A 275,905-nucleotide genomic window follows, 5' to 3' on the forward strand; every position below is an offset into this window, starting at 1 on the left:
CCGATAAAAAATGAATATGTACGTATGAATAAATATATACCTATATTATTAACAAAGTGCCTGTTTTTTCCCCACCCCCTCTTTGCAGCAAAAAAGTGAAGGCGATAGGTGGCAGCAGTGAGCCGCTTTCGAGCTTTTCACCGAATCCAGTTGACTCTCCTCAGTAGTAGTTTTAAAAGGGTTTAAAAACAGTAGTTAAATTAGTAGTTTAAAAACAGGTCTATTATCGTTGATCAAATTTATTTCTTTTACCTTTGGATTCAGCGCCGATGCTCATCAGTTCCATTTTCTTCATGAGAGAACAGCTAAAGGAAGCAGCCTTTTCAATGTTCTACCTCGACTGAACTTCGCCAGCATTTTTGGTAGATCAGAGATTTATTCATTTTTTTTTTTTTTTAACACCTGAAGATAATGTACTCTTTTCACTTGCTTTGCACTATAAATCACCGCTCTGGAAACCTGCTTAAATCACTAATACTGCCTGGCTGTTGGATTGAACACACCCCCGGACAGGTTGTGCACTCTGGCTGCTCTTCTTTTCTCCCTTCCAAATATGTGAAAGATTTTGCAGGAGGTTAAATCCAGAGCTGTGGCTGCTGGCTATAAACAGGGGGCTAAGTGTGCTGCTTTCTGGACCCGGCAAGGCTGCTGGAATCCAAGAGAAAACGTTATGCTGTCAAAGTGAGTTCTGCCAGGCCTTGTTTTCAAGGAAAGTGAAGCCTTATTCACTTCTCCTGCCTTTGACCTTTTTCTGTTGCTTCTGCTTCACCTGCTGAGTCACACCTGGCGGAGCCGACGTCCAGCAAAATACACTCTTCTCGCTTGTCAGATGTGCTGCTGTTGATGTCGCTTTTTGTTTCTCTTTCTTTCCGCCTCCGTGACAAGTCACCGCGTGTCTTTCCAGCCGCCCGGCCTGCTGAGAGCATCAATCACAGAGACGGTGTGAGAGACACAGCTGCTATCACTCCGTCCGGCCTGTGAATGTGACACCTGGCGGCTCCGCCAAGCATTTCAGGGTCCCACGGGCACGCTCCTGTCCCGTCTCATTGTGCTTCAGTGTGCCACTGGGCTGGAAGTGTGTATGCGTGTGTGAGAGAGAGAGAGAAGGAGAGAGAGAGAGAGAGAACGTTGTGGTCCTCCGGTGGCTGCAGCTGAATGACCGCCGTCACGGCTGCTGGAATCCATCTTCCACCACGTGGGACTCGTTTGGTTCCCACCCATCCATCCACCCACCAACCAACCTTTTCTTTCCTCCTCCCTCGTCCACAAACCACAGTGGGGATGTGTGTGTGTGTGTGTGTGTATGTGTGTGTGTGTGTGTGTGTGTGTGTGTGTGTGTGTGCGTGCGCGCGTGTGCGCGTGTGCGTGTGCGTACGTGTATTGGGCAATGATCATTTTTGTGTTCCAGCACTTGAGGGATCATGTGGAGGATGAAGGTGGTTTTCTCGCAGGGGGAAGTCTCAGTGTGTGTGTGTGTGTGTGTGTGTGTGTGTGCCTCCTACAGCCATCCTCTGCATTACATTCTGTGTCACAGTGTGTGTGTTTTCAGTGTGTTGTTGTGAAGGCAGGGAGATCAGATCGCAGCCCCCTCCAGGACTTTGTGCCTCTGCTGCTGCCTGACAGCCTAGAGCCGACGCACTCAACAAACTTTTGACTTTGTCTTTTGTTGCCACTGTGTTCCCTTCAGCAGTCACTCTGCCATCTCTGCGGCTCCCGTGTTGAAGCGGTAATTAATGGTAAGCACGAGCACACACACACACACACACACACACACTGCCTCTCACCCTTTTGTCTTTATTCTCTATTTTCTGTCCCCCCGCTGACACATCTTGATACTTTTTGACAGCTTACAAAAAACTCTGATGTCAAACTGGGGAGGGGAATAATGCACACTCATATAGAGATTGATAGAGAGAGCGATGAGGGAGAGAGAGAGAGAGAATTAATTTAGAAATGTCTCTCTCGGTCTTCTGTTTCTTACCTTTTACCTCCTGTCATTTACAGTTGTGAGAGGTTAATGAAAAAACCAGCGGCTGTGACCACAGGTGTGGTTTTAATCTCCTTCTTCTTCGGTGGATGTGTGCTGTACACATTCACCCACAGGAGCCGGATAAAAAGCAGTCAGGAAATGAAATTGCATTTCAAATCGGTGATACCAATCCAGTGGCCTTATTTCCCTCCTGCTTTAAATAAATGATACCACCCCCTTTATGTAACAGGCACTCTGATGGGCAGTGTGCTGGACCCGCATGGCATTAAGCTCAAAGGAAGCGACAAATGTCGAGGAGCAGAGGATCACAGAGTGAAAAAAAGTGCAGGCTGAGAACTGAGAAAGTAGTTCAACTCGTCCTATTTGGCTGCAGACTCGCAGCTAAACGCTTTTCCAGCCTCCTCCACAGGCGGCTGTGATTTAAAGCTCCCCGTTCATGGCCGTTTTCACAGCTTAATTTTCCATTCTGGACCCAAGCAGTGCAGCATTGCATGATTAATAATCCATTCAGGTCTATAGGTCACCATACTTAGCCATCTGTTTACAGCCTCCTGCAAAAAAAAAAAAAAATTTGTTAGACCTTATTCGTGTTTGGTAGGTCATGAAAAACAAGGCGGCCTCAGAGGGCGGAGCCAACACCTGGTGGTGTTGTCACCTACCTTGAAGAAAGAGAGAGGTGTTAATGACCTTTGTGACGTCACAAATGGTTGGGTTTAAGAACTGAGATTAATAGCTCACCTTGTTTTTTTTTTTATCCCCTTGCAAACATGTGAAAGATCCAAACTGATTCGGGGAGTCAAAGATGCTGCTTGTAATTGTCCAAATATCACGAGTCGGATTTTACGAAAACAACCGAGGGATAAGAAAAAAAAAAAAAAAAAAAAAAGACTAAAAGGGATCTTCAGCTTTCATCCCTTTAGTCTGCAAATTGTAAGTCATATACTGACTCTGGTCCTAAATTGCTTCCCCGCCCACTACAATCCATCCTCATTAGAATGGGTCCTGGCACAGCTCGTTGTTTAAGGAAGAAGAAAAAAAAAAAAAAAAAAAAAGGGAAAGAAGCTCCCTGTCATGCGCCTCAGACGCACGGAAGGCGTGCCTCCGGTTGCGCTTAAATTCAAGTCTGTCCGCCGGCGGAGCGCGCAGTTGGCTGTGGCTTTGCAAGCAGGAGCAGGAGATCGAGCTTCTCGTTAAGTTGGCCACACTCCGCTGATATTTACTAATCGCCGGAGCTTTATGTATTATATTTGATGTTTTTTCAATGTTTTTGCCTTTTGGAGGTGAAGGGAGGTTTTGTGCCACACTGGAAGATGTGCGATGCGCATTGAGGGACGATCCTGCAGCCGCCCAGAGGAGCAGCTTTTTGCTGAATGCGCGTCCTTTCGAGGCTGAAGTGACATATAAACGGCGGATGCGTGTATGAATACGCTGTGATTTTTATTCTCCCCCTTTTCTTCTTTTTACTCTATGCACTGGTGTGCGCAGAGCACATGGCCATAAGCTGCACGCCGCGCAGCGCGCACAGCCAGCCGTCAGCCCCGTGGATGTGGAACCGTCTGTCTCTCCGCATGGCTTAACCCGGACCCACCGCGCCGACCGGACACACTTTGAAGGAGTTTTTCTGCTCTCAACTGTCGACCTCATCCCCGGCGCTCTGTGTCAACGATGACCGAGAACAGCGAGATGGAGAGCGGCGAGTCTCAGCTGCAGCGCTCCCCGGGCACCGTGTCCATCCAGCCGGTCGCATCCAAGGCGAGTAGCCGCCCATCAAACTCGCAGCTGCCGCTATTATTATAACTTGAACTGTAACTTTTGCATTGTTCTCTTTGTAACTCTGCACATCAGCAGCAGCCTCAATGACGAAGCCCATTTCCGTGTTGTCATGTTTTGATGTCATCTCGGATGGCAGCTGCTCACCGCTGCGGTTGTAGCGCCGTTCGTCCACACTGCGTCACTAGGTGTAATCGCGCACGTAAGGTCTGATGTCACTCCGTCCACCCACCCTCCTCCTTCTCCTCATCCTCCTCCTCCTCCTGTACGTCTCTTGTGTGTGTCCAATTCCCAGACACATGCACACACGCAGAATGGAGCCCGATCCTTCTTTTTCATTGAATTAAGCAGACATAACAGAGCAACGGTTGCAGAAGAGTCCTTTTCCAGGTCAGTGGAACTTCTGAAGGCGTGCGTGTATGGCAGGTCACATTTTTTTTTCTTCCTTGCTGTTTAAAAACATACATACGAGGTCTCATGTTGGTCAACATTTTCTTTCTCTAATGTTTTTGTAGTAATAACCTGAGTCTCTATCCCGTATCCACTCCCCACAAATGATCATTTATATTTTCTTGGGGCTCCGCTGTGTGAGCTGAAACACACACTTCTGGAAATCAGCCCCATGTGATGTCACAAATGGGAGTGATGCCTCTCCCGCTTAGTGGCAACACCACTAGCCAGGTGTTGACCGGCCCTCTTTAAAAAAAAAAAAAAAAAAAAAATCTCCTTCTAAACACGTGGAAGGTTCGACAAAGCATCGGTTTTTAGCAGCTAGCTGTTAGCAGAGGGCTAAATATGCAGTTTTTCCAGTAGATATTTTTTTCTTTTCGTTTTTCCTTCATTTAGTGATGCAATTGCTCCCTGCTGGAGTCCAGGATTTAAAAAAAAAAAAAGGCACCCACCAGGAAACGGGAAGAACACGGGATGCTCACCATTAACTTGAACCGCATCTACATTTTACAGCCTGTTGCGCAGCCAAAGAACGACTTTTCGTTTTGAGCGCTCGCTGTTATTCCACTTCATCTCTCTATTTATTCTCTATTACGGAGTGCGTAGGCAACGCGCTTCCTTGACAAGAGGGCTTTTTCAAGAAGCCCCTCCGTTCATTAGGCCACTAAATACTTCATTGAACTTTGTCAGAGCCGTGTGTTGTCGTCCTCACACTCACCTGACACTCCACCTGCTGATTGCCTCTGTGCCTCCGCTGAAGATTTGCATCTGAGCGAAGCCTTGTCTCTGGTGAGGCTTACACACCGCACCACCACACAGACTTAATCTGCACCACAGACCTCTGATTGGTATTCATACGGTTCACCAGCTGCTCTGCCGTCACCGCATCACGGCTCTCCCTCCCCCACCCCCTTTCTCCCCTCTCTCTATTCTTCTCCCTTTCTTTTTTTTATTAAAAGTTGTTTTCAAGCGGCACAGATTAATCATGTGGGCCCATTCAATCTCCGTGGCCTCTGCGCCTCCTCATCTCCCAGCCAATAGGGGGTGACACTGGGTGAATTCCAGGGGCGGCTCTAACCTTCAGCCCCGGCGTTCCCAGTGCGGTTTGATATTCAAAGGAAAGGTTAATTGGAATCCTTTGGCCTTTCTTTGATGGCTCTGGGTTCGATAACCCTCTCCCATTTGGAGGGTCGTCAGGCCGGCAGCTCCTCCCTCTTTTCTCCCACTCCCCTCCTCTCCTCAAACGTTGGAGTCAATTAAGACGTCGGGGGGGACATTAAAGGATAGCATCGCATTACACACAGGTGGACTCACCGTAAAATCCATAAACCAGTCCACCTATAGCTGCCCTTTAATCAAGATGGGTTTTCAAAAGGAATTGATGGTGTTTTTAATTAGATCAGGATGCCAGCAGCAGCAGGAGCAGCAGCAGCAGCAGCAGTAGAGTCACAGTCTGACGATCCATGAAAACTGCTGGAGGGGAAATTTGAACAGATCAGAAAACGGAGGAAGACGGTGCCAGGGGATTTAGGAGTGTTGGAAGCACAGAGCTTTTTTCTTCCTTCTTCTTCTTCTTCTTCTTCTTCTTCTTCTCCTATGCCAGACATATACGCTGGATCACATGAGAAGGCTGAGTGTCAATCAGACAGCAGATTGTGTGAGCTGTCTGATGGCTCGGGGCACTGCGGTATCCATCTTCTTCTTTTTCTGTAAGTGTGTAGAGCAATCTGACTGCTGAGATTGAGATAAGACCCTAAAGTCAGACCTTTTTTCTTTTTTCTTTTTTCTTTTTTTTCTTTACTCATTTGTAAGCTCGACCCGAAAGCCACAGACCTGAGGCTCGCGTCTCAATTCAGCCATGTGTCCTCCTTTACATCTTGAGGATTTTCTCTACTCAACGTGAGCACTTAAACACACGCTCACACACACACACACACACACACACACAAGCGCAGCCGGATGAGTGATAGGAGGTGACTGTTTATCGCCCACAGTGTGAAAATGAGAAGTTGTCTCAGCTCCAGAGCAAACTGACGACTTGTCGCACACGACGCAGCCGGCGTGCCAGCTTTGGCTGTTGTGTTCAGTTGTGTTGTGAGTGGAGGAGACGCTGGAGTCGCGGTGCTCCTCGACCACCTCGAGTAGTTTTGCGTGACGAGTTCAGCTGCTGAATTGTCCTCTTCACAAAAGCCCATTCCAAGCAAAGTGTTTTGGTTGCCAGAGAGTTGACCTTGTACTAAAGGCCCTTGCTTTCTTATTCAGTTATGCGTATCAGCACTTTGTGATGTCACAAAGTTAAATGATACCTTTCTGGATTAGTATTAAAACACCTCCAGCTACGTGTTGGCTACCGCCGTTCCGTTCTTTATTCATCCCTTTCCAAACATGTGGAAGATCCAACTAAGCATTGGCTTTAGCACTGGGCCACAAACAGAGGGCTAAGTTTGAGTTTGTTTTTTTTTCCTTCTTAAAATCTGTTGAGTGTTGGGTGTCTCCACTGGGGTCCTGATAAGAAAAAGAAAATCTGAAAATGGATGTGATATGCGGACTCGGAAGAACCTCCGATGCAAATGCATCTTCTCCAAACAGGAAGGAAGCAGGAAAAGCCACCACTGCATCCATGTAACGCTTCAACCATAATACTGCTCATTATTGGCATTTTGTCAAGACTTTTCTTAACAGAGCTCAACCTGAGCAGCTCATGACCAAATTCATTCCTGGTCCATTGCATCAGTTTTGAAACGTCCAAAGTTCTGGACCAATAAAGCCGCCGGTACAAGCCTCCACCCTCTGAGAACAAAGAGAGGAAGAGCTGAAAGTGGCATCAGGTGTGGCGGCACTGCGAATGCTAAAGTGTTGCAGACGCTCTGCTGTGCACTCGCCGATGATTCCCAATGTCTCCCCTTTCATTTCCTACCTGAGCCTGAAGGCCGAGTTAATCGTCCTACATCCCTTTAAACACCAGCCACATTTTCTCCTTAAAGTTCACCTCACGTCTCATTAACTTTTATTGTGTTTTTTTTTTTCGTCCCCCCCCCCCGGCCACGTTTGAGCGAGTCGGAGGGGGAGGGGCTTCGTTAATTAATGAAACACATCCGCCTCTCTGATGTCCGTTGATGTGACGGCAAAAAGGAAAAGAAAGAGAGGCGTGAGGGCTATAAATAGAGGAACGGTGGAGGCTGCGAAGAGCTAAAAATAAAACCCTTGCCTAAGAAAGCGTGTGTGACCGGCGGCGGCGCTTTGCTCGGCACGGCCATTGTAATCGTCTGGCTGGCTGTGCGTGAAGGGAGAAAAAAAAAAAAAAAAGCCAGTGAAGAGCGGTTGCCAGGTGGTTGAAATCCAGCCTGCAGTTCCACACGGCCTCTCCACCACAAAACAACCAGAAATAGATCCATGATGATGATGATGATGATGATGATGATGATAAGGTGATGTGCGTACACACTTGTGGACGTGTGACAGGGGCCTGAGCGATGGCCGCTGCACCGTGATTATGCATCTCTTATCTCACATCCAAAGCGGGAATGTCCTGAGCGTCCGTGCATAATGTCCTCAGCCCAGAGTGGTGACGTCCGCACATAAAAAGCTTTTCACGGGTCGTTTATCTCTCCGGTTTCATCGTCTCAAACGCTCGCTCCAAAGTGAGGCGCCGATCCTCAGCGCTGGTTTGGCTCGGCTCGTTGACCCAGAATCGGAACTGCGGCAAGTTCCGCGGCCCGGAATGTCCCAGTTTGTTGCTAAGTTTTGTCTTTTTTTTGTTAAAGTGTGTCGCTCTCTGAAGACGTTGGCAAAGTTGCCTGAATACGACATAACACCGGCCTTGCACTGCGTTGCGTCATGTTTGGAATGGAAGGTGTTTTGTGTGTCCCGCTTGTTGTCTGCTGCACCTCTTCACCCAAAGTGATGCAACTGATATTTTTATTTTATTTTCCTTACCGTTGAGAGGTATTTCACTCGAGCATTTTTTTGCGGATTGACCTTCAGAAGCCTTGTAAGACGAGCCTGAGTCTGAGTATCGACTCTGTGTTTGTGAAAGGCTCGCCACATGGGTGCAGCTTTAATAAAGTCTAGAAGTAAGAAGTGTATTGTGGCCGGCGGTGGCGGCGGTTTCCAGTGGCGCCGGGCTCGGTGTTGCTCCCTTGTTGAGATCGCTGGTCGCTATAAAATTATATATAACTCAGCCTGGCCTCATTAAAGCCTGATGGAGGGGAGACAGGGAGGCGTGTTCCAATCAAAAGTGTCATCAATAAATGATGTCCGCTGGAAACCACGCCGCTCTTCTTATGGAGCATCGATTTTTGGATATTTACGACACGACTCCGAGTGGGGAAGGAGGCCAAGGTTGGAACTGTGGCTTTTTCTTTGTCCGCCGGGGCAACAAAAAGCACAAAGAACGCCTGCTGCAACCTGGACCTTCACACAGAATTATGGTGCATTTTGCAAATTGTTTCACTAAACCTGAAATGAGCCAATTTGCCATACGTGGAGTGGAATTAATTCCTTGTCCTGTGTAGATTTTTATTGATAAGCGGGGAGCGAGATTGAGCCTCCTCCCCCCCCCCCCCCCGATTACCCCCCTCTGGCTTTGTCAGGAAATTGCAGCAGATCAATAACACACGCTGGCCCAGGTCATACATCAAATTCATGGGGACAGTCGGCGGCGCAGTGACTCATTTCCAAACGGGATCGAAGACATCTGCGAGATAAGTTTTTCACGGAAGCGGGCGCCCGCTGATGTCGCGCAGCCGACGACGCCCTCTGCCAAAGCTCCGACGGGAAGCCGACAGGCATCATTTTTTCGACTCACGCGCAGTCCAGTGATTAGATTGGCCGTGACGACGACACGTGTCACTGGCCGGAACTGTGACGGCCGCGCTCATCAGCGCTGAGTGAGACACCGTGGCTCTAACACACACACACACACACACACACACACACACACGCACGCACGCACGTAGAAAAAGCATCCTGAATTCTCAGGTGCAGCGTTAGGTAAAAATCACAAAGTGCTCCCTCTCTCCTCCATCGGTGGTTGTTATGAGATAATATGTTGTAATGGATCGTTTGCGGTGCAGCAGATGGGCTTGGCGCACTTGTAATAAAAGGAATAAATGAGAATGAATTCTCTGGGAATTTGGAAGTGTTTTTTGTGAGCAGTTTTAAGTTGCGGCAGGAGCCTCTTCCTCGTCTCCTGCTGTCTGTCGGATTCTATCCAGCTGATCGTCAAACTCACCGGAGGTCCGATGATCGGACGCTTCGCGCCACGTTCTGCCTGCAGTGTGTTAGACACTCTGTGACGTGACTGGGGTTGGGGGGGGGGGATTCGAGCATGAACGTCGATGCGACGATGTGGAAGGAAATGCATAAAGTGAGAAGCAACCACGTCCAAACATTCAAACCCTCAAAGTCTGTGAACTTTTCCTGAGTTTTTCTTCCCTCTTCATTGGACGCAATCCCAAACCCGCCGCCGTCACTCCTTCCTGCTCGACCCCCATCCTAAGAAGTTGCACGTTGACCTGGCCAGACTTCCAGTTTTGTTTTGTTTTAGATGGCCGACAGAGCGCATCACCACTCAGCACGAAAGAACAAAAACCCCTGAAATCAGCGGCTGTCATCGGCTGTCAAGTCACTTTAGGGGCTTTGGGGAAGTAAAAGGAAAAGCAGCCAGCTGAGACAAAGCTGAGAGTTCCTCTGTTTCAGACATCATCTGCTGACGGTCCCATAAAAACTCTCTATCCTAAGGATGCCAGGGTCTTTTTTTTTTTTAAGCCACGTTTTTGTTTACCGTAAATTAGCCCCTGCAGGACTCATATGTGTGAGGAGCCTTCAAAACTCTGCGTGTGGAGAAGATTCATGGCAGGACGCCGTTCCTTCCTTTTCTTTTTGAAATGCTAGTCGCCCGTGTGAACGTTGGTGAGCGCCGCTCGACATTACACCATCTGAAGTATCTCCCAGCGAGTACGAGCCGGAGAGGATGAGTCACTACACAACAACAAGAATCACAGCCTGTTTGTGTCATTAGATGCTTCAAAAAAAAAAAAAAACCTCTCGGCAGTTGTCGAGCGATAATGTTCTCCGTCATGTTCAAGACAATTAAGCCCTCGTTAAAGCAGCTGAAACAAAAGGCTTTCTGAGGGGGGAGGGCTCCACTGTGAAAACCTACAAATACACACACACACACACACACACACACAGGCCAGACAAACTGTTTTCATATCTTATTCCCAGACGCGAGTGAGCTGTAAACATCACGTCCCTGCAAAAGTGATTATGTTTGGCAGTGAGCGGAGCAGGCGCAGACGAGCAGAGCGACAAACTCGCTCGTTGAGAGGATCCGTCTCCTCGTCCGCCACCGCCACCGCCACCGCCACCGTCGACCCTCTTCTCCTTTCTTCTGCATGACACTTTAACAAACGGCCGCCCAACCCCTCTACACCTCTGCCCCTCTGCCCCTCCCCCACCAGGGAAGCAGCTACCCGATCCGAGCGCAGAGCTGCAGGGAAACAGGGGGCAAACGTGCATTTATCTGGCCAATCGATGCTGGTTGGCGTGCCAGAACGCTGAGCACACACACACACACACACACACACACACACACACACACACACACACACCTCCTCACCCTGGTAGTTTGGCTTTGAAAGGTTTTTGAAACAGGAGCAGGGGGCGGGGCAGGTGGAGGCGAGGTGGGGGTGACGGGGGTTGGGCGGTGGGGGGTGGGGAGCAGGTATTTCGGTGGAGAGCCGGGCTAGCGTCGCGCTAGCTGAGGCCTTCTGGCACGTTGTGTTTGTGTCCAGGGGTCAATCGGCTCCAACAGCCGTTGTGTTGGATAAAATGTCCGACAATTCTTATTTTTTCAGCCCATCTGAGTCTGCAACTGATGCTGCTGTGGAAAAATACGGTTCATTAGTCTCCCTGCGGCAGAGAAGCCTTATCTTGTCTCACCAGCGGCCCAGTGCACCACCTCGGGGCTGGACGAGCCCGTGTGGAGTGGAAGCTGCCACTGGGCGAAGGCATCGTGCAAACAGCCTTTAATGACTTGTGTCCTAATGAGGTGTTTCATGACCTGGTTTGTCAGACCAAGGAGGTCTGACCAGGAGGGTGGGTGGGGTGTCCACCTCGGCCCCTCCACCCACCTCCACCTCAACCCCTGGTTCTTACTGCTCCCAAATTGTGCTGCTGCTCTGCTGTTTACTCTCTTTACTGTGACCTAATTTTCCCTTTCTCTCTCTCTCTCTCTCTCTCTCTCTCTCTCTCTCTCTCTCTCTCTCTGCAGCTGGAGCGGCTGAAGCGCTCGCTCTCCTTCAAGACCCTCATGCGCAGCAAAAGCGTGGAGAACTTCTTCCAGCGCTCCTACAGCGACGCCCGCCTGCCGCCCGACTTCATCACCGCCGAGCCGGCCGAGCCCTCGCCGCCCGGCTCGCCTCCGCCCGGCGTGGACCGCCGCTCGCCTTCCCGCTCGCCCTCTCTCTCGCCCAACCCGTCCATCGCCTCCCACTCGCCCTCCACCTCCCTCAGCCTGTCGCCCGCCCGCCCCCAGGTCAACCACTGCTTCCAGGACCACGTCTTTCGCAAGCCCACCAACTGCCAGCACTGCAAGCACATGATCGTGGGTAAGAGGGCGTGGCCTCACAACCGCCACGTTGTTGCTGTTGTTTTTTTCCATTTTTCAAACCTCAACATTGGCCTCCAGGTTTCGGCAGGCGAAGAAGAAACGTTTCCCGTCCTGTCACAGGAGAAAAACATCGCACAGCGCCGCGGCCGATGTTTGACTTGTTGGGATTTATTGGCCTCCCGGCTGGAGGTTAGCTTAGCGTAGCACAAACAGTGCGGAGGACAGAGGAGGCCGTCTTTTAATAGTAAAAACCCACTTATCACTGTCCAGGGCTTCTTCTCGTCCTCCTTTTCTTCTTCTTCTTCTAAGATGACTGATATTTCTCAACCCTGCAACGATTAGCTAATGACCACCAAGCTACATAAACTGATTAGAAGCAGTTAAAAAGCTTTTAAATTATAAACTGGTGATGAACTGATTAAGTGCTTCTAATCCAATTAATTGGGGTAAAAAAGCCTTCATTTACACTCAGGTTCGTCAGATTAGAGCCTGTGGAGGCGGATGAGTCGCCACCAGTATGAACTCCCAGTCACCTAAATCTACTTCCTGTCACCGTGAATGATGAGGTGCTCCTGTGCCCGTGCCTGCTGTGCTTGTGCATGTGCACGGTGCTTTTAAAAAAAAAAATTTTAAGTGATGCATCCATCACCTGGCTCCTGCTGTGCTCTGCTGCAGCAGCGGGGGAACCTCTGAGTCCTTGTTAAGCTGACTAAGTAGAATCTGTTCCTCCCCGTTTTGAAAGGCAGTGTTTATCATTAAGCCGAGCCGTCGCTGTGATTGCTGTTTCTGCTCCAGCAGGCTTGTCGATCAAGGCGGCAAATTGAGTAATTTGTTTGCTTCCCGGCTCAAGAACAGGGACCGAAGCTCTGAATGATTAAAGTTGGTGGAGGGAGAAAAAAAATGACCTAAAGATCAACAGCAGTCTGGGGAAAAGCCAATTCCACGATTCATTCAAAGTGAAACACCTTCCAGCCGGTTGTTTTGGATGATGAAATGCTGATTGCGAAGTTGTTATTGTCGTGCTGATAAACTCCGCCACCGTCTGAGGGTCACTGTGGATGACCGACTCCTCTCCTCCTCTCCTCTCCTCTCCTCTCCTCTCCTCTCCACTCCACTCTTCTCCTCTCCTCTCCTCTCCTCTCCTCTCCCCTCCTCTCCTCTCCTCTCCTCTCCTCTCCACTCCACTCCTCTCCGCTCCTCTCCTGCCCTGTCCTGATGGGCAGCCAGCTGTGCTTCCTCTTTCCGCTCCGGCTGAATCCTCACGTCTCTAATCTCGTTCACCCTCTCCCCCCTGCAGGAAACTCCAAACAGGCGTTACGGTGTAAAACGTGCAAGATCGCGGCTCACCTGTGGTGCACCTCGGAGCTCTCCCGGCAGGCGTGTCACGGCAAGGTACGACACACGCCTGCAGAATGTGACGCGTCCCTCAGAGCGCCTCCTGGAGGAGGAGTGTTGTTGCTTCAGCTGGCAAAGGTCAGCGCAGGGAGAGAACTTTTTCTCCTCAAAGACTTCACAGGTTACACTTTCCAAAGCGCTCCTGATCCCCCTCCGCTCTCCTCCACCGCCACCGCCGCCGCCGCCGTGAAGTGAATGTTAAACGCTGCTTTTGATGCAACTTCTCAAGAAAGAAAAAAAGTTGCATCCTTGCTGAGGGCGCCGCCGATGGGATGGTGCCGGCCTTAAAGGAGCAGTTCACCCTGCAGGCTGACATTTAATCCGTCGGCTGCTCAGCCCCTCTGTGGATTTGGGCTCTGGCGACATTTCCGAGTAATTCTTGTAGCTGCTCGGCAGTTACACATATGGAAAGAATTCAACCCAGCGGAGGCCGACGGCAGCCGCAGACTCAGACAGTGTGTGAGGGAATAATGCAACACGTCCCCATATGTCCAGTGTGGTTTTTCGTGCTGCTGTCTGGAAGATGCACCAGTGCAATTTGTCTGAAAGCAGCGACATTAACAACATGTTCCCAGCTAGAATATCCAGAGGCAGCCAAGTTCATTAGTTTGTCTAGTTAGATTTTTTGGTTTTTTTGGTTTCATTTTGGATGATTAATTATGTGAGGCAGCACCCACCACTAGAATCTAGGCTGAAAAATAAAGAGTTGGTGTGGATGGTTGGTAAGATATGAACCTGAAAGCATTAGTCTACTCTCTCTCTCTCTCTCTCTCTCTCTCTCTCTCTCTCTCTCTCTCTCTCTCTCTCTCTCTCTCTCTCTCTATTTTGACTGGAAGGAGTGAAAATGATCCAGAAGTCTGTATTTTCATCTCAAAAGCGTCACTAATCTCTAATTTCATCCTGACAATTTCAAAAGCCCCATGAAACGGCGAAGGCGCGAGCAGTTTGTGCCGTCGTCGTAATTTGAATAACCTGAGCAGGGAAAAGAAAAAAGAGAAACTAGTGTTACCATGGCAATGTCGTCATAAATCTGGACCTGTTGGCAGTTTTCCATTTGAAGTATAAACTGATACGGGCTGGTTTCTATTCATTGTGTCACTTGTGTGCTGCTGTGCGCAGGTTCAGGGACGCCTACATGTTAATGTTCACAGGGTTACTACTGCACCTCTGTGAACTGTAATTCGTCTTTTACCCCTTCGGTAGAAAAAAAGAGGGGCGTTTCCGAAGTTAAACGCTACCATTTCCAATCGTGTCCTGTCTCATTTTATGCACAACACATTCAACAACCCATAATGACAAACACTTAAGAGCAACCTTGGCCTTCCCGGGGAAATCTCAATGTGAGTCCGACGGGGGCGCCAAACTGTTTTTACGCCGACATTTTTTTGCTCATTTTGAATTAGAATTCCGTGCGAAGGGCAGCGTTGCGACGCTCCAAGCACTTAAAGATAGGGTGGCAGATTTATTTATTTTTCCTTTTTCCGCTCCTTGCAGCCGTATATTTTGTATTTTTACCCTCGAGTGTAGGACGGAGGACATTAGCATGCGGCGGAGGGGCCGAAGCTGCTCGGCTACTTTGGATTTAAAAGCTTTTCGGTGGAGGATGGACGAGTCAGGGACAGAGAGAGAGGCTGAGAGATGTGATGTGAGCACCGATGACCCCTGGCTGGACTTCAAGGCATCACTTAATTCCTTTAATCTGCAACAGTTCCTCTTCCTCCCGGCTTTTTTGCACCCGGGTGGCTCATTTGCAAGTGGAGGTGAAGACAAAGAGGCGTCTGGAACGGTTGGAGCGCTCGGCCGGGTTTAACTCAGTGTGAAATTGCGCTCATTTTGGACACAGCGCGCACACACGCGAGTGCGACCGCGTGTTTGATGAACACAGTTGAGTGATTTTCTTGTGACTAATTTGCCTCGAGGAGCTCCAACCTTTTTGCTTCACCTTGTGCTTCTATTTCCTGGGTGACTGCATCATTTTGTTTCTGCAGGGTTTAGTCAAAAATATTTCAAAGTTTCTCCCTTCAAGGTCTTTTTTTTTAAGTGTAAGCACCCAGAAGTGAGAAAAGTCAATTTATTGCTTCACGCTTCAGAGGGGACAGAGAAATCAGCCTTTTGTGATGTCACAAAGGGTACTGATACCTCACAGATGCCTCCCCCCAGAACTCCGCACTTCTCTTGTCCTTTTCTAAACATGTGCAAGGTCCAAACATTGGCAGGATGCCAAAACCTAGCATTTTGTAGCTGGAAGCTGTAAACAGGTGGCTAAATATGCTGTATTTTGGAGATGTTTTTTCAATGATCAACAGTGTAATGATGCTCCACTGGAGTCCAGGATGAAAAATAGAGATTAAAAACAAATTGGCACAATGTGGGACTTTGATGGCTGCAGGGATCCAGCGGTGGAGACGGAGCTGCTCTGGAAGCTCAGTAAACAAGCTCCCCCCCCCGCCCGCCTTGTAGTGTGTTAGTGTTTACAGCCTGGAGCATCAGTGTCCCTCTGGGCACGACAAAGAGGGGAAATAAAAACAACATGTTGAGAGTAGATTGCGAGAAAATCAGTCAGGTAAACGGTTGCCAAGTGTTGAGTGAGCGCGTGACTAAACTGTCCTGGGAAATATGAGAGAGGAGGAGTGAGGTGGTGGCGGGACATTCTGTCTCTCCGCGTGACATCGAGACAAGTCGACCAATCGGGCGGCTCATCGGTCAGGAATGACGATTTACTGCCATCATTTCACCGCCGAAACTCAACGATCCCACCAATAAAAGAGCTCCATGCCTCTGCAAATGAAGTAAAGGTCCAGATAAATGAAACACAGACACACTGTCTAGTGAAGTCACCCTGGTCGTCCGTGATTATTATTAGGATTGTTATTATTATTCTTATCTGATGTTTTTGGATTCATATCGCTGCTAATTTAGGCTGATTTGAGTTTTGCTGCGATGCAACACACATCTTGACCAGGCAGGAAGTGACTTATCAGAATGCCCCCCTCCACCCACCTGTAGCTGAGTGTATGAACAGGAAGTTAAGGCACAAGTGAAAAGAATTCTCTCTCTCTCTCTCTCTCTCTCTCTCTTTCTTCATCTGCATCAGTCTGGTGCGTTCAAGCGGAACTTCAGCTCTCCGATGCTGGTCAACGACCAGCTGTCCGTCGTCAAGGAAGCTCAGCCGAGCCAAGGTGAGCAGACCTGGCCGCGCGCGCGCGCGTGTGTGTGCGTGTGTGTGTGTGTGTGTACGTGTGTTAAGGTATGAATGCACGTGTGCTTCCTCTCGTCCCCCCCCCGTGCGCTTCATTTCCTCTCCTCCTTTGCTCTGTGACGTCCTTGTCGCCCCGGCTTCTCTTTTGTTTTGCATGTGTTTTTTTGTTTTGTCGCGCCGTAAAAAAAAACAAAAAAAACAGAAGTGTCTCCATCTGCACCTGATGACCGAGCGTCAGCGTCACATTGCAAAGAGGAAGAACAAATTCAGCTTCTCTCGGGAGGCTGAATGGACGAGCTGCAGCGAGCGGGAAAGTACGTGAATAAATATTTCAACATTATCTTAATGTTTTCATATCTGTGCTTGTGGCTTTGACTGCTGACCTTCTGACTCTGCTATGCTGGATACAAGGACTCGCGTCTCTGAACAATTATACACCTGAAATCGATTTTAACTTAAGTTTTCTAAACTTGATTCCAAGTTTTTTTTTTTCTGTTTTGACGCAATTGTTGTCCTGGAACACCTGAATTTGTTCTTCCTTTTTCTCGCTTCCGTCCTTGAATGCTGCTGCAGCCCCTTTAATTAACCTGCAGCCCCGGCTACAAATCATCAGGATGTTGTTCTCGTCCAAACAGAAAATCTTTAAAAGCTCTCCGTAGGCTCGTTCTTCCAGCGGAAATATGAGTCAACGTGCGGCCTTTTAAAGCAAAAACATTTCTGCATGTGAGGACGGACGCAAAGCTTCTTGGGCTTCGGCTCTCCGGCCCTCGGTCCTGGAATCGATGTCGAGTGAGGCCGTAACGAATTGTTTGCCTATAGGTGCAGGAGCGGCGGCTAATTGCTTCAGTGGCGCTAATATCTCATCCAGGCAGCCGCGAGTGCAGCTTTATTGCCTGCGGATACGATCGAGCTGCAGCCTTCAGCTCGTCCCAGTTTAATTTCTCACCTATGGAGCAAGAGGCCTCGACCAGGAGCACTTAATGACTTCTTTCCTCCAACAGACACACACACACACACACACACACACACACACACACACACGGGCGCGTGCATGGCTGCATTAAAAACACAAACTGTAATTCATGCTGAGAACACAGAATGAAAATCCATCCGATAGCAAAGACTTTTTCTTCTTTCTTTCCAAAGATTTTCCACATTTTAACTCCACCACTCGCTTTTCCACTCGTCTGCAGCTCCGCATGCTGCCACTGGTCCCGCCTTTTTAAGCCGTAAGACGGCCCGCCCCCGTAAGGTACGAGCGCGCCAAACGAGCGCCTTGATATCTGCCTAATTTCTGGCCGCCATCGCGACTGAAGTGGGTCAGTGTGATGCGGGACTGGCTGCTGGCCAGGAGGTTTTATTTAGACACTGGTTGCTTCAGACTGGCACAGGCAGCCATGGCCGTCATCCAAAAAAACAGGCACGAGGAGCCTTTAAAGTGGCGTTTATTGAGGGAATGATGTACTGTGTGTGTGTCTGTGTGTGTGTGTGTTTGTGCGTAGTTTCAGAGGCGGCGCGGATGCGTGTTGACCCGGTGTACGCCGCCCTGCGCTACGGGACGTCCTTGGCGCAGATGAGCCGCTCCAGTTTTGGCAGCTTGTCAGAGTCGCCGACGCGCAGCCTGGTATGACATCAACAAGCAGCGGTTACATTCTGGAGGTGAAGGAGGTGGCGGTGGGGGGAGGCGGCCTGACAAGTCTGAGGCCGGCTGCAAACAAACGGCCGGCGCTCCGTCAAGTGGCCTGGAACGCTCGTCTAAACATTTTGCTGCTGCATCGATGCAGCAATGTTTTTTTTTTTTTTTCCCTTTTCCCTCAAGTGCTCAGGTGTGGACTGGATAAACAGCCTGAGAATCTGGCTTTGGAAAAAAATATTAGCTTCATACTCCTGATTTATGAGGTTCAGTGGGGGAAAAACAGCCCCACCTCTCCTCCTCCTTCCTGGTTTGGCTCAGCAGTCGACCACTAGGGGGCCCGTGGAGGCTAATGTCCAGCCACATAGTTTGGAAGCTGCATGAAGCATCGCGGGCGGGAATAAAATCCTGTGTCCCGGCCAGCCAGCTCTCCGGCACTCTCGTCCCTCCAGTCTCGCCCCCCCACTCGGTTGTTTTCTTTGGATCTGCCTGATGAAGCAGGAAACGTGAGAGTCCGGTAGCGCTGTGAATGAACCGAGTGGATGAAATTCTTGTGAGGCCACCTGGTGGTGAGATGGAAGGAGAGCGAGAGGACCAACCGCCTTTATGGAACGTCAGAGGACCTTTCAAGTTCTTTAACACTGTGCTCTGATCAGCCTGGACAAACACTGAGTGAATGCTGCAAAACTGCAAATTTCCTCATTTTAAAGGTCCCATTAAAAAAAAAAAAAAAAAAACACTCAATTTTTTTGAAAGGTAAAACTCTAGATTTCCACAAAACCTCATGTTTAGCCCTGTGTTTACAGCCCTCTGCTAAAATGCCATGTTTTAGCTTCTGAAACTGCTGAAACTTTGTCAGACCTTCCAGACGTTTGGAAGGGGACAAAAACAAAAGGTGGAGCCAACACCTGGCTAAGGGTGTGGTCAGTCTGTGTGACATCACCAAGGGCAGGATTCCAGTCCCACTCGCTCTGAAGAGTGAACTGAGCAACAGCAGAAGTCGAGGTCTGATCCGGTGACGGGCTTGTGGAAAACTCTGCTCAAGTCAAATTTCGCCTTAAAAATGGGACAATTTAATAGTGGAATCTTTGTTCCTGTCGAAGCAATTTGCCATGACTGACGTGAAAACGTTCCCCAAACTTCTGCTGAGGGAAGAAAAAAAAAATCAATTCAAAGCTCTCCTTGTTTCACACCCCTGAAGCATCCAGTCCACAGTGATGAGCCAACTGTTAGCCGCGTTAGCGTTGTTAGCCGCGTTAGCGGAGAGGACGTCTCACTTCATCTGTTCTTGCAGCACTTCAAATCACTTTAAGATTAAAAGTCAATTTAAAGTAGAATTACAGTAGTTTGACCCCCGACCCCTCTGACTGTGCGTGTCCTTGTCCGGTCAGGATGAAGGAGACGAGGAGGCCGAGCTGCGGCAGGGCAGCGTGGACGAGGAGATAACAGCGGAGACGGGAGGTAAACGGCGGCGGCGGCAGCGGCGCTCTGTGTCCGTGTCAGTGTGTCCCGCCTTCACCTGCTGTTTGCTGTGGTGTTTTTATTTTCCCCGTGCACGTCAGCGAGCGACTCCTACAGTGTGTGTGTGTGTGTGTGTGTGTGCGTGCGACTGATTGTAAAAGCATACAGGCCTGTTGCTTAATGGAAAGTTCTGCCAAACCTCCCCTCCACCTCCCCAGACGCTGCCACCGTCGTCAACACGGCCGAGACGGAAAAGGAGAAGGAAGACGAGAGCAGCCTGCAGGCTCCGCCCCCAGCCGAGGAGAGCAGCATCAAGGTACCGCCTTCTTTTTCCTTTTTTCTTCTTAAATCCTTCCAGGTCATGCTGCTCTCTAATCTAGCACACCAGATGGAACATTTCCTGATCCGTCTGATTCATTTCACATTTCCATGAAGGCCACGGAAAGTGTTTTTGAAAGGAGGAAGACTTTTAAGGGGCGTGAAATGTGATTGGGTGGACCTTCCCAACGGACGAGCCAGTCAGCGGCTGGTGAAGGTTTTCTATTGGTGGAATCAGCAGTAGTTGCCAGGAAGCGTCAGCCAGCGGTGACCTGAAGTGTGTTCAACGCTTGAAAAAGCTTCCAGTGTCGTCTCAGTTATGTTTTAATGTGCTGTTCTGATCAAACCTGCCGCAGTCACAATGTCCATATTTACAAACTAGCAGCTGCTTCTTTTTTTTTGTCACGGCTCAACGCTGGACTGCGGCTCCGCCTCTTCCTCTCTTAGAGGTCACTGACGTCACTGAGGTCAGCCAGCCAGACCAGTTGTCTCAGGCAGCCCAAATCAAAGTGTTAGCTGGATGCTAATATGTTGTGTACGTGTCTGATGGTGAAGAAGCACATCTGTTGCTGTTCGGTGAGGAAACCCATTAAACTGAAGACCAGTACGGACGTTACACCGGTGTTCTATCGTGCTCCAGTTGTTTTGTCATTGTGCGACGAAAGAGGTTAACGGGAAGTTAACGCGCTGAAAAGACTGATATCGCCCCCTGGTGTTGGGCAGGACAACGCGTTCCCGTGAATAATTCAGTTTTCTCAGCTGCATGTAAACTGGGACAAGAGAACTCCGATTAGACAAGAAAACTGAATTTTGAGCACAGCTCAATCGAGCTGTCACTGATCAGTTCTGGAAAACTCTGTCAGACCTTGAACGACGTAGATCCGAGCTTTCCAAGACGGATCGGCTCCACTCAGACTGGAAACCTCGGCGATTCGGCTGCTTCGTAACCATTGCTTTTTTTACCCTCCTGATGTTTTGATTTCCATCCCACTTCCCTCTCCGTCTAGGTGCCCAAGCGCATCGAAGTGCACTCCCTTCACACCTATGTAGCGCTCTACAAGTTTCTTCCTCAGGAACAGAACGACCTGGAACTACAGTGAGTACAAAAAAATTCAACCCTGAACAGTCTGTCAATTTGTGCTTGTGTGGAATCGTTTTTCTGCTCCCCGCTGTGAGTGAGAAAAGTCATTTTCTTTTTCCGACTGTGTGTGTGTGTGTGTGTGTGTGTGTTTTTTGTCCCCCTCCACCCACGCACAGCCCCACCCTCATGCATTTATTGTTTGTTTTTTTGTTTTTTTGCGATGTGTGTTGTCCTGCAGGATGTAACCGTCCCCACCATCTGCAGAGGACGGGGCCGTTGCGCCCTTAAGGACGTCTAATTATAAACTCCTCGCCCGTCCCTTTGTGGAGCTTACAGCCGGCCGTGTTCCCGGCAGGGGAGGAGGGAGAGAGAGAGAGAGAGAGAGAGAGAGAGAGAATGGAAAAAAAGGAGAGATGAAAGAGCATCAGGAGAGATGGAAGAGCGACTGTCGTACTGAGAGAGGAGAGCAGGGCGAGAATTTAAAGCAATATATATATATATATTTTTAAAAAAGTGAAAGATGAAAGAGGATGAGGGCAGACAAGGAAGGACGAAAGTGAAACCAAGGATGTATGAAGGGATCCTTCATTATCAACTAATTTTTTTTTTTTTTTTGAAGTTAAATGATCTACAGGAAGAAGGATGCAATGTGCCCCAAATGCAAATCGTTTCACTTCTCCTTCTGGTAAAGAGCCCATAGAAAGGGTTTGCAAATGGGAAGGAAGCTGATTGGTCAGCTCATATTCTGACCTGCTTAAACAAAAAAACAAAAAAATAGAATTGAGATGAGCTTTTAAAGATGGATCTCTGGAGAAATAGAATGGATATATACATTTTGCGGGGGAAATAATATATATTTTTGAAAAACCCCTGAGCAGAAATGCAACAAAAATGCAACAAGGACACCGACGGTGCGGTATCCTTAAATTCCAAGCCCACATTGAGCACGGCGGAGCTCCGACATCCTCCGCGTGGAGCCTCACGTCTCATCAAAGCAGCTGCGCAATCAGGCAGCGTTGGCAGCCGTGTGTGATGTGACAAGATAACAGTAATTCCCGGCTTATTTTGCACGCGGCAGAGTTAACGGTCGGGGCGTATAGAGATGTGAAGAGGCGGAGAGACGAAAGCAAAAAAAAAAAAAAAAAAAGGCCGAATCACACACACTCGCTGATGTTGCCGTTAAAAGTGAGCATGTACCCCATCAATATAAACCGCGCACACCATGTTAAAACATCGTGCTGCATGAAGATTAAAAGATGCATTTTCATGTCAGCCCGGCCTGCATTGGTCTGACTGTGTAACCCTGGGTTGTGTGCAGAGCCTTAAAAGGCTTCGTTGCATCTGGAAGCCGAGTCACAGTTTCACACATGTGTAGCTGAGCAGACATGTGGGTCCCATCAGAGCTGCTGGGTTTATGCAACTGCTTCCAAACTTTCTGTGTGTGTGTGTGTGTGTGTGTGTGTGTGTGTGTGTGTGTGTGTGTGTGTGTGTGTGTGTGTGTGTGTGTGTGTGTGTGTGTGTGTGTGTGTGTATCATATAGGGCAGTGCAGAGAGCAGCAGACACTCAGGGGAGGTGATGTACAGAAGTGCAATTAGGGCAGTCATTTATTTTTCCCCTGTCTATCTGGGACGACGATACAGTGTGTGTGTGTGTGTGTGTGTGTGTGTGTGTGTGTGTGTGTGTGTGTGTGTGTGTGTGTGTGTGTGTGTGTTTCATCCGGAAGCTTCAGCACCACTAACTCGCAGGCCACCTTGGCTGCAGATTCGCGACTCACGACTTGTGACACGTGTCTCGTGACTCCAGTCAGCAGCGGCTCAGTTAGTTTGTATTCAGGCCCTCCGTCCTCGTCCTCGTCCTCGTCCTCACTGGCAGATTTGTGAGCGTGTCTTTGTCGGTAGATGTTGTTGTTTGCGCTCTGCTCTTGGCTTTTTGTTTCTCACTTACTGCCTTCCCTCCCTCCTCCCTGAGTTCCTCCTTCCTGCTGAGGCCTCTGCTGCTTCATAACGGTTCTCTTGTCTCGACTCCCTCCAGTCCAGGCGATCGGGTGCAGGTCACTGACGACTCCAACGAAGAGTGGTGGAAGGTGAGTCACTAAGTAAAAACATTACTTAGCTTGTTTTTTTTTCCTTGGGTGTTCATCCTGCTTATCAAATCGGGCGATGACAAAGACAGTTTTCAGATCTTCAGATTCTGCCTGGCTATGATTCCTTTTCCCCCTGCAAGCCTCTTCAGAACACCTTTAGCCCTCTGTTTACAGCCTCCTGCTAAACCGCTGTTTTGTCAGACCGTCCAATATTTGGAAGAAAAGAATTCCAGAAGACCTGAGAGGGGGAGTGGTCACTAACATGGCGATAGTATGAGTGTGCCCTTTGTGACATCACATTGGGCTGGCTTCCACAAACTGCAGAGTTTTGCACAGTGGAATCAGTGAAGGAGGTAACGGACGGAGTTTCCGACTCCCTCAGAATTCAGAGACACAGACGATTGTTAGAAAGTAATGCGAAATTAAATCCTGCATAATATTGCTCCTTTAATACCGAACACCTGCCCCGTGTTTGCTCGGCGTGCGCGTGCACGCCGCTGAGGACCAAAATAGAAAGTCATTCTTTCTGAAAATGACCTGAACTCATTGGTGCTGCAGCCCTGCAGGGTCCTCACACACTCACTAAATCAGCCGTAGACCAGCCTGTCTGAGCCCACTGCAGTGTGTGTGTGTGTGTGTGTGTGTGTGTGTGTGTGTGCCATTGTGTTTGTGTGTGTGTGCCATTGTGTTTGTGTGTCTGTGCCTTTTATGCGTGTGTGTGTGGTGTGTGTCTGTGTATGTGGGGGCCTTTTTGTGCGCGCGCGTGCGTGTGTGTGTGTGTGTGTGTGTGTGTGTGGGGGCCTTTTTGTGCGCGCGCGTGTGTGTGTGTGTGTGCGTGCGTGTGCAGCCCAGCTGGGGAAAAGCAAGGACGTGCAGCCAGACTTTAAGTGTTGAGTGTGTTCATCCTCATTCTGCAGAGCACCTTCTCACTGTCGCAGCCTTAATTAAAGCGCCTGCAGCAGCAGCAGCAGCAGCAGCAGTCAGTCAGTCAGTCAGTCAGTCAGTCCGGCCGTGCAACTCCTCCGAACCTTCGGCTGATGTGTTGATTCGTGATTTGTGCGCTCGTCGCTAATGCGCAGCGTGTGAGTCACTAATGAACAACAACAACGCTGAGGACTCAGGTGGTGTTTGCTTCACAGACAGGCGGCAATCTGCTGCGTGAATTTGCTTCTTCTCTGCATTTCAAAGTCATTTCATTTGATTTCCTGCCTGTCAGAATGTCATTGGGGTTTTTTTTTTTCCCGCACCGACCTCTGATGACTTCTGTCTTTGCTCATGCGGGAGCGAATGTCTCTTGTTTCGCTGACCTGCCAAGCGAAACAATGATCAGCGAGCGCTCGTTAAGCCGGTCGCCGAGGGGTAATCAGGAAACATCTGGCTCATTAGCCGCCCCGCGCAGCGACTACAACGCAAACAAAACAAATCGGCTGCCGCACAATTAGTCCCGTTAGAGCCGTCCATTCAATACCCGTCCCGTCCCAAGCCCGTCCATTCAATCGCCTCTCCGTCTCCGTCCTCAGGGGAAGAGCGGCGACAGGGTCGGATTCTTCCCGGCCAACTTCGTGCAGAGGGTCCGGCCCGGCGAGAGGGTGTGGCGGGTGGTCCAGGGCACCGCCGGCAACAGGGAGAGAGGTCACATGGCCGTGAAGGAATCGCAGGTACACACTTCTCAAATTCTCTCCTGTGGTGAGCAAGATTGTCTCCTTAAGCGGTGCAGGTTTGGATTCTTCAGTCCGTCTTCTCAATAGCTGTGTTTCCGTGACCCCTAGAATTGCGAAAAACCTAAATATGGCAAAAGAAAACTGGTCATGGAAACAGCAAAACTTGGAAAACCCTCTCTAATATGGCTAAACGGTCTTGACACATTCATGAGGTGGTTTTTCAGACGTATCCATATAGAGGTACGTTGCTAAGGTGTCATGGAATCATTTTTTTTTTTACATGTACATGTCAGCGGACATGATGTACGAGGTCACGTACACCTAGGTTAGTTAAAAATTCTTACTGTTACTTTCTAGAGAGAGTGCTGATCTTCACAGACCTCTCCTCATCACGCTTCCCTAGAAGAAGAATCGTGCTGAGATTTCAGGGTCACAGTTCCACCTCCTCCTCAAAGGGTCTTCAAACTGCTGGAGCGATGTTTAATTTGCATCTCATTTGTCAAACAGAATTTGGCTCTGAGAGATGCAGATAATGATCTTGTCAGCCGAGGATGTGAATGGTCGACTGTGGAAAAATTGGACTTCGATTCGCCAGGTTGCCAGCAAATGTCTCAAAAGACAGAAACACGTCAGGTGCACCTGGTCCTATGGACCAGCGCCCCCTGTCTTTGAGCTGCTCACGCTGGAGCGTACGGCACGACTTCCATCCGTTCCTGGGTTCTGATTGGTCCTGGACCCTCTGACGCAACCCACTCTGGTTGCAGCGTCGTGGCCTGAGCTTCACTCAGCTCCTATTTTCAGCTCCGCAGTCTCGCTGGGAGTTTTTCTGAGCAGATATCGGATGCTTTTCTCCTGCAGGATCCCTGAGGAATAATTTCAGACTTTTATCACTCTGTTTCTCCTCTAGTCTGCAGATAAAGCCGCTCTGCAACTTAAAAAAAAAGAAAAGACTTTGACTACAGTTTGAGTTTGAAAGTTTCATTTTTCTCTGGTTATTCTTGTCACAAGTCTGCGGGATAAAAAATAGGCCAACCCTTTTTTTCTCTTCCTCTTCCTCCTCTTCCTCCTCCACCTCTTCCTCCTTCCCGTCTTCAGATCTGCGTGGGGAAACTGGAAGACGGTGAGCTATTTCTGAAGCTGAGCAGCGGGAAGAAGAGAGGGCTGGTTCCTGCTGACTCCATCGAGGAGATCTGAGGCCGGGAGCGCCAGTCGCTCTCCTCCTCCTCCTCCTCGTCCTCCACCTCCTCCACCCCCCTCCGCCGCCACTACACCCCTCCCCCTTCACCTCGCACCGGCTTCGGGCGCAGGTGTCGCCTCTGCGAGCGGTCGGGACCAAACACACGCTCGATAACTTTATTGAACCCACACGCACACACACATACACATACACACACACACTGAAGCTGCAGCCTCAGAAGAACAGGTGTGTTGACGTTGAGGAACTGTTTTCTGCAAAACAAAACAAAATGGACAAAACAATGTTCAGTTTGGTTCATATTTGTAAAAAAAAAAAAAAAAAAAAAAAAAAAAAAAGGTTTCAAAGTGCTCCCAAGGTGTCATTTCACGTTTCTCTGGTCCTTGGAGAGGATGCTGAGCCCCGTAATGAGACCACAATGCTTCTGTCACTGTGTGGATCCGCCCACTCCTCCTGACTCATCCTGTAGCTCCTTGTCAGGGACACTGGCTCCGCCCCACCGGGGGCCACACCGGTCACGTGGTGACGGCTCCAGTACCTGCCAAGGACGAGAGAAACGCCGCAGAGAGGAAAGAGAATCACTTGAAAGGCCTGGAATCCGTCCAGGAAGCTCTGAGTGGCGTCAGGCCCAGTTACGGCTGCAGAAGTGAGAAGATTTGGATTTGCAGCGACGGAATCAAAGGCTCTTTTTTTTCCCCCGCTGACGGTTCAGGGTCGCTTCTGAAGGTCCCACATTCTTTTTCATTTTCTTCCCCTCGGAGCAGCCAGGAACTGTCCAAAAAACAGGATACTTAACCCTCTGTTTACAGCCTCCTGCAAAAAAGGGCTTTGGTTTTTAGCTTCCAGCTAAAACTGACTCACAGTTGGACGTATTTGGATTAAAATCAAAAGCAAGGTGCTTTCAAGGGGACGGAGCCAACACCTGCCTGGATGTGTATGTGTGTCAGTTCTCTTTGTGACGTCACAAAGGGCCAATTTCCAGGATTGTGCTTTTGGGGCACATGCTCTCAAAAGTGGGGCAAGCAAGAAAAAAAAATCAATAAAAGATGGAGCGAATTTCTGGGGATTCCACTGACACAATATCTTTCGAAGCAAACACACAATACTGCGCAAATCAAAGAGAAGGAAGATGAAAAATTGCCAAGTGTCTGTGTCTGAGTGTCCTGAGCATCACAGTGTCAGAAATCTCAAGTTTAACACTTACAAGTCGCAGCTGCCGTCGGCCTGCTCTCACTGGGAGGTGTTCGGAGGAGAATAAAGGCATTAGCTGATCTTGAAGAGCCGCAGGAAGCCTGGCGGCGCCGCATCTTCAGACGGCTTCCTCACAGCCGTGACGGGTCTGGCCGTGACGAGGAGTCAAAGTTTTCCCGTCGGCAAATGAAATAAATAAATAAACCCGACGGCTTCGCAGCGGAGGACACAGCCAATCAGAGGAGGCCAACCGAGACGAGTGACATCATCAGCAGCGATGACTCATGCAGTGCGTGCAGGTAGCATCGCACTCATGGGTGCACACAAGTCGTCATCGATCAGCAGTCAACCTCCAAACTCCCGCCCCCCCCCCCCCCCCCCCCCCCCACGGTCTCCCTCCCCCCTCCCCACAGGCCCCCAGGCCCACTTTGATGATGTGACCCATCGGACATCGCATAAAAAGAAGATGAAGTCATAAAACTTTTCTTATTTCTTCCACAGACTTTGATGCACTTCCGCGTAAAGCAGCCGATTCCTGAGAGGACACACACACACACACACACACACACACACACACACACACACACACACACACACACACACACGGGAGCATCAGACACAACAATGGACTGGTAATCCTGCAAGAATATGAAAGTCATGTCTTGGCGTAGAGTTTCCTCTGTAGATGTTTAGTCAGAATTTATTTCAGAATTTGTGCAAAAGGCTTCCGGGACGAGAGTCTCATCCTGTAAAAGTGACAACTGCACTTTTGTTTTGTTCCCATCTGACTCAACTTGTTCTCTGTGATGAGTGCGAAAGTAAATCTGCTTCATTTGACTCGACAAACTTCCTGTGTTGGGTGTGTCACATGACCAGTGGCAGGCTTTACAAATTGGCTGGATGCTTTGTTTGGCCTGATCGAGGGTCATTCACTCTTCCTGTAATCTTCCCTAGGATTTTTCCTACATTGGAGTTTGAAATTTTTATTAAAATTTGGAAACATTCCAAATTTAAAATGTAATTTGCAAGATACTTCATTTGCAATCCAATTCATTTTAAATTCATGCTCAGATGAAACAGATCCCCCTTGTTAGTTTCACTTCCTCCTAACCCGACGGCTCTTCTCTGTCTGCTGGGCGTCTCCATGTGAACGGTCGTGACAAGAGTTGGAAATAATCTTAAAGTGTGCGCAGACTGGAACTGGACCAGACCCTGCTGCCTCGTGTCGTCGCCCCTTTTGACAATTTAACCTGTTAAAATGTTTTGTCCAGAGTTCTCGGCCGGCAGTGGCCTTCCTCAATAAAAAGGTCTTTACAAAACAGCAGCATGAGACGTTCACTGGCAACTTGATGATGTGGTGTGATGCTCTTGTTGTTGTTTGCTATTGTGCCTTATAAATGCATTTGCAGCCACTGAAGCGACACAGATAGCAGCTTCAATATCAGACCCCACCAACCACCGTCGCTCAGACCAGCACCAGCTGGGCTCCGTCCAACATTTTTAATACTTATTTATTGCCTCCGACCTGTTTGTGCATGGCTTATGGTTTATTAATTTTTGAGCATCCGAATGTTGTTTTCCAGCAGCTCATAACCTCTCATGACTCAGCGATGCCGACAGCCCACACCGGCTACGTGACAGGAACTAAGACGGCCTGTTGAATCGCTGCACAGGAACACAGCACGTCAAAGGCTGATGATGATGATGATGATGATGATGATGATGATGGTGTAATGTAGCCTTGAAGGGGCGTGTTCCATTTCTGCAGGTGCAGGGCCACCAGTGTCACCAGGGTTAGAATTAGAACATAGGTCTGGTCACTTCAGGGGATGAACCCCTTCTTTTTTTTCATTATTTTTTTAAACTCTTACATAATTATGCCGTTTGCAAAGTCTGAATCATCTCTAATGGTTTCTAAAAACATAGATTATGCTGTTGACAGACGCTTCAAACAGCTTTATTTTGAAAAGAATTTGCCCACATTCCAAGATAAGTGCACTCACACGCATAATAATTCCCTACATCAACTGAATGTGGAACAGTTTTTACTTACTCTAAAATTTGCGCAACCTCGCTTGTGTATCTGCTTCATTTTGTAGTTAATAATTCAGTTCAGTTTCAATGCATTTGTGCAGGTTTATTTATAAACGTATATATCATCCAACAGTCGCTCCAAACCATTTCATCTCATTTTTCTAGGGGGTAGTCGTGCTTGGCCCCGCCCCCTCCTAGATCAGCTTGACAGGCGTGGGCAGACAGTAACGAGGCCCGACAGGCAGCCCCCACCACCACCCCACCCCCCACTGTGACTGGATCAGCAAAACCATTAACATTAAGAGCTTGAAGCACATTAGTCATTAATCCACGGCCACTGAGGATTATACTTGAAGATGCAATAATGTCCGAACCTCAGGGTGCAATAACACCTCCCTAGCAAGTTTATGGTACAGTACGAACTTTAGGTTTTCCCTTTAAGAAGTATTAAATTAAAAAAAAGAACAAAAACTTCAGAACGTTTCCACCACTTTGCTGCTCTTCACATCCGTGCGTTCACAAGAATCAAGGACTTCAGGAGTGGCTTTCCAAACGCTTTGTTGCTGAGTCAAAGAAGTTGAGAAGGTGTTTCATGCTGGCTGGGAGCCAATCAGCTGTCTTTAAGGGAGGCGGTGGCCTTCAGCTCTTGTCTGCTTGGTTTAATCTCTCGAAGCCACCGCCAGCAGAAAACCCTGAAGCCGCTCTCCATGTCTGGCTCCATTCCTCCTCCTCCTCCTCCTCCCTTGCTTCCTTATCGACTTGAGCAGCCACATTCATGCTGTCGTCTTTCCCCTCTTCTGCGTCCCTCTAATCAAGAGCCACGTGCGTGAAGAGCAAACAGAGAGACGCCTGTTTCCTCCCCAGCTCCTGGTCCGACATCATCGCTGCTTTTCTTATTATGCAAGCTGCTGTCAGACGCCAGGTTGCCTTTCAGCGTCACCTCATCTCTGCTCGCCGGCTGCGGCCAGGCCGTCAGCCCTCCAGGGCTGCGGTGCGACGGGAAGGAGACGCGGTGGTCGCGGGTCCCGGCCCAAACGTGTTTGTTCCTGAAAATGTAGGACGCTGCTGACCCTGCACAGGGGCCGCGGGGCTCCGGTTCACCCCTCCTGTATAATAAACGTCCACAATCATTATTCAGGATGTCCTCCCCGAACCTCCCCCGGCGTTTATTAATACACATGGTGACCTTTCCGAGGTGCCTCGGAGCAGAGGGGCACGGCAGACAGCCTCTGCGCCTTCTGTCCCGGCTTGGTTGAACAGGGAGCCATGACTTTAATGCACTCAGAGAGAGAGAGAGAGAGAGAGAGAGAGAGAGAGAGAGGTGGTGGGGGGGTTTAAAAAAACACTCACTCAGACACGTACAAAGAATGAACATCGTCTGCAGCTCTGAACATTGTGTTCTTCCCTCTCGTATCTCGCTCCCCGCACCGTTCTGTTGAATTAGCATCAGAACCAATGTGTTGTGCTCCGAATCACAATAAGTTCCAGGGAGGAGCAGCTTTCTGACCACGGCGGCGACGAGCCTGTCGCTGCAATGTCGTCTCACACGGGAACAGGACGACATCTGGCCTGCTGCAGACGACTCCTTGGGGAATGTTTTTCGCCATCTTCTGTTTTTCCCTGCCTGGTTTTTCTAGAACTCACACCTGTGGAGGCCCAGAAGTCCGATTTTGCAGCTGATAACGACATCACCTCGGACTTAAATACGTTGCGGTGATGAGCTGGGAAGCCAGGCGGACGCCTCCGGGGGTGTTGACGGCCGCTGTTGCCTACTGTGTTTGTCCAATAACGGCTACACAACACTGTGTCCAGACGCAGGAGCTGCTCAACACTGTCAAAACCACTGATTTGGTTAAAGCAGTTGTAGGAAGCTTATTAGATTGCAGGGAAAGCAAAATCTGCTCTGAGCGAAACTACCGTGTGTGTGTGTGTGCGTGCGTGCGTGCGTGCGTGCGTGCGTGTGCTTGTGTTTAATTCACTGTCAGCACATGCATGGAAGAACTGCAGGGCCGAGTGAAGACAAATTCAAACTTATTGTTTTCAGCCCAAAAAATATTTTGTATGAAGTCAAATTAAAGGATCTGCAAATATAAAATATAAATTATATATATATATCAACCTCACTCAGGACTAAAGGTAGGCACAATCATGAGATGCAAACAAAACTTGTTTAAGTTGAACACTAGATGCTCCAGTCCAGCACAGATCCGCAGTGACAAAAAAGTCTCCTCCCTCCAGTACTGAGTTCAAGAAATTTCAACAGAGACCCCTTTTTATCGAGACGCAAACATAAAAACATAAACATAAACACAAAGCAGGCGCTCCCCCAGCTCTCCTTGATCATCCTGTATTCATATGCATGCGTGGCATTTTCACATTTTCTGTTCGGCAGGGAGGAGGCGAGAGATTATGGAGCAGAGAGAGTGTGATGTCAAAAGCACTTCCAGTGAATACAAACGGCAAGAATGAAAACAAGTCACTCTCAGAATAGAAGGTAATCACAGACTGCAACACACACACACACACACACACACACACACACACACACACACACACACACACCCACACCCACAGGGACCTGTTACCAGCTGACGGGGGCATAAACAATTATTTCGTCAGCAGCGACCGCGACACCACCTTCATGCTTCTCGCCTGCGGGAAATATACAATCATGGAATCTAAACGGCACATAAACATGCAGCGAGAAAGGAAGCAAAGCAATTCATAGCACTGTCACGTGCAGCGAGGTTCAGAGGCGGTTTTCTGCATCTGACGCGCTCCTTTTATCCCTGTTTCCTTCCTTGCAAGCAGCATCAAAAGACCAGATTAAAACGTCGCAAAAGCCTGACAAAGGACAGCGCGGAATAATGAAATAACCACACACACACACACACACACACACACACACACACACACACACACACTGAAAAGTTGAAGGCAAATTTGGACATTAGGTAGAATCCAGGCTGACTTCTTTATCTTCTTCCTTCGTTCTTCTACTCCTTCCCTTTTTTGTTCTTCTTCTTCTCGTCTCTCAATTTCTGTAAAAAATGGAAAATAAATAATGCCTGTGTTTATTTTGCAACATTGCCGGCATATAAATCTGGGATTACGCGCTCCCCCTGAAAGAATAATTTGGTTCTGGGTGACATCGGGACACTTGTCTCTGATGTCTGTTGGCTCTTGCGCTTCCAGCTGAGCGCCATAATGAAACAACCACGGGGAGCTATCAAGGGGCAGAAAAAAAAATAATAATAATAGTGATGAAGAAGATTCTGAGAATAGCTGCCCCGGGGTGAAGCAGTCATTTTTTATTTTCATTTTGCACGGGTATTTGTAATAAGATGCTTATAAAATGTACCCAGGGCGCGGCTTAACATTGGATTTCTACATTTAAATCAGAAGCACAGTTATGTAACGTGTGTATTTTACCGTTTTGAGAGTCATTCTGCAGCTGTGTGCTGCACTGCAGCTGTGATTTGGCCCGTAAGCGTCTGATCCCCACAGTTCACTAACACAGCGCCCCCAGCTGGCCTGGTATAGGACTTATCGGTCGCCTGCCCAGCACCCTTTTGCGACGACCTCACTATTCGCTCTTCTTCTGCCTCTTTCCTCCTCCACAAAGTCCTACGAGTGTTTTTAAAGTCACTATTGTTACCTGTAAGTAGAGCAGGTCTGACAGGGTAATTAATTGCAGGTCAATGTTTTTTTTAATATTTAACATAATAGAAAAGGATTAGGGGGGGAAATTTCATCTTTATCTGATTAGACTGGTGTCAACCTGAGAGACCAAAGATGTTGGAAAGCAATTGGAGGAGCCGGCCAATGAAAAGGCTTCACAGTAATTGGGCATGTCGGTTGCAGTGGTCTACGTGGTCACCACCAGGTGGCGATGCATCGCAGATGTAACAATTGCTGCCCATCTCTTACAAACCTCCTCTTCTTTTCCCGCCCTTTTCCTGAACACAGGAAGCTGATTGGTTCCCTCGTTTTCCTCATCAGGCTGAAAACGCTTCAGATGGGAGTTTTACCCAGGAAGGAGAAATCCATCATTTCTCCCAGGGCGTCGGCACGATTCATCGCTCACTCCGTATTTATGGCAGACGAGCCTCCGACTCGTCAGTCATCCTCAGCGCCTGCTGCAGTTTGCAGGGTTCAACTTCTGCTCCTCATCAGCGCTGATCACAGGTGAGCTGGCAAGGAAGCTGTTTCCCCTTGATGCAATCAGGCACAACACAAATTTCCACACACAAGTCAATTCATCTTTAAAATTAGCCTCAATCTTTTCTCTCCTTCCTCAGGTGGGCGGCCGAGGCCTCGCCAGCGCCCACAGAGGTTGTGAGATGGAGCAACGTGCACACATGCATGCACACGCACGGCGAGCCTCTGTCGTCATGCTTCCTGTGGCACGGCTGACCTTTACTTTGGTCAGGGGGTAGAAACAAGCGTCAGCGCCGGCCGTTGCTTTTAAAAGGCACACACACACACACACACACACACACACACACACACACACACACACACAGCACGTCTCACTTTCATGCAGACGCAATTATTTTCTTCCAGCGTGAGGCAAGACATTCAAAGGGAATCCGTCAAGGTGAAAATAATGTGGGCTGCTTTCTGGGAGCGTCAATTTGTTGTGTTAATTAGTTTACCTGGATACCGTGGATCCAAACAGTCGGCGTGTGACATCACAATTTGCATAATAACGCAACATTATAATAGATGGAGAAACATCCAAATATGAAAAAGCAAACAGAATATTCAGAGCTTTGCTTTTTGCTTTAAAACAGGTGGGATCACGGCTTTAAGCCTTTTTTCTGGGGCCACATTCTATTTATACGTGCACTGCTGGACAGCGGGGCTGACCGTGCCGACTTTGAAGGCCAACCTTGCCCCCAGAACAAACAGGACGAGCGATAGAGAGATTCATCATGAGAACTAGAGTCTGCAGGGCGATCCAGAAAATCCCAAATATCGGAAAATGACAACCGAGGATGAAAAACATAGACAAACCCGTGTCAACATCAGGAAACATCAAGTCAATTCCCATTGCTCCATTGTGGTGATGGGAAATACGTTGGATGACAAATCTGGAAATTTGGGAGACTGCGGAGTCATTGTGCCTCTGAACTGAAGACATTCAGATGATGCAACGACCGGGACGCTCACTGAAAGGACACAAAACAACTTCATTAATCAATGTATTTGTTTTCAAAGCAAGACAGAGGTTCTCTCAGTTGTCTTTCTTCAGCCGAGCCCCGGCAGAGAAACCTCACCGAGTTCGGCTCCGCTCTCTTCTCTCTCACTCTGAACTCGTGCAAAAGAATCGTTGGGGATTACACGGCTGCTAATTGAACGGCGGCACACCCGCTGCTTGCCGTGCAAATTCTCTGCCTTTGCATTGATTAAACACTAGGTTGAAAAGAAAAGGAAAATCAACGGACGACCCATCCCAGTCTCGCAAAGCAGACGCGAGCTGCAGACAGGAGTCAGGCGGGGGATGTTGTGTTTATGAAGATTAATCCAATCAGGCAGCCTGGCGCTTCTGATAAAGCATCATGGAAATGACTGGGTGGAGGAGAGCGAGTCACTGCGGGACGAGGTTGTAAAAACCAGGCAGCTGTCAACGTCTAATCACCGCAGGACCGCGCCTCGGATTGATGAAGAAGCCGCAGAAAAACGCCGTCAGGAAACACGTCAGGAAATGAGGACGAGTTTTGCCGCTGTTGTGATAAATGGTCTCCTCCGGCGATCACAACGCATCCCGGGAAAAACTGGGATCAGAGAGAAAACTGCAGCGTATCTGATGGAGATGAAGCTGATAAATCACATCATTGAAGAGAGTCACAGTGTGTGTGTGTGCGTGTGTGTGTGTGTGTGTGTTCACAAGGACTGTATGCAAATTGCGTGGCAGTGGAGGAGGAATCGGAGGTGCACCATTAATCTCCTACAGGCCTGTGGTCACGTGACTCGCTGAAACTCCCTGTTCCTTTTAATTGGGTGGATAGTGAAGAGTACATTTTCACCAAGGGGAGAGGAGAGGAGAGGAGAGGAGAGGAGGGTGAGGAAGAGGGGGGGGGGGGGAACTCTAATTGTCACAGTCTGAGACAGAGAACTACACTCATCTTATTATAGCCTGGACAGAAATTAGTGTCTGGCACAGAAAAGCAGGGGGCAAACTGCAGCGACTGCAAATTACCGGCACCAACAATAGAGGGACGTGTGTGTGTGCTTGTGTGTGTGTGTGTGTGTGTGTGTGTGTGTGTGTGTGTGTGTGTGCTTGTGTGTGTGTGTGTGTGTGTGTGTGTGTGTGTGTGTGTGTGTGTGTGTGAGATGTAAAAATGAAAGAGGAGGGTTGACAAAAAGCAGAAAGCGGCAAAAGAGAGTGGATCTCTCCATGTGTGATGTGATTTAATGAGTGAGAAGGTTGTTTACTTGCAGGGAGACGAGCGGACAAAGAACAAACTTTGTCTCATGCAGATGAAGTGAACGCTCCCCCGCTGAAGAAAGAAAGAATGGAGGACAGAGAGAAACAAAGGAAGGAGATAATAGTCCGTTAAAAGCTTTGACGCAAGCGGGAGCCTGGCGGTTTTTTTTCATCACGACGACTCCTCAAAATCAAAGGCGTCTCTATCAAAAAGCCACTTTGCGGACGAGGCTCCGCCCCCGTGTCTGCACCAGTGCCTCAGGAGCCGCCACCTCCTGCCTGAGCGGCCGACTTCTCTCATCCAAATGGATTCGTCAGGGAAAATATTCTCAGTGTGAGCCTGGATGGAGCGCGATCGTTCTGCGTCTTGTCTTTCTTTTTTTCCCCTCTTTTATGAATTGAAGGAGAGTCCAAGACGAGAAGTCTTTCCATGCGTTTTAGAGGCTGTTAATCTTCACACACATGGCACCTTCATCAGGAATTACGATTAACCTCACACGCAGCGTCGCTCATATTCCAACTCTGTTGTCAACCTCATTCATCTTCACACAGAAAGTGTTTGGGGGTTTTTTTTCCAGGTGGCCGTAAAATTCCAGTGGATTCGGGTACAAATCGGGTGCCTTTAAAGACAAAGCGGTCGGACTTAATGGGGTGAGAAGCTGCTCAAAAACTTGTTTTTCCTTTTTTTTTTTTAATTTATTTTTTTATTATGCAAAAGGAATTGAGATTCACTGCAGGTGTGCGCTGGAAACTGTGGCAGTCAAGGGTGCAATATTCTGATAAGCCCATATTAATGAAACCGTGAGGTCACTTTGATCTCTGAAGTCGCAGTAAAACTCTGCAGCAGTTTCTCTGCTCAATTTTATGTGTCGACGGCGGCCAGATTCATCTTTGTGTGCGTGAAGGTGTCAGAGGTCAGGAGGTTGAGGTCGGCCTTTGGTCGAAGAGAAACTTCAGCTTTTGACCTTTTGACTCCCTCAGTTCAACATTTAGTTGTTGACTTTAGTTGTTTTCCAAAAAGGATTGAAAAACAAACTCAATTTGATGATAATCGAATCCATTCAGGAATGTTTTGCTTTGCTCTTGTTGCTAACCCTGCCAGCAAACATCATCGGGTCCAGCGGCTCTCAGGTTGCAACAGTTCAATGAAATAATCTTTATTTGTTTTGTTTGTTTTTATTTTTGCAGATCTCTTGTGTGATCTCTTGTGAAAGGTCTGGTGGCTCCAAAGGTCATTTTCAGGCTATTACCTCAAATGTCCTCCACTTAAACCTATCAATAGCTGCGCATACTACTAATAATAGCACTTGTGTTGCGTCCAGGATCAAAAACATACGACGGCTGTATGTTGTGGACACGTTGCCGTGGCAGCATCGTCTCCCAGCCGCCCACTAAACTCTCCTCCTCCTAATTAATTTCCTCCTCGTGGCAACGTCTTCAAAGGCGCAGAGACAATACATGGTAAGAAAGAAAAAAAAAAAGCGCATTTCAATTTTTATTTTAATCAACAATACATGACACCGAACTGCAGTTTTATCACAAGGCTGCAGACGGTCTTGCATCAGGGGCATTTTGGAGAGTTTCAGTGCCTCCCCTCCGTCCTCTTCCTCACGCTGGGTTTATTTTTGACTCCCGCTCTCATTTTTTTTTAAGAAAAAAAAAAAAAAAGCTCTCTTGCATGTCACACTTTTTTATCAAAGCGCTGCAGTGCCACACACGCATGCAGGCAGAGGAGCTGAGCATGTTTACACCTGTGCAGAAAGCTCCTTATCATTCCGCTTCTCCGGCTAATCCTGTCAGCAGAGCAGGCGCACCATGCAGCCGTGAAAAGGCTCTTTCCAAACAGCGAGAGGAGAGGGGAGCAGAGGAGAGGAGGGAAGGGGGAGGAGGGGGAGTTGTGAGGTTTTGGGTCATCTATTCTGGAGGAAATGGGCTAAATCAGGGCCTGGCGGCTCCACCGTTAACCTACTTTGATTTATCTTCTTGTTTCGGGATTTTATAAAGATTTTTCTTTTCCCTCTGCGTCTGCCTTTTGTTGTGTTTTTTCCTTCTCCCCTCCTCTTGTATGTTCTGTGAATGAGGCTGTAAGAGAGAAATGTGGGTTACAACTCAAAATAGACAATAGTCTGTTCTGCAGAACTATGTGTTTGTTTGTTTTTTGTTTTCTGCATTGACAGGAGAAAAACTCCAAGCAGAAAAAACAAGTCCAGTGCCCAGTAACTTCAGAGCAGTTAACACCTGAACGCCTCAAAACTCTGTTAATTTGAGTCCTGCTGACACCAGACTGTCTAAATACTCCTGTTAGAGGCCTCCGTGACCCTTGTGATGTCACACAGGGCTGATTTCCACAACTTCCACAACAAAGTGCTGTAACAGCAAAGGATGGAAGGACTTGAACGCGACGCTGACTCGACTCGGGCCCAGGAACCTCACTAGTAATTGGCCTGGGCGGAGCCACGTACGCTCTGGCGCCACCCATCCAAGTTGGAGGAAAGCACTTTATAAATAATATATATAACAAAAGTTCATGTCACACCAACCACCCACATGGTGTCCTGATGGATCAGCTCGAGTTTTGCAGAGGAATTTGTCCCACTTTGCACTTTGTTATGCACTTGATGAATCAAACACACACACACACACACACACACACACACACACACACACACACACACACACACACACAGCACTGTAGGTGAAGTGAATCATTCCTGCTGCCTCGAGAGCCGCTGGAGTGCAGCACTTGTTCTTGCTGCTGTCAATTTTGAAAAACATCGGGGGGGGGGGACGGCAAAAACATGTGTGACGTACATCCCGCAGAGTGGAATGTTGTAAAGAAGTTGTAAAAAAAAAAAAACAAAAACAGAGAAGGGCTTAGAAACTCAAAAGTCAGCGTGAAAACACTGTGGAATTTAAAATGGAAGGAAAAAAAATAAAACAACCGAAATGATTTGTGCGAAAATGAAACGAGTTGAAATAAAATAATGTGTGAAATGATGCAAATCGCATTACTGTGAGATTTCATCTCCGCATAAATACGAGGAGAGACGTGACAGTTTTAGGTTGTGTTTACACAAAACTTGCTTGTACTGTTAAGAAACAACAAACTCAGCCTCCTCACAAGCCCCCCCCCCCCCAACCTGCCCCCCCAGCGTCTCCGTGGGGCTCCAGACTCTCATTAACTCCAAACAGAAATGTGAAAGCTCACATTTGGCCCGTCAGACAGTCGGCCCTCCCTCGTTAGGACGCCTGTTGCAGTCGAAGTCTTCCGGTGCCGCTGCACCGTGACGCTCAGCGGCTCGTCACACCAAAGGTCGGCCCGGCTCACCAGATAATTGGCGTGGCCTTTTCCCCAGAGTTCACTTCCAACTCCGTGACTCAGCGATGCTGCTGTCGGCCGCGCAGGCTGGGCTGCGGTGACGCGGGTCCGGCGGGACTCTGAGGCACGCAAACAATCAGCAACACTGCGGTCGGCCCACCCGAACGTTTCATCTACTCAGGTGTTTTCCACATCTTATGGAACACCTGCAAACACATTTGTCTCTCCTACTCCCTGCCAACAGGACTGGAAACTGGGCTGAAGGACAGAAAGGAGGAAAAGCACGTTTAACGTGTTGCATCGCCATGGAAACGCTGTCGTCTTGCGGTCTCAGCTTTGAGTTAAGACGTCCTGCCACCGCCAGAGCAGCATCGCCAGCTGAGGAGGCCCCCAGCTCGCGCTGAGCAGAGTGTTGAGACGCGTGCACATCAATAGCTGCCTTTCCATTACACCTAGAATTGCGCAAAACCTAAATACCGCAATAAATAACTGCTCGTGGAAACACCTAAACTTGGAAAAACCTCTCAAATATGGCTCAGAGGTTTTGACGCCCTGATGAGGTGGTTTTTCAGACGTATCGATACAGAGGTATATCGCAAAAGGGTTCGTGGAAACACTTTTTTCGCATTTACACTGCGAAAAAAGTAATTGGACGTGACGTACGAGGTCACACAGAGTGAACCGGTCGTGTTTATTTGGCGAAAAACCGTCATGGAAACGCAGCGAGTAAGACTCTCGGCCTTTGAAGGTCAAAACGGGTCTGTGACCTGAACTCGGTGTGCAGCGGGTCACGCTTGTGGACTCGAGGGGTCGTCAAGGGGTCATCAGACGACTGTGGCACCAGGCACAGCCGGCGCCATGTGACCGGGTTAATGTGCAGCACAGCAGCAGCAGCAGCAGCAGCAGCAGCGCTGGCGACGGTCGTCCATCCTGAGCCCCAGGCTCTGCAACCAGCAGCAGGATGACTTTCAGTCGAGCTGAAAGGGAAACTGTGCTGGACCATGTTTAATTGAGCTTGGCTGCAGAAAAGGTTTTCCCTCCAAATTAAAAGCCCCATGAGAATTCCCGACACAAAAACAAAACACTTTTACACCTGAAAAACCCTTGAATTTTGAACCGTCTTAATTTTCTACATGGCTTGTTTTGACGTGTGTCAAAACACCAGAACAACTCATCTGCTGTTGATGATTTTTGTTTCAACTCACTGGAACAGGTAATGAAGGAAGAAGCACAACAGCCTCGGTCACAAATGTGTTGAGTCCAGATGTTGCCTGACCTCTGCCGCTCTCCACACTGTGACGGCAGACTGAGGAAGAAACAACCGGACCTCCTGTGGGGAAGTTTTAGGTTGGCGCTCCTCCCAAAGTTCCAGCAGGGGGCAGCACCGAAGAAGAGGTGAGATAATTTGGACACTGCAGCCAGTAAGTGTGTACTGTTGCCCATACACATTAAAACCCATACATGCACATACCAACAGCATAATTAGCCCTTTGTTTACAGCCAACCTGTTAGACTGACGCTTAGCTGGACCTCCCCTGCTTTGGAACTGAGAGCAATCTCAGTGGAGGGTGGGGCATGACCTCACTATGGGTGTGCGGAAGGGAGTCACTAACCTGGAATAGGTCTCAGCCCCCTTTGTGACATCATAAGTTGATTATGGCAGACTATAGAACCCTTGAGGCTCCTGTTTAAAATGAGTTCAGCTTCACCTAGCTTGATGTTACGGCCCCCTATGGAGGGAAAGTAAAGTATAAACCTGCCTGTGTAAGGCCACCAGCTCAGCGGACCCGGCCTGAAGTGTGGCAGTGGTTGCTCACGCTCGGATGAACAGATTTGACAGATGATACTCGTCTACTTTATGCTCAAAGTCTCATCCGCCCCCGATGTGACACGCTTTCCATGACTCAGCCGTTACTCATGCGCGGCCTCCCTTTGTTCATATTTTATGAGCTCCGACGTGTTCGGCAAATGTCAACCGATATGTGAAGCCAAATCAAACACGAGAGAGAAGAGGGAGAGGAAAGAGGAAGAGTGCAGAACAGCAGTTTTTTCCCTCCCCTCCACCCCCAAGTCAGCCAAGGATTTCAGTGAGACTGAACAGAGCTTCTCCAGCAGCTGCTACTGCAGCCTCAGTGGACGATCACACAGAGAAACTGTAAAGGCCTAGTATTTAAGATTTAGTGGCTTCTAATGATAAAACGAAACACTCATTTCCTTTGTTTTGATTGAAATACAACTTATTTTATTGGGTCCAAAAGTGCCAGTTTACGTCATAAGCAGTCAGGACTTTGTTTTTAAGGATACTTAAAGTAAAGAGAAAAATATCATCACTGTTTCCCGTGACTTTTCTTTCAGTTCACAAGTTTTAATGTAAGTCAGCTACATTAAGAAACCACAACTAAAAAGACCCATATTTAGAGTTCTTAAAATCAAAGTATGAATAACTTAAATGCCTGCAGTAGTCAAGAAAATAATACACAGCTCCCCCTCTCTACACCACAGGCGTCTCCTCTGGGGGGACGGGCTTCTTGATGCCAAACAGGCCGCGCAGGTTGACCTCGGGGTCCACGTAGTGGGGAATCTTGCGCTCGTTGAAGAGCCCGTTGAGGTTGGCCTCCACTTTGGCGCGTCGGGAGACACGCAGGCGGAGGGCGAAGAGGCGGCGCAGGTCCTCCTCCACGGCGGGCAGCTGGTGGCCGTCCAGGCGCTTCTGCCACGACTTCTTGGGCCGCCGGTGCTTCTGAGGGAAGCAAAGAAAAGAAAAGAAAAAGTCAGTCACTGCACAGGCAACCGGTAGCGGTATTGTGATTTACATTTCGAAAAAACTTTTTTGACGCAAGTTGATCCCTTTTTTTTTTTGCTCAACTGCTTTGTCAAGGAGGCTCTGACGACATTTTCTCATCTCATGCAGCTGTTCTGCAATTCCACAGAGGAAGAGACCTCCCTCCACCCCAGCGGCCTCTGGAACTCCAACAACTTTTATTGTAGTGAATTTCAAAGTGCCAGCAAAGTCTCCAAGGAGAACATCAATCACTTTAGAGTGTAAAAAGCCTCCTACGTGCGTAGCCACAGCATCAAATACACCCATGTCCCCCCCCATAGAGACTATTTCAGTCTTCGCTCAGCATCAACGCCAAGGATTTTTTCCGTAAGTCTGAAGAAAAAGGCACAAATCAATAGTCCCCGCCAGTCACGCGGCTTATTCTCACTAACGCACAACTACATAAGACTCAGACTGCAGACTCACCCTCAGAGTCGTGCTGTCGATGTCGTGACGAAGCAGATGTCTGGTCATGCTCTCCTGAAGGAAGGAAGCAAGGAGAAAACAAACACATAGGCCATAATTGTAAAATACAATTTGGAGTCTCTGTCCAGCATCAGAACAGCAATAAGCAGCGGAGACGTGCAGCTCCCAGGAGCTGAACATTAGCTTTGGCGCTTCGTTTTCACTTACGCGCATGGCGAACATGCGCGGGCAGTCCGGGAAGGAGCACTTGTACTTGAGCAGGTCCAGGTGCACCTTGCGGATGTGGTGCTGCAGGTTGAAGGTGGTGGAGAAATAGGCCTGGCAGTCGCTGCGGGGGCACACCAGCACGGGCTTGTGCGAGGCGTGGGTGTGCTTGTGCCTGCGCAGGGCGTCGGCCTTCTTGAACTCCTTCTTGCATGTCTGGCATGTGAACGCGTCTGTTGGAGAGGTGGCGGTGGGAGGGTGCAGGTGCATTAGTATCGTTTGCGTTCCAGGGCACAGCAGAAAGAAGCAAACCCTTCATCTCTTCACCACCGTGGATCTATTGGTCGATCGATGACCCGCCTCGCATGACTTAGCAGAGATTCAATTCAAATCCAATTTGCTTCCACGCATGAAGCAGGCGTGATTCCACTCAGCCAATATCCAATTTCATGCCTTCACCTTCATAATCTGTTGCACGTATGCAGAGGCGAGAAGACGCTGGTTTTGGATCAATTGAATCATCTGCTGTGGATCCTGCCCGCGAGTTGATTTCACCAGGTTTCTATTTTTTTTATTGTACAGCTTACACACCAGCCCTCACCTTGATGTCTTGCCATGTGCTTCCGCAGCTTGCCCCAGGTGTGTTCCACAACCTGGCAATTAGCTTGAGGGCAGCAGTAACCTGTGCGGGCCAAACGAGGGCAGCCAACACAGCAGGAGAGAAGAAAGAAATCAGTCGACGCTTCTTCCTCCAAGATGCACTCGGAGCCATTCAAAGGTCACACACTCCCTCTGTTTGAGACGAAGGGACTTCCCCTTTACAGGACTCTCATAGACCAACCTGTGTGCTTCTTCTCGTGGGCTTTGCGGGCGACGTGAGAGTCGAACGTAGCTCCACATCCTTCCTTCACACACCTTGACGCAGCACAAAAGAAAAGCAAAAAAAGACAGAATAAGCTCCAAGCCGCGAGCGCACAGCCACTGGGTTTTGCACAGACGCACTTGAACTTGGCGGCCACTTGGTGCTCCTTCAAGTGCAGTTTGAACATCCTGCGCTTCTTGAAGGTCGAGGGGCAGTTTGGCTGGCTGCACTGTGGGGAGACAGTGGAGTAGTTAAAACTACTGCTGCTGCTGGCTGGTCATCATCATCATCATCATCCTGAGCGAAGACTTCTGGCGCCATCTGGTGGTTTTTACACTCGCGACAAACCTTGAAGTACTTGGTCTTGTCGCCGTGGCTGTAGCGCGCGTGTCTCTTCAGTTTGTCTGCGGTGAAGAAACTCTGCGTGCAGCCCGAGATCTTGCATCTGCGGAGTAATGAGGTAAATAAGGCCAAAATAGGTAGAGTGCAAGATTACATTTAGGAACAATTGTAAAATCAAGCAAAAAAATATATATATTTTTTTAGATATGTGTGTGTGTGTGTATATATATATATATATATATATATATATATATATATATATATATATATATATATATATATATATATATATATATATATAATAAAATATTTCAGAAATAGGATGCAAAATATAAGTGGGGGGGGGGGGGTCTTCAAGTACGACTGAGAACCTTCACATTAAATTATATATACATATGATTTAATTTTTTTTTAAATTATTATTATTTTTTTTGAAAGGTAAGGCAGCTGTGAATAAGGTGACTTTAGACCTACTTCAAGACTTTCACCCCCTTGTGTTGCAGCATGTGGCGGCTCAAGTGAGACTTCCTGGAGAACCGACGACCACATCCGTCCACGGGACACCGGCAGGGCCGCTGTAGACAGACAGACACCACCGTGAGGTTGTTATCATTCACCAACTATTTCCACCGTAATTGCGGCTCTTACGGCTCCGCTGTGCAGCGTTTCGTGCTCCTTCAGCCTCCACTCCCGGCTGAACGCGGCTGCGCAGCCGCTGTGGCCGCAGGCGAAGAGCTGCAGGCGGGGGCCGCCGACATTATTGCTTCCGCTTACGCCGTTCATCGTCCTACCGCCAACTCGTCAGACAGGTGTATAATATGTACTTATTGGGTGCCGCCGCTCGTGTCTGACGGTCTTATAGACTCGTGACGGCCCTTGATTGGTTAACTGGGTCCGGCTGAGGTCGATTGTCATGCTGCTCGGTTCAGGTGTGCGAGAGCAAAGAGTGGCACCTGTGGACTGTTGAGATAGTAGGAAGGCTAAGTCAACAGGCCACCGGCCATCATCATCATCATCTTCATCATCTTCATCGTGTTGCTATCGGATGAAATCATCCTCTTGTTTGAAATCCTTTCTCCTCTTGAAATCTTTCCCCTCTTTTCTCAAACCAGCCGCAAATAAGCGCTTTTGGGCCTCTGTGGGGGTGTGATGCACCTATTTCACCAGTAGATGGTGCTGTGTCTCAGATTCTCAAGATTGTTAGTTGTGGCGTTATTGTGCTTGGATTTTGTTTTGGTCAGTTTGCATTTAAAAAAAAGGGGGGGGCGCTTGGTGCCAAAGCAAAGTTGGTGCTACGTCGTCCTGGTTTTGGAGTGGTGACAAGACCTCTGCAGAAGAAAAAAGTGGGTCTTCACCCTGAAACTCAGCAGTCTGCGGCCTGCAGCCTCGACTCTCTGGCCTCGTGTGCTCTTTAATTAGCCGGCTGTACTGCTGCTGAATACTGAAAGCCACTGCAGCAGCACGATGTAATCAGACAGCGAGTGGGGAAGAGCCAGTGTCACGCTGACAGTGTTTAGCGTGAACTTCATAGCTGGTTTGATGTCAGCCTTCCTCTTTTTTCCAATAGAAGGACAGCAGGAGCACATCTGTGATCTCAGAAGCTGTTGCTGCTGCTGCTGCTGCTGCTGCTGCTGCTGCTTCCTCATGTTGGTCTCAACGGAGGAGGAGGAGAGGGGGATGAAATATTCAGAGGGGGCTGTCAGTGCACAATGTGCCTCCATTAGAGAGGGGGTGGGGGGTTGGGAATGCAGGGGAGGGGGGGGGGGGCTTCTTGCGCAACTTAACAAGTCACTACGTCAGTATGTCAGGCTGCAGGAGCAACAAAGGCAGGGAGGACCCCAGCGGGGTCTCCAGCATCAGCAGCCTCTTTAGTATTTACGGCGGCCAATCAGGCGCCAGACAGGTTGTTCACTGTCCTTCTAGATTTAAACTAGCAAATCACACCTGGCGTGGCGGTGTGCACTGTGCCACTAATTGTGTTGCTTGTAATATACATGTTGGATATTCTCCAATTCTTTGTTTGTGTTCTGATTCCTGTAGAAGTACAGTGGGAGAGTGAAGTGTTTGGGCTACAATGCCACCGTAACAAAGACTCTCTAAATCTTCAAAAGCTGAGAGGAGTGCTGTCTGAAATTCCGAGAGTTTATAGGAGAAACATGGATCCTTGTTCCATTTTTTTTTCTTTGGTAATCTGAACCAAGTTGGAAATAAAATACCAACACAGTCACGTTTACGTTCAAGACAACTCAGAAATACGGGACAAACCTCGTCCCGTCTCCATTCAAAACGGGACGCACCGTATCAAATGGCAACCATGGCAAATACGGGACAATTGTGTATATTAGGGCCCGGTTGGCAACTCCACCACCACCGCCCCCAGAAATTGCACCGTTATTCATACTCGGAGCATTGAGAGGAAATTATGACGTTAAAGCCTGATCTCCGTTCAGCCTTTGGCTCCTTCATGGGCCGGGCTGTCGCATACTCAGACCCCCTCCTCGCGGAGGAGAGCTGCATGGCAACGGGAGGACAGGGACGGGGGGGGGGGGGGTACCACTGTCCCACGTGTCCTCCTCACCGCATCTCTCTCTCCCTCTCTCTCTGGCTGTGTCTGAATTCAGGTTCTGCACCGTTGAGACCGAGTGTCCTCCGTCTGAAGGAAGCGTTCGTAGACCTCCCAGCCTAGAAGGACGGACCAAATCCCACCTCCCCGGTCACCACTCGGGACGGTCTAGCCTTCGGCGTATTTCCTCGTTTCGTCACCGCTGTTCCCTCCGGCTGGCCAACCCCGGAAGTGACGTTTTTATACTATCAAGCTAACCATTGGTTCGCCATCTAACGATGGCGTTGGATGATCAAATAGATAAAATCCTACGTTAAAAACTGGATACTTTATGTGAAACTTCAATATTTAGATTTATATGTTGTGTCTTAACCAGTACATGCTGCTAATTTCAGCTGACTTCCCAGGATCCCACGATGCTTTGCAGCAGCACGCAAAGCACCATGGGATACCCAAGTGCGCGAAGGATAGTGCGGTGCATCCTTGGAATCGGCTAAGACTAGTGCGTATTTCCGAGGGTGCATTTTGAGCGTCCTAAGCACCCTCGGGAATTGGGACAAGCTTTCGCGCAGTGCTATGACGCAACTTCCTTCCGAAATGCGCACTTCAAGGGCGCAGAACCCGAATTGAGACACAGCCACAGCCTCTCTCTCCTCGCGCTCCTCCACCAGCACCCTGCGTTTCCGCATACCGCAGATTCGCACAGATATACGCACATCGCGCATGCATGCACGCACGCACGCACGCACACACACGCCCTCTCTCTCTCTCTCTCTCTCTCTCTCTCCCTCCCTTTCATTCGCCTGGCCATACGTACCCGCGCAGCCTCGCGGAGCTATGAGTCCGCGGCGCGCGTTCTCCCGCCCCATCGCTCGCGATCAGTCTCCGGGCCTCCGCCGCCGAATGGAACAAATACTGTCATAACCAGCTTTAATAGAATTATTGAGGTTTTTCCCCTTTTTTTTTTCTTTTTTTTTTTCTTCCATCGTCGCCCTGAAATGCCCGTCAAGATCTCGCGGTAGGCAGCGCCGATGAGAGCACGCGCCTCGTCGTCAGATGTTTTAGCACGCGCCCGTCGGAGCCTCGCCACCACCATTTCTGCCGCGCCGCCCCGCCTGCAGCCGCTCTCCCGCCGCCGCCGTCGCCGCTCCCGGTTGCAGTAGGCTCATCCCGGGGAAGAATGTGAGGATCATGCTGGCGGTGTGGTGCTTCACGGTGCTTGCTGCAGTAGGCGAGAGGCTCGCGGTCTCAGGTAAGGAGGAGGTGGAGGAGTAGAGGGTAGATAGAGGGATGGGGAGATGGTTGGGTGGAGAGCGAGAGCAGCTCTCCCCTTTTTTTCCTCCTCCGGTCTTTCTTCTGCAGAGATGTTTTTCTCCTGCAGCCGGTCAGTGCAGCTGGTTTGGAACCTGTGGTCTTATTGTCGTCTCTCTCTCTCTCTCTCTCTCTCACTCTCTCTCTCTCTCCCTCTCTCCCTCTGCCCCTTGCTGGCCTCGCAGCCTCTCCCTCTCCTCTCACTCGCTCGCTGCCGGATGCTGCAGATTTGCTGCATCAACATATTTTCAGCACAGCGCGGCCCCATAATCTCCCCCTGTCCTCTCCGGCACATCCTGTACACACCCCACCGCCGCGTTTGCTTGACCGATGACGGCTGTGATGTTGAGCCTTTGAAGGCTTTGTGTGCAGCAGAGCAGCGTCTGAAGCATTTGATCATGTGTCAGAGCACTATTCTGATCCACGTCTGCCAATTTTCCTGCACCAGTGCAATTAACAGCTAATCATTTATTGTATTAGCAAGAGTGATCCAGTATCCAGGCTCTGGTTTTCTTTAGATGCATGACTTTCCTTTTTTTTTTGCTCAGCTCAGGTTCGTGCATCATCCCTGCGAGCTCAGGTGTGTCTCTGTCTGACAGGTGAGGACATCAGCCCGGTGCAGGATGACGGGGGTGCATGGGACCCGTTTCCCCCAGGCAGGTGGGCGCAGAGCGGCGACTCGGCCAGCGAGGTTGCCTACCCAAAGCGGCTGGTGCAGCAGAGCGAGTCCGGGGAGGAGCTGGCACACGACCGCTTGGACACCAGGGCGAAGAGCGACGGCGGCGGCGGCGGCGGCCCCTCGGTAAGTCTGAGCATCGGCCGTAAGCATTCCAGCAGGAATCTCCCACTCGGCTGAGGAAACATGTTCAAGTTCGACCCAGATGGGAGAAGCAGAGTGTGAGAGGGTTTTTATTTTAGATCGTGCTGAGAGGTTTTCCTCCTGACCTACATCGGCCAGAAGTGGGTCTCCTGCGGAATGTGCAAATCGGAAAGTTGTGGGAAAGTCGACCTGAGCAGCAGATGATCAAATCTCTTTCTCTGCTGCAACAAGTCGAGGGCGATAGCTGCTGCTGCTGCTGCTGCTGCTGCTGCTGCTGCTGCTGCTGCTGCTGCTGCTGCTGCACGGTGATGACAGAGCAGGTCGCATCTCCACGGCAGCTTCCTGCTTTTTTCCTCCTCTGGAAGAGACGAGCAGCCAAGCAGACACCCTGGTTGTTGTACAAGCGTTGATTCCTTCTGCTGGGCGGCACCCCCGCTGCCCGCCGCTGCTCCTCCACCTCCTGAGCGGCTTCGAGGGCTAATTAAGCGTGCGGCCGCGTGCGTTTGTCGTGACGGAGCCGAGCTCGTCTCCTAAAATATTCACCCCGTCACGTCCGATGCCGAGCGTCCATTATTCAGCGGTGTGTCGATGTCTCCATTAATTATGAAACGGGCCTGTGTGAAGGAGCGCGGTCCAAGAAGATGGAGCGCTCCTCCTCATCCTCCCGCCCCCCCCCTGCCCTCCGCCTGCTTCTCCCGTCTCATAACAGTTCATGAAAAAAGGAAGAAGAAAAAAAACTACCACTGCTGTTGAGAGGAAACATTAGGCTCCTTAGCGCGGACACACAGGAGTCACATGTACGCAGGCGGTTAGTTAAGAGGAGAGCACGGCGGCCCCTGGAGGAGAGGCCGCATGAATAAAGAAAAGCCAACGGTGTGATTCACTGTCGCTGGAAAACACGGATGTTGCAGCCTGACATCAGCTCGTGTCTGTTTGCGCAACAGAGAGACGTCTTCTGTTCGAGCACCGGCGAGTGTGGGATCGTCGAGTGCAGCAGCAGTCAGACTTCAGACTGCAGGCTGGGACACAGTCAAGACAGCAAGTTTTCCCCTCGCAGGCTGTGTGACTAACGTGATGTATGGCAGTTGATTTTTGTCTTTCTGTCATTTTTTGGGCAAAATTTTAGAGTTCATTTGTTCTCATTTAATTATGGCTACGCATCAAGAGGCGAGGCCATACATCGTTTAAAACTCCTCCCTCCCTCTCCCTGTCCCATTGGAGCAGAGCCCCGTATGACCATAAAACTCATATGATGGGGCAAATTATTTGTTATTTAGCTGCAGATTTTGAAATCAGAATCAATAAAAGACATCTGTCTGTCTGTCTGTCTGTCTGTCTGTCTGTCTGTCTGTCTGTCGTGAGGCCAACGGGAAGGAAAAATAAAGTGGAACAGACAGAGACGTGACCAGCAGTGACTGGTTGACGGAGATCAGAGACTCTGCCACAGCTGAGCAGAGCTCACGTTCAGTCAGCTGCAGCTCTTCCCCTCGCCGGCTCCGCCCCTCTCCAGCACTGACAGCCGCCCGCCAGGGACGGTGTGACGGAGACACCGACGGAGTTCCCCACCGATCGGCCCGGCCTCGCTCTGGCGCCGCCGTGCACGAGGGCTGGCAGCCGGCGTTGATCAATGGAGGCTTTATCGGCCGTCGTTTATCAGCCGCCAAATGTGCCGCTTTCAGAGTTATTGATTGTGCTTGAATTATTCATGGGGCTCTCTCAAAAATGACTCGGAGGCTTTTCATCCCCGGCAACACGCTGGAGCACAATTGTTTGGTTGCTCTTTAATTAATCGGCTCTCAAACCCATCTCTCTCTCTCTCTCTCTCTCGCTCTCTCTGTCTCTCTTTCTCAGCCTGTCCACTTGGCCCAGAGCTGTTTCCAAGTGAAAGCCTTTGGACGCTCTTTCACCCTGGACCTGGAGCTAAACCAGTACGTACAAAACCGTAGCACCTTTTTCTTCTTCTCTCCTTTCTTTCTTCCCTCGCTTCTTCTGCTTCCTCAGACACACTTGAAGGAAAGCGTTACAGAGGTACAGAAGTCACGCAAGAGTTATTTCTGAGTTCTTCAATGGAGCATAAAGTCAATGAAACGCAAGGAAAATGCCATCTGATGTTTCTCTTCCGTCATTGTGGAGGAGTAGACGTGCATTTATCCAGACTCGTGTACAAAATGTCCTGCTAGAAAGGTCCCGACAGGAGATTAAAAAAAGGTTGCAGTTGAGTACGAGATGTCATCATGTTTATACACACTAACAGTAAAGCAGAGTTTTTTGAATATTTTTGCCCTTCCCAGGGGGGAAAAAAAGATGTTGGCTGTGACCAAAAGGACCAAACCGCAAAAGAAAATATAAAAAAAGGAAAAAATAAAGTACCTCAGTGGAGAGTGAGGCCTCTTCCATCGCTCCTACTTTACTGCAGCTGTGCTCGTTAGCATTTTGCCAACACTCGAGCGAAAAGCACTTAGCGCCTCTAAAATGTTGCAGAGCAAAAAGGGGTGAACGCATGCACACTCACACTCACACACACACACACACACACACACACTGAGAGGAGCACGGCAGCATTTACACAAGGCTCACGCTGATTGTTATTAACGCCTCGTGCTAATGTGTTCACGTGTTCCTGATGGGGGCGGAGCCCGCTCTGACCTTGCCCTGCTCTCCCTGCAGCCACCTGCTGTCCTCGGAATACATGGAAAGGCACTTTAGCCGGGACGGACGACCCTCGCAGTCTGCGGTAAGCCTACGGCAAGGAGGAAGTTCCAGCCAGCAAAAACTTTGTCCTCGGGTGCACAGAAGGCCGAGTGTTAATGAGAAGGAGCGGAGAGGCGGGCGGAGCATTTGGTGCTTCAGCTGCCAGGAGATGAGAGTTTATCGCCGCGCGGACAGCCGGTGGGATTTTTTTCTGAAAGAATAGAAATGTTCTTTGTGTTCTTTCCCGGCAGTAACACTAGCTTGTAACTTCCTGCTGCAACTGTTGAACCTTCCACATGTTTAGGAAGGGGACAAAACCAAAGGCGGCCTGAGAGGGCGGAGCCAACAGCTGGCAGGGGGAGGTTCCAGATGCCCAACACTGGGTTTTAGCATAAAGTTTCTGAACCAGAGGAGGAATAAGAGTTGAAGGGTGAACTCTGCAGAAATATTTATTTCCAGGGATTCCCAGTAAACAGGGATTATTGGGAATTTTGCATAATATCGGAGCTTTTCAAATGATCCCACTTTGGAATAAAAGAGGACATGAGTGGGCGGGCCTTCCGAGTCACGAGCGACGTTGATCAGAGTGTAAAAATATGGAGCCATTAAAAGTTTTCCTGCCTCACACACACACACACACACACACACACATATGTTGTGCAGCATCACTCCTCCTCCTCTTTTGTACTTTCAGCTCTTCTAATTTCGAGCATTTTTTTCAAACAACATTTTTATCCTTGATGTTTCTGCATTTTTGATCTCCAGGCCCGTTCCATCTATTTATGGAATGTGCATTGTGCGCTCTCGGTTACAGAAGTAGGTTGCCATGGAGCAATTAACATGATGCTACCGTGCCTGTATGTGTGTGTGTGTCTCTGCGTGTGTGTGCATGTTTCTATACTGTGGTCAAGGAGGTGGGGGGGGGGGATGAAGGCCAGCAGATGCCTGTGGTGTTGGAAGCAGGAGCTCCAGGATGAATTAGAGGATGGGGGGGTTAGAAGGGGTGGCCGGGGGGGGGGGGGGGGGGCGCTGGATGAAAAGCCTCAACATCCTGCCCGCCGCCCACCCACCCAGCTAGCACTCCACATCCCCGCCCACAACGCTTCCAAACTCTCCCTCGGCCCGAGCGGCCAATCAGAGGGCTGTTTCCATAGCAATGAGCCTGTTCAGCAGTGTCATTAAGTTCTTGGCAGCAAAGAGAATGAAAAGAAGAGTGAGAGGGAGGGAAGAGAGAGAGAGAGGGAGACGAGGAGGAGGAAGATGATGATGTTGAGAGAGCATGAGGAGTAAAGATTGCGTTTTTTCCGGAAAAGGCCAGAAGGAGCTTTGCCTGTGAGAGGTGCGAGGAGAGGGAGACATGCAGGGGCGGGCGGGAGGTCGGGTCCAGATTGTGGCCTGGCGGGACGCAGAGGTCACATGATGCTCTCCGGCGCTGCAGGACACGGAGGGTGTGAAGCAAGCGGCGTCTCGGTCCTTTGGTGCGCTTTACATCAAGACTGTGCGTGGAGTCGCCGTCGTGTCAGTGCATCACAGACAGTCAGGCAGCAAAGAGCCCAGAGAAACGGACTTGAAATAAACTTCCAGGCTGATGTTTAAATAATAATTATGTTATTACTCCGACTTCATTACCACATGGATGTAAATCTCTAGAGACTCTGGCTCTTCCAGCACATACTGGAAGAGAGTCTCACCTCCACATTTGCTGTTTGGATGCCAAAATAAAGGAATTCAAAATAATTACTGACTTGCAGGGGTATAAAAATGAGACTTTTTTTTTAAGTGAACTAGAGGAAATTTCTTGCTTTTGTGGAGTTTCTTCCTCGTCTTTGCACAGAATCACAATCTGTCAGACAAACTATTCAGCATCCTTCTGTGGTTGAGGTCGAGGCGCCCTGCTGAACTGGATTTATTCCAGGTGAGCCGAAACCTTCTCACCTCCCTCGTCGCTTCCCGCTGTTTCTCCTCTGCTGCCGCGACCTTGTGGCATCAGCGGGAGACGGAAGCTGTTGTTTTGTTTCATTTTTATCGAGTGGGTGTGAGGCTCCGTACACAAGCAAGGCTCTTTGAACAGTGAAAAAAAAAGGAAAAATGAATTAATAAAGGATCTGGTGTGGTTTATCCAAGGCAGCCCCCACTCCTCCTGTGCAGTTGTTCCACCTATGTGGCTCCCGACCGTGTGTGCAAGGCCACTGCTGATTTATTCAGGAGATCGTCGCCGAGGGTCCACCTCCCGTTGTCGGTGAAGCGTAGCAGGATGGAGGCGTAGAAGTAGGTCACCGAGTGTGACATAAATGCAGTAGCTTGGAAGGAGGGAGGGCCGTCGAACTCTCCCAGGGTCTCAGAGCTGGCGTTTTTGTTTGTTTGTGTTTTTGGTTTGTGTTTTTTTTTTTTATCCACACAGCTGACCAAAGCGTGCAGCTTGTAGGAGTTAAATCTCTCCCATCCAGCCTCTCAAGGATCCAACAGGATTCCAGAACCCATCCACTTCCTGTTAGGTGCCATAAAGAGCCCCGGAAGAAGGACTACAGGAAGTTACTACAAGCCTAGCTAGTGCTAATTGTTGGCTAATTGTGTTATGAAGTGTTTTATGAAGCAGTGGATGTTGTTGACATTTTCAACACTTTTTTTTTTTTTTTTTTTTAAGTTTAATTTCTTGGCTTTGGTGAGAGTTCAGTTAATGAACTCAGCAGCTAGCAATGGAGCATAGTTAGACAACAGGTAGCTTTGTGCTAAAGCTACCTAGTCAAATCCCATTGGCTTACTTGAATTTAATTCACCCAAACACCTTCTATAACCCGATGGACACGTGAAATAAAGCCCAAACCTTCCAGTCGTGATGCCCAACGCTGCTATAAAACTCCTGCAGGTTGATTTTTCTTGTCGTTGTTGTTTTTACCGTGACTGATGGAGTTTGGCTGTGTCTGCAGGGAGGAGAGCACTGCTACTACCAGGGCAGGTTGAGAGGATCACCAGAGTCCTGGGCGGCCGTGTCCACCTGCCACGGCCTGTGGTGAGCCTCACTTTCTTTTTTTTCAACTTTATTGAAAAGTGCGGGAAGCCTCAGCTTTGGTTTGCTGCGCGGCGTAACTTGATGAGCTCGTCTGCGCCGCACGTCACCGTCTCTCCCTGTTGTGTTTCCTGGTCCTCAGCGGCATGTTCTCCGACGGCCTCTACACATACGGGATCGAGCCTCTCAGCAATGGAAGCCATCCGGTGATTATTACCTCAACCAACATGAGAATTAAATAAGAAAAAAAAAACGTCTTTTAGGAACTGCCGTCATCCGTTTGTTCTGTTTTCAGGAGGACGGCGCGCACTTAATCCGCAGGATGCCTGACGTCAGACTTTCCCCTCGCTGCCCAGGTGCCTGAATCCCAAAACCTGATGGTTGATGATCAGCCTTAGCACCTCTGCCTTTTCTTTCTAGTATGATAAACAAGCTGCCTCTGTGCGATGCTCCTCTCCTGTGTGCAGACTGTGTCGAGGACAGCGAGGAGGAAGTCAGACCAGGAGAGGGTGACACACCGGACCAAACCAGGACACAGCAGCAGCAGCAGCAGCAGGCCGGGAGCCTGAGGAGGTCCAAGAGGTTCGTCCGCAAGCCCTCCGTCCAGACTGAGACCAAATATATAGAGTTGATGGTGGTCAACGACAATGAAATGGTGAGTCTGAGGTCTGATGTTCTTCAGGGTTGGGATGCACTGGTGGGAAGTCCAGACTGTGGATGTGCTCAGGGTTTCCTCATTCAACTCAGACATGGAGCTACGTTCATTAATAATTTATCTTGATTGATTGATCTCGTATATCATAAAAGAGTGGCAGGAGAAGCGTATTGGGAATAACCTATAATTATTTCCATCCTCTTTTAGAAAGTTTCCATCTGGATTATTATGAAATGTATATTTCAAAATGTCCTAACTAACATTTTGAGTCCACTTAAATAATGTTTTTTTTTATATTTAAAACTGTGCTGAAAAAAAGTTAATAATAACAAAATAAAATCTTTCCCCTCGCTGATTTCTAGCAGTCTCACTTCCTGCCGTGCAGCAGTGGCTTAAAGCTCGACGCGAGTCTAAAAATTCAATTTGGAAAAGGAAAAAGGACTTGGTGGTGGAAAGTTTTGAATCATTCATTTTGGTGACGAGCCAAGATCCTTTCAAGTACAAGACGAACCAGTGTGTGTGTGTGTGTGTGTGTGTGAGAGAGTGTGTTTGTGTGACGCCATCTGTGCATCTCTGTGTCTCACCAGTTTGTACAGCTGCGTCGCTCCAGCAGCCAAACCAAGAACTTTGCCAAAGCAGTGGTCAACATGGCCGACGCGGTAAGAGCCTTTTGTTTGCAGGATTACGACTGTCGCATACGCAACCCTACCAGCCATCTGCCAGTGTGTGTGTGTGTGTGTGTGTGTGTGTGTGTGTGTGTGTGTGTGTGTGTGTGTGTGTGTGTGTGTGTGTGTGTGTGTGTGTCTGTGTGTGTGTGTGTGTCTGTGTGTCTGTGTGTGTGCGTGTACGTGCGTGTGTGCATGTGTGATATCCAAATTTGGACCTGATTTGTATCTCCCTTCATTCACCGAGAGCTTTCGCAGCACAGGTGTCACGCTAACGAGCGCCACATTAATGATGGAAGGTTGTTCCCCCCCCCCCCCCCCCCCTCTCCGCTTCCCCTCTTGCCCAGATCTACAAGGAACAGCTGAACACGAGGATCGTGCTGGTTGCCATGGAGACCTGGACCTCTAAAAACATGATGCCGGTCGTGGAAGACCCGTTGCTAATGCTGCAGAACTTTATGAAATACAGGAAGGACAACATCCGGGAGCAGAGCGACGCCGTCCATCTTTTCTCGTGAGTCTGTTATTTTTCGTCTTTTTTTTTATTTATTTTTTTTTAATGTTCCTATGGCTGTCTTATTTTGAAATGCTGGCGCTTCCAGAGGGCGAACGTTCCACAGCAGCCGCAGTGGGACGGCCTACACGGGAGGAGTGTGCTCGCTGGCCCGGGGTGGAGGCATCAACGAGGTGAGGATCATTTCAACAAGGTCACGCGGGTTCTGCCTTTAGATGGAAGGAGAAGAAGAAGCCGGCTCACTGCAAAGCCGACCTGCTTGTGTTTTATTCCCCCCCCCCCCACTCCAGTACGGGAATGTTGGTGCCATGGCCATCACGCTGTGCCAGAGTCTCGGCCAGAACATCGGCATGAGGTGGAATAACGCACGCAGCGCTGCAGGTAAAGCACTGCACGGCAAGGAGGCCGAAGGAGAGATTTTTAGATGAAAGTGTGGGCTGTGAATTTCTCCCTCGACCATCTCGCCCAACCTCCTGCAAAAAGTTCCTTTCAGTTGGCCTTTGGATTTGATTTTTTTTTGCGGGGGAGACCAGAAGGCTGCTGCTGACAGAAAGCCGCCCCTTAAAGGCCACAGAAGAAGATGCACAGGAAGTGATTGCGAGCCTAGCTACTGCTAAAGGAAGTTAGCATGGATGCAGCAGTAGCAGCAGAATCAGTTAGCTAAATGACGCTGATGGTTCGTCCAGTCACCTGCAAAGTTTCACCTCTGCTCTCTGAAACACTTTCTGTGGGCTCTTTTACAAAGAAAGACGCCTTCCACCTGGTATTGCAGGCGATCATAGCGAGACTGGAGAAGGGATTGTCGAGTTCACTAACCTGCTGGTTGGGAATGTTCTGGGCTCTAATTAGATTTCTCCATTAGGTGATTTGTCACCTGCGTCCGTGAAGGGAGGGAGGAGGTCGTTAGGTGCAGCGACTGTCCTGGTGATTAATGTGGTAGAAGCGTCGCGTCCATTGCTCATCGGCAGGACAGGAGCTCACAGCTCATCACGCACTCTTTATTTTTTACCTACTGGTTTTCTGTCCTGTCTTTTAATGGTACATCCAGCAATGGAAACTACAGGATAAATTTCCCCTACAGGGACCAGGAAGTTTATCCAATGCTAAATAAGACCAGCAAAACTTAGAACTTTTACTAGCAGCTTCTTGAAATAACTTAAAATGCAATAATTCAATTTCAAAAAAAAAAAAAAAGTCATCCTGGGAATCAGATTTTTTTTTCTGCTGTTCTAACATTGTTTGTTTTGTTTTCAAGGCTGATCTTTGTTTTTCTCTCGCCTCCTCTTTCTCAGGAGGCTGCAGGTGCCCGGACGCCTGGCTGGGCTGCATCATGGAAGACACTGGGTAAGAAAAATAAATGAAGAAATAAAATGAAGAACAGTAGAGAAAGCTTGACAACCTGCAGGCGGCTGAGCTCCGTCTGCAGCAAGCAACCCTTCCAGGAAAGCCTTGATTAAAACAATAATAATTAAAAAATCACTGCGGCGGCCTGCAGTAGTAAACCACGTCCAAAATCAAATAAAAAATATTTACACTATGAGCAATTAGAGATTGACTCCTCTCACCAGATGGGCCAGTGGCCATTTCAATTATTTCTTTGAGTCATTTCTTACTACAGATGGCAGCGTTTCTGTCAGATTGTCAAATGGCGAGCACGCCGCACTGGATCTGGCTTCCCTTACTGGCAGGAAGTCAGCCTGCAGATCTTTCTTATTATCATCATCATCATTATTATTATGATCATTTTCGCCATATCCAGGTCTCAGTTTTTGTGTGTGTGTGTGTGTGTGTCTGTATGTGTGAATGCAGATACTACTTGCCCAGGAAGTTTTCTCGCTGCAGCGTGGATGAGTATGTGCAGTTCCTGCTGCAGGGTGGCGGCAGCTGCCTCTTCAACAAGCCCAACAAGGTGAGAGACACATGCAGGTGCTGCATCACAGCCTCATCATCTCCAGCACCAGCACCAGTAGGTGTCAGACTGTGAGGAGGATCAACTTTATTGGTTTCTATTTCAAGCTTCTTCTCTCTTTGTGATACATTTCTGTCCATCTGTGTCACATACACACATATGTATGTTTATGCATGTCTCTGTCCTTCTGTTTAGCTGCTGGACCCTCCAGAATGTGGGAACGGCTTCGTGGAGCAAGGAGAGGAGTGCGATTGTGGCTCGCAGGTGGTGAGTACGCCTCTGGACCTCACTCGCATCCATCCAGCTCGTCTGCAGACGGGTGCCACCATCTGTCTCTCTCTGATATAGGGCAGGGCGTGCGTGAGCTTATCATGCTCTTATTGTCTTTCTCTCTCTGTTTTTTACGTCTGTGTGGCTGCAGGAATGCGCCCGCAGTGGAGGCGCCTGCTGCAAAAAGTGCACACTGACCCATGATGCCATGTGCAGCAACGGACTGTGCTGCAGCAGCTGCAAGGTGAGTTTTCTGCAGCGTGAGTTTTGGGGTGAGAGGAGACAAAAATTGCATGCAAAGGTCCCATATTGCACAAAATGGGTCAACTTTGTCCTAGAGATGTGGGGCCACTTGCTTTGTCATCAGGGTCCCTAAAGAAGCGCCCACGCCAAATTTGGGGCTTCTAGCACGTGAGGAACCCCGAAACCCTAACCCTAATTTCAGCCTTAAGCATAACCCTAACCCTAATTTAAGCTTTAAGTGTAACCCAAATGCCATGCAAGTCTATGGGAGTCAAAGCTCAACTTTGTCCTAGAGACGTGGGACCACTTGCTTTTTCATCAGGATCCCTCAAGAAGCGCTCACCCCTAATTTGGGGCTTCTAGCACGTGAGGAACCCCGAAACCCTAACCCTAATTTCAGCCTTAACGCTAACGCTAATGCCATACAAGTCTATGGGGGTCAAAGGTCAACTTTGTCCTAGAGACATGGGGCCACTTGCGTTGTCATCAGGATCGCTCAAGAAGCACCCACACCAAATTTGAGGCTTCTAGCACGTGAGGAACCCGAAACCCTAACCCTAATTTCAGCCTTAAGCGTAACCCTAATGCCATACAAGTCTATGGGGGTCAAAGGTCAACTTTGTCCTAGAGACGTGGGGCCACTTGCTTTGTCATCAGGAGCCCCCAAGAAGCGCCCACACCAAATTTGGAGCTTCTAGTACTTGAGGGACCCCAAAACCCTAACCCTAATTTCAGTTAACCCTAACCCTAACCCTAGTTTCAGCCTTATCGTTAACCCTAATTCAATGCAAGTCTATGGGGTGAAATTTCAACTTTGTCCTAGAGACATGGGGCCACTTGCTTTTTCATCAGGAGCCCCCAAGAAGCACCCACACCAAATTTGAGGCTTCTAGCACGTGAGGAACCCGAAACCCTAACCCTAATTTCAGCCTTAAGCGTAACCCTAATGCCATACAAGTCCATGGGGGTCAAAGGTCAACTTTGTCCTAGAGACGTGGGGCCACTTGCTTTGTCATCAGGAGCCCCCAAGAAGCGCCCACACCAAATTTGGAGCTTCTAGTACTTGAGGGACCCAGAAACCCTAACCCTAATTTCAGTTAACCCTAACCCTAACCCTAGTTTCAGCCTTATCGTTAACCCTAATTCAATGCAAGTCTATGGGGTGAAATTTCAACTTTGTCCTAGAGACATGGGGCCACTTGCTTTTTCATCAGGAGCCCCCAAGAAGCACCCACACCAAATTTGAGGCTTCTAGCATGTGAGGAACCCGAAACCCTAACCCTAATTTCAGCCTTAAGCGTAACCCTAATGCCATACAAGTCCATGGGGGTCAAAGGTCAACTTTGTCCTAGAGACGTGGGGCCACTTGCTTTGTCATCAGGAGCCCCCAAGAAGCGCCCACACCAAATTTGGAGCTTCTAGTACTTGAGGGACCCCAAAACCCTAACCCTAATTTCAGTTAACCCTAACCCTAACCCTAGTTTCAGCCTTATCGTTAACCCTAATTCAATGCAAGTCTATGGGGTGAAATTTCAACTTTGTCCTAGAGACATGGGGCCACTTGCTTTTTCATCAGGAGCCCCCAAGAAGCACCCACACCAAATTTGAGGCTTCTAGCACGTGAGGAACCCGAAACCCTAACCCTAATTTCAGCCTTAAGTGTAACCCTAATGCCATACAAGTCCATGGGGGTCAAAGGTCAACTTTGTCCTAGAGACGTGGGGCCACTTGCTTTGTCATCAGGAGCCCCCAAGAAGCGCCCACACCAAATTTGGAGCTTCTAGTACTTGAGGGACCCCAAAACCCTAACCCTAATTTCAGTTAACCCTAACCCTAGTTTCAGCCTTATCGCTAACCCTAATTCAATGCAAGTCAATGGGGTGAAATTTCAACTTTGTCCTAGAGACATGGGGCCACTTGCTTTTTCATCAGGAGCCCCCAAGAAGCACCCACACCAAATTTGAGGCTTCTAGCACGTGAGGAACCCGAAACCCTAACCCTAATTTCAGCCTTAAGCGTAATCCTAATACCATACAAGTCTATGGGGGTCAAAGGTCAACTTTGTCCTAGAGACATGGGGCCACTTGCTTTTTCATCAGGAGCCCCCAAGAAGCACCCACACCAAATTTGAGGCTTCTAGCACGTGAGGAACCCGAAACCCTAACCCTAATTTCAGCCTTAAGCGTAACCCTAATGCCATACAAGTCCATGGGGGTCAAAGGTCAATTTTGTCCTAGAGACGTGGGGCCACTTGCTTTGTCATCAGGAGCCCCCAAGAAGCGCCCACACCAAATTTGGAGCTTCTAGTACTTGAGGGACCCCAAAACCCTAACCCTAATTTCAGTTAACCCTAACCCTAACCCTAGTTTCAGCCTTATCGTTAACCCTAATTCAATGCAAGTCTATGGGGTGAAATTTCAACTTTGTCCTAGAGACATGGGGCCACTTGCTTTTTCATCAGGAGCCCCCAAGAAGCACCCACACCAAATTTGAGGCTTCTAGTACTTGAGGGACCCCAAAACCCTAACCCTAATTTCAGTTAACCCTAACCCTAACCCTAGTTTCAGCCTTATCGCTAACCCTAATTCAATGCAAGTCTATGGGGTGAAATTTCAACTTTGTCCTAGAGACATGGGGCCACTTGCTTTTTCATCAGGAGCCCCCAAGAAGCACCCACACCAAATTTGAGGCTTCTAGCACGTGAGGAACCCGAAACCCTAACCCTAATTTCAGCCTTAAGCGTAACCCTAATACCATACAAGTCTATGGGGGTCAAAGGTCAACTTTGTCCTAGAGACATGGGGCCACTTGCTTTTTCATCAGGAGCCCCCAAGAAGCACCCACACCAAATTTGAGGCTTCTAGTACTTGAGGGACCCCAAAACCCTAACCCTAATTTCAGTTAACCCTAACCCTAACCCTAGTTTCAGCCTTATCGCTAACCCTAATTCAATGCAAGTCTATGGGGTGAAATTTCAACTTTGTCCTAGAGACATGGGGCCACTTGCTTTTTCATCAGGAGCCCCCAAGAAGCACCCACACCAAATTTGGGGCTTCTAGCACGTGAGGAACCCGAAACCCTAACCCTAATTTCAGCCTTAAGCGTAACCCTAATGCCATACAAGTCTATGGGGGTCAAAGGTCAACTTTGTCCTAGAGACGTGGGGCCACTTGCTTTGTCATCAGGAGCCCCCAAGAAGCGCCCACACCAAATTTGGAGCTTCTAGTACTTGAGGGACCCCAAAACCCTAACCCTAATTTCAGTTAACCCTAACCCTAACCCTAGTTTCAGCCTTATCGCTAACCCTAATTCAATGCAAGTCTATGGGGTGAAATTTCAACTTTGTCCTAGAGACATGGGGCCACTTGCTTTTTCATCAGGAGCCCCCAAGAAGCACCCACACCAAATTTGAGGCTTTTAGCACGTGAGGAACCCGAAACCCTAACCCTAATTTCAGCCTTAAGCGTAACCCTAATGCCATACAAGTCTATGGGGGTCAAAGGTCAACTTTGTCCTAGAGACGTGGGGCCACTTGCTTTGTCATCAGGAGCCCCCAAGAAGCGCCCACACCAAATTTGGAGCTTCTAGTACTTGAGGGACCCCAAAACCCTAACCCTAATTTCAGTTAACCCTAACCCTAACCCTAGTTTCAGCCTTATCGTTAACCCTAATTCAATGCAAGTCTATGGGGTGAAATTTCAACTTTGTCCTAGAGACATGGGGCCACTTGCTTTTTCATCAGGAGCCCCCAAGAAGCACCCACACCAAATTTGAGGCTTCTAGCACGTGAGGAACCCGAAACCCTAACCCTAATTTCAGCCTTAAGCGTAACCCTAATGCCATACAAGTCCATGGGGGTCAAAGGTCAACTTTGTCCTAGAGACGTGGGGCCACTTGCTTTGTCATCAGGAGCCCCCAAGAAGCGCCCACACCAAATTTGGAGCTTCTAGTACTTGAGGGACCCAGAAACCCTAACCCTAATTTCAGTTAACCCTAACCCTAACCCTAGTTTCAGCCTTATCGTTAACCCTAATTCAATGCAAGTCTATGGGGTGAAATTTCAACTTTGTCCTAGAGACATGGGGCCACTTGCTTTTTCATCAGGAGCCCCCAAGAAGCACCCACACCAAATTTGAGGCTTCTAGCATGTGAGGAACCCGAAACCCTAACCCTAATTTCAGCCTTAAGCGTAACCCTAATGCCATACAAGTCCATGGGGGTCAAAGGTCAACTTTGTCCTAGAGACGTGGGGCCACTTGCTTTGTCATCAGGAGCCCCCAAGAAGCGCCCACACCAAATTTGGAGCTTCTAGTACTTGAGGGACCCCAAAACCCTAACCCTAATTTCAGTTAACCCTAACCCTAACCCTAGTTTCAGCCTTATCGTTAACCCTAATTCAATGCAAGTCTATGGGGTGAAATTTCAACTTTGTCCTAGAGACATGGGGCCACTTGCTTTTTCATCAGGAGCCCCCAAGAAGCACCCACACCAAATTTGAGGCTTCTAGCACGTGAGGAACCCGAAACCCTAACCCTAATTTCAGCCTTAAGTGTAACCCTAATGCCATACAAGTCCATGGGGGTCAAAGGTCAACTTTGTCCTAGAGACGTGGGGCCACTTGCTTTGTCATCAGGAGCCCCCAAGAAGCGCCCACACCAAATTTGGAGCTTCTAGTACTTGAGGGACCCCAAAACCCTAACCCTAATTTCAGTTAACCCTAACCCTAGTTTCAGCCTTATCGCTAACCCTAATTCAATGCAAGTCAATGGGGTGAAATTTCAACTTTGTCCTAGAGACATGGGGCCACTTGCTTTTTCATCAGGAGCCCCCAAGAAGCACCCACACCAAATTTGAGGCTTCTAGCACGTGAGGAACCCGAAACCCTAACCCTAATTTCAGCCTTAAGCGTAATCCTAATACCATACAAGTCTATGGGGGTCAAAGGTCAACTTTGTCCTAGAGACATGGGGCCACTTGCTTTTTCATCAGGAGCCCCCAAGAAGCACCCACACCAAATTTGAGGCTTCTAGCACGTGAGGAACCCGAAACCCTAACCCTAATTTCAGCCTTAAGCGTAACCCTAATGCCATACAAGTCCATGGGGGTCAAAGGTCAATTTTGTCCTAGAGACGTGGGGCCACTTGCTTTGTCATCAGGAGCCCCCAAGAAGCGCCCACACCAAATTTGGAGCTTCTAGTACTTGAGGGACCCCAAAACCCTAACCCTAATTTCAGTTAACCCTAACCCTAACCCTAGTTTCAGCCTTATCGTTAACCCTAATTCAATGCAAGTCTATGGGGTGAAATTTCAACTTTGTCCTAGAGACATGGGGCCACTTGCTTTTTCATCAGGAGCCCCCAAGAAGCACCCACACCAAATTTGAGGCTTCTAGTACTTGAGGGACCCCAAAACCCTAACCCTAATTTCAGTTAACCCTAACCCTAACCCTAGTTTCAGCCTTATCGCTAACCCTAATTCAATGCAAGTCTATGGGGTGAAATTTCAACTTTGTCCTAGAGACATGGGGCCACTTGCTTTTTCATCAGGAGCCCCCAAGAAGCACCCACACCAAATTTGAGGCTTCTAGCACGTGAGGAACCCTAACCCTAACCCTAGTTTCAGCCTTATCGCTAACCCTAATTCAATGCAAGTCTATGGGGTGAAATTTCAACTTTGTCCTAGAGACATGGGGCCACTTGCTCTTTCATCAGGAGCCCCCAAGAAGCACCCACACCAAATTTGGGGCTTCTAGCACGTGAGGAACCCGAAACCCTAACCCTAATTTCAGCCTTAAATGTAACGTTAACCCTAATTTCAACCTTAACGCTAAACCCAATGCAAAGTTTTTCTATCAACAGTCAGTGTCAGTTAATGCGCTTCATACCATTTAGTCGAAACATCTGCAAATCGCAGTTGTACTTTGTCAGAATTTTAGAAATAGCGCTTTTATTTTGCTAAAAACTGCCATGGAAACGCAGCTACTGACAACTAGAAATGTGGCAGGGGATTTTTTTTTTAATTAATTGGTTATCTAATTTTTTTCCTTCTTGTTCTCCTTCTTTTCTGCTGCTGCAGTACGAGCAGCGAGGCGTGGTGTGTCGAGATGCCGTCAATGACTGTGACATCCCTGAGACCTGCACCGGAGACTCCAGTCAGGTAGCCGAGGCCCCTGAGGGCCAAACTGGGGGAGGGGCCAATAGAAACGCTCAGACCGGAAAAAACAAAACAAAACATTTCTGTGTTGCTCTCCTCCTGCTGCAGTGTCCTCACAACGTGCACAAGCTGGACGGCTACATCTGCGACAGCAGTCAGGTAGGTGTGCGTCGGGGTTGCGTCCTCCAACCTGCGGGGGGTGCCCATGTAACATCCCCCCCCCACGCTGCTGTCTCCTGCAGGGCCGCTGCTATGGAGGACGGTGCAGGACTCGCGACGGCCAGTGCAGGGGACTGTGGGGTTACGGTGCGTCACACACACACACACACACACACATCTGCAGGGTTTTTTGTTGTTTTTGTAGTCACAGTTTTTCCCTGTGTCTTGGTCGAACCCTCCCAGACTCAGCTGACAGGTTTTGTTATGAGAAGCTCAACGCCGAGGGCACGGAGAAGGGGAACTGCGGTCCGGCTGCTGGAGGCCGAGGCTGGCTGCAGTGCAACAAGCCGTGAGTTCAAAAAGATTGGTATTATTATGACTCAAATCAAATCAAAGTTTATTTGTATAGCACCTTTCAGACATAGAATGCAAAGTAAAATAAAAATAAAGATTAAAAACAGCATTTAACTGAAGTGCTGCAGTTAATTAAAACCCACCCCTCTCCTCCCAAACACATACAGGTCATCACCTGTAGTGATAACTCAAATTAAATACTCAAATCAGTAAAAGGCCAAGCAAGTATTGTGGTGTCATTTGGAAATATTCTCCTTCTGCTTGGTGTCTTCATCCCCTCTGCGTTGTGCAGGGACGTCCTGTGCGGCTTCCTCTTCTGCACCAACGTGACGGCAAAACCAAAGTTTGGAGACCTGCAGGGGGAAGTGACCAGCTTCACTCTCTACCACCAGAACAAGTACCTGGACTGCAGGTGAAGCTTTGCTGCTGTTAAAAATAGCACTGATTGGAGGTTTGGTTTTTTTCTACTCTCTACCTCCCTGATGTGTTTCAGGGGAGGCCACGCCCTCCTGGAGGACGGCTCAGACCTGGGCTATGTGGAGGATGGCACCCCCTGTGGTCCTAATATGATGTGTTTGGAGCGACGCTGCCTCCCAGTGGCGGCCTTCAACCTCAGCAGCTGCTCGGGGTCCAACTTCGGACGCATCTGTTCCGACCACGGGGTAAGAAAGAAGAACGGCTTCTGAGTAGACTCTCATTTTCAAGGCTGTTTCACAACAAAAGCATCTGCGGTGCGGAAATGATGGCGCAACTACCCAGGTAGTTTCACCTATTTTTAGTGAAAAAAACTCTTTTTCCCGACCCAACCGGGTCTCAATTCTCACTGTGTGTAATAAAGGAAAAAAAACTGATAAACCAAAGCGCCTGGTGTGAACGTGCACACTGACTTTAATGCCCAGACGCTTTCGGTCCAAATTGGGGGTTAGAGATTGTACTGAACGTCTGTCTGTCTGTCTGTCCGTTCCTGTGTCCCTCCCTCCCTCCCCCAGACGTGCAGCAACGAGGTGAAGTGCATCTGCGACCGGGACTTCACGGGGAAGGACTGCAGCGTCTTCGATCCCATCCCCAAGCCCACCGTCTCGACGGGCCCGGAGAAGAAAGGTCCATACCGCACACACCTCCCCTCCCCCCTCCCTCTCCCCACTGTCCCCCTCTCTGCTCTCTCCCTCCTGTCCCCCCTCACCTCACCCCCAGCCTCACCCCCAGCCTCACCCCTGCTGCTCCATCGTGTCTCTGTGGCTGTGAGCAGAGCCCCGACCCTGCTGGACGGTCGCCCTCCTCACCCTGGTTTTGTTTTGCAGCCCTTTGAGCTGCTGCTGCCGCTGCTGCTGCCACTGCCGCTGCTCTCTAGCGCCCCCCTCAGCCCTCAAAAAAACCCTGCACCCTGAGCAGGCGGGTGTGCATCAGAGAGAGAGAAAGAGAGAGAGAGAGTAATTCCGCACTCTCTCTGTCCTGGTTGTTGGTGTTGTCGTCGTCTCGCCACCTCCACCCTCCCACCCGCTGCTCTCCTCCTCCTCCTCCTCCTTCCCTCCATCTTCCTCTTCCTCTTCCTCTCTGCCTGCAGGTGCTTTTCGGTCTTCCTGCCTCTCTTTCTCTCTCCGTGATGTTGATGTACCGTGATGATGCCGTCCCATGACGTGTTTTATTTTCTGTGCGTGTGTGTGCGTGCGTGTTGTATTTTCTTTTCTTCCCTTTCCTCCTCCCTCCTTCCCCTCCCCCCTCCTTCCTCTGTGCAGGTCCCAGTGGCACCAATATCATAATAGGGTCCATCGCAGGTGCTATTCTCCTGGCAGCTATAGTCCTAGGGGGAACAGGATGGGGATTTAAGTAAGAGCTGTGGCATGCCTCTGTGTACCTGTCTGCTTCTGCCCCCGAAGGAAACCCCGCCCCCTCCGACCGACACGCTCACCTGTCTATCAAACAGAAGGAGGCTTTTTTTTTGTTTGTTTGTTTTGGAAGAGAAATTAAGGAGGGTTTGGGAAGACGAGTCCCAGCGAGACCCTGATGATAACCTGCCAGGAATCTCAGCAGCGCTTCTCTTAAACTTTAAAAAACAAACAAACTTTGAAACCGTTGGTGCTCTTTTAGCCTGCAATCTCCTTTAAGCAGCCTCCCAGACCTGTGCCCCCCTGCTGGAGAGCTTCTCCACTGCATTCCTCCACCCCTGCATGCTTGTTATCGTCTTACTAGTTACAATTCTGACTTAAAAGGACTGTGAAGGTCAATCTGAAGTGCTACGTTTTCTGCAGCATCCAGCCCTTTTTGGTCCAGATGTTGAGTGTGTGTGTGTGTGTGTGTGTGTGTGTGTGTGTGTGTGTGTGTGTGTGTGTGTGTGTGTGTGTGTGTGTGTGTGTGTGTGTGTGTGTGTGTGTGAGGCTGGATGTGGTGGCTTCCGGTCCTGCACCTTCTCTGGTGAGGCTGAGGAGGGTCGGTGCTGTGACTGCTGCAGACCTGCTGCTGCATGGGATGATGAATCAGGAGAGAAGCTGTGGATGAATAATTGATTGACTGCATCAGATTTGGCTTCGTGTTTTTTTTTTTTTTTGCTTTAAAATCTCGACAGAGCTGAGTTGAACTGTCAGCGCTGCATGAAAGAGAATGACTTAAACACTGCTTCTTGTTGTTAAACATCTGCTTATGAACATTTTTGACAGTTCTGTTAATTATTAAACATTGCGTATAGTCAGCTACAAATAATAAGACTTTTTTCACCACAAAAATACGTTGATGTCTCACTCATTTGTTTTTCACAACTACTGCAGCATGTCTTGACATTTCCTTTCTTTCCCCACTGCTGCGCCCGTGGTGATGCAGGAACATCCGGAGAGGAAGGTAATAAACAGACCATGGTTTTTTTCTAAATAATCTGGCCCCAAAAAAATATTCAACCCTATTTAATATCATGAAAAAGTGTTCAAGTGCATCAGCTGTCGCAGGATTGTGTGTAATATCCCTTTACTCCAAATGTTAGGTATATCCAACTTATTCTTGTTAAAATTTGGAGAGAGGAATAAACAACTACCTGTCTGTCCACTAGAGGGTGCTAAGAGGCAGAACTGGGCGCTCCTCGACCGACGGCTCCCCTCTGAAACTCGTCTTCTGTTTCTCTTCCAGATCCGGTGGAGGATAAACTGCCCGTCATCTCTTTGTCTCTTTGCGTCCTGTCTGCTGCCGTCTTCCTCCTCGCATTGTGTCGTTTCCACATTGGGGAAGAGAGGAACAAAAAAGAAAAGAGAAGAGAAAAAGAGAAAAAAAGTCTTCCACTTCAGTCCCAGAATCTCTTCCGATCGTCGTTCCCGGCCACCTTCCCATCCACCCCTGTCTGTCTGTCTGTCTGTCTGGCTGGCTGGCTGGCTCTTGCTAGCCCCCCCGGGGGCCTGTGGATGTGGATCTCCTCCAACCACAACCAGCCACTGGAGGCTGTGATGGATGGAGCCCAGTCCAGAGCGAGCAGGTGTCCCAGCGGGGGGCAGGGGAGGCCAAGAATGTGCTTCAGTGTGGCTGCACCTCCCTTTACCCCCACCCAACCCAACCCACCTCCACCCCTACCCCCACCCCTACCCGTCTGACAGACAACATGGGACCAGTTCCAGAGAGAGAGAAAAAAAAAACGTGTCTTACAAACCCGCCCGACAGGCTGATGCAGCGGGAAAAAAATGTCACGAGGAGCCAAATAGTTGTGGAAAGGAGAAGAACTGGAGGGCCACGGGCTCGAGGCCGGGCCTTCTGTTCTGGCGCGGCCGCAGAAGAAGAAGAGGACCGCGAGTTAGTTGTGTTTACATCCCAAAGGTGTCCTGCTTGGATGAAAGAAATGTTGTACAAACCGTTGTTTGTATCCAGGAAGCAGGAAACACTTCTGCGGATCCAGTCAGCCATGAAGCCAGAGTGCAGAATGTTCACTGACTCTGACTTCCTGTCACGACCCCACAAGCCCACAAGCCCACGACCCCACCTCCTCCAACCCTTGCACAAGTTTTCAGGGACCAAAAAAACAAAACAAAACAAAGGGATGCGAGGCGTTCACGGTTTTGGGATCACTTTTAAGAAGAAGATGAAAAAAAAACAAAAACACTCAGCTTGAAGCAGCAAAGACCGTAACTTTGTGTTTTATGTCTGACATACATTCCACGTTGTCTACTTGTGTACGTGTGTGCACGTGTGTGTGCCCACGCTCACGACTTTTCCCTTGGGGGGGCGGGTGGGAGGGGCAAAAAAAAACTAAACAGTTTGTACTCTTTGGAAAAGGTTTAACCTGCGTGCGCCTGTTTTCACGAGAGAATGTAAGAGGTTCCGTTCCATTGCTTTTTGCTTTTTGCTTTTTGAAAGAAAAAAATAAGAAGAAGTATAAGAAGATAAATGCCGAATGTACACGTGTGTTTACATCAGTGTTTAGGGGGCGGGGCCGCCGTGTCCGTTTACACCCTAGCACATCTGCTGTCTGTCACGGGTCGACGGGCAGGTTTTGTTGATTTACCTCCGGAGCTCCGCAGGTCTCTTTCTACTGCCGACCCCGTGTGTGCGCGCCCAGCCCGAGGCGGCGCCGCAGCCATCCGTCCCACATTTTTACGCCATGTGTCTACAGGAGGGGGGAAAAAAAACAAAAAACAACAACAACAACGAGCACTAGCCGCCTGTATGCACACCAATTTGTAAATACGTGCAAGATATATTGAATGTTAAATGCACCGTATGAAGATTTATTTAAAAGAAGAAGTTTTAAAATTGACTTTTATCTGTTTGGATGCCACCTGCAGTCCCATCCAACCAACCATCCAACCATCCGACCACAGCTTGGTCGTTCCAGGAGTCACTGAAAGACTTTTTCTACAGTAGTCAAGAGACTGACTGCATCCAGACTGTCCCCACCTCCAGCCCTGCTGTCAGGAATTAAAGCAAGAGAGGGTTGAAGAGATCCGTGTGGGGGTCCGAGAGTTTGTCCAGCTGGAACTCTGAACTGTGGCAGAGACGAGCAGCAGAGTCGGTGTCAAGTACAATCTGAGTCTGGATGTGGTGGGGAAGGAAATCCATCTCACTCCATATTTTAGACACCATTTTTTTCTTTTTCTTTTTAATTTCAATTAGGTAATAAAAAAATGAACTGAGGCCTGCAGTTGAAACAGAAGGAAAATAAAAATGATAAAAGATGAAATGAGAAACGTCTCTGACTTCCTCCTCTGTTGTTGTTGTTTTTTGCTCCAATATTCTACAACTGCACCCTTTGAACCGTCTCTCTGGTCCATCCCTCACTTCTTCTGCTTGCTCCACAATGTGCGACAAAACATGGCCTTCTGGAAATCAGCCCTCTGTGATGTCACTGGTGCAGATATGTCTTCTAGGTGAGTGAAACCAATAAACTCAGTTTTAGCAGGTGGCTGTGGGAACTTTAAGGGTTTAAAGACTTTTAAAAAAGATGCATGCAAAAAAGTTCTTTTGGAAAAAAAAGTTCTCAGCTGGTATGAAATAATAGCAAAATAAGGACAATTTAGAAAGAAATAAGAATAAAGGGGTTTTTAAGGCAGGAACTCCTCATTGAATTCAGTTTACTAATAAAAAAAAAATCAATCAAATTGACTGAGTGTATTTACAAATGGGTTTATTCAAATATTTTATTATTTTGTCAACAGTTTTGCACAAAAAAGGTTCACAACTGTCCTCATTTTACATTAAAGATGCATTTTTTAAATAACAACTGTAGAAAAGTTCGAGGCAGAGCGACTGATTATTATTAAAAACAAAAAAATAGATTTCATAAGAGGCTGATGGCAGCCAAGACGGACGTCGTCAATCTTTACCCTCGATCAACATGATAGACGAGTTCATTGGTGCGGTGTTGAGAAAAACACCTGGCTGGGCAGCACTTTCTGCTGCTGCTGCTAAATACTGCCAGTAGAGGTCAGGATTCATCAGTGTGTCGGCCTGAGGCTGCTGGGAGCTCACACTTCAGTCTTCCGTCTCCCCAGTGTCCCACTTGGTTTTGGGCTCCTGCCACCACTCGGCCAGGATGGACTCCTCGTAGTCGCCGATGCCCTCAAACTCGCTGTCGGGATGTTCTGACCGGGAGTTGGACGTATCTTCTGGACTCACCACGTCCTAAAAGTCCAAACAGACGCATTTCAGTCACGCACACAAACACAAATAAATCATCTGGCGGCGACGATAATCAAAATTTTCACCCTGTAATTCCCTCAGCCTCAAGAGGTCCAGGCTGAGGGAGGAGCTTAACTTGAGTGACCGACACCTCCCAGCCACATACCACACGTTGCTGGCAGAACACACACACACGCACGCACGCACGCACACACACACGCACACACGCGCACGCACGCACGCACGCACACACACCCCTTTCACCTTTATCTCCGCTCTCTCCCTTTCATCCTCTGAGTGGAGACCACAGCACCGTCTCCATTGCAAGGGAAACGATCATGACCCCGTTGAGTTGGATCTGATTTCTCTGCTCAAAGATTTCTGATTAGTCATTTCACTAATCAGAAATCTTTCAGCATGTTGTTGCGGGTTTAATTTCACTTTAGCACAAAGGAATTTTATCACTGCGTGACATAAAAGTGGATGATTTCCTCCGATAAAAACCAGCGCGGGACCAAAACTTGGAGGAAAACTATTGAAAGAAAAGCCACCTGTCGGTTTGAGTCACTGGTTCTGAGCAGCAGCCAACACTGGTGCTGTCATCTTAGCCTTTGTTCTTTGCTTAATCTGGCCCATTTTACGCAGAACTTCCCTCTGCTGAACCTCCAGAAAGACAATTTTCAAGTCCTGAGGGACCAAACATTTGTCAAATTTGCATTTTTGAAATATGTTCCCTGGACATAAACTTATTTTTGACTGCAAAGTAAAACCCCGGCGCCCCACGCTGTCCTACCTCGTCGTCCGTGTGTAAGTAGTAGAGCGCAAACTCCAGCATCTCCCTCTGCTTGGTTGTCACATTGTAAAACCTCAGGGCCTCCTGGAAAACAAACGCAGCGTCAGCTTTTTGTTTGTGTGGACCAGAGCAGCAGGTGTGAAAGACCAACACCACACACACACACACACACACACACACACACACACACACACACACACACACACACACACACACACACACACACACACACACACACACACACACACACACACACACACACACACACACTTTGGGCCACTTTTATGGCTCTGTTGTCTACGCAGGATGAAAAAGGGGGAAACGTTTCCAGGCCAATCAAGCTCCATGCATGAGTCAGCAAATTGCAGCAGGTCCAGTTTTTGTTTTTTAGTTTGTTCTCTTTTTACATAAACCCTTTAGAAACGTGTGGGAAAACCACTTTATCCCCAAAAGGCTTTTTTTTGTTGGTTTTTCCTGCCCCTGATTGACACACGCTGGCTGGGAGGCTGGAGACTGAGCTCTTTGTCTGGCTACTGACGGGCCGCGGCAGGAAGTCGCTCTCCTCCAGTCCCCACTGCTCCCGGTAGAAGCGGTAGTACTCCACGTTCTGCTTCATCACTTGGTCTTTGGGGTCGAACAGCATGTAGCTGGCGGCGCACGGAGCGGCGTTCTTCACGTCGTTCACTGCAGTCACAAACACAGCATCATTTTGTTCATTTGGTTATTTTTCGGAATTTGAACCCAAAAATATGAAGTATTTTCAGTGAGAGATCATTTTTTAAAAACAAGTATTTTTGTGTCACTGGCAACAAGTGGTTTGACAATATGATGTGTGCAGTGAGTCTGTTTTTTGTTACGTTTTATGGTTATAAAAAGCAGGCTTGGTGAAGTTTAGAGGTAAAAAAAAAAATAAAATCGGGAACAAACTGTGAAACAAATAAAGGGTGGGTCCAATGTGTGGACAGATGGCTAACAGCTGAGGAGCAACAACAGGAGTGTGCTAATTGAGCCGTGATGTCATACAGTCAGCATTATTCACATTGGAGGGTGTTTTTGTGACTCTTAAAAAAAAAATAAAAAAAAATAAAAGCCATTCATGTGGGGAGGAAAATCATTATGCACTTACATTTATAATAGGAGAACTGGAGGTAGTGATACATGGTGGCGACAAACTTCTCCACAAAGTAGCCGCCCACGCTGGGCGTCAGGTTCTCCTCGCACTTTATCTTGCACTTCAACACATCTTTGTAGAGGTCTGGAGGAGAGAGGACGACACGGTGGAAATGATTTTTCATCTGATCTGGACCACGCTAGCATCCTCTTCCTTCTCTTCCTGCTGTTTCTCCTGCGCTACCTGCCAGCGTGGGGTAGAAGTCTTTAAACTCCACGATCTCGTAGGAGCCCTCGCAGCCTGCCAGGCAGTCATCATAAACCTCAAAGTACTGCGTGATGGCCTGCTCCATGTTGCGGGCGGCGTTGCTGAAGTCTCCGGTGTTGTAAAGTGTCACACTCTTCAGGAAGAAGGGCTGCATGGCGGCGAGAGAAGCAGTTTGTTAAGGGCTGGTTTGATTTTTTTTTTTTTTTTTGATTTTTCGTAGCCGCACGAGGCTCTGCAACGCACCTCGTACGGCCTCTCCTCGTGGTCCACGAGGTACTCCTCCACGTCAAACAGCGTCTTGTAGTACTTCATGTTCTTGGTCAGCGACGGGTCCGTGGGGTTCTTCTTCAGGAAGGTGTGAGCTGCTGCCACGGCCTTCTCCAGGTTGTTGAGCTGAGGGAAAGCAGAGAGACATTTGCAAACCAGCAGATTTTTAGACATTGAGAAACGTATTGAACATGGCCCGCCAGGTGCTGGATTGGCTGGGCTCACCTGAAGTGGTGGGTTTGGTTGCAGACCAGTCACATGTTCTGCAGTCTACTGTTTGACTAGTTTTCTTCCAAAGTCAGTTCAGGTGTTAGGAAAAAAACAGTTTTAACACAGAAAAGTGTTTAATGATGCAATTTTCTCTCTTTTTGGTCAAAAAAAAAAAAAAAAAAAAAAAAAAAAATCACAACATTTCAGAATTGTCTGGTTGAAGCACTTGTTTCCAGCTTTCCTCACAACAATGAGGGAGTGCTGATTGGTTCATCTTACTGTGACCAAGATTTCAGACTCAAGAGGGGAAGCAGGGAAATGAGGAAGCAATGTCTTAAACATTAAGTGGCCAGAATCAACAAACTCTGCTGCCGCTTAACCTCCACAGAGACAACTAGGTTTCGTACAAACGGTAGATGTGAAGACCAAAGCCCAGAAGAACTCCTGCTAGTCCTGCTAGTTCTTCACCATTCTGCACTGAAAAGACTTGACCTGGGCCACTGAGACACCAGATTTATTTTACCTTCGGCCAGGTTACTTACAGCAGATAAAAAACAGAGTGCAAACGTTTCTGACCATCTTAAAAACTCCACTTGAAACCCAGATCAACTCTAACCTAAGCTTCAGCCCCGCTCTCCGGCCTGAGGGGAGAATAAGGGGATTGTTTTTTGGGGGGAGAAACAGTGGAAGAGACGTGGCACATACTCAACCCCCAGCTCGTGCAGCCAGGGGGGCGCGACCAGCAGCAGCAGGCAAAGCAGGGGTTTTATTAGGGTAAAAACAGGCGTTGTTCGGTACCGGAGCTTCTCACCTGGTACTGCGCGTACTGGATGTAGCGGTAGGGAGCCCTCTGCTCGAAGTCTTCCAGCAGATCCCTCCGAGGATAGGCCAGGGTGAACACGGGAAAGTCCGCTTTGCAGCGCTTGACGCACGCAGCCCTCAGCAGGACGTGGCGCATGACGCGCAGGCTGCCGTCCGCCGCCGTGTCGTTGTCCCGGCTCACGGCGCTGCAGTTGCGGCTGCAGAAGGTCTCGCCGTCCCGCAGTAGCCGGTGGAGCCGCAGGCTGAGCTCCAGGAACTTGATGCTCTCGGCCCAGTTCTGCGCCGCGTACTGCTCCAGCCCGTAGCTGTAAGCGGACTCCAGCGGCATGATGTCCTTCTGCGGGAAACTCCTGAAGCTGTAAGTCTCGTACTGGGCACGCGCCACGGCCACCAGGACCACCAGGACCGGGACCGGAACCAGGCTCAGGCTTCTCAGCAGCACCGCCATCCTCCACCGGCTACCAGGGATTCCACAGAACTTCCTCCTTCTCTAGCTGCTGGGGACGCTCATGTCTGCGCTCACGTAGTAGGTGGAAAAAAAATATCCAGAGGGTGAGTATCGAGTTTCCGGTAAGACTTTTCAAAATTAAAGTTGAGTTGCCTAAACGAATCCACTTAATCTACCAACTTTAGGAAAAAGATGGACTAAACATCGCATGAAATCTTTTGTGTGTTTCGATGATTAATGTATTTGTGCATTATATGCATAAACTATTTGTTCTCAAACCCTTTATCAGTACTCATAACTTTAGCTACTAATTTCAATGTGTCTTGCATACACCCCAGGGTTGTAATATATATTGATGGTGTTGGTTTGGTTTGTTTGATGTAATTTATATTTGCCAAAAAAAATAATAAAAAATAAATCCCAATTATCTGTAGAAGCAAGTCTGAATCGAAACGGAGCAGAGGGTCTACGCTACAACCATAACATTGACAACATTATCTTGAAATCAGTCGCTAATACTTCCTGTATTAACGTGTTGACTATTGTGGTTTTGACCAATGTCTGCGGATTTGGGATTAAAAATCCAGAGTCCATTCTTGCTAAGCATTTTTTGTGGGGGCATAATTTTTTTTATTTCATTTATTTATTTATTATTTTTTTTGATAAATGCAAATTGATGCTTGGAATAACAAGAGATAATCAAAGTTCAGCCTTTTTTCCGTGGAAATTGTCAAAAATATCTTTGTTACACTGAGTGTTATAGACTTCAGAAAGCCATCGTACTAAAGTTTGAAGAATGTGTCAGTCCCGATTACCACATTGTTCTGTGACACCAGAGGAGGGAAAAATAGAACTTTGAATGGCAGGGAAACTTATAATTTTCTCTCCATCTCCTACGTGACTGGATCCGTGAGCCAGGGCCTCTGGGCCAGGAATACCACGTTTGCAGAATTCCACTAGAGTGGGCGGTGCCCCAGGGGCCACTCCCCCCCGTTGGCTGTCTGGAGTGTGGCATGGAAATAAAAATACGAGTAAAGCCGCATAGAGAAAGAAAGACCAGAAGCGGAAGTCTCCTTTTAAAATAAATTCTTTTTTTTTCTTTCTTTTTTTTAATTTTTTTTTTTAGCGAGTATCGAGAAAGAAAGAGGGAGAGAGAGAGAGAGAGAGAGGAACAGGTGAGGCTGTAGCTGATCATGCAAAAAAAAAAAAATAAAGATCCGAAAGTTAGATTAAAGTTCAATAACTAAATATTCTTTTTATGAAAGGTGGCTATTTTGGACAATTTAAATATAAAACGTATCAGAGTTGTTTTACACTTTTATAGTTTCCTACATAATTCCATGTGTGTTCATACGTAGTTTTGATGCCTTCAGTGAGAAACTGCAGTCATGAAAAATATATCTATATATCTTCTCAATGCAAAAAGTGTGCCGTGGCTGAAAAAAAAAAAAAAAATTGATTTAACAATCCTAACCGGAAGTGATCGATCTTATTTCCACAACTTTCTCCCCCTCAGGCTCCTCGCCTCCCTCCGCCTCCTCCTCCTTCCTCCTCCTCCTCCTCCTCCTCCCTGCAGTCGGACTCATCTCCTCCCTGGTTGACGGAATCTTTGCTTCCTCTGCAGAGATTCTGCCTTCTCAACTCCCGCCTAATGGCCTTGACGGTGCCGGGGCTGGTGTTGTTGCTGAGCGCCGTCGCCGTGCAGTGCACCGCCGGGCCGCTGGTGGACGTGGTGGTGGACCGCTACTACATTCCCAAGGCTTGCCCTCGGGAGGTCCGGACGGAGGACTTCATCCGCTATCAGTTCAACGGCTCCTTCTTCACAGACGGTAAAACGTTTGACTCCAGGTGAAAAGACGCCGTTTCGACACCTTGTCCTGGTTTCAAAGTGTTTTCCCTCCCTCTAGCGCCTTGAGTTGAAGAGAATCCCTGGAGTTCGTGACGCCGCCCGTTTTCCAGTGTTCACGCTCGTGCAACGTTGCTGCGAAATCCAAAACTATTTCTGCGTGCTAACTTTATTCTCTACGTCGGTATAAAATGACGAGCCTGAACGCAACTTCCTGTTGGGTCCTGCTTGCAGATGATACGTGTCAAAGGCAAACGTTTTGAGTTTGCAGTATTTTGCAGTGTGAAAAATTGGTCACATAAGTGGGTGTTTGTGGTCATGGTGAGAGTTGTTTACAACCAGGGAAAATCGAGGTTTTATATATAGAAAGGAAGAAAGTTTATAATTTGTTTTTAAAAAATAAAATTCACTCTAATTTTGCTCATGTTTGTCAAAGTCATACTGTCGTGAAGTTCGTTTTTTCAGTCCCAGTTCTTATTTTTTTGCTCTTTGCACATTTTATTTTTACTTGAATATCTTTCTTATTTATTTTGTTAACATGCCATCTTTTTTTATTTTATTATTATTATTACTTTTAAATGATATCATATCAATAAATCCCCAAAGTTTTAAAAAGTCATTTTTAAAATAATAAGGCCTATGAACGAGGCTTGTGAAGGAGTATTTCCTCGGTGCTTAAGATGGAACATTTTCAACTTGAAATAGTAAAATTACCCACGGAGCTCTAAGACAATCTAGATTGTTATTTTTTATTATTTTTTTTTTTTACACCATTTTAAAAATTGTACTCTTTGCCCGTGTGTGTCTGCAGCCATGACCGAGGGAAGGCCTTCATCAGCCAGGTGGGCCTGGGTCGACTCATCACTGGGATGGATCGCGGCCTGCAGGGCATGTGTGTCAACGAGCGCAGGAGGATCACCATCCCGCCTCACCTGGCCTACGGCAGCGTCGGCACAGGTGCGTGTCAACACACGCCTCCCGTCAGGTGCCATTCCTGGCCTGCTTTGCTCCATTTTCTTTTCCTTCTCTCTGTGTTTTCATTGCGTGGCAGGTGGCGTGATCCCTCCCGACGCCATCCTGGTCTACGACGTCCTCCTGCTGGACGTTTGGAGCGCCGAGGACCAGGTGGAGATCCGCATCGTGTTCAAACCGCCGAGCTGCAACCGCACGACGGCGCCGTCGGACTTCATCCGCTACCACTACAACGGCACCCTGCTCTCCGGCGAGGCCTTTGACTCCAGGTGAGGCTGCCGTCGGGTGAGATTCAGGAGTTTTTAACACGTCTTTGTGTCTGACGAGCGTTTTTTAAATATCAATTTCCCTCCGCTCAAGTCACTCGAAGAATGCGACGTACGACACCTACCTGGGACAGGGTGACCTCATCCACGGCATGGAGGAGGGTCTGCTGGGCATGTGTGTGGGCGAGCGGAGGTTCATCATCGTGCCGCCCTTCTTGGCCTACGGAGTGAACGGCTCTGGTACGACCAAATCATCATCAGAACATCTTGCAGCCGCGGCAGTCGAGGCCACTCGTGGCTGAAAAGGCAGAACATCATGTCAAAGTTCCAGCTTCCGTCATGACACCTCCCCTCTCTTCCTAACAGGAACTCTGATCCCTCCTCAGGCCACGCTGGTGTTTGAGGTGCTGCTGGTCGACGTGTTCAACCCCAAAGACGACGTGATGGTGGTGGTGCGGGAGGCGCCCGAGAGCTGCGCCCGCAGGACGGTGGCAGGAGACTTTGTGCGCTACCACTACAACGGCACCTTCCTGGATGGGACGGCCTTTGACTCCAGGTAAAACTGCCACTGTCTTAAGATTACTGCCCTTCACTTTGAACATCGAAGGGTCCCAATTTTTGCACAATGCTGCGAAAATGCTGCCAATATTTTACCTCAGCAATAGCTGCGTTTCCATGACCACTAGAATTGTGCAAAACCTAAATATGGCAAGAAAAAACTGGTGATGGAAAGAGCTGAACTTGGAAAAACCTCTCAAATATGACTAAAAGCCTTTGATGCTCTCGTGAGGGGGTTTTTCAACTGCTTCACACCATTCAATCGAAACACCTGCAAATCACAATTTCACTTTCTTGAAATTTTATAAATATCGCTTGTATTTTGCAAAAAAAACTTCATTGTCCTGGAAACGCAGCTAATGTGTCAGTAAGTTCTCCTGAAAGTTTTATGACTTGTTCTAGTAAAAGTAAAAGTGACACGCACTCACTAACTCATGTGTTTGCTTGTCAGCTACAAGCGAAACAGCACCTACGACACTTACATCGGCCTGGGCTACGTGATCAAGGGCGTGGACAAAGCCCTGCTGGGCCTGTGCACTGGGGAGAAGATCACCCTGACTGTGCCGCCTCACCTGGCTTATGGGGGCGACGGAGTGGGTGAGTTCCCCACGACTCCTAGGTCTTTAAAGATCTTCTCTGCGTGTGACCTCTCCCTCCTCCCTCCCTCCCTCCCACCGCAGGAGACCTCATCCCCAGCTCGGCCGTTCTGGTCTTTGACATTCACGTCATTGACTTCCACAACCCTGAGGACGCCGTGCAGGTCAGCGTCACCCACAAGCCTCCAGAGTGCGGCGACGCCAGCGAAGCCGACGATTTGATGGAGTATCGATACAACTGCTCCCTAATGGACGGCACCCTGCTGTACTCCTCGTGAGAGCCCTCTGCTGTTCGCTCCGCCTCACTGCATCCTGCCAGCCTTGGTTCTTGCATGCAACCGCTCACGGCCTTCTTTCCCTGCATGTGTGTCTGCACAGCGACAGGTTCATTATTGCTTTTTTTTTTTACTTTTTCATGTTTGATTATTTAGAAATTTTTGCGGAACTAAGTTCAGATAATGTTTTGTGTTTTTTTTTTTTTTTTTCATGTATTCAGAGATCAGTTCGAAGGGCCCTCCATCACCACTCTGGGAGCCAACAAAGTGATCCCGGGTCTGGAGAAAGGTTTGAGTGGCATGTGCGAGGGTGAGAGGAGGGAGGTGGTCGTCCCCCCTCACTGGGGCCACGGCGAAAATGGAGGTCAGACATCAGCACGACTCAGATCATCGCCATCAGTTTTTTTCAAAATAAAAGCCATATTTCTAAGATTTCGACAAAGTACAATTGCGATTTGCAGGTGTTTCCATTGAATGGTGTGAAGCACATAACCTAACATGTCAGTGAACTGGTCACGTGACCCCGTACGCCACATCCGCTGACACGTAAATGCGGGGAAAAAAAGTGTTTACATGACACTCTTGTGTTTTACCGATATGGACACGTCTGAAAAACCACCTCAGCGTCAAAACCTTTTAGCCATATTTGAGAGCTTTTTCCAGGTTTAGCCATTTCCATGACCAGTTTTTTATTACGATATTTAGGCTTTGTGCAATGATGGAAACACAGCTTATGTCTTCTCTCCTGCCTGTGCAGCTGAAGGAGTCCCTGGGAGCGCCGTGCTTTTCTTTGAGCTGGAGCTGGTGAAGCTGCAGAAGGGCGTCCCAGACGGCTACATGTTTGTGTGGTTGGGCGACGGTCCGGACCCCCTGTTTCCTGCCATGGACCTCAACGGCGATAAAAAGGTTCCTCTGGAAGAGGTAAGAGACATCAGCCCAAGTCTGTTTTTTTCCCCACTATCTACACAATATATTTATTTTGAATCCTCCATCATGCATGTCTGCAGTTTTCGTCCTTCATCATGCTCCAAGTCAAAGAGGGCAAAGGTCGTCTGCGGCCGGGCATCGACGGCGACGGCATCATCAAGGACATGTTCCACCACCAAGACCTCGACAAAGACGGGACTATTGTAGAAGGTGAACTGCAGGTGACGGAGGCTTCGGGACAGTCGAGGCGAGACGAGTTGTAAAGGACGAGCGCTGAGTCACAGGTGGTTGAAAAAAAACAAAAAAAAAACAGGCGCGCAGCCGCTGAGGTTATGCTGGCAACTGCCGCTTTGAAATGTTCCCGGCCGTTAAACATTTTTGAGACGTTGACGCGGGAGGCACAGGAGAAAACACCCGTATGTGGGGGCGGGGTCGCATTGTGAAGAGGTGTTTGACACCCTGAGATAAAAGGAAGCGGCTGTCCTGCTGTGTGCCGTTGAAAAGCCAACACTCGAGTTCTGAAAGCTTCATATAGAGGCACAAAGTATTTTATAACCTCTAGGACTTGAAGCAGTGGCTCGTTAAATATGATGGCAGTGCCACGGCTTGTACAGTGTTTTCAAACCTAAACTGTGTTAGAGAGAACTATATTCCAAAACACATTCTGGAACATAGTTTGTTTATAATAAAATTAATCAACGTTTTTTTTTGTTGTTGTTGTTTTTTACTTTTTTATGAAGGTGTTTTTGCATTGTTGTCAATATGTGAACTGTAAAACAAAATGACAAAACAGAAGTATTAGAGAAAGGTTGAAGACATACAATTGACTGTCTGGATGTGTGTGACATGATGTGCAGAAAATAAGATTAAACTGTCAAAGTTTGTAAAACAGGTTTTGAGAGATTTATTTGCACAACATTTTGTCTGTTGTTTTCAACGTTGAGCACTTAACGTAATGTTTGTTACGCTGGAAAAACATTGAATTTCCATAAAAATGTAAACGTGTGCATTCTTGCGTGTGACAGGACCTTGGCACTTTAAATAACCTAAGAATGTCAGTTAAAAAGACAGCAGAAATGAGCTGACGTACAAGTGGCTGGAGTCGATGAGGTTTTGAGAACTGAAACACTAACAGGTTGTAAGTGCAAATTTGCCTTTTTTGCACTTATTTACAGTAATTGAACCAAAAGTATTTCAACCATAAACTGAGAAGATCGACTACAGGAAAAACAGGTGTCATTTAATAAAAGGTGATCAAGTGTGCGTGAACAGCGTCTGTCACCTCATCCCAGGAAGTTTGTGTCGTACAGAGAAAAATGACAGACCGGTTGGTGTATAAAAACCTCCAGCTCGCTCCTCAGAGCAGCATCCCCCACTCGCTCCGCCATCGTCTGCGGCTCTCCATGCTTTTTCACTTATTGCCAGTGAGGTAGAGCATTATTGCATTGGGTACTTCCATGGTCTCATCTTTTACCAACACAACGTCGTACGTGTCCAAGTAAGACTGCTTCCGCTCCTCCACCTGGACACAAGACAAAAGCCAAACACATCTTCAGGGTGTCTCACGGTTCGATTCATCATTAAAGCAATTCTTGATACTAAACTTGCTCGTATAAAAACATTACAGCATATTTCAGGGTCAGCAACTTCAAAAACAAGTTGCAAGAAATGGTGCCGTTCCATCATTAAAATTGCAGAAAATGAAACCTTTTGCTAGTCGGACTTTTCTCCCAGAAGGTTAATAAAATAACGTTGTGTACAAATAACACAAATGTGTGTTTTGTGTGATTTTTCAAATTAGAAATTTTAAAGTAAAAGTGGTCAGTCTGAATTTTCAGAGTGACTGCCTGGTCCGACAACCCGGGCACTGAAAGCTGTTTGTGGGGCCACGGCGTGGAAAAGTTTGGGAACTGCTGAACTGGAGCCCCCCCCGCCCCCCCAGATTGTGATTCTTCAGCGCATCGATCTGCTCTTACTTTGTCGTTGAGGAAGCCGATCTTCAGGATGTTCTCCATGTCCTGCACGCCGTCAGCCATGTTCAGATCCCCCAGCGAGTCTCCCAGCAGAAGCACGTTGGGACGCGTCCGCAGCTCCTGGAAGTGGCCCGTGTTGAGCAGCGCGCCTTCCCTCTTGTTGTAGATGTGGATCAGCTCTCCCTTGAAGGCCGTGAGCAATCCCTGTGAACCGACACGTCACGAGTCAAACGCGTTATCTCAGTCGTTATCGCGTGTGGCACAAACAGCATCGCAGCTCCTCGTGTGGGCGACTCACAGTTTCGTCAAAGTCCATGTAGTTGGAGAAAACCTTGACGTTAGAATGGAAAACGCCCGCCTGGAGGATGATCTCTTCCAGAATGTCTCCGATGCCGGCGGAGAAGATGAGCAGAGGGATGCTGTGCTCGTGCAGGTGGTTGAAGAAGAGCTGGTAGCCCTCCCTGTTCGAGAACCCACATTAGTTTTCACATTGGTACAGTTAGACTTGCTGTAAATTTGGAAGTAAGCTGATCTTCTGACCTGAGCATGACTTCAGACTCCCTCACCACAACGGCCAACATGTCTTTTTTAATCCTCTGATCCACCAGGAGCTTGTGGGCTTTGGTCCACCTGTGAAAGATGAAGGATGGTTAATGAACAGACCACGGTGTCATACAGGGAAGAGAGTAATGTCATTGAACGGTTGGAAACTCACCATTCTACCATGAGGGGAATCTTCTCTTCTACTGGTCGTGAAGAGTCGATCTCTATGGGGTAGTAATAGTTGAGTAGCTCTTTGAGCTGAAGGACAGAAAGAAGAGTTATCAAGAAAAATGATAAAAGTTCAGTGAATCTCCAAGGCCACGAGTTTTATCAAATGCAAAACAAATCCAAATGGAATGCGTTTGCAGCAAAAGAAAATCATATGTTGGTACCTTTTCTGTGCAGTCACTGGAGATCAGGCTGCTGTGCTCAACAATGTCTAAAGGTCAAGTGCGGGGAAACAAAGATTAATCACAACATGCTTTAAGTGCACAACCGCGACTTTGAAACCATTCGTCAATGAACTCACTGTGGCAGGTGGGACACCTTTTGCCATTGTATGCAAATCTTGTTAGGGTCATGTCGAAATCTGAAATCACCTTGATGAAAATAGAAATGAACAACGCGAGATTAACTATAAACAAGCAGACGGCTGTTATGTAACTTCTGTTACGTCACGCTATAATTAAATTGGTGATGAATGATGAATGACGACTCACTCATGATTTAATGTACCTGTAAGGTGTTGGAACCAGCCTTCAGCATGGACTCGAGGATCTCCTGCACCCTCTGAGGGTCCTTCATGAACACTGACGCGTTAGACAACTCTGGAATCTGAGCAATGAGAGGAAACGTCAAGTATCAGTGACAAAACATTCTTTGAAGTTCATGTGTGCAAGATTCTGTGGCTCTAATTGCAAGAACGCAAACAGCCATTCCTGAATTGATTTTATTTACTTCTTGTCAGTGGTCAAAATAACCGTGCTTATCAAAAAAACAACGTCGTGAATTCTTGTATTTACTACAAATGAATAGTCATTCTGGGGGTATTGTGCAACCGAAAGCGAAATTTAGCAAATCACCTGAATGACAAATCGCGCCTGCACTTCAATGAAGCTAAGCTAAGAACAGTATGTTGGGCTAGCTAGCTAGGCATGGAGTGCTTTTGAAACGATGCAGTCGCGCTACTTTTCGCTGTAGCCTTTCCGGTCTTAAAACAGAACAACAACAACTTTGTTTACCATTTTGCTGGAGTTATTCGACTCTTCGTTGGCGATATCCTTGTCAAAAGACGTGTCATAAGTTGTAGACAGGACTGTCAGCCACCGCTGTGTGTAGCTTTCGTTGGCTGTGTTTGAGCGACGTCGGAAGAAACCGCAAGTTGAGCAGTTCCGCTGTTTTGTATAATTTGTTCAGAAGGAGAAATAACATATATTACAAATGACAGAATTTGTATTTACTTTCCAGCGGCAGAGGTTATGTTATGTTAAATACAACCTTAGAAACCTACTTTTTATACGGACTTGGGACGTTTAGTTACGCCTGTGCACTGACATATACGAGCGTGGAAGAAAAACTCGAACGCATCATCTTCGCTTGTGTAAATTGTCGTGGCACGTCCTGAACTCTTTCCCCAAGGAAAGCGCACCGAATAAAAGGTTCCTACACCGCCTTATAACAGAGGCCAAGACAGGTTAAACAGCTTACGGTAACCTGTCATGGGCTGTTCAGACCAAATCAAATCAAAAATATTTCTTAGTCGTTTGTCACTTTTAACGCCACTGTGTAGAAGTAATAATAATTTATCTTTTAGGAGGATTTATGTGTTTGTTGTCTAAATCTGCACAGTATTGTTTCAAAACCGACCCTGCACTATATGCAGTCTATACAAAGTTGTTTTTTTTACAATAATTTTCTTGATTTTATAATAATAATAATACTTTATTTGTACATCGCTAAATCACAACCAAAGGCGTCTCAAAGCGCTTTATACAATCAAGAGAGATTCCTGCAAGTTTTGGCAAAATGGGGGTGAGGACCATTACTTTCAAGATAAAATCAGAAGTGTATAGGCTGACTTTTCCCTGACAAACGTCAGCTCTTTCCCCACCTTTCATCAAAGAACATCATAGAGCAGTCATCTCTGAGTTTCAGGAAATCATTGTCCTTCCATTTAAAAAAAAAAAAGACAATGAGTATATATTGTGATTTTCTTTCTTGATGCCTATTTTAGCCTCATTATGCAACTGTTTACAATACAATTCACTGCAGTTGCTTATATTTTTGAGCATGGAATTAATACCTCTAGGTGAATTTCACACACAAAGGACATGACAACAGCAATGGGGCCTTTTTGTTAGAAAACAAATTTTAATTGCAGGTGACAACATCAGCATAGTATCAGAGTACCACATGCAAAGCAAATTACATAGCTTGTTCCAAACAATATCTTACAGTGCTTCTTCAAAAGATCACAAAGTGGAAATGAATATCATTTCTACACATATAATCTTTCTGCTGCTTTGGCCACCGCGTGGACTGTGGCAAATTCTGAATGTCAGTCACAACATGTAACAATCCCTTTTTATGTTTGGCCTTTAATTAGTGATTTTTTTTATCATCTCTTTGGAGCAGGAAACATCTCTTCTTCGCATCTCATTATGCATCCAGGCAGAGGTCTGAGAGAACACTTTTTTTAAAAAGACATTTGATAATGGGACAAATGGACAAATAATTAGATATATATATATACATATAGATGCATTTTAAATAATCAAATGTCTCTGGTTGGAAACTGATTACAAAGCATTTCCCAAATACAATCAACTTGTCTGACATGAAAACAAATGAGATTAGCAAGTCAAAGTGCAGTCGCGATTTAAAACCCCACCGTTATGAAAGACATAGATGCAGAAAAGTGCCATTTTAAAGAAACAATGTCCTGCAAATTCAAACCATACACAACACAGCATTCAAACATACACAGGATTCCTATGAACTCCTGAAGGAATGAAAATACACTAGGATAGAGCGCCAAAGTGCAAAAAAAGCAGAGTCACTGCCAACGTTTGCTGCTAAGCACAGTGGCTGAATTAAGTTTCTTTTTTTTTTCCAGAGGGAATGTTTAAATTACATCTGATCATATATTTAACTCAAATATTTGAGGCGTGAAGCTTTGACAGAGTACATATTTTCAAGCAGTATGCAAGTAAACCAGACAGAAATAAACTGGTCACAGAGGTGGAAGAGAAACTGCAATCTCAAAGCGAGCTACTCTACACACGCCAAGCTTAAAGCCTTTTTTAAACTAATATTTACTTACTGAGGCATAAAGATAAACAGAGCATTTTGTTTTCAATAAGTTAATGGTGAGTAAGACACAAAGATTGATTTATCCTTGACGAGTAGATTGTCACAGTGTTACAAACGGAATGAGACTTCGTTGGTCAGATGCAGGAATGCAGTTATTATGAACGCCACAAATACGGGGAAAGGAATGTAAGATATTAATGTTTGTATACACAGCCGCGTGTGTCTTGTTTATGTACAAACAGATAAGCAGTATCTACACCAACACACTTGACGAAAGGACACCAGGTTGGCGACTGCGGCGGCTATGCTCTTATTCACATGTTTACATTCGCGGTATGGCTGCTCGCTGATCACGTGGAGCCCCCCCACTCATCCCCACCACTGCTTCCACCTTCCACCACTTTCCAACAAATCAGCAAAGTAGCACAGCACAAGGGTGGATGATACCACATGTGTGCGGTTGAATGAGATCCAGCATGACAGCAACACAGTTCCAGCTGCAGCATGACATGTATGAGCGGGGGACGGGGGGGCGGGTCGGTGAAACGGCAGAGCCGACGGCCGACGCTGGCAGCAGTTCTCACAGGTGGACCGATGCGGCTCTCAGCACTCGATCTGCGACTGGAGCTGCCGGCGCAGGGTGAGCGTGCGCCGGTGCAGCTGCTGCATCTGCTGCATGCGGTCCCGCTGCCGCGCCAGGTTCTGCGGCATGGGGTAGCGCTGGCAGCCATACAGGAAGCGGTAGGGGATGCGCACGTGGCAGGCGGTGGCGCGGCAGCGCGGCTGCGGCATGGGCGGCAGCAGCATCCAGCGCTTGCGCTCGGCGCAGTAGCGGTAGGCCTCCTTGCGGTACTGCTTGTCCACGTCGTCGCTGTTCTTCCAGCCGCCGATGATGAAAACGTCCTCGTCGAAGTGGCAGATGGCGGCGCCCTCGATGCTGGTCACCTCCGGCGGCAGGCTCTCCAGGATCTCGTCGGAGATGCGCGCGCTGATCTTCTGCTTCACCACCTCGTCGCGGACGGCGTAGCTCTTGGGGCAGCAGGAGGCCGTGTGGTAGAAGTTGGTGGAGGCCACGGCCATCTGGAAGACGCAGTAGTTGTCGATGAGGGGCAGCGAGTCCACGTCCTGCCACTGGCGAGTCTCTGTGTCGTAGCGCGTGGTCACCGTCTTCAGGCCGTCTTCGTTGTCGATGTCCACCGGCGTGCGCGCCGTCACGTACACGTAGCGGTCCTCCACGCTCAGCACCTTCACGTCGCGCAGGATCTTGGGCGCCGACTCCAGGTTGTGCCACTTGTCCTGCTCGGGCTCGTACACGCTGACGTCCTTGAAGCCGGGGCTGAAGTTTCCGTGGCCGCCGATGCTGTAGAGGATGTCCTTGATGCAGGTGAGGCCAAAGGAGTGCTTGCGCGTGGTGAGGTTGCTCACCTGCTCCCAGGTGTTGCGATTGGGATTGTAACGCTCCACCGTCTTGGCGAAGCCCGGCTCCATGGAGCCGGCCACGTAGATGTGGGACTCGGTGGTGGCGATGGCGTGGCCGTCCAGGTGGTTGTGGATGTGCGGCAGGTTCACCCAGCGGTCCTCGTAGATGAAGTAGCCCACGCACTCGCTGAGGTAGTCGCCACCCTCCGACACGCCGCCCACAACCATGATCACGTCCATGTTCTGGCCAAAGCGGGGCTGAAAGGAGGCCATGTGAGAGGACCAGAACTCCATGTCGGCCGACTTGATGTTCTCAAAGCGGATGGCGTGGCCCTCCACCGCCTCCGACACCAGCCGGAGACAGGCCTCGTTGGCGGCCACCAGACTCTCGTTCTTCACCACCCTGGTCAGGTAGGTGGGCTTGATCTGGGGCAGCCTGAGGAGACGGAACAGCTCCTCGAAGTAGCGGCTCCGCTCCTCCGAGTTCTTCTGCACCCACTTCACCACGGCCTCGAACAGCACCTCTTCGGAGTCCACCGTGATCTCGGCGTCCGACAGCCAGTCCCGCACCAGGTGGAAGGGCAGCGTGTAGAACTCGTCGTCCTGGATCACCTTGTGGAAGTTGCGGCGGATCATGTCTGCGGCGCGGAGGGCCAGCTGGTCCAGGGAGTACATGTGGGCCAGGCTGTGCACGGCCACACAGTTGGTCAGGCTCAGCTTCTTCTTCAGGAACTCGCCACAGAAGTCCTTCAGCTGCAGGAGGAGAAACCTGACAAAAAAAAAAGTGTTTGCGAGTGAAAATATATATTAATAAACATGGGCGATGTTGCCAGGATTGTTTTCTACTAAACTGAGAAATAGAAAAAAAACAACAACTTACAGCTCGTTATATGTCTTATTCCCAATTTTAGACATTAAAATCTGAATTGCAGCTGGACTAGCATACTTAGCCCAATGTTTACAGTCTACTGCTAAACAATGAATCTTAGCTTCCTGTTAAAATTGAAAATTTGCAGGACAAAACTAGGTGATGTCAGTGGGGCAGAACCAACACACAGTTGGGATTGTCTAGCAGACTGTATCAGAGCCCATTGTGACATCACAAGGAGCTCATTTCCAGGACTGAATGACCTGGCACACACACTGCATGACAGGTGGAGATGACGTGAATTACAGGGGGGGGAAGAGACATTTCCCATTTCTGATGAGTTCACGGACTGACTGCTAGCGGTACATTGTTGCTGGAGAAGCTTAGCAGGGTGAGTTTGAACAGAGGGTTTCTGGCGCACCATACCAGACATCTGGGGCCTAACATTTAAGCTCGTCGTACTGCTGCGTTTTCTGAGCAAAGCCAAAAATGTCTTACCTGTCGGCCAGCTCCAGCACTTCATGCACGTTGCAGGTGCTAACGCGTATCTCCCCGGTGTACATGAACTGTATGACGCTCTCCACCGTGTCCGGGTCGGGCCCCAGCTCGGAGCTCCACTCCTTCATATCCACCCGTCCGGACAGGGACTCTGAGAACTGCCCCCCGAGCAGCGGCGTGAAGTAGTCGGTGGCCGCGGCCAGGACGGACCGGTGGGCGGAGAACTCGCAGCTCTGGACGCTGCCGCTGGCCACGCCGCTGCTGAAGGCCAGCGTCACGTCGCAGAACAAGCCCTGCTTCCGCTGCTCGTTCTGCCGCCGCGACAGCTCCGAGCAGTGGGAGGAGGAGGTGAAGTCCTCGGTCTCTTCCGCGTCCCCGTCCCCGGCGAGGGCGCTGGGTGTGGCGGTGGCGCCGCTGCCCCGGGCGGAGTCGTCGGGGTTGGGGGCCGCCGCTGCCATTGTGCTGGCGCTAGAGGAGAGCGGTGGCGGTGAGTGGAGCAAGGCGGCGAAGGAGAGCAGGCGACATACGCAGCCACACATACGGGAAGACGGAGGGCGAGGAGAGGGGAGCACGGCGGCGGCGGCGGCGCGGAAGTGCGTTTCGCGTTCGTCGCTTCGGCGACTTAAAGGGGAGAGTGGGTTACTTTAAGAAAATAAACCGCCGTTTAATTAAAACACCAATAGATTATAAACGCGGCGGACAGTCAGATTTGATTGAACTAAACACGCGTTGCGTGGGGGGAAATAAATATACCGGCTTATTCGTATTTTACATGCAAATTTCTCGTAGCAGTTTAGCAAAAATGATCCCGGAGCGGAGACTTGCAAACATGTTAATGGCGGTGTACGCTTAATGTTAGTATGTCTTTTTTTTTTATTTGCATTTTCATGGCTACTTGTCATAAAATCAAATGGGAAACTCACCTTCAAGTGCCTCGGCGGTTAAAGTGCATAAAAAAAAACTACGAACGAGGAACTATCTTCTGTTTGGTAAACAGCGACGGGGAGGGGAAAAAATGCTGACATGCGCAGTAGGAAGAAGGCGTTTCTGACGTTGATGACGTGGGCGGGTCTTGCTCGCTGACGTGTGACGGGATTGAAGTACGGAGTAGGATTAGGGTCAAATGATGGGAGTTACGTCACACGAGATTCTTTTTTTTAGGTACGGCTCCCCCTCTGTAAGGTTTGAGACAGACAAACACCCAGATAATCGATATGGTTTCATTTTCAATCACTGAAGTCCACTTCTTCTTCTGCACTTTCCCTTATGTACATACAGGTGACGATCTTTGAATAGTCTTGCCGCCATTTCCTTTCTTTTATGGTAAAATGACCCACTGTCATTCGTTTGCCAAAACCCCGATAAGGAAAAATATATTTAATAATTTTGACTTTAATCTGAGTTAAAAGTAAAAGAACTACCGTTGTGCCTAAACATAAAACCAAGTTGGAGCATCCAGAGCACACTCAAAAACAGGCGGTGGCAGTATTGCATCACTGGAAAATTGGAATCACACAAAATGTCACCATTAATAAAATAAAATAACTAAACAAAGAAAAGTGCCTCCTGGTAACTGTTGGCTTAAGAAAGGTTGTACCTCAAAATATTTACTGGTGGTTCTGTATAAATGCAGTATGGTTTAACCAAGAATATAAAAAGTCCCACCACCACATGACATTGACTGCATTTTATTGTACTCATTTTCAACACACAACTTTGTACGGAGGCACGTTTAGTTCACATTGAAAGTCAAAAACAAACAGCGCAACAAAACACTTCCAGGTCTACACTGGTTTTAAGGAGGATACTGATGATGGCTGCCGTGCATGTTCTTTCAGAGCACACATCTCCCCATTTTCTTAATTAAAAAAAGACAACAGTCAAAGATGTACAATGTACGGTGTTACATTTCCAGACGCGATACCTACCATGCTAAATAGGTCAATCGGTTTTTTAGTAAAACAGGAGACAAAAACATGAAAGTTCAAAACCAGACAAACCCACACAGCCAGGCCAGCAGCTCATAAATATTATCATAATATTTGTATCATTGAGCTGGGATTGGTGCATCTACATAAACAACATCAAAACAGAGCAAACATGAAGACACTTGATATTTTTTATCACCAATTATTTAGATGCAACATGATTTTTATGTCTGCCGCAGGGTTTTGATGATCCCCACCGACAGACTCGGAACAGAATTTAAATTACATCATTTATTCTTCATGACTAACAGCAGCTGTAATAAAATATTTGACATTTTAGACCTGCAGTGAAGTATTACGATCGTAACATTATTTCAATTCACAGCTTCACAAACAGGGCAAATTTGTACCATTAATGAGAAATATCAATACATTCATAAATAAATAAAGCTCTGGCCTACAGTATGATCCCAAACACAGACGTTATTGCGCTACAGGTTAAAAACCCTTTTGCAGCGAGCTCACAATTCTCAAGTTGCACAGTGACGCGACCGTCTGCGTGTGTTACAGACAACACATGTTCGGTTAATATAACAATGGTTTAATATTTAGAGGGAAATATTTTTCTTTTAGCTAGCCATGAGAGATGTATTGGATGAGAGGTCAACTCTCACCTGCATGCAATGACTCATAACCAAAGTACCTTCAGTGTCAGTCCCCGATTTGTCTACCTGGGGCTTCACAGTTTAGCGGGTTTGATTTATAACACACCCTCACCCTCACCCCCAAACACACAACTGCAGCACTAACAGGTTTACAAAACTAAAACTTTAGCAGTTTATATCTATATTATATATAGTAAGATCTTCTCTATGTATTATGGCACTGGTATAATGACAGTAGGGGCGATGTGTTAACAGCTGGGGAGGTGTGAGGGGGGCGCTCTTGGATTTAGTCCCTTCCCATTACATGGACATGTGTTCCGGGAGCACATAAGAGATGTCGTCCCATGGGTGGCGATAGAGACCCTGCTTCAGCCTCTTCTGGTCCAGATAGTGTCCTGAAAAACAGATAATTACAGTACAGGGTACAGGTACGTGTCATATTGCACTGCCTCAGTGTGTAAATGTATAACTAATATACCGATGAATCCCATGCTGCGTCCCAGGACGAAGATGCCGTTCAGTGCTCCGATTTCCACAAACTCGTCGGCTTCATCTCTGCAGGATGCAAAAATAGTCGTTTTAATGATCGTCACCAGGTCACCTGACCGCTGAGAACTGTTGATGTAAACTCGTTAGCTGTGGAGAAACAGGTTCTAAATCCAAAAACTTGTCAGAATTGATCGATTCACCTAGTGAAGCCACCACAAGTCCTGAGCAAGTCTACAAAGGCCACGCCAATGAATCCGTCCACATTCAGGATCAAGTTGGGTTTCTGAGACAAAGAAACACAAGACAGATGACATATTAGAAACAAAAACAGCTATCAGTGTTAGCAAGAGCAGTTTATGAGAATATGGACCTTACTTTGGACGTGGTGATCTTTTCAACTTCCAGAGCATAGTCCAGCAGCTGAGTGGAGGAGAAGTGCTGCTTCACAAAGTCCTTCAAGATCTGGACCCTCATGTCTGGGTTGTTAATCTGGGCGAAAAACAAGCAATTTCCTTTCATTCAATCAAAAGCAGCTTATTTTATGAACCACCTGGAAACAGTGGGAGGCAAACAAGGCAAAATGTGGTTTCAAGATGTGGCAAAAAACAACAACAACATTCTGTTATTGCACGCACAGATTTGACCCTGTGACCGATTCCCATGATCAGCTTCCCGTCCTTCTTCATCTTGTTGACAAACTCCATGGGCAGCATTCCGCTGTCGAAGGCCTTGCTGAACTGCTTGGCCGCTGCATCCAGAGCTCCTCCAAATCGGTCACCCTGAGAAAGCAGCAAGAAGGAACAGGGCCGCACTAGTTTAGGAGATGTTCCAAAGTGAGAATCGTATCTTCTCTTAGAATGGTCTTACGATGGTGAGGAGGCCAGACGTGAGGCTGGAGATGAGATCTTTGCCTGCACGAGCGCAGACGATGGTGTTGTGGGCGCCGGAGACAGCAGGGCCATGATCGGCAGTCACCATAAGGCACATCTCGATGAACTGGCAGGCGTACCTCGGCAGCCTGGGCACAGGAGTGGACCAACAGCGGGTTTTTTTGTGTGTGTGTGACTGAAAAGAACTGGGGAAGTTTTAAACACTGCTGGTTTAGCATTCTGACCTTCTCTGGAACCACAGTAGGCCGAGGGTTCCTCCCAAGCCGATCTCTGACTTGAAGACCTCGGTGATGGGCATGCCTGCGTAGATGAGCTCCTGACCCCTCTCGTCACAGATGCTGGTCATGAAGGAGGCAGGTTTACGGATCAGGCCGAGCTCCTGCAGGGTTGGAGGGGGAGAGCAGAGAATCTGGAGTTTCAAACTGTCACATCTAAACATTACTGGGAGCATCCTCGGAATGGGAGCGACACGCACCCGAGCCCAAGAATAATCCATTGGCACAGTGGGTGGAGGCATCTCCTCAGCTGGCTGGATGACCCCTGTGGCAACAAGGTCATCATAAACAGACCTGCAAAAATGAAAAGAGTCTTAAAAAAGTGCTCCTGGAAACACCTGATCTGATTCAGATTCACGACGTCTCCACTGACTTGATGATTTCTCCCAACTCGTCGAAGCTCTTGGGGACAAAAGCTCCAGCCTCCTTCAGGGCCTTGTTCTTGGCCACTGCCGTCTCCGACGCCTGGTTGGCGCAGGCGCCCGCGTGGCCAAACTGAACCTGAAGGAGGCGCATTTAAGAAAGCCACCATTAACGAGTCAGGCTGTGACTTGAGCACTTATCATGCGAAGTGTTGCCCTCTCACCTCAGAGGAGAACATGGTGGCGCAGGTACCGATGCACCAGCACACCACCGGCTTGGTGATCCTGCCCTGTTTGATGCCCTCGCAGATCTTGTACTCCTCTGTGCCTCCGATCTGCACCGGGGTGGACACGGTGTAGCGGTTTATAATTTTAGTCATATTAAGTCAACCAAGAATCAAAATAAATTAAAACCAACATTTCTTTCACTTTTACTAAAACTAAAACTAACTAACTAAAACAACCAAGGGATACTTTAATCACTTCTTCAAAAACAAAATAAGTCACAAAACACAACAAAGAACTTCAGTTCCCAGTTCTTTCTATAGTCGTCAAAAAACAAAATCAAATCAGTTCTGCTTTTCTTATTTTCCCTTTTCAACTACTTGGTTCAGCACGCAAGTTTTTCATTGTAAATCAAATTCTTAAAAGAAGGATCCACCCCGTGCGTTCAGTCGACAGCTGCCTCAAAGGCTGGCGGGCGTCAGCACCAGCCGGGCTGGTTTATGACTCACCTCTCCCAGAACGACAATCATCTTCACACCGGGAGTGTCCTGGTAGCGCAGCACGTGGTCGGTAAACACGGAGCCAGGATATCTGGGAGGAGGGCGGGGAGCCATTACAACACAGTGCCAGCATGTTTACACAAAGCCGCAGCAGATAAAGAAAGTCACTCTACCTGTCTCCGCCGATGGCCACGCCCTCAAAGACGCCGTCGGTGGTGCGAGAGATGATGTTGTTGAGCTCGTTGGACATGCCGCCCGAGCGCGACACGTAGGCCACGCTGCCCGGCCGGTAGAGCTTGGAGGCCAGGATGTTGTCCAGCATCCCGCCCGTGTTCCCGATCTTGAAGCAGCCTGGCTTGATTCCTCCCACCTGCACAGGCAGAAAAGGCCTCAAACGCTCAGACGAGGCATATTCAAATCAGGCCTGAGAGGTGGAGGCAGAGTTCTCACAGTGGCTGGCCCGATAATGGTGACGCCCTTCTCGTCCGCAGCCTTGATGATTTTCCTGGTGTGAGCCTCGGGGATTCCCTCGGCGATGATGGCGATGGTGTGGATCTGGAGACCAAGTCCAAAACAAAAACACAATATTAGTTTTTCCTTCTTCTCTTCTGACTATGCGGTGCCTCACAGATTGAGGCTGCGCTCACCTGCGGGTACTGCAGGGTCTCCATGGTGCTGTCAAAGGCCGAGCGCAGCGACGCAAAGCTGATGAGCACGTCCACGTCGGCATGCTTCTTCATGGCGTCGCTCATGTTCTTGTACACGGGCAGGAGGATCTCCTTGTGGCCCCAGTAGAACTTCTGCTTGTGGTCTCCGCTGGAAGAAAAAACACGGAGCTCCATCAGGATCCAGTGCAGCGGCAGCAGGACACGTAGGGGAACAAAAGGCGACGCCTACGTGAAGGGGTAGACCATGGCGGCGACGGACGGCTCCTCTCTGGAGCAAACGTAGTCAAAGTCCATCATGCCCTGCACGGCCCGGGTCTGCATGCCCCACACGATGGACTTGGTGTGTTTGCTGAAGAGGGCTGTCGCCTTGGCTGTGGGGGGGGGGGGGGGGGGGCAGAAACAGCTGAGTTTATGATGTTTGCTTTAATGTCAATGGTGAGAAGAAGAAACGATAAAAAAAGCTTGATCTCGCAGTCAGATGCAGCACTTTTTCCACATCGAGTGCGTGCGTGTGTGTGTGTGTGTGTGTGTCTGTGCGCGCATGTGTGAGTGCGTGTGTGAGTTCTCACTGGCTGGAGCTCCGTTTTTGACCTTCTTGGCTGGGGATCCTTCCACTCTGGCTTTGTGTTCGGAGAAGGAGGCCGTTCTGCTGGATGCTGGGGTCTGGAAATAATAAAACACCAGTTCAGTTTAATTGTAAATGTGACGCAGTTTAGATTTTTATCATCTTAAAGTTGCACAACAGTGTTTTTTTTAACCTTCCAGAGTTGCGTTGCAACACTAGAGATGCCTGCAATCGTTCAGTCCATCAAACAAACTCTACATTTCAATAAACTGGCACATGCATGTGTGTGTATGTGTGCGTGCACATGAACAGACACACGCAGAGTCACTCCACTGAAAGCTGCGCACTCGCAGTCTTAATGGACGCCTCGGGGCGGTCGCAGTGCGTCACTGGCCGAGTTCCTGCGACTGCTGGAGTAAAAGCACAAAGGAGCCACTGGGCGTCTGATAATCCGCTGCACTGAGGAGAGCAGACACAGAGGCCGTGGCGTGGGAGTTCTCTAGGATAGAGCCGCACGACACCACAACTCACCGACGTGCTGCCGCTGGAGTTGAGCAGGAAGTTGGCGGTGTGGGCGGCGACGGGAGGCTGGTTGGGGATTGGCCGGTGGCCCAGCGCCATGCCGACAATGGCGGTCATGTGGGTCTCCGTGCCAAAGACGTGGATGGGGATTCCGGTGGTTTTGCCTGAGGGGGAAAAACAAATGGACAATATGACGCTGATCAATCGCTGATTAACAAAAACAAATAAAAAGTGCTCGTCAGGCAGAGTTTTGACCACATACCAACTTCTCCCATCACTCGCAGACCCTCCTGGTAGTTGGGGCCACCACGGCGGACAAAGATGGTGACCTCGTGCTCCTTCAGCGGCACCTGGTAGTCTCTGATGGCGCGGACGATCCCCTGGGATACGGGACGGGTCGGTGAACAACCCAGCATTGACGCCGAAGCGGCTACAAAATAACCTTGAAGCCTCGTACCTTAAATGTTGCTGCGACGTTGGTAAAGTTTGCGATGCTTCCCCCAATAATCAAAACCTTTCCTGTAAGAAGAAGATGATTATTTCAGATTGTAAAAAAAGAGAAAAAACCTGCACGCAGGAACGGCTCAGGGCGACACTTCCTACCGTCTTGGTGTTTCTCTCTGGTCATCAGCGACAGGATGGTCTTGGCGTAGTCGTAGGTCTGCTGCTCGCTCGGAGCTCCCGAGTACTCGCCGTAATTGGCCAGCTCGTTGACGCCACCCAGGTCGCAGATCGTGTCACTGCGAGAGAACCGGTCTTAGTCTTAGAGTGCAGTTCGACATTTCCCTGCATGCTGCACGTGCACTTGATGTTTCAGAAAGATGACTTTGTCCCTTTGCAAGAACTACGAGAATTTAGTTTTTGTATTTTGTCTTATTAACAATATTTCCAATTGCTTGTGTGCCTCCGATGCAGCCAAACCTTTTTTTAAAAAAATACTGGCAAATACGTCATGACAATAATTGGAATCTAGTAAAATTTTAAGGGTGTCCAAAAACATTTGTCCACAACTGTATTTATTCTCGCGATCTCAAATCTTTCACCCTCAGTGTCTGTGCTAAACTAATGCTGTTTAGCAAGCAGACGTAAGGAGCTACAGTGCCGCTGAGCCGAGGGAATAATTAGTCACGGCTGGTGTGTTTACGTGCTCACTGTGCAGCTCCGACAGACAGAGAGAGAGAGAGAGATGGATGGAGTCTGAGCCCAGACCTCCGTCTCACTGCTGCAGAGCGTTGCGCTATTATACCAAATTAAGGGCGGTGCCAGTGTGTTAAAGTGGCGACAAAGGGAGAAAAATGAGGTACAATTCAGCCTGGTTTGTCCCGGTGCGACACAGTGATGGGTTACCTGTAGACCACCGAGGCTCCTCCCCCTGCCACCATGGTCCAGATCCTGCCTCGGGGGTTGAGCAGCGTCAGTTTGAGGCTGGCGCCGCTCTTGGCGTCGAGGTCGGCGATGTAGGCCTCCTGAGAAAAGGTCAAAGAGGGAAGAGTGCTGGCTCTTAATCAGAGCGGGACTCTGGTCTGCACTCGGACTGATTCTGGAGAGCCATGCATTTGATGTGTTGTATAAACACACAGGGGTGGAATCAGCGGATGTGCACCGGTGCCTTGCTTTGTGACAGTCACAGCCACAGCTGGTGGTGGCTCAGATGGAAAAAAATGAAAAAGCTTGCAATCAAAGGCGCCTGCTGCTGTCCCTCGACTCGGCTCCCGACTCAGGAAGCCCAATTAGAGCGCAGACAGTCTGTCTCAAACCTGCTGCAGACCCAGACTCACACTCGCTTCCTTCTCCCAACCGCACCGTGGACCTCATTATGCACAATTCACTCCATTAAGTGGAATTTGCTTGTGAGCTCACGCGTGCTGTCCTGGAAATCAACCCTTAGTGATGTCACAGAGGGTGCAAAGACCTCTCTCAGACTAGTGGCAACACCCAGAGTCTTCTTTATTTTTAATCGCCTTGAGAACCTTGCAGAGGCTCCAACAAAGCATCAGTTTAAGTTTATATGGTGCTCAAGGAATTAATGTAGAAGCTCCAAAGCACAGTCTGTAGTTTATAACATCGCAGACATAAAGATTTTATTATGCACAGATCGTATAAACTGTGGGCGGGGCTTGGACTTCTCCCCAGTGAGCCATAAAAAAATCCGATTTGTCTTTTTTATTACATTTTCTTTAGAAATGAGAGGTCAAGTGAAAATGTCGTCCCTCGCTTCCGCCGAAAAGACTTTTCATTTTAGATTTGACCCCTGAGCCCTCACCTCAGGGTACGCCTCCCTGCCGAAGGGCGGGGGGAACTCCACGTCGCCCCACTTGGCCTTGCAGATGTAGTCGGCGGTGGCGTCGATCTTGGCCGCCATGTCCAGCACGTAGACGCCATCTTTTGTCACCACTGGCAGAAAGAAACAGAAGAACGGATGAAAAGAGCGTCAAGCAGGAGGAGAAGGAGGAGGAGGAGGAGGGTGCAGGCTGACCAGATCCTCGCTGCAGGAGGTGGGAGGAGGTGCTGCGACTTCAAAGAAGGCAACAAAAAAACAAACACTAAACAGTCTCAGCAGCGGCGCTGCATCCACAGAAACAGCTGCTGCAGGGTTTGTACTGGCACCAAACTGCTGCCTTCATCAAACAGCCAGGACATGAATTATTCAACCTTTTCCTCCCCGAGTGTTGGAATCTGACTGAACCCGACTCTTAGATTTTAATATGGCATTGATTCGAAATTCCCTTTTGATGTTTTTTTAAATTTTTTTATTGATAATCCCACAACATTTTTTATTCATAAGTGTTGGAATAAAGCATGTAAGCTGTCGTCTCTGCTTGTAACGACACGGTGTAATCACAGGGAGGCTGGTGGAAGATGGAAAAACAAACACCTACCCAGTGGGTTGATCTCCAGGTAGGTGAAGAAAAGTTCCTCGTACAGGTTGAAGAGGCCCAAGATGAAGTTGGCCAGAACCCTGCAGAGACGAACAAAGTGTTCTCAGAACTGAAATACTGAGAAAATTAATTTCAATTAGGTAATTAATTTATTCCTGCAACCAGCTTGATAAAAGTGACGATGGTCTGTTTATATTATTTGAACTGCTCGTGCAGATGATATTTAAAAACCAGCAGCAGAAGAACGGAGGTCTCAGTGAAGACGAGTCCGCCCTTTGCTTCCTTTTTCTCACTCCACTTTTCACAACCCTAAGCGATGTCACAAAGGGCTGCACAACACCTCTTCGATTTGTTAAAGGACTTCAAAATGAATTGCACATCACGTCAAACACTCAACGCTGTTGACAGCTGATTGGGGAGGAGCTGGAAACAGGGAAACGCTTCGCCTGGATTAAATGCTGAGCGACGTCGCTGCAGGGGAAGTAAAACAGACAAACAAAATCTAATTTTTCTTCCTCCTTCACGTCCTGTCAAAAACAGAGCAGAGACGAGGGAGGAGGGCGAGGAGGGGGGGAGGATGAGGGGTGAGAGGCGGGTCAGCGTTTGGTGGCCAGTCAGCCGTGGAGGCACCTCGGCGTCGCTGTGCGCACGTCAGCCGGCTGTCAGGGCTGACTGGAGCGTCCCGTGAGGAGAAACACTGAGAGCCCGAACCCCGAGTGACTCAGCGCCCAGTGTCTGCATCTGTGTGTGTGTGTGTGTGCGTGTGTGTGTGTGTGTGTGTGCGCGTGCGAGGCTTCCTTCAATGTCGGCCAAGACGGTGGCGTCCAGGCCCCGGTGCTGCCGTCACCAGAGCTGGAACACGGTAGAGATGGATGGAGCGACAGAGGGAGGAGGAGGGGAGGAGAGTAGAGGAAGAGGTGGAGAGGAGAGATGGGTGGGGTGGGTGGGGGGCTGGGCTGCTGTGTCCGACCCATCAAAATAAATGGACGTGCTCTGAATGAGCCGGGGCAAAAGCAAAAAAAAAAAAAAAAAAAGAAGAAGAGGGCGATGGTGGAAGTGGATGAAAGGCGAGGCCGAGGAGGGAGACTGTCATTTGTGTAATGGAACACACCCCAACCCCTCCACCATCACCGCCCACCGCCTCCACCCATCTCCTCCTTCACAAGCTAAGCTCCGCCCCAGCCCGACACATTTACTGCCAATATCAGCGTGCCTCCTCCTCCTCGTGCTCCTTTACCTCCTCCTTCTCCTCCTCCTCCTTCCTTCCTCCCTCCCTCCTCATCCTCATCCTCCGTTGTTTCTTTTTATTGCTACGGCTCAAACCTCCCTCATCCATCTTTCAGAGCTCGAGTCTCACAGCGTTTTTATAAACTGGCTTTGGTAAGTGATTGGCTTCCTTTTTATTCTAGTTGTGACGAAAGCAGAGACTGACTTTCGCAAGCTGTCAGTTAAAAACCACAGGAGAAGATGGAGAGAATAATAAGGGCGTGCGAGTGTGAAGCTGCCGCTGCTAAAGAGGATTATCTATCACAGGTGCAGCGGAAGTGAGAGAGACTGGACGGCACTGTTGCAGAAAAACAAGAGAGAGGAGCCACTACTGAAGCGACGTGGCTACGACGACTTATTTCTTTCTCCATGGAAACACGGCTATGGTGTTTTTATTTCCCCGCAGGGTCACAAATCAAACTGATGACTAAACAGCAATAAATGAGTCAAACTAAAAGCAACGGGTTGTATTGGGTCAATACTGCTCCACCGTGTCCCCAGGACCCGTGGCCCCGCCCACTGTGTGTTGACTCAGCTCTGATCCCCATTTTCCCCCCCTTGTGACTCACGCCCTCTTGTCGTTGGAGACGTGGGTCAGCAGCTCCTTCTTCACAGACTCCTCGCTGATCTTCTCGTCCACACCCACCAGCAGCTTCTTGGCCTTGGCGTCCACGTCGCCCACATCCACCCCTCCCTCGTGGTGAAACAGCACGTGGTCGCCTTCCCGGCTGGCGTAGATGCACACGTAGAACTCTTCCTCCTGAAAAGCGGGTCATTAAAAGGGTAATTAAGCTGGAATTTAACTGCAGACTGGGTAATTTGTTTGTAGCTCACCTGCTTGTGTGGGACGAACGGCTCGATGAGGAAATTCTTCAGTACTCCCTTGGCTTTTCCCACCTGGAGACGAAACAGACGAGTAATGTGAACACACCTGGGTTGCACAAATACATTTTGCACTGCGGTATGTTGGGCGGTTTTGTTTTTTTGTCATTATATGTTGGTGTCTGTACATTCTGCACAGACAAATAGCAGGCGGACTGCTGGTGTAAAGGCAGAGGAGTAGCGTTTGTGATACACAAGCTAATGATGTCACGGAAAAAGGCGTCGAAAGATTACGATGAAAGAAAAATGGAAAATGTCACTCCAGGCGAAAGCTCGTTCCAGCCGCTGCAGCCAGTTTGATGAGGCTGTCACTACTCCTGCACTAAAGACCCACCAGCAGTAGAAGCAGAGCCCGGCAGGCAGTCGGCGAGCAGGGGAAAAAAACAAAGAGTAAAAGGTCCGGAGGGAGTTGCCGCTCTGAGGCAGTGGAGACACAAAGGAGGTGGATAATAGGTGGAGGAACCTAACTGGAAAAACCCACAAGGGGACTTTAGACAAACGGAGCGACTCCTCGGTTTTACCTCGCAAGGAAGAGAAGCCATTCATGCTGTGATAGAGATTTGCATTTCAAGTGAATAATCTGTCTCGAAAGATCGACAAATAAACCATGGACCAAAACAACCACCAATGCAAACACGGTCAGTTTGCTGGGACATGCCATTGAAAATATGCAGCGTCCGATTTTTAAAAAATAATCCTGATCTGGGAAACGTGTGCATGTTCCAGTCACAGACACAGGTCGATGTTTCTCTTCACTCCAGTCAAGTTAAGTTAAACATTCTGCACTGCTCAAAGCATTGAGTGGAGACAGACAAGAATGAAATGATTAGCATTTTTTTTCCAAATCTTTGTGTTTGTTTAACTAAAAATCTTGCATCTTAAAAGAACCGCAGCACTCGGCCGGGAGCCACGCCCTCACTGTCCACTGGAGGCACCATTTATTCTTCTTTACTGCAAACTGGCAGCTGCTGACAGTTTCTTCTCATCTGTTACAGAGACACAGCTATCGCACACGCGCACGCACATACACACACACACTTCAATGCTTTATGAGCCGTTCCAGCAGCTCTGCAACTTCTTCTTGGTGCTTTATGAGGCAGAGCAGCGCCTCGGCGGCACGGTGATGGATGTACTGACTGGACCGAGAGACTGTTGCGTTGAAATGACTGTTCAATCAGATTTACTACTCGACTACGGGTTTGTGTCCAAACACGTCACGCAAATACAAAAACAAAGGTATGAGAGCGCAGCGAAGCAGAGACCCAGACGGAGGGAGAACACGTTCGGTTGAGGATTAATGACAGGAGCGTTCAGCAAAGAGCTCTCCGCTGTGAAGGAGGGGTGAGACAGCAGACAGGGTGGGGGAGTGTGGGGGGGAAGGGGGGGGGAGGGTGACGTACCGTCGTCTCCCTCATGAGGCGGGGCCTGAGCCACTCTCTGACGCCACCGAGGTCCAGGTTGACGCCCACCAGGCCGAGCTTCCCTCGCCGCTTGATGAGCTGGTCGGGCTTCACCACCAGCCTCTGCAGGACAGACGGACAGGCGGTCAGACAGAGGATTTAAAACAGAGCGCTGACTCTGAATTGATAAGATACCGCTGGCCCGTCACTATGCAACATTAAGGGGGGAAGCAAGCAAACGTGATCGGTCACTTTCTGCTGGAATCAATAACGATGCCAGGAGCCACAATCCAACAAAATCACTGGTGTTGTAAAGCAGTACAGTGATACATGCATGATGATTTCTTTTATTTTTTTTTTATTTTTTTAGAAGAAGCCAAAAGACTGTAGTTGAACAATTAGTATAATAGATGATTAAATAATTAAAAATAATAATTAATCTAGAACCTAGAATTCATGTTTGGATGAAATTGAAAAATAATCTAAAAAGACATTTGTGCTGCTAATTACTTCATTCATCATTTTGCTACGTATGGACTGTACTTGTTCATCTATCAACTAATGTTAATTTAAAAAGACATCTTTACATGACTTGGATCAAAGTCTCAAAAATTGTAAAAAAAAACAAACAAACAAAAACAAAACAAAAAAAACTCAAAACTCAAAAGACTGGATCAATACATCTTAACAGTGTTTTTTCTTATTCACTTATATTTGTATTTTGGCTTCAGTGACTTTGCAAAAAAAAAAAAGACAAGAAAACCCAAACATTACAATTGACAACCGTGAGGTGAGGATTATATATATAGGAATCTCTTGCATTCACGTCATTGCTGCGACAATAAAGCAAAAATATACCCAACCCATCCCCTCTCTCACTTACAACACAGATAAAGAGGATGAATTATGACAGAGGGGCCATTAGTCTCTGGATGCTGGCCAGTAAACTCGGAGTGGGAGGACAGAGGGTGAAAGTTAATGTAATTTCTTAATCAATTCTACTGCAGCGTCTATCTCCACGCATCTGCCCTGCACTTCCTCCCCCGCACCGTCCAGATAAAATCATAGAACCAATGACATTTTATTCTCCGAGACGAGTCCCAGAGAGTAATCCAATTTACTCCTGCTGCAGTCCGTCTCACCTGCTGCCGCATCGGTCCGACGAGCGGCCGTCTGCGAGCCAAGCAGCCAACGCAGCCGCTCGGCAGAGAAACCCGTAGAAAAGAAAAAGCCTGCGTCACGTTTCTCACCGGCGCTGAACCCCGCCGGCCCGGCTGTCTCGTTTTGTCTTCCCCTCCGCCGTCACACTCGGGTTCCAACCGGAATGCAGCCGAGCCGCCGGCTCTCTCTACTGCCTGAAGAGCCGACTAACGAGCGCCAAGAGACCTCTCTGCTGCCGGGCTAAGTGATTGTCTCCATAAAGAGCCCGGCGTCTGCCACAAGCTCGAAGGAGCTCAATTACAGTTCCAGAACGTAAAGGTGTGACTGCTCTGTTCATGAAGAATTCACTTCCCCCATGTTTTTCTAAATGAGAAATTAGGAAAACAAAAAACAAGTCCATCCTTCACTTCCTATCATTGCTCCACTTTTCAAGTGTGTGTCTCCGGAAATCAGTCTTTTGTGATGTCACAAAGGGCAATAAACCTGGTCAATACCTCTCCTTGGTAAGTGACCACACCCCCAGCGAGGTGTTGGCTCTGCCCTCAGAGACCACTTTGATTTTACCACCACCCAAACAGGTGAAAGAGACATCAAAGCAGAGGAGTTGTAAACAGAGGGCTAAATATGCTATTTTCTGAAGATATTAATATCTATCTGGAAAGATTACCATTACCAGTTGACTGAACAGAAAGCAAACATCTAACAATGGACGTGCTTCGGCTCCTTGGTGATCCTGCCACACCTCACCTCAGTGAGAAGCCACGGCTGCTCCTTTGCCAGCCGGTCAAAGTCGGTCTCGGCCGTCACGTTGGCGTAGCGGAAGCGGTTCTGGATTGCCGCCGACGTGCTGATGTACTTGTAGAGGAACTCCTTCCCCGTCTGCTCCGAGACGGCTTTGGCTGACATGACTGCTCAGGCTGCACGGACACGGGGCGAGAGAGAGAGCAGCGAGAGGGACACAAACACAACATCAAGGAAGGTCAAACACTTGTTTCTTCCCCCCAATACTCGGACCCATCTGGGAAAAACAGGACTGTTACTTGCTGGTAGAATTACACGACGGCGCCGCACATTCTCTGAAGCCACTCCAAGTGTTTGTCATTCGGCTTTAGACACAAAAGCAAATATGCACTAAAGCTAAAAAAAAACCAAATGTGAATTGACTGAAAAAAAGAAAGTTTAGATAATAAAACCATTCAGAATTTTATTGCCGCCTCTAAATTGATTTGAAAGACTACCGGCAGTGAAAAACGAGTATCTTCAGGATCTTCGACAGGACCCCCCCCCCCCCCCCCCCCATGCTCAACAAGCAGCGTCTAACCTTGGAGGGTTGATGCACCTGCCCCTCTTCCTGCTTCATTAAGCTGAGAGCCCTGATGGTGACTGAAAAACAAGACTCCCTGCTCTCACACTGCTTCCCTGGATGCCATTTTTTAAGCGAATTGATGGAACTGCCAGAGATCCGACTCCTGTTTTTAAACTATTGATTAGCAATGTCCCCGAGTCGCTGCAGCAACAGCTTCCAATCCTATTTCTGTAGTTGTTTTTTTGCTCCAGAGCTGAACCAGGTCCCATTAATCACCCACTTCATCAGCTACCAGACCTGCGCACTATATAACATTTCATAAAGAGAAAATGATGGATGAGTTGAAAAATATTAAATATAATAAAAGCAATAGCTGGTTTTGTTGACGAAAGTCAGTTAATAATACAGTACAGTAATAACAGATTTATTTTTATTTTTTTTAATGAGGCACACACACAAAGTAGTAGAGAGTAGTACACTTTTTTTTTCCTTCGCGGAGCTTTACCGACTCATTCATCCGTGAAAGAGATGAACTGTTCATTCATGACGTGCTGCTGCTCACTAATTACTTCACCACTTTTCCATTTCCCAGCTCTTGCTTGTTCGATTATCGTCATGTTGACCAACGTGCAGCGGAGTTGACGTTGAAATGAGTTAGAATGTTGAAGAAATTCTACTTAAAATTTTTCTGACGTGGAGGCGGAGGGATATGAAGTTTGGGGAGAAAGTAAATTGAGCTAATTTTCAGGTTAAAAATGAGGCGGAACTTACCTGTCGTACAAATATGTCTCTTTCTGCTTTTCCTCTCAAGGTTCTGGAAGTGTTTGTGTGCGTTGTGTGATGTGATGTGTTGTCCGGCGGTGCCGCTCTGCTCTCACGCCGGTCAGGAGTAGCAGCGCTGCCGGATGAAAGTCGCTGCCTGAACGGCTTTTCCTGTTGGTTTTGTCTCCGATGTCCATCTGCCGATAGCTTGGCTGATATTTCCAGGGCTCTGATTGGTTCGTTTCAGACCTCCTCTCCTGCTGCATTGAGGGACGATCATGGAAAAACGGCGATCAACTTTGGGATATGCGCGATTATTAGTTACAGATAAACAATATTTACAATAAATAAATGCATACTGATAACTTATTATTTGTTACAATAAGAAATTATAAAAATCATGTTATTGGTTTAGAATTTTATAGCAGTTATTAAAAATACATGAGCAGAAATATGTATTACTTAATAATGTATTTCAATACGTTTTAAATACAGTTATTTCAGTTAATGTCTTCAAACTTGATTCCTTTCATCTGCAAAACATTAGAGTTTATGGAATATAGTCAAATGTGTTACTGTTTGCATATTTCACCATACTAAGAATATAATTTCTCAATATTTACTGGCCGGTGTCGTCCTCTATAATCTCTATCAACTTGATATTTAGACCTCGCTTCGCATGTGCATAACTTTCACGTTGATACGAAGTTTGAAAAGTAACTTTTACCCAACGCTTGAGCAAAAATAATCATTTAAAAAACACTAATACTAATACAAGATTCCAGTTGAAGGCATCCCATTGGTCCCTTTCACTTAGCTCACGCACGCACCACTAACAAAAAAACAAAAAAACACGTGCCAATCACGCCTCGCTTCCGTTGATTGGTTTACGGCGTTCTTATGACCACACCAGCCAATGAAGACTTCGCTGGATGTCGGACGTGAACGCCAGATATTCTCCGTTGACCCTCGAGTGCAAGATATCACTGTTTTTATGAACAGCTAGTTCATGGCCCCTTTTACCTGTCCTTGACCCACTGCCGCTATTTATAACTTGGGATTGATCACTAAACCACTGCCCCCCTCCACCCCTTAAACAAATAATGTTGCACCACCCCCGTGTAACAAAACTGCTCGCCCCCCCCCCCCCATACAAAAGCGCCACATTTGCACCGTTTGGATGTTCACTTAAAAATTGCAATTCGTCAAAGAATTAATAAACATCTCCGCTTGTGCAATCACAAATTCAAGAAACTCAGCCTCGTCTCCACTCCATTGAAAATTACAAATTCCAAATAAGTACCAAAAACTTTAGTGCATCATGGGTGTAGTTTGCGTCAAACATCAACGTTATATTTAGAATAAGATTTAATCAAACACTTCCGGCCAAAACAGTTTCGCTGAGGTCTCTTGCAAGTAACCGGTTTTATCTTGATGAAACTGTACGGAATGAGGTACGATCGCCACCTGCTGGTCTAAGCGATAAACGACAAGCGTACGTATTGACAAGAGGGTCATAGGCCGTGTGCTTGAAAAGCGTTCCCAGTAATCAGCGTTATCAGAGCACGCCACGTGAAGAACAGGCAGCAGACCGCATGGCTGAAGCAAAAGCGGGTTCATTTTTCTTTATTAAGTGTACAAAACAAGTGCAAAAATAGTGATTCATAAGGAGCTACACAAGAGTAGGACTTCGAAATTACAGAGGGCACAAATTGAAAAGTAATTGCTCAAGTGCACAATGTTGGAATAGGATAAAAGGGAATGGTGGTGCAGTCTTGCAAAGTAGAAAGGACTGCAACACAAAAAGGAGGAGGAGGGGGGAACTTGGAGTTGGATTCACAGTTTTTGGGCGGGTACTAAGTGCACGCTGCTCAAACAAGTCAATTCATCAGCATTCTCCCTTTTTAAACTATGAACAGTGCAAAGATAACACAAAGAAATACCCCTATAAGTGACATTCATACTAATACCTTTAATCAAATAGATAACTTTGGCCTGTATGCTATGGTAACACACACTGTCTAGGCTGCAGACACGAACATGAATGGAAGACAACAACTAGTCCCTTCAACACACAACTAAAACAAGGAAAGACAACTTCTGTTGAAGCGGCAACGGACTTGTAGCAGTTGAGAAATGTGTTAATACAGTTTACCTCAGGATGCATGCAATGTAAGTACCTAGATTTTGTATATCAGAACACTGAGAGAAGACAAGACGTGTACAGAAAGCCGCGTTAGACAACTGCGGCGCTGTGGGCGGAGACTAAACTACCTTCATCTAAAACTGCAGCTAATGACACCTCAGCATAGAGCAAGGGATGACAACCCGGACACTGATAGGTGGAACAATTGACAGATAACAAGCCTGGCTGGATTGAAGGCATCTAGGGTTGTGGTGCAAAATCAACAGTACAAAAAAAAAGAAAAGGCACACAGCTTGTGGATTTCAGGGTGAAAAGCGCAAACGCTGCACAAGCTTGCAGCGTCAGCGTACGTCGAGGGTGGCCAATCTTCCCCGTCCACGCTTCCACGTGCTCTCTACAGAATGGTGCACTTTGGCTTCTTCTTCTTCTCCGTTTCCTTCTTGACCGGCTCCTGCTCCTTGCGACTGAAGAAGCTGGAGAAGCAGGCCGGCACGCACATGGGCTCCCTGAGGCTCAGCAGCCACCTTCCCTCGCTGAAGTAGACCAGCTCGCCCAGCTCCATCTCCACCACCTGCTCGCCCTTCTCAGATGCCTGCTGCAGGGCCAGGATGTCCAGCAGGTCGAAACCCGTTTGGACCGGCTCGATGCCCTCCGCGCATCCCAGGGTGACGTGGGCGCGGCTCCCCAGGGGCAGGGAGGCCCCGGACGGCGCCTCCTTCTCGGCGTCGTCGGGCCACAGCAGGAGCTGCTCCTCAGTGAGGGACACTCTGGCGCCAACCGTGCGAGGAGTGACGAAGAGGGCGGTCAGCGACAGCTCGTACACCAAACCGTAGTTATCCTTGACAGCCTGGAGAGGGTGGAGGGCAGAGATATAGAAAATTAAAATACGCCAGTCAACCTACGTTTTATATTCATTTGACCTAAATTCAAGTGCGTACCTCTCTCTCAGCGTACTCTTTGCAGCCCTCAGCCTTGCCGTAGTCGCAGAACTTTGCAGTGCAGTGAAGCATGTTTTTGGGCTTGAAGTACTGCTCCAGGTCCACCTCCGTTTCGGGTTTACCGGCGACTGCAAGAGCAGGGAAGACAGGTTGCTCGTTATTGGAAAGGATGCACACCTCACGGTGCACGAAGGACTGAACTCCTAAAACACAAAGCACTCACAATCCGCCATGTGCTTCTTGAAAGCCTCCAGCGTGTCCAGCGTTTTCAGGAAGTCCATGGCCGTGCACCTGACCTTCTCCTGGACGGAGGAGAGGAGGAACCAGCCAAAGAACAGAGGGAGGGACATTTCCTCCAGCTGGCCCTTCATGGTCTTCAGCTGGGCCTCCTGCAGGCCCCGCTTGGACTTCTTGCTCAGCTGTGCGACATCCCTGCACCACTCGGTGCGCGGCTCCAGGAAGATGGCGACGAGGTGGTGCTGCTCGGCGAGCTCCGCCAGGCGGGCCAGGCGGTCCTGGGTGTGGTTGGTGTCGTCCACCACCAGCAGCAGCGACGATGACGCTGTTCCGGCGCTGCAGCGGGACACCACGGCCTCATCCACGGCCTTGTATCCGTCAGCGGAGGCTTCGGGGCTCTCGGGTTTCACGCCGTGCTCGTCGCCGCAGATGACGGCGCAGTGATCCTTGTAGGTGTCAGCGATGGTGCGAGCCAGGAAGCTCTTGCCGCTGCCGGGGAGGCCCTGCAGGACGACCAGGGTGCGAGACGTGAGGAGGGCGTCTTTGGTCTGCGTCTGCTCCAGGATGGTGAAGGACAGCGAGCCGGATGCGGGAGCCGTGTCCTCTTCCTTTGGAAGCTCGGCAGCCACCGCCGGCGCCTCGGCGGACACCACCGGTGCGGCAGCTGCTGCCTCGGCCGACTCCTCCTCCTCCTTTACGCCGACAGGCTCTGTTGGCTTTTCAGGAGAAACCAACTCGTCGACTGTTGGTTTGGCTTCGTCCTCCTTCGGTGTCGCGCGTTCTGTTGACTTTGCCTCTTTCTCCGCTGCGAGCTCAGCAGCGACAGGTTTCTCTTCTACTTTCTCTTCTGAGATTTCTTTTGTCTCAGCTTCCACGGGCACCTCTTCGGTCTCCACTTGCTGGGGCTCCTTCTCTCCGAGGGTGGGTGGCTCTGCCTCGGCACGCTCTGGGGCTGTAACCTGATCCTCCAGTGTCAGTTCCTGTAACTGGGCCACAGGAACCAACTCAGCCTCTATCACTGGCTCTGGTTCGGCGTCTGCAACCAGCGCAGGACTCTTTTCAGATGACTCATCCGTCTCTGGCACTGCCGCCACCGCCTCGGGCGCTGGTTCTGGTGGCGAGCTTGCCTCAACCTCCATGTCTGCTTCTTCCTCAGTCAGTGTAACACTTTCCGTCACAATCGCCTCTTCTGTCTGTGGTGAATTTACGAGCTCTGCGTTGTGGCCGTTTGCTGCCATCTGCTCGCTTTCCCCGTTGGCAGCTGGTGACTTCTCAGGCTCTGGGGATTCCTCCGGCGTTTCCGGCTTTGACAAAACCTCTTTTGCCATTACGGTCTCCTCGCAGTTCATCTCAGTGTCCATGTCTGACTTAAAGTATGACCTCACTCACCACCATGTACCTTACAAGAAAAGAGAGAGAGAGAAAGAAAATTGTGTGTGAAATGTAGAACCCTTTGAGAGTACCAGATCGGATGTGATTGCTGCAGTATTTGTGGAAACAGGTTCTTAAAAACACATTGCATGCACACCCCGCATGACTCAGGCTTCGATTTAACTGCGTGCTGAAGCTCAAAAACACAACGCACAAACTAATCAAAATAGGAAGGGACGAAGCAAAAAAAAAAAAAAGAGTCCATAACACACGTTTATGTCTCAGGGTTGCCGACCAGCGAAGAGGGCGTAATAAAACCGTGAACGGGTCGATAGCAATTAATGCGTGTTAAAACCGGAAGTCAGACAAACTCTTTGACAACAAAAGAGCAGAAAAAGGGACGAATCTGTTTCCTGCGCAGCTGAGTTCTATTTAAATATCGAGAGAGAGAGAGAGAGAGAGAGAGAGAGAGAGAGAGAGAGAGAGAGAGAGAGAGAGAGTCGCTCTCCGGTAATGCGGATGACGAGGCACGGCTGACAGACTCGACAGAGTGGGTCGAACCTTAGGATAGAACGAAGACAAAGGGAGAGTTGATGAAACGCAGCGTCCGTGAGCGTCATTACCACCACCGTGCGCTGCCTCATCAATTTGCTTGTTTGATGCGTTGTTGAAATTCTTTCACCAATGATACGACCGAATTGCGCAAATGTTGCCTCAAACCACAACGTGTCATGAGACACAAGAGGAAGCTCCCAAAAAAAAAAAAAAAAAAAAAATCAACAGCGAACACATTTAACAACGACAACAACAAAACGGCTAATTATAAATTGTGTCTTGGTTAACACAGAAGCGAAACCGAACGTGCAAGAAATACAAACTGCGCACCAACCTTTGGTGTGGATCGGATTTGTCGGCTAATATAAACAGAAGTAAGCGAACCAAGCAAATCTAAAATGTATTATTATTATTATTATTATTATTATTATTATTATTATTATTATTATTATTATTATTATTTAAAAGCCCACTTTATTTCACAGACTAGTCAAGGGTTTAATCATTGACCAAACCAACGCCATGCAGTCACAATGTGGTCTGGTAGCGGGGAGTGGTGTGCACCCTCAGTTAGCACGCCACGCGCACACGCTCACAAAACCCACTTTTTCACCCCGCGCTGGCGCGCGGAACCGTTCACGCGGACAGCTGCGGCGCCACGTCTAGGTGGGGAGAAAATACAGAAAAGTTTGCAGTTTTCTCAGCGCGACGCGAGTCCACGTACAAATTGCCTACTTTTGTCTCCCAGCAAAAAACAACAACACAGCCGAGCGGGACGGCGTGAATGCGAGTGGCCTTTGTCTGCCGCAGCCGCAGCAGCTTACCAGTTGGCTCTCAGTGGAGGCGTCGGTGTGGTGGTGGTGGTGCCGCTGAGTGAACACGCGTCTCGCTGCGGACACAATGCAGGCTGGCGAGCACAATGTGAGTTAGCCCCCCCTGGCCTGGCCTGGCACGGATATCCTCTCGTCGCGTTCAAAAGGAAGTCGGGCACGCGCACATGGGGCGTGGTCACGTACCCGCCCCAAGACGACCGGAAGGAGCCGCGCCGAAACGCCCACCGACCCCCGCCCCCTCGGTGAAACGCTGTAGTCCTCATATTTTGTGGGGAATATACACTAGCAGTCAGAAGTTTGGACACACCCGCTGAATTCAATGTCTTTTCTTTCATTCTCATGACTATTGACATTGCAGTGTCTCACTGAAGGCATCAAAACTGCGTATGAACACACATGGAATAATGTAGGAAACAATAAAAGTGTCATGAAACTCACCTAACCTTTCATAAAAAGCAGATTTAGTTATTTAACATGTTTTTCTTTGCTGCATGACATATCTTGCTCATTTTTTTTTTGTGTCTTCACTATGTATCTACAATGTAGAAAGTACTAAGGATAAACATTGTATTAGATAGTGTGACCAAACAAAACTTTTTTTAAAAAAAGTGTCAACCAATGTCCTAAGACTTTTTTTCTTCTTCTTAAAGTAAAGTAAATTTATTCTGTTAGCTGCTGTCGAGACTGATGAACAACAACAATCCCAAATAAGCAATTTGAGAGTGTGGTTTCTGTTTTTGTCATTGAACTTTATTTTGATTGCCGTTCATTATTCTTCGAAACCTCGGTCCTCACTTTGGAAGATGCTGCTTTGCTTCATCGAGAGCCTAAGAACAGAACGAAAAATGTCAGCTATGCAAAATGTCTTTAATAAAAACCCTTTGAGGAATGGACCGAGGCTGACAGATTAGGAACCTTCTGGATGTCATTTAGCATGGTAGGGTCATCATCATCTTGCAATTTGGCGAGGTTCAGTGCCCTTTCGAAGCAGGAGACACTTGATTCAAAGTTCCCAAGTTTTGCTAGAATGAAAAAAAGAACAATGACTTTTAAAGATCACATGTGAATATACTTGAACAAATTTTCAGAAATAAATAGAAAGAAACTAACCAAAACATAATGAACATCACTAATGTCGGAAACAATAATTAAAAATATATTTACATTCTGCTTGTGAAATCAAAACAATTGCCATAATCTTCCATTTTTCATCAGAAATTTCATCAGCCGCAGTGAGTGAGCGGACACCAAAGTTTCGAGCGTCCTCGTTTCCACCGAGCTCCAAGTAACATCGACCGAGCTCGTGAAACAACCAGGCCTTCTCCTCCCCGTCAGTGACCAAGGGGATCTTCTTTGACCAGCTGGTTTGCAAATGAATACAAAGCAGAAGAAATTGATAATCAAATCACATGCAGCAGCATTTTCATGCTGAACACAGTTGAGTAGGAAGCTATTGGCATTCAGTCTTCACAAAATAGTGATCATTATAATTCAAACAAAATCTGTCATTGCGCTACTTTATTTACTTACAACTCAATCGCCTTTAAAAAGTGGCCAATCTGGGCATAAATCTGCCCAATAGCACCCAAAGCTTGGGACGTGACATCTGACAGTTTGCTGGACAAACAAAAAACAAAGCAAAAGAGAACACAAAGGAGATTTATTTCCATGAAATACTAACTAGCATAACTACATTTCTTCAATCACTCACCACTGCATCGCCAGCTCTAGGTCTTTTTGATGGTGTTCCAACGCCTTGTCAATGTCTCCGATTTCTAGATAGGCATTTCCAATACAGCTGTGCAGTTTCCCAAGAAGGACCTTCTTGTTTGGCATGTCCCTCTCGGAACACCCCAGGATCATTTTCATGACTTCGTCGGCTTTCTTGATACAAACCTCGGTGTTCCCAGAGGACAAATCTGTGCAGACGTGTTCATGTCAAGCTGTGTGTTTTTGTTTATTTCACAAATAGAAAAACACTGAGCAGCAAGTTGGAGCAGAGGTCTTCCTCACCCTCGTTAATTTCCTCCAAGCTCTTCAGCACACACTGGTTCTGTTCGGAGGTGGTGTTCGGAGAAGGCTTGTCATTTTTCGCCACCCTGTTCTTGGTCTCTCTCGCGGACGAGCCAATGGGTTTCTCCTGGCCCCAGAGCTCTGTGCACGTGTTGAGATTTCGGAGGCAGTCCTGGATGACATCCTTCAATGGCTCCCCACTTCTCGTCGTCCCCTGTGTCAGATCTGCTCGAGGGTGAAGATGGGACTCGCTCAGTGGGGCGGGGGGACCCAGAATCACAGTCGGCACATAAATCGCAAGGCCTGAATCCAAGTGACACGGTACCTTTATCTTTCAGCAGACTCTCAAGATGTTTCTTGTCGCCGTAAAACTCTCCCAGCAGCTGCTTGCTCGTCTTCTCATTCTTGGGAGTCTTCTCAGGCTTCTGTTGTCCTTTCTTCATCAGCTGCTCGAGGATTGCCATCGGGTCTGCCTCCTGCACCGCATCAGGGAGGGAAGCAGCTTTGACTTTGACAACGCAAGTTGTTTGACAGATTTTTTTGGAAGTGGATGCAGAATGTAACACAGACCAACCTCATCATCATTTCGGAGGAAGGACAAGTCTCCTTTCATTTCCAGCTTTACACTGGGCGGACCTGGAAAATTAGCAGGAAATGTGGATATATGAAATATGGATTTTAACACATGATAAAAATGTTGCTGCAAATTTTTACTGAGCTGTACATGTTACCTATGGTGTCCTCTATGGCCTTGGTGGCTTTCTGAATGCCCAGCCGGAACTCTTCGATTTGCGGGCGCAGCTTTTGCCCTTTGTGATAAAACATTAGTGCAAATTCAAACTCTCCCATGTGATAGAGCGCCTCTGCCTTCTGGTACAGTCCCTTTGAACAGAGCAAACTGGTGCTTAGCAGACTTCAGGTTGGAAACGGGAGCTTCATATCAAAATAACATCCGACTCCTTTGATTATAATTTGAGATTTTGTATGTGTGTATTCTGGATATTGAGTTATTTTTTCCACAGCTTGCTTGACATTTTCTTCAATCGATGTCCCTCCAAATGGTGACACTGCGGTTTGTGTTTCTTTTATACTCTTAAAACAACACCAGAAAGCTTACCTCTGAGAATATTTTTTCCTCTGCTAAGGAAGCATCTGCGTCTATTAGAGCGTCAACATACTGGCCCAGCTTCAGGTAGCACCTGGAGCGGCCGACAAAGCAGGTCCTGTCTTTGGGCTTCAGAGACAGAGCCTGAGGATGAGAGCAGGTTGTTCATGTGGAGTGTTGGGACGTGCTGGTCAGGTTGGTGGAAGAGCTCAGGGTGATGAACCGTGAACCGTCATCAGTGTTCAGCAGCCAGCTGCTTACCGTTGTGTAGCTCTCAATGGCCTTCTTATATTCCAATCGGGTGTAGAGCCAGTCTCCTTTGGACACCAAAGTGGCAAATACGCCCTTTGACCTTTTTCGCCCAAAAGGGTCTGACATTTTCAAACCAGTTGTGGAAGACGAGCTTTTGTGGAGAAATAAACACGTGAGTTTGCAAAATCAAAATAGAAGACGTCCAACTTCGGTGCGACCTATAAGAAAACTTTGACGACTGACTTTAATCTCAGAATTGGAACTTTCGTCCGGCGTCACATTTCGGTGAGGAAAGGCTGCAACAGCTCAGGCGAACTGGTAACCTAGCAACCGCACAACACCCGTGTGGGCAAGTGCGACACCCTGTGGCCAACCCACTTTAATCAACACGGGAGAAAATCCCTTCACGTTATTGAGAAATATACATTGCTGAATAATATGGCGAGCATAGGTCTGTGTCTTGCTTTTGTTCAGTCAAGGGCTGTTTGTCCTACCTGTTAAACAGTGTCACTGACGTTATGGAGGCTTGACCCACCAGTCAGATTTGACTGGTTGGTCTTGAGCGAGCCTACCTGCTCTCTCACACCTGGAGCAGCATCCTGGAGAGCTGAATGGACAGCGGGAGGCGTGATCCACTTGTCAACCGTTGACAACATCAGCTGATCAAGATTGAGTCACGCGGGCCACCAAGTGACACTTCTGAGGAAGGCGGAAGCTCTGCCAGAGCATGTCAAGGCAGGACAAACAGAAGTCTCGTCTGAACAAAAGAACCCATGAAAACTGAAGACGTAATGAACACAATCGAGCAGCAAACAGTGTGAAGGGGGGAAACCCAGAGGAGGCCAACTTTATTGACAAGGCTTGTACTTTTCCGGGCAAAATGTGATGGTGTCACCAAAGGTAGTGTGGAGAAAGATAAGGACACGTTTCTTTTCCTCAGCGGACACCGTCAGGAAGCAGCTGGACAGTTTTCCATTTGGACAACGGTGCTTCTTTCATTGGCAAAAAAAACCATACAAGCAACATTCTGAAAATGCATCTGGTGGAAAGAGGCCGCCTGCACCAGAGTCAAAAAGCACGGCGAGCATTTTTCTTTTTCTTTTTGCACAGCAATTCAAGCAGGCCAAGCAAACACAGTGACATTCCTGCTGCATTTTGTGCCTGAACTCGGTGCCTTTTCAAACTCGAGCGAAAGAGAAAAGTGTCCTCGTCTTTTATCTTACACAGCTGGTTCTGAGACAGCAAATGTACAATAAATATACACATTAAAATAAAAAAAAGAAATGGAGAAAAAATAATGGTCAACTATGGTCACAACACTTTACATTCTGGTAAACTGTACAATGCAGCAATCTGTGAATGGCAACAATAAACACAAAGTAAAATTGTGACAACAAGAGGTGGATGATACTGATGATGATGAGGATGGAGGATTTTTCTCCTGGCAACAAATCAACACGGCCGTATCCACGGCCATTTTTCAGGTTGGCTTCGAGCGGACCTGATGCGTGGACCTCTGCTCCACCAGCTGAGTTTTTTTTTTCTTTTCTTTTCTAAAAATGCTCAAGTGATTCCATTGGCAGATGACCAAGAGGAAGGTTTCAGTGCGAATTCACAGCAGCTGTCTTGTCTGACAGGTTCCTATTGGGGAGAGGAAGAGGCGGCGAGGGGATGCCCTCCCCCCCCGACGCACCCATCCTTGAAAAATCATGAAGCAACTTAATAACTTTGACCGGCTCAGTATAGGAGCCCGATCAACGCTGGCTTAATGTTTGACTTCATAGGTACTGACTGACACCAGCCACGCTCCGGGACAATAGCTGCATGATCTCTCCCATCTGAAAAAAATCATGTCAATTCTGTGGGGGTGGGGGAGCAGCGATTACACTGTATCTCATTTGGGACGCAAAAACGAAATATGAACCCGGCAACGCCATCGGTTCTGTGCATGTCAGTGTTTTTCGCTGTGTGGGCGTCAAATTGCACGAGTTCACTGCATTCAATCAGTGGATGGCATAGACGAGAGTCTGACTGTCAGTCAGTCAGTCAGTCAGTCAGTTGTTCGATGCGGAAGATGGACTGTGTGTGTGATGTGGAGGGGGAGGGTCGGGTTGACAATGTTGAAAAGTCCTGATTTAGCAACTGTTGCGTGAAGAGGACTCCTCCATTTAGCCAAACTGGAAGAAGAAATTTCCTGGTCCAGATGCTGCAAAAAACAAACAAACAAAAACAATCAGAGCTGCAGTAGGAAAGGAGAGAGAGGGAGAAATAATAATATTAAAAAATACCTTCAAAACTAAAACCTCCTGGGCTTCCGAAGAACGCTTTGAATATGTTGTTGGCGTCGAAATCTGATGGAGACAAAAAAAAATAAAAGCCATGTCAGCCCTGAGAGTGAGAATGGAAAATAAGGCGAGTGATCTTTGAGCCATCAGCCGCAGTGCCGACCTCCCATGTTCATGCCGTCATCCTCCAGGTCCTGGCCGCTGTCGTAGCGAGCCTTCTTCTTTGGGTCCGAAAGCACGCTGAAGGCCTCGCCCACCTCCTTGAACTTCTTCTCCTCTTCCTTCTGCACCTCGGCACTGGCTGCACTGTGTCGGTCTGGGGAGGAGGGGGAACAAATGGCACAAAAGTTGAACCAGTGTCGCCCACAAAGTGCACGTCAGGCATTTTCACTGCGGGCGGAAAAAAAAAGAGAGCCTCTGTTCAGTTTGGCAACCTGGGTGATGTAAGAGTGCCCGCTTGCGGTAGGCTTTCTTGATCTCCTCCTCCGTGGCGTTCTTGTCCACCCCGAGAACTTTGTAGTAATCTTTCCGCTTGCTCTTCTTCAACTCCAGCTGGGCGTTTTTGAGGAGCTGCTTATGTTCTAAAGCATGAAAAAAAAAAACAAGAGGTGAGAAAGACTGCAAAGCACAGGGAGAGTAAACCTTCCGGGTCTGGTCTCACCTTTTGTCTTCTCCGTCTGGTAAACCTTCTCGTAGTCCCGCACTGCCTCCTCGTACTGCTCTGTGTCTATGTAGCTGAGGAGGATGTGACAGAAGGACTATTATTAGGAATCCCCCTCTCCTTTTTTCCTGAGATTAGTGCCGCTATTAACGGTCACGCAAGAAAATCACCGCACCACTGCGCTCTCCGTAAATAGGCCTTGATGTAGGTCTCGTCCAGCTTGATGGCCTTTGTGCAGTCTTCAATCGCCTGTTCCAGTTTCTTCAGCTGCCAAAGGAAAATGTGACTGTGTGAAGTTTCAGCATGAGGGATATTCAGAGCGGTAGGAGGATGAAGAGGAGGAGTGCTGAAGCTCTTTGCCACACTGCCTGTCTCCTGTGTCAGCTCCTCACCTTCGACCCAACCGTTGCCCGATTACAGTACAGCTTGGCGTTGGTCTTGATGTTGTTGGGGTCTATTGTCAGAGCCTCGGAGTAGAGCTCGTAGGCCGCCTCGAAGTTTCCCTCCTTGAACGCCTTGTTGCCCTCTTCCTTCTTGGCTTTTAGTGCTTTGGAGTTCTGTGACGGCAATAAACAGTGAAAATTACCACAGCTGCAGATTATGGATTGGGTTCCATTTAACAGCGAGCTTCTTTACTCACTCTGCACGCCAGGCGGGCCTTGTCGTGGTCGGGGGCCATGCGCAGAGCCTGGACAAAGAACTGGACGGCTTTGTCGATGCAGTCCTCGTAATAGAGGCAGAGGCCGCGCACGTACAGTGCATCTGCATTTGTTGAATCCATTCGCAGGATATCACTGAGTGGGAAAAAGATCACAAACAGAAGTCAAGAATGTTTTTTCCCCCTCTTTTTAGGAAGCAGTGGCTTTGAGTGCCGCTACTTCCTCAATTATGACCAATGCAAATGCAGCCGTGTCCAGACAGGCCAGTTAAAAGATGAATAAATACTGTCGCCCTACCTGGCGACAGACTGGGCCTCGGGGTAACGTCCCAGCAGCGCTAAACACTCGGCTTTCAGTATCTTGAACCTGTGGCATCCTGAGGCTGCTTCCAAGGCACGGTCCATGCAGAAGACAACCTGCAAAGAGAGCAGCGACGCATCAGTAGCCGGTACTAAGCGTCACATCTGCGAAAGGCAGCGAAGAAGATTGTGGCTCACCATTCTGAAGTCTCTCTTCTCAAAGCCAATCTCTGCCATTCTCTCATATTCAAGGATGGATTCTGAACTCCTGACCTGAAAAAAAGTTGTCATGTTCATTGTTGAAGCTGTATTTGTCAAATTATTTCACATCCTCTGGCTTTCTTGTCCATTGTTTGTGAAATCAGGTCAACGCATGCACCAGCTAAGTAAATAACCTAGAACTTGCCTCGTCTGGCTTTTTTTGAGAATTGCCCGCACAACTAGCTGATCTCCTCTGAAATCGCTCAGTGTCTGACAAAGCTGATGGTCGACAACCATGTCTATGTTGTGGGATCATCAAATTTAAACTGCAGACTCACCTCCTGCTGGGCTTGGCTGTTGTCTGGCTCCATTTCCAGGACCCTCTGGAAACAGCGGCTGGCAGCCATAGCGTTTCCGAGCAACAGGTGGCACTTGCCCTCCCGCAGATGGCCCTGTGGGTGAGCGATTCAGAAGTTCACCAAGTGATGACAGCCCTACATTGTGATCCTTCAGGAAATCAGTCAGGCACAATGCGACACTACGATCTGTGCTGACCGGAGCAACTGTAGGAAATCATGGTCAAGCAAATACAGCAAAAAAATGTGTAAAAAAAACAACAACATTGTGACAGGTTATTTTCCACTTTGGTGAAATATAAATGTTTCTTTGGCACAACCTGCCTTCAGAAAAGAGTTATCGAGGCGCACAGCTTGCTGACAATCCTCCAGAGCTTCTCTGTACCGACACAGCATCATTAACGTGGCGGCCCGGTTCCCATAATAACTTGGATTCTTTGGACACATATCTAGATTTGAAGAGACAAGGACAGTCATCACAATCACATATTTCCTTTCAGGTCAATCTGTAACACACAATCAGCACTTGGACTGACAAGACAATGAGGAGGAGAATTCTAGCAAAATTACCGATAGCCTTGGTGTAATAATTGTAGGCTTCTGCATAATCCTTCTTGACATAGAAGGCATTGCCTTGCTCTTTGAAGCCTTCTGCTTCCCTGTGTTCAAAGTTGGAGACAGAACAGGTTAAAGGGCACTTAGAACAGACAAGGATCACGGGATTATTGGCAGGTTTTTATTGTTGTTCTCCGCATGCGGTATCACATGCTGTGGACGGAATTGTGACTGACTTGCCTCGGAGAGCACGCTGGCCTCAGCCTGGCTATACATAGAAAGAGCCGAAGCAGCAGGGCAGAGTCTACTCCAATCAAACACTGAGCCTACGGGGTTGCAGTGCCAGGAACATATGACACCATGCTGTGGGCCACTGCCATGACTTTTTTTGGAAGCCTTTCGCGTTTTACATCATGACTACAGTGACTCAAGAGGGCTGCAACTCTTTCAAAGGCTTGAACCACAGTGTCAGATACGTTACTGTCTTTTGTCTTTCTTTCTTTTCTTTTCTTTTCTTTTTTTTAAGTAGAAACAAAGACACCATATGATCTCAAATACTATCAATCTGACTCAAAACGTGGCGAAGTGACAATTGGGCTGCAAAACGTGCAACAACAATACACAGCGTTAGCTTAACACGAGTGGTAGCCGTTTAGTTAGCGTATGGCAGAACAACGAGGAGAAACGACATGACAACGGGGCTGCAGTGCAACCTTTGGCGGAACACTTCAGTTTAGCTGTATTCCAGCCGCTGACAACAAAGGCTTAATTCACAATACCTTTCCAATTCCTCGTCACTTAGCATGTCCATGTCAGCGTCCATATCGCCGTCCTCCATCGCCATTTTGCCGTCAATGGTTTGGGGCGGGACGGCACACTGCACCAGTGACGCAGAGCGTAAACAGGAAGCAGCGCCCTGGGTAAGGAAAGGGGCCGTCGGGCGAATTAAAATAATGATTTTATTGACAAAATAGCCGCTATTGCTTAGCCAACATATTTTCCCCCCATCGAAGCAAGACTTGCTGGCAATGTTAGTCTGTTTTTAACAATGGTTTGGCTCGGGAAAGCAACTGACAGCATCGATTGCTAATGCTAAGCTAACAGTTTGTTTTAGCAGTAGAAAAACGTCCTTCCACCTTGTTTGAGGTTCCCCCAAGCTTTAAATGTTGTGTGTAATGTTGTAACGTTGTATTCACGCCTAGTCAAGGATGTGTCGCCGTGCAATGCATTGGCTGTGGTCGTTAAACGAGCTGTGATTCTTGAGAATTCTTGTCTTGTTTTGTCTCGAACTCCAAATGTCTTGGTCTTGTCTCGGTCTCGATACTCTCTGGTCTTGATAATGTCTTGTCTCTTGGTTGGTGCGGTCTTGACTACAACACTCCTTATCTGTGTGAACCCAGCTTATAGGTTTTCTGCGCCGTGAATCATGGGGAAAAGCTGCAAAGTGGTGGTTTGCGGTCAGTCTGCTGTTGGTAAAACGGCCGTGTTGGAACAACTTCTGTATTCCAATCATGTTGCAGGTATGCTTAACCTCTATACGTGCATTGCATGTGCTACTAACACACCTGCCTCACATGCACAGTCCTTGCATGACACATCTCACCATGTTAATTCAATATCAGGTTCGGAGCCTATGGAGACCCTGGAGGACATCTACATTGGCTCGGTAGAAACTGACCGTGGCACGCGGGAACAGGTGCGCTTCTATGATACCCGAGGTCTCCGGGATGGGATTGAGTTCCCCCGCCACTACTATACCTTTGCCGATGGCTTCGTGCTCGTCTACAGCATTGACAGCAAAGAGTCCTTCAAGAGAATGGAGGCCCTCAAGAAGGACATTGACCGTCACAGAGACAAGAAAGAGGTGAGGACTGACAAAAGGCCGTCACCCCTTGCATCTCAAACATCATGAAACAAGTATGTCAGTTCATTCAGTCAATCACTTTCTGTAGGTGACTATCATCGTGCTGGGAAACATGCTGGACAAACAGGACGAGCGGAGAGTTGATTCCAACATGGCTCAGAACTGGGCCAAGAACGAGAAGGTGCGGCTGTGGGAGGTGTCGGTGGTGGATCGACGCACGCTGATCGAACCTTTTGTCCATCTGGCCAGCAAAATGACCCAGCCGCAGAGCAAGTCCACGTTCCCCCTCAGTCGCAACAAGAACAAGGGCAGCGGCTCTACGGACAGCTGAATGTGCACTCACTGAGTTCATCAGGAAGACTTTTTTTTTCTTTAAAAAAAAAAAAGGAAACTTAGTTTGGCTAAAGAATATTGTTAATTTTTATGAAAGATTGCGGTGAAAGGAGATGGATGGACACAGACTTGAGCAGGAAAAGCAGCAGCACATTTTTTTTTTAATTTCCAATTGTTATTAACAATATTGAAGGGTAAAGGGATTTAACTCTTGACGTACAATGACTCTGTTAGTTGATCTGGAGAATTGTTACCTTGTGATTCACGGCTAAATGTTTTTGGCTGTGAAAGATTGACATTCCTCAACCCTGAAAGGCTTTCAGGACTGATTTAAAAAAGATAGAAGGATTTTAAGATTAAAAAAAAAAAGAAAAAAAAAAGTTGCTGCAGCTTTGGTGCCTTGCTTTTTTCCCTGGGTTAAAATGCATGGAACACAGAGTAGCACACAAAGGTCAAAAAAGCAGCAAATACTGACTGAAAGCTGCTTTGTGTTTGCTGTTAGATAAAGACGGAGTGATAATCAGTACTTCAACTGTTTCTACAGGTTGTAACGTGGTTGATCATATGAGTAGCTTCTCTGTTTTGTAACTTTTGATTGTTGCCTTTATATTTATATATCATTGCCAGTACGCAAACACTGTCGCATATGCCCTATATGCATTTTTAAAAAATAAAAATGAAGAACCAGTGTATTATTGAGATATTTTCTTGGTATGTGTTGATTTGCATGATTTGTAAGCAAATTAAAATATTTTTTCTGTGCCAAATTTCTTTTTCTTTGTAAAATGTTTAAAGGTTTGATAATCCCAGTTTTTCAACCAGGACTTCAGCGGAGCAGCCTTACATGGTGATCTCATATTTAGCACCCCTCCATTTAGCCCAAATTGATAATGCAGTACCTTTAATTGTGCACAATGTTTGTGGGAAAACTGAAAGATTGGAAAGTTTTAAGGGAAAACCAGGCATCCAGAAGCATAGCCACATCGGTTATAAGTGGACTGTCAACAGTTTTATTACTGTTCGACAGTCTGAATGCTAACATTTTGTTGAGTTGAAGATTGTAGTAAAAAAAGCAGTTCAAAAAGTTGAGTTTTATCGGTTCAGCAGATCACCCCACACTAATTACAGCAAACAGAATAAAAATGAACTTGTTCTCAAAAAAAAAAATCATCAGACAGACGAAAGCATCTTGAGTGCATCGACTCAAAAGTGCCAACAAATAATTCAAATCTGTGGCAAAAACAAGATGAATATTCATGAAGGAGCGACAACCTTCCCTGCTGCGCTGCTGATTACAGGAGGTGCCAGTTACGACTCATGCTGATAGCTGATGCCTTGAACTGATTCCAATGAACATGAATATGTCTGGGGAAAAAAAACATATTCAAATATCCTATAAAATTTGTTCCAAGGAGTGAAAACAGTTGCAGTCAGCCAAGGTCAGGGACGAGTCAGTGCAGGAAATGATCTGCAAATTCCACCAGCGAGCTGACTGGAGAGGTTAATGCAAGATAATGAGAAAACCTCAAGTGGAACATTTACAAAATGATATTACACTCACCTCAACTCCCCCACAGGGCTCCATCATGTACCATCTCATTTCAATCATGTTCATTTTAATGAGTAGAACTGAGCCGCTGTGCCGAGACTTGCATGAACCTCACGGGAGTGCGCACCGCTCCGGTGTCGGCGATGGAGGGTTTTCACGTTATGTCACAGAGCGCTTGGTCGCCATGTTGGAGGCACTTGGAGCAACTATTGAAACACTCAATAAGAGACATTAGAAAACATGGTTGAATACAATATAATGTATCTTTTAGTAATTACAAATAATTTAAATATTATTCAGTCATAATGACAGATACACATTTATTTCAATGAGATTTAAGTTTATTTTAATTTCATGACTGGTATCATATTGTCCCTCCTTAACACTTTTTGCATTCCTCTGAAAAAACGGCATACTTGATGTGAGGTGAGAAAGATGTGAAACACACTGCAACCAAATGCCGCATTGACCGACCTGCTGCATGCATGCGTGATTTTCCCACCGTCTCCCTCCTCTCGATGACTGTGGGAAAAGACAGATTTGTGCTAATCACACAGTACAAAGTTGCTGACATTCATCGTTGGGCTGTGCAGTGATTGTGTTGTGACCTTTTCACATCGGGTGGCTTCAAAATAGCAGAATTATTCCTCCCCAAACTGAACGCACCACAGCGTCTAAAGAGGCAGCAGCACCGCCTCCAAGTTGAAAGTTTAACCTTCCCCTGCGGCCTGAAAGCATCAAGCTTCTCTCAGGCCATCCGTTAAGTCAGGCCTCGCTTGTCACGCCGCCCTCCCACCAGCAGCATCCCAGTCGGATAAATCCACCCCGAAAAACACCAACTAATTCGCTTTGGATTACACACAGAAACTCAGACACTGCTCATAGTTTGTGCGTTCAGTGTGTGTGTGTGTGTGTGTGTGTGTGTGTGTGTGTATGAGTCTGACAGCTCTGACACCCCCTGGGGAGACACGCTGACACATTGTCTCCCACCACTCAATAAAAAAGACAATTTAAGCTGCGCTAAAGACAAAAACGTGGGCGTCACGGAGGCTGAGAGGCAAATTGATTCAGTCCACTGCTCAGCACAGCAAACACAAGTTGGGTCCGGCAATACGTCTGAGCATTACTTTTATTTGAATTTATGATGCAACTGTTCTTATATTATTAAAGCGGATTCACGCAGAGTCGTGATGCGTTGGTGCACGTTTAATTCATTACTCACACCAGGAAAGTTTGTTTGAAATCAACTGTTGTTTTTTTTAATTTTCTTCTCTTCAGGAAATTATCTGATTTGTGCTTCTTAATTAAAAATGTTCTGCCTCTTTATTTTCGCTGCTCCCCAATACACAAACACACCTGCACACACACTATTTGCTCTCTCATAAACAAAGACGATCACGCAGGCAGTTTCCTTTTTTATGAGTTCTAAAAGCTTTATTTCCCAAAATCCATCTTATCCATGTTATTATTATTAGTAGTTTTTGTTTGAATCCATCCGTGTATGTGTGTGTGTGTGCATGTCTGTGTGTGTGGTGTGTGCATGCGTGTGTGTGTGTGTGTGTGTGTGTGTGTGTGTGTGTGTGTGTGTGTGTGTGTGTGTGTGCAGTGTTTCCTGTGAAGGGATACCCTGAACGGATGTTCATGTTAGTGTGTTGCTGAACCCGTCACCCCTGAGAAGGCCTGCTAAACACGACTTTAGGATACTCTTTAGAAAAACAAAAACAACAGAAAAGAGGCCTTGAATTATATTATTAATCCAGTCACTGTCCATGAAGAGATGGGGGGAGGGGGGAGGGGGAAGCTCACTGGGAAAAAAAACAACAAAAAAAAAACGTTTACAGTTTTTAAAATATTTTCTCTTGTACTTAAAAAAACATATTAATAATAAAACCACGTAAATAAAGAAACTAACTAACTCCCCCTGGTCTCTGTGCTGCAGAGAGCGTACAGTAACACAACCTACCCTTTTATATGATAGCAGTTCAGAATGATACACATAATAATAGCAACTCTGATAAAATTTCTATAGGTAACTCTATGATTTTCTACACATAAACTGCCTCTGCTATAGATGCTTTGTTCCCCACTGAATGACACAAACAAACAAACAAACAAACAAAATGACAAACAGTTTAAAGGCCGGCTGGTTCACTGAGTAGTGTGGGGCGTCGGTATGGCAGAGGAAGAGGGGGAGGTGGAGGAGGAGAAGGAGAGCAAGGGGGCCTGGTGGTCACTGAGGATGTTGTTGGGAGGGGAGGAGGATGCAATTACAGGGGCTGCACGACAGATGGCACTGCTGCACCACAGAAAACGACACAGATTGCACGATGGGAGATGTCGGGTTCTCAACGAAGCTCGTGAGCGTCGTCGGGAAGGAGGATGTCAGAGGTTCAGCGTTGCTCGCGAGACCTTGCCACACGTAACTTATTTTTTTTTTTGTTCAGCGGAAGATAAAACAAACAAACAATTCCAGCGCCCCCTATCTTTGGAGGCAGGAGACAGAAAACAGATCCGGACTGTTGTGGACTGATGTGGGAGGAGATAATTCACTGTCACACCACACGTGCAAAGGGTTGAGTAAGATACAGCCATGGACACACTGGAAACACAGCATCATATACGAACATAAACATACCCAAAGTATTGCTTTAAAATGTGAGAGCCAGTCATGGATGGACCACAACATGATCCCCCCTCACCTGATTGCCTCCCCGCCCCCCTCCCCCACTAAAGATGGAAAATGGGATTGTCAAAAAACAAAAAAACAAAAAACAGCAGGACGCAAAAGAAACAAAGAAGAGGAGAAGAAAAGCCCCAAAACGGTGACCATATCAACACAATGTTCATTGCTTTTTGTAAGTAAATCAGTTTTAAGGTGCTTTTAATGTGGTTGCCATGGCACTGTGCTTTGTTTCTCCGCCTCCCACGCGGCAGCGCTGAACGATGTTGATCGAGTCCTCCAGCGGTGCAGCTTCTCGCCGCCGTCCCGGCGAGGACAGAAAAAAGAAAAAATCCCAGCAGGTCGTGTCTGATGAGGGGGGAGGGGCTTCCTTGTTTCTCTAGCTCATCCTTGTTGGCATTAACATCATCGTCATCGTCATCGTCATCGTCTGGTGTCGACAGCTGCAGTCCAGGTGATGACAGCAGGGCCAAAAGATAAAAGATGCTTTGTGACAGAAGAGAAAAGAAAAGGAAAAAACCCCTCCTGTGCCGCTAGCTTTGGCAGGAATACCATGTTCGGGTCACATTTGCATGACTGGAGCACTGGAGCCAAAAATAAATTATTAGACAAAATTAAGACGGAGGGCCGGTAAGAAAAAAAAATGCAGGAGGACAGATTTGCAAATTGAAACAAAGTCAAGTTGACATGACGACCTTTTCTGGCCCTTAATGAGCGCTCATGGCAGAGGGGAATAAATCTGGAGGGCTCTGACTGTGGCTGTGACTCAGAAAAAGGAAGAGATGTTTTAATTATGTGGACAGAACTGTTTCAGACAACAGCCAGAGTCTGGAAACAAAATGTTGTTACTCTTAGCATCTTAAAAGCTCCATATTAGAACCCATCTTATATTCCGTTGAGGACTTGAGCAGCCTTGTATAGCTGATAGCAACCAAAAAGAAAAAAAGAAAAAAAAAAATCCAGAAAACAGCAAATTTAGCCCTCTTTTTACAGCCTCCTGAAAAAAAATGCTGGAGATTAGCTTCCTGCCAAAGCTGGTGCTCCACTGTAAGGCGGCCTCAGAAGGCAAACCGAGACTTTTATATATATATTGGTGGAGTGAATTTTCTGTGAAATGGCACCTATGATATTTGGACTGTGTGTACTCAGGAATCCAACCACACTGATTTGAGGATTTGTCCTCCAGACCTCACAATTCCCATTTTTCCCTCCATCCTCCCGACCTCAGATGATCCTCATCCAGCCTCTCAGGTCGATGAACTCGGGTTCAGCTGCGTTAATGAAACACCCAAACTGCCTCCGAAGCCGATGCGTCGAGAAAACAAAACCAAACAAAAGAAACAGAGAAAAGAAAAAGAGTTCTCCCAAAGAACATCAAGTAAAGGGACTTTTGTTGTTGTGGCAACCACACTAAACATACATCTAGACTCTTCTATAGGCATTTGTCTAATAAATTACACAATAATAATATCCAGGATTCTGAACCGCGTCGACCCATGAAATGGCTATAAAAGCGGCCTGGTGTCCGCCAGTCAGTGTCTGGAGGCCGGTGCTCCTGGTCAGGTCACAGCGGGAGGAGCAGACAGAAGGCATGATGGGGGATCTTGGCCTCGATGATGGGAGCAGCTCTGGGCGGAGCCACTTGTGCACTCTTTCCATCGCCGGTCAGACGGGCTGCATAGTTTTTTTGCGTGTGACCTCACGTGTCCGGCGGGTCGCACTGAGGGAGGGCCGGCGGGAGGGGTCGAAGGTCAGGAGGTCAGACGGGGAGAGAAGCTGGGGGCGGGGGTGGGAGGGGCTCTCAGTAGGGAGAGAAGATGATGGGCGTGTGCGCCGCCCGCAGCGGCCCCGGCGCCGGCCGGAACAGCGCCGGACCCAGGAAGGGTGTCTGGATGAAGGTGGTGGCGGCGGCGGCCGTGCCCACTGGGTGGCGCAGCGCCAGCGGGTTGGTGGCCATCGTGCACAGGGTGGGCGGGGTCAGCGGGCCGGGCAGGAAGCCGGTCGTCAGGCTCTTGGTCAGCTGCTTCTGCAAGGCCAGTTTGGTCTGGAGGAGGAGCCATAGGGAGGGGGTGGGGGTGGGGAGGGGGGCAGTGGGCAGTGTGAGTGAGTGCAAGTGTCTTCCTCTCACACATTCTTCACAACAACAACAACAACAACAACAACAGCAGCAGAACCAGTAACACTGCAGCAGAAAGTGACCTCAGCTCCATCCAGCCTTGAATGGACAACGTTCACACTTTTGGTTTGATTGCTTTCTGCTCTTCTAAAGATCTGCTGAAATGTTTCACTCTCTGGCCTTGTGGATCAACCATCAGAGATGAGAGGTCCAACTGACCATCATTAATCCAGAGACCAGCGTCTCCCTTTGTTAACCGTTCAAGGCCTAAGATGACGAGATGTAGCCATCAGTTCCTGCTGATCCATCCGCAAAGATCCAATCTAAAGCATTTTCTTTTGGGTTGGGAAGCGTGGTGGAACCAATCAGCTTCCTTTAGGGAGAGGAACCTACAGCGTATTTCCAATAGTTTCCCACTGTGAGCAGAACCGCTGAATGCAGCACTTAGACGGCACACGGCTATTGCTCCCTCGTAGCATATTTAGAAACACACGAGGAAGGCAACAACTCATTTGGAAACTATCTGAGACAAGACTTTGATGCAGACTTGTTTTTTTTTTTTGTTTTTTTTTATGAATGTTTTAATATCGACTTGTGTTGTCCCTGGGCCACAGTTTGAATCCAGGCACTGTGAATCCACAGCAGCGGCTGGAAACTTTCTCATGTCGACGGGGGGGGGGTGATTGTGCCATCACTCCCTCTGAAGTCGGATGGAGAAAACGATGCGCTCATCTATATCATGAAACTATTAACTGACAAAAAAAACGTCTGGTAATGGTGTTAAAAGGATGCACGGAGTCAGATGAAGCCCGCTGCCGCTGCTCTTCATCGCCATTATTACTCAGCTTAGGAACATTTGTCTCGCAGAAATAATTGAGCAGTCACGCTGCTTCACGTCAAGACAACGACTCCTTGTTACTTCTGTTTTTGTTCCTTGGCGTCTGGGGGACTAATAAGAACGCTGCAGACAACAGAGATGGAAGAAAAGGCTTCACGCGTGACTTTGCCAACAAGCACTGCACCCAAATGATAAAAATAGGTCAAATCCCAAAGTGAATCGACGTGGAGTGGCAGAAGCTTTTCCCTGTTTTGTGCAGTCATTTTCTGTTTTTCAGAGCAGCTTGGATCAGCCAACTCTGACTCTCGCATCGCCCGCCTCCTCACCCGAGAATGTGGCTCAGAGATTTCATGTAAAAAAAAAAAGATTGAGTGTAAACGCTGCATGCATATTGGAGGTTGGCGAGATGGATGAGTGAGATTTGCAGAGTTGCAATCTGAGCAATGCTGCTGCTGTTGTGAGAGGTCAATCTACAGCAGAGGAGCTAACGCATACAGTGCAGACACACACACACACACACACACAGCGCCCATCCTTTGATCGCCCTAATTAGGAGCTTTCTTAATCTTCTTGCTCATCTTCCCCATCTTTTCGTCTTATCACTCTGCTAACCGACAAAACTCCAACTCATCATCCTGCACCAGGAAACCGTCCATCAGTGCGTGAAACTTTCTTTCCTTTTCTCAAATATTCTCAAATGTTTTTTTCTGACTTGTCTTCCTGGGGTTGTCTGGTCGCATCCCTCACTCAATTTCTTTCCGCAACAATCCCCAGATTTCCGCTCCCACTGATCACCCGCTAGATCCCAGCGATGGAAAGCTCTCCTCTCGCCCTCCAACCCGACTCCCCACCCCCCTCCTCCCCCACACCCCACTGGGCCTCCCTCCGCCACTAACCTGCGAGGAGAGCGAGGCGAGGTTGTACTGGCTGAAGGCTTTCTTCATGGCCGACACAGCCATGCCTGCATAGCCACTCCACCTCACGTTCTGCAGGAGGATGGAAGAGGAAGGAGAAGTGGAAGTGAAGTGGAGGAGGAGGAGGAGGGGGAGAAACAGGGGAGGTGGGTGGGGGGGGGGGTAGTACATGTGACAGGAGCGAGGAGAGAGGTGATTAATCTGGGGCGCTGAGTCAGGCTGCTGTTTGGGTGGGAGGGACTATTTCAGACCTGTCTCTGGTGGGGGGAGGAGTGAGAGACTCACTGAGTAAAACTGTGCTTAACCTGGGTGACACTGGAGGGACACGCAAGCACGCAAGGTGCCTCACCAAGGATAATGGTGATAAGGTGTGTGTGTGTGTGAGAGAGAGAGGGACAGAGAGTTAGAGAGATAGAGAGTTAGATAGATAGATAGATAGATGGATAGATAGATAGAGAGAGGGATAGGGCCATGGTTGGAAAAAAAAACCCTCTACAATCCTCAATGTCTGGAAAACAGCATCATTTAGCCCTTTGTTTGCAGCCTCCTCACTCAAAGTGACACTTTGTTGGACCCTCCATGTCTTTGGAAGGGAACAAAAAAAAAAGGCAGTGTCGGAGGGCAGAGCCGACACCTGGGTGTGGGTGTGGTCACTCACCAGACTGGGTGTCTCGGTGCCCTTTGTGACATCACAAAGAGATATCTCCAAACATTTGGAGGACGGAGGAGTTTTCTCGTGTCTGTGGCAGCTGTCTGACAGGATGGAGTCCCATGTTTGTTGCACAACATGGGACCTTCAAACCCGGCATTTAAAACTATTTGGTTGACAAGCTGGGTTGAGTTTCTTTGCAGTTTTTGGTTCAGCGTGTTCGAGCAAATCTGCTGCGAAAGCTCGACAGTGCAGCTGAGAGTGTGTGTTTGTACGTGCGTGCGCTGTTTTTCTTCGAGGGCTTTGTTTCCGCGGGCTTACCGCTAGGCTGGAGCTGGGCTGGCTCTTGCTGTGGGGGGTGAACTTGGGTTTGGGTGGCTTCCCCGCCAGCCTGTCTTTGTGCCTCCTGCTGTTCATGTGCTGCGCAGAGACGAGGGAGGGAGAGAGAGAGGGAGAGAGAGAGAGAGAGAGAGACGGAGAGAGACAGAGACAGAGAGAGAGAGAGAGAGAGAGAGAGAGAGAGAGAGAGAGATGGAGAGAGAGAGAGACAGAGAGAGAGAGAGAGAGAGAGCGAGAGAGAGACGGAGAGAGAGAAAACAGCAGTCAGCGGGCGAACGGGGATCGGCCGAACAACTTCAAATGTTTCCTGCTGAATTATTAACGGCGGAGTGTCGAGTGTGACTGAAGCGCAGCAGAAATTACATCACATTACTTCCTGCAGCGGCTGCTGCGCTAACAGGCTGCTGTCCGCCTGGAATTGGGATGTTTGTGTGAGTGGCGGAGGGTATTTCAGGCTCAGTTTTACCGCGTGTGTATATATGTGTGTGTGTGTGTGTGTTTGTGTGTGTGTGTGTGTGTTGCCCAAATTCTGCTCCAGCACGAGCAAACTCAGTGCCGTCAGCCTGACCTGAACACACCGGTAGGGAGGAAAGAAAACGACCCTCCGGACTCGTTTTGGATGCCGAGGCCATTAGGGAATTAAACAGAGGAGGCAGTAGGCGGCTCCTGATAACGCGCGGTAAATAACCAGCTGCTCAGCGAACCGACGTGTCGTCGGTCACAGCGTCGGGTGCCGTCATCCTAATGTGGAGCAATAGCTGCTGAGGCTCTTCCGCAAAATTGAAACTGCTGCTTCAATTTCAGAAGCCGTCCGTCAAATGTTCAAGATCCCATCTGTCACATTCCTTGCATTATTTGCAAAGGCCCCCACCAATAATTATTTTTTTGGGCTGTCGTGACATTGGGGCTCTCGAGTCGGGTCTCGGGCTCATTGTGCCGCATCAGCCGCTGATGTCCTGATTAGTTTTGCGGCGCCGTCGTCTGTCTGAAGGAAGTTAATTACTTCACATGCTGATGCGGCGCTGCTGATGGAGGGACCGCCCACCCCTCCCTGATTGTGCGCCTTGGCTGCCTCGCCAGTTTATATAAATGCCAAACGCAATTTATGAGTCGACTCAAGGATAATAATAATAATAAGTAAGCAGCTTATTTTGGTGGGTCAACTTTGAAGATGGCGACAGAATAGCAGCGGTCAGCGCTGCCGCCTCACAGCAAGCAGGTGGCGGCCTGTGTGGAGTTTGCATGCTCTCTCTGCGTTTACGAGGCGAACTGGAAACTCCAAATTAGATACGAGTGCGATCAGTTGTCTGTCTGTCTACACGCTGCACTCTGCCTTCATCCAATGAGACCTTGGACAGGCCGTGAGTGCAGCAGAAGGCCACTATAGGAAACCAATGAATCCAATTTGAGCATAGCCTCACGAGTTGCTACAGGTCTTTTTTTTTGTTCCCCCGCTGCTGGTTGGACCTTGGTAGATTTACACTACTGAGTGTTTTGATTAAGCTCCAACACCAGGCATGAAAACCAACAACCTCGCCGCAGCATAAAACATCTCATAAAACATCCTCTTCCTTTGACTGCCACGCCACGCCGTCCGTCGCCCTCAGGGCGCCCCCTACCTGGCTCAGCTGGGTCTCCGAGTTCACCGAGATCTCGCACACTTCGCACTGGAAGCTCTTGGTGGCCACGCCCACGCTGCCCTTGCTGGCCAGCCGCTTGCTCTTGCAGCCCGCCCGAGCTGCCACCACCTTCCCGCGGCGCCGCGGCAAAACGCTGTGACCCTCCAGCATCAGCTTGTGCTTGGTGCCTGGTGTGGAGGAGGAGAAAAAATACAGTTAAAAAATAAAACATTTATTGCAGTTAAAGGTCCAGTGTGTAATATTTGGCTTGATTAATTATTCTTAGATTGGATCACATAAAAAAATTCCCATAAAATACGTAAATAAAAGTGTATAACTGCAGTACAATTAAAGTCATTTGGTTTTCCTACCCTTAGAACGCTTCTCATATAAATATATACGTGTGTGTGTGTGTGTGTGTGTGTGTGTCTAAGGACAGACTGCCATCTTACACCGCTATATTTCTGAGGAAGCCCAGTGTGGACAATCTGACAGCGCGTTACATGGTGACTGCTTGCGTCTTCACATAAACCAACGAGGAAGAAGATGGAGGAGGTTTTCCAGGTTTGGGTACGCATGCAACAGCAGCTCACTGACGAGCTCAGGAGGGGGCTGAGAGTGAACGACGCTGCAATCTAAACTGTAACCACTTGATGCTGCTGTTTCTTCTTCAACATCTCCAACCTTGAAGGACGTACCGCTGTTGTGCGCCTCCAGCTGTGAGACGGAGTTGACGGTGACTTTGCAGACGGGACAGTGCAGATGGGCTTTGCTCTTCTTGGGGTCCTTGTCCTCGTCGGCTCGCGGCTCCTCGTTGCTCGCCGCCTCGCTGCACAACTCGGCGGTGGCACCGCCAGCCTCGGCGACCTCCGGGACCTCAGCAGCGCCGGCGTCAGAGCCGGCCTCCGACACCTGCGAGGATGGCGAGACCTGCGGTGGGGAGAGGGCGACCAGGTCGGAGGCGGAGACCTCGGACACGGGCGTCAGCATGACGGAGCTGCAGGGGCTCTCGTCCAGTTTGGCCTCTAGGGTGGTGGACGTGTCCAGGTCGGGCTGAAGGCCTGTCGGGGAGAAGAGGGAAAATTAGACAATCAGCCGGCTGCACGCTCACCTCCTTGCAGCTGCAGGAACCAGCCGTGAACTCGGATGATTAAAGTTCACCGAGTTCTAAATAACACCACTGATTGCTGTAATTCTGATTTGCAAAGAGAGAGAGAGAGAGAAAAAAAAAAAACACATTCTGGAAATGATCACCCTCATTCTGACCGAATAAATGAAATTCTGCTTCTTCTCTGCGTCTGTCTTTGCTTGTTTCTCTATGACAACTGTCGTTGTGACTTCAACACTATAAAGTCTGGCGGCTAATTCTGAGAGAGTCTGTTCGTCAATACTCGTCGTCCCCGAGACAAAAACAAGATGAGTAAATAAACGGATGAGATAATAAAGCGTCTGAAGTGGCAATCAGCATTCAGTCAGCATGGAGCAGACTGGATTAACGACGCTGTCTGTGCTGTTAAATGTCATCAGGCGGTGCACCCCCTCCACCTCCACCTCCACCTCCTCCACCCCACCAGTCACTCTCTTGCACTATTCAAATATCAAGTGGACTGGGAGTCTCCGGTCAGTGTCAACAAAGCCATCGACTGCTGTCGCCTCCTGGGAGAGTCGCACACTTCACCCCTGAGCAGCGCTGACAACTACACCCACTCAATATCTCCATTTCATTTACTGCCCTCTCCCCTGACACACACACACACACACACACACACACACACACACACACACACACACACTGAGCTTCTGTGATGCAACTGTGCTCTATTGATTTGATCCCCTTTTTCTACGTCTCACAGCAAATTCATCAGTAGAGATAAGATATCCATGGCCAACCTGGCCAGCATCAAGACCAGAGGTGAAGGAGGGATCAGAGTTCCTCGGTGGTGTGCTGAGGCATGAGGGTGGGCTATGATCAGGGGTCCTGTGTGACGGACGGCGACCGCCTGGAGAGAACCGGCCGAGATCGATGGATTGAGCGGAAAGCTAAAAGAGCGCCAACGTCTCCCACTGCTGTATTCCCACTGCCGCCGGCTGTTGCAGCAAGTATTAAAGGTCTAGCCCAGTCTGCGGTATATATATATGTATATATATGAATATCCCTCCGCCTGATTTATCCGCTGTGGTCTAAGTGGTCGAGTGGTCGAGTTTTTTCAAATTACCGCCGACACACATCGAGCCGTGATGGAGATGTGAGGAAGAGCGGAAACGAGGTCCCAGCGAGCCCAGCTGGTGTCTGCAGGCATCCAGTCTGCATTGATGAGCAAAAATAAAATACCCGACGCCTCGATAGCAGCCGTGAGGAAAGCAGCTCTTGTTTCCCATTGTCCCAGACATATTTGAGTTGTTTCTTTTGAAAATAAAGGCAAATATTAAAAGGAAAAACTGCAGAAAAAGAGTCAAACAAACAAGTGAAGTGAATCACAAACGGTTGTTGTGGTTCCTTCTATCGTTTTGAAAAGGTTCTGTGCAGGCTAAAGTCCTGTTTTTAATCAACATGGATCAAAAACTTTGGGACCATTTCATTTGCAATCAAACGCCTGCGTGTTGGGTTGTATTTTGCAAATTTGCATACAGTAAATTCCCTGTGAGTTCACTCTAATCTCTGGGCATTGGCTTGTTGTTTGGACTTCAGGGAAGTTGAAGCTGGATTAAGAAGTAAAAAAACAAGCGGCATCGCCTCCAGAACCCCCTCTGTGCTTGTGCGTGTCGGTTGTCCTATTTGCTCTTTGATCAAGAGAAAATGCCACCGACATCGGCGAACTGTCGGACCGAAAAGCCAGCAAATTGACAGCTTGTAGATCTGCGGAGTGGAGGGGAAAAAATGGGAAAGACAGACCAAGGAAATATGGATATTTGGATCAATACTGCACGGCTGGGAGCATCCGTTTTCCTAAGCATGAAGAGAATTTAATCCAGAATTTAAGTGGCCAATTAAGAGGGAAAAAGGCAGCAGGGGTGTAAACACGGCTTTGGAGGAGGTCTCACTTCAGCGGATTGATCCGCAAGTCGGCCCAAGAGCAAATGAATATGAACACAGGCCTCATTAGAGGGAGGAGGAGGACCGCCCGGTTCGGCGGCGGCCTCGAAACACACAAACACTCCGTCCCCGGGAGGAAAATCCTCGGCCTCAATCATCAGTCAGGCTGGTGACGGACAAACTAAAGGTGGCTTCAGCCGCGGAGTCCGTCGAGAGGAGGGTGAGTCACTGCCTGATACCTTTCGACCATTAACAGAACAATAAAAAACCAGGCCAGTCAGTTTCATTGGCTGCCTGCTGAGACAGCTGGTAACGCTGTACGCTGCCTCTGATTGGTGCAGGTGGTCATACAGATAAGAGCTTTTTAAGAAGGATGTACCAGATTGTAAAGATGCACTACAACTGCCTACTAAGATTACATCAAATTGTGTTAAAAAGTATTATTTTACATCCATTTTTCAGACTAAAAGCCAACTTTTTGAGTTTAAGCTCGCCAAAGTTTGCTGACAAACTCCTCCGTTCGGCTTCTTATCCCCGGGATGAGCTGAAGCAGCTGTACATCTTCCACTTTTCTAGTTCCATCTCTCAACAGTGGCCTCAGGCTTTCAGTTGTGAGATACAAGCATCATTGCACAGGGGGGAAAAAAAAGATTGTAAATGTGAAGAAAAAAAAAAAATCACAAAATAAATGTATATGCTTCTGTTTATATGTGGAGAAAGTCTTCAAAGAAGAGAAAAAAAAAAATGTTTCTCGAAGGAAACTTCCTGAATCCATAATTCCAGATTCTGCTCAGGGCCTCGCCAGCTCGTCGGCAGTTTTCTCTCTCTGATGGAACATATTTGACTGCAAATTGTCAACCTGGTGCTCGTTTGTTATAATCACTTGTCTTCAAATTGTCACGACGGCCAGATTTTCTTTCCTGCAGCAGTGAAAGGGAAAAAGCAACTCACAGCTACTTTGTTTGTTATTGTGCAGCGATAAAAAAAAACAAACAAACTGCAAGCAATGACAAGCTCATGCACGATCGGCAGCGGCCGCTAAACACGCACTATTCAAGTTGTTGGACTGTGTGTGTATGTGTGTATTCAGAGGCAAGGCCACCAGATGTGTTAGTGCTTGCTGATAGCAGACAGCGTGCGTGCACTCGGGCCTCGGTCCCTCGACGCTCCCTCACTCCCTCCATCCCTCCCTCCCTCCCTCACCCTCCTCCCTCACCAGCCTTCAGTTATCCGTCGGTGGGCAGAACTCATTTCATAGAGTGTTAATTTGCAGCGCCGTTTCATTACGGGCCGGCATTGTGGCGCTCGCCAACCGCAGGCTCGCGCTGCTGCATTTCAATTTCACATTAGGCCAATCACACAATTGGGCTTATTAAAGAGCGTGCCTCCATGCAAAATTGCCTTGGAAGTGTAAAACAATTCAAGGCACGCTGGTAATAATAATAATGATAATAATAATAACAAGAATAATGGAAAAAGCAGTTAGCTATCTGCTCCTCCTCCTTCCACTCCTTTATTCATTGTTTCTTATCTTTCATTTTCCGCTCGTCATCTTGTTTCGTCTCCCTCTTCGCCTTCTGGAGGCTCCCTCCTCCCCCACCCCCTCTGCCCCCTCCTTTCTCTCTCGCGAGGGCGGAATATTAAAATGAGATTTGATGATGAGAGTGTTATCAGGCCCGCATGTCTTTTGTCTACTTTCTCCTTTCTGAAGGAGACTCTTAGAGCTCAAGGCGCAAAAAAAAAGAAAGAGACTGAAAAAAAAAGGTGTGTGCATGTCTATGAGGGGAGGAAGAGGGGAATTAGGGGGGAGTGGGGCGGGGGAGGGGACTTGAGGGGCTGGTTCAAGTACAGACTGTCTCACTGTGCCTCTCCCGTCCTAATGGACCGACCGAGCACATTTTGTAATTCTGCACAGTGATCTGAGGCGGCGCCGAGGCTGAGGGGGCGAAGGAGGGGCGGCAGGGGGAAGGGGGGAGGGAGGAAACTTCTCTGACGCCGCTCACCTCATTCGCCCGAGCGCCGAGAAGGAGGAAATGAAAGAAGTGGGAACCCGGACAAGGGAGAAAACTCAAGGCCGACCTGAACATCCCTGATATGATGCTGAACTTTTTGATTTCTGCAGCGGTGATTAGCAGAGCTGCCACCTCACAGCAAGAAGGTTGTGGGTTTGAGTCCCTGCCTGGGGCCTTTCTGTGTGGAGTTTGCATGTTCTCTCTGTGTCTGCGTGGTTCTCTCCAGCTTCCTCCAACAAGTCCAAAAATGACTGCGGCGTATTGGAAACTCTCAAGTGTCTGTAGGTGTGTGTGTGAGTGCCAATGATTGATTATCTTTGTTTGTCTCTATGTGGCCCTGTGATGAACTGGCCACTTGTCCAGGGTGTCACCCTGCCTTCACCCTATGACAGCTGGATCGGCTCCAGCACACCCCTGACACCCTGGGCTCAGGAAGAAGCAGGTATTGAAAATGGATGGATGGATTTCTGCAGCAGTGCAAAGGTTCCCTCAACTTTTCCCAGGCTTCCTCCCCATTAGGAAGGTAAGAACCAAACAAAGCAGAGTGTCAAAACAACCAGCAGTGAAACAGCAGCGATCCCCAGAGACGACCTCCCTTTTGTTTTTGCAAAATGTCTCGCTGGCTGGCTGGTAGCCCAACACTGATCCATCCATCATCAGGAAGCAGAGGGAGCTGCTAGGGGAGCCTATTGTTTGTCGACGGAGGCCGGGCTGTGAAGGAAGAAGCCGATTGGCCGAGAGCTGAAAGCGACGAGACTCTCACTTACTTGTTCCCTCTGCTATGCTCGTCTCCATGAGCGCCACCTGCAGGGGAGCGGCCTCCGTTGACGCCGGCGTCTTGATGCTGCTGCTGCTGTTGCGGCCCCTCTCCCTCTCCCTCTCTCTCTCTCTCTCTCTCTCTCTCTCCCTCTCCCGCTCTCGTCCGGCGGCCTCGCCGGCTCGCCGCTGCCGGTTCTTCTGGGACTCCATGGCTTTGAGCTTGCGGGCGTGCTTGTGGCCCTTGTAGTGAGCCTCCGCTTGGTTCTGCCAGGGTGGGTGAGGGTGAGGATGGCGGGGGTGGTGGGTGAGAGAGGGGGGGAGGGGGGACCAGAGCAAACAAGGTCGGCGAGGAGAAGCAGAAAAGGAAGTTTACGACTGGATTCTTATCAGCCCGAGAGCCTACATGCGCGCTCACACGCACGGCGTAAATATTAAAATTCACACCTGGATATGAGCTCTCGGGCCGCGGGCGGCCGCGAGAGCGGAGCCTGCTTCCGCCTGATAACGGCGCCGGCGCTCTGGGAGGCCGGAGGGATAAATGTGCGTGCGATGAGCAGTGAGCATCCTCCAAGACCTCCTCCCCTCCCCCGCCTCCTCGCAGAGGAACCACGGCATTAACGTGCACCGTGAGAGGCCAAACACGCTAATCTCGCACAAGACGCAACACCAATCAACGGCGCTGGCGGTTTCGCCTTCGCCTCCTCGCGGTTCTCACGGTTCGGTCGTCGGCGCAGAGCGAGGTCGGGCTCGGGCGGGAATCAATAGAGAGATTGCGCATCAAAACACCAGCGTCAGGCAAAGAGGAGAGAGGAGGTAGTTCTATTCAGAAGGAAGGAAATAAAACAATGGGAGTTTGGTGTGTGCGATGCAGTCGCGGCCGAATGAGCAGATTTGTTCAAAAAGCAGCTCGCAGCTGGACGTGAACTCAGTCACTCTGCGTCCGTGCTGAAAAAAAAGAAAAAAGAAAAACCCTCGCACCTGAGCGCCCCTGTTTCCTGACCCCTTTTACAGCGCGGGTGAATCCACTGCGTTAAGTGCCAGTCATTTTGCACACCGCATGCTAAATCCCGCCGTCTGTGTCTATCCATGTGTCATAGAAAAAGTAAATACACGTGAATGAATGACATTTTAACAGCTAACAGCTCCGGCGGAGGAAACCTGCAGGACCGAGCGTGAAAAAACAACCCCAAAAACGAGATTGACGGTAAATGGCTGGACGGCGAAGTTACGCATAAGTGAAAAACACCTTAATACGATTTTGCACCACTTGTAAGAAAATAACTTGCTCGTTTGCGAACCGTGGGAGGAGCCAGAGCGGCGAGCGACTCTCCTGATGCGGGCGCTGTTTCAAAGTTGCTCTTTAAGGCCAATTTGTTCTCCGCCGAGCAGCAGGAGGAACTTTTTATTTCCTATTTTTTAAAAGAAAATATATATACGTGTGCGTGCGCGGGAGGATTACGAAGAACATCCTCGCATCCTCGCAGGAGAGTGCAGCGGGGTGTTAGGAAAGTGTTGGCGCTCACAGGGAGACGGATAGAGCCGCAGTCGGAGCCGACGTTCCTTTTTAAGTCGGTGTGCAGATTCAGGCGGAGGGGATGGGATTTGCCCCAGTGTGTGAAGAGCGGCGAAGCTCGACGTCTCCTGCGTCTGCGCCCGTCTTTGAAGTCCCAGAATATCAAAATGTGTGTGTGTGTGAGAGTGTGTGTGTGTGAGTGTGTGTGTTACTGCCCAGGCATTAGCTGCCTTAAGGCTTTCAGGGCTATTATCTATTTGTTTATGTGAATATGCATGAAAATCTTGTGGGATGCTCGCTTGCCATTGCCCGTCTGTGTGTGTCTGTGTGTGTGTGTGTGTGTGTGTGTGTGTGTCTCTGCTTGCGCAACAGGGGTGCGTGAGGTGGAAATGGAACGGGGAGCTGAGGAAGCAGCTTCCTGCTGGGGCTCCTGATTGTTTCTGCTCTTAGCTGATAAACGGCCGAGTCTCCCCGCTGTCTAATCCCTCACAGTGGCAAGACACACACACACACACACACACACACACACACACACACACACACACACACACACACACACACACAGGGATGATGATTTCATAATAGGAGGAAGAAACACTTTCATACGGCCGAACTGAGCTGTAGCTTTAAAGATGTTAGCAGCAGTTTTCATTTCAAGGTCCCATATGGAGCAAAATCCACTTCACCACAGCACTCGGTGCCTCTGTCCGACTGGTGAGAAAAAGTTCCTCCTTTACTTCTTCAGCTTACTTTACTTTTCAGAAAGTAAAGTTCTGGAATTCAGCCCGTTGTGATGTCACAAAGAGCGCCTCTCTCCTTCCGCCCTCTTGGTTTTTGCTGGAGCGTTCAACTGATCGTCGGTTTTAGCCGAGGGCTGCAGGCAGAGGGCGAATAGAGCTGTTTTTCTGGAGCTCTTAAGAGTTTATCTTTTTTTGCATAATTAATCCTTCAAGACTGCTCCACTGGAGCCTGAGATTAAAAATTATGATCTGAAAATTAGACTAATATGAGGATGATTTCTCTTGTGCACATGCAAAAAAACAACAAACCAGAACAAAACACTCACAACAATAAACCCAAAGTTTGCATCTGAATTGTTGTTGAGGAGGGCAGAGGTGTTTAGCAGGAAAAAAAACAGGATATCACACCACACACACACACACACTGTCTCACCGTGGAGTTGAAGCGCAGGTGGCAGATGTTACAGGAGATGATCTGCTTCTTCTTGAGGGGCTGAGGGACTCCAAACGTGTGGTTGATCACTGCCTTCTGGACCGGGTCCATCTGGGAGACGGACCGACAGACAGACAGGCAGACAGACAGACAGACAGACAGACAGAGTTCAGAATCATCGTGAAGTGGTTTGTGGACTTCTTCTGACACGACAGCCCAGCAAAAAAAAAGAAATGAAAAAAAAAGAAAAAGGGGAAAATGAGTACATAAATGATGCTTTTACTGTGAAATGTTATCACTAAATGTTCGTGTCCATTTTGAAGGACAGCAAGCCTTATCTAACATTACTTGCCAAACTCTAAAACCTTGGGCGTGTTTGACCGCAGGACAAAATCCTTATCATCCATCGTGGTGATTCAAGCCCAGTGAAAAAAGGGAAAATAATTTGAAGGACGTGGAACCAAACCTTGAAAGGTCTTTTTTTTTTTTTTTAATTTTACTCTCAGAGTTTCTGTTTAAGGTTTAGTGTGGTAGGTTACCCTCGCACTTATCCTGAGGTGAGATATAAATACTGAGCCAAGGTTTTGTATTGCCTAAAGAAAACATTTTAATTTGGTGCCAAATCTTGACAATGTGTGTGTCACCAAATAGCAATTTTCAAGTTGCAAGTCTCGGAAAAATCCCATTCTATCACATAAACAAGTGGTTGAATGAAAGATTCTGCCAGCAAAAAAGGTTTTTTCTGTCAGAGTGTGCTGGGATTTTATGTTAAGAGAAACAAAATTATGACTATGGCTGGACCAATCATGGAAAAGAGAGAGGTGGAGTTAGCAGCTTCCTGTTGTTCTCTCCCGGCATATTAATGCAAGATGCACGACAAGGAGAGAGAGAGAGATGTGTGACAACACTTTTTGATCCTCGCGTCCACCTGAAACTGGGGCATGGAAACGCCCTCCAAACGCAGTGTTTCCACTCACTCACGGCTAACAAGAATAGTGCTTGCATCTCATTTTGTTAGAAGGGAAGGGAAAAAAAATGTATATATATGTATATATACTATATATGTATAGTCACACTGTCATTCTGTCCATTATGCACAAGCGGCGGCACAGCTACAACAACCTCAAAGTGACAATCTAAAAAAAAGAATCCTCCTGCGTGTCGAGTTTAAAATGACACATCATCGTGGGCACGGCGCTGCTAGGGTATCTGTCTGTGATGAAATTCTAATCTTTTTTCATTGTTTTTATTTTACAAGGACGGCACAGCGAGATCTTTCTTCTCTGCACGAAGCCCATTCTTTAAAAGACATGTTTACCTTTTTAAATATTTAAACTCTACAAAACTCCACAAAAAAGGTGACACTTGCAGGCTTTGTGCAAATCTGCAAAATGAGTTTCACTGTGCAATGACTCACGAGTGTGACTCACGAGAACACATTGAGGAATGGCAAACACCTGAGAAAAAAAAAAAAAAAGAAAAATCCAATTCCACTGGTATAAAACACTGGAACAGACCACATGTCACCGTGCTGGATTTACAATCTTGTGTTCAGTGTACATGCTGAGCCTGTATGAGGCTCAAAGACGATGATGTTTTAGCGACAGAGCTAACAGACAGCAACGGCCGTGATTGGCCAAGCTCGAGCTGTGCAGGAAGTGGAAGCAAACACACAGACAGTGGTCTTTCCTGGTCTGACAGTGTGTGTTCACACTGAACAGTCTGAAAACATGCAGTGCTAAATTGTAACGTCAGCAGATGTGATATAGCGCCATTAGCAAGCCAGCTAACATTACTGGCTGGCTAAAGTAGCGGCGCATTATGACTAGGCATTAGCATTGTGGTGTGTTTATGCTGTCTCAACTGTCTTGCTGTTGAAGAAGAAGAAGAAGAAGAAGAAGAAGAAGAAGAAGAAGAAGAAGAAGAAGAAGAAGAAGTGGCAGCTAAAACAAGATTTTCACTCAAGATGATGAGGATTTGGTTGAGAGTTGCTAACTGACCAGACAGTCTGGCTGCTGCAGTGAGAGATGATTTTATCACGTAAAGGTCCCCACTCTGGCTTGCACTGGTCGTCCCCACCAAATCCCTTTTCTTCCCACCAGGGGGCACCGCTGATACCATCAGCTGCGCTGGCAGTCAAAGAAACCCATGTTTGAGCAACACCAGATTCCTTCCGCATCTCAAAAGCAGCATTCAAGGTTGCAAGCTCCTTTCTTCCTTCGCTCTAAACGGAGGTCAGGTGTAAAAGCGGTAATAAACAGTGAAATCTTCGTGCTGGAGTTGTTGTTGTTGTTTTCTATCTCCCTCAAGACTGAATTTGCTTGATTTTCTACGTGAAAAATAAAATAAAAGAAATAAAATAAAATGCTCCAGACTGATGTTTCACCAAGACCAAACTTTTGCTCAGCGGAGCGGGCCGGGCCGCACACTGCTGTTTGTTTTAGGAGTCCGAGAATGTGGCCATTGTGTGTCGGCAGCCATCCTGAACCGACGGCGACAAATGCGCCTTTTGTCCGAGGGCCCTCGCTTCCACATCCTGCTGCAGACGGAACTTATCCTGTGCCGGCCGGCTGAGTCCGTGATGGGGTTTGTACCGCAGGCTGGGGGGACATGGAGACGTGAAGGCGGGGGGGTGGGGGGGGTGAGGTGGAAGGCTGATATAAGAGGGCTTGGGGGGAGTGGAGGGAGGAGGGGGGGGCATCGGGAGGATATTTGGTTTTCGCAGACAGGTGCATTCATCGTCCGGGACAGCGTGCGCCTCCTTATCGCAGCAGGTCCTCCAGGAGGAACCTGAGCATCGCCGGCTGGAGGGACGTTTTGTGATTAATGCCGCCGCCGCCACCCTGTGTGTTACGCAGGCTAATCAGGGTCCAAGCGACGCCGACTCCGGCTTGTTTACGCAGCTATTGGTCATTTCTGCGGTGATAAAAGAGCCCATAAAATTCCGTATAGCGTGAACTGTGAGTGGATATTTTTCCTCCCTCGCTCCCTCTGTCCGTCCCTCCCCCTCCCCCCTCTGACTCAAGCCAAAGCGTAACACAGCAAGCAGACCAAACAGTGACCTGCCCTGCTGCCTCCACTGCTGCTATAAATACACGGAGGTTTTTGGTGGTTTTTTGGTGTTAAACCCTCCCACAGGGCGGTGGAGGTGACCCCACAGGCCACAGAGCAGAGTGGGGGGCCGGAGACCCTCCACACACACACACACACACACACACACACACACCTTCCAGAACAGGTTGATGTCTTTTCCTCCACTGGAAAAAAAAACGACCCAGCAGGCCAGATGTGTGTGTGTGGTCCCCTCCCTCCCTCACCTCGACCCCCACCCGCCCCCCGCTCCCTCTATCCCTCCTTCCTCTCTCATCCTCACCCAGACTGGAAAAAAAGGCGTAAAGTGCACAGCGGAGCGAGAAGCGGAGGCTTATGTTTCATTTACAGACCAAAGACCTGGAGGACGGTTTCACGGCGTGCGATGGAGGCGGTGGAACGTTCGTCTTCACGCACACACACACACACACATGCACACGCACACAGACAGAAAGAGAGAGAGAAAAAGAATTCCGATGAGCAACCGTGGATCAAAAGAAATCCAAAGTGCCAACACACATGCACAGAGAAAAAAACGGCAGCGGGCGTATCGCCGCCGCCGCCGCCGCTGGGGATCAAAGGAAGGAGCTCCTAATTCCAGAGACAGAAGACATGTGAGTCTCCGAGTCCAGATACATGAAACAAGAGCGGCTTGCTCTGTTAGCGGGGTGAACTGTATACTCCGTTGCAGGAGGTGCCGCAGCGTTTCTAATCTTTCACTTTGGAAATTGAGCTCGTCCATCTTGCCAAACCTCCAACAGAGGGCGTTTTTATTTCTTTTTTTCTGTAAATTGGTTTTAAAGTTCCAGTGCTTACAGCTTCTTCTATAGAGACAGATGCAGGAATCGAAGGAGGAGTGACGATGGCATAAAAATCCTGCTGCAGCAGAGGTTAGCGTGGATGCGAACTACGCTGAATTTGTCACGTTAAACACGGAGGTGCAAAGCAAAGAAGACCTTAAAGCACAGCGAACAGACACTGAAAAAACGCTAAGTGATGCTAAATAAAAGTGGCCAAGCCTTTTGTGCTACAGTTTAGACACAAAGAAACATTAACAGCCATCAGAAAAAAATGTTTTTTGCTGCAGCTTGGGGTGAGAAAGAAACGCCGATCTGTTGACGTGTCTGCTTAATTAGTCTCGCTGATTGTGTCTGAGCTCGTCGGCGACTTTGACTCTTTGCATTCCTGCCTCGTCGCCTCTGTGAGAAACTAAAATAGATGTCGTTCCTTCTCGCGCAGAAAACAAACGTTTTACAAAACAAAGTAATTACATTGTTTGCTGTTTTCTGCAGTTAAATGAGTCACATTGTACGTCTGCTGGTCGCCTGATTATGTCCTGCATTATTCTCAGTTCGGGGAAAAAACTTTTTTTCACGTTGTCCGTCTCCATTGATTGATTCTCGTTAAGTCTGTTTGCTCTCCGAGAACTCTTTCGGTCATGCAGGCTCACCGTGTTGAAGTTGGGGAAGAGGCTGAGCGGAGACGAGCCGTTGAGTCTGAAGGGCAGCAGGTGCTTGAGGTCCAGTTGAGGTTGCAGCGGCCGTCCAGGGACGGGCAGGGAAGCCAGGAGGGGGCTGCCCTGGACCGACGTACCTGCGCGACAGGAGGGAGCAAATGTCAGAAACATCAGGAGGTGCAGGGCCTCCAGGGGGCGCTGCTCCGGTAGTCTGAGGAGGCCAGAATCGCCTCAATACAAGATTTTTTGTTGTCATCACGCAAAACTTTGAGGAGCCTCTCGGCTTTCAGACATGCAAATTAAAACTTGCAAAGTTTAACTGCCGCATCTGACATCGGGTCTTGAGAAACGGACTGATTTGCAGAGTGCCACATTTAGCTGGCTAGGCTAATTGCCGGAGAGAGCAGAAGGCTGTGAACAGAGGGCTAAACAGGCTGTTTTTCTGGGTTTTACGCCGTCTTTCGGATAAGAACAGCGCAGTGCTGCTCCACCGGAGTCCAGGATGAAACACAAAGATGTGAAAATGAGACTTATGAAGAACGTAATAAACCATAAAGAGGAGCACAAGGAGAACGGCCAGGTTTTGTTGTCGCAGCTCGTCGGGTCGCCTCCGGGACACACAAACAAACAAGCCGGCAGTGAAAAAACATCATTTGATTACTGATTTATTGGCCGAGGAAAGGTGACGGTGGCGGCGGCGGTGTGCAAAGAGGTGTTGGTGGTGGTGGTGGTGGAGGAGGAGGAGAAGGAGGAGGAGCGGGAGGAAGAAGATTGGAGTTATCGGATTTCAAATGGAGCAGGGATGAAGAGATTTCTAATTTTCCGCCTGGCTGCGTTTCAGTGGGCCGGTGCGCTCCACGCTGCACAGGCACTTATTCCAGCCGCAGGATCAATCATCGGTGTCAGCAGCGGGTCACAGAGGCCGCGCAAGCCAACAGAGGGGGGCGGGTGTATGTGTGGTAGGGTGGGGGGCAGGATGCGGGAGGTTTTTTCTTCCTCCACTATGCCAGTTTGGATGAAAGGGGAAATTGCAGGATATTCACCGTGACCGACTGCTGAGGGATTCTCAGGGACGTGGAGGGGGGAGGACATAATAGAAGTCTTTAGTTGGAGAGCACCGTGATGCTTTACACTTCATGAACCAACCTGTAATGACTTACACACACACACACACACACACACACACAGAGACACAGCAGTTGTGTTCTCCACTGACACACAACACAACAGAGAAGCGATGAAAAAAAGCCCTTGTGGCCTAAAAATAGAGAAGATTGCCTAAAAACAGCCGCGTCCTTTCAAGGTGCAGGCGGAATGAACTTTTTTCTTTCTTTTAGAAAAAATGATAAGAAGGTATTCACAAAAAAAAGCCCTGAGCGGGAAATCAGTAAAAGCTGCAAAGCCGCGATGTGTTTATTGTGACATGATCGAATTTCAAGCGGCGGAAAGGTCGACGACGGACGCAGGCTGGGAATAAAAAATAATTAAAAAGCATTTCTACCCCCGTTAGCGTTTTCCTCCGTGTTTTGGTGGCCGTGTCGGGCCTTGGGTTTTGTCATGATGATACGGCTCTCAGGTCCGGAACGCTTTTTTTTTCTTCTTTTTTTCCCCTGCTGCAGTTTGGCAATAGAGACCAAGCTGTCAACATTCACTTCTCAGTCCTGAGCTGAACTTTAGACCAGGTCTAAGACCAGGACCAGGACCAGGACCAGGATGCCTTGCTGTTGTCTCGACTGACATACAAACACTGACGTGCACACACACACACACACACACACACACACACAGACAGGAGCAGCCGAGCCTCCTCTTGGCTGGACCATCAGAGGAGGACAGTTATCAGCTGATAGCGACTCCCCAGGCAGCTTATTAAATCAGGCGCTGGCTGTTTGCCCCTCTGGCCGATAACACTGCTCCGTCGCGTGAGACGGCTGGCTGGGCGAGGATGTGTGTGTGTGTGTGTGTGTGTGTGTGTGTGTGTGTGCTTGCAAGAGATTTGCCTCCGCACCTCTGCAAACAAACAGCGTGAGTGAGGAGGGGGGGGGGGGGGGGGGGACGGTGCAACGTCAATGTAACGATCACAAAAAAAATGCAAACAAATGTTGTCAGATGTCAGATTTGAAATCATTTGTATAAAAAGATATACAATAAAAATACATCATATATATAATAGCGCAAGAAACCAGGTGTGGTTTGGCACTTTGGCCACAGTCTGCATGAGACTGAAGCAGTCGGACACTTTGAAGCCTGCAGCCGCTGATAACCTCCTTCTATCACACCGACTTATTTTCCACTCGTTTAAGCCTTCCGTCCGTCCGTCCGTGTGTGTGTCTGTGTGTGTGTGTGTGTGTGTGTGTGTGCGTGCGTGAGTGCGTTTGCACATATGCATGTGTTTGCGCTCCAGCGCACACGCGCCCATGTCTCCCCGTCCCGAGTCCTCGCCTGCGTCAGCGCTCACATCTATTTATTGGTCTGCGGCGGCTGCGAGGTTCAGACGGCCGGCGGCGCTGCAGAACCGGCGAGGCCAAACGTCCGGCCTCCTTCCTCGCCGTCGCTCTCTCTCTCTCACTCTCTCTCTCTCTCTCTCTCTCTCTCTCTCTCTCTCTCTCTCTCTCTCTCTCTCTCTCTCCCAGATGACTTTGCCAGCAGAGCCGACCGTCTCTGCCAGTCCGGCCTCTTCATCCTCCTCCTCCTCCTCCTCCTCCTCCTCCTCCTCCATCACCACAAATGCATTCCTCCCGCTCGCTCATGACTCACTGGGTTACACAACAGCCGCCGTCACGGATGCTGCATCTCCTCCTGATGCGTGTTGCATGTTTACATCCGACCCGCAGAAGTCAAACATTGATTTCAATTATCTCTCCTTCTCTCTCGCTCCTCGGCGAGGAGATCTGAGGGAAAAATATTGACCATTTCAGAACAAAACGCAGCGCCGAGACGCTGCTTCTGCTGCTGCCGCCGCTGCTGCCACTGCCGCTGCTGCCGCTGCTGCTGCTGCTGCTGCTGCTGCTGCTGCTGCTGCCTCTGCTGCTGCCGCTGCTGCTGCTGCCGCTGCTGCTCCACCCTGCAATCCTGCCCTCCCGCCGTTGCTCAGGTTTGACATTCCCTTATGCTTTTTTTTTCCAAAGAAAAAATTGAAGAAAAAAAAATTGCTTTTTTACACCCCCCCACCTCTCCTGCCCCACCACTCACATCTAAATATGTGCGGACCGCCCACGTTCTCCAATGCGTCTCTGCGAAACTGCTGCTGAGTGACACTGGCAGAATAGAAGCAGAGAGGGAAAGAGAAAAAAATAAAAGAAGTGGCATTTTATTTGTGGCCCAGTGTAATTATGTGGGCTGGATACTGGCACAGCGGGAGGTGGTGGTAGTGGTGGTGGTGGTGGGGAGGCGGGGGGTGCTGCTGGAATGGATCCGAGGCAGCACACGAGGCTTTTCGGTGCATGACTCCACTTTGGCGGAGGCGCGACTGCTGCTGGTGTTTCTGCAACCGCACAAAAAAACAAAAACAAACTAAAAACGAAAAAAAAAGAAGAGAAAACTCAATACGCCTTACTTTGAAGTGGCAGCGAGCGACCCATCGGGGGTGGGGGTGGGGGGCATTGGTCAGGGAATGTAGTGCCCTTCACCTGACGGCGGTGAGATGAGGAAGATTGCGGGTGAGCGTTCCAGCCGCGGAGACGACAGCGATGCGATCAAACCACTGATTGTGCGGAAAGTGGACCATCGCTCTCTCCTCTCTTAGGCCGCCTGGGCTCTGAGAGCGGAGGGCCGAGCGCCATTGGTGTAATACCCGTGTTGCTGCCGAGCAAATGGAACAGATGAGCAGCCGCCTGCACTTTTCTCTCTCGGTCTTGGAAGGTAAACAGTGTCATCTAGTCTAGAAGTTTCTCCCTAAAGAGATTGAGATAAAATGGAGACAGATCCCAAATCGTCCCCATTCTCTTTATTTCTCACCCTGGACTGCAGTGGAGCAGCTCACCACTGCACTTCATCTTTGTCTTTATCACCTGCAAACAGCTCATTTAACTCTCCGTTTGCAGGAACAATTTCTCTTTAGCATTCGGTTGCTGCTACATATGATGCTTTGCTGGACGTGGGGAAAAAAAGCAAAGCGGTTGTAGAGGGCAAAGCCAACACCTGGCTAAAGGGTGTTGTCCAACCTGGGGGAGGGAGTGGAGTCCTTTTGTGATGTCACAAAGAGCAGGACTCCAGGATGGATTTGAATGTTGTCAGGCTGCAGACAGTTTTCTGGATGAGGCTGAAGAAATGTGAGCCTGGATGACTTGATGGACAAACATCAAGGTGTGATAATGTAGCACTGTTCCTATGAACCCAGGCGGAGCATTGGCGACTCAACTCAGAGATTACGAGGGTATGAAAACACAAGCTTGTCTCGTGCAGAGTCGTACTCATATGGGCCAGTAGGGGGCAGAACCTGCGTGTGAGCGTGAGTTCGACTGGATTTCAACGCCCCCGGAGACTGGAGCAGACCAGAATAGAGGCTTCCTGTTGACTGTGGACGCGTATGAACCTCTGAGGAAACTTGAGGCTGAGCATAATTGGATAAAATTACACACAGGATGAATTTTCTGCTTTTGTTTGAAAAACAACAGCGGCAGCAACAACAACGACGACAAGAACAACAACAACGCGGCTTTTCCAGAGCGAGACAAAACCGCAATGAAATCCTTTGTGTGAAACAATTTAAAGAACACACTCGGGACGCCATTGAATTATCTCTTGCCTTCCTACTGCTCCAAGACTCGCCGAGACGAGACCAGAGAGAGACCAAAGACAGTCGGCTTTGTCAATTTCTGCTGAATTTTTAGGGGGCCGTGGAGGTTGGTGTTGGTGCCGCTGGGTTGCCCAGTTGCAGTCGGACGCACAATTACAGCTCCAATGCGTGACTTCTCATCCTCGTCGTCACGCTGCCATGGCAAAGATCGGCCGCGTCCATATTTGAAAGGCTTCAATGGCACAACATGAGGAGTGTTATTGCGCTGCCGCAGACGACGATGCCTTTGTCAGCAGCCAAGCAAACGTAATTCCTCCTTATTTTCAAAAGGATCCGACAGGACGTCTTCCCGAGACAGCGTGCTGATGGGAGCTCACCTGGCAGAGTCTGCGGCTCCGCATGTGGAAAAAAAAAAAAAATCGAACTCCAGTAGTTACAGTGAACCGACCCCGTTTCCTCAAACCTGAGCTGACACGCATACAAATCAAGCCTGCTGCGCCTGGAGAGTTTTAAATTGGCCCGGTGGTGCATTTTAGCGCCTCGCAGCTATTTGAGGGGTCGTGAAATGACATCGCGGAGCTTCTGGATGTCCAAATGTACTCCGCCGGGAGACGGAGAGGCAGAAAAGTGACTCTCAGCGTCCAATTAGCTTGCACTTGTACGGTGGGGGGGGGGGGGGTGGACGGTGAACGGCACGGGAGCCATTATGGCTGTGGATGGAGAGCATTAACCACAATCAGGCTTCATTAAGAGCGGCACTTTTTAATTCTTCTCCATCCACGTCCTCTCCTCCCTCACCTGCTGTTTGCTGGCTCGATGATGATGATGATGATGATGATGATGATGATGATGATGATGATGATGATGATCGTCTGCAAATCAGAGGCTTTCTTACTTTTTTTTCTCCAGGTTTTAGATTTAAGATTAGCGCGCTGACGTTTCGGGTGCAGAGACGGGGGATGAGGATTAATTAGGCTGACTTGATAAGCTGCCCTGTGTTAAACGGCTGTGTGCTTTAATCGTGACTTCACTCACACTTCTACTCCCAAAAAAATCACTCCGAAAAATCACTGCTGCTAAAGAGTTTAGCCTGGGATTGCCTACAATCACGCCGTTTTCATCAGAACTAGAAATAAATGGCATTTTCACATCATTAGTACAAGAAAAAAAAATTAAAATCTTTTTTCAGTGGACACCAGTTTTACTTTGCTTCCTGATAGTTTTGGCAACATTCGCTTTAAGAAAACATGTCGATGCATTTTTTCTTCAATACATCCAGCGAGCCAGACTTTGTCTGTTACTGGTTAATGAATTTTTTCATGACCTCTGGTGCTGGTGGACAAACAATAGCTGCACTCGACAAGCACGCAGCCATTTTCCAACTGTTCTCCCTCTCAAGAATTCCGTCACGCAAAGAGTTTATCCGTTTATTTGCGACCGCTACTTCCGCCGCCTTCCTATATTTTCTGGGTCACTCGGCGCAGCCCCTCCGACCCCCCCCCTCCCCCCCAACCCCGGTCAGCTGCTGCCCGGCTCCATATATTGTGTAGCGGAGTGTGTATATTGTGTAGCGGAGTGTGCAAGCCGATGAGTCGCCACGCCAATTTGTATTCCGACCAGCGCGCAGCAGCCCGATACGGTTTACATGTCAAATGTGCGCTGGGATTATCTGAGCAGCGCCCACTTCCGACTTTTGCCTGTTTGATGTCGGAGCGGTCAGATGTTGACGTTTTCCCCGCCCACACATCCACCCCCCTCTCCAACCCCCCCCCCCAGGCTCAAGCACCCTCTTTACGAAAGTGTTAGCCGAGAATCTTCTTTGCTGAGACGCGCGAGTCCTTCTCTAATAAGACTCTTTCTTCCTGAGGATTATATCTAGTCCCAGCACTCATTTTTCTATTTCAAGCTAATCTGCTCTTTCAAAAAAAAAAAAAAAGAAAAAGAAAAATCCCTCGTACGACGCTCTTGACCTCCTTTCTCCTTCATTTCCCAGGATTGATTGAGGTGGCAAACGGCTCCATGTGGCCTGATTATATGCAAGGCTAAGCACAGTTTGACCCCGGACTGAAAATAGAGCATTCTCAGGGAGCGCCACGACTTCACAAGTTTTCCCTCGGATGCCGTTTTAAAGGAAAGTCAGACAATAAATGTCAGAGGTTCCAGTATTAAGCAAAATCCACATTAACAGACGTTTTTTCTGTGCAAACGACTGCAAATTAACTCAACAGAATTGACAAAAAACTCCATCCTTCTTCACACCACCAGAAATAGACAGCTTGGAAAATAAATCAATGATGTCACAAAGGGTATCGATAACTCAGTCAGGTTACTGACAATGCTCAGTCCCTTTGGTTGTCTGAGAGAAATCTCAACAAAGTTCTAGCAGGAAGCTAAAACGCCTTTTCTTTTGGGAGGCTATAAACAGAGGGCTAAATACCCTGCTTGTGTTTTGTAGATCAGCCGAATTGTGGCCATAAGTGATCGTGTGAGATTGCTAAAAATTCTAAAAAGCAGCCTTTGTAAAGATACCAAAATTGCTGACAATTCTCCTTTTGCAGCAGGCTGAAAAGCGCTGAAAAAAATGGTTGTAACATGAGAGGCACTGCTGACCTGGTGGCTCAGGCAGAGCTGCAGCATCGCAGAGCTTCAACAAGCCAGATCAGTGTGCGGCCACAGGTTCCGGGCTCCGGGTTCCAAGGAGCCTGAGGGCCCGAGGAGCCGGGTCTCACGCAGTGGATGAAGGCTACGCAGGAGGTTCATTCAGTGCCAATAAGTCAAATCTGACCTGACAGCAAAGTTTCATTCTGATCAATACTCTGCCTCTGGGAAAGAACTCCACCTTTGCTTCTGTTACCGAGGTCAGAGGTCAACAGAGACTGAGGAATCTCAGAAACGAGAAGACGGATATTACAACGGCACATCGTCATCGCAGCAGATTTGCTGCGTAAACGTTTGGCTGAATTTAAAGGCAACTTCAATTTTTCTTTCTTTTCCTCCCATTCTCGCTGTGATTCCTGACAGTCCCGACGGCGGGAAAAGGACCTCGCCGAGCTCCGCCGTCTCCCTGCCGAGTGTCTATAATTAGTTCTGTCAGGCGTCGCGGCGCAACTCAACCTGAGCGCCGGCGAGCCCATCTGTCAGCGCCCGGAGCCGCACGGCCAACAAATCGCTCCGCTTTTCCCCCCGCGGCGAGCCGAGGCCCCGCCAGGCGGCGGTGGAGGTGGAGGGGGAGGGGGTGGAGGAGGAGGAGGAGGAGGAGGGGAGGCACCAACCAATCAGATGGCGACCAATCAGACACATTTATCGTCGCAGAATCTTACAGTAAACGTCTTTGTGTTTCCGTTTTCCTATGAAGCTGCGATGTACGTGTGTGGACTGGACTGTACTCGTCTACGCTTCCTCTCATCGCAATCCAAACACAAAAACACACACAACGCAGTTTAGCTGAACTGTATGTGTGTGTGTTTGTCAGTGTGTGTGTGTGTGTGTGTGTGTGTGTGTGTGTGTGTGAGACTGACAGCGGTGCTGATGAGCTTCATTTCCTCAGCAAATTGAACGATTTGAGCGAGCGGCGTCGAGCGTGACAGCGCTTCTTTTTTTTCCATTACTTTTTTAAACATGAAGAACCGTCGGTGGGCTCGACCGACCAATGGACCGGCTGAGCGCCGCAGCGGCCACGCCGACTGTGACGCCTCATTACAAGCGGATGGGACGCGGCGGCGAGGAGCTCGGCGGAGGCGGAGGCTGTTTTTCTAATTTTAAACTGCTCGTCGGATGAGACGAGACCCGCGGGAGATGAAGACACTCGTTGAGACGGGGGGGGGGGAGTGAGGGGGGCGTGGGGGGAGGATGTAAACGCCGTTATGAGGCTGCGATGTGTGGCAGATGAAAATTAGGCGGTGGCGGCGGCGGCAGCGAGAAACTTTGCCGCACCTGAAGTGTTTGTTGTGTGCTTGCAGCGCACGCAGGGAAGATAACTCGGTTAGGCAGGACAGAGAGGCTGGCGGTGCCGACGGTATAGAGCATTAGGTGTGTGTGTGTGTGTTGTGTGTGTGTGTGTGTGTGTGTGTGTGTGGGGGGGGTTCTTTTCATTGTCATGCAGAAGATTTGCTTCTTGGCGAGACGCTAAATTGCTGCCCCCCCCCCCCCCCACGCCCCCCCCCCTTCCTGGCTGTCTAACGAGCGGCTGATTATTGCTGCTTCCATTCCGCCCCACATGTCTTTTTCTGAAAATCACTCCTGCTGCCTTCGCTGGGGTTTTATTTTTATTTTATTTATTTTTAAAATTTTAATCTTTTAGCTAATGTGAATTCCGCTCTCGCAGTCGCAACCACGGGCCAATTAAAGCTCATCATGGAAGTGAGTGCACTGTGTGCTATAAGGAGAAAAACAAGAAAGCACAAAAGGTTTCTTGTTCTCTTTAAGCCCCAGCTGCAGGTATTAATATTCTCTCTTTACCTTCCCCACACACTGAGGGAAAAGGGAGCTGCTCATTCTCTCTCGTTCTCTCTCTCGCTCGTTATCAGTATATAACGTATATTTGAGGAACAGAAGCGTATTTCCGTGCGACAGCCCGGCAGCGGTGATGACAGCGGCTGTGAAGTTCGACTAACTCGACACGACGGATGAAACTTTTTTTTTTTTATTTTCTGCTTCAAATCTGCTGGAATTAATTTTCACATTTTCCGAAAAGGTGACGGTTGGATCTGTTCTGCGATCAACAGTTAAGCCACGCGGCAACAGCTTAAGTCTTTCTAATGGCTCGGTGACCGTGGACCCTCTGTGGAAATAAACAAGTTTATTTAATATTGTGAGTCGGTCAGAAGCTGGAGCTTTTCGCGACTGATCTGCAGAAACTGGCCAGATGGTGGCGCCGGCGCAGACGGAGCTCGAAATAAATCCCACGACCGGGTTGTTAAAACAAAGATCTCAACCCTGACAGCCGCAGGTTGGATGAAGGACGGGCCAATGTTAAAAACCAATTACCCTTTGGTTGCTCTTAAGTAAAAAAAGGAAAAATAAAACGTCTCTTGTTCTCAATCAGCTGCAGCCTTTCGGAAAATGAATGAGCTAATTTTATCCAACCTGGGATGTAATTGTTTCAAATCAGCCTGGCGCCTCGGCATCGCTGCCAGAATAATTGCTCATGAGTGCGAAGATTAATCTACACCGCCGCATCTGGAGTGTGTGTGTGTGTGTGTGTGTGTGTGTGTTCATGTTGGCTGCCCGTCGAGGCGTTTGACTGGCTGGATTTCCGTCCGGCGTAGCGGCTAAACAAATGGCAGCAAACAGGTCAACAACAACAACAACGATATGCACAAAGCGGCCAAATATTTAACACGCCAGCGGCTTCCACACACACGTGTGTCAACACATGACGGGCCGTGAAACGGGCCGAGTGTGTGTGGCCAGCTGCCCTTCAAAAACGCTGCTGCTCTTATGGGATCGGCGGCGGAACACCTGCTGACGGAGGAGACGAGGAGTCGCGGCGGCTCTTTTGAAAAAAAAACAAAAAAACGTTGCTGCCAGAAAACGTGGTTCTGCGATCAGCCGGGCGGGGGTTTGGAGAGGACGCGGCGTGCAGGCCACTTGGCGTCCTCCTCTCGTCCCGCTGGGGGGGGGGGGGGGGTCGCTACCGAAATGCGCGTATGCGGCGTGGCGGCGATGATTCTTCACGTTCCTGCGGCCGCCTTGTGTCTTTTCTTCTTTTTTTTTTGGTGAATTAGAAAACTTCATCACGGCGGCGAAGGATTTCGCGCCTCAGTCTGCATCCCCGCTCGCCCTGAAAACCCTCTTGGAACGCGATACTGCCTGACGAGTCTCCAAAACGACAATCGGCGGTGGCCGCCCGCGGCGAGGTGTGCAACACGGCTTCGCTGCAGATCAGGGCTCTTATCTCGGCCGCTGCAGGTGTCTGCAGGAACGAGGCTCTAACAGGATTCTGAAGTCGCTCGTGTCGGACTGGATGAGTGGAGGAGGTGTGATGGGATGGACGCTGGCGGCCGAGGCGGGCGTTAAGAATTGTGAATCCCTGCTCCGAGTTGCAGCAGCAGCAGCAGCAGCGGCAGCAGCGGCAACAGTAGCTCGGTGCTGCCTGCTGCTGCTGTCGGCGGCGGCGCCGCGATAAGGAGCGAGAAGCAATCATCTCTCAGCCCCCCAACCTGCAGCTTCACCCACAGAAGCATCAGCGGCGGCCTGATGCAGGTCAACGTCCCCCCGCAGGTTTTATCTCCGGGAGGCCGAGAGGAAAATAAAATCAGTAAGCAGAAGCAGATTGCTGTTTTGCAGCGTCTGGAGTGTTATTAGTGCATGGGAATCAGCATTATCTCTCTCTCCATCTTTGTCTCTTTATAAACAGCCGCCGCCGCAGCCACTCCATCGCCCGCCTGGGTCAAGGACACGCGGTCGCGGCTGCGTCCTCAGACTCTCAGTGGAAGCGTTTTCTCATTTAGCGCGACTCCAGTCGAGGATTAGGACGCCCCGATCCCGGGGATGAATCTCTGCTCGTCACGCGCGCAGACAGTGAGAGGGGGAGAGAGAGAGAGGGAGAGAGGGAGGAGGGAGAGAGAGAGGGAGAGAGAGATATGGAGGAAGAGGCCGTCAGCTGCTGCGGTCGAGCGGCTGCTGAATTATTAATTTTCTGTTTACGGCAGGCGACAGGTGCGTGACCTCTGTGATGAGCGCCGATGGCGACGGTGTCGAGGGGGAAGCGGTGAGATGAGGAGGGGAGTGGCTGGAGGCGGAGGGGAAGGAGGAGGAAGAGGAGGTGGAGGAGGGAAAGTTTCTGGGGCTGCAGCGGGAGCTGGCGAAGGTGTGTATGGATCCATCCCACCACTTTCTGTCCAGGCTTCCAGCTCCAGGATCGCGGAGCTGCTGGCCTCCGTCTCAGCCGTCATGGGGTGAAGGCGGAGTTACAGCACCTGGCGAGTCGCCAATCAACCATCTGAGCTCACAAACAATTCAGAGTTGCTAATTAGCTGCTAGAGACCTCGCAGTGCGTGAGAAGCAGGAAGAGGAAGAGGAGGAGAAGAACATGGAAACTTACACGCAATAAGGCCCTGGGAATCAAACCTGCAACCTTCTAGCGGGGAGGGGGCGGGGCTAAACCTCCAAACTGCTATAGGCGACCTTGGATCGCTCAAATGATCACTCCACCTCCAACAGGGAGTCGTAATTGGTTCGTGATGAAGCAGCTTGTTGCTGTTGCTAGCTGCTGAAAAAAACCCCCACAGAAGACCACGAAGGGGCAGCTGCGACCAAGTTGGAAACAATGGCTTCACATAAAATTGACGCCGTTAACCGGCCGAAGTGGAGGTAAGAATTGGGATTGACGGATATGCGAGGTGACTACACGACGTGGCTGCAGAGGTGCAGCGAGCGTTCTCTGCAGCAGCGAGGGTGAAAGTCAGGGAGGCAGACGAGGTCGCGCCGAGCCCGCGAGCCGCTCCACGCTGCGCTGCGCTCGGCTGAGTGGCATTTACAGTAACCTTTCCCCTGACTTTTAACAGCCGGCACGGAAACGGCAGAAACACGGATCACTGCGACTCGCTGGGAATCGCAAGCGGCTCTCCCACCGTCGGCGGCCGCACAGCAGCAGCAGCAGCAGCAGCAGCAGCAGCAGCAGCAGCAGCAGCAGCCAGGGGTCGGAGACGGTCTGAACTTGACGCGCACACTTTGGATGAGGAGATTATGAGCGCCAGGAAGTTAGCGTTGGCGTCGAGGAAGAAAGAAATGAAAAAAAAAAGAGGCCAGCGGTGGAGTTTTTGTTTCAGTTTATCACCAAAGAGGCGCTGAAGTGAGTCGCAGGAATTCGGTCCGGTTCACTCGGCCTGAACAATGGCGTCGCAGGAGAATTAGCCATCCATGTAACTGCGTGAACACACACACACACACACACACATTGATAGGAATGTGTGAAAAACCAAACACACACACACACACACACACACACACACTGTGGAGGGAAATATCGCTGAGTTTCCTGGAAAAATGAGCCCTCAAACGTTTATGGAAACGACGGTCATTTGAATAAAGTTCCCCTGATTTGCATTCAAGTCTATCAAAGAGATTTTTTTTTTATTATAAACAGCTGAAGGAAACAGCTCCTTAATAAGGTTGAGCTCGGTGGAACTAGCGTGTCGCTAACATCTTAGCAAGGCACGTCAGTGGAGTCACTTCCTGTTTCTGGACCCCAGGCAGGTTTTGCTTCATCTTCATCCAACAGTTTTAGCCAGAGGCTGCAAACACAGGGCTAAAAGCTTCTCCTCTCTGCCGCTGCAGACTACGGCACCTTTAATCTTTCATGCTTTCATTAGCTTTCGAGGATGTTGCCTCTGCAGCTAATGACATAACTCTGGCGTATCCGGAGCTTTGTTGACCTCTGGCTCACACGCCACCGTCGCCAGCGTGCCAGTCTCGTCCGACCCGCTGGAGCCCGTCTGCTGCTGCTGCCGCCGCCGCCGCCGCCTCCGACAAAGAGGATTTAGCCATAATCTACTTTTAACAGCAGCGGGAGAGCAACCCGCAAGTCCCGCAACAACAACAACATCAACAACAAGAGGAAGGGCTCTGGAGAATTGGCCTAATCAAGGCATCACCAACATCAACCAGGGAACAATTACCTCCAATAAAATCCATTTCTGCTGATTGACTGAGAGAGAGAGAGAGAGAGAGAGAGAGAGAGAGAGAGAGAGAGGGAGAGAGAGAGAGAGAGAAAGAGAGAGAGCGAGAGAGGGAGAGAGAGAGAGAGAGAGAGAGGGAGAGAGAGCCGAGCCGGCGGTTATTTGATTGGACGTGATTACTCCCGAGTCCTTTCTATAGGCTCATGAATAAAGAGAGAAGCTGGTGGCGAGGAGTTGGGGAAAAAAATAATTAAAAGAAAGGATGATGGAGTGAGATGAGCCGCCTGATTGGCAGTAATTGGTTATGTTTGGAAATCTTTAGCTCACATAAATCAAAGTTCACTGAGAAAAAAAGCACAAGAACAAAATGAAACGAACGAAACAACAAAAATAAAAAATGGGATTGTAATGATAACAAGTGGCAGTGTTTATGGTGTTAGCAAACGATCAAACAGGTGTAAGCGTAGCTGGCGGTGTGTGTGTGTGTGTGTGTGTGTGTGTGTGTGTGTGTGTGTGTGAACAATTAGCAGGCAGCACAATCCAGCCTCCTCTCTGCTATTAAATCCCTTCAAAGTGGCTCCAGCTCGAATGAAGCCGACGTCGCTAAACGCGTCGCTGTCACCGAGGCTCAGACCGGCGGTAGGCGGCGACCTCCAGCCTGCACGGCCCAGCCAATGAGGGAGCGCTGAGGAGTGGGACCCCCGCCCCCACACCCGCCCCCGCCTCCCTCCACTGGGGCCCTTAGCTTAACAAATTTTACTCATGCGTCCCCCGAGAGGGGCTGTGTGTAAAGGAAGAAGATTTTTAACCCGCAACCGAGGGAAGACTGCCAGCAGCTGCCGCGCAACTTCAGCTCTCATTAAAAAGAAAAAGAAAAGGCCTAGACGAAGCACGGCGCAGACAGGAAGAGGAGGAAAGACGGAGGAAAGACACTTAAAATATGCAGGGAAATTGATTTCTCGGCTGTCAAAAAAATCCCCCCCAAAAAAACACTCATCAACTCCGCGTCCATGATCAATATGCCAGACAGGCACCCCCGCTCAGAAATGCGAGATGATTAGCCGGTGGTGCTTAATGACTCTGGCACGGCAGACACCTGCACGGCGAGCAGCAGCCTCCTGCCATTAGCTGCAATCACGCAAATGTCACATCGGAGTGACGAGCGACGAGGGAGCAGGCGGTGGGACTCGTTGTATTCCCTCCAGGACTCACAGTCAAGTAGGCCGGCGTGATTAATTGCCCTGAAGAAGCCCTGGATATTTAGCCCTCTGTTTACAGCCTCCTGGGGGGGGAAACGGCTGGGTTTTCACAGATGGACGATGGAGTGGATGCATCTCGGGGGGAGGGTTAAACATCTGACTGGGCATGACCTTTGTGACATCACAAGGGGGTTGGGCGTGTGTGGGGGGGTGGGGGGGGGGGGCAATGGTCAGGACTGCATTATGCATTGTAGAGGATATTTCATGCGGCATGAGAAGCAATGTTCACCGAAAAGCGTAAAATCTCTGAATAAAACATGTGGTTGAGGAATCTTCTTGATGACCCCCCCCTGACCCCCGCCCCCCATCCACCCATCCACCCATCCTAACTCATTTAATAAACATTCTGTCACTCTGCCTCTTCGGAATTCCCGTCTGTCCAAAAACTTAATTACTTTGGCCGCTTTAAAAGATAAAAACTCCAGCCGCTCTCCACTTCCCAAAGTATATAAACAAATATATAAATAATATAAACACAAATTCATCCCCACAAGACAAACATAATCTCTCTCTCTCTCTCTCTCTCTCTCTCTCTGACGCTGCTTTGCATATGCTGTGCAGGCGTATAAACACAGAGAGGCGCCCACGCCGGGCTGGGGGTGAAAGAGCCAATAATCGAGTGTGGATAAAAGACACCCCGTAAACCCCGCCCCCCCCCTTCCACCCTCACTGCACCCCTCCACCCCCCGCCTCTTATCAGCTCGCTGCTGGAGGAGCCGGGAATGAAGGCGTTTACTTAAAATGAAAGAGGCGAGCTTTTGGAGATAAGCCGGGGCGAGAGAGTTAGCGAGAGAGAGAGAGAGAGAGAGAGAGAGAGAGAGAGAGAGAGAGAGAGAGACTCAGCTAAGCTCTTGGATTGGGGGGGCAGAGGAGGGAAGGAAGAAGGGATGGAAGAAAAGGGATGGATGGATGGAATGACGGGAGGAAGGTCGGAAGGAAAGGAGCCGTTTGTGGGTGTGAGAGCTGTTGCCCCCCCCCCCCTTTTTTTTTTCTGTTGTTGCTCTCTCGCTCACAGACAGATTCCTGCTGGCCGCCGCTGTCTGAGCAGCGGGCTGCCACCACTCTGGGCGTGCGGCGGAGCTCGCAGCAGCCCACTTCAAAGCCAGCCGCCGTCACACAGGCTAATGTGGCTAACGGCAGCCAGTGCCCGAGACACAGTGGGGTGAGGGGGGGGTTGATACTCCCTCCGAGACAGGGGAGGAGGAGGAGCGGGGGGGGAGAGGAGGAGGTTTTTGTTCAGGAACACGCCGCCGTGCCAACATTAATCATGTCGACTCTCGTAAAATCATTAGAGCATCATTGCCGCTCTCGACGGCGACGACGGGAGCCAACTTCTGCTGCAGGAGCAAAAGCCAGCGACACTCCTGCACACACACACACACACACAATAAGAGAGCGTTCCTTGTTTTTTATGGGGTTAAACATACTTTTAAGATTGTATTGTGCAGTTTGCCGGACAAACTTCCCACAGTGATGAAAATTTAAACAGCAGCCGTCAACTGTGTTTCTGTAGTTGCTGGATTTATGTGCATCATGGGCCTTTGGACTGACGCACTTGTGTTGGTGTGCTTGTGTGGGATTTTTTTTTTTAACCCCCCCGCCCCCGCTGCCGCCCCCCCCCCCCCCACACACACACACAGTCAGCAGATTTTATTTTCAGCACACATGAAGCATTCCCGACTAAATTCCCTTTCCTGTCTCTCGAAAACAGCCACAGAAGATAATAAATCAGCTGCGCGAAGGCGTTTTCATCTACATCCATCTCTTTTCCATCGTCACTTATCGTGCACTCAGGGTCACTGGGTGGCCAGTAGCTGTCTCAGAGCGAGGGAGTGAAGGCGGAGTTACAGCCCGGACAAGTCGGCGGTTCATCACTGGGTCGCACGGAGACAAAACGTAAAAAACATCCACACTCACACTGAAGCGAGACGCAATGGCTGTCGGGTCTCATGAATAAATAAATATTCTCACAAACTGCGAGTTGAAGTATATTTCTTATTTCACAAAACAAAGTGAGAGAATATGAAAGACTTCATGCCAAATAAAGGGTCATAATTCGAAAATGGTTTTGGAGTGTTAACATTGGATACGAGCAGAAACCCATTTTATCTTCTAAAGGCTGTTTTGGAAGACGGCGACTTGGACTTTAGTCTTGTTGGTTTTTCTGGTGAAGCGGCTGTTCTGCTTCCTTCCTCTCTGCGTATTTCACGGGGAAAATGAGAGCTATTTGCACAGATATGATTGGACTTTAATCCTGCAGCTTCTCTCATTACCGGCGACGACCGACGGCTGAAAAAAGGACGACCGTCTCGTCTCATGTTGACTCGCTGGCTGTCGGCTTGTCGTGTGACCGGGGGGGGTGGTCATCGGTCACCGCTCCTGGGCCGTGCGGCTGCTGCCTCTGGATGGCGGTTTGATGATGACTGGGAATATTTACTTGAGAGGGAGCAGAAGCAGCAGGAGGGCTTGAGAGGGAAATCTCCCTTTTTCCAGCTCTCAGTTCCACTCTGGCTTTGAAGGCCTTTGCACAGTGGAGCCGCTTTTTTTTTGGGGGGGGGGTTCTTTCTTTCTCTTTGTGAAAAAAAATAAATGATTAACGATGCTAGATGGTGGAAAAAAAGAAAGAGGAAGCATTTTTTTTTGAGGGGGGGGGTGTTGATCAAGGTCAGTTTCCCTGAAGGTTCTGACACGGCGGCTGTGCAGAGTGGACGTGATGTTCAACTCGCACATTCAGTGAATTTCAGTGAGTCCAAAAAAAATCCTGCAAGTCTGAAAAAAAAATAAGGATTTTAAATAAAACCAAAAAAAGAGGAAGATATTCATGGATTCCATAAAAGTTGTAATGGTTCTCGGACGCTGCCTTTAGACGGGGTCGGGGGGGGGGGGGGGGTTGGGGGGTGGGGGAAAGTCAAAGAAGGGTCGTGGTCTCTTTTCCCTTTCAATTTTCCTTCAGTCATTTTGCTCTTCATACACTGAATGTTCCTGCGTCCTCACACTCGTTTACTGGCGTCTTCGGGCCTCTTGCTGCGTCTGCGTCGCCTCCTCCGCTCCCTGCGAGGCCCTTAGCTCCCGTCCGGCGCCACGTGGCAGCCAAGGTCAGAGCGTCAAGAGGAGGACAAGCTGGCCACTTGACTGGAAAAGCTGCTGCTGACTAATTAATTCACCCCCCCGACCCCCCCACCACACACACACACACACACACACACCCTCTCTCCTCCTCCACCAGCACCATCCCCCTCTTCCGCGACCTCCATCCTTCTCGTCGGCGCCCGAGGAAAGAGGGGCCGAGCGGGTGGGTGAGGGGGAGGGGGAGGGGACACAGGGGACCGTTTCTCATGCTGTCACCCCCCCCCCCCCCCCCCGCTGGGAGGCACACGCGCCCGCCGGCGATCCAGATGCCGTCACTTCAGCGGGATGGCGGCCCGATCAAAGCGGCCGAGGCTGCGACAACACAGAGTGGCTCCTCGCGCTCAGGCCCCCCCCCCTCCCGTCCCCCCTCCTGCACAGCGCGACATATGTCACAGAGCACAAGTGCTGCCAATATCACATTCTGATGTACAAACAGACTGTTTGGAGAAACACTTTCTTTTTTTCATCTTTTCTACTTGCAAGGAGGCCACAGCAGAGTGACTGTGGCGCTGAGGCCCTTTCACAACAAGAGCGGGGAGCTTGATTACTTGGTATTACTGTCTGAAAATAAACTTGGTGAGTCTGGATGCAGCGTTTGACTCAACCTTGTCCAGTCATGAGCAAAGAAAAGCATGTTCACGACTCACCTCTCCCTGTCTCGAAGAGGGAGGGATGCTGATTGATTCACAGGTTGGAGCGTTCTGGTTTTTTTTTAATTTTTTGATGAAATGGATGTGCGAGAATCCAGACGTGTCATCGACTCTCGGCTGGCCAGCGGGGACGTACAGTGTAAGTGGCTGTCGCAAATTCATCATGACATTTGACCTCTGTGCCTGGCTGAACTTTGACCCCATCTGAGAGTCGAGCCTCCGGGTCGCAGTTGACTGACAGGCTAATTTCAAAAAGAGTGCCGCCCACTCGCGCTGCTCCCTGACTGGTTCATAAATGCAACTCGCTGCACTTCTAAAAACAATCTCACATTAACATGTAAATGTGTGTGTGTGTGTGTGTTTTTCTTTCTTTTTCTTTTTTTTTTTTTTTACTCTTGCTGGCTGTGATGTTTTATTTTATCGCTGCTGCCTGATTGTTTGGGAGGACAGAGATAAACAGAGCATCTGATCTGGGTGAAGACACACAAACAGCTCAAGACGATCAACACAAGACACAAAAAATGCGCATCTCATCAACTGCTTCTTTTGTCGAAATCCGTAATCCATAAATTCAACTCTCATCTTTGATTGGGGAGTTTGTTTTTGCCTCTTTTGTCAGACCAACATGCAAATGTGACGATTTGAAGGCTTTTTGTTTTGTTTTAGGAACTAAAAAAGTAAAAACAAAACAAAACTGCAGCCGTACGAACAACAGAAGATCTCCGGTGATGCAAGTCACCTGATGTTCCCTCAACCAGCGCGCTTTCTAGGAAACCTGCATGCAAGGACAGTTGTTAGCGGTTAGCGTTGCGCAGGGAACACAGTGCGATCGTATCAAAGGCATCCATCAAAGAGGAGCTGCTATTTTTCAGCAGCAGCAGCAGCAGCAGCAGCAGCAGCAGCGCCGCCTCGCACACGAAAAAAACCAAAACCAAGCACAAGACGGAGAGGAGAAGGTGTGAGTCATGACTCAAAATACGGGCCTCCTCATAAATACGACTCCTGAAAAGCATCCAAACATCAGAGGCCTGACGCGGCGCTACCACAGAATCCTCCTGCTGTTTGTTACGCTGCCGCATCGCCGTCTCAGCCTCGCGACCAAAGATGAAACCTCAGACAAAAGAGTGACAGCAGCGAGCGCCGGCAAAAGAGACGAAAAAAAAAAAAACAAACTGATAATAGGTATGGAAATAAAGAGTTGTGGAGTGACGACGCGTCCCCTCGCTCCTGTTACCTGGAAGCAGGCGGCTGACAGGCGCATTAAAGTGAAAAAGAGCCGCACACGTACATCGACTTCCGCATAAAAAAAAAAAAAAAAAAGAGGGCTGGAAGTCGGCGCCACGGGGACAACATATAAAATGCATTAGGACGGCGGGCCGAGGCGATAAATATGAAATAATGCACTGTACCGGCTGGTGCAGCGGCCGCCCAGCTCCCCGGCGACGGCAGGCTAACGGCTGAGTTAATGAAAAATAAAAAGTCAGTTTGACGGCAGATTTGTCATGTCGAGGGGGGAGGAGGCATGTTTGTTGAGCTAATAGAGCGCTGGGCTGTGTGTGTGTGTGTGTGTGTGTGTGTGTGTGTGTGTGAGACGGAGGGACGAGGAAGAAACAGTGCAGCAGGACCTGGAGAGCCGCCACCTTGGTCCCTCTGGCCCAGGAGGGATGAACAAGGAGACAGGAGGCTCAGAAAACCCATCAATATGTGTTGCAGCCGCCGCCGCCGCCGCCACTCACTCTTTGCCTTTTGCACACACACGCAATCGCGCACGCACACACACACACGCTGTACGGAGGAGCAGACGAAGAGTTTCGCCCCCATCCAGGCCGACGCAGCCGCCTTTTCATTAACTCTCCCACCGCTGGAAACAGACGTCCAGTAGAGCTGATCGCCCCCGCCCCCCACTGCCACACCCCCTCCGGCCTCGACATGAAAGGTGGCGGGACGCCCCGCGGCCGGGCGGAACCTCCGGTCGGGCTCGGCTCTGAGGAGACGCCGTTGTTAAACCAACAACAAAAAAAACTACAGGGGAACAAAAACCCGACATTCCAGTTCCGTCCCTCTAATGGCCCCCGTCAGCCTGTGGCAGCCACCCCCCGACCCCACCCTCAGCCCCCCTGACCCCACCCTCACCCAACCGACCCCCGGCACCCGCCCCGACTCAGACTGTAACCCTAACCCCATGTAATTAGGCCTGATCAAGACGAGGAGCCATTTAGCGCAGATTAGCCTCGACTTCCCGCTGCATTCCCTCTCCCGCCACTGCCGACCTCAGATGGTGAAGATAAACACAGCCCCCCCCCGCCCCCACGACCTCACCCCCCAGGGGGACAGACCCTATAATCAGGCCTCCCATGGACACGCAACCTGTCTCTTGCCCCAGGCCAGGAGGGGAGGCTGGGTGAAGCAGCGAGGCGAGGTCGACCCCCCCCAAACCCTGGACTTCCTCTTCCACTGGCTGCTGCAGGAAATATGTTTTTATTTACAAGGACGCAGAGTTCCGCTTCCACAGTCCACCGCGTTCAGAGGATAATAACAGTTTTAAAAAAAAAATTGAAAAAAAAAAAAAAAACCTCTCTCCCAGTGGCATCGAACGCTTTCTGACTCGTCACGCTGTGTTGCTCGTCGCTGACAGGCTGGCTTTTAATTTCTAGTTTTTAAAGGGGCGACGTCGCAGTGGAGGTGGAAGCGGCTGAAGGCCTCCAGCGGTCAGCAGCTTGACCTCAGCTCTGCTGTCCACCGGGCGGCTGCAAGGCAGTGACGGCTGGACAGACTGGAGCCGCAGGACGAGGAGTTGGTCGTTGAGATTTAACCGTTTTTATTTTTCCCTGCAGCGGCGGTGGCGGTGGCGGCGGTAAATATCAGCTAATGTGGCATCCATTTGCATGAGTCATTGACCCCGACCAGCCGAAGCCATTTTAGGAGCAACGGAATCTCGGAGCGTCGCGCAACCTCCCGCACAGCTGCGCCACGGCCCTGCACGTGCACGGCCCAGGTTGCCAACGACGCCATCAGCCGTATAGATATTTAGGGGAAGAAAAAAAACATGCAAATAATAGACGAAAACAAAAAAAAAAACATCTGATCATTTTAACTCTTCAGTGCCCTCCGTCTGCTGCGTTGTCGTTTGTGAAACGAAGGGAAATGCAGCCGGAACGCCGGCCAGCACTGAATCAGTTTCAACATCCCAGATCTCAGATCATCCATAAAAAGAAGAGCTGCGACTCTCTCAGTCGGAGTTTACTGCGCAAAGTATTTAAATGATTCAACCGGGAATTTAAAGGGCCTCCATGATCAGCTGGCACATTTTTCAAACGCAATATTTTCCCCGGCCAAGTTTGGAGCTTTGCGAGAGGAGGCCGCGGAAAGAAAGCGTCTGAACTCTCAGAACGGTGGGATTCACGTCAAGGTGTGCAGCCCACACGTCCCAGTGGGTTTGACAATCAAGAATCAGCTCCAGTCAGAGAATGGAGAGAGGGAAAAGACATCCAGCAGCGGTGCTCTGCTGAATGATGGCGCTCATTAAACAACTGCTGATGGGGAAGCAAGGTGCAAAAAAAAAACACCAACAACATTCCAGAGAGGAAACTAGAATCACGACGGCGGGGGTTGAACTTGCAGCAGAAGCACGCGGGCTCCGGGGGGGCTGGGGTGGAGGGCTGCGACCCTCCGCACATTAGCACGAGCGACTGGAAAACTTGGAGAGCTTAAAAATTTTTTTTTTTTTTAATTAATAAATAAAAAAACAACGACCAAAAATAAGAAACCGACAAAACGCCTTGTTGGAACGCAGCCGCCGCCGCCGCCGCGCGCTCAACCACAACGTGCTCGTGATAACAACTGAACGCGCTCTCATTACACACTCGGCGTTCCATTGATCAGCTCGCGCTCCGAGCGCGCGCCTTCCTTCCGTTTCTTCCTCTGCGCTGCTGACTGACGGGCTTCTCCTTCTCCTCCTCATTTTTTTAAATTTTTTTTTATTAAAAAGCAAAATGTAATAACATAAACATCAACGTCATCACCATTGTCGCGCGACTCCAGGTGCGTTCCAGCACTTACCGATCAGCATGGTGCGTCCGCAGCCGTGCGCGCGTCTCTCCAGTTTTTTAGGCGTTAAAAAAATGATGAAGCGGCGGTGCAAATCCCTCCACCTCCTCCCTCCCACGCGCAGGACACGAGATTTTACGCACTTTTATCCTCCTCGCGAAGCCGCATGCAAGAGGCGCACAGGTGCGGAAGAAACGAAGGCGTCCTGCGCACTTTGTAAAAAAAAAAAAAAAAGAAAGAAAGAAAGAAGAAGAAAAGAAATGTTGCGCACGCGTCTCTCCTGGACTCCGAACTCTTCTTATTCCCTCCTTCTGTCTCGACCAATCCAGCGACAAGCCTCCGGTCCGGTCCGGTTCCTGCCGATGCGTCCAGTCAGTCCCGCCGGTTAAAATCCTGCAGCCGCTGCCGCTCCGCACGATCCGGCAGGAGGCTGAAGAAGACTCGGGCTGTGGGAGAGAGAGGCTGGGTGTAATTGGCTGCTCTCTCTCTCTCTCCCTCTCTCTCTCTCCCTCTCTCTCTCTCTCTGCTCAACCTCCTCCTCCTCCCTCCTCCTGCTGCTCCACCTCCTCTGAGCACCTTTTTCACACAGGAATGCACAGCTGGGGAAATTAGCTGCTATTCTCTCCCATCTGCACAACTTGGCAGCGCGCTTGCCTCCGCCTGCCTCGTCAAACTTATTGTCTCGCAGGTCGGCGGCGCTGATCTGACGTGTCGGGTTGCGGATGCGTGACGGTGGGAACAAGGAACGGAGGAGGGGGTGAAACGAGCAGCATCGGGCAGGTGAGGGCTGAAAAAGGGGAGAGTTGACGTCGGTAAAATAAAATCAAGATCGCAGCCGCTTCCGCCTCACCTCGACGTGCGCCGAGGCTCCCGGGGGGGTTTGTGTCATCCGCGAGGCTCTTTCTGAGCTTGGCGGACGGAAAGAATTCTGTCCATTGGGAAACTGCGGCGGCCAAATGCTCAGACGACAAAATGACAGAGGAAAGGCAGAACAGAGTCCCCGTGCGGGCCGCCGTGGTGTCGTTCCAGCATCTGGAGGATGCCAGCACCCTGCTTTCCAACTGTATCCTGGAAAAAGGAGGCGCTGCAAGTTGCGCTCGCGCAGACGCAAACTTGCGCAAACCGACATGAACGCGGCTCCCGGCTAGCTGGACCGTTTGACTGAAAAAGTGTGGCGACGGAGGTGCGTTTTCAGCCTAAATACTCACAGGCTAACTGTGTTAGCAACTCTGTTTCGAGGCAAGCCTGCACTGTTGCATCTTCCCAACACCTCAAGTCAGTAGCTGCGCTTCCATGACCCCTAGAATTGAAAAAACTGGAAACTTGGAAGACCTCTCCAACATGGCTGAAAGGTTTTGACGCTCCCAGCGGGTGGTTTTTCAGATGCATCCATACAGAGGTATATGTCATGAAACACTTTGCATTTACATGTCAGTGGACGTGATGTACAGGGTCACGTGACCAGTTCACTGACCAGCGAAAAGGGGGAGGAGACGTAATATTTTTTTTCTTAACAAGCATTATTGACAGCAAACAAGCGTGAACAAACAAAAGCAAACGCGAGATTTTACGAGAGCTAAGGCCTGCGAATCGCAACTGTGCTTTGTTGAAATGTTAGAAATATCGCTTTTATTTTGGGAAAAACTGTAATGGAAACGCAGCTAGTGACAAGTCATCTCTGCTCTGTTGTGATGGAAAATGGATGGGAAAATGTTTGGGTTGGAAAATGTCAGCAGAGCCTCCGCCGACATCAAGGTAAAACGCTGTTTTTTTTTTCGGCGAACCGTCCCTGTAACCGGTGGAGGCGGCGGCGTGATGGGAGAAATGTAGACGTTCGGGGAAAAAGGAGTGGGTTGGGGGAGGGAGGAGGAGAAAAAAAAGAACATTTCCCTCAGGCACAGCTTTTCCATTTGTGTTCTCGGGTAAAGTGTGATTTGCATGCTCTTGTCGAGGCGTTCGCCCGCTGCGACTGACTGACATCCACTGCCGCCTCCTCCCTCGCCGCCTCCTTCCTTTGTGCCCCTTCCTGTCGGAGCGGCGCGGCGCTCCTGCGACACACATTCTGGGACCTGCCGATATTAAATTTTAGGTGCATTTAAATTGCGTGTGTGTGTGTGCGTGTAAGCAGCGAGGCTCGGTGCACCTCGGTGCTCGTCTGTCCTGGTGCTCGGCCACAGCTCATCTCCCAGGCTGCTATCAGGAACTTAATTACAGTGTGGAATCGCTCCCTCGCCGCCTCTCTCCCGCTCTCACTTCCTCTTCCTGCCGCCTCAAACTACGCGTCTGCCTCTTTCGTTTTGTCTTGTCTTCAACTTTTGCCTTTTTTTTGGGAGGGGGGGCAACGACTGCTGCCCTCGTCCACGTGACGAAAAGTTCATCCAGTGTCTTTTTTTTGTTTTATTAACCTTTTTTTTTTGTTTACCAGCCTGTTTGCCCGAGACGGCTCCGATTCATTTCCCTTTTTGAAAATGTACATTGCCCGTCTAATTCCTCTGCAAAAGCCGTCTCGCCTGCAGAAAGTTATGAGCAGAGGATAAAACAAGACAGATATCTGAGGGGAAATGTGACATATTGCCTCTGACAGGCGGCCGTGTGGAGCGTGAGCCGTCCTTCCCTCGACCGTTCCAGGCTTCTCTGTCGCGCTCGCTCTCTCTCTGCACTCACCCAGGTGGCAGCGGACCCAGCGCCACCCCCCCACCTCGCCAGAGGGGACAGCAGAGTGCAGGGAACGGGGGCAGCTGGGCTTCCCTCCAGCCTGGTGCCGAACCCGGCCGAGCGCTGGCAGGCAGGAAGGGCTCCAGCCCCTCCAATCACCGCGGCCTCGGCCAAGACGATGCGCCTTCAGCTCGCTTTCCGCTGAAACGCGGCCACTCTGAAGAACTCGCCGTGGCAACATGTGCCGGCGCTGGCAGCTCACATCAAAGGCCGGAGTCAACGGAGGCCGGTCGCGCTCTGAGCCGTTTTGAAGATCTTGTGGTTTCACCCCAGAAAGTTGTTCAAGGCTTTGAAAGCCGGCGGCAACGTGCTCGCACTTAACAGTCTGACTGTCGAGCGTGCAGAGTCAGCAGGCTTGCTGCTGTCGACTGGCGGCTCACAGTTGTCAATAAAGGTTGAATTTGAAACACCAGTGCAGAGTTGTTGACTCGCAAAAGAGGCAGAAGCGTTCTTTGGCTTTGAAAACCAGGCACCTGGCCTGGTTTTCAGAGAGAACTGAGGATAAGTTAGTCGAGGTCGAAATCTTGAGCCTTGAACTTTCTGGCTAACTCTGCGTTAGCTACGCTACAGCTCCCTGTTGGTGTCAGCCTATTAGCCGTTAGCATCTCATGTCTGTCAGTCCAGATTCGGTCAAAACCGCCAGGTTATCTCTTTTCTCTTTCTTTTTTGTCGAGACAAAATGAATGGTGGGTAGCCAGAGCATGTGAACGAGCGGACAGGCTTGAAAGATTGTTCAACTCGTCCGTTCTGCAAAGAAAAATAGAATTGGAAAGAAGGTGGCTCGCTAGCTACTGACACTGATATCTTCTGGCTCAACTGACAGAACCAGTGTAGGGATGCAGACACGCAATGTGTTCATTTTGAAACCGTCTGGAAATATGTTAAATGATTCCAGCAGCGAATATTATAATAATATAGGCATCGGCTTTCTTACTACTCACTACTCAAATAAGCTGGAGTCACTGTGCAAAATATGAGGGGTCAACCTTGATTATTAAAATAGGAGCTCCCACGGTGACAAAGTCAGGCAGAGGGGTAACTGTGCACCAAGGTTGTTAGCTGTCACTTCCCTCTGTCTCTCTGTCTCTCTCTCTCTCTCTCTCTGTCTCTGTCTCTCTGTCTCTCCGCTGGCAGCAGTGACGGAAGCCACAGTGAATCGATGGTAATCTAAAAACGGAGAGACGTTGTTAGCGGGCTCGAAAAGGGCGTCGAGGTGACGCGACTTATTGCTGACGTAGTGATGTGTGAGCAGGCAAAAAAAAAAAATGATCTCAACAGATTCCAAGCAGCTTGTTGCGGTTGTTGCTAAGAGACACAATAAAGTGGCAGGGGGGTAAAAAAAAAAAAAAGGATGCGGAGAATTAAAATCCCAGCGTGGCCTGTGAGTGCCACATTTAACACAACAAGTTTTATACGCTTCGAAATAAATCACAGCTCTGCTCGTCAGCTGCTAATAACAAGCTTTGTGTCGACAGGGGTGGTGATGGGTGAAGTTACTTCAGCAGACCAGTAGGGGCACTCTACTCTTTTTGTTCAACAACATGCTTCCGAGCCATTTGATGCCACCAAGAACATCACACCGTGCATTGTATCGTATCGTACCGTATCACGCTGTATTCTGTATTGCATGGTATTGTACTCTATCGTGTATCATCATATCGCGTCCTGCTCTATCCTGTATCGAATTGTAAACCAACAACCCAGCTTTATGAGCTCACGCTTCAAAAGCATCCGGACAAATTGCTCAGGAGTTTATGAAAATTGTTGTATTTCTCAAGCCAAAGTCTCACGCCTGGAAAATAATGAGTGTCAGGCTAATTGACGGACAGCCTCTCTCTCCCTCGCTCTCTCACCTTGCCGCTCCTCTTTCTCTCCGCTGTTCTGAGCCGCCGGCCCCTTCAATTAGATCCTCGACCTGCCACCGAGAGGCCGGCTAGGTTGCCTAATGAGTGGCACCGTCCGCCTCCGTCAAGCAGCTGATTCTTTAAACTAACAGCTCTCTCTCTCTCTCTCTCTCTCTCTCTCTCTCTCTCTCTCTCCTCACCGAGTAAAGTTTTGGACGTCAACTCAGGTGGAAACTCCTTCCTCCACCCCTCCTTCTTATTGCTTTTTCTTATTTTCACGACGGGCAGCCGAAGCTCTCAGTCTCTCTGACAAACAAACAGCAAGTGGAGGGCAGCGGAAGGGAACGCACCCCGACAGTGGAGTCGAGCGACTCAGCCGGCTACCTCACTGACTGACTGACTGACCCGGCTAAGTGACAGACAGACAGACGGGAGATGGGCGGAGCTACTGGAGCCATCAGACGAGGGAGGCGGATGCTGACGGGTGGAGGTGTGTGACGAGCGGCCCTGAGGTGACAGCCTGGTGCAGCAACAGAGGCGATGAGGCAGGTGTCACATCTCGCCTGGCATTGACTTTTCTCCCCTTCACTCCCCCCCCTCACCCCCCCATTTAAAAAAATACAATATTGAAGAAGAGAAAACAAAAAAAAAGAAAAGAAAGAAGAGCAGGTTTGATGCTTTTACAATCACCAGCCTGTAATTTAATCAATTCAAATCAACACTATTAGACAGAAGCATCATGGCGGCTTCGGCCCAGAAACAGGAAGTGTTTTTTTGGTTGTGGATTTTTTTTTTAACAACCTGGCAGCAGCCAAAGACATTATTCTTACAAATTGACTCCCCCCCCCCCCACTGCAAAGTGTTGATGAATGATTTATAATGCGCCGATAAAAAAAACATTAGTTACAACTTATTACACCGCTTGTAAATCTTTGCCAGAAGACGGCGACGTCACAGTGCACGAGTTTAAAATGACAGCGAGAGGTGGGGGGGGGGGGGGGGGGTACTCGACAAGAACTGCTGATAAATGAACCTCGCTGCATGGGATGCTAAGGCTAGCCGGGGGAAGACATGGAGGTGTGGGCGTGTGTTTTTTTGGAAAGCGTGAGCTGCAGAGCGACAGCGTGTGAGAGAAGTGCACGTTGCGTTGCAGGATGATGATGATGTTGTCAGCCGCCGTCAATGAGGAGAGACGTGAAACACAGCCATGATCAGGGCGGAGGAGGGGTGGAGGAGTTGTCATGTCAGCATGATGCTGCAGAGGGAGTGTGTGTGTGTGTGTGTGTGTGTGTGTGTGTGTGTGTGTGTGTGTGTGTGTCTCCATCTCGTCACAACGGGGGAGAAGACGCCCCATTTAGCATCTTTGTCACATATGGTTTCACAGACAGACAAATACCAGAGGAGACAGACCCAGCGTGTGTGTGCACGTGCATGTGTGTGAGTGTGTGTGAGAGTGGGGGGGGAGAGGGAGAGAGGGAGAGAGAGAGAGAGAAAGAGAAAGTGGGAGAGGGGGAGAGAGAGAGAGAGAGAGGGGGGGGGAGAGAGAGAGAGAGAGAGAGAGAGAGAGGGAGAAGCCACTGTAAGGAAAGAGGATGAGGTTCCCCAACATAAATAAATCATCGGCGCTGCCTCGTGGCTCACAAGTGGAGGGATGATGGAAACAGGTGGAGCTACAAAGTGTCAGATAAACTCATTTGTGCATGTGTGTGTGTGTGTGTGTGTGTGTGTGGTCAGGAGGTGTAGCAGAGTTTTTGCTTCTAGACACTTGGAGGTAAAGTGAAGGCAGAACATCACGATCATCACTGAAAAAATAAATAAATAAATAAATAAATTCATTAATTAATTTAAAATCCTCCAGAAACCAAAACAGAAACTCATCAGCCCTTCGCTCGTTCTGCCCTTTCCAGCGTCGGAATGCGACAAGCTCCTCTCGCTGGGCTCCTTCATAAGGCAGCGACTGTGACTAATGCAGCCGAATGAATTAATAATGTGGGACTTTACTTTTATTCTTTTAATTGCTGCCTCGGCGCCATGCTGAAAAAATATATCCATAAAAAAAAATCCTCCAATCTGCCAATACCAAAACCCAATTTGGTGTTTCTGTCCTTTACTATCTCAGCGAGCTCCTTTGGATTGCTGGGCTTCGCAGTGTGGAATTCAAGAGGGAGAGAAGGAGGGCGGGAGGGAGGGCGGGAGGGAGGGAGGAGAGGAGAGAAGCGGTGCTGATTTGAGATGCGACACAATCCAGAATCAGGGATGAGAGGATTCTGGAAGTGAGAGCGGAGAGAAATCCAGCAGATGAGCCGCCGGTGACCCAGTTGAAACACGAGTGGGGGGGGGGGTTTAGGCTGCGCTCGGGAAATATGACCGTGTCTGACACACCTGGTGACGGGGTGGAAAATGTGTGAAAAAACAAAAAGAGATGTAAAACGTGGCCAAATGGTTTTGGGGGGAGGAGAAAAAGACGGAAACTCTGTGACTGAGCTCCGCCTCCGACTCTTAACCTGCCGCTGGCCTGTCCGTGGAGGCCTGCCGGGCCGGAGGAGAGACCCAGACGGATGGAAAAAAAAACGAAGCTGGAGCTAAAAAAAATAATTTCACCACTAGATGTCGTAGTTTTACGATGCACAGAAACAAAAACAAACCGGTTCCCTGCACTTCCTCAGCAGCTTCCGATCTGTTTGCATTTACTTAAATGTGTGTGTGTGTGAGAGTGTGTGTGTGCGTGTTGTGTGTGTGTGTGTTGTGTGTCGTGTGTGTGTGTGTGTGTGTGTGTGTGTGTGTGTGTGTGTGTGTGTGTTGTGTGAGTGTGTGAAGCAGCTGAGGCACAAGGAGACAAAAAGCGGAGAAGGTGGAGCGCCGGGCACGACCGCGTTCATTCTGCTGCCAGTGCGCGACATGAAACAACGCTGCAGTCTCGGCTCTGTGTGTGTGTGTGTGTGTGTGTGTGTGTGTGTGTGTGTGCGCGCACGCGCGTCTGTTTGTGTATGTGTATGTATGAGTGCACATCTGTGCCGCAACGTCCTGCGGAGGGCCACGTCCACGTCGCCGCACGTCTTTGTAGCCGCCGTCGAGCCCCGACACCCGGCTGCTCCCGCCCCACCCTGCACCCCCGAGGTCACATGACCGCTGCGAGGTCCTTGTTGCTGTTTTATTTTTTCCTTCTCCTTCTTCTTCTTCTTCTTCTTCTTGTGCGATCATTTCCCGTGGCCAGCTGTCGGGGCCGATCAGGGCGCCACTTGGGTCGTAACGCTGACTCGTCCAGACAGCTCCACTCCGGGGGGACGGGATGAGGGAGGAGGGGCTTCTGTTGGCTGAGCACAATCTGCAGCGAGGGGTTGGGGCGGGGGGGGCTGACCCCTCCTGCATGCCTCCACACACACACACACACACACACACATGCATGCGCATGAGCGAATAAACAAAACACAGGAGAGCGTGCACGTCACCACGGATCCCGCGTGCACGGCGGCGGCCGTGTGACTCACTCCAGCTTCACCAAGCGGCTCGTCGGCTCCTCGTGGGTGTTACGAGTGAGCTCGTCACTGTTAGGAACCTATGTGTATGTATAATGTATGTATTAAACGACAACAGAGGAATCACGCAGAGCCGGTTCTCGATGCACCGCAGGGGTTCGCGGTACACGGGTGAGCGCGTGTCACCCCCGTAATCTGCGACGCTGTTTTTGTCATAGCGGCTGAGAAGGAGAAGAAGAAGAAAAATCCCGCTTGTTAATAATAGAGCGGGAAGAAAAAGAACAGAAGAAGAAGAAAAAATGGGAGGGAAGGGGTAAGGAGGGGGGGTGGGGGGGAGTTTGACAGAAACAGGCTAACGGAGCGCCGAGCGAGACAAACGTTCGGTGAGGCTGCTGACTGACAGACGAGTCGGAATTATAGATGGGGGCGGAGACAGGATGTCGATGTGATGGCAAGACAATGGATGGATGGATGGATGGATGGACAGATAGACGGAAGACTCAGTCAGTCAGCGGAGGGGGGAGGGGCGGGAGGGTTCGGGGGGGGGGAGGCCGTGTCTCCCATTTTTTTTCTTTCTTTTTAATCACTACACAGAATCAGGAGGAGCTGATAATTGTCAATAAATGATTATTGATTGAGGAGGAGGAGTGTGTGTGTTGTGTGAGTGTGTGAAGCATCTGTTCTTCCCTCATTGGTCATCTGGGAGTCCCTCCACCCCCATTCTTCTATTCCTCCATCCTTCCATCCTGTATTCATCCACCCATCTATCCCTACGTCCATGTATCAATCAATCAATCAATCAATCAATCAATCAATCGATCGATTGATTGATTGAACCATCCAACCATCCATCCAGGGCTCTGTGTACAAACGTCCTGCAATCATCAAACTTTCTCATTCACAGAAAACCAGAACCAACCAAAACACAACAAACGCCTCCCAGCAAAGTGAACAGGTGAGTTTCATTCTGTTGTTCAGATGATGACCGTTTATTAGGCGTTATGACGTGAGACACGCTGAATGGAATGAGCTGCGTTCGATCAATTTGCTGTAAGCACACTCAGGATTTAAAACTGATCGAGTCTGGAAAGTTTTTTTTTTCTCGCAAAACTCGGGCCATTAAAAGCCCCATAGAAAAAAAATTCTATGAATTTACAAATGCAAGTGCAACGTTGACGTGAACACCTTTGCATAATAAACACGTCGGCCTTTTTGCTGTTAGAGAAAATTTGATTTAACACAGAGCCAAGGTTGTGTAATGGAGGGTTGTCAAGGGAGCATCTAAATGCTTAGAAATAAATTCATAGCCTGTATGTGTGTGTGTGTGTGTGTGTGTGTGTGTGTGTGTTTGGCACACTTGATGGATCTGAAAGAAAAGCAGTTTTGTCAGACGCCGCCTCATCAAACAGAGTCGCAAGGATCTCGGCTGTGTTTCACGGCTGGATTTGAGCCGACAGGGTCAGTTTCAGAAGCGCGTGTGAGGAGGAGCAGCCGCTCGGCCTCTGAAGTAAGAGGAGGAGGAGCAGGAGGAGGAGGAGGAGGAGGAGGAGGAGGAGGAGCGGCGGCCAGAACATCTCGCCGCTCCTGACCTTCCCCGGCTCTGCGGTGGTGAAAGAATCCTGGCGGGAGCGGCGGCCTCCTCCAGGAAGTGTCTGATTAATCCGACGGCCTGCGCAGCCGAACACACAGCCGCAGCCTGACACGCAGGAGCGGCGGTGGCACGCTGAGAAAGACAAAACGCTGAGCAGCATCTGCAGGAGGGAGCGCGGCTCTCCAAGAGGAGGGGAGGGAGGAGGAGGAGGAGGAGGAGGAGGACGGGGTGGGGAGGGGTGTAGAACAGCCGCTGCTTCCAGTTCAATGTCTCAAAGTGTGTGAAAGGTCTCACCTGGCTGGGTGTAAACAGACCTCCACTGCTGTCCCACTAAAACCGATGTGAGTCTCCATCACAAAATGTCATGATTAGAAGCAACGTCCAAAACTGGTTCCGTAACACTTGTATTTCTCCCAGTGTGATGGAATGGAGAAGTCAGAACTTCACTGTAGCTGTGTTTTAATTACAGCTTTTCGCAAAATAAAGCAATATGTTTAAAATATCGCCAAAGTACAACTGCGCAAGAAGTGATCCCTTATGCCCGTTCCAACCAAACAAACAAAACAACTGTTTGTTTTTTTTTTGTACCAAAAAGTCATGCCTTGAACTCACAATGGCAGCAACACACAACAACAGAGCAACAAGTGACGACAGTGTTGTTGTCCCTCTGGTGTCACCTGTTGGACGGAAAAAAAACACACTGACTCACCGTTAATCCGGTCTTACACTTGCATTTAACCGAGAAATCCTGCCAAATTCCTGGATCGTGTGAAACGAGGAGCCGGCTCAGGTCTGGGAACAAGGTGGTGGGGGGTGGGGGTGGAATGAACGCATCACAAAGGGAGGGAGGGAACAGTGACAAGGGTCCCAGGAGGAAGTTCCAGCTCTTGCTGTGACTTCCTGATTAATGATATTGGGATATCATATCTCTTTCCATATCAGGAGAAACTAATCATGGGGCGGGGGGGAAGGGGGGACCGTGATCTTCGGTCGTTGACCCTGGAAAATTGGAAAAACCAGGATGGCGTGTAATGAAGTAGGGGAGAGAGAGAGGGAGAGAGAGAGAGAGAGAGAGAGAGAGAGAGAGAGAGAGATGGAAACGGGCGATATATTCACGACTCCCCCGAACCTTGACATCACCTTCAGCTTCCACACGCTTTGCATGGTAACGCTTGACGTGCGTCAACACTCCGGGAGGCCCTGTTGCAGGCGGGGCGGGGGGGCGACCGTTAAAACGTGGCGGCGAGCGGCTACATTTCAGCAGCTCGCCTTCGCAGCGGCGGCAGCGGGAGGTGAGGAAGGTATCAAGGAGGGAAGACGAGATAAAGGAGGAGGAGAGAGACGGCGAGTCAGCCCGCTCGCTGGGCTGTCTTCCGCCTGGCTGGAGGGAGGGGAGTTAAAACACACACACACACACACACACACACACACACACACACACACACACACACACACACACACACACACACACACTGAAACCCTCAAAGGTAGGCAGGAAAAAAAATAGAGTGCGCCTGTTAATCCAGGCTAGCTGCAGTCATCCCTACAGGGACCTGCTCTAATCCTGTTATCGAGCCCGACAGATGCTGTTGACAGAACAATAAGCGAGGGGTGGTGGTGGTGGTGGTGTGTGTGTGTGTGTGTGTGTGTGTCCACTGAGGAGGTCATGAGCCAAAGCGGCAGCGGGAGCAGTGACAGTGGCAGCAGCACCAGGATGAGGCCGGACTGAACTCTAACGCTAACAGCGAAGCTCAGCGGCTGCTGGCGACGATCAGGGCTCATTGTCATGTTTCCCGCCAGGTGAGCAGCACAGCAGGGGGTTGAGAGGGCGGCAGGTTAGAGGCCCAGTCAAGTGGAGGCAGCTCGGACACCAGGGCAGAAACACATGATGGGATTCTCCCGGTGATTGGACACGCAACACAGACAATCAACACAGAAGGACTGCAGTGAGGCTGATGGAGCTGTTTTGCATTTTTTTTTTTTTCTGTATTTATAATTTACACAGCGTGGATAAAATATGGATATTTATGTTAATGGAATATGTTTAGATCTTTATTTGAAATATTTAATGCTTTCGTACTGCATGTCTGGCCGTTCTGTCTGGTCTGTTGAGAGTGACGTCCGTGTCTGGATAGACTGATTGACATTTGATGTATGTGCCGTCACCCATGGTGATTGCCTAACATGGAACGAGACGGGACACGAGAACACTGAGCTAATTAGCATCAGCCCGGCAAAACGCACAGGAGGTAAGAATGAAAAAGACCAAAAAATAAATAAATGTGTTACAATCACAGGGTTTTACGGCACGCAGTCCCACTTGTTGACTAAGAATCCCACGTCAACGCAAGCTAGCGGCTAATGATAACATGCTGAGTCAGCATGCAGCAGTTTCACCCTGCTGATCCGTCGCAGGAGACAAAACAATATCGCAGTGAGTTCACAACAGGAGGTTTGTGACCGACACGTATCGCAGCACACTCATGTGCACGCACACACTCGTTCAAGGAGCCAGTCACGCATGGTGAGGGGGCGGGGGGGGCATAATAATAAGAGTGTTGTCAGTGACAAGGACGCGTTTCTTCCCCCCCACTTCCTTTTCCGACTGGCTCTGGTTTGTGCTCCAGTTTGACTAAATCCCATTAAAAAGAAAAAATAGGGAAAAAAAACGTCTTTCATCTCAGTGCACTTCATTACCGACGTAAACGCTGCCGTTCGCCCAGGAGAGGAGAGGAGAGGAGAGGAGAGGAGAGGAGAGGAGAGGAGGGATTAGAGACTAGCTAATCTCAAGTGTTCGGCTCTCCAACCCCAGCAGCAGCTTATTTATTCAAACCTTTTCGAAAAAAAAAAAAAAAAAAAAAAATTCCACATTGGAAGAACAAAAAACCCCCCCAAAAAACCAGGCCTTGACGTGCGGGAATGTGAGGAAGGTTGCGTTTCGACTCGATGCGGCACATTTCCGTGGAAAACGTCGACAAAAAAACCCAAACAGGAGAAATGGAAAGCAAAGTGAGTGTGAGCGGGAGAGAGGCATTGTGTGCAGCGCCTGATTGGATGCGATGGGTCGGAGGCCCCCCCACCCCCTCCCCCTCGCGTGCATTTGCAGACGCTTGTTTAAAGGGGGAAGAGGGGCTAATCTCTCCGCCGCTCGCCTGAACCAGGCCGCTGATTAAAAGCTAATTATACGCTACAGATTTGGCCTCTGGTGAAGACGCCGCTGATTTGACACAGCTTGGACTCCACTGTGTGTGTGAGTTGGGGGAGTGCATGTGTGCGTGTGCGTGTGCGTGTGTGCGTGTGTGTGCGCGTGTGTGTGTGTGTGTGTGCCTCCAGAGTGCTGCAGACGTCAGGATGCGAGCGGATGCTTTATGGAGGCTCGGCGCTCTAACAGGGAACCTTTAATGCCGCCGCCGCCGCCGAATCACAGCTGCGCGCGCGCCTGCCAAAGCTCCAGTAAACGGTTTGCGCGTCAATGTAATAATCACAATAAAAACAAAATAAAAAACACGGCAATGAATATTTATGCCTTTAATAATATGGAGATCACCTCCGGTGATTTGCTGCGTCCGGAGCACACAAAGGCAAACAAGCGAGTGAGCGAGTGAGTGAGTGAGCGAGCGGAGGAAAGACAGAGAGAAATGTCCAGGAAATGTTTTCAACGCAGGCGTGCGTGATTTGTTCAACTGTTTTTTATTCCGAAAATAAAGACTAACTTTTGCGTACTCAGCGTGCAGAACGAGCAGCAGCGTCAATCACACCGCAGTACAGACAGCGCCCCCTGTTTCCTGTGGGCGTCCTTCTCCATCCTGATCCAGGAAAACAAAACAAACCGAGGAAGGGGAAGACGAGGAGGAAGGGTGGCATCCTCGTCCACAAATACCGCTAATCAACATCAGAGTCAGAGACGCACGCCACGACTCGTAGTCAATTTATGCCTTAAAAGTATGGATCTTATGCACAGAATACACCATCATACGGAGGCTGTGCCTTTAATTGTTTTTCCATAGCGCTGCTGAGCCAAATTAGCTGGCGTTTTCCCTGCATTTGAGCAACAGTAATGAAACCTGCGTATGTTGGGTTTTTTTCAGGAGAACTCTCTGGACGGACGCTGCTCCTCCTGTTTAGACGTCCTTCATCCCTTCATCCCTTCATCTCCCGCTTTGACGTCCCTCCCGCCGCCTTTCCAATTTGCCCCTGAAGAGTCTCTGCGTCTCCCAGCTTTGACTTTCATCTCTGACCTCGGCACCGACCCCCCCCCCGACTCCCCAACCCACCCCCACCCCCTCCATCTCATCGCTCCATCAGGGAGGACAGAGGGGGCAGCGGGGGGTTAATATCTCGTATAGATGCAGCAGGAAGACGAGAAAAGAAGGAAGACAAAGAGGAAGAGTGAATCCCGTTGGTTTCTTCCACCTCAAAACAACAACAACAACAACAACCGCCGTCACCGCCGCCGCCGCCACCACCTGCCTCGCTGTCGAACCTCCCGCAGGGCGAGCTCGCAGTCGTCCACCACTTATGTCCCGACCTTCGTCTTTTTACTCGGCGGTGCATGAAAATGCACCGTTTCCTTTTTTCCCCTCTTGTTATTCCCTCCGTCCCGACCACCCTGGAGTTTGTTCTGGCGGCGGGAGAAGAAACGGGGTGACGATGATGAGGAGCGAGCGGGAAGCCGACTGCCGGGGTATTTTTAGGTCTCGGGGTTTTTGTTTTCTCTCGTGCACTCTCGTGCACTCTCGCCACGTGTCGGTGCTGATCTGGAGACGGGCGGGCAGAGTGGGGGAGGGGTCAGGAGGGGGGTGCGGGGTGCTGGGTGGGCTGGGGGGGGCTAGAGCTGCCTGCAGCTGCTGCGGTGACTCGTCAACATCCAGGGAAGAGGACGAGGACGACGCTACAAGCCGACCTTGGTGTCAAGGACGAGTTCATTCCCAACTAGATCGCACCTGGTCACTGCGTGTGTGTGTGTGGCGGGGAGGGGGGGGGGGGGGCATCTTGACAACACGGCTCCTCTTCACTGCCTCCTCCACCTCCTCCCCCTTCCAAAAAGCGGCCCACTTGCCCGTCTTCATTATTAGCGGCAGCTCGATGCAGCCGAGCGGAAAATTCCCATCCAGAAACAAACCAACATCTGCATATTACAGCCCCCCCGTCCTGCGTCTGCCACCAGCGAATAAATTAATACATGAATAACAATGACAGTCATCACGACATGCTACCCCCCCTCCCTGTCGCCTTGCTCTCTGTGGAAACTCTGTTTTTGCGTGTGTCTTGGTGCCGGAGTTCAGGGGAGATGCGACCCGTCTGCTTTGGTCTGAGCTCAGCAGGGAACCTGCTGGCAGAAAGATGCTGGAAGAACCTTCAGCCAGCAGGGAGGTTCACAGGGACCTGAAGGCTGAAACTGAGCTGAACAGGCCAGAAAGTTGAATCAACTAAGAGGAGAAACTCGAAGAGGCAAACCGAAGGAAAGCGAGACGCTTAACTTCACCCCACAGCCTCTCCAGCAGAGCGGCTGCTTCTGCTCCTCTGTTCACAATTTGTTTTTGTATTTTCTTGCATAAGCACGGTTACATGTTTTATTTATCTTATGTTTTCCTTTAAACCTGTTGAACTAAATAAGTAACTGAAATGAATTGAGTGAATTGTTAGAGAGACAGCGATGCAACAGCGAAGCCTCCAGCCAGCAGAGGTCAGTAGAGGCATCAGTCGCAGGACCATTCACAGCAAGACATATTTTTTAAACAAATAGTAGCAGCTGGTATCCATCCACTTCAGTTCCATCACTTCAGTTCTAAATGTTTACTTTAGGGCCTGGTGTTAACAATGTAGCGCCATCTAATGGTAGCAAAGGATGCTGTTGTTTCGTTCTACCTTTCAAACCAGCAGATGCTTTCAAATCCTTGCAGATACGAACCTCAGTTTGACAGGTGTTTTTAGTCCTTCCTCGCTTTTGAAGCCCCTCCTCCTCCTCCTCCTCCTCCTCCCACTCACACACTCATCACTCCACCTGGTTTACACGCTGACCGCAGACGTTCTCATCCTTGTTCCACTGCCATGGGTTTCTCTCACACTGATTTTCAAGGCCTCGCAACTCAAATAAAAAAATCAAAGCTTCAGTTGTGCTTGGACGATGACGCAACACTTGCTGAGAGACATTTTCAAACCTACTTCTCTGCTGTCCAGTCTGAAGCCCCTTCCCCATTTTCCTTGTCCTCTTACCTCCTCCGCTGCTGCTACCTCTGTCTTCCCTCCCTCCCCCCCATCCCCCCCTCCCCCTCTCTGGTTACGGCCTGGTAATAAGTCACTCGGCTGTAATTTTGCCCTTCTGAAGGCCTGTAATGACGGCGCTCAGAGGTGCTGCAGGAGGTGAAAAGGTTTCTCTTCTCTGCCAGAGGAGAGAAAAAAGCCTTTCAGTCCCCTTTTATTTCTTTCTTTTCCTTCTTTTGTATTTCATGCGTGGCGAGCGGCAGAGGGTATAGAGGATAAAGGCGGCCGCCGACGAAGGACTGACGCTGGAACCCCCCCCCAACACACACACACACACACCCACACACACACCTTGCAGCGCGAGCTGAATAGCTTGAGTGAGTGAGAAAATACTGATGGCACAATAAAAAAAAGGCAACGCGGTCTGAGAGGGTCGCCAGGTGCGCTGACTCACACCAACGCTGATATTTCCTGACATTTAGTGAAAAAAAAACAAAAAAAACAGGCAAACTGTTCAACTCATTACACCCCCCCGACACCTCCTACTGCGGCTGAGCGTCTTTCTCTCCCCCGCCGCCACCGCCGTAAACACAGATGTGGCCCAGGTTTCGTGCTCTGGCTCCCTTTGAACGAAGAACCTCGACCCCCAACTGGCCCGCAGACCTTTTATTTCCCCCCAAGCGGTCTGAACCGCTGTCATGCTGAGGGGTGAGAAGCATGAGGAGGGTGAGGAGGGTGATGAGGAGGGTGATTGGGAGGGTGATGAGGGGTGAGCTGGCAGCCGTGCTGCACCAACCAGGCAGAGAAAGAAGCCAATGAAAATCCATCTGCCCTAAAGGTCTCTTATTTACAAACTGCTGCTGTTCCAACAATAATCTGAGTCAGGGCTGATCAGCCACGCAGCAAAACGCCCAAAAACTGAGAAATATGGCAGGAAGTGATAAATACCGATCAATGACGTTTTTGACATCTAATTATTTTTTTAGCTTGTTTGGCTAAACGGCCAGAAAAGAAATTCCGATTTGAGGATTTTTGCTGCTTTGTTTCAGTGCCGAGCGCTGAGACGTCTGCTCTGTGAAGCGTTAAAGCCGCCGCCGCGCTGTGCAGGATTCCCTCAGGCTGGGCTTTCCTGACAGTCCAAAAACAGAGGCCAGCGCGGCGCTGCAACACTCACTGCCCTGTGTGATGTCACAAAGGGCACTGACACCTCTTCCAGGTTAGTGGCCACGCCCCCAAAGTGTTGGCTCCTCCCTCCCTGTATTCTCTGTCCGTGGGACATGCTGAAGCTTCAACGAAGCAGCGCATTTATCAGGAGGCTGTAAACAAAGGGCTAAGCGTGATTATTTCTGGAGATTTCTTTTGATGATTATCTTTTACTGTGAATTGAAGGCGCCAGGGTGCTTCCACAGGAAGTCGGGGTGAGGAGTTGTAATTTAAAGCTTTGTTCAATCACCAACATCTGAAGACGCAGGTTGAAACCAAACAAAGTAAATAAAAATAAATAGTTAAATAAAGATAGAAATGATAGAAAATGAGACAGAAATAAAACAAAAATAAACCAGACATCACATCACGTCACTCAGTGCACGTGCACACACACATGTACAAGCATGTTTGGGTGCGTTTGGGGGAGGCGGTTACATAGCAGAGCGGCATGGGAAAAAAAAAAAAAAAAAAGAAGTAACGCAGATGTGCCGAGTGTAGCGGAGCAGAAAATCCTCGACTTTAATCCAATTGGTCACGCTTTATTAGAACACAGGCGGAGGGAGGAGAAGAGAAGAGGGAGAGGAGGAGGAAATAACCTCACAAAATGCAGGGGGAAAAAAAACATTGCAGGTGAAATAAGGGAAGCACGCAACACACAGACACACACACACACACACACGTTGGGCAGCGGTGAAGTGTCGTCTCACACATGTGCTGCGCCCACGACCGATCGGGAATCGCAGAACCGACACTCTCACACTGCCAGACTCACACAAGCGTCCACAACTGAAGATGTGCTGCGCTTCTCTGCAACTGTTTGGTTGAGATGAAAAATAATCAGCACAAAAGAGCCAAAGGCAGAATCAGACAGGACAGAAATGAATGATTAAAACAGACTCAAGCGTCAAACACAACAGTGACTGGTTGGTCATCACCATGCAAAATAATTGTGATTTTTTTTTTCTTTTCGGTGGGGGGGAGTGGGGGGGGGGATTGCAGGTAAACACTGATGGAGAAACAGATATTATCATAAATATTGTCGCCTGCTCGTCACGACAAACCCGTTCCGTCTCAACAAAAACACCCACCAGCCGGCTTTCATTGACGTCTCTGCTGCTCCTGCTGCATTAAACCGGCAGAAAGAGCAGCAGGGTCGTGAACATTAATATGAAAACGAGGAAAAACAGCAACAGCGACGCCAAACAGCCTGAAACATCCGTCGCTGCTCTCAATCAGTTCATTTGCTGCTGGTGTGTTTTACTCCCCTCCCACCACGACTCTGCAGCAGCAGCAGCAGCAGCAGCAGCGCTGGATGAGGACACACGTCTGGCGTCCACGCCAGGAGGAAGAGGAGGAGGAGGAAGAAGAAGAGGAGGAAGAAGAAGAGGAGGAAGGAAGAAAGAGAAAAAGGAGGCTGAACTGGCTGTCAGCTCAGTGAAGCAGAGAGGAGGAGGAACGAGCGCCGACACGGAGACGGTTTTGCTTGGAGGAGCAGACACAACAACAACAACAACAACAACAACAACAACAACAACACACATGCACGGACCTACACTCTGATTAAAAGGACAAAATACAGAAGCCGTTTTCAAGTTCAAACATGCAGCTCTCCGTCATGTCGCCCGCAGGGCCGCACGGGCTGCAGCGTGGAGTCGGGGGGTGGGGGGGGCGCTAAAAATATCTTCCGCAAACATGCAGGATGCACACAGGGACACGCTCCAGCACACGCACGTGCATGTACGTGCACGCGCGGGGAGGCTGCGGTGGAGCCGAGGACGCGGCAGGGCCGACTGCCTCGGGGAGTCAACAGAAGGTGAGCAGAGATAAGGCTGCGCGATTGTGACTGCGTGTCAGAGGGAATCTGCATGGCGAGACGCGCGCACGCACGCACGCGCACGCACGCACGCACGCACACGCACGCACGCCCGCCGCGCGCACACACGCTGCTCCGCATTCATCGTGCATCACCTGCAGCGGCGTAGCAAAAGCAGCCAGTTTAGACAAACACGTGTGCAGAGCGAGCAGCTTTCGCCCGTCAGGATCAGGCAGGAAGTGATTGGCTTTGCAAATGTTCACACATTCATCTTGCAGTGACGCTTCTTTGCATCCTGATTATTACAGCAACGCAAAGTCCGCAGGAGATGGAGCCGGCTGACGGCAAAACAACACAAAATCCGAGAAAGTTTAAAAAAGATGCAGAAATGACACCAAGGCGTTCTTGCAGAGCACGCAAAAAATATTTCTCTCTCTTTCTTTCTCTCTCTCTTTCCTTCTCTCTGTCTCTCACCCCGCCGCGGTCCGTCGCCAGCCTTCCGCGTGCTGAGTAAGAAAAGCTAAAGAGCAGCTGAAAGGAATCAGTGAGATCTGTGATTGGCTCGGCCGAGCAGCCGCTTGGACGTCTCGTCGGAGAGTCGATCTGCTGACGGCGGGAAAACAGCCGCTGATGGAGGCCGATGTGTGTGTGTGTGTGTGTGTGTGTGTGTGTGTGTGTGTGTGTGTGCGTGTGTGTGTGTGCGTGCGTGTTGATATACAGTTTTGGCGCGGTTCTGCAAGGAAAAGCAGCAATTTCACTGCATGTGTTTCCCTCCGCCGTGCATTTTCACAGCAGATATCTTTTTTTTTTTTTTTTTTCAAAGTTCCTCCGCCCACAGCGACAAACAAGAAAAAAAAACGAAAAGAAAAGAAAAGGAGGAGAAGTTGATTCTGCCTCCTACGTGGAAGGATTCCGATCATTTGCCGACGTTAACTCCCCGCGGTGGCGGCACGGCAGTGTGATGACACGCTGTTCCGACTGTCAGGACGAAACGACAAGCAGAACCGGAGCGTGGATTTGCCGCTCGATCGACTTCACGACTCTGAACGACGCGCTGAAGGTGCAGCGGCGGCGACGGAATTAAATCCGTGTTCGTCTCCCGTTTTTGCAGAGTTGTGACGAAAATGAAAAGCAAGTCGGGGCGACTGAAGGCGGCGGCGGCGGCGTCTTGGGCGTCTTGGTGTCGCTGCAGAGTTGACGCACGTCGGCGGGAAGATTTCGAGATAACAATCGTGATAAACTGCAGATGTGCTTTTGCGAAAAGAAAAAAAAAAACGACTGTTCTCTGCAGGGTGTTTGCTAGTTTACCTTCACACTTGCATGAGGCACAGAAGAAGGTTTCCAAACTGGGGAGATGCTGGTTACAAACTCCACGCTCCTCTGGAAGCTAGCAGACCCGTTTCCTCCGTCTTCTTCTGTGGTTTTTAGTTGCTAAAGACGACCTCAAAAAGGCCCGAGTGAGATTTCAGCCCTGGAATATTAGCAATCAAGCTGCAGCGAAGCACGTTAGAGCCTCGTGTTTCCAGGGCGCTCACACAAACAAAGCGCTACTTCTTGTCCTTTGTGGTGAAAATGCAAAAGCAGGCAATCACAAGCCGCGACTCAGAGCCGCCGATCAATCACCGCCATCGCCGCGCCGCCGCGTTTTCCGAGAGTCGTTGCAGAAAAAAAAAATTATAATAATAATAATGATGATGAACGGCCACCTGTAAAGGTGTAAAGAAAAAGCAGACAAAGGTGTCACTTTGCTGTGCGCTGACGTGAAAGCTCTCCGGCGAGCGAATCCACCCAGAAAAAGAGGCCCAATTAAAAAGGGAAAAAGGAAACAGCAAAGCGAGACAACAAGCCAGTCAAAAAAAAAAAAAATCACAAAAAAAAAAAAAAAAGCCGTGACAAATCCAAGTAGCAACGATTGTAGCTGCATCAACAAAACAGAGATATAACCCCCCCCGCCCCCCTCCATTATATCCCAAAAAATGAGGAGAAGTTATTGGGCAGAAAACTCATTGTTACTGCGGATTCTTTTTTTCTCCATTAAAATTATCATCCGCAGTCATTTTAATGGAGGTTTATTTTTTATTTTTACAGAGACATTGCTTCCCTCAGAAAGCAGCTTTTGGCCAAATTGGAATTGAAGAATAATTTGTTTGTTTAGCAAAAAACATTCAAGCAGCAGCCTGAGCTGCACAGCAAGCTGCAGCGGCTAAGCTAGCTTAGCTTTGTCATTGTTCAATTGGAAAATGTTGCTTTACTCAGCTCTTCTTGTGTGTGTGTGTGTGTGTGTGTGTGTATGTGTGAAGGTTGGCAGCCTAACGGTCGTGCCTGCGTGTGGATTGATTGGATTGGATGTTAAAAAAAAAAAAAAATGGAAATCTGTGATAAATGTTAGATGTCGATTCTTCCAACTTTTTAAATAAGACCCTCCAGGAAATCAGGCAAAAGCAACACACTTTACTGAGTTTGGTCCTGCAGCGTAAATTCAGCACTTAGAGATTTGTGCGTGCACATACACTGTAAAAAAGCTCCTCCGCCCTTCACCCTGCAGCAGCATCCAAAACCACAGGCTGCGACCGGAATGACAACAATGTCCGACTAAGCTCCCAGGAACACCAGCATCACACCAGCAGCAGCACCACTTAATTAGCTTCTCACTTGCTGACTTCATTCAGCTCAGCTCCACTTGAGCGCGCCTGTGTGTGAGTGTGTGTGCATGTGTGTCTGTGTGTCCCTTTAGCCCGAGGCGCTGTCTGAACACATTTTAGCAAACAGAATCCAATTTGTTTAACCTGGATTGACGACGAGCCTCCGCCGCCGCCGCCGCCGCAGCAGCAGCAGCAGCAGCAGCAGCACTGACAGTCTTTCATATTGCAGAACCAGCAGCTCCACCAGCGTTCTTGGGTCTCGTGACCCCGTGTGACCCGATGGGGGGGCGGGGTCGGGCCTACCTGTGTTGCTCGCCGCCGCCACCGCCGCCTTCCCGTTGCTGAGCTGCTTCAGCCGCTTCTGGTGCGACTTGCCGTTGTAGTGGATCTGCGCCTGCACCGCCGAGTTGAGCTGGATGTTGCAGACCTCGCACAGCGTGTAGCTCCGCTGCTTCCTCTCGCGCTTGGGCCTGTGGGGCGGCGAGGGCAGGGCGCCGCCCGGCGACGGCTCCTCCCCCTCCCCCAGCCCCTCCCGCCGCAGTAGCAGCAGGCCGTCGCAGCGCCGCGGCTCCTCGTCCACGGGAGCGGCGGACAGCGGCCTCCCGTCCGCCTCGCTGCTGGAAAGCGCTGACGAGCTGAACGGACGTTTCATACCTGCGGAGGAGAAAGACGAGGGAGGCGGTGAGCCGCGGGGACGACGGGCTCAGGTGTCGCAGCGCACGCGCACACACACACACACACACACACACACACACACTTTCAGAAGCCCTGCGGTGCACAGTCAGTCTGCTGTTTGTCATCGTTTAGCTCGCACGCACAAGTGCCCCGCTGCACTTCAAGCTCCCATGTCGTGCAAATACACATCAGGAAACAGCTGAGAAACATGAAAATCCGTCTTTGACTTCTTCCGCCTGCCCTACTTTACAGAAGGCCTGCGCGAAAGCACGCCAGAACTCTAGACACTGTCTCTTTCTTGAGGTCACACAGGGCACTGATAACCCCACACCCCAGGTGTTGGCTCCGCCCACTCCTTTCCGCCAAGGTCGAAAGGTCCAACAAAGCTAAAACCCAGCTTTTTTTTTTTTCAGGAAGGTTGTAAACAGAGGGCTAAACATGCTGTACAGTGTAGAGATTATTTGGGGGATTTTTTTTTTTTTTTTTTGCATAATTGATGGCGCAAGAATGAATCTGAAATCAGAAAAAAACAAGCATATGGTACCATTAAAATGCGCGCACACACACACACACACACACACACACACACACACACACACACACACACACACACACACACACACACACACACACAGACACAGCTTCCCAGACGATCACGCTGCAACACTTTTTGCGGAGTTTGCGGTTGCAGCGGTGGTGCCGGGATGCAGTGACGCACCACTTGGTGGAGACAGAGAGCTGCAGTGCGGCTCTCTGAGGATCACTGAAGGCTCCTTGGGTTGACACTGCCGACCCGACCACTCAGTTGCGGCGGGATTACCGGAGTCCCAACAGTGAAAAGAACATCTGGAGTTTCGCGCCTCGGAGATTTGAGGTTTCAAATTAAATGTGCGGTAAACGCTGTAAATACACGAGTGCTGCTGCTGCTGCTGCTGCTGCTGCTGCTGCTGCTGCTGCTGCTCCCGCAGTGTTCAGCTGTGACCCCGAGTGACCCGAGGCAGCAGCGCATTAAAATAAAATGAGACAAACAAGTAAGAAGCTATGTTATTTTACTCCCGCCCACCCTCCCAGAGGAAACCTGGGCGGTGAGAGGAAGCTGTTTGCCGCCGTCTCTATAAATAAATGAAAGGTGGATCCACAGCAGGAGCGGCAGCGGCAGCAGCGGCAGCAGCAGCAGTGGCAGCAGACGATTGAGACGTCACTGGCGGAGGGAGAGAGTCCTTCAAATAGACCCAGCTGAGCATTTCTGCTGCTGGCGTTTTTTGCCTCCACCTCCAGTTATTTATGTAAACATTCAAACTGCAGCGCACACACACACACACACACACACACACACACACACACACACACACACACACACACACACAGCTCGAACAACACATTGAGGCCAAGCGGCAGCAGCAGCAGTTGAAAAGCTGCTATTCACGTCGCCAAACTCAAAGCACTCAGGAGGCTCCGTCTGATGTTTTCTCAGAGTCTCCGAGCGACGCTGCCTCTTTGGCAGCCGGTGAAAGGAATCTCTGGCCCCGCCCCCCTCGGCCGCCCACCCCGGGAACACCTTGGCGGAACGAGAACCGGGCCAAATGAACATGGCCTTGGATAGAACCGCTCCAACGCTCTGGGCTCCACAAACGACATCGAGAGTTAGCGGCTAGCTGGCTAAATCTCGTTAGCAGCTGAGCTCCGCCTCCCTCTGTGCCAGGCGACGCGTTTCGCAGCTAAAGCCGGTTGGATGCGGCGCAACATTGGACCAAACTCTGGCCTCGGCCAGTCAGCAGGGAAACAGTCCCAAAGGTTAGCAGCAGCGAGTGTTGTAGTCAAGACACCAAGACAATATCATAACTAGAGAGTATCGAGAGCGACGCCAGGCCGAGACATTTGGGGTTCGTGACCAAGACAAGACCAAAAGTTTCAAAGTCAAAGAAAAAGAAAAAAGAAAAAAGAAAACAGAAAATAATGACCGGTATCTTTTTTAAATTCAAGTTTGCTTCTAAATTGAACATCAACATGTGGAGCGAGCTGATTGGTTAATCAGCAGGGTTACAAAAAATATATATATTTTTTTTCGGTGATGTTGTTTTATGATTACTTTTTATTATTGCTGTCATTACTCTTAACATCGTTCTTCTTATTGTCATTGTTGTCGTTCTTGTAGTCGTAACTGCAACCACACTGGTGACACCTGTAGCTTGCTGTGACGCTCCGGATGCTAAAACCTCCCCACTAAGAGCATTTGCTGGTTATTGGAAGTGATAATCCCCCCCCGTAAAGATGACATTGAGGTTTTATGACTAACAATATTTTTTTTTACAGTTGATTGTCGAGTCACGACTGTCTGAGAGGGTTTAACGACTAAACCGGCCTCGACGACGACAACAACAACACACACACACACACACACACACACACACACACACACACACACACACACACACACACACACACAACCTGCCCCCCCCGCCCCCAGCACATGGGAGCCATCAATCACTGCCGTGATCTCGGCGAAAGGCCGCGGCTCGCTGGCAGAGCAGCGCGGCAGTAAAAACTCTATTTATGATCCGCTGCTTGCCGCCCGCTGATCCTGAAATACTACGGCACTTAGCCGCAGCTCTGACCACATCATGTCTGCTGCCCCCCCCCCCCCCCCCCCACCCTTCCACCACCACGCTGCCCATCCAACCTCCACAGTGGGTTAGGGTTGGGGGGGGTGCAGCCAGGAGTCGGAGCAGTAAAAATAAAGGCGGCGTGTTTCGCTGCTCTTCAATCAGATGCGATGAGGACGGAGGACGACCGACACAGGCAGGTCATCCACAACACAGCAACCAGTCACATGCACGGCCGTCCAATCACAGAGTGGCTCTCTGTTGTTGTTGTTGTTGTTGAGGTTTAAAACAAGAGTCACAAAAAGACAAACTGACTTTTTCCTTTTTCTTTGCTTGGCCCATAAAACAAACCCACACATTTTTCCCTTCAGCGCTCAGCGAGATCCAGTCCCATTTCTAATTTTTTTTTACCATTTACTGATGCAGCAACGGAATGGAACGCCCCCCACCTTCGAGAGGGAGTCGAGCCAGAAGCAGCCAGCTTCACTTTGTCCAGCGTTTTCACCCCTGGGTTCCTCACTTCTTCTCTGTGGGGCTGCTGTAGTGCAGCCAGTGTGGGCCGTGGGCGTCCTCTGGCCATGTGACTATGTGATTATCTGAGGTTGAATGACCTTGTCATGAAGATGCGCTTAAGAACATGAAACTGCCAACGCACAAACCAGAGATTAAAAATGTTGACGCTAAGCCGGCAGGAAGTATTTCAAGCTTTCTCCTGTTGAGTTTGGCAGCTTATCTGACTGCAGATGTTTCGACGCGCCGACTGACCTCTGACCTGCCACCGCGATGCAGGTTCCACCAGCAGAACAGGGGCGGGGCCAATTCATTCAGCGGCTTCACCATCGGAGTCACAAAAGGTTGTGTTTTGACTCGCTGGGAGTGTGAAGCGTCTCAATAGCAGAGGCCTTTCTGCTCGACCAGTCTCGCCCTCTAGTGGCCGGAGTGTACACACACTGACTTCAGTGGGGGACAACAAGACAAACTCCGCTTCAGTCAGCAACACAGAACCTCGGGGGGGTAAACGAGTGCAGACTCCACAACTGTATGCAGACAAAGAAGTCAGATATCCACACACACACACACACACACACACACACACACACACACGTGTGTGTATAAATCAACATCAGCTCAGACCGATGCTGACAGTGACGGATGTCAGCAGTCCGACTGCAGCCGAGGATTCTCCTGACACCCATTTAAATTTTCTCTGACAGAGAAGCGGCGCCGCTCAAAGCGAAAAGAGAAGAAAAGAGGAGAAGAAGACGAGGACTTCTGCCAGTAATTAAGGTATAATTTCCTTGATCAAAGGATCATTACTGTCATCACGGCTTCTGTTGTCACCGCTGCCAGCGCAGGAGCTGCTGCGGCTTTCTTTGTGTTTGTGCATGTGTGCGTGAATGCGTCTGTGTGTGTGTGTTTGTGTGTGTGTGTGTGTATCAGAGAGAGCTGCATCGGGGACGACTGTGCAAAGTCCAGAGTGCTGCTTCCTAATGAGTGCAATTACACGCAGGTTGGACAGGGGGCGGTCCGGAGCCTCGGAGTGTGGCTCAGAGTGCACGGCTCAGAGTGCACGGCTGGGAGTGCACGGTCCCTGTCACAGGCTCCGCCCCCCGGCGAAATAAGAAGCAGTGGCACCTAAATTGATGTGTTTACTCTAATCTTTGTTTGCAGCAGTTGCCTGGAAAACAGGCAGGCTGTTTGTTCACTGTGTGTGTGTGTGTGTGTGTGTGTTTGTGTGTGTGTGTGTGTGTGTGTGTGTGTGTGTGTGTGTAGGTCTTTGCTTGTGCATCACGGTGTCCTGGCAAAATATATATAGTTTACACCAGGGGGAAATTTATTACACAACATAACTGTGATCCTATCGCTGAGGCTGCTTCGCATGAGTGTGTGTGTGTGTGTGGTAGAAGGTATTAGAAGAGATAACAGGAGCGAGACTTTAAAACCACGGCAGAAGGGGGGCTGAGGTTGTTTGCAGAAACTCTGCAGTAATTAAAAGTGTGTGCGAGAGTCAAAGCTGAACTTTGCTCTGAATGAGCCAATTAAACACACACCTGCCCCTGCAGCACCACTGCACTTAGCAACTACTGATATCCTGTCCTTAGTTAGGAATGCATTCAATGGATGTTTTGGACTTAATGAGAAAATAATAATTAAAAAAAATAATAAGAAGAAATAATTCATAACAACAGTTTTTTTCAGAATGCTAGATCACCGAAAATCCCGCCTGGTTTTGTGTCGGCAGCCTTTTGATTTGCTGCTGCAGTGTTAATGTCAGCCAGGCAGAGGCAGGTCGAGAGGGCGCACACACCTACTAACACACACACACACACACACACACACACACACACACACACACACACACACACACACACACAGAGTGGTGGGAGAGAAAGGGAGAAATCTGACCCTCTCGTCCAGCAGGAAAACATTTTCCCGCGGATGTCACACAAAGTTCACCCCCCACCCCGCTGAACCCCCATCCCACACACACACACACACACACACACACACACACACACACACACACACACACGCACAGTGTCTAGCAGGTGTTTATTTGCCCGTCAAGGCGAACCATCGCTGAGCTCTTTGTGACGGCCAACGCCGCCGCCGCCGCCACACGAGGTCTCGGCAGCGTTCCAGTGCGGCCAAAAATAATCTGCCAATTAATTTCCTAATCGGTGCTTGTTTTTCATCTCTGTGGGGGAGGGGCTGGCAGGGGGATGGCAGAGGCGGGGAGCTCATGAGGAATCCCGGCGACCAGGGATTGCATCGAGGACGTCGAGTCGTCGCTCGGTTTTCCCGCTCGGTTTTCCCGCTCTCGCTGCCGACTGTAAACGAGCTGAAAAAAGCCCACAAGAAGGTTCCGACTCGCTTTCATTCACATCGTGTGGACGCTTGGAAAAAGAGCTACAAGCGGCAGGCGGAGTGTTTCGCGGGAAGTTCAGCAGAAAAGAAGTGGCGTTTTTTTTCTGTTTGTCCTTGACACCAATCGAGTTGTTTTTTCATTGTGCGGCACAACGTTCACCTTGACACAGCGACGACCATCGCAAGCGTCAAGAAAGAGTTTCTGCACAACGTTGAGGTTGCTACTGCTCGGACGCGCAACTATTTTATGCCTCAACATCTAAAATACTGAATGAGGGGCGGGCAACGTGTTTGACTGACGGGCCACAATGGGTTCTGAAATTTGACAGAGGGGCCGGAGCAGCAGCAGATGGAGGGAGTGTTTTGGTGAGCCACCTCATAGGAGGAGAACATGTTGCTTTAATGTCAATAGAAAATGAAAAGTTACAACCAAATCAGTGTCTTTGAAGCCCAACGGTGTTTTGCTCTTTATTGAAATGACTAAAAAGCTTAACGGGCCACATGAGGCCCCCTGGCCGTAGTTTGCACACACCTGTACTAATATATTCTTCTGTTGGAAAAACCTGCTGTGAATCTCCCGCCAACAGAATCCCTGACAGACCTGCGCTGTTTTTTGTTTTGTTTTTTGCTCGACCACCCGGGGAATCGTCGTTAGATCCGAGTTTTCGAATCGTCTCCACTTTCCAGCGGGCGCGTCGACCCCACGACACTCACGGAGCGAAGCCGCGACTATGTGAAGTTGCTAACGAGCTGGCGCTCATCAGTGCCGTGGTTTCGGAGAGCCGCAATTACCGGCAGGACTTGATTGCATCAGTCCCTCCGCTACCTGCCGCTGATGACATTAGTTCCAGAGGAGGAAATTCATTAGACGGTCCGCCTCATATATATATAAATATATATATATATATATATATTTTTTTTTCACGCATATGGTTATACACGTCGACAAATCTCTCGCTTGGATGAAAGCAAATGTCATTTAGTGAGAAGGGCTGGCGAGTTATCAATGCAACAAGCAGGGAGCAAAAAAAAAAAAAGAGCAGTCGGCGCCAAAAAAAACTTCAGGAGGAAAAAAAAAGATCCTCTCAAACAGCAAGAGCTGTGATTTATAGACTAGACACGACTTGCATGTTTACACACACGCACACACGCACACACACACACTTAACTTCAGTTTGCAGCCTCCAGTCCCTGGAGAGGAGCCAACAGTCTGAGCTGTTCCCACTACAGGGAGATGAAGAGTGCAACACTGCTGCTGCTGCTGCTGCTGCCGCTGCTGCTGCCAAAACGCTGCTTCAGCAGCCTGGCGAGCTGCGGCTCAGCTGCACGAGTGTCCGGCCGAGCAGCCGAGCGCGTCGTCCCGGGATGGAGTGTGGTGCGGACGGTGGCGTGCGAGCCGAGCTGCCTCCGCGTCCATCAGCCGCCAGCAGCGAGCAGAGGAGGGAAAATCTGCACACAACTCGGCGGCCGCACGTACACAGGGCAGCGTACGCTAATGCACGTGCTACAATATGCACGCCGACAGAGTGAGGAGGTGATGAGAGGGATAATTAGCGAAAAACCTCTTGCGAGATGCGAAAAAGCAGCTGTTATTTTTTTTCCCCCTCTTGCGTCGAACTTTGCAGAGGCAAAGAGGCGGACGGCTGCACCTCTGACCAATCCAAGTGATGTTGGCATGTAGATGACGCCACATCAAAACTTTCCTGGCCAGCCGCTGTTCCCGATCAATGGGTTATCGGTAGTTTGTTCTCTCCCTCTGCAATAGTGGAGCCAGCAGTTCCTTCAAATTGCCTAAAGCACTGGCCCAAATTTCACTGGGTAAAATCTTTGCTCCTGGATCATCGTGTTGAACTGCTGGATGGTGAGGTTTTGATATCTTGCATCAGTTTTGAGTTCTTGAATCTCCCTCTGAAGCGGCAACACTTCTTGGAGCTAAAGGTTTTTTTTTTTTTCCTTTACTCCATCACGAAACTTGTATATTTACACATCGTTCGCCCTGATAAGCAGGCATAAGACCACAGAGGTGCTCTTAAAGTCTTTATTCGTTGCTCTGAGTATCTCCTTTAGCGCAAGTGTCCTCTTTACTCGCAGTTGCCACTATTTTCCCATTTCACCGCCTCTTTTTATTTTTCTTCCCTCTCCATAAAAGCCACTTCTGTGGCGCGTAAAAATAATGGAACCACTGCGGCGGTGTCCCGTGTCCACCCAATGGAGCGTTTTTATAGAAATGGTATAAAGCTCGGGATGCAACGGCGGCACCGACTGGAAGTTCCTGAAGCTGGAAACCAAGCGGCGGCGGCGGCGGCGGCGTCATCGCCTCACCGCGCGACCAGCAGAGGGAGAAAATGGGGTGAAGGCGGGAACGGGGCTATATAAAGACGGTGACGCACGCGGCCCCCGTCGGGACTCATTTCGTTCGGACCTACGAAATGCATTAGCGCCGTCCGCCGGGCGCAGCCTATAGGACAATGCATCCCGTCCGCCACGCAGGCGGCAGGAACGCCGTCGGACGCAGCGGGGACTCCTCGCCGCCGCCTCTTTGATCAGGAGGATTTACCTCCTCTGGTTTCACATAATCCGCTAATCTAATTTAATCTGGTCCCGGATTGCCCGGTGCCGACTCGCCGGTCGATAAGTGATTAGCAGGAGTTCAAGCGCGAGGACGCCGGAGCTGCAGAGTCGCGGAAGAATCGGAATCGACAGAGGAGAGAAATCAGATCTGTTTCTCTCCTGTGAAGAGTTTTTTTTTTTTTTATCATTCTGGAATCAACAAAGAAACCAAAAAAACGTCTCCAGAAAAGATCTCACGAAAATAGCATGCTTAGCCCTTTGTTTACAGCCTCCTGTCAAAATGAGAATTTCTTGTTGCACATACAAAAAAAAAAAAGGGCGTGTGAGATAGGCGAAGACAAATCAGTGCCCTTTGTGACATCATAAAGAGATGATTTGCCAGGCAAATTTTAGTTAACATAACATAAGTGAACTTCCGTTCAGGTAATGATTTAAAGGCCCAGCATGGGCAACTTCTGCAAGAACAACACGGTAATCTGAACATTTTGGGAGCATATTTCTTGTGTGTGCGGCGTAAAAACAAAAAAAACAAAACAAAACCCGAGCTGCTTTTGGCCCGAACTCCTAACGAGGCCTCAAAGTGGCAGCAATCAGAGCCGACATTCACTGGGTCCCCTGCAGAGACCCGGCGGCAGCTGAGTGGAGCTGAGCAGCGGGAAGGATCCGGGTTGGGCACCGTGCACGGGAGCGTGCACGCTCCCGAACTCCGAGTCTCTGATGAGGAAGTGCTGCTTCTGACACAGGGAAGCACTGATTTTTATATGTATATATATATATATACACATATTTATGTATATACATATATACATGCATAAATATATACAAATAAACATATACACATATATATATATATATAGAGAGAGAGAAAGAGAGCAGCAGAGAAAGAGAACATTTTCAAGGTTGTGAATCAGCTCACAGCGCCCCCTGTGTGCCGGCAACGAACCTGCACCTCATCCAGCGCACCAACACATTGCCCTTGTGCCGCAATTCCAGCAACACATTGCAAACACACCCGACACGCCTCCTGCAGCAAGAGCGGCCAAACAAACAGCAGACAAACTAGCCCGACCTTTGAACCTTTGACATCTCACCCAAGAGGCAGATTGGATTTTTTTTCTTCTGTACGGCAAAAAAAAACGTCGCCTCCCACTCACATTTTATTAGCATTATAATCAGCACGTATTAGACCCCGAGAAACCAATTAGCACCGCCAAACTGGGCTAATTACCTACTTTCAGAGCTGATCGTGACTCTGCGCGCGAGAGCGAACTGCAAAAAAAGAGAAAAGTTGCATGATTTGAGTGTGATATATTATAATAGCCGCGAGCGCGCAGACGGCAAGGTGAATCAATCACGGCCCTCTACTCACAACGCGGCGTCTATTATTAACAAAACACAGCGCCGCTGCCTCCACAACAGCCGTAACCGCTGAGAAGGACTCTGGCAGGAAAATTGTTTCATCGCCGCTTCAATTATTCAGCACCGGGCGAATTCCCCCGCCGCTACCGCATGTTTTTGCGTGTTTCGGTGGTAAAAAGCAGCGAGCTGCGTATTTCTTTAGGCTGTGGAAGCTGATGGAGGAAGAAGGCGGCAGGTCAGGTGACCTGATGTTGAGGGTCGTCTGAGCACCATGTACGGAGAGGGAAGGAGAGGGAGAGAGAGAGAGGGAGCTGTGAAGCAGCTTCTTAAAAGCTAACCTCGCTAACCTCGCTAACAATGCTAACCCCCGCGCAGGCAACCAGACTGCTGAGGTTCCAGATGGGAATTTTCGTTCACCAGCAGTGATGATGGATGGAAGCCAATTACGCTGCTTAGACTTTTAGCAAAAAGCGAAAAGAAAAAAAAAAAAAGAAGAAACAAATTCAAGAAACAAACAAAGCAATTTAACACAAAAAAGAAAATCTCATCCATCCCACAAGTTTTTCCGCCTGGAGAGACGGCCCGCTTATCCGTCGGCCCGTGTGGGCGGAGTGTTTGGAGAGCCGAGCAGACATCAAGAAAATGAAATTTGACATCAGACTGCGGCCTCTTCAGACGCGCACGTCAGAAATGCAGCCGGGCGGTAGCGGCGGCGGCGGTAGCGGCGGCGGTAGCTGCGTCCTCTGCACGCTCCCGGGACCCAATCAAACAGACAAGTTTCGACCGCGGCCTCGTTGTAAGCGAGCTCCTCCGTCAGCCAGAAACTGAGACGCTGCTGCCGGCAGCCAATCTGGCGAGGCCGCATTTCCAAAAAACTGCCGGCTCAACAGTGCCACCATGAGGAGCTGGTGGGAATTATTCCGAGAGGAAAATAAAAAAAAAAACAGCGAGAATTTTTCTGATCAGATTCCCATTGACAGATTTTCATTTTTCATCCTCCGCCATCCTGCCTGTCACTAACCTGGGAGGTGTGTCATCACCCTAGGTGACATCACAAAGGGATGGCTTCCAGACATGTACGTTTCGCCACACGCTGTGCCAAGAACATTTTGCACAACACAAGGCAGTGGGTCTTTAACAAACTCACCCAGGAAGTTGGAGAAACTTTGAGTTACTTTGTAATTGCTTTGTTATCGCCGAACGTATCGAGCCGCTTCCTCAAAGTCCACAACGGCGGCGAAATGTGGGTGCAAAAATTATTTATCGACAAAGTGCGCTCAAACGTCTCGCCGGCTTTCGAGTCAAAATTGATTTGCTTTCCTCCTTCATCCTCCTCTTCTTCCTCACCCCTCTGTTATACTTTTTCCTCTTTGTTTCTCTGACTGGGAGTTTTTTTGTTGTTTCTCATCTCCTTCACACACCGCTGCAGCGGCACTCGTTCACAAACTTATCATCACAATATCGCTGCACTCCGAGAAGTCGCTGACTCATCCCGGTCGGTTTTCCTGCCGTTTGCTCAGCAGGATTTTATTCCCCCCCCCCCCCCCCCCCCCCCCCCCCCACTCCCTCCGCCATCGGTGGCGTCGCCGCAGCGTCGCCTCGACCCGCTAGGCAGTGTACTGCCCACTGTACTGTGTTTTTTATTTTATTGTGTCATTTGTTTGAATATATTTTTTTTTATATATATTTCTGAACTGGCGACTTGTCCAGGGTGTCCCCTGCCTTCGCCCTAAGACAGCTGGGATAGGCTCCAGCAGACCCCCGTGACCCTGAGCTCGGGACTAAGCGGGTATGGAAAATGAATGAATGAATGAATGAATGATATATTTCTTCAACAAAATTTATTTTAAATAATTGGACCACTATTGTATAAAATTGACATTTTGATTGGCCCATTGTATTTTTTTCTGTTTTTGTCTGTATTAAAGCCAAAGCTGCATTTTACCCCCTCATATTTCAGGCCTGAATTGTCTTTATCTTATTAATAGAGATAAATGCTATATCCTAGGTTTGCCTCCTTTAATTGGTGACTGACGCGAGTGTAAAGTGTCCTTGTGATAGCGATCTATTGCTCTGCGTGCTAGACCCTCCTCATCCAGGGCTCAGGGGAGGCCGAGGGCATGTTGATTAGACATTGCCTAGAAAAACCCCAGGGCACACCACCATGAACCATTGTACACACACACACACACACACACACACACACACACACACACACACACTGGAGCTAATGTCCCTGGTTAGCTGGTGTGTGCAGATGAAGTGGCTGCGTGGAGCGACAGCTCTGATGACGGTGGGTTTGCGTGGCGCAGGAGGTTAAACGATGTGGCTTCACGCTGACGAGCGAGGCGGCCACGTGGACGGAGGGGAAAGACAACACACGTGCACGTGTGCGCGCACGCACAGACTGGCGCGAGTGAAGGGCGGCGGATTACCAAACAGCGGGAGCTTAGCGTGTAATTCAAACCATTTTCCATCACATTTGTACTCACTTGAGGCCTAATCCCACCTGATTAACATACCAGTCAATGGGGAGGGCACCTGCCGCACTGACGGGGCCGTCCGAGCACAGCGGATGGCGAGGGGGCGGGAAGAAAAAAAAAAAGTGCGACTCATCATCATACAAACACGCAAACTAAGACACAGACCAGTGTGTGAGTCTCACAGCCAGGGTTTTCAGTTGTGAATAAAGAACAGGAAGATCACGGACGCTGAGGTTTTCAACCTTGAACTGCACCCATGCAGTTGACACGGCGCCCCCTAGCTGGCCTGGTATGGCACTGCCGATATAGCTTCAGCTGCGTGCCGTGCTGTCCTCTCTCGTGAAAACAGGAAGTGATTTCGTAATCATCTCGCAGGCCGACACTAATTAGCGCCGCTTCATGCATCGTGCAGAAGTTCCTTCGTGCAAGATGTTTGCCTGCTTTCACGCCCCGATGCTGTGTGTGTGTGTCTGCGTGTCTGCGTGTCTGCGTGTGTGTGTGTGTGTGTGTGTGTGTCTGCTCCGTCGCAACAGACCCTTTTTTTTCTGCTGGATTACCCCGGTTTTAGTTTACACTCACATGCGAGACAGGCGCGCGCGCACGCACACACACACACACACACACACACACACACACACACACACACACACACACACACACACGCACACGCACGCGCTCGCACACACACACACACCCACGAGGGATTAAAGGAGGCGCACATGACCGCGATGGCGTTGTGTTCTTGCTGTCTGAGAATGCACAACTGCCGACATTCCGGCGTGAGCCCGGCTGTATTTTCGGGGGTGAAGCTGTTTTGCTGGTTTTGTTCTGTGAATGGTCTCTATTTTTAGTGGTAACATACACACACACACACACACACGCACTCTCAAGTCGGCGATTATCTTTCCTTCATGATGGGAAGAGGGTTTCTGGGAAATTGGCCTGGGATTCTCCGCCGGGGCCTCGCACGAGGGCGTCGCCTACTTTTCATCTCTGTGACGGAAGCTTAAGGCCGCTGACGGTTCTGTCAAGCAACGCAAGATGTGCACCAAAAAAAAAAAAAGCAATTGGCTCTCAGGTGTGGAAGGAATCCGGAGCGGCGGCAGACGAGCAGGGATGACACACATTTGCATTTAGACCTTAACGTACGTTAGAGGGAGATTTGAAATCTGGATGTTTTTTTTTTGTTTTTTTGCATTACTGTTGAACTTGGGTTTCCCTGTGACAGGCGGACAAACGATCCCCTACAGCTGCGTGAACGTCGGAATGACCTGAGTTCTGGAGAGCAGCTGCAAGGAGAAAATGTTTGTTTCACAGCAATGGGAACCAGGCAGGGACGATCCGACCAGGCCTGCAGCAGAGGAGGACACCACGACTGAGTGGAATTATGATATTACCATCAAAGAGTGAACTTTACCCATTGCATGTGCAAAACAAAACTAGCCCCTCTTTCAAAAAAAGACTCATATATTCTAATACATCACATCTTTTATCTTTCTTTGGAGGTAAAAAAAAAAAAACAGTGCAGTGTTTTTTAAAAACCAACCTGCTCCACTGTTTATGGATATTCTGCTGGTGCAGAACAAAACCTGATGTTTTTTCCCCAACAGGTGAACCAATAACAGTGATGTCATCCATCACAGGGCCCCGACTAGTCACCTGCCTGCTGAATGGTCACCGGTGGTGCAGTTGACAGGGGGGGCGGGAACACAACAGGCAGCCTTGTGTCCAAAACACCACAGTGACTCGTTGAGCTGAGGGTTTTGACCCGTTACCGCAGTGATTTAAGGTGTGTTGCAACCCGGCAGCCACCTGGCCTGTCACACATCGCCTAGAATTCAGGAGGCTTTGCGTTGCATAGAAGGTGTGGAGAGACTGAAACCATGAAAGCACCTTGTCAGGCCTCTGGGGCTCCAGTGGGGAGGTTGAATAAACACTGAAAAGACACATTCACATTGAATAAAGCGACAGGTCCTGGCTGAGAGAACAGGTGAACTAGGACGCCCTTTATTATTATTTTTTTTAAAGCCAAATGAGCTTAAATACAACCTCCTCACACATCACTGCCACAAAAGCTCAGTTGGAAGATTTGCTTCATCCCTGAGAAAAAAAAGCTCAATTTAAAAATCAACCCTCATGCTGCCATCAAAGAGTTTTCTCAGAAAAAGAAAAAACCCACCCAGAGTCGACAAGCTGCCCCGCGGGAGGCGGCACTGCCAAAAAGTAAAAGGAAAAAAAAAAAGACATCGCTTCACCTCTCTGGCTTTTCCAGAAGTCTTAACGTTGCCAAAAAACAAAGCCGGTCTGATCTTCAGTGCTCCGTTTTTTTTGGCGAGAAGAAAAAAAAAATTGAGCCCCAAAAGCAACGAAACCAAAGACTTTTTCAGCCTTCCGTATAAATTCAAGTCTTTGTTGAAATAAAGTCACAAACAAAGTCTTCAGCCGCTCAAAGCACAAACACGAGTCCTTTGTTGAGTCACGAGCTGATTTTGAGGGAATCTGACTAAAACATATGGGCCCACTCACTTCCTGCACAACATGAAAAATATTCCACACCAAAAAAAACCCCGAAAAGCTTTGCAAATGCAGCAACATCCTCTGAGCCTGCAGCAGCGAGATTAAATCATCTCTATCTGCAGCAACACAATCATCCCTCCACACACAACAGCATCAAAAGCAATCAGCAAACTTAGGAAGGACGAAAAAAAAAGAAAAAAAAAAGAAAAAACAAAAAACTGAGCAGCTTCAAACCTAATCAAGCCAAAGAAAAACTACTTTCCCCGACGAGGGGGAGAAAAAAAAGGGGCTAATTACATCATGAAAGACGGCACATAAACACACGAGGAGACGCGAGGCACAAACAGAAACGCTGCTCATTACAGCAGCATCGTGTTAAATCAACCTCAAAACACACACACACACACACACACACACACACACACACACACACACACACACACACACACACACACACACACACACACACACACACGTCACTCTCCATGAGGGCTGCAGCTCCCGTCCTGCTGCTTTGTGTTTGTTTCTGCACTGAGGGCGAAGTGCAGAGGGGCTGCGGCGAGCAGCCATGCATGCCAGGCCGGTCTGTTGCAATTTAAGGGCTCACTTGTTTTATGTGCAAGATGAGGCTCAGTTTGTTAATATTTTTTTTATTTTTTTTGGGTGGGGGGGAGGGTGGAGACAGGAAGTAGGAAAAGTGGACACTTGTGACGTGCTATAAAGAACTAGATTTGGGAAAAGTGTGTTTTCAACTACACTGGAACAGCCTCAGATAGTCACTTGCCGTATAAACCTCTGTAGATCTCCAGAAAACCAGTGTGTTTAGCCCTTTGTTTACAGCCAGCAAAAGAAAAAAAAAAAAAAAAAAAGTTTCCCGTAAAAAACTGAAGCCTTGCTGGTAGCCGACAACAACGAGGCGGTCATTCTCAGAGGGCAAAGCCAATGCCTGGCGAGGAATGATGTCATCAAACATCACATGACATCATCATCATCATCATCATCATCGTCGTCAAATCCAGATTTTCAGAATTGTTAGTTTTCGGACAGCAGTTCAGCGGTGTGGTGAAAGATGAACTCTCCTCATTTCCGGGGATTGACTGCTACATTTTACTCAATGGGACCTTTAAACTATTGTGAATATGGCTGTATGGCTAATTGACACAGGGCCGGACTATAATCCTGCCTTTATCCCACCGTGGACCGTTTTCCTCTGACGATTATTGCCACTAATGAAATGCAAATTGCAGAGGGGCCGCGTCTGAAAAATAGATCAGACAGCTAATCCGACAAATTGTGGCTGCGATATTTCAGGAATAAACACCAAGCCAAACAGTGCTGGAGGTGGGGGTGGGGGTGGGAGTGCAGAGGGTGCCGGGACCCTGGTGCCGTGTCAGTAACACTCTGTTCTTCTCCTCCAGACATCAGCGGCCTAATTAGGTTTTCGGTTTGCACTCAACGCAGCAATTAGAGCCGACTAATATTAGAAGCGCTAAACTGAGAGAGATTTGGACTGAGAGACATTGGAACAGAGATACGCACACACACACACACACACACACACACACACCATGGAGACTGCAAAGAGACGGCACTTTGCTTCTCCCCCGGACTGATCGCGATCGTGCGATCACCAGAAGAAGCCGGCCGGCCTCCGAGATAATCATCGCTCTCTTTTTGAATTCCATCGCTCAGCCTTCAAATCAAATCGACCCCGGGCGCCTTCAAAGCTCGGTGCTCACACTGGAGGCAGTGGCCCGGTGGTGTGTTGCGGTAAAAAGAAAATAAGGAATGACTCAACATCCTCTTTGATTGTGTACAAGAGTGAAGTTGAGGCCACTTTTTGCTATCTTGAAGACATTTTGAAATCGGATGAGAGGCGAAACGTCTTCAGAATAGCAAAAAAACAGTCCAGTTGCCTCAACTTAACCATCCTACACTGAGATGACCTGGACCACTGAGAACCTTCAGACACACTTCCTCTTTAGTGACTGTGATCCAACCTCCGGGTCCAACAGGTGGCTCTTGTTGGCACCTCCTCCCTGTTTTATTCTTCTTATTTTATCCAAATTTAAAGCTCGTCGACGTACAGTAGGAGATCCTGTCCTACCATGTGGTAAATACTATCATCTTAGTGTCTTTCACCCACAGGTTTAGCACCTTCTCCCATCAGATCTCTTCACTCACTTCAAGAATCAGCTCGTGGTCCCCTGAGACATTAAAACACCACTCATGAGTTTCCAGCTCATGAACTAATGACTGACGTTAGTGTGCTAACATGCTAAAAAGGCACAACCCACTTCAGTGTGTCCTGATTCCTATGGAATCATTTCAGGTCAGGTGAAGAGCCCACCAAGAGATTTATATGAGCAACACATCCACTGGCGTTATCGCAGAAACACCATTAAAAATCTGATGGTTTCTTTGAAAAATCCGCTCTGGCCAGGACTGTGTCTGAGACTGAGACCGTGTCCGAGAGCGTGATTAGCAAACAGTGTTTCCAATGCTGAGCACTTGCGATATAATCTAACCTGAACAATCAGGACAGCCAGAGTCAGACCAGACAGGGGGCAGAGAGGAGAAACCATTGAAACTGATGAAAAATGTCTGCAGGCAGACTGACTTCACAATCACCCAGATAAAAAAAGAGGGAGGAAGAGAGAGAGAGAGAGAGGGAGAGAGAGAGAGAGAGGAAGAGAGAGAGAGAGAGAGAGAGGAAGAGAGCTAGAGAGCGGAAGAGAGCGCGAGAGAGAGAGAGAAGTAGGATGGAGGATGGACAGGAGAAATAATGCAGTTTTTAAAAGGTTCTCTCGGGCCGGAGGAGGCTGCCTGTGTGCTAATAAACTCCAACTTCACCACATTCCTGTCAGGAGTTTGTTTTCTCCCCTCTTCCTCCCTCTGCTACCCTCTCTCTTACCCCAACTATACTCTCTCTTTTTATTATTATTTCTTTCCTTCCATCTCGAGGTGACGAGTCACCGGGCAGCCAAGCCGGGCTGTCGGGGGGGGGGGGGTTGTAACATATTTGCATCTGCATCCTCGCCCCATTTCCTTTCCTAATGGGTGACGCAGGAGCGTGGCTGTGTTCTGCGTAGCGTCCCAACAAGCTGCTGGCCGCAGTAGCAATAAATCAGCAAAAAAACAAAGAGGCAAATTCCACAGGTGACTCATTTTTGGGGGGGCCAAAGTGTTGATTAGAACTGAGGTGATGCTGAGACGACCTCTCTAGCCAACTTTCTTTTTCCAGAGCTCTCTGGCAATGTTGGTGACGCCACTCTGGAAGGAGGAAGAAGAGGAGGGGAGGAAGGGAGGAAGGCTGAGTGAGAGGCCCTCACTTCATTCCCATGACAACCCCGTGCACACCTGCCAACGCCGAGCACCTCCACCTATCAGAGTCCATTAGGCGGCCAGCCATCGAAGCCTCAGCCATTAGCAGCAGCTCGGCCCACGCAGAGACGCCAGGAGCAACAAACAAACTCCACCTCCACCTCCACCTCCCACCATCAGAGAGCTTCCACCATGTGGCGATAGCCGCCGTGGGACTGGAATCAGCAGCTGCAGGACGGGATCCCGACCCCGCTCGCCATCCATCTGGCGCTGCGGTGCGGGGAAAGCGTGCACGGCCACTGTTGCATGCCAGGGACTCCGGGCCGCCACGGCTCACACAGCGTGACGAGCAACTGCAACCGCGGCTGTTCTCCAGAGGGGGAGAAACGACCGAGCAGGCTGCTGGGTGGGAGGGTGAGAGCCTGTGGGTGGGAGGCCGAGGGTGAGCGAGGGAGTGTCAACAGTGTGGGTTTTTCTGCTTTGTCACAGCATCGTGAGAAGGACTCACGACTTCTTCCCGACAGCTGAGCCGTGCAGCAGCGGCCGCAACCATCGCCTCCTATTTCTGTCACAGCACTGCGGCCCGACTGGCAGAACTTTAGTGCTATAAAGTGTCGCAGCTCATGGGGGAGTGATTTGAAAATGTTCAAACCTTGCACAAGGGAGGTTGGGAACTAACGAGTATTTAGGAAATGTTTGGTTTCATGGGACACATTCGTCTTTGCTAGGAGCCCTGAGATTGGAAGAGGAGGAGGAGGAGGAGGAAGAAAAGGAAGAAGAGGGGGAGGAGGAGGAGGTGGAAGAGGGGGGAAGAGGAGGAGGAGGAAGAGAAGTAAACAACACTTGATAAATAGAAGATTGGGGGAATCCTCTGTCTATCACATTAAAGTGGACCAGATATGTTGGTGATAAAATGATAAAATGGCGCATTTCCATATTCCATCTCAGGAGGAGATGGAATATTTTTTCCAAGTAATCGAAGAGAAAAATATAACAACCATTCATGACAGCAAACAAACATAAACAAACAAAAGCAAACATAATTACGAGAATTACAGCTTGTGCGCTTCACACCACTCAATGGAAACACCTGCAAATCGCAAAACGAAAAGCTGCAATGGAAATGCAGCTATTGTGGCTAACTGCTAACCGCTAATGCATAGCAGTGTCCATGTAAACTTTGGGATGGATTAGAAAAAGGTTGGAGGCTGCACGACTTCAGGGTTGAGCTGGGAGAGGTGGGCGGGTGAACAGAACAAGCAGGCGAGTAAAAACTACAAGCATGTCTCTTGGCTATTGCGCCATGTTGCAGGGAGGTTGCAGGCAGCGATGTGTCAATCACTGTTGACACCTGAGACTTGAACTGCGAGTCCTTTCAACGAGCAATTACAGTGACTGCGGTCACGGCGCAAGACAAAAAATAAAAAAATAAAAAACAAAAGCATTCGCCGGTCCTCCCTAATTGGGATTGACATTTAAATGAAGTAGTTAATGTGTGCCAAGGACAGAGCGCGACGTGTTAACAATTAAAAAGCGCGGCCTAATGGAGCGCGGCGCCGCTATTTTGAGCGGCTGATGTGGGAGAAAGACGGACGAGGGCAGAGTCGATTAGTCACAAACCAGAGCGGCTCCCAGAAGTGGGCCAAGGTCAGAGCCGCCGTCACCGCCGCGCCTTTTTTTTTTTAATAATTGTTTCTGTGGCTGACGGCTCATAATGCAGCCACTTAAAATAAAATATTCAAATGAAGGAGAAAAAGGCTTTTAGCGGCACTTTCAGTGGCTGTCAACGAGTGTTTCAGCGCCACCTCTGGAGGTGTGCCGGGGGTGGGCGTGGCCTCGGGCCTCCTCCAGCCTCCAGCTCGGTCAACGCCGACCGCCGGAGGGAGGAGGAGGAGCGGCGGCGGCGGCGGCGGCTGGCAGGGATCAGACGGAGGTCCTGGACGTCGGAGGACTCAAAGGTGTTTCTTTTGTGCAGGAAGTGGCTGCAGCAGCAGAGAGGAGAAGGTGCCGCAGCCACACAAAGCCTCCAATGTGTGTGTTCCTCCTGCCGAGCCGCTGGACCTTCTGGACTTCTGGCCCCCTGAAGGCTCCAGTGTGAGGAACACAGCTGCTCTCTGTCCCTCTGCCACACCTCCACACAGTCCCACTCTGCTCACAGGCAGCTTTCAATGTAGCCTCTTTATTTTTTTGAGGGGGGGGTGCAAAACATGAGACTGGAGGAGATCGCCGCGTGTGTGTGTGTGTGTGTGTGTGTGTGTGTGAGTGTGTGTGTTCTGTGCGCCACAGAAACATTTACAGTATAGGAGGATCCTGCAGTGAGAGGCTGCAGTGTCCTGACGGCTCCTCTGCTGCTGTCCTGCTGGACAGCCGCTGCCTGTTTGCACTCGCTGCCTTCTAGTCAAGAAAAAAAATAATAAACTAGGCGTGAGGAAACAGTCTTTCATAGTTTATTAGTATTTCGCAAACTAGGAGCGTTGGGACAGTTTGGTGTGCGGAGGACAAAGACACAGACAACATTCAGTTGTTTAAATGGTCACTCAATCAGCAGCAGCAACAGCAAGGCAGCTTTCTACCACAGTGATCACAAGCTGCACAAATCATATTCAATGAACTGTCATTTAAGGATTTAATGAATAAAGGATAAAAACCTCCCAAATAACAGCAACACTTCAGACCTTCTTCTCCTCTGCTTCAACAATGGCACACACACACACACACACACACACACACAAACAAAAAACAACACAAAAAAACCCTACAAAAACACAAAAAAACACAAAAACAAATAATGACAACTGCAGAAATACAAAGAAAAGCACCTGATGTATTTTTTGCAAAGATTAGAATTCACAATACTTCTGACGGTCGCGTCAAGGCTTCTTTTCCTCAATTTAAAGACTGTTAAAAAAATAAAATGAAATCCTGCACCAACAGGATTCCGCCTAAAGTACTGAAACGTGCCGTGGTTGTGTGTCTGAGGAGTTGGTGTGAGTCACTAGCCGTGACTGCAGCTCAGGGGGACCCGGCCTGCCCCATCCGCCACCAAAATAACCCTGGAAAAATAGGAAAGGTCCAAATAACACGCTGTAATTTTCAAACGTCTGGCGGCAAAAGACAACAACCAAAGTGTGTCGAGGCTCTGAGGCTGCGTTCAGCAGCACACAGGCATCCTTGTTCCTGTGTTTTGCTATCAAAAGGCTGAGCTCACCGCACATGCATGTATCATCATTGCGAGGCCAAGCCTCCTTTTCACCAGAGTGGCTGAGTTAAACTGCGTCCAGCTGCGCTGCCACACACACACATATCAGTGCAAGACAGCAGTGGACCTCTTGAACGCCTTCATCTTCTAATACAATGTTGTTGTTTTGGGGAGGCTTCCAAGGTTTTGTTGGTTTCCTCGCTAACCTGCGGCTGCACAACCAAACCCAAGCGAATCCACTCTGTCACTCTTCATCTTCTGCAACTAATAAACACACTGGCTGCAGTGTTTCCAGGAGCAGAGGAGAAGATGCCCCCTGCCTGCACCAAACAGGACCAACAACTTCATGGCTCAATTATAGTCTGGAGACAAAGCAAAACTTGGAGCTGCAAGTTTGGAGCTAGTGGTGGTCGTTGTTCAGAAGCCAGGGAGTGACGAAGAGGCAGGTTGAGGATGAATCGGCGGGACAATCGATCGTCTCTTTCAACGCTGGCCGTCATCTGAGGACGCGGCAGAGCCGCCGTGGAGGCAATGACTCACCAGACAGGTAGGAAATAGAAGAGGATGAGGAGAGGACAATCTGTTTTTTTCCACCAAGTGACGTCTGTTAACTTTCGTCACAGGACCGAACAACGTGGCCACCGGAAAAATGCAGCAGAAGATTTCAGGAACTTCGGTCAATCAGCCAAGTTTTATATTTGTTCCTACAGGCCACCGGCCAATAGGAACGATGCTCTGAAACCAGGATAAAGTGTCATCCTGATCTAACGAAGAGCAACATTTTCTAGTTTAATCTGCAAACTGTTTTCCATCCAACAAAAGGAGGAATTCTGATACTTTTTTCCTTCAGAATTTTTACCCTTTCCATAAATTTTTAGATATGACTTTCTCCCAAACGCACATCAAAAGTCTTTATAGAAACTGAAGTATGTGAGATGCTGACGAGTCGAGGACAGACGTGGGCCTTGCACACTGCGGATGCCCTCAGCTGAGTGGGCGATCGGAGGGGCGTGGCCTCTGAGCAGCCGGCGTCACTTTCCTCCTCAATCCGCTCGGCTCACATATGTCAGGATCGACATAATCTGGCTTTTAATCAACGGCCGGAGCCGCCGCTAAGCCGGAGTTCACGGCGAGGAGACGGCAGACGGAAGCAGGTGTTAGCCGCTCTGATTCAACCGTTGCACAACTCCTCCTCTTCCTCTCTGTTCAATAACACAACATCCAAAACAAGACATCCGGCACCGACTCCAGATGTTTACCAGCGATCAGCATGGATTGGATGTCCCTCTGAGCCTGATCGATAAGAGGTGGCGGCAGTGAGGTGGGGGAGGGGTTCAGTGCTCTGCTGGGCCGAAGGGATCCTCGGGTGGCCGCCTGCTGGGCCTCTGATAGCGGATGTCTGGCGGAGCCGTGCAGGGGGTGCAGATCAAGACGCCCCCGGGTCTCCAGGCACCGATGACGAGCGACAGAGACGAGCAGAAACCGGGAGGATTTGGAGCCGAGGAGACGTCACTTCCTGCTGGGGAGAAATCTTTTCCTCGTCTTCAAAACTCACTTCAAAGCGATTCGGGTCAAGTGCAGTACACACACACACACACACACACACACACACACACACACACACACACACACACACACACACACACACACACACACACACGACCTGAATCGTTAATGATGCAGGAGCTGTTTGCTCTAAAGACCTGGAGAGAGACTCAGAGGCTCACTTCTGCAGGTTAAACAAAGGAAAAACAAATGAAATCTGAGAGAACGAATAGAAAAGTTAACGCATATCGAAATAAACTCAGCAAACAAATAGGAGTTCACGATCCTCCACGAAACATGAATGTTTTGAACGATCGTCTCAGCAGCCTTCGAAAACCTTCTACGCTGGAGCCAGGACCAGCGCTGGACGCACATCAGAAGCCGCTCGGCCCCAAACCTGAGTTACATTCCTGCCTGAGTCAATATTGATGAGTTGAAAAAGCTCAAATGAGTCAGTTTAGCCGCAAAAAGGTGAAAGCTGAAAGGCTGCGTTCATGCTGTAGCTGCCAGACCCGCGGCAGCCGTGAAGGAGACCGTTGTTATTAGCAGAGCGCCGTACTTGCGTAAACACGCAGCGTTTAAAAAAAAAAAGAAAGAAAAAAAAAAAAAGACCGTGCACACATGAAGGGCTGCGCACAACATCTGCATATTCATGAGTCAAGACCGCGCAGCTGCCTGGTTCGGATCAAATCGATTCCGGCTGCCGCCGCCCTTCCTGCTCGCGGCAGTAGCTGGAGCCCAGACAGGCGTCCCATTTAGTGCGCGGAGGTGAGGGCGGGGCCGCTACCTGGCCTCGGCTCGCACACTGAGCCAGTGTCTGAGCTCAGAGCGACGTCACGCGGCCGAGCTAAACCAGCTCCGACAGTGGAGCCACTGTTGGGATCGATGGCTCCGGCCGCAGCGCCGCTGAGCCCTCCCAGTAGAGATAATGACTTCATGGAGGGAAAAAAAAAATCCAGGAGAAATGGGATGAAGCTCAGCGAAGCATTGTTGGTGAACAACCTTCCTACTCAAATTAGAGCAGCCATATGTTTTACCCGGGCAGCGACGGCTACAGATCATTCGTCGCCCAGCAGCCACAATGTTGAACTGAATCCTTCCTCAAATCACCTTTGATGTACAAGAAAAAACAGCCATCGTGTCCATTCTCTATCGTTCCTTTAATTAAAAAAAAAAAAAAAAATACAGATTAGCTCAAATAATACGTCTACCACTGCAGCATCAATGCTAACGTCCTTAGCAAGACTCGCAGTCACTTCCTGTATTTCTTACTCATCCTTTTGTCCGATGCGTTGAAGTGCAGCAGGCAGCAGTTACTTCTTACTTTAACTGCTCCTGGACAAGTGGTAGCAGCTGATGGACATTTCAAGGATGATGGGCTGCCGTCGCCTGATTCATCTGGAACACTTTTCAACCCCTCACCCTAGAGTTGTAGTACGCGAGATTGGTCTTGGTCTCAAGACCGGTCTTTGCTAAAAAAAATAAAATAAATAAATAAATAAAAGATGCTGCTGTTCGATATAGCAGCGAACTAGAATTTAAAAAAATATTTATTTTTTCTGTTTTGTTGTTATTTTTCTTGGATATATAAAGTCTTGGTCTGATCTCGATCTCGATACTCTCTGGTCTGGATAAGGTCTTGGTCTCGGTTGGTGCAGTCTTGACTACAACACTATCTCACCCGAGATCACCTCCTGTCTGCTGGGTGAGAGCAGGAAGTGACGAGGTGTGAAAGCCGTACGGGAGAGCAGAGAAGGTGAAAGCTGAAGCCGAACCCCCCTCAGCCCCTCCCACCCTGGGGGTCACTCAGCCTCTCTCTGAGGTGCAACAGTCACTCACAGTCTCCCCCGCTGGCTGTGCGTCTCCTCCAGGCAAAACATGCCAGTCTGCCATGGTGGCAGGGAGGGGGAGGGGCACGGTGGGGGACGAGGGGTGCAGCTGTCAGTCCCCCTGACCCCGCCCCCATTGCCGCCGCCGCTGGCCGGCCGGCCGAGGGCTTGAAGGGCAGAGATGCCGGCCCACTGAGACCAGAGCGCCGGGCGACATTTCCCCCTTTTCACTGCACCTGCCAGCCAGCAGAGCCGTCCAGCACAGCTTGTTGCTCCTGCAGCTTGGATCAGGACAGCAGCCAGGAGAGTTTTGACTATTAACTGGAAATTGACTTGGTGAGCAAGGTTTTCACCCAATCCAAATGAATGTGGGCAGCAGAAAGTGAGAACAGCAGAGAAGAGCAGAGGTCAGCAAACAGCCAGAGGTGTGGAAACTGAGTCCGGGGACCTTCTGGGCTCCGGCTGTGTGTGTGTGTGTGTGTGTGTGTGTGCGTGTGTGTGCGTGTGCGTGTGTGTTCAGCAGGTGACGAGAAGATAGGTGTCAGGTCGGAGGAAGGTCACAGCAAAAATATGAAGGAGCCATTTGAGCAGCAGATGAGCAGAAACCAGCAGCGACCCGACAGCAGGACGACACAACACCGCGGAGTCAGAGGTCCAGAAGGTTCTGGCTCCGCAAAGTCAGTCAGGGGAAACTGTGATCGCCATATTGACAGTGCAGATTATCAGGACAGAGTTTAAAAGGCCTTTGCACACCAGGGGGCGATGAGAGTAAACAGCAGGAAATTGCAAATGGTCGGGTGACAAACTTTGACAAGCTTGTCTGTTGACACGAGGGGGCCGTTTTCACCAATGCCGAGGTGGAGTGAGGCACCACACAGGTGTGTGCACTTGTGTGACGAATCCAAACAAATCTGAGGAATGACTAAATGTTTGGACTTTTGGAGGCGGATGAATCAGACTGAAAGTCAAACCTTGATTTGTTCCCACGGGGAACCTCAGGATGCAGACATTTGCTGATATGTTGATTTATTTATGAAACAACAACTATAAAGGAAGTGTTGGATGAGATGTTGCTGATTTGTTTTTTTTACAAATGTCAGTGGCACTTCAGCAGACATTTCAAAGGCGTCTCATATATTGCAACTACAAAAGACATCTGTGTGATCTGAGCTGTAAAATGGATTCTTTCAAAATAATGGTCAATGTGAACTGCAAAATAAACAAACGGGTGAAAAACAGCACTTCCTGTTCAACGGACAAACCCATAACATTAAAAAAAAAAAAAAAAAGAAGGGTGACTTTAACAGAACTGCTGAGTTGTGACTGTAAAACCCACAAAAAAGTTGCTGGCAGGAATCAAAATTACAACTGTGGAAGGTTTCCAATCGTCTAGTTTGTAGCCAATTTGCCGTGGAGACGTCAGCGGGCCAAGACCAACTGCAGTGCGGCTTTCGCACAAACACGGCCGGAGCTGTCCGAGCAAAATTTGCACTTCAGAAAAAAGAAAAAAAAAAACAGTCACGCAACCCTGCACAGACTGTAATTACTGTACTACAGCGGCGGCTTGGACGGCTGCTGAGGCCGAGGCTGGAGAAAGAGACTCTCTTTAGTCTGCCAAAGTCCTCTGACACACAATGGAGCAAAACACACGGGGCGAGAAATAATAAATAACATCCTGGTGGAAACCTAAAACAGAATAAACAGAATGAATGAATAAAGCTGCCCAGAGCAAAACGTCCACTGACCCATCAGACCTCAGGGCGGCGACTGAGCAGCGACGCAGCAGCGAAATGGGGGTGACGAGCAAATAATGGCTTCTAGTGAAGTCACACTTTCACGCGTCACACCGCTGTCACGAACCACCGTTTCCACATTATTACGCCTCCCTCGGACGACTGCAAGTGTAAAGTGACCTCCACATGCAGCTCCCTTAATGAAAAAAAAAAACACTGCTGGATCTAATCAAGCAAGACACACACGGCTTCGCGTTAGTTAGTGTGAATCCAGCTGTTGAGGTCCCCCCCCCCCCCCTTTAATCTCAATCAAAGGTGATATTATGAGGCGATGACGGGGCCTCATATGAAGAAATTAACATATCTATCAAAGCAATAGTACTATAAACACGGATATGAAGTTGTGCCAGATGAGGTCAATGTAATAAGAAGACCTCATCCTTTTGAATAGTAACACTGCGCAGGGCAAAGTGTGTGTGTGTGTGTGTGTGTGTGGGGGGGGGTTATTTCATATGCAGCAGCTGCACAAAATTAGAGATATGATGGAGGATTATTGTGCAGAGCAGACGCACCAGGACTTGTGACAGGTTTCACGATCCATCACCAAAGACGGTCATTAAGTTAACATTTAGATACGGACTTTAAGCAAGAAAAAAAAAAAAAAAAGTACAATTGTTGTACGCAGCACAAACACAAGAGGTCACCGGGGTCAAAGTCCTTTGCACATCACGTTATATTTTCTCACGATGTCACGTTCGCAACAGTCCTCACTGACTAAACTGCCTCAAAGTCTGCTTTTGGTTGTTTTTTCAAAGCGGCAACAAAAACAAACGCGCAATTACGCACGAGCTCCCACGCGTCCCGCGTGGTGTCCACGGGGGAAGCCGAAACTTTCACGAGCTGCCTGCACGCGCTCCGTCCACTCCAGGTGGAACCCGCGCGGCACGAACCAAACGAACGAACCGACCGAGCACCTGGAACCGCGCATCCGCGTCAGCTGGAGGCGCGAGCCGCCAAGGGCTGCAAACTTTGGCGGCTGCGCTCGTGCGGCGCGATAGAACAGAGGGAAGCGGGGGAGGGAGATGAAGCGCGTGCTCTTCTTACCTGCGACCCCGATCCGAGTTCCCGCTCGTGGCCCACAAACCGTCCACCACACTGACAACAGGATAGGAGGAGAGAGAGAGAGAGAGAGAGAGAGAGAGAGAGAGAGAGAGAGAGAGAGAGAGAGAGAGAGAGAGAGAGAGAGAGAGAGAGAGCGCTGTCCAGCCGCGAGAGCGACATTAGTCATGCAAGCAGAGTTATGGCATGTAAACCGGAAACACCTTTTCAGCATAAGAGCGCAGGAGCCCTGGCAGGTCCTCTCAGCGTCCTGAAACAACTTTGGAATTTGGGAAGATGCAAAAAATGCAAAGAAGTATCTGTGATGCAACTGACTTTTGTCTTTTTTTGTTTTGTTTTAAATGATGAGTTAGACTTTTCTTGACACGATGTCATTATCAGAACTTTTCTTTTGAAAGTCATTACCAGAGGTGTATGATCTGCACCACATTACACTTTACACGAAGAGCCTTCAACCAATTCACTTTTAACCACGTGGCTAATTAACCATGGCAAAGAAATTCAGGGGGTTTGTTTTCTTGTTCATTCTGTTTCAATTTTTTTTTTTTTTTTCTTTGCTTGATCAACACTTGCGTTTTTTTTGTTGTCCGAAAAAAAAGCACTCTTCTCAGATTAATTATTAAAAAAAGGTCTGATTGCTGGTAAAAAAATAGAATGAGACCATTATTAATTTCCAACGTGCAACAAAATTGACCATATTGATAAATGTACAGTTCAGCTATCAATCTCAATTTGGTCACTGATGAGAACAAATAATTCAATTTGAAGCCACAGATTAAATGTAATATTTATCCTCTGTGCCTCGGTAGTTTGATCTTTAAAAGGTTTCTCGTTTTTACATTGAAATTATTTATTTATTTTTACTTATAAAAAAAAAAAAAAAACCCAATGTAAAATGTTTTCTGCCAAAGAAATAAGAAATAAAACCATCGCTATGTCAGCTTTGATCATCCCATCACAGTGACAAAAAAAAAAAAAAAAAAAAAACCCAGTCTGAATTTGTGCTGAACTGACACGCTGCCGCTCCGCCTGCTGCAGCAGCACGGAGCAGGTTGTCAGCAGCGAGGTGATGGATCCTCTTTGGCTCTCACACTCGCAGGCGACGCGTTGCCCCTTCTTCATGCAAATGTCCTGGCACTCCACACGAGTGGCCGCCGTAAAAATAACCCGCAGCCAAGAAGAGCGGCGGAGGAAGGGTGATGGCTCCTGAAACACAACACCACCGCCGCCGCCGCCTGCCAGGCGTGTGTGCGCGCGTGTGCGTGTCACCGCTCGCCAAGATGCTTGAAAAGGCTTCGACTCGCAAACCCCCCCCCCCCCCCCCAATCTTTTGAATTCAGATGCTCCACGGCCGGAGGGACGCGTCTCCTTTACCGGTTCAGTTTCTTGTACACTTGATGAACTTGAGGGCGGCGATGGGCTCCACTTCCCTGCTCCTGTCCGCCCGGTAACAGCAAAAGGGCAGGAAGTGAAGCATGTCAGAGTACCCCCCCCCCCACCCCCCCTTGCTGGTCAGCGTCCAAACTCTGCACGTCATCAAGCGCGATGAGCCAAACACCAGCGCCGCCGCGGTCCACAGGCTCGTTTTACAGCAGCAAACTGCCACCGGTGGCTGAGATCTTTGACTCCCTCAGCAGGAAGAAAACATTTCTTGGCTGGAGTCTCATCACGGTTCTGGTCATGACGCCAAGCAATCTGGGCCGATAGGCAGTTCACTGTGCACGTGTGGACGTTGGACTTTGTCACCATCGTTCTCGGTCCGAACTGCTGCTACCAGTCGACTCAACTCTGTCTTCTTGTCTGCAGTCGGAAGCCTTTTCTTCTTCTTCTTCTTCTTCTTCTTCTTCTTCTTCTTCTTCTTCTTCTTCTTCTTCTCCTTTTGGCAGGAGTCCAGTTTATCAGTAGACTGCACTGTGGTAGCTCACCACAGTGCAGTGTGTTTACCAATCAGAAGCCATCAGAGAGGAAAAATTAGCAGGGAAAAAAAAAAAAATCTGCTGGCAATAGAGAGAAAATTCATCCAATCACCCCAAACAGCTTTCTGCTGGTTCTTTCTCAGATGGAGGTAAATCAAAAGGATTTAGGAAAAGGAAAAGGTAAATAGCACAATCTGGAAGAAACAAGGTTCTCATTGATTGGAAATACCTGAATCCTGCTGTGGCTTCGGCATAATTAAAATAGTTAAAAATTTAAATCCTGCAGTGTGTTTGTAAGCCAAAGGAGGCATAAAAGTTTAAAGTGAAAAAAAACAAAACAAGGTTAGAATGTCAAGGTTTGTCAAAGTGCCTTGGAGTGCGAATCACTCACTGGATGTTTTTTAGCTTGCCGTGCTCTTTGTGTCAATTAAAACTTTTATTTTCCGTCCTCTCAAGTCGCAGAGTGGAATACATAAATCTTGACAGGCCTCTCAGAGCCACTCCAAACTCCCACTCAGCCTGTCCTCTCAACGACTGTGTGTCCACGCGTCAACCTGGTTTCCACAGCAACCGAGAGCGGCCTACTGCGTCGGTCCGCCACCAAACACTGGAAACCCACTTTTTTAAAAAAAAACCGAGACCTTGAGCGGCGCCGGTGAGGGGGCGAAGAGGCAAAAGAAAGAGAGGAGCGGGACGATGACAAAGGGTCCGAGCAGGAAAGGAAAGAACAAATGAGGTGTCCGTGAAAAGAGAGGAAATCCTGCTGCGCTCCTTTTATTCAAAACACGCACTCGTAGATAAAGACGGAGGTCGGTGAATGTTCCAACGCAAAGGAATTCTTTCTCCCTGCAGGGAAAACGCCAGGTTCAGAAAATGTTTCCCCCATATCTTATTTTGAATACACGGTGGCGCAGCGTTTAGCGTTGGAAACTCTAACCTAACTTTAATCATTGTTTAAATTGTTGTGTTGCGATGAACTGGCGACTTGTCCAGGGTGGCACCCTGCCTTCGCCCTATCACCGCTGCGAGAGGCTCCAGCAGACCCCTGTGACCCTGAGCGCTCTGCTTTTTAACAGTTCCTTAACATAAAATAATATAGAAAGAAAATTTAGGGAAGCAAACTTATTCGAAAAGGAGAGAGAGGAAGCGTCGCCTGCAAGATCCTCTTTGATTCACCTGCAGCTGGAGTGCTTTTGTTTCTGTTCTAACTGAGTGTTTTCCAGAGTGGCTGATTATTAGGGGGCGCCATCAAACAAGCACACTGGCTCAAAGAAAATGCTAAGAGCAGGTGAGAGGGCGAGGCGACCTTCATCGCATCCAGGAGGACCAATCAGCCGATAATCTGCAGCAGCGACGCAGTCAGTCAGACTCAAGGAAAACATTTAAAGGAGGAGAAGGAAAAAAAAAATCAATTGACCCAGATACCTGCAGAAGCACAGATTGGTGTGTGACTGACAGCTACCTGACGTGATGTGGAGTCCAACCACCGACCAAGAGCAAAGTTTCTGGCTGGAGCGACTGGAGAGTCAGTCAGTCGTTGTTCATTGTGTCCTTGTCTACTTGATGGTGGAGGTTTGCTTTGCATTCTTGTTAGGAGAAATTTACAAATTCTGAAATAGCGCTTTAATAAGAGAGACGTGCCAATGTGAAGCCTTTTAGTGGCATTTTATGCTCAGTGAAAAAAAAAAATCAAAAATTCAAAGAGCTCCAAAAACTACAACAGACTAAACAACACAACAGGGTTAAAAGGTCAAGGCAAAAAAACAACAGCAGCAACAACAATGACAACAAAGTAGCTTGAGCTGCAACACAAAGAATTCTTCAAAATAAAACAATAACCAACAACAAATGTACTGGAGCAGGTTTGGAAGGCCAGCGGAGCCGCAGCTGAAGTTGCCACACACAGAATTATTAATAATGTTATTGGTCCTGAGGCAGCAGAGTAGCTGCAGCGGCCGTATGCTAACAGCACCTGCAGCCTGGCGCTGTGATTTACGACGCAGCAACTAACCTTGTGGTGCCGCCCGCCCGCCGCTGACTTTCACGCCGTGTTCCCCCGGCGAGGGTGACGGACGGAAGAAAGCCCCCCCACCACCACCACACACACACACCATCACACGGCACGCTGTCGGGCTCGTATCCCCACAGGGAGGAGGGGGGGGCTAAAAGCTATACATACTAATAAGTGGAACATTTCCCACGCAGCCCCGAGAGTCCCCCAGGTCGAAAAAATAAAACACTTCTAATGCAGCGTCTGCTTGCTGGAACGACTGCCCCCCCTCCGCCCCCCCGCCCCCTTGTGCTTTTGAACCTGCTTGTACGTTACAGATAAGTGGCCGCCAGACTTTAATGGTGGAGAAAGACTCCCAGGGGCCATGTTGACTCACTCCCTGGGAGGTGTCTTTTCACTCTTTTGTCTCTACCGACACAGAGGGGCCATTTACACAGAGACTGATTTTTTTGAAACGGCACATTTTTAGAAAAAAGAAAGAAAAAAACCCGCGTTTACACGAAGCCGTATTCAAAAATGTTCCCATTTACACGGAGATGCTGGAAATGACTGAAAATGATGTAGTACCTACGTCAGGCCTGGTGTGGCGCCGCAAGTTTGCTCCCTGAAGGCGGAAGAAGGAGAAGAACACCTGAAGCACGCAGCTCGCTAACAACATTAGCACCACCATTCGCCCCCCCCATTTTCTCAATGCAGCGACGTCATTACGCCACCGAGGTGAAACTGTGGCACGTGCTGAGAAACGAATAACAGCGACAAAAATCTATTCCATCTCTGCTCAGGGCGCTGCGGTGGAGTCACTTGTGCGGCCGCTCACAGTGAGACTGGATTTGCTGCGACGGCAGATGTTATCAGTTCTGGCTTCGCAGCTGCAGGAACTCTTTTTTTTTTTTCTTCTTCTTCTTCTTCTCCTGAATGCACAGAAAAGACTGAAGCTTCTTTTGTCCACAGAGCAACTAAGTGGCTGGGGTAGAAAATAATGGGAGAATAATAACATAGGTGTAAAATTGCAAAGGCTTATTTATTTTTGCACCATACCTTAATGCCCCCCCCCCACACACACACACACAACCCCAGGGTTTGGTGTTTGCTTTTGATCTTATCCAAGGGTCTAAATACTTAAGTACTTTCATACCGTGCTCTTTTAGTTGACAAAGCGGCCTGATTTAGCAGCTTGTACAGATTTTTACAGGTAATTCCGATAATTGTGCGTTTCATTTATACCACATTTTCAATTGCAAAAAAAACAAACAACCAAAATCTCCAACTTAGTGCTTCTCCTCTCACATTTCCTGCTTCCTGTCCTCCAAGAGGTAACGCTGCCCCGCCCCCCCCCCCCTCTCCGCCATCCACTTCATTTTTCCCAGAGTTTCCCGCCCAGCCGCCTGTTTCTTCAAATCGCTCAGTTTTCCGCTGAAGGTTGCTCTTGCCTGCGGGGCTACGAAAATGTCAGGGAAAGAAAAAAGACCCTCGCGCCCTCCCCAACCCCCCACCCCCACCTCCACACTCCATTTTCAGCTACGTAAATAGCCATTTCCCGCCAGAGCAAACCCACTTTCGCCGGCTCCGACCTGCCACGTTGCACACGGCACCTCCCACCTTCTTTTTTTTTTTTCCTTATTATTCACGTCTCCTTTCCCAACGCTACCTGGCTGCCGCGAGGGGAAATGAAAAGCACTCGGCGCCCGCCGGTGTGTGTCACTATGATAGAGCTTCGTTCATCTCTCGGCGGCTCCCCAGAGTCACCAGGTGGAAGCTCGGCCGCGGCGAACGACTCCGGCGGCGATTGGCTCCATCACTGGTAAACGTGTGTCATTGCCGCGGCAATAAACGACAGCCGGCGACTGTTTTATCGCAAATAAAAGCGTTAATTTGCATTTATGGGAAACATCGTTTTAGCTTAAACGGTCGGACTCCCGAGGGAAGAGGAAGCAGCCAGTCAGCGCCTGCTTCCGAGCGCTCTCGCATTTCCACACAAAACCACCAAAAGTTTTTACCTTTGGATGAGTTCAGCTTTGAGTTTTCCGCCAACCCCGGTGGATCGTTTTGAGTTCAGCGAGGAGGACAGGAAATACTGTTTGTGTCTAAGCAAAGTGCAGTAATGTTCAATAAAAACATTTTCAGGGCTCACAAATGGAAGGTGCCTTCAGTGCTGCTGTTACAAATTGCTTCCATTAAAATTTTTTTTACTGCTGGCGCTCGAGGGATGAAACGCTCTTTAAGACGAAGCCTGAGTGGTTTTTTTCCCCTTTCGCTTTCTCAGAATTAGAATAAAGGTTTGAAAACAGACTATATCCTAAGAACAAATTTTTCTTCTTCTCTTCCACTTTACCTTCTGCTCTCCTCTGCCACCACACGCTCCCTCGCACACTCTCCGAGCGCCACGGCGGCCGCAAGTCACGCCGGGCGAGTTCATTTCCGTGTGCCGTGTCCCAGAAAGCCCCGGCGTTCACCCGCTCTCGCGCTGACGCTCCGCCTGATCTTCTCTTTCAATTTCCTGCGGCTCGGCAAGACAATGGAGCTCTGCATCAAAAGGCCTGAGTGAAGGGACCCGAGAGAAAAATCGCGCGCACACACACACACACACACTTTCCTGTCCAACAGTGTTTGGACGGCTTGCATAAGGAGGTTTTGTAGTGAGAAGGGAAGTGTTCATGTGTTTCAGGGACGATCGCTTCATTTGTGAAGCCAGAAAAAAGGTGCAATGGACACAAGCAGAGAAGGACAAAGGAGAAAAAAATTGCATCTTTGATTATTTTGCAAAAATGCAACGTTATTTTGGCGAGATGACACATTTTGCATTGTTCTCATGTAATACCAGAAAGATTCCCCCCCCGCCCCCCCTGCAAACTGCCAGGTTGCCACGCTTTCACAACACAGGATGAGTTGAATCCATCAAATTTTATCTGCGCAGCACGACTTTGCAAATGCGGAAGGTGAGAGAACAAACTGACACATCAGAACTGGCTCTCGTAAAAAAGCACCCAAGGCTTTTTCATTGCGGACAATATTGTTTTGCTCTCTCCCACACTGGCGCTCGGCCAGAGCTGTGTGGTTCGCAACGGGGCGTCAACGCACAACAACAAAAAAAAAAAATCCAACTGGTTTGGTTGAATCTGACCGACGGTTCAAACGATCACCATCCGAGTTCCCCTCCCACCTGTTATAAGTTTCATTAAGATATTCCATCTGCTGTTTAACACGTTTTGTTCTAATTATTTCACACACACACACACACACACACACACACACACACACACACACACACACACACACACACACACACACACACTCACACTCACACTCACACTCACACACACACACACAGACTAAACACACAGAAATAATATGAAAATGACACACACAAAACCATAATTGAGTGGTGCAGATATAAAATTACTCCTGGGACCATTCCGGCTAATTTGGCCTGCTTTCTTAGGCAGCGTTTGCAGCTCCCTCCACAATGACCGTCGTGAGCCAACGCCGTCACCCAGTAACTGCCACCGAAAATGAGTCTCTACCGCGTGATCACATTAATTGGCCTGGCTGACTGCTGGGCGGAGGGCGGCAGAGGTGGACCATTAGCTATTGAAAACAGGAGAAAGAGATTGACAAGTGCGTCGCTCCATCAGGGACAAATCGAATAAGAGAAGAGAAGGAGGAGGACGAAGAGGAGGAGGAGGAGACTGGAAGGTGGACAAAAGAGACGAGGATGGAAGAACAGACTTTGCACAAAATCGGGGCGGGCAAAAAAAAAAAAAAAAGAGCCGGCTTTGTTTGTTCCCCCTCCCCTACCGGCTTCCTTGGCAGCAGTCAGATGTTTTGCTGCGCTCCGTCCTGTGAAGCTCCCCTCCCTCCCGTGTCCTCAGACACAGAACCTATCATTTGGACTTTTTGCGGCTGGACGAGCGAAAAGCAGCTGTGCCCGAGACGGGAATAGACATTCTGAGGGATGCGGAAAGACGGGTGTGTAGCAGTGACGGCGGCGGCGGCGGCGGCAGCACCAACAACAGCCAGTGCAAAAAAAAAAAAAAAAAAAATCCAGCTTTTGTTTTCCGCCCCAGAATAAAAGAATCTCTCATTGTAAAAACAAAGTGTATGACAACAAAACGCTGGGTGGCTTTTGCTTTTTTCTCATGGCAAAGACACGGAAGTTGTGGGTCGCTGATGCACAGTGAGCACTCCTCCTCCCCCTCCCACTCCTGCGTGCGTGAGGTTGCTGGGAGGGCAGGGTGGCGACACAGAGGTACGGAGCCCCGGCTAATTGGATCTGTCAAAAGCGGCCGGCAGTTAATGTAGTGCCTCTATTAGGGAAAGCTGCAGCCGGTGACCTGGCCCATGACGGATGACTCTATTTGTTGTGTCGCTGCCGCAAGTTGCCGCTGGCAGGTGGCGGAGACGACGGCCGAGTGGTCGGCCTGAAACCTCACAAAGTGGCTCCTGGAAACACGTTCTTTTAAAATGTATTTATTTTTTGCACATCTGCTGATTGAAAGTGGTATGGGGACGATGCTTGGACGAGATCAGCCTTTGGTTTTTTTTCCTGCTGAAGAAGAAGAAAATTTACCAGGCTGAAGGATTTGGGGGAAATTAGATGGAAATAATAAAGTGGATGCAAATAAATCATGTCGTCATCATTCTTTGGATTTTTTTGTACTTCTAACCACCTGATTGGAGCTTGACTCAATCCAGTGGGTCCCTCATGCAAATGTCATGTCTTGCAAAGGGTCAATAGTGGGCGCATGTGGGTCAAAACTTGGAAAGATATGAGAATCTTTCCTCCCTCCAACAAACACCAGGAATCAATAAGAGAGGTTACTTATGCGCTAACCCTAAGCCTAACCCTGCGCACCAGCGGCCCTTGTATTTCTATTGTATATGTACTAAAAAAAGATGAATTTCCCCAATACTTTCCAACAAGTAATTGCAGTAAATGTTGTTTTGTGGCAACAAAAAAAAAAACTCTGAGAAAGTGTTGAGTGTTGAGAGCAGGTTCCTCTATGCTGCTCTGGCCAAGATGGGAAGATCAATACCTTGCCGTGCCGGAGCCTGATAAATCCGCAGAAATCTCCTTATGCTGTTCTGAGCCGTCTGCTCATGTCTGGCTCCGGCTGCTACACGGAAACAAACGCTGCTTCCAGCTCCAACTGCGACTTTGAGTGCATTTGTCAAGCGGCCCCAGTGTTGTCTGGGGCTGTTTACACCAGATTTCTGCAAGTCTGTCCCGTGTCCTGGCAAGGTTAGGGATGATGAATAAGTTCACCTTGGCACCACTGCCTTCCACCCTCAGGAGCTCCGGGTTGTGTTGGTCCCCGAGCTGCTGCAGCTCAAACTCTAGCTTCTCTCCGCCCACTTTGCCGTCTATCTGTCTCTCTCTTTTTTTTCTTTGCTCTTGGATGAATGTTTTCTGCACGAGTTTTCAGTTATCATCCCAATCTTTGCATGTCAAAGAGGTTTTTAAACGGAGGCTGTAAACAGAGGGCTAACTATGATGTTCTTGGGAGATCTACAGCGTTTTTGCAAAAATTCTCAACTGATTGTGCTTTGCATTGTGCCGTGCTGTTCGAGCAAATTCTTGGATGAAAATGAAAAATGAAAAACTGCAACAAAGCATTTTCCATCACATTCGAGCATCTACTGTATACTGGTGCGTGGGACATATAGTAAGCTCCATATAAAAAACACTTCATTCATGATAAAAGAAGATAAGAGTAAATTGTTTTCGCTTACATGTTTGATTAATCACACATTTTTTTTTAAATATTTTAGCCAAGAAGAAAAACTTCTGTCCAGTTGTAGTAGAATATATAAACTCACTCAGCCTGACAGGGAGTGTAAAGACAAAAAACTGTGGGCTGTCACAGGCCTGCGTTAATCCCTGCCAGCCAAAATGACTTAAAACAAGTCCAGATGGAATAATAACATGGATTAAACTGTCACAAATGGCAGTCGGCAGCAGGACAGGAAAGAAGGGAGCAGAAGGACAGAAAGACATTTATTATAGTCCACAGTTTATCTCTACAAGTACACACACGACACGCGGCAGTGGACAGGGAAACAATTCATCACTTCATTTGTTTTAAGGTCATGCGGTCTCTGCTGTCTATATCTATATCTATCTATATATATATATATATATATATATATATATATATATATATATATATATAGATAGATATAGATATATATAGATATCTCTATATATATATATATATAGAGATATCTATATATATATATATCATCTGTCACTGGTTCCAAATTATTCTTTTGTTACCTTTGAAAGCAACCAAACAACTTCAAGAGGTTTTCCGAAGGGTTCAGGTGAATTTACTGTGCGGTTTCTTCAATCTGATATACAACCCAATGTGGTTAATGTGGCACACAAGAGCGTTACACACTTTTGTGAGAAATTCTAGAAATATCTTCAGTCCCACAAAGCAGCGCCTGGCTGCAGAATTTCAATGACCTCGTCCCAGTCATGAAACTGGGTTAGATTTCACAGAAGGAGACTAGCTGGGTGAAAGTCACATTAGCAGAGTGTCAGTGTGACTGACTCACGTCAACGCAAACAGCAGACAACAATCACCAACACTGACGTCAGCTGACACAAGTTCCTTCAGGGTCAAAATATCTCACTAAAAGACTTAAAATGGGAAAATGCATCAGACGCTGGATGGTTCAGGATTGTACAGGATCATATTTTTTTTGTAAAGGGAATAACTCACTTTCATTTTGACACTACACACAGCAACAAACGTACCTGTAGCCAGTTGCCATGGCAGCACTTTGGGGGACAACTGAGAGCCGGTGGACTCGGAGAGTGTTGGGAAGAATGGACTCATGACTCGGAAGCTTTGTGGCCTTCCGGGGGAGTCGGAGGCAGTCTTCACCTGCTCCTGGCAGCACTGGTGAATAATATTAGAACAGCAGGCGGTCAGGGTTGGTGTTTGATAGACTTCTGACTGTTCAATGAGCGCCGCCGACGGCAGCTGTGAAGGTCAAAAGTGTGAAAAGGTGGAGCAGCGTGGAAACAGGTCGCCTACCAACCTACCTGTGATTTTTTCCCCCCTTCCTTCTGCGCTGTTTTTGCACACCTAGTTTACCGGAAACGTTCAGATTGTTGCGTTCACAACAATAGAACTCCAAGTCGAAATTTTTTGCTGTTGTTGTTGCTATTTTCTTCTTCTTTTTGTTGAATGTGATTTCTGACGTCTAAATAGGCAAGTATCATTTTAATCACAAGCAGATACAGGCAGATACACTCCTAATACAAAAACACTACAGAGCTGCTTGCACTGTGGAAAGGAGCTAATTGCAATTAACATGCACAGGGTGCAAAGCTGCGAAGTAACAGGAGGCAATCAGCGCTGATTACAGAGGCTGAGGCCGATCCCAGAAAATCACTCGGCTCGGCTCGGCTCGGCTCTCCTGTCCTCTCCCATCGCTCGCGCTCTGATCGTGTCCGACGGTCGCCAGGTCCCCGGCACATTTTGAAAGGATTAGCTACGACCCACGTGACTCGAGCTCGACCTCATCCAGTGTGATCACCCGGAGGTGCGCCGGGGGAGGCGACGTGTGCAGAAGGTGAATTCTGACCAATCAATAACGTCCCCCCCCACCCCCAGAAGTTACCGCAGCTGGTCTGATTCGGCAGCAGCAGCAGCAGCAGCAGGTTTTTTTTTTTGGATGGTTGTTGAATTCAACATGCTGCAAAAGCTGTGAAGTAAATGTATTTGGCACTCGGTGCCCTACACAAGCGTTTGTAATATTCTGTGCAGACTATTGAGCCGGTTGGAAACGACACCGATTCCACCGTCATACGCGGCTGTAAAAGGCAGACTGTTTGTAATCGGTCCACTCAGTCAGTCACTCAGGGTTCCCCCCCTTTTGTATATCACATGAAGACCGGAAGTGACTGATTTTCACTCGGATTTCACCTTGAAGCGAGACCTACTTGACTTGGCTTCGAGGCACAGGCTGAGAAAAGTTTGGTAAGTATGAAAACAAGTCAGAAAGCCTTCAAGGCAGTTCAGAATTAGATTTTTTTTTTTTTTTTTTTTTTATACAAACCTCGGAGCCTCTGAGTGTCAACATTTTACGCGAAAGTATGCAGGACCGCACCACGTCTGTTGTGACGTCGGGAAAACGTTGTTGTTGTTTTTTTAGAACGTGATTAACTAGTCGACACTGCCACCCTGTGGTCGTGAGAGGCAACGCGTAAAAAGAATGGAACGTCCAAAGTAATATTTATTATTGTTAAAAAAAAAATAAAATACATTTCCACTTAAATACACAATAGGGACATTTTGAATTTGAATAGTGTAGCTCGTAATTGACTAGGAACAACAACCACTCGTACTAACCATCGATAAAAGGACAGTAGTGACAGATCAAGACAATCCGAGCGCACACAGACACTAATGATTACTGTAAACTCATTTAAAATTGTATAAAACAAGCTGACCGTCGTCATGCTGTCAAGGTTCTCTGTGAAAGTCAATGTTGTGTTCCCTTTGTTAGTTATTATTTTATTATTATTATTTTTTTTTTGCATGGCTTAAGATGAGGCGGAGGGCAAAAACATACAAAGGGAGTTGGGACCTTGGGCATAAACAAAGCTGTCATGCTAATTTCAAGCATGATCGATGCCTAATGGGTTTTAGCACAGTGCTGCCTCGCTGGCCCGGCGGCACAAATTAGAGCTCACAAACGCAGAGTTTCTGTCCATATTGAAAGCATCTTGCATAGCACAATCAGAAGAGCTTTTTTTCTTTTTTTTTTCTTTTTTTTTTAAAGTGTGTGAAGGACAGAAAGCCCATGTATGTTCTTCTCGTGCCGTCCTAATCAAAGAGGTCCTGAAAGTTGTCCTGGCAGTATTCTTCAAAACTAAAGGGCTCAACAGTGAAGTTGACATTCTTCCACTTCTTAGGCGTCTGCCGGCCTTCAGGGGTCTCCAGTGCAAAGTTCTTGATGACCAACCTTGGCAGCAGCACCACCTTTTTGTACTTCATCTCGTGTCCCCAGTGCTGCGGATCGTGCGCAAGGAGAAACACAACACAATGTCAACAACAATGCGAGCTTACGTGTTCAGCATGTGTGTGAGAGCTAGACCTGGAAATACTGTATAAGGTACTGCACCATGTTGCAGTTGCCGTTGCTGCACAACACTTGGCATCCAGGCTCCCAGTCCTCAAAGGTCTTATCGAGGGTCACTTGGGCTCCGACTTTGTAGTGTCTCCTGTTAGACATTTAAGCTATTAGATGAGAGTTGATGAAACCTAAATATGACCTAATACTCAGTGCTTGAAGACTCATAGCCCTGCTATCAATCAATGCTGCCAAGTGAATTTGCACATAGTTACAATACAGTTATACAATGTATGTAATTAAATATTTCAGGAGTGCATATACTTACTGAAACTTTATTAGAAGTCAGTCATTTCTCATAATATTAATATTTAATATTCATTTCTAATGTGGAGCATTTTAGAACTCATTAAAATTAGAATAATTTTAAAAGTTTTTTTTTTTTTTTAATGCAGGACTCTCATACTTTTGATGAGTGGCTTCTAGCACAGGGTTTTTCTCACCTGAAGTCCGGATTGACGTTGACGTAGTGCTCGTTGTCGATGAGCCTAATGTCGCTGCCGAAGGCCACAGGCCGGAAACAGTTCCGGCACAGGAGCCCGACTTTGGCAGCAGCGTTGCTCAGCCTCTTCTCCGCTTTTCGGCTTTCTGCCAACTGCCTCTCGATCATACCATTCCTCTGCAGCTTCGCAATCTGGACGTGGGGGGGCGGGGGGGGGATGTAGAAACAGACGGTATTTAGTGGGAGAGAAGGATGGAAAGGTGAGGAGAGGATAGGACCTCTGACCTTGCTGCGGAACTCCGCTGAGCTCATCTCTTGGATCTTCGCGACGGCTGTGTCAGTCAGCACCTCCAGATGGTCGTTGACCCTCTCACGGCACAGCTCCTTCCCTCCTTCCTGAGCGACCACCGAATAGCGGCTGTCTTTGGCCCGGGCGCGTCCCACGGCCTGTTTCTGGGCGATTTCATTGGTGAGCAGGCCGTAGCGAACCACCAGGTTGCACTGCGGGATGTCCAGGCCTTCCTCGGCCACGCTGGTGGAGATCAGGAGGTTGAGGTGGCCCTGGCGGAAATTGCGGATGGTATCCTTCTGCTCGTTCTGCGAGAGAGACCGAGGTCAGAGGGCTCATTTCGTGCGCAGCTTTACTCGAGTGCGTCTGATCCAACCTGTGTCATGTGACTGAGGCCGATTCCAGAGCCGGTGAGGATGGCTGCCTTGATGCCGGCCCCCTGCAGGGCTCCGTTGGTAGAGACCCAATCCAGGAGGCAGTGGGTGCTTTTGCGGGTTTTGCTGAAGAGGATGGCCCTCGACTCTGTCGCCGGCCCAAACTGCTGCAGCAAGACGCTCTCCAGTTTGAACATCTTGGGGTTCTCATAGCGAGCGTCCTCCGCCACCGTCCTCAGCTGGGCTTTGTTCTCTGAGTGAAAGAGACCCGGACGTTTATCAAGAGGGCTGCTGGTCAAGAAACCCAAAGCCGACCCCCTCTCCCCCAGGGTTCATACCTTGGAAAAGCGCCAGCAGGTAGTGGTCTGTTCCATCTATTGCTGTGTTGACCTTGGTGCGGTAGAATGCATCCAGAGAGCGGAAGGCATCCACCATCCTCAGGGTGTCGTTGATGAGCAATGCATCGTTGTACTGCCGGAGGTGGAGAGCGCATTGCGCCCACATCCGGTTGTCCTCTCTCACCCCTGAATACAGATGGCAAGAAAAAAACTGTTGGCAAGCCACAAAAACACCCCACAAAAATATTTAGTTGGATCCTTTGTTTCATTTTACCCCGCTCGTTGAGAATCACCACGTCTGCCTCGTACTCCTGTGTGCCGTACTTCCTCAGATTGAAGTCCCGCGGCAGCTGCATGAAGTCGTGGATCAGCTGCATGATCCGCTTCACGTGATCCCCAAAGGGATCCTGGAAGGGATAGGAGTGGAGAGGAGAGGTTGCCGGTTCAGGATTCACACAAACTTGAGTCGTACAACTCCTCGCTGCTTTTGTATTTGCACGGCAGAAATACTGAATAATATCGGACAAGGACATTCTGCTTCAAGACTCTGTACATCACAAAGCAGCAAACCTGGGGCCTCTGGTCCACGATGTCAAAGGTCTTGGTGGGTCTACGCACTCGTTCTTTCAGCTCGGTGACGTGACGTTCCGTCTGAACGATGGCTGAGTCCATGTTGGCACAAACCTGAGGGCCAGAAAACAGCGGCGCTTGACGACGATGACGATGTGGCTGAGAAGTGAGTTCGTCTGGGAGAGAGGAGTCTGACCTGCAGGACGTGCTCCACAGCCTTGTCCAGGATCTTGGCGTTCCCAGTCCCCGGGGAGGCGGTGAGACCTAGGATTTGAGGCAGTCGTCGCTCTCCTTGCAGCTTCTTCTCTACGTAGCACCTCATGATCTTGTTGTAGACGTGCTCCTTGTGCGTGTGGTGACACTCGTCGATGATCAGTAGGGTGATGTCTGATCGGGAAATGGACATGGTCGGTGTCAAAAGCTCACGACATGGGGTCGGGAGGTTAAGTCAAAGTCGCCGTCAACTCACCTGACAGCTCAACACGTTTGCTTTCCTCGGTGGCGGTCATGGCATTGTGGAGGATCTGCGCCGTGCAGATGACGACTTCGGCATCCTGCACTACCCTGCCAAAGAAGTCCTTCTCCACGCTGTCCCCGCTGACAGGCACCAGGTCGTAGTCGCGTCCCAGGTGAGGCTTGAACTCGTTGTTGTAATGCTGCTCTACGAGATGGATCTGTCCAACAACAACGACGACAACAACAACTTAATCTGGCCCCTGTCCTGCTCAGTCATCCCTCCAGTCTTACGTTCTGCGAGTCCCTCCTACCATGTTGACCAGGACGACCACCTTGGCATTGGCGGTGGTCTCCAGGTGCCTCTTGGCCACGTACACGGCAGCTCTTGTCTTCCCCGATCCCGTCGGCAGCCAGATGATGACGTTTTCACCCTGCAGCGGCCGCTGGACCACCTCCTCCTGGTAGGTGTGCAAGCTCAGATCTGCCATCTCACTCCTGCTCAGAGACACGGGGATCGGTGTTGTGTAAATAGAGCAGCGGATCAAACTATCACATAATCAGTCCGTTTCTGTCCAGAACGACTCACCCGTCAGGCTGGGCACTTCACTCAGCGTCTCCTGGTCTCTCCCAAGTGCACACGGGGTGAGCCGGTGGGGCTTTTAAATGTCCGGTCAGCTGCTTGGCGGAGAAACGAAAACGAAACCAGGAGTTCCGGTGAAGAGGCCCCCTGCCGTGGGAGGCTCTGGAGGAGCGACAGCCCGTCTCTGGTGCAGTGACAGGACGCAGGAATCTGAACTTATTTCAATACACAGAATCTGTTCAAACCTTTACAAATGCACAACTTAACCAGGGATGGGCAGGACCTCGCCCTCTGCTGGCAGTTATCAACATCTGTCAATTTGTCTGTGATACTGTTAATAAGTAAGCCACATGCAATTCAGCCCTAAGAAAAACATGATAGAAGCACGACTGTGTAGACGGTAGATTTGCAATGCAAATTGCCCACAACCTGTTTCTCTTTAATGCGTCAGGAGAAATACAAAAAAAAAACTATTAAAAAATATGTCCTGTTACACAAGGGGACTCTCGCAAAACAAAACAAAATCTTCCTGGTATTGACATGAAACGAAACTTGGCCTTGTTGTGACATCACTGTGGGTTTATTTCCTGGACTGCATGTGTCAGCAAATACTTTGTGATTGGGTGGAGCAAAAGAAAGAGGTGAAAAATGAACTTTCTTCTGTTGAAATCAACAGCGGAAGTCTCTGCTGTCATCAACAGCCGCTGGCAGTTTTGCGGCGCTCACTCTTCGGCTCAGTCGCAGCAACAGCAGAGTTCTTCAACGCGTCGCTGATTTGAACCCAGGCGTCGCTGTTCATCCAGAGCCCCCTGCAGTGGGGCCTCCTCTTCCAGCAGAGTAAACACTGACTTCAGTTTTGTTTCTGCCACACTCAACGGATTATTGCGCAACTTTTTAAAAAGCCCCCAGTTTGCTGCTATAATAAAATAACCTGTCTGACCAGTCTGTTCAGACGCGTTCAAAAGGAAAGATTAAACAAGGCCCAAGTATAAGAAAAACCCTTTATTGTCATGAACAGGGATTACAGAGTTACAGTGAATGGCATCGTTCCACAACCGTCGACAACCCCGTTCAAAGAAAATCTGAATTGCAGCATCAAGAGATTGAGTGAATTGAACCGACAACCCTGAATAATGCAACACTGACGTTAGCTCGGTAAATCAAAGCGAGTCACCATACAAGTACAAAACCACTCACACACGCGTTCAACAGAACATTCACAAGCAGCCGGGCTGAACCCGACCTCTGACTGTGTCTCAGGAAGCACTGGTTGATCTCCTGGTTTGAAACGTCGCATCGTGTTAACGGGTTAAAAACAACAAATAAAAAGCCCAAACCAAAACACTGAAGGCTAAAAAAAAACCCCAAAAACCCTCATCTTTTCAAAACCTAAGTTGTCGGTCATGCAGGAGCACTCAGTCTGCAGGGCGTGAGTGCCGTGTAGAAACCACTGTGAGACAACTGCTGCTGCTGCTGCTACTGCAAAACAAAAAACATACGTGACCCACAACAAACCTGTGTGACTGTGCGCTAAGTATACGTCCGAGTGTGTGGAAGTGTTTTCACTACAGTACAAATGAGAGGCAACAACTACAACAGCTACTGTGCAAACCAACCTATCGTTTTATCGTCGTCACTCGGCAAGGCAACGATTGTTTGTCTGCAGGAAACCAGTCCATCATCAGCAGTGTCCCAACCCCTCGACCCTCTTTATTTTCATGCTGCTGTTCATTTTATATGAACACAGGTAATGTTGCCAAAGCATTGATGATAAATAATTATAAAAATTGCAAAATAATAATTTACACGGGAATGAAAAGGGAACAAAACCAGCCGTCGTTCGTCACCTTCACCTCACAAATATTTAAAACAAACAGACTAAATTATTTGAACACAATTCTGTCTGTGAGCATCGGGTTGCCTTACAGACGTCAACTTTAAAAGAAAAACAAACAAACAAAAATAATAAACTTTTTTTTAACGTGAAACTGGCGAAGATGGCCGGGATGTTCAAGTGTCGGTCAGCAACAGAAGGCAACATGGCTTTTAGGTCCCGAGGTCCAGGGTTTGTTTCATCTGTGACTGTATTCAGTGTTCATTTGCTCAACATGACACATCAAAAACCACATCAGTCACACTATAAATAAAAGGCGGATTTTTTTTTTTTTTCTTATTCTTCTTATTATTTTTCTTCTCCTTTTTAAACTTGGACCTTTCATTACTTTGGTACCTGCGGTGAAACATGTGCACATTATTACCTGCGAGCAAATGGAGATAACTGTCAGAGGTGCTTTGGACACTTTGTCACCGTCGGCTCACTCCAATGGTTCCCCTCGTGAAGGTCGTCCAGTCACCTTCAAACTTCAGTTATGACGCCACAGTCACTAAAGGTCCTTGACTGCCGGGCAGGCAGGGGGCGCCCCGCCCACCCGCAGATGCCGTCCGATGGGACGTTTATTTCTCGATCAGGCCTCCGTCTTTCAACTTGAAGTAGAAGAACTTCTCAAGAGTGTTGGCACACTTGCAGTACTCGCTGTCCGGGTGGTTGTACTCGCGACAGTTGGTGATGATCCTCTGCAGGTCGGCGATGAAAAGCTTCTTGGTCACGTAGTATCGGTTCTTCAGCCTCTCCGTCATGGTCTTCAGGTCTGCGGGAGCAAGACGTTAGTTTGTGATAAGGAGAACGAACAACAAACCCAAGCTATAAAATAAATAAATAAATAAATAACATCACCAACCGATGGGAAAGCGAATGATCTCATAGTAGTCGGGAGCTTCAGATTTCTTCACAGGTTCCATGAAGGGCCAGGCATCAGGATGAGTCTGAAGAGAGTCCTGGTTAGTTCCTCTGACGCCTCCCTGTTGTGTGTGTTTGGGGTCAGCAGGTCTTAGAAAGAGAGAGTCTTACCTTGATCTGAGCCAGAAGATTCTTTAGCATGTTGTAGAGCACGTCAGGATCCTTCACCTCTTTCCTGTAAAACACAAAATCAATGATATGAATGAACATAAGTTTTTTTTCCCCAAGTGTTTTCTTTTTAAATATTACTACAGTTCCTGTGATACGAGAAATGTTTTCCTGCAACGTATTTTCAACAAGCTAGACATTCAATTCAAAGTGTTTTAGAGGCCTGACAGTGTGTGTGGACGTGCTCACCCTTTGTCCTTGCTAGTGGGTTTCCAACCCGTCTCCCCTAAAATGGGAAAATAAATATTTCTCACTTACGGAAAAAAATCATGCAACATTTGCAAAGACATTTTCAGTTCATCTGCAGACTGCTGACTCACTGATGCCTGGAATGCTCTCCACGGGGATCTGCCGGACGCCCTCCTTGAAGCACGTGAGCCCTGGGTAAACCTTCCGGATCTGGCTCTGCTTCCTCTCAATCAGCTTCTTAATGATCTGAAAGTGCAGAGTTGAAATCATGCAGCTGTCAGTTGGAAGCTCTGTTTTTTTTCCCCTTAAAGTGGACGAGTAACTTGCACACCTCCTTCTGCCTCTTGATGATGTGCGAGAGCTCGGTGTAGGGGATCCGGGGGTTCAGCTCGCACTCCATGAGGGTCGCCCCCTCGTAGTCTTTGATGTATCCCAGGTAGCGGCTCTTCGGCACCTTGATGTCTTTGGAGAAGCCCTGCGAAGGAAGGAGGGAGCAAATTAGCGGGAAAGATGGGTGGAGGGAGGGGGGTCTGGAGGGGGCTTTCAACAACCCTGAGTTACCTGCTTTTTGAAGTAGCCGATGGCGTACTCGTCGGCGTACGTGAGGAAGTAAAGGATGTTGTGTTTGATGTGGTACTCCTTCAGGTGGTTCATCAGGTGGGTGCCGTAGCCCTAAAGTGTAGAAGAAGACACAGATTGGATTGTAAAATACAGATTTAACACGTTGTCGCACAAAAAAAAAAAGACAAGATTTTGTATTTTTTTTTTTCTAAACGAAAAAAAAGCTCCAGTACCTTCACTTGCTCGTTGGATGTGACGGCACAGAAGACGATCTCCGTGAAGCCCTGAGTGGGAAACATCCTGAAGCAGATGCCGCCGATGACGCGGCCATCTTTGATCAGGGCGAGGGTCTTGTGCTTCCTGTTTTGGGTGAAAAACACATCAGATGAGCTGACGGGAAATCCAACGACGGGTGGCGTGCGAGGGCGTGCGTGGACTCACGGGTCGAACACCAGCCGAGTGATGTACTCCTTGGGCATGCGAGGTAACTGGTGCGAGAAGACGTTCTGCAGGCCGACCAGCCACATCAGAATCTTCTTGTTGGACTTCTGGGAGAGCGAGTTCCCGATGACGTGGAACTCTATGATGCCGCGCCTCTCCTCCAGCCTGGCCGTCTCGTCGCGGGCGGCGTTTGGCGTCAGCAGGTTGGTCTGCCGGCAAAATAAGTGAGCGTGAGCGTCACTTCACACGCTCGAGGCGGAGCGGTTCTCAAATCCAAAAGGCAGAGAAGTTGCGCACATCCATTAAAGAGGTGCTGAACTGAATGAATCACAAGAAGATAAAGAAAAAAAGAAGAGACCGCACACTTCTGCTCCCTCGATGTGCATTTATTAAGTACATCCAAAAATGTGCTTAATAAATGCACATCGAGGGAGCAGAAGTGTGCGGTCTCTTCTTTTTCTTTATCTACTGTTCTCAAATCCCCCTCCTGAGATTTGTTTTAAATGACGTGCCTCTGGTCCGAGCATGGCGGCGGGGTCCGTGATGGTCATCATGACCTCGTTGACCAGCTCCATCGGAATGTCTCCCATCACACGGATCCGCTTGGCGTCCTCCAGGGTCTCGGGGATTTTACGCTTTTCTCCTGCGCAGCCAAAAAGAAATCGACGGGTTACACGACAGGTGCAAAAAGGAAAAGAAGGTGGAGGAGCATCGCACAGTAAGGACGACGGACCTATGATGGTCTCGGCTCCGCCGCTGTCCATGCTGCTCAGGGAGGACATGCTGCTCAGGCCTTTGGGCAGTGACGGAGAGCCGGAAACTGCAGCTGGACTGATCACTGCAGCGGAGAAACCGTTGCACAAAGAAGATGAAATACTGCCAAGACTGAAGATCCAATGGAAGAGACAATCATGACCACATTTTTAATTTCCATCTAAAGAATCAAATCCTCACTAAATACGATGCTGGAATTACTCATCTATGTGTGTTCCAATTGGGTTGTTGCATAATGAGCAACGCAATATTTGGGAAATCATGGCCAAATGTTTCTGTAATTAATGATGACCTCATTATGACTGCATATTAACTAGCGCTGCCTCACCTGTCTGGTGTCCCAGCTGAGTGCCGTCTGAGGCCGGCATGGTGAAATCAGCCTCCCAGATTGGGGAATTCTCACCGTAAATTTCCTCCTCAAGCATGGACAAAAACCTGGGAACATTTGACGAAGAACACAGGCGGACGTTAGCATTAAGGGTAGCATTGTCTCACACGGCCCAAACCAACCAAGCAACCAAGCGCAACTGTGTCAGCACTCACTTGGGGAAGTGTGTGAGGATGAGCGTGCGTTTCTCCGGTAACAGCTTGTCCTTCTCCACCCTGAACTTCTCCAGGAGCTGACGTCGGGTCACGGTGAAAATGGACTTGAGCAAACTGCGGCCAAACACGTGTGTGGTCTCGTAGCGGGGGAGGCTGTCGTTACTCTGGGGTACGTGGCAGTAGCAGAGCCACCTGAAGGTCACAGAGCAGACATTTATTATTTTCTCTTTAAAAACAAGGTTCATGTCTTCTAAATAGTTCCGACCAACAGAACTGGCGCACCTTGTGTAGTCCACTTTGTAGGCCGTGCCATCGTCCTTCTGAGTGCGCTGCCGGTACTGCGTGGGCGTCTCCAGCTTCCAGTAGTTGAGGCACAGGAGGAACATCTTGGACAGCTCAAACATGGTCTGCCGCTCCTTTGGTGCCAGGTGGCTGAACTTGTACTGAACAAAATTCAAAACTCCCTGTTGGGAAAAGCAAGTTGGGGTCAGTCAAAAGGTGAAAGGACCGAAAGCATTTACTTTACTCTTGTATAACTGGCCACAATATGGAGACTATCTAACTTTTACCTGCTCAATGTTGGGCTTTTCAAAAGGTGGACTGCCGAGGGAGCCTTCGACAACCGGCTGGCTCATCTGAAGGATGCACTTCCTCAGCAGCTATATCAAAGGAAAGGGGGAAATAAACGGCGGCACGTGACCAAGAGGTTTGACGTCTCAGACAGTTTGCAACTCCCGCCGTTGCCTACCTTGAACAGGTAGAAGTAGACCTGCTTGGTGTCAGTGTCCTCCTCCTTGTGCACGGACATGAAGAGGTTCTCCACATCCACCACCATCCCCAGCAGCCTGTTGATCTCCTCCTCTGACACGTTCTCCAGGTGGGACACATGATTGGCTGTCAACAAGGCAGCGCATTAGAGGGCTCATGTTGTGCAAAATTCACTCGTCCACAAATGAAAAAAGAAAAACAACCTGAAAGCTTGTTGATGGAAAAGTTCGAAGTGGAATTAATGAGAATTTTTTGGATCACTGAGGTGAAGACTCTTCTCCCACATAGCATAGGAAATAAATTTGTATCACTATACTTTCAGAAATGAGATTAGTACATCCTTTTTTATTATTGCTCAATTTTCCAGAAACACAGTGTGCACGCAGTTCTGGAAATTAGCCCTTCATGATGTCACAGATTGCTTAGTTCTGGGTCCCCATCTAAACATGTGTGATGTCTGACACAGCTGGAGTTCCAGCTGTAAACAGAGGGCTGAACGTCTTGAGATCTACAGAATTCGGATTAATCAACCACGCAATGCTACACAGCTGACGTACATATCTAAATGGAAGTACTAAGGCAGCGTTAAAACATTAAAAGCTACACTTGCGCCTCGGGTTGGGGTCTTTCTGTGCACTATAATGGGTGTAAACGGAGTCTGGTTTGTACCCAGGGCATGTCCACAGCTGCGGCACGGCTCGCTCAGGCTGGCGGCTTGCTGCTGCAGGTCCATCCGTGGGGCTGAGGGTGGATTCGGGTTCTTCCATCCATTGCACTTGCATGTATCGACAGCCTGAGAAGAGGGCAAATTCACAGTGACGAAGCTAATGTTACAGGGGCGTCCGTGAATGCCTGCACCGCTTCACCGTAGCAAGGCGTGATAGCGTTTACACATTGGGAATGATGGAGATTTAGCTTGCGAGCTAACTGTTAAAGTTAAACAAACGTTATTCTAGTTGGCCGCTACGTTAGCTACGTGTGCTTTAGGTGCTACTTTGCGGGGCTACGGCGCGTGTAGCCACGTACACATACGCAAAACACAAACGAGACGTGCTTTGTTGCGATGTCGAACTTTGGCTCGCAGCGCTGCTAGCTACCTTGCATGCGGAGAATACGCCAAGTTTCTCGAGCTTCTTGGCTCTTGGGAAAGCTCGCACTTGGGCTTTCTTTTGGCTTGCGCGCTGTTGCTGGCTCAGTCCCGGCCTGGCTGGGTCGCTGTTCCCCGAGCCGGAGCCCGCCGCAGCGCTCCCGGACCCAGCCGAGCCGACAGTCGGGGCTTGGAGAAGCCGGGGTTGTAAGGCCTGTGCCGCCGGGTCCGACATGTCCACGCCGCTAGACTCTTCACTCTGCTTCGGTTAGCTCATGCGGTGCCTTCAAGTGCCGTCGGAAAAAAAGTATTCGATAAAATCAAAGCGGTCTTTGAATGCCGAGTTGAAGTCAACTTGGACTTTTTGCTCTTGAATACGTCTCATTCAATAGTCGTCTTCAGTTCTGAACTATTATGGGGGTCCTGAGCAGTGGACGAAACTGTGGATGTGGTCCCACCCTATCACCAAGCGAGATCTTTTGCTATGGTGATAAGAGTTAAACTCGACTAACGACCGAAACAGATTTAAAACTAAAACATTTTTATGTTGTGGTGACGGGATTTATGAAAAAGAAAATCGTGGCATTGGGCATTGAAATTCGTGAAAAGACGTTTGTTAACTCCGAGACTTGTTGGTCGCGATACAATTACGGGAAACTCGCACAGATCGTTTCCGGAAGTTTTTTTTTTTTTTTTTTAAAGTCTTGTGGCCACGCATAGCAACTGCAGGGCGTAGATACAGGAGCTCTACAAAGATATTAATCTACACCGGTGGTGTTAAATTCAGTGTACTGCCGCGCCCCAATGTCTCATAATTACCGCAACCTAACCTTACAAAAACGCAAGTGCTTAAAAGCACGATGCTTTTCTGGACGTATTCTTTGAAAAAAACAGTGCGAACGTTTTCAAGCCGAAGAAACGTGGGTGACATGAACGCAACAAGCGTCCTCTGCGTTAAGAATTGTGGGTATTGTAGTGTTTGGACCCATTACACTCGAAACGTTTATAAATAGGCCGTTTTCATATTCTCTTGTCGAGCGTCCATAGTTGTATGGTTCAAAATGTATTTTTAAATTAAAGCAAAGTTGAATCAAAATAAAAGTGCTGTTAAGTGTCAAATCCTGAAAAGGCCATCACTTTGCCAACCGCAAAACAATTAAACAGGCATACAGAAAAAAAATACTTCCCCGCTGTTTATTTGTAAAATTACATTGGTTTATTTTTTTTCCTTCTTTCTTTAACCGAAACACCCCCCCCCCCCCCCCCACACACACACACACGTCATAACCCCCCTCTCACCCTTCCCATCGAGCAGCAGAGGCGCGGCTGCTGTGCAGGTTCAGTTGTGCTAATTGTTGATACCATAAACAGGGGCAACAGCAACGCTGCTGTGAGAAGATCCCTCTTGGATATGGACAGTGGAGGCAGAGACGAGAGAGGGAAAAAAACGGGAAAAGGAAGCGTGACGATAATGTCTCGACTAACAAGGCTGATGAGACAGAACCAGTGCATTTAATACCAGAAATCTTCAGAAGCGAAATTAAGACATTACGGGGAAAAAAAAAAAATCAACATAAAAATAATAAAGGTCAAAAAACATGATGAAGAGATTTGGAAAGAACTACTGATTGATCATAACCAAGTGAAAGTCCGATACAGACAGCAATCTTGTCGGGGCTTCGGTGCGATTGCAGTTGAGGAAAACAAATCCCGCGTTGCTTACTTACAGTCACTTGCAGATGAGCTGGAAAAAGCATTTGTTAATAGCAAGATTACCAATGGGTGACAACATTGATAGAGTACTCTTGCTGTGTTTGGTCTGGTGATTGTAAAAAATACTGGAGAGCCTGCGTCTACAGGAGTTTGAACTAATATTAACAGTGATACAATAACAACGTCCTAATTCATCTATACAGCTCTACCAAGAAGGACAAAGACATCCTTCCCTGCTCTTCTCTTATTAACCACTGCCTGTTGAACCCTTTTGTCTGGGGAGCTGAGCTGAAATGAGGCGAGAGTGGAAGATCGCTGCATGCACCCCGCATAAGGACTCGCAATGGATTTTTTTTTTGTTGTTGTTGTTGATTTTGTGCTGTTGTGGGGGTAGTAAAGCAGAGGGTGGCAGAGAAAGGACAGGGCCGGCGTCTGGTTCTGTTCCTTCCTGTTATCTTTTTCTTTTCTTTTCATCTACACAGATACAGACGCAAAACGTGAGCAAGGCGGCCCTAGTAAAAGTCATTAGGGGGGGGGGTCGACTGATCTCTTTCTTCTTCTTTTTCTTCCATGACTGGGATGTTTTCGCATTGTTTTCTCTTCCCCCAGAAGGTGACATCAAGAGTCCACCGTCGTTAAGAGAGGTCCTGGATTTGGCAAATCCAGGGATTTAGACGTGAATTTCTCAAGAAGAACCTCTGTGTGTGTGTGTGTGTGTGTGTGTGTGTGTGTGTGTGTGTGTGTGTATGTTTGGTGACGCTGATTGGGTCGTCACTCGGGATCTGGCAGTTTTACTGGCCACTCGGTACGTCAAACAGTTTGATGGTGCCACGTCGCTCTTCAGGTGGCCAGGCTGACCGAGGATTGGCTGGACCGAGGGGGGGGGAGGGGATTGTTTGACAGCTGGTTAATATCTGGGCTGATTGATCGAAAGCTGTGGATTGGATGGAACGGCAGACTAGTTTGCCGTGAGTTAGTTCCCGCCCCCACAACACTGGCCGCTCCTGCCCTGTGGTGCAGTTTCCTGCAGGTCCACGCCGCCTCGGGTCCGTCCGCCGGGACCCCCTGCGCCCTGGGGCTCGTTTTTAGGCAGCTTCTTGGCTGTATGAAGAGGGAGAAGAATTAATCTCTGCTCTTTAAAATGCTTGAATGGCTGCAAAAAATAAAAAACTATACAACTATAACAAACTATACGGGTGATACAGTGATTTTTGACTCAAGGAAAAAATGCATTAAAATGAGAGGATTATTTTTAACGACAGGCTCAACTGATTTTTGTATTTAAAATGAATTTGTTCAGCTGTTAGAAATATAAGGTGTATTTTCGTTAGATGTGCTCACCGATAGCCATAAAAATCTCATTGACATTCATTGCAGTCTTGGCTGAGGTTTCCATGAACAGCAAACTGTTGTCATCTGCATATGCTTGTGCTTCCTAGAAATAAGGAGATAATAGAGGGGGATGGGGCGCTTGAACAAATGCATTGAACAAAGTTCTATTAACATTTTCTTTTATAGAGAGCCGTTGTTGGTGATTACCTGGAGGTCCACAGCTCGTTTGTTGGCCAGATCTGCTTTGTTTCCTGCCAGTGCGATAACAATGTTTGGGCTGGCTTGTCGCTGCAGCTCCTTCACCCAGTTCTTTGCACGTGTGAATGTATCCTTAAAAGAAAAAAAAAAATGTGTATAATCATTTACATGTTGCGTATGACTGGGATAGATTAGAGAGTCAAGTTCTGTCGCCGTGTCAAAGGTAAGGAATCATCAACTTCAGCTGGCGGCAAACAGTGATTTCAGCTTCGTTACTGTCGACGCGTCACTCACTGTGTTGGTGATGTCAAACACCACGATGGCAGCCTGGGCTCCCCTGTAGTACATGGGTGCAAGGCTGTGATACCGCTCCTGCCCCGCAGTGTCCCAGATCTCAAACTTGACTGTCGTGTCGTCCAAACATACCGTCTGCGTGAGGAAGGCGGCTGGAGAGGAAATGAACAGCGCAGATAAGAATCACAGCGCAATACCGCCTGAGCTCCAGTTCAATAATGAGGCTTCAAATCTCACGAGACAAGAAGGACAGAGATCATTGAAAAGACACAAGCGTTGCAAGACAAAGTTCTTTTGTTTTACCCCCCCCCCCTCCCCATCGCTCAGTATTAGCTGGCAAACATACTCACCAACACACTCATCAGAAAAAAAAAAAAAAAAAAAAAAAGCAGTTGTGCACAACGTGCCAACTCAGCCAACTGCTGTCACATGACAGCGGAAACCGAGCACGGACTTGCAAAACGCACACTTTAAAGCTTTGTAATCTTTGACCAGACGCGCAGCTGACAACACATTCAGGAGAACAGAGAACAGAGAACATGCTGACTCGCTCGTTCGGAGCCTTGGGTCAACGTAAGCAGCAGCATCCTGTGCCTCCGTCCTGGAGCCGGCAGGGAGGTTGAGGGGCGTTAGGAAACATATTTTCACTTGCTCATATTAAGCATCATTATTGTTGTGATAATGGCCCACAGTGGATCTACAGTAGCCAAGAAAACTCATCCGCTTGCTCGCACAACAATGCGAGATCACATCTGCCTTCAAAAACAGGGCTTAACATTTACACCCTCTGCAATAAGTTTCTAGTGAAACCTACACGTCGGGCTTCTAGGGAAACACCCACCACCACTGTTTTCCTCCAGATTCAAACCATTGACTAAGCACCTGTTAAAGGTTGACTTATACAAGCCCTACAGCAGCAGCTGTGAAGGAGAAAATATTTTTTTACCGTGCTGTTTTTTTTTTAATTCACAATTTAAAAAAAATGTTTGCGCTCATATTTCCTCAGAAATCACTCTTAGGAGGACAGCTGATCTACAGGTGGTGCAGGAAAACCCCCATTGTTGTCTCAGATCCTTCCTGCTTCCAGCGAGCTCACAGCACCGCCGCCTACTCCGCTGTTTACAGTCACCCAGAGAGATTCTCACCTACCACTTATTGGGGGTGAAGAAAAACATTGTCTCTGCCAAGTGAACATGCTAGTCTGTTGCGTCCAAGGTGTTACGATCAGCTGCAGGGAACTGGTTCTGCCGCCTCTCCTCCTTCACAAGCTCCGATAAACAGCGACAATTAAGAGAAACAAACAGCGGCCTGTAAGAACATGTTCTTAATGGAAATCATTTCTTTATGATGTCAGAGAGAGCGCTGATTGCTAGGTTAGTGACAATACCACCAGTCGGGTGTCTGCTCCACCTCCACCTTCAGAGACCAACTTCCAAACATATGGAGGGTACAGCAAATCAACCCCCCCCCCACCCCCCTGCCCCCCAGAAGCTAAAAGCCAGCATTTTCTGAAAATCAAAGGCGTCAAGATGGGTAGAGAATGAGACCTTTGGGTGAGTTTTGCACATTCATCTCTCGGGGACCAGTGGCGCTCACCTCCGATGGTGCTCTCCTGGTACTCGTGGAACTGGCCTTTGACAAAGCGCAGCACCAAGCTGGACTTTCCCACTGCAGATTCGCCCAGCAGCACCAGCTTGAATTGGCAGATCTTGCTGCTCGCCGCTGTGCCGTTGGTCCGTTGTGCTCCGCCTCGCCCTGCCATGGCACAGCACTGGAGATGTCGGATGAGGAAGGACTAACGTGGTGCACTGGAGGCTGCAGAGGCTGGAGAGGGCCGAGTGAGGCGGCCGCAGGTTCAGTTCAGATTTGCAGACAGGAAGAGATGAGCCCTCACCAGTGGGAGCTGGAAAAGAAGACATTTATCCGTCTTTGTGTGAAATAATAGATTAAAATGTTTGTTGGTAAACTTTTCAACACTAAGCTTCGAGGTTTTCCCATGTTGACACCATACTCTTCACCACGAGGGGGCTGCGTCACTCGAAAGCAGCTCTTCATAAAACCATGTGCTGTGTAAGCAACTTTGTCAATTTTCTCCATACAAGTGAAGTTTTTCCACCAAAAATATGTACAGATTAAAAGACTCTGCAACACATTAAAATGAGACTAAAACACTGTAAAACTGTCAGCCTGATTTGTGCATTTGAAACCTTGCCTAATCTTTTTTTTTTTTTTTTTTTGCACTTGGATGAGGTCAGACAGCTTCTGCTTGGTCAAAGGACAGGAAACACAACTCAGCTCGTAGCAGGAAGTGAAGATTGCAGAACACATTTTACTGCTGAGCACATTAAAACCGAGGATAGCCTTTCTCCCCGGCTCTTGGAGAACTCGAATGTCGAAACACCATTCAAGTGGTTACACAGTTTCAGAGCGATGAGGAAAATGTGAGGAGCGAAAAAAAACTAAGGGAGAATTCTCATTCGGGGTTCATCCACACAGTTTGGTTGCCCTCGCCCTTTACTGGGATTCTTGCAGATCTGAGCTTAAGCTCCGGCATGTGATCAGAGATCAAGGCAGTGCCTCCCACTGCACAATACCCACACTTTGCATGTTTCAGTTCAACCGTAGAGCTCATTTCTACCAGCTGCATATCAACCATTATTTTGTGCAGAGAATAACACCATCAACTTCAGCATGCTCTCAAAGATGATTTTTAAAGTAGAGTAACAGCCTTTATACTGTGCAATAAATGACATGGAAATTTAGAACTGACCTAAAACACACTAACAGGATCTATAGAATATAAGAGTCAGTTTTTCACAGCATGATATTTAAATTATGTGTGAACATACAGGGGTTCGTTTCATTTACTTCAAATCAAATTGATTGATTTAATCAATAAAATTCGTATGAATATTTTAAGCTTTGAAAGCTAGAAAGATCTAGACACACACAACGCACCACTTTGCAAAAAATGAATATCAAGTCAAGTATAAATGCATATTTTTCAAAGGGGATGTGCAGCCCTTTATGTGTTTCTGCAATATGTGGGAGCTAAGTTGCTGAGAAAATCCACGCATGCATTTATTTTTCAGGTCCTTTCTGGGAAATAGGTAGATTAAATTACAACAAAAAATACACAAACTGATGGAACACCAGCAAGAAGCCCCTGCATTCAAACATCTCTGGCAGTTTACAGCAGGCTGGGTAAAAAGGTAATAGTGGGTGTGTACGGTTGTAATCAGTGGCTCTTTGTCGAAGTGAGACGAATGTGCATACATCCTAAGTAGCCACAGACGAACGCTTTGATGGCATCCCTGAAGGGCTGGGAGGACCTCCACAAGGAAGTGGGTCAGAGAGGGAGAGTGAGAGAAACAGTGGAGCATGGGTCAGAGAGATAGCAAGAGAGAGCCTGTGAAATATTCATTAGGGCCTCCTGTGAGGTCTGCTGCTTGAAGGAAGCATTTAACTGGGATTGTTGCAGTGTTACCAACCATAAATGAAGAAAAACAAATACATAAATGACTAACTACAAAAATCTGATAAGGTATAAAAACTACTGACACGCCATCATAGGTTCCGTTTTACAAAAGGGAAATGCTGACAAACGAAAATCTTACAAGAGTATTATAAATTACTCTTTAGAAAACACAGAACAATCTTCAGCTAAGTCAATAAATTTGAGTTCCTGTTGAGTGTTCTCGTGTGACGCAGCTTGGAGGAAGAGCTTTGCTTTTTGCAGCCTTGATAGGAGCAGGAGAACACGCCTGTAGCTGACAGGCAACAAATGTCCTGACAAAGTTTTATTCTTCTCTTCTGCTGTGGCCAAGGCTATTCACTGAGCCATCAGCTTAGCAAGAGCTGTAGCCCCTCAGACATTGCTATGGGGGAAAAAAAAAAAAAACTTCAACAGGTTCAGGACTTGGCAAAGGGCAAAGGTATTGAATCCATAGCAAAAACTACACATTTAATGAGCCATTTGTGTAGCAGTCAAACAATCTCCTCTGGAAGATTCACTTCAGAGGCAAGTGAATGCTTGTGCTGTTCATGGCACTGGAAGGGTGGGGTTCAGAAAAACGACGGGTGTCTGATATGGGGGCGTGTGTGCATATGGCACTGTAAAACATGTCCAAAAAAATAAAATAAAAAAAAGCCCAGCTCAGAAAAAGAAGTGGAACAAACTCTGGGGTTTTGAATTAAAGCGTAAAAGTGTCTGATCAGAGGGAATCCCATCTACTAATGCCTTTGGCAAAAGTCATTGGGACTCTGGTGGTATAACTCATGAAAAGCAAACAGGAGGATTGCCATTAGCGGTTTGCAATGCCTAGAGGAAAGCACTGGCCCTTCATATTTTTGTGGCTTGAGAGGATGAAGTTTATTTGTTAGAGTGGTGAACATCCCAACCAAAACCTGCATCTCCGTGACAAATAGTGTCAACCGACTGCTGCACTGGAGACAACAATTCAGCAGCTCTAATTTCAATGTCCAACAGTGGTTTGAAAGAACGTTACATAACCGCGCTCACTATGTGACATCACTACAGTTAAGTCTTGCAGTTTTTCCTGTGTCTAAACACGGCGTATGAAAAAAAAAATTAAAAAAAAAAAGAAGAGAAAGAGCTTGACTTGCATGCAAGCTAATCCCTGTTTGCACAGAACCCACAGCCACTGAAATACTAATTAAAAGTTTTGAGTTGGACAACCTGGCTCGAAGATTTGAAACAAAGTTTAGGGTTATGGTGATTCAGTTGTTATCAGCACCTTTATGGAGTATGACACATCTGCAGGTAAACAAATCGGCCTAAACAAATAGTACAGGCTTCTTCAAAACTGACAGACCTATCACTCGTCTGTCCAGGTTGCTCGTGTCTGTGAAAAAAAAAACCCCACGTCACAGTCAAGGTCCACATGCCATAAACATAACAAAGGTTCGCACAAGTAACTATAAACCTGTTTCCTGGCCCAAAGGTCTATTAAGATCGAACCACATTACCAAGTCATAAACCACTGTGATGCCTAATTAGAACTCTATAGCAACAGTACACTTAATTTTTTTTTCTCCGATATTGTGCACCCACCCTACTCCCACTTTCCAGCTAGACTTGGTGAGAATTCACAAGTGTCAACATTTACTAGCGGCAACAACTGACATAACCCGCGATGTCAGCAGGAAATGGTTCTTTATGATACCTGCGATGACGGAGCCGGTCAAAGTGCAGGGCTGCCGTAGTCAATGTCGGCTTGAGACAAAAAAGAAGTTAACCTTAACGTAAGTGACATCACTTACTTGCAAGCTGTCACACGACCGGTAACTTCCAGCCAACCCAAGGCGAACAGGTGGCTGTTGACGTTTTGGTCTTCCTAACATCGACTATACCGTCGTTTATCAAGCACGCCAGTCGTGTTTTCGCAACAAAACAAACAAAAACTAACAAAAAACAACATGTAAATAAAATGGCATACACGGGTTGAAGCGATGACGAGTTAAGGGTCACTTTCCCAACTGGCGACAGCGTCATCTGTTGCCATTACCACCACCACCGCCGCCGCCGCTGCGTTAGCTGTTAGCTTGCTAGCGTCAGCCGGCGATACACACCGACCTCAGCAGCAATGCAACGCTGAGCAAGACTTGTACCGTTAGCATTATTAGCCTTCAAAGCCGAGTGTCACCGAGCGAAAAGCGAGACGTCAAAAGGCAACTTTTCCTTTTCTCGGCCCTTGCGACGTCCGCTGGACGACAACCCGGGAGGACTTCGACCCTGCTCGGTCTCTATCTTGTAGACATGCCATAAGGGTCTCGACAGTGTTTAATCCAGTTTTTGTGATGGTGTTATTCGGTTCCCAGGGGGGACTAAAGAAGCTCGCAGCTTCTATCGACTCTGCTGTCTTGGTGGACGTTTCGGCTGGACCTCCAGACTCTGCTAATCGCTTGTTCAGAACTAGACAATAGGTTGGTAAATGTGCTTAACAGCTGCGTGACAATACCAGCGCACGTCAACTCAATTGTCCTCTTTTTTCTACCGCCTTGCAGAATGCCGGGTTAATCTTTTTGTAACTTACAATACTTTTTCTTCTCTCGCTCGTCTCATCGGCGGCGGCGCCTGTCTCCGTCGTCTTCTTCTTCTTCTTCTTCTTCTTGGGCTCTGGCCTTCCCTTCCGGTTAGCGATTTTTCCGGGAACGTCCCACTTTTGTCAGCGGCCATTTGACCAATCGCAGCAGCCGCCTACAGCACGCGCCGCTGTGCCGGGTTCTATTTCAAGTTAACTTTAAAGCACTTATAAACAAATGAAATACAGTATGTATTATATTATATCAGACTATGGCTCCACAAAAGTTAACCATAGCAAACTGTTTCTATCTATCTATCTATCTATCTATTTATCTATCTATCTATCTATCTATCTATCTATCTATCTATCTATCTATCTATCTAATCTTACAACAGATAACATATCGAACATCAGCTGTTGTTATGACTAAATCGCTTTCCTTACTGGTTGTTCTTTTTCAGTGCTGCTGTCAAACAATGCCAGAAAACTGAGTTTCAAACTCATTTTAATCAACCTACAGTAGGCGGTAAACCATTTGGAAAAGGAGACAACATGAGTGATGGACGGTGCTCTGAATCAGTAGAGCGTTCACAGTGGAAAAACAACAACATTATGACAGGAAACAAATAAAGCATAAGTATGATACCCAAATGAGTTTCTTGACACTTCCACCTCAATCAGATTTGCTTCCAAATTCCAAGAAGCATCTGCAACTAATTTGCAGCATCTGCAACTAATTTATTTCACAGTCCTGTGCATCAAATAAATCAATGGAACGACTCCTTGCTTGCATATATGCCTCACTGACATGCACATTGATGCTACTTTGTACAACGAAACAACCCCAAACATGCTCCAAAACACATAACAGCCAGGTGAGAATGTTGACACTGGGAGCAACAAGGCTGCCTATAGGCAAGGCCCGGAGGTTGTTTAAGATAGGAACATGCTCTTGTTGGTTGTTGGTGACAAAGTGCAGGTGTGGTCACGCTCATTCGTGGCTCAGTTATAAAGGAGTGCACTGAAATATGATCAATTAAAAAAAATAAATTAAAAAAAGACTACTGTGTGTGCGATTCATACTGACGAAACAAAATGTGCCTACATTATATAAACAATAAAATTGATATAATAATTTCATCCAAGTTCACCCAGAGTAAATAGTGAGTAGTTATTCTAACAAGACTTGCCGCTAGATGGTGCTGTATACCCATAATGTCTGTGACAGAAACAGCGGGGGAAATGCCCTGCAGCAACAATGTCTTGGTTTTTTTAAACGATAAAGTAGCAAATGTTGTCAATAAATATTTTGTCCTCGTAAAATAAATAATAAAAATAATTAATCTTTTAAGCAATCTCTAAAAAAAATGATTAAGACCTTTTTCTTTTTCTTTTTTCAAGGGTTTGACATTTGTCAGTCCAAGCAGCAAAAGGGTTTCAATTTGGTGGAGGAAGGCTTTAAAGGTACGATAGAGTCAACACCATCATACAACACATCAAAATCACTAAAGCTACTGCAACCACTGGCTGGGTGAACTGCTAATCTGTCCTTTCTTGACCTAACGCGGCACTACAGTCTCTGCCAGCGGCGTCTCCCAGCAGCGAGTAGGCGAAGTCATGCGTGCGGTGGACGGGACTGGATCCTATGGGGCTGCTCTGCCTGGAGCCGCTCAGAGGGCTCTGCTGCTGGCTCTGGAGGTGCCCGCCGCATATTGACGCGTTGACTCCTGAAAGGACCAGCGAGCTGAAGGTTGTTTGGTACTGCGACTGGCCAACTGGGGTGACGGAGGAGTGGATGGGTGGCTGGCCGGCCGGCCGGCCGCGCGACGGACTGGAGTCAATCTGAACACTTATGGAAGGATGGGAGTAGCTGGAGTTGCCCGGAGAACATGGTGAGTGAGAGATGCTCATGGTGGGAAGTGAGGGGTTGTAGGCCATTGGAGGGGACTGGCCAATCACGGGGATGCTACCGAAGGCGGAGCTGAGGGCGGCGAGGGATGGAGCTCGCTGAGGATGCTGGTGGTGGCTCATGTAGGGAGAGTTTGGAGTCGTCCTGGAGGTTTGGAAGATCCCGCACGGACTCTGGAACCGGTGTCCCGCGGGGCCGTCCCGGTCTGAGCAGCACAGGTGCACACAGGACGACATGGGGCTGGAGGAGCGCAGCAGGGAGGGGCTCATCGCCTGCGAGGGCATCCTGCTGCAGCCCCACACGTTCCTCGGAGGGTGGCTGATGGCCTGGTGATGGAGGTGCAGCCCGCTGGGGATGTTCAGAGGGCTGTGAGGCTGCCAGTGACCCGCAACACTCACAGTGGGACTGGGTGCCACTGGCGAGGAGTAGGAATAGGAGGAGACCGGAGGGCTGCAGTGAAGCATGGCCACAGGGCTTGGGAGGAAGTGGATGATGTCGTGCAGCCGCTTGGCCAGGTTGGAAACTTCCTGGTTCAAGTTGTTCACCTGAGGAGAAAGAGTTTTATCAGTAAATTGCTCATTTTTAAATCATGTTTACATTATATTAGATCAATAATTGAATGGAGAAGTTTCTTTTGGGATAAATTTACTTGGAATTGGGATTATTTATTTTATTTTTCATGACTTTTCCATAGTTTGCCCACAACGTGTTCGACACATTACTTTTTTTTTTTTTTTTTGGACAACAATAACAAAAGGTCAATAACTAATTCTTGTGGTTTAAACCCAACGTTCACTGCACCTCTTTGCTCAGTTTGCTGATGCTCTGCCTCACTTCCTCCGTCTCTGCCAGCAGGCCAGAACTCACTTGGAACCGATCTGAGAAAGCATTAAAGTGGGAATAGATAAATACATCCTTTTCTTCCTTTTTTTATTTTTATTTTTCAGGCATAGTTTACTGTAAAGATATTTTATAATAAATCTCCTTGCAGGCCCCAGTATTCCTGGACATTACCTGCTGCATTTGTCCTTGCTTGGCTCTGCTCGACATTGAACTGAAAGGTTTGACTGTTGTCCTCAATTCCATCCACAACCCTAGCAGGGATATAGATGAGTGTTATATTATTTCAGATAAAATTCAGCAATATTGAGTCCAGAAGCTGCCAGAGGGTCACCTGGGGCTCAGGCTGAGGGGGCTGGCACATGGTAGGGTTGACATGAGGAGCTTGGCGGGCCGGTGGCTCAGGTCACCGTTGAACCTGGCAGAAGGGGACATCTTGAGCTCCTCATTGGCTGGCGGCTGAGGGGAGGGGCTGCGGCCTCGGCCATCCTGCACGGGCACGCGGCAGAAGCGCGCGCTGATGGGACGCAGCTCCTCCCCCAGCACAGGGTTGAGGCGGGGCCGGCGTGCCGGGCTGGCGGCGCCGCAGAGCAGAGGCACCCGCCTCAGCTGGGACTGTCTCACGTATTCCTCAGGTTCCTTGTCATCGGCTTCAATGATGAAGGGGAGTTTAAGGTCCATAGAGGAATGTCCCTGAGGAGATGACGGATATAGAAGTTTTAATGCCAGTTATCTACTGGAAAGGATGTTTATTTTACCATAGTGTCTCCAACCAGTCAGTGGGCTCCTCATCTCCCCTTGCTACAATTGTCCCCTTGCATAAACCTCCACCAGGTGAGTGACAACCCAGCCAAGTTTTGGTTCAGACCTCCTTGCTTTTAGCCCCGTGCAAAATGCCAAAGCATCACTTTTAGCAGAAGGTCAAGAGCAAATCTTGTTTGAAGGGGGATGTAAACAGTGTAGAGCAGATATGCTGTGGACATCAACCATATGGCTTTTGCTCTGATAAACCAATGGGTCTAATATGGGAGATTCAATTGAAGGCACTCATACCTGAGACAACCTTGAGGACCACGTAGACTTTTTCACCCCCTGAAGATTCAATGAGAAAAAATAATCAGAAAGCTTGCAGCATGATTCACAAACACAGAATCAAGTGACTCACCAACCCCTCAATCTGAACCCCCCATCCCTTTACTGTGGTAACAGTTGTCTTACATCAGCCTCGCAGCCCTCTCTGAGGTTGTAGGTGAGGTTGTGGTGGATGTCGGAGCTGAAGCGGCAGCCGTACTCTGGGTACAGCTCGAGGACCTCCCGCAAAGCCCGGACGCTGATGTGCTGCAGGTCACAGTAGGTCAGCGCCTTCACGTCAGCGTTGGTCTTGATCACCTGGTCGTGCTCCGGGAGGTCGGCACCGATGAGGTCCCCTTTACCTGGGGAAGGAGGGTGGAACATCAGGCTCACATGCAGCAAGTGGAGAGAAGCCAGAAATATTTTTAAATGAGTGCACGCTGACCCAGGATGGCCTGCACCATGCCATCTTTCAGAACCTCCAGGGAACCGGAGCAGACGAAGTAGTTTGCCTGCAGGGCGTCTCCGTGGCGTATGAGGAACTCCCCCGGTGCACAGAAGGAGGTCTTGATGTGCAGGGAGAGGGAGCGCAGGCACCCTCTGCTGGCACACTCAAACACAGGGAGCTGCAGGATGTCCTTGTTCAGGTGCATGGCGATGTCGGCCCGCAGTTCGTCCGGGAAGTCGTGCAGGAGCTGACAAGACAGAGGAGCAGCAAAGGGGAATGAAAGAGTGGAGAGGAAAGATTTCAGGGTGCACTTTAGCAACAAGTACAGAGATGTTTTATTTGTTTGCAAAGGGACGAGACCAAGGTGGTCTCAGAGGACGTAATCAACACCTGTGGCCCAACATCTTCGTGCCCTTTGTGACATCACAAATAGCTGAGAAAGAAATCTCAGGCGATAAATTATTAAAGTGAGATTTCTTGAGAAGTCATTTGTCTTAAAGGTCTATTGTTCAGACAGTCTTTCTTAGTGAGAATCAGTGGCTCTGAAACCCTGTTCACAAAACTGATAAAGAACAGTGCAGCGTCTAGCTTTAAGACACACTCACATGATGTACAATCTGCTCACTATAACTGGGTGTCAAAGCCTGCAAGCTTTAAAAAGAAAAGTTAAAAAAAAGAAGAAGCAGCAAGCGTCTTTGTCTGTTACCTCCAACACTGAATCACTTATATTCAGACGCTGAGGGGCGAGGGTGTCGATGAGCCTATTCACTGGTTTTCATCTCCTACTCCTGTAATTACAGGGAATGGCTCCTGGATTAGTGGCTGCTGCTGACACCAAATTCTATTTGCAACATCAATGGCGTCTACTTGCAGACATAGTACAACCTCAGAAAACGTGAGACGACCCATATTTCTAGGGCCATTTCACCACCTATCTGACTGAATAAAAAACCTCTAACTTGAAAAAAATTCTCCTTGGGATTGAATCACGAGCACGGTGGATCCGGCACCCACCTCGTTTGTGTTGATGCCGTTGTTGACCGACCAGGTGGCCTGGAAATACTCCAGCATCCTCTGCTTCAGCTGCTGAGGCAGCCGGTGCACCCGTATGAAGTCCTTCAGGTCCTTCATCCGAGTGTGGTAGAGTGAGCGCCGGGAGTACATGCGCTGGATGATGGCCGTCACGTTGCCAAAGACCACCGCATGCATCAGAGCTGCATGTGGGTGGCGGGAAAACAGGGTATTAACATGATTGTGAAGGAGATTGTGGGGGACAAAAAGTTGATTCGCAAACGTGAGACTCACCGCCCATGAGCATGATGCAGATGGAGAAGATCTTCTCGGCGTCTGTGTTGGCGCACACGTTGCCGAAGCCGACGCTGGTCAGGCTGCTGAGGGTGAAGTAGAGGGAGGCGATGTAGGCGCTGGGTATGGAGGGTCCGCCCGCCGTGCTGTTGATGTACGGTGCCTCCAGACGCTTCCCCAGCTCCTGCAGCCAGCCTGGCCGACAAAGAGGGACAGCACATTTGGGACTTTGCAAAAAAACTTTCAAAAAAATTTAATTTCCCTCAAGTCAGATTCACGGGACGACCGTGCCTCCGTAGGTCAGTGATGTAATGACCGTTTGCTGGTATAATGTGGAAGGGTGATATAACGCTGGCTCCTCGCGTGTGACAGGCGCTGTTTCGAAAACGAAGCCCAGGCATTCGAGCGTGAGTGACTCGCTGCACCAGCCAAGTTGGAGACAGAAAGTTGAGATGTCTCACGAGAGGTCAAAACGAGCCAAAGAGCAGGCCCCTGTTTTATCCATAGTTACCCTACTATGGTTTGCCAAAGTGAACTTCCCAGCCAGGTGCTGGCCCCACTCATTTGCAACGCTAATGTTAAGCTCATGTGAGACACAGTTTAGAAGAATGCTAAACATGTTGTGTTCTGGTTCCCCTTGACAGATGAATAGTGCAGATCAGCTGATGTTCAAAGTGTCTCGCAGACACGCAGATGCAAAGAGAAAAAGCACTCACCGATTTCCCAGGTAATGGGGTCGCTGCTTTCTATCTCCTGGCGCCCGATGACGTACCAGACGCAGGCCATCCAGTGGGCGAGCAGAGCGAACACAGACATGAGCAGGGTCAGGACCACAGCACTGTACTGGGAGTAGCGGTCCAGCTTCTGCAGCAGGCGCAGCAGGCGTAGGAGGCGAACCGTCTTCAGCAGGTGAACCAGGGAGGTCTGGATGCGGAGAGAGCAACACAGTGGCCCTCAATAATTCTCTCCATGATGAAAGTCCATTCTTTACCTTGTTTCAATGCTAAGACTCATATTTTAGAAATAAAATCAACACTCTGCGAGCCTTTGCTTCTGTCCACCTTCCAAAGATGGAAAGTCTGACAAAGCATCAATTGAGGCAGGGAGCGAAAACTTTTCTAAAGGGAAACTGTAAAAAGAGGGCTAGTTATTTATCAATTCACTGGAGATCTTAACTCTGGGAGGAAGCTCTGCTGAGGTTCAGCACATGAAATAAAGATTTAAAAATAGGTTTAAATTGGGGCCTTTGAGAAAGGAAAGTCATTTCCTCCCCGCCAACATTCATTTATTGTCTTTTGATGTTCTCATCTGAGCAGCACACGATGTCGATCTAATTGGGAAGTAGTTGAGTTTTTTGTTTCACTCAACAGAAATCACTTTAAACCAAAATTGAAGGACGGATTCAAATGCAAGTCTTTGTTGCGTGGTCGGTGGCCCCGGGGCGACGCGAGAGCCAACACACAAGCCCTGCATGGAGGATAAAACTGAGCGGGCAAACAAGGATGCTCAGTGAAGTGGCTGAATATAAAGAGATAATCATGTCCAGTCAAACGCTCGGGAGAAGAGGAGGAAGAAGAAGAAGAAGAGTGGCAAAAAGAAAAGAAAAAGAAAAAGAAAACACTAGTGGTCTTCAAAATTGGGCGGCTGAGGAAAATAGCAAAGTGCTGGTGGAGGTGTTATGAGAAAGTTTGTCTTCGTCACTCACCACGGTGACGTTGAAGGCGTAGAGGAGGTCGAAGGGCAGGGCCGCGATCAGGTCCACGAAGAACCAGGTGGTGCAGTAGTGAAGGTAGATGGAGCGGCTGTCGTAGACCACCTGACCCGACTGACTCACGTAGGTGGTGCAGAAATTCAGGATGATGTCTGGAAAGGAGCAGAGAAAGAAAATGTTTTTTATTTTTTAAAATCTATCTATCTATCTATCTATCTATCTATCTATCTATCTATCTATCTATCTATCTGTCTATCTAAAATAGATAGATAGAAAAATGTAAAATAATTTCCATTATACATTTATTGTTACAAAAAGATGAAACTACAGGTGGTATTTTCTTTCTTTCATTCCATGTCTGATGGTCTTTTGCAGAGGAAATCTCTGTCTCTCTAGCCTTGTGTGCGTGCTGCCATTGCACTGCAGAAGCGAACGCACGTGAACAGAACGGGCAGCACGCGGCATCTCCGATTCAAAGCTTTTAATTAAAAACTATGTGCGAGTTGTTGCCGGGGCTAAATTGGAGGCGTCATGCAGCAGGTGAGATCATTTTTGGGGCCAGAAATATTGTTTCTCGGTCTCCCGGCAAACTTGTCGACAGAACTCAAGTGGGGCTCGTGACAGATGTGCCATTACACCTTTTTCTGAGAGGTGGGAAGGAGGGGGGTCGGAGGATAAAAAACCCAGAGAGGGATAAAGTGAGAAATCTAATTATGATGGTAACCTGGGGCAACGGAGACACTCTGAGTGGGCGAGAAAAGGTGGGAGGTTTCAGTATGGGTGAGCCATTGCCAGGGAAACCGTTGCAGCTGCACTGAAGAATACATTTTTTCTCTTTTACTTTCTGCTTTTCAACAGAACGCTGTGTCTTTCTGACGGTGCTTCGAAAGCTTCCAACACAAAAGGTCAGCGGCGGCTGTTCAGCGTGCAATCGGAGTAGGAGATGTTAGTTTGAAATTATAGAGTCTCGAGCCAGCAATTATCACGCTGAAAGGCTACAATCGCCTACAATCTTTTGTTGTCTGGCAGCCCTTGAGATTTCATTTCGACTTTCTCTTTTTACTACAGTGAGTCCCACATAACACCCATTCTCAGGTCTTGATTTTCCATCCCAGACTGCAGCAGAGAAGCCTCCCATAATTGATGCTGCAAAAAAGAAAAAAAAAAATCCAGAAGAAAGGTTCAGTGGAACAGGTCACTAACGTCCTGCCAACACTGGCACTTTGTTGGATCATCAACATGTCTGGAAGGGGGACAAAAATGTGTCGGTTCTTAGAGGGTGGAGCCAACACCTGGCCAGGGGTGTGTTCACTAACCTGCACAGTGATAACCCTGATCATGGCCCTTTGCGACATCACTAAGGGCCTGTATATCACTGTGTTTCACTGTTTTTTTTTTATGGTACACTTCCAAAAAATAAAAAAGGGGCAAAAGCAAAATAGTTCATGTGAGGTGGACTGGGAACTCCCCGTGTGATCGTGTGTGTGAGTGGGAATGGTTGTTTGTCTTTCTGTGTGGCCATGTGATGAACTAGTGACTTTTCCAAAGTGCACTGTATGACAGCTGGGATGGGCTCCAGCGAAGCCTGATACCAACCCATGACTGTGAGTGCAGGATAGACAGACAGAGAAGATAAAAAAATAAGGCAGAGACAGGGACAAAGACACACAAGCCTTTTTGAAGTTGTCAAAATCTGAACCGAGCGTCCATTGTCAAAATAAAATGTGCCCTTGTCTCACCGATGATGAAGAGCATCTCCACCGCGATGTCGCTGCCGATGGTGCTGCGGCCGACGGCTGAGCGGTGGGAGCCGCTGCCCTCGCCGTGGCTGGCGAAGCAGATGTCGTAGGGAACGGTCACAGCCACGTAGAAGGTGGCCAGCAGGATGAGCCAGTCCCACAGGGCTTTGGAGACGCTGTAGTGGAGCAGGATGAAGCGTGACTTCTTCACTGCTGCCACCTTGTACTCGGGTGGCGACACTTTCTGGAACACGCTCTGGAAGGGAAGAAGAAGAAGAAGAAGAAGAAGAAGAAGAAGAAGAAGAAGAAGAAGAAGAAGGGTATTGTGTCATCAGTTTTCATTTGCATTTGCATATTATCTGGAATGCGATGCTCATTCACTTCGCCTGACCACTGAGGCAGCACTTACACACAGTAATTAGCTCAGCGGGAAAATTGCAGGAAAAGGCACATTAAACACTTGGAACCGTGTGAATGTATTTTGACAAAGCAGCAGCTTCCTGAGAGGTGAAGAAGACAGGAAGAGTGTTTTTATTTGGAGTCAAAGACTTTTTTGGTGCTACATTATGCTACAGAAGTATCACTCACTCACTTTGTATTGTGTGCATTAAAAACAAGAACAAAAGACTGTTGTTTTATTGTCCCATTCCAGTCAGTAATTGTGTCTGACGCATAAATAAAATGACGGCTGAATAAGGATGCCCTATATTTCCATCACACTGTCATGGACTGCCTTTTAACCTTTGCTTATAAATTTCAGAAGTGTTTCCATATTAAATGCCAGCAGAGTTCAGTTATGAAGACGGCGAGTGGCTTTTTAATCAAACGCAGAGCCGCCAAATGTCTCCTGGCAGCGTCTCCCAGGTGATTAAATCCTGTTTGCGAGGTGGATGTTGTTTGCACTCACGTCGGTCAGGGTCTGCTTGCCCCTCTTGTTGAACAGCTTGGTCACATGTTGCAGGAGGCTCCGCCCCCTCTCCCGCGACTTGGCAAAGTGGGACATGCCGCTGTTGTCATTGCACCGGCGGGCGCCCTCGACCATACCTGCACATGTGGCCACGGAATGCATTCATGGATGTGACAACATGAATTTGAATTATTCCTCTACTTTTACGTGTGTTTGTTTTCACAGCCAAGCCTCACCGTCCGCTCTGTTGTAGTGACGGCTGCTCTTCCCGTAGGACTCAGTGAGGTCTTTGAAGGACAGGAGGAACAGCACCACTTCACCTTTCTCATTTTTGATTGGAACAATATCCAGGAGGCACCAAAACGCATTTCCTGGGGATTTTTTTTTAGAAAGAAAATCTAAATCAGCATCAACATCAATATAAGTACTGCCACACTGATAAATCCACCAAATTTAATTTGGATGAGGTCATTTTTTTCCATTATATTTGTTCCCTTGCGTCGCACTTGGATCATATCCATCTTCACGAGAACCCAGTCTGTAATTGTTTCAATCTTTTTAGAATACGATTAGACCAATCGGCATCCCTCATGGTGGAAGAGGCAGTGGCTGTGGGCGGGATTTATTTGGAATATGATCTAATAAAATCAAATAAAATGGGCTTGTTGCATTCTGGCTCACCACTACACATTGTGAAGAAAACTTTTGCTTGCACTGTATGAGTCAGACAGGAAGACTTTCCAGTGGCTTTGACGCACGCCCCTCCCCCACACACAACCTCACCGTTTTTCCGGTAGAAGCACACCTCCCCCTGGTACTCCTGCTGGCCCTCCAGGGCTTTGTCCACCTCCTGGATCAGGCTCTCGTTGGTCTCGGCCCCGTGCAGGAAGCCGCAGGTGCAGGTCTTTTGCATCACCTCCGTCCGCACGAAGCCGGTCAGCTCACAGAAGCCGTCAGAACAGTAGACGATGGGGTGGTCGTGGCGGCCCTGGGCATTTCCCAGCAGGAAGTTGCTGTCTGTGAGGAGCGGGAAGGAAGAAAACAAGGAAGCAGACCAAAGAAATGTTTTTTTAGGCTGTCAGAGCTGTGAGATACGAGAGAAGCACACAGTTCTTTTTTATTCATATTACTCTGCAAACTATCTATCTATGCCCCAGACAGATAGATAGATAGATAGATAGATAGATAGATAGATAGATAGATAGATAAAGGGCTTTTATCTGCATCCCTACTGTATATATCGAGACACAGCTGAGACTGCCATCGGTCCAGACGAGAGCCCTCCCACTTCCCACCTCAATACACAATGCACTCCTTCACTTATTCATGCTCATCTGCTGAGATGCTGCCCAAGGTCGAGCTTCCTCATCAAAGAAGCCACCGTCAGCCAATCAGAGCAGGACCTCACTGCCAGCCAACGGACAGTACGGACAGTACGAACCTCCTGACGGCCTGAAAGCGACCGTTGTTCAAACTTTTTGAGGCCAGTCAGTTGCCGCTGGTCCACCTCCACTCCTTTCACTATCATCTCAATTAACTTTGTTCTCCACACCGCAATATCCGTGACATTTATATCATGACAGATCAGAGCCTACAAATCTCTGTGTGTCTTTGAATCATATTCTTGACCTTTAGATTGATCCGCTCTTATACAACAGCGGACGTTTCCCGTGGGACAAGTTCTGCATGTGGGGGATTTTGGTGGTGGTGGTGGTGGTGCTGCTGCTGCTGCTGCTGCCGCTGCTGCTGCTGCTGCTACTGCTGATGCTGCTGCTGCTGCTGCTACTGCTGCTGGTGGGAGCTCATGTGGATTAGAAACAACATGTGACGACGTGAAGAGCTTTGTTCCACCGACTCATAATGAACGCTCGGAAATAAAGCGTGCCCTGTTTAAAAGACAGTAGGGTAAAAAAAAAAAAAGTTTAAACGTCTTTTGCTGAAGGCTCCGAGGCTGAAGTCATGCCAGGGCGGGAAGTGTGGGCGGCGAGGCGGAAGAAATTATTCCTGAAACTAGAGTTTGACGAAGTACAAAAGTTAAACTCTGTGATGTAGCCAGTGTGCGTCTTAACTTACGTAACTCTTGAATTAAGCAGCAAAAAAAAACCCGAAAAAGCACCAATATTAATTCATGTTCACACCTGAGTTGTATTGTGAGCAGGAACTCAGAGTTCTGACTGCAAACTGATAAAATTTCTCTTTGACTGTTTTTCAGCAAGACATTCTGCACAACGGCTGTTTTAATGGGGGCGACGCTTCGTTCAATCAAATAAATCTGGTTTTATGTCAACTGTGGGAGACCCGCTGACAGTTTAGCTCACATTCATCCTCACAGGGAGAGAAAAAAAAAAGACAAGCTCCAAGAAAACAAGGGGTGTTTTCTTGCAGAGGACGTGATGCTAATGTGTGAACCAACTATAGAATAAAGACAATGTGTTCTACATGTTGCCAATGTAGTTAATCGCATGGCCAACTAAATTAAGATGCGTGAATCACTTGTGTCACCATAGTGATTCGCTCACAGAGGACGGAGAGTGTGAGTGAGTGACAGAGAGAGAGAAAGAGAGAAAGAGAGAGAAAGAGAGAGAGAGAGAGAGGGAGAGGGAGAGGAAGAACATCTGGCAGTCCTGCAATTTGCATTCGTGGGTTACCAAGACAATATAACAATTGAAATACAGGCACAGCACACACACACACAAAAAAACAAATTAATATTGGTCTTTTTTAAATTTTTTTATTGTAAAACTAAAATCTTTGCTCAAAAATATTTGATTGTAAATTCATTTCTTGGAAAATTCAAAATGGTTATTGCAAAAAAAGAAAATGGGGAAACTTTGGCAATTTTTCAAAATTTCTGTTGGAGATTTTCTTAAAAAATTCCATTGCCTGCACGTGTTAGTTTGATCAAAAACGTTCTTTGAGTGTCTTTTATGGAGCCGTGGCTCCAACACGTGATCTTCCTATCATAAAGCTGCTTCCTCTCCTTTTCGTCGTGTCCACGCTCTCAGCGACTCGCCGCCGTGTCAGCGCTTGTGAGACAAAGAAGAAAGTAATTCAGACGTCGACGATCGACGTGAAAAAGGTCGTGGACGAGGGCCGATTGGTGCAGCTGCACACAAAACACCGCGTAGCTGACCATGAGAAGGGACTTGAACAAACACTCTCGGCCTTCGATTCATCAGAGTGATTCCTTTCCTTGACCTTTGACCCAGCTTTCGTTCACAGTCACTCTGAAGACATTTGTGTCTCACGTCACGTGACTCGTCTGCTTGGAGGTCCAGTCAGAGACTCGACCCTCTCTGAGCTTCAGAGACTTTCACAGTGGAGGCGCCCTTTGTGGCCTGATCTGAAAAAAGACACTTATCAGATGTATGTGTGTGTGTAGGTGCGTGCGTGTGTGTGTGTGTGTGTGTGTGTGTGTGTGTGTGTGACCGGGGGTTACAGGCAGCTTTTGCTGTTGTTGACTTGTCGTTTACTGTGTTAAATTTTACCTGCAGTCTAATTATAAGACGAGTGACGGCGAGACGAGCTGGCTGAAGGCAACTATCGCCACATGGGCACTAACTCCTTCACATCCTTTGCATTTCACAGTTTGATCACAATTACAACCTTAAAAAGAAGAAAAAAGGTTGGAGAAGCGCCAACACGTCTGCCGACGCCCAGCACGGCATATATTAATGCAGCAGAGAACCCAACCAGCTGAGACCTTCACATAAACAGCATATAAAGAGACACAAATTCAGTTGACTTTTAATTACTGCAGGGGGGAGAGATGAAGATAAAAGCTCCCATTTATGATTTCAATAATTGTGTCACATGGAATGCTTTTTGTTGATTCTTTATTTTATCTTTATTTTCCAAAAGCGCTGAGGAGCTCAACAAGTGGCTCCTCAGTCCCAATGTTCCATTCCGGACTTCAAAATCCCTCTGCATGGTCTGGCTTCCTGTCACCAGTAACCACTCACACAAATCAGACGTCACTGTCTGAAAGTGGGTTGCAAAAGAGCCAAAGGCTAAACTCCTAAAAGCTACAGTGGCCTTGAATGGGAGGGTAGCCGTTGCCGACCGCACTGTTAAATCTAATAATGTTTATTTTCTCTTAAGGGGGAAGTGGTGGGGCAAAAAAAAAAAAAAGTTGACGAGACAGTGAATACAACACACTGATTGTGTGTCGCACAAAGACCCACAAAGGAGAACGTGCATAATTAGCACATCTGTTAAGAAACCAACACAGAATGTTTTATTCACACGACAGAAGGTCATTCAAGGGTGCAGAATGGAGACCACCTGGGGTGCAGAAAGTAAATCCACTTACGGGTGCCATCAAAGTGGTTGGTGATGGTGTCCAGGAAGGTGTTCTGTGGAGCGAGGAGCCCCTTCATCACCGGCATCTCGACCAGCTGGAGAAAAGCGCCACAGACTCTCAGGCGGCAGCGGCGGCTTCCATCAGCTCAGGAGATCTCAGAGCAGCTCCACGGTGGAGCTCTCGTGAAGACGTCTCACAACTTTTCCTGGGGGAAATCTCACCCTCTCATCCAGACAGCAGGAGGAGGAGAAGCAAAAAGATGAAAAAGGAAGAAGAAGAGCCTGGAGGTGCGCTTCAAGTTGTGTCCTGAGGAGCTGCTCTCAGGTTCTCGTCCCTCTGTCAGCAGCGACATCACTGCCGCAGTCTCTGCTCGCTCAGCCTGACTCCTCTCTCACCATGCTGCCTGCCGTCTCCCTCTCTCCCTTCCTCTCCATCCTCCTCCCTTAGTCCCTCCCTCACACAGAAGCCCAAACTACCCCCCCCCCCCCACCTCCACCCATCCTGCACGCTGGGTGCTTATTACTCTTCTCTCTCATCTCCTTTCAGACTCAAAACTGCTCCTCCTTCCTTCTCGCTGTGAGCACGTGCAGTTGGTGACCAACTCATCTGATCCGTGCCTGCGTCCTTTCACTTCCCTACATCCACGCCTCAGGGTGCTGATGATTAATCAACAGCAAACCGTTAAAAATAATAGGTGCAAGACTCAATATGGGGTAAGTAGGGCGAAAAGGTCTTATGACGAGCTTGATGTTGTCAGCAGCTCTGTAGGGCAGAAATGAATAACTAGATCATTGAACAGACCCATGATTGGGTAATTTAATAACTGCACATTATCTTGGTCCAACACAATACAACTTCAAGGAACAACGAGGAGCGAAACACCGAGTGAAAATATCCATGAGGGAAAAAAAAAACCTCTGCAATTAGATCCAACACGCTGAGATTCAAAGGGCAGACTGGTGAGTAAAACAGCTGAACTGTCTAGCAGTCTTTTAATTAGCAGAAGAGAACGCAAACATTTTTTCACTTTCTGTCTCTGTTCACTATCATACCAGCACCATCTTGTGGTGTCTTTACTCTCGGGGTCTGATTCACTCAGCGCTGCTCACTGGAAGGATTCAATGCATTGATTAGGAAAAAAAAAATCATATAAAATAAAAAACACAAAGAAAAAGAAAAAAGCAGGTCAGAGACATGACAGATCTAACTCGTCCTGACTGGTGAAGTGACAGGAGAAAATCATTTATCACATTTAAGCCATGGAAAAGAATAAAACAAACAAACAAAGAGACTAAAAAAAGGTTGAGCAAAAGAAACTGAACGTCAGGAAGCAACCAAACAGCAAAGGAGGTTTGACAGACTTCTCCCTATTGCTGTCACACATAAGTGAATTGCCGGTGCATTAAATCAGCACTGCACCTTTGTGACTGATTGATTTTTTTAGTACCTACAAGTGCAATGAAAACTCAAGTCATCGGCCCACAACAGAGAAGACATCTGAGACACATTGTGTGTTCATTCAGTTTTTATTACAGCACAGAGCCTTTAGTCATCAGATATTTACAATATTGCACAGCTTTGTAATATTGTCTCAACACTCCAAGAAAGGCACAATTGAGAAAAGAAGAGCACACAGGTGCACCTATACATAAAAATAAATACATAAATAAATAAAAAATACAATGATGAATGTACATTTTGTTCAAACTCACCGAGGCAGTGAGTTTTAATCCTACAGAGTCCCACCACAGTGAGGTCATTAGCTGAAAGCAGGCAGCGGCGTCGTGCCGGAGGCGTCGCTCCGTCTCCTCCAGGCCAGACGCTGCTCCGCCGTCCTCTTGCCCATGGTGAGGATCCCCGCCGCCTGGTTCCTGGAGCCGTGGAGGAGCTGCTGCAGGCGGCTCTGCAGCCGCTGCTCCTCCTCCAGCTCTCCTCGCTTGCCCAGGGTGAGGATGCCGGCGGCGACGTCGCTGCCCCGGGGTCCCACCGCAGCCTGGCCGCCGTAGCGGCACAGCAGCATGTAGAGGCGACAGGAGCGCGGCGAAGGCAGGCTGCAGCACTCGGACACGCTGTGAGCGTCGCAGGCCAGCTGAGACAGCAGCAGCATCAGGACCAGGGGGAGAACTTTCTGCTGGACACCGCAGACAGAAGGTGCTCAGGGAACTCTGGTGCATGCTCAGGTGTTTGTTGAGAATATATTCAGATTTTTGTTATATTGAAGTTATATTTAGATTTCTCAACTTGATGCTTCATGATTGTTGCTATGAATTTAATGACATCAGAAGTTGGAATAGAACAGCTGCTTCCGCTGAAATAATTATTTTCTATGCTCATCAGTTAAGAATCACTGCAACATAATATAAAGCAGCAAAACACTATATATATATTATGAATAATATATCAAATAATTGTGCAGATATCAATTATATTTTACATGAACAAAGTACATTATTTCCCCATATAGCTGTAAATATAACAATTATTTAGCTGTGAACAACTCTCAGAACTGATTATGCAAACATTAATTTTCATCATTTAAAACTAACATTTAAATCAAACAAAATAAATGAATGATTGACATCTATAAAATATAAATGTGACTTAATCTTCACTCAATTTACAATCAAAGCAGAAATCAAATACATATTAATCATAATATATTACAGCGTAACCGGAAACAGAACTTTGTTATTAATCGTTTCACTCAAACAAAAATCATCACTTTTTGGCTTGATCGGATATTTAAAAGGTCAACATGCTCGTACCTTGCTGGACATCCCGTCTTTCTGGAAGTTGCAGGAGAACCACGTCACCTTCTGACCTGCAGTGGCAAAAGTCATCTGCTCTTCTGGCCTCCCGGCTGGAGAACGAGTGGCCTTTATATGGTTGTGTGACGTCCATGTCAGCGCCACATACACACACAATCCCCCCCCACCAACAATCCTCTTGTTTCCTGCTCGTTGAGAAGTGTCGCTGACTGCCATTAATTAGCCCCCTGGTGTCGGATCATCTCCCCGGCTCTGCTGCGGCCCTTTGACGGAGCACAGGTATCTCTTTGTGGCTCAACGAGACATTCCATCATAATGAGCGGACAAAATTAGTTCACTGTGCGGCTGTATTAGCTCAAAATATAATAAAGAATCTCTCTCTCTATATATCAAGCTTTCTTGGTGTTTTTTTTTTTTTTTTAACAACCATCTCTTTCAAAGGTTGTGCTAATTAGCTGACGTTGCTCATACAAAAGATGCCATGTGAAAACATGGTAACAGTGTTGTACAATGGCCTGAGCATTCGCCGGTGACGTGAACGCTTGAGAAAATGAATGCTTTTAATTAAAGGGCCCAATTTGTAGTATTTGGATGAATTCACACACAGTAAAAAGCACAAAGAAGTACAAAGCAAAGGTGCACACAAAAGTTTCCAGCTGGATGAAGTCAGTAGAAATAAACAAGTCTTACTTGTGACTTGAATGACAAGTCATGTGATTGGCCAAAAGGCTGGGTAATTAATAAAGGAATTACTCCGTCATTTGCAGTTTGTTTGTTTTTTTTTACCACTAGATGCTGCTAAATTTCTAACAGTGGGCCTTTAAGCCGACAAGTTTCCATGCCTGCTGTAGTCACATGGCACGCTTCATAATGAGCTTACTGAGCGAGGCCTCGGCCGTCAAAATGAATAAACAAAATCATTTAAAAGCAAATATTGACCCGCCGAGCGTTTTGCCCTCTCATCCCTGCAGTCATTCATTCGCCACCCGTCGCAGTCATGTGGGACGACAGTGGGCGGCGTTCAAAGCAGACACTTGACCCGTTGGCCGCTTTAAGCGGCCTACTTCTGGTTTTGTTTAAACCGGGATTTTCAATGAGGAGGATCGAAGGCACGAGTGTCACGAGCGATCAATTGAGCTTTTGTGCGAAGCTCAGTCGATGTCTTCAAAACTGGACGCTGAGGTAAAAGATAAAGAACAAAGAGAAATCACTTTCAGCAGAGTGTCGGGCCAGAGGTTCATTGACGCCCCTATCCGACCCTGTTGAAAAATTCTAAAAGTCAAACTTGGAAGGGTAAATCAATGAGAGGAGGCGGCGTAAAGAAGGAAGCCAGCAGGTTTTTAATGTGCCACTTAAAAGGAGCTTTTACAGAATCCACACTCACTTCGCAGTGAAACACATGTCGGGTTCACAGCGATTGACCCTCGCGTGGCGGCGGCGCCGCCAAAACCTGTAAAGACAACCCCTTGCCTATGCGCTCACACCACCTCTCCTGAACCGCACCGCCGGCAAACCAGGGTCAAATCACACTTTATTTGTGGAAATGATGTTAAAAAAAAAAAGAGGAGAGAATTCTCAAGAGAACTAACAACAATTAGTCAGTCATTCATGTCCGTGTATGCGAGGTTCAATATAGCAATATATGTTCCTTTCGTACACTTTACATACATTTTACATCTATATTTATTCATTTATTTACTTGTCTTTTTTTTTCTTATTTATTGACAGCAGTACCATGACCTCTTGACCTCTTGCAGGAAGGGTCAAATATTCCCGGGTTTGTGATTGGCTGGTGAGCTCCGCCAGCTCCGGCCCAGGGGGCAAGCTTTCACACACACACACACACACACACACACACACACACACACACACACACACACACACACACACACACACACACAGAGTGAACCCCTGGGAAAGAGTTTAGGAGACCCTGGAGGGAGAGTCGCTGAGGAACTTAAAGCCTATGGAATGAATCTGAAGATCTGTGTGCGTGTGTGTGTGTGTGTGTGTGTGTGTGTGTGTGTGAGATCGCAAGGGTCACAAACTGCAAATGCAGCAGCGGCAGCGTCTTTGCTCGACGTCCTGCGGCTCCTCGACTGTGTGCTGAGATGATTTGATTTTCTTTTGGTGAGCCGCTTTCACTTTTGCCGGCTTGAAATGAACGACAAACCCGAGTTAAAGATGAAAGATGAGGACAGCTCTGTGTCTCAAAAGTGAGGGACAGGTGGGGGTGAGTGGGTTTAGTGTGAGCGTTAGTAAAACAAAGCTTAATAAAAACATGCCCCGAGTGGTGTCGGGAAATTTAAAAGTAAAAATAAAAGGCAAATGTGTGGCACCAAAGAATGCCAACGTGAGGTAAAGCCTGTGCCCACAGAGCCAGCGTTTGGACCAGGGTGTGAACCTGGCACCGCCCAGAGCGAGACACGCCCACCCATCCAGAGAGAGACGTCAGTGTTCCACTCCGATCTTCTGGTTTCCTCCCTCGGGACCTCCAGACGACCTTTAAACCTGCGTCTCGCTGCGGGTGCCGCGGGAGCTCCTCCTGGTCGTCACCGTCATCTCTTTTTCTGTCTCGCTGGCGCCCCCTCTGTCTCTCCACTGGAAGGATTCTCTGTGGGCACAGGCTGCGGGTCAGCACGACCCTGGAGGGTCGTCGCCGGTCTTCTCCCTCTCTGGGACAGAGGAGCTGTCCAGGTGACCTGCCGCTGCTGCTGCTGCTGCTGTAGCTGCTGCTGGTGCTGCTGCTGGTGCTGCTGCTGCGTCGCCCCCTGCTGGATGGCTCTGCTGAGGCATGGGAGGGGGTTGAGGGTAGGCTGGCGGCTGGAGGGGATGCTGCTGCTGCGGCTGCTGCTGCTGCTGCTGCTGCTGCTGCTGCTGCTGCGAGGGGATTGGCTGGAGGTAAGGCTGAGGTGCGGTCTGGCTTTGGAACAGGTACACTGGAGGGGGCGGAGCCTGCTGGGGCTTGGCAGAGAGCGGTGGCGGCGGCGGCGGCGGCTGCTGCTGATGCACATGGGCGTGCTGCTGCTGCAGCTGCTGCAGCTGCGGAGGCTGGTGGAGGGGATGGTGCTGCAGCTGCGGGGACGCCGCTCCGTTCTTGCTGAGGCCGCAGGACTGAGCGGCACAGTGGATCTGACGCAGCGTGTCCAGCGACTCACTCTTGGCGTGTTTCAGCAGGTCAGCCTGGCCCTGAGAGACGCACAGGGGAGGGACACAACTCGGTCAACACAGGAGAGATGCACTTGAGTTGATGGTGACAAACAACACTAATTAAAAAAAAACAAAAAAACAACAATCTTCCACTTGATCCTCAGCATTTGGATCACAACTGCTATGAATAATAATAATAATAATAATAATAATAATAATAATGATAATAATATAATTACTGTATTTTAATTATTACTATTATTATTGGTTTGTTTTTCTTCGCACTGCTCTTGATTCAAAGTGATACAAAGTCATGCAAACACATATAAATTCTCCTTCAATTTAATTTAGAGGAATTAAAAAAAACAAACAGCGAGTGCATTCATTCATAGCAGCCAGAAGGGGGCAGTATGAAGCCACTAATCCATGGCGCTTGGTTTCCTGCCAGCACCCACTGCTGCTCCTCTCCACTGGCCACTGATGCCGTCATATGGCCCGAACTCACGTTTTGCGCTCTCTATTTGGGAGACTGCGCCGCAAGGGGTCGAGCCGAGCCATATGTGGAGGACGGACTCGACTGAGACCTCGGAACCTGTTTTCAAACTGAGCAAACAATGAATGGACTTTGAAATATGCTCTCAAACCCTCTCATTGTTTGAACCCTGTTTGAACTTAAATTTACTTAGTCAGAATGTTTTTGTTTTTTTTTAAAGGGCCAGTAGCATTGTGACTCTGTTCTTTCTTTTTTTGAACATCTTTTGTTGACTTCGAGGGTGACAATGTGTTTGTGATGATGGATGCGAGCCGAGGAGTCAGCTTGCCAAACTGAGTTAAGAAGTAATGATTGTCAGGCTGAGGCTGCACAGGACAGAGACTGTGGGAGGAGGTGGAGCTGCTGCTATCCTCTTTTCCTCGACGTCTCCGCTCTCCACAGCCCCCGTCCTGCCTTCGCTTCGTCTGTTGGCAGGCGAGTTAAAAAAGCAGCTGCGTGCGAGAGCTAAATGTTTCCCCGTCCCCCTGCCTCCCCCTGTCCCCCCCGCCTCCTCCGCCTCCCGCTGAACTTCACACGGGGCCCGGGGTGACCCGGTGCTGACAGCTCGTTAAGCCAACATCCCCGCCAAGAGGCGGTGGCGGCGGCGGCGGTGGCTGACCCCGGTGTAGACTGAGAGAGGGGACAGAGTTCCACAAGGCGGCAGCGGCACTCTGACATGCTGCAGAGCGAGTGGGGGACGACCCCCCCCCCCCCGGTGTTGATGTCACTATTTGGCAAGGGGCCTCTTTATTTTTTGCTTTCCTCTACCTGAGTTCATCCAGCACGCAAAGCACGAACATGAATAAGTCATATGTTTGGAGGGGGGGGATAAAAAAAGAAGAAGAAAAAAAATTATGTAAGTCATGACTCACCAGGCATAAAACAAGAGAGCGAGAAGTCTGCTCTCGGCTGGCGCAGCCAAATCACGATGCCTATTGTGCTCGGGTGCGTTCACCCCTGCAGCCGGCCTGAAGGGATGTTCGGGGGTCTTAAGTCAAGCAGAGGGAGGCAGCCAGCCCCCCCCGAACCCCCTCCCCCGTCCATCCTTACTTAATTACTCATCACCCCCCTTGTTTTTGAACCAGTCTCAATCAGGGATTTAAATCGTAGTGATTGCAGGGGTCGTTTGTAATCTCTGGCTTCCTACACAAGCGCTGTCATATAGGGGCCAAATGTTACCAATCAATATTATCAAATTTTCTGGAGAAACATATATAAACCTTAGAACATCAAGTGTTATTTCAAAAAATATGTACTTACTAAATATCGCAAAATAACTCCCCCAAAATTTGAATCTCTCTGATAGAATTGGCCATAATTTCCTTTACACATTCACTGGTTTTGCAAATGGTTTCTGCTGTTGAATCTGATCCAATCAGGTTTTAAATTACTGGTTGGCACAGAAATGTTATCTCTGCCCGACAACAGCCACGGGCAATTCTCGGCTCAAACCCCATGATACATTTTAGACAAACTGCAATACACTCGACAATTCATAATCTTGATTTCTCTTTCGATTTCTTTTTTTTTTTTTTTTTGCCTTCCTTGCCCCGTCAGCAAACCAAACGACAAGCGCAACCGCTCGCTCTCCCTCAGTCCCTCCTGCCCCAGCGTCCATCGACCAATCAGGTTGCTTCCAGGCCTGCTGAGAAGCAGGACAGGCTGACAGGTGAGAGAGGCGGCGGGCAGCAGGTCCGGACGCAGCGGCACCAAATGTTCAAGAATCAGCTTCGGGTTCAGGAGCGAGCAGCGCGGTGGGAGGACGAGGAGCTGCGGAGGTCACGTGCACGCTGCCATGAGGATGTAGCTCACTGAAAAACTGGGGGATTAGGACGGGGAGGGGTGGGGGGGTAGCTGGGTGAGTTTAAGGTTGCACTGAGTGACTGCATGAGGTCTGGATTAGTATTGGGCGTCCATCTGTTACGCTACTTAGGCATTTAGCCCAATGCCTAATTCAGGAGACTGCAATGAAGCCTAATTATGACTAATCTATTTTTTTTTTTTTACCCCAAATAAAGCCGCTGTGTTGGCAGGAAAGAAATCAGGAGCAGAAATTCTGTCGACTGTGATCTGTTAGCAACAAAGTCCCTCGGCAACTGCGGCCTTCAGTCACTTAATCAATGAAATAAAAGTTCACTTAAAACTTAAAGGACTTCATTGAGGTTGTTTCTTTTTTATGAACTAAAGGATTAACCACAATAATATAAACAGATTAAACCTCCTTTAAAAAAATGTCCTATATTATTATATGCAAAAGTCTCTGTCCAGTCAATGAGTCCGTCCATTACTTTTCAGGGAGTGGCACTGGAAACCATCCCTCCGTGATGTCACACAGGGCACTGATAGCTCTCCACCCCCTAGCATGACATTGGTTCCTCCCTCTGAAACCACTTTTGTTTTTGTCTCCTTCCAAACACGTGGAAGCTGAAAACCCAGCGTTTTAGCAGGAGGCTGTAAACAGAGGGCTAAAAGCGCCTCTTCCCTGAAGATCGACACACTCTACAGATCCTTTACGAGCTGATGCTGCTCTGCTGGAACCCCGGGACCTGACATAAAGGTCTGACGATGGATAAGATGTGGAGAAAAGAAACACCCACAGCTCTGATCTTAACGATATATTTCTCCACGCAAAAAGATGAAAAAAAAGGTCAACAGAAGTCAAACGGTAAAAACAAAACACCCGGGGCTGAAGGTCATAAAGCCCAGGCAGCTTCTTCAGCCGCTATCAAAGCATCTGAGGCGAGATGAAACAATAACAATAATGATAATAACAACAATGCCGTGCCCAAACAGTCCCTCAGTGCCGAAGCAGCAGCAGCAGCAGCGCCGCTTCTTATCAACTCCCCCCCCCCCCCTCCTCCTCCTCCTCCGCCTCCCGCCACCGCATTAGGCCGCTGCCTTATCAGCCCGAGTCAAGGATGCGTTTTGCTGAGCATCAGCGGCATCATAAACATCATCGTCTGAATCTGTGCTCAGTGTCTCTGGGGAGGAGCAGGGGGAAGGGAGGTGGGTTGGGGGGGTTGGGGGGTTTGTGCAAGCGGTGCGAAACAATCCTATCATGCCTCGCCAACACAGCCGCGGCGGCAAATAGAGGGCGGGCGAGAGAGAGAGAGAGAGAGAGAGAGAGAGGGAGAGAGAGAGAGAGAGAGAGAGAGAGAGAGAGAGAGAGAGCTGCATCTTGGAATCAACAGTAATTAATTAGGAAGATTTAGAGATTAGAGGGGAGGCAAACACAATTAGAGCCGAGCGCAGCTCTGTCAGGCACTTATGTTTAATCTTGACATTAAAAAAAAAAAAAAAAAAAACCCCAATGAAACAAAACAAAACAAAACAGAGCAACAACTAGGCTGCTGCTGAGGCTACCGCTAGCTCGCGCTCACCTTCAGCACGGTGATGTTCCAGGCGTAGCTCTCCATGGACTTCTGGAGCTTGCGGCCCTTCAGACCCTCCTTGGCTCCGATGCGGTGGAGGTCCTCGTGAAAGTCCAGGCCTGAACGTGCACGTACGTGCACGCCGTGGGAGTAAAGAAGGGAAAACAAACAGTGAGGAAGTCAGTGTGTCTGACAGACAGACAGACAGACAGACAGACAGACAGACAGACAGACAGACAAGAAGCAGTGATGTTTACATGCATTGCATTTGGTTTTCTCATCTAATCGGACTTCTCTCCTTGTCTGCGTATACATACAGAATTATTGACGAGTGTGTGTCCCCCTCCCCAACACTAGGGGGCGATATAAGTCTTTTCACAGTGTTCATTTCCAGTTAATGTCTTTCGTCACGCAATAACAAAACAACTTTAGCGCGAGTGTGTGGCGTCTTGCTTTGGCTGAATTGTATGTTTCTGCACGGTGAAAAGTTTTTGTGACAGGGAAGGACAAAAAAAATAAAATAAAAATACAATAGTTTGTTCAGCGCCGCCTCAGCAGCTCGGTGCAACGACGGCGGCCCCTCCCACCTCGGCCAAGCGTCGCAGCGCTAACGAGCTTAATTGAGGCACCGCAGTCCGAGCTGAACTTAAATTGGTCTGTGATCAGGCTCCGGGATTTATTTATCCCTGGCAGAACCATCAGCTAATCCTCCGGGCTTGCAGAGCAAATTCGTCCCGCTCACCTCGAGTCACCTCAGCCTCGATCCTCTGGGAAAGACGCTGATGTCATGAAAGCTGGTGTTGCCTCAGCAGGGGGGGAACCTCGGCTCAGAGTGGGAGCCTCGCTGGAATAACAAACGCTGGAGTTTGTTGCACGGACCATAAAACCGCGAGAGAGTCAATTAATTTCCGACGTTGTCGCTTGATTGTGCGGGTAAACACATTTAAAGGAACATCAGTCTCCTTCCATCTCATTCATTCAGAGGGAAATCACTTCATCTTTCACTTCAGGCCTCGTCTCACATCTTCTGAGACAACCTTCACGGAGAAGC

General features: G+C 48.7%; 20 protein-coding genes across 27 annotated transcripts in view; 4 read left to right on the forward strand and 16 right to left on the reverse strand.

Moving 5' to 3' along the window:
• The first annotated feature begins 1,294 nt into the window (after positions 1–1,294).
• On the forward strand, positions 1,295–26,124 carry LOC142896697 (SH3 and cysteine-rich domain-containing protein 2-like). Of its 4 annotated transcripts, XM_076038544.1 has the most exons (12): positions 1,295–1,736; positions 3,476–3,742; positions 11,487–11,823; positions 13,123–13,217; positions 16,315–16,399; positions 17,922–18,043; positions 19,444–19,513; positions 19,732–19,829; positions 20,839–20,927; positions 22,945–22,996; positions 24,517–24,654; positions 25,753–26,124. In XM_076038544.1, the coding sequence occupies exons 2-12, from the start codon at positions 3,656–3,658 to the stop codon at positions 25,849–25,851; spliced, it is 1,272 nt and encodes a 423-aa protein (XP_075894659.1). In that variant the 5' UTR covers positions 1,295–1,736; positions 3,476–3,655; the 3' UTR covers positions 25,852–26,124. The 4 variants fall into 4 exon arrangements, with proteins under 4 accessions (XP_075894659.1, XP_075894661.1, XP_075894658.1 ...); XM_076038543.1 differs by lacking the exon at positions 1,295–1,736 and having other exon boundaries at positions 2,811–3,742; XM_076038545.1 differs by lacking the exons at positions 1,295–1,736; positions 3,476–3,742 and adding an exon at positions 6,023–6,109.
• Positions 26,125–41,055: 14,931 nt separating this feature from the next.
• Positions 41,056–44,434, reverse strand: 42sp43 (P43 5S RNA-binding protein). The gene is made up of 9 exons (XM_076038612.1): positions 44,133–44,434; positions 43,959–44,059; positions 43,491–43,587; positions 43,283–43,371; positions 43,122–43,195; positions 42,882–42,962; positions 42,284–42,513; positions 42,077–42,130; positions 41,056–41,569 (listed from the first exon to the last, which is right to left on the reverse strand). Exons 1-9 carry the CDS (start codon positions 44,265–44,267, stop codon positions 41,321–41,323), a joined length of 1,110 nt encoding a protein of 369 aa, XP_075894727.1. The 5' UTR covers positions 44,268–44,434; the 3' UTR covers positions 41,056–41,320.
• A 2,265-nt stretch (positions 44,435–46,699) lies between these two features.
• LOC142896726 (disintegrin and metalloproteinase domain-containing protein 11-like) lies at positions 46,700–68,993 on the forward strand. Of its 2 annotated transcripts, XM_076038598.1 has the most exons (25): positions 46,700–47,299; positions 47,958–48,160; positions 50,030–50,106; positions 50,846–50,912; positions 53,797–53,879; positions 54,019–54,082; positions 54,172–54,232; positions 54,344–54,531; positions 55,119–55,190; positions 55,544–55,710; positions 55,799–55,883; positions 56,001–56,091; positions 57,003–57,054; positions 57,520–57,619; positions 57,815–57,886; positions 58,041–58,133; positions 64,208–64,288; positions 64,394–64,444; positions 64,528–64,591; positions 64,688–64,793; positions 65,091–65,210; positions 65,292–65,460; positions 65,788–65,899; positions 67,613–67,630; positions 67,913–68,993. In XM_076038598.1, exons 1-25 carry the CDS (start codon positions 47,239–47,241, stop codon positions 68,365–68,367), a joined length of 2,712 nt encoding a protein of 903 aa, XP_075894713.1. In that variant the 5' UTR covers positions 46,700–47,238; the 3' UTR covers positions 68,368–68,993. The 2 variants fall into 2 exon arrangements, with proteins under 2 accessions (XP_075894713.1, XP_075894712.1); XM_076038597.1 differs by lacking the exons at positions 46,700–47,299; positions 47,958–48,160 and adding an exon at positions 66,535–66,625 and having other exon boundaries at positions 50,035–50,106; positions 67,913–68,069.
• A 1,381-nt stretch (positions 68,994–70,374) lies between these two features.
• Positions 70,375–74,884, reverse strand: p3h4 (prolyl 3-hydroxylase family member 4 (inactive)). The gene is made up of 7 exons (XM_076038600.1): positions 74,345–74,884; positions 73,300–73,449; positions 73,033–73,204; positions 72,805–72,933; positions 72,217–72,362; positions 71,679–71,762; positions 70,375–70,888 (listed from the first exon to the last, which is right to left on the reverse strand). Exons 1-7 carry the CDS (start codon positions 74,801–74,803, stop codon positions 70,739–70,741), a joined length of 1,290 nt encoding a protein of 429 aa, XP_075894715.1. The 5' UTR covers positions 74,804–74,884; the 3' UTR covers positions 70,375–70,738.
• A 1,476-nt stretch (positions 74,885–76,360) lies between these two features.
• LOC142896749 (peptidyl-prolyl cis-trans isomerase FKBP10-like) lies at positions 76,361–81,132 on the forward strand. 2 transcript variants are annotated; one of them, XM_076038629.1, is made up of 10 exons: positions 76,361–76,651; positions 77,461–77,606; positions 77,701–77,890; positions 77,982–78,127; positions 78,254–78,443; positions 78,897–79,042; positions 79,126–79,315; positions 79,538–79,680; positions 80,074–80,237; positions 80,324–81,132. In XM_076038629.1, the coding sequence occupies exons 1-10, from the start codon at positions 76,455–76,457 to the stop codon at positions 80,504–80,506; spliced, it is 1,695 nt and encodes a 564-aa protein (XP_075894744.1). In that variant the 5' UTR covers positions 76,361–76,454; the 3' UTR covers positions 80,507–81,132. The 2 variants fall into 2 exon arrangements, with proteins under 2 accessions (XP_075894744.1, XP_075894745.1); XM_076038630.1 differs by having other exon boundaries at positions 76,498–76,632.
• Positions 81,120–84,179, reverse strand: LOC142896750 (cytosolic 5'-nucleotidase 3-like). Its single transcript, XM_076038631.1, has 9 exons — positions 84,001–84,179; positions 83,495–83,593; positions 83,289–83,358; positions 83,152–83,198; positions 82,932–83,017; positions 82,757–82,846; positions 82,515–82,677; positions 82,220–82,420; positions 81,120–81,765 (listed from the first exon to the last, which is right to left on the reverse strand). Exons 1-9 carry the CDS (start codon positions 84,001–84,003, stop codon positions 81,655–81,657), a joined length of 870 nt encoding a protein of 289 aa, XP_075894746.1. The 5' UTR covers positions 84,004–84,179; the 3' UTR covers positions 81,120–81,654.
• A 928-nt stretch (positions 84,180–85,107) lies between these two features.
• Positions 85,108–89,314, reverse strand: klhl11 (kelch-like family member 11). Its single transcript, XM_076038836.1, has 2 exons — positions 88,857–89,314; positions 85,108–88,259 (listed from the first exon to the last, which is right to left on the reverse strand). The coding sequence occupies exons 1-2, from the start codon at positions 89,312–89,314 to the stop codon at positions 86,675–86,677; spliced, it is 2,043 nt and encodes a 680-aa protein (XP_075894951.1). The 3' UTR covers positions 85,108–86,674.
• A 1,647-nt stretch (positions 89,315–90,961) lies between these two features.
• On the reverse strand, positions 90,962–105,783 carry aclya (ATP citrate lyase a). Its single transcript, XM_076038835.1, has 28 exons — positions 105,611–105,783; positions 104,281–104,450; positions 102,373–102,495; positions 100,925–100,987; positions 100,660–100,850; positions 98,825–98,904; positions 98,209–98,339; positions 97,293–97,411; positions 96,549–96,685; positions 96,403–96,464; positions 96,208–96,325; positions 95,955–96,109; positions 95,428–95,521; positions 95,088–95,229; positions 94,838–95,006; positions 94,641–94,745; positions 94,364–94,560; positions 94,200–94,281; positions 93,690–93,800; positions 93,477–93,604; positions 93,304–93,397; positions 93,053–93,207; positions 92,806–92,956; positions 92,574–92,717; positions 92,314–92,427; positions 92,139–92,221; positions 91,928–92,004; positions 90,962–91,844 (listed from the first exon to the last, which is right to left on the reverse strand). Exons 2-28 carry the CDS (start codon positions 104,437–104,439, stop codon positions 91,750–91,752), a joined length of 3,279 nt encoding a protein of 1,092 aa, XP_075894950.1. The 5' UTR covers positions 104,440–104,450; positions 105,611–105,783; the 3' UTR covers positions 90,962–91,749.
• A 1,418-nt stretch (positions 105,784–107,201) lies between these two features.
• On the reverse strand, positions 107,202–111,831 carry cnp (2'',3''-cyclic nucleotide 3'' phosphodiesterase). The gene is made up of 4 exons (XM_076038768.1): positions 111,673–111,831; positions 108,909–110,321; positions 108,686–108,813; positions 107,202–108,594 (listed from the first exon to the last, which is right to left on the reverse strand). Exons 2-4 carry the CDS (start codon positions 110,281–110,283, stop codon positions 108,142–108,144), a joined length of 1,956 nt encoding a protein of 651 aa, XP_075894883.1. The 5' UTR covers positions 110,284–110,321; positions 111,673–111,831; the 3' UTR covers positions 107,202–108,141.
• Positions 111,832–112,409: 578 nt separating this feature from the next.
• On the reverse strand, positions 112,410–115,370 carry odad4 (outer dynein arm docking complex subunit 4). Its single transcript, XM_076038771.1, has 11 exons — positions 115,061–115,370; positions 114,812–114,943; positions 114,426–114,576; positions 114,269–114,330; positions 114,020–114,170; positions 113,695–113,919; positions 113,393–113,600; positions 113,212–113,298; positions 112,846–113,042; positions 112,597–112,703; positions 112,410–112,508 (listed from the first exon to the last, which is right to left on the reverse strand). Exons 1-11 carry the CDS (start codon positions 115,175–115,177, stop codon positions 112,473–112,475), a joined length of 1,473 nt encoding a protein of 490 aa, XP_075894886.1. The 5' UTR covers positions 115,178–115,370; the 3' UTR covers positions 112,410–112,472.
• A 499-nt stretch (positions 115,371–115,869) lies between these two features.
• Positions 115,870–120,976, reverse strand: dnajc7 (DnaJ (Hsp40) homolog, subfamily C, member 7). Its single transcript, XM_076038770.1, has 14 exons — positions 120,847–120,976; positions 120,083–120,171; positions 119,843–119,961; positions 119,495–119,614; positions 119,154–119,228; positions 118,954–119,072; positions 118,638–118,791; positions 118,390–118,554; positions 118,173–118,264; positions 117,998–118,071; positions 117,771–117,917; positions 117,500–117,652; positions 117,340–117,402; positions 115,870–117,257 (listed from the first exon to the last, which is right to left on the reverse strand). The coding sequence occupies exons 1-14, from the start codon at positions 120,909–120,911 to the stop codon at positions 117,220–117,222; spliced, it is 1,473 nt and encodes a 490-aa protein (XP_075894885.1). The 5' UTR covers positions 120,912–120,976; the 3' UTR covers positions 115,870–117,219.
• Positions 120,851–123,031, forward strand: nkiras2 (NFKB inhibitor interacting Ras-like 2). The gene is made up of 4 exons (XM_076038775.1): positions 120,851–120,987; positions 121,475–121,587; positions 121,690–121,931; positions 122,020–123,031. The coding sequence occupies exons 2-4, from the start codon at positions 121,494–121,496 to the stop codon at positions 122,260–122,262; spliced, it is 579 nt and encodes a 192-aa protein (XP_075894890.1). The 5' UTR covers positions 120,851–120,987; positions 121,475–121,493; the 3' UTR covers positions 122,263–123,031.
• A 2,244-nt stretch (positions 123,032–125,275) lies between these two features.
• On the reverse strand, positions 125,276–168,924 carry znf385c (zinc finger protein 385C). Its single transcript, XM_076038769.1, has 9 exons — positions 168,462–168,924; positions 146,000–146,142; positions 141,460–141,570; positions 138,782–139,037; positions 133,667–134,029; positions 132,969–133,156; positions 131,332–131,430; positions 130,344–130,433; positions 125,276–128,537 (listed from the first exon to the last, which is right to left on the reverse strand). Exons 1-9 carry the CDS (start codon positions 168,469–168,471, stop codon positions 128,295–128,297), a joined length of 1,503 nt encoding a protein of 500 aa, XP_075894884.1. The 5' UTR covers positions 168,472–168,924; the 3' UTR covers positions 125,276–128,294.
• Positions 168,925–190,028: 21,104 nt separating this feature from the next.
• On the reverse strand, positions 190,029–217,796 carry LOC142896703 (zinc finger matrin-type protein 3-like). The gene is made up of 3 exons (XM_076038560.1): positions 217,751–217,796; positions 190,244–190,594; positions 190,029–190,045 (listed from the first exon to the last, which is right to left on the reverse strand). The coding sequence occupies exons 2-3, from the start codon at positions 190,590–190,592 to the stop codon at positions 190,029–190,031; spliced, it is 366 nt and encodes a 121-aa protein (XP_075894675.1). The 5' UTR covers positions 190,593–190,594; positions 217,751–217,796.
• A 12,125-nt stretch (positions 217,797–229,921) lies between these two features.
• dhx58 (DEXH (Asp-Glu-X-His) box polypeptide 58) lies at positions 229,922–234,091 on the reverse strand. Its single transcript, XM_076038639.1, has 12 exons — positions 233,895–234,091; positions 233,620–233,803; positions 233,322–233,526; positions 233,049–233,239; positions 232,853–232,966; positions 232,557–232,689; positions 232,283–232,468; positions 231,947–232,197; positions 231,567–231,878; positions 231,283–231,473; positions 230,831–230,930; positions 229,922–230,718 (listed from the first exon to the last, which is right to left on the reverse strand). The coding sequence occupies exons 2-12, from the start codon at positions 233,794–233,796 to the stop codon at positions 230,533–230,535; spliced, it is 2,046 nt and encodes a 681-aa protein (XP_075894754.1). The 5' UTR covers positions 233,797–233,803; positions 233,895–234,091; the 3' UTR covers positions 229,922–230,532.
• A 784-nt stretch (positions 234,092–234,875) lies between these two features.
• kat2a (K(lysine) acetyltransferase 2A) lies at positions 234,876–242,398 on the reverse strand. The gene is made up of 18 exons (XM_076038796.1): positions 241,227–242,398; positions 240,799–240,922; positions 240,110–240,255; positions 239,931–240,020; positions 239,644–239,825; positions 239,362–239,553; positions 239,147–239,253; positions 238,778–238,882; positions 238,557–238,687; positions 238,045–238,253; positions 237,837–237,963; positions 237,604–237,714; positions 237,374–237,517; positions 237,174–237,288; positions 237,043–237,079; positions 236,797–236,860; positions 236,627–236,711; positions 234,876–236,536 (listed from the first exon to the last, which is right to left on the reverse strand). Exons 1-18 carry the CDS (start codon positions 241,449–241,451, stop codon positions 236,343–236,345), a joined length of 2,388 nt encoding a protein of 795 aa, XP_075894911.1. The 5' UTR covers positions 241,452–242,398; the 3' UTR covers positions 234,876–236,342.
• Positions 242,399–242,679: 281 nt separating this feature from the next.
• rab5c (RAB5C, member RAS oncogene family) lies at positions 242,680–250,924 on the reverse strand. The gene is made up of 6 exons (XM_076038797.1): positions 250,810–250,924; positions 246,350–246,656; positions 244,754–244,905; positions 244,469–244,591; positions 244,271–244,364; positions 242,680–244,030 (listed from the first exon to the last, which is right to left on the reverse strand). The coding sequence occupies exons 2-6, from the start codon at positions 246,513–246,515 to the stop codon at positions 243,903–243,905; spliced, it is 663 nt and encodes a 220-aa protein (XP_075894912.1). The 5' UTR covers positions 246,516–246,656; positions 250,810–250,924; the 3' UTR covers positions 242,680–243,902.
• A 1,269-nt stretch (positions 250,925–252,193) lies between these two features.
• On the reverse strand, positions 252,194–265,509 carry kcnh4a (potassium voltage-gated channel, subfamily H (eag-related), member 4a). Its single transcript, XM_076038776.1, has 16 exons — positions 265,043–265,509; positions 261,514–261,747; positions 260,967–261,101; positions 260,731–260,867; positions 259,824–260,079; positions 258,079–258,236; positions 257,090–257,297; positions 256,374–256,568; positions 256,083–256,282; positions 255,066–255,315; positions 254,768–254,982; positions 254,603–254,641; positions 253,884–254,242; positions 253,724–253,803; positions 253,511–253,587; positions 252,194–253,254 (listed from the first exon to the last, which is right to left on the reverse strand). Exons 1-16 carry the CDS (start codon positions 265,116–265,118, stop codon positions 252,340–252,342), a joined length of 3,534 nt encoding a protein of 1,177 aa, XP_075894891.1. The 5' UTR covers positions 265,119–265,509; the 3' UTR covers positions 252,194–252,339.
• A 353-nt stretch (positions 265,510–265,862) lies between these two features.
• hcrt (hypocretin (orexin) neuropeptide precursor) lies at positions 265,863–269,074 on the reverse strand. Its single transcript, XM_076038774.1, has 2 exons — positions 267,799–269,074; positions 265,863–267,161 (listed from the first exon to the last, which is right to left on the reverse strand). The coding sequence occupies exons 1-2, from the start codon at positions 268,015–268,017 to the stop codon at positions 266,793–266,795; spliced, it is 588 nt and encodes a 195-aa protein (XP_075894889.1). The 5' UTR covers positions 268,018–269,074; the 3' UTR covers positions 265,863–266,792.
• Positions 269,075–269,118: 44 nt separating this feature from the next.
• The window catches only part of LOC142896826 (inactive phospholipase C-like protein 2), a 55,565-nt gene continuing 48,778 nt past the window's right edge, over positions 269,119–275,905 (reverse strand). For 2 of the 3 annotated variants that reach the window (XM_076038752.1, XM_076038753.1), the window contains exons 6-7: positions 274,864–274,973; positions 269,119–270,990 (exon numbers count right to left, since the gene is read on the reverse strand). In XM_076038752.1, coding sequence (XP_075894867.1) covers positions 270,436–270,990; positions 274,864–274,973 — 665 coding nt within the window. In that variant the 3' untranslated portion in view covers positions 269,119–270,435. Of the gene's footprint in view, positions 270,991–272,972; positions 273,303–274,863; positions 274,974–275,905 lie in introns of those variants that run through there. The other variant, XM_076038754.1, reaches the window with a different exon arrangement.

The sequence above is a fragment of the Nelusetta ayraudi genome, unplaced genomic scaffold, assembly GCF_046127955.1.
Source record: "Nelusetta ayraudi isolate G7.1 ecotype Tasmania unplaced genomic scaffold, CSIRO-AGI_Nayr_v1 ptg000057l, whole genome shotgun sequence".
In the NCBI taxonomy this organism is placed as follows: domain Eukaryota; kingdom Metazoa; phylum Chordata; class Actinopteri; order Tetraodontiformes; family Monacanthidae; genus Nelusetta; species Nelusetta ayraudi.

Excerpts from the sequence above, each read along its gene's own strand:
- LOC142896697 (XM_076038544.1), top strand. The coding sequence starts at position 3,656 with ATGACCGAGAACAGCGAGATGGAGAGCGGCGAGTCTCAGCTGCAGCGC. Across the intron at positions 19,514-19,731 it reads GATAACAGCGGAGACGGGAG|ACGCTGCCACCGTCGTCAAC; the intron begins GTAAACGGCGGC and ends CCACCTCCCCAG. Across the intron at positions 19,830-20,838 it reads CCGAGGAGAGCAGCATCAAG|GTGCCCAAGCGCATCGAAGT; the intron begins GTACCGCCTTCT and ends CTCTCCGTCTAG.
- 42sp43 (XM_076038612.1), bottom strand. The coding sequence starts at position 44,267 with ATGAACGGCGTAAGCGGAAGCAATAATGTCGGCGGCCCCCGCCTGCAG. Across the intron at positions 43,196-43,282 it reads CAAGTGGCCGCCAAGTTCAA|GTGTGTGAAGGAAGGATGTG; the intron begins GTGCGTCTGTGC and ends TGCTGCGTCAAG. Across the intron at positions 42,131-42,283 it reads CGCGCATGTTCGCCATGCGC|GAGAGCATGACCAGACATCT; the intron begins GTAAGTGAAAAC and ends TCCTTCCTTCAG.
- LOC142896726 (XM_076038598.1), top strand. The coding sequence starts at position 47,239 with ATGCTGGCGGTGTGGTGCTTCACGGTGCTTGCTGCAGTAGGCGAGAGG. Across the intron at positions 50,107-50,845 it reads CTGGACCTGGAGCTAAACCA|CCACCTGCTGTCCTCGGAAT; the intron begins GTACGTACAAAA and ends CTCTCCCTGCAG. Across the intron at positions 55,884-56,000 it reads GGGGTGGAGGCATCAACGAG|TACGGGAATGTTGGTGCCAT; the intron begins GTGAGGATCATT and ends CCCCCACTCCAG.
- p3h4 (XM_076038600.1), bottom strand. The coding sequence starts at position 74,803 with ATGGCGGTGCTGCTGAGAAGCCTGAGCCTGGTTCCGGTCCCGGTCCTG. Across the intron at positions 72,363-72,804 it reads CCAGTTCTCCTATTATAAAT|TGAACGACGTGAAGAACGCC; the intron begins GTAAGTGCATAA and ends TTGTGACTGCAG. Across the intron at positions 70,889-71,678 it reads ACTTACACACGGACGACGAG|GACGTGGTGAGTCCAGAAGA; the intron begins GTAGGACAGCGT and ends TTGGACTTTTAG.
- LOC142896749 (XM_076038629.1), top strand. The coding sequence starts at position 76,455 with ATGGCCTTGACGGTGCCGGGGCTGGTGTTGTTGCTGAGCGCCGTCGCC. Across the intron at positions 78,444-78,896 it reads GGGACGGCCTTTGACTCCAG|CTACAAGCGAAACAGCACCT; the intron begins GTAAAACTGCCA and ends TTTGCTTGTCAG. Across the intron at positions 79,043-79,125 it reads TTATGGGGGCGACGGAGTGG|GAGACCTCATCCCCAGCTCG; the intron begins GTGAGTTCCCCA and ends CTCCCACCGCAG.
- LOC142896750 (XM_076038631.1), bottom strand. Across the intron at positions 82,847-82,931 it reads ATTCCCCTCATGGTAGAATG|GTGGACCAAAGCCCACAAGC; the intron begins GTGAGTTTCCAA and ends CATCTTTCACAG. Across the intron at positions 82,421-82,514 it reads ACATGGACTTTGACGAAACT|GGATTGCTCACGGCCTTCAA; the intron begins GTGAGTCGCCCA and ends GTCGGTTCACAG.
- klhl11 (XM_076038836.1), bottom strand. The coding sequence starts at position 89,314 with ATGGCAGCGGCGGCCCCCAACCCCGACGACTCCGCCCGGGGCAGCGGC. Across the intron at positions 88,260-88,856 it reads GTGCTGGAGCTGGCCGACAG|GTTTCTCCTCCTGCAGCTGA; the intron begins GTAAGACATTTT and ends TTTTTTTGTCAG.
- aclya (XM_076038835.1), bottom strand. The coding sequence starts at position 104,439 with ATGTCAGCCAAAGCCGTCTCGGAGCAGACGGGGAAGGAGTTCCTCTAC. Across the intron at positions 96,110-96,207 it reads GCGAGTGATGGGAGAAGTTG|GCAAAACCACCGGAATCCCC; the intron begins GTATGTGGTCAA and ends TTTCCCCCTCAG. Across the intron at positions 94,561-94,640 it reads CCATTATCGGGCCAGCCACT|GTGGGAGGAATCAAGCCAGG; the intron begins GTGAGAACTCTG and ends CTGCCTGTGCAG.
- cnp (XM_076038768.1), bottom strand. The coding sequence starts at position 110,283 with ATGGACACTGAGATGAACTGCGAGGAGACCGTAATGGCAAAAGAGGTT. Across the intron at positions 108,814-108,908 it reads CAAGAAGCACATGGCGGATT|TCGCCGGTAAACCCGAAACG; the intron begins GTGAGTGCTTTG and ends CTGCTCTTGCAG. Across the intron at positions 108,595-108,685 it reads AAGAGTACGCTGAGAGAGAG|GCTGTCAAGGATAACTACGG; the intron begins GTACGCACTTGA and ends CACCCTCTCCAG.
- odad4 (XM_076038771.1), bottom strand. The coding sequence starts at position 115,177 with ATGTCAGACCCTTTTGGGCGAAAAAGGTCAAAGGGCGTATTTGCCACT. Across the intron at positions 114,577-114,811 it reads AGGAAAAAATATTCTCAGAG|GGACTGTACCAGAAGGCAGA; the intron begins GTAAGCTTTCTG and ends CTCTGTTCAAAG. Across the intron at positions 113,043-113,211 it reads TTTTTAAAGGCGATTGAGTT|CTGGTCAAAGAAGATCCCCT; the intron begins GTAAGTAAATAA and ends TTTGCAAACCAG.
- dnajc7 (XM_076038770.1), bottom strand. The coding sequence starts at position 120,911 with ATGGCGATGGAGGACGGCGATATGGACGCTGACATGGACATGCTAAGT. Across the intron at positions 119,962-120,082 it reads TTATTACACCAAGGCTATCG|ATATGTGTCCAAAGAATCCA; the intron begins GTAATTTTGCTA and ends CTTCAAATCTAG. Across the intron at positions 119,229-119,494 it reads ACAGCCAAGCCCAGCAGGAG|GTCAGGAGTTCAGAATCCAT; the intron begins GTGAGTCTGCAG and ends ACTTTTTTTCAG.
- nkiras2 (XM_076038775.1), top strand. The coding sequence starts at position 121,494 with ATGGGGAAAAGCTGCAAAGTGGTGGTTTGCGGTCAGTCTGCTGTTGGT. Across the intron at positions 121,588-121,689 it reads GTATTCCAATCATGTTGCAG|GTTCGGAGCCTATGGAGACC; the intron begins GTATGCTTAACC and ends ATTCAATATCAG. Across the intron at positions 121,932-122,019 it reads GTCACAGAGACAAGAAAGAG|GTGACTATCATCGTGCTGGG; the intron begins GTGAGGACTGAC and ends CACTTTCTGTAG.
- znf385c (XM_076038769.1), bottom strand. Across the intron at positions 133,157-133,666 it reads GCTGGAGGCGCACAACAGCG|GCACCAAGCACAAGCTGATG; the intron begins GTACGTCCTTCA and ends CCTCCACACCAG. Across the intron at positions 128,538-130,343 it reads TCGCCTCGCTCTCCTCGCAG|ACCAAACTGGCCTTGCAGAA; the intron begins GTTAGTGGCGGA and ends CTCCTCCTCCAG.
- LOC142896703 (XM_076038560.1), bottom strand. The coding sequence starts at position 190,592 with ATGAAACGTCCGTTCAGCTCGTCAGCGCTTTCCAGCAGCGAGGCGGAC.
- dhx58 (XM_076038639.1), bottom strand. The coding sequence starts at position 233,796 with ATGGCAGATCTGAGCTTGCACACCTACCAGGAGGAGGTGGTCCAGCGG. Across the intron at positions 232,469-232,556 it reads GGTGATTCTCAACGAGCGGG|GGGTGAGAGAGGACAACCGG; the intron begins GTAAAATGAAAC and ends ATCTGTATTCAG. Across the intron at positions 232,198-232,282 it reads CCTGCTGGCGCTTTTCCAAG|AGAACAAAGCCCAGCTGAGG; the intron begins GTATGAACCCTG and ends TCTTTCACTCAG.
- kat2a (XM_076038796.1), bottom strand. The coding sequence starts at position 241,451 with ATGTCGGACCCGGCGGCACAGGCCTTACAACCCCGGCTTCTCCAAGCC. Across the intron at positions 239,826-239,930 it reads AAAAGCCCAACATTGAGCAG|GGAGTTTTGAATTTTGTTCA; the intron begins GTAAAAGTTAGA and ends TTTTCCCAACAG. Across the intron at positions 237,715-237,836 it reads CATCCAACGAGCAAGTGAAG|GGCTACGGCACCCACCTGAT; the intron begins GTACTGGAGCTT and ends TCTACACTTTAG.
- rab5c (XM_076038797.1), bottom strand. The coding sequence starts at position 246,515 with ATGGCAGGGCGAGGCGGAGCACAACGGACCAACGGCACAGCGGCGAGC. Across the intron at positions 244,592-244,753 it reads TGTTTGACATCACCAACACA|GATACATTCACACGTGCAAA; the intron begins GTGAGTGACGCG and ends TTTTCTTTTAAG. Across the intron at positions 244,031-244,270 it reads TGAGATTTTTATGGCTATCG|CCAAGAAGCTGCCTAAAAAC; the intron begins GTGAGCACATCT and ends CTCTTCATACAG.
- kcnh4a (XM_076038776.1), bottom strand. The coding sequence starts at position 265,118 with ATGCCGGTGATGAAGGGGCTCCTCGCTCCACAGAACACCTTCCTGGAC. Across the intron at positions 257,298-258,078 it reads ACGCCTTCAACGTCACCGTG|ACCTCCCTGGTTCACCTGCT; the intron begins GTGAGTGACGAA and ends CTCCGCATCCAG. Across the intron at positions 253,588-253,723 it reads AGCAAGGACAAATGCAGCAG|ATCGGTTCCAAGTGAGTTCT; the intron begins GTAATGTCCAGG and ends ATGCTTTCTCAG.
- hcrt (XM_076038774.1), bottom strand. The coding sequence starts at position 268,017 with ATGGCAGTCAGCGACACTTCTCAACGAGCAGGAAACAAGAGGATTGTT. Across the intron at positions 267,162-267,798 it reads AAGACGGGATGTCCAGCAAG|AAAGTTCTCCCCCTGGTCCT; the intron begins GTACGAGCATGT and ends GGTGTCCAGCAG.